The sequence below is a fragment of the Dasypus novemcinctus genome, chromosome 8 (assembly GCF_030445035.2).
Source record: "Dasypus novemcinctus isolate mDasNov1 chromosome 8, mDasNov1.1.hap2, whole genome shotgun sequence".
Taxonomy (NCBI): Eukaryota; Metazoa; Chordata; class Mammalia; order Cingulata; family Dasypodidae; genus Dasypus; species Dasypus novemcinctus.
Window position 1 is genome coordinate 106,789,560 of NC_080680.1, and position 288,358 is coordinate 107,077,917.

General features: G+C 42.4%; 5 protein-coding genes, 1 long non-coding RNA gene, 2 other non-coding genes and 2 pseudogenes across 15 annotated transcripts; 2 read left to right on the forward strand and 8 right to left on the reverse strand.

The window, feature by feature from the left end:
* Positions 1 to 1,448: 1,448 nt before the first annotated feature.
* Positions 1,449 to 17,512, reverse strand: PRPF4 (pre-mRNA splicing tri-snRNP complex factor PRPF4). 2 transcript variants are annotated; one of them, XM_004470104.5, is made up of 14 exons: positions 17,358 to 17,512; positions 15,982 to 16,162; positions 14,061 to 14,247; positions 10,634 to 10,721; positions 9,715 to 9,794; positions 9,450 to 9,543; positions 8,987 to 9,081; positions 7,756 to 7,814; positions 7,231 to 7,354; positions 5,886 to 5,975; positions 4,398 to 4,520; positions 4,179 to 4,286; positions 3,970 to 4,088; positions 1,449 to 3,453 (listed from the first exon to the last, which is right to left on the reverse strand). In XM_004470104.5, exons 1-14 carry the CDS (start codon positions 17,382 to 17,384, stop codon positions 3,260 to 3,262), a joined length of 1,569 nt encoding a protein of 522 aa, XP_004470161.1. In that variant the 5' UTR covers positions 17,385 to 17,512; the 3' UTR covers positions 1,449 to 3,259. The 2 variants fall into 2 exon arrangements, with proteins under 2 accessions (XP_004470161.1, XP_004470160.1); XM_004470103.5 differs by having other exon boundaries at positions 17,337 to 17,477.
* Positions 17,513 to 17,546: 34 nt separating this feature from the next.
* On the forward strand, positions 17,547 to 55,720 carry CDC26 (cell division cycle 26). 2 transcript variants are annotated; one of them, XM_012529661.4, is made up of 4 exons: positions 17,547 to 17,716; positions 18,065 to 18,176; positions 41,690 to 41,783; positions 55,287 to 55,720. In XM_012529661.4, the coding sequence occupies exons 2-4, from the start codon at positions 18,097 to 18,099 to the stop codon at positions 55,461 to 55,463; spliced, it is 351 nt and encodes a 116-aa protein (XP_012385115.1). In that variant the 5' UTR covers positions 17,547 to 17,716; positions 18,065 to 18,096; the 3' UTR covers positions 55,464 to 55,720. The 2 variants fall into 2 exon arrangements, with proteins under 2 accessions (XP_012385115.1, XP_012385114.2); XM_012529660.4 differs by lacking the exons at positions 17,547 to 17,716; positions 18,065 to 18,176 and adding an exon at positions 17,726 to 17,943.
* LOC111766960 (small nucleolar RNA SNORA20) lies at positions 50,794 to 50,889 on the reverse strand. Its single transcript, XR_002798874.1, has one exon. It is a non-coding gene; the product is annotated as a small nucleolar RNA SNORA20 (small nucleolar RNA).
* A 2,968-nt stretch (positions 55,721 to 58,688) lies between the features above and the next one.
* On the reverse strand, positions 58,689 to 98,819 carry SLC31A1 (solute carrier family 31 member 1). Of its 2 annotated transcripts, none has more exons than XM_004452311.5 (5): positions 98,566 to 98,819; positions 65,102 to 65,265; positions 64,575 to 64,647; positions 63,037 to 63,205; positions 58,689 to 61,991 (listed from the first exon to the last, which is right to left on the reverse strand). In XM_004452311.5, the coding sequence occupies exons 2-5, from the start codon at positions 65,228 to 65,230 to the stop codon at positions 61,790 to 61,792; spliced, it is 573 nt and encodes a 190-aa protein (XP_004452368.1). In that variant the 5' UTR covers positions 65,231 to 65,265; positions 98,566 to 98,819; the 3' UTR covers positions 58,689 to 61,789. The 2 variants fall into 2 exon arrangements, with proteins under 2 accessions (XP_004452368.1, XP_004452369.1); XM_004452312.5 differs by having other exon boundaries at positions 65,102 to 65,245; positions 98,566 to 98,720.
* On the reverse strand, positions 77,684 to 78,756 carry LOC131279510 (nuclear cap-binding protein subunit 2 pseudogene; annotated as a pseudogene).
* On the forward strand, positions 98,797 to 169,539 carry FKBP15 (FKBP prolyl isomerase family member 15). Of its 5 annotated transcripts, none has more exons than XM_004452313.4 (28): positions 98,797 to 99,047; positions 107,024 to 107,139; positions 118,710 to 118,794; positions 119,203 to 119,272; positions 122,754 to 122,828; positions 123,136 to 123,234; positions 124,873 to 125,022; positions 125,899 to 125,967; positions 127,087 to 127,233; positions 130,685 to 130,827; positions 131,645 to 131,699; positions 136,885 to 136,992; positions 138,718 to 138,820; positions 139,276 to 139,382; positions 140,715 to 140,829; positions 142,651 to 142,760; positions 143,048 to 143,155; positions 143,819 to 143,913; positions 145,368 to 145,470; positions 153,613 to 153,784; positions 155,972 to 156,108; positions 161,214 to 161,369; positions 162,218 to 162,370; positions 163,373 to 163,495; positions 164,652 to 164,759; positions 165,031 to 165,734; positions 166,591 to 166,684; positions 168,884 to 169,539. In XM_004452313.4, the coding sequence occupies exons 1-28, from the start codon at positions 98,995 to 98,997 to the stop codon at positions 168,959 to 168,961; spliced, it is 3,636 nt and encodes a 1,211-aa protein (XP_004452370.2). In that variant the 5' UTR covers positions 98,797 to 98,994; the 3' UTR covers positions 168,962 to 169,539. The 5 variants fall into 5 exon arrangements, with proteins under 5 accessions (XP_004452370.2, XP_004452371.2, XP_071073147.1 ...); XM_004452314.4 differs by having other exon boundaries at positions 98,813 to 99,047; positions 145,368 to 145,440; XM_071217046.1 differs by having other exon boundaries at positions 98,820 to 99,047; positions 118,710 to 118,748.
* A 4,301-nt stretch (positions 169,540 to 173,840) lies between these two features.
* Positions 173,841 to 187,041, reverse strand: SLC31A2 (solute carrier family 31 member 2). The gene is made up of 4 exons (XM_004452319.5): positions 186,934 to 187,041; positions 178,353 to 178,419; positions 175,638 to 175,827; positions 173,841 to 174,146 (listed from the first exon to the last, which is right to left on the reverse strand). Exons 1-4 carry the CDS (start codon positions 186,937 to 186,939, stop codon positions 173,978 to 173,980), a joined length of 432 nt encoding a protein of 143 aa, XP_004452376.2. The 5' UTR covers positions 186,940 to 187,041; the 3' UTR covers positions 173,841 to 173,977.
* LOC139439465 (large ribosomal subunit protein eL15-like) lies at positions 182,671 to 185,217 on the reverse strand (annotated as a pseudogene).
* Positions 187,042 to 242,808: 55,767 nt separating the features above from the next.
* LOC131279626 (uncharacterized) lies at positions 242,809 to 247,559 on the reverse strand. The gene is made up of 3 exons (XR_009187023.1): positions 246,741 to 247,559; positions 246,183 to 246,299; positions 242,809 to 245,421 (listed from the first exon to the last, which is right to left on the reverse strand). It is a non-coding gene; the product is annotated as an uncharacterized lncRNA (long non-coding RNA).
* Positions 247,560 to 268,206: 20,647 nt separating this feature from the next.
* On the reverse strand, positions 268,207 to 268,313 carry LOC111762706 (U6 spliceosomal RNA). Its single transcript, XR_002795752.1, has one exon. It is a non-coding gene; the product is annotated as a U6 spliceosomal RNA (small nuclear RNA).
* Positions 268,314 to 288,358: the final 20,045 nt, after the last annotated feature.

Below are 288,358 nucleotides of genomic sequence, written 5' to 3' on the forward strand. Positions count from 1 at the left end.
GTTCAGGGCCCTGAAACAATCCCAAAGTGGTTAAAACACATTCATAGTATGAAAAGATGAAAAGACTTATTATTTTTGGACTTGGAGAATACGTTTTCAGAGACCAGAAATTGAGTCAGCTTTATTTGCTCTTAACATTTTGTGAGCTTAATGGAACTAGCATCTATAAATACCCCTTCGGGGGCTTAATGTACAAAATATTCCAAAATAGCCAAGACATACGCCTCATGTAAGCTCCAGTGTGAAGACAAAAAATGCTCCGTTACAAAATTGGAAAGCCACCTACGTATCCTGCCAGGGGACTAAAACTTACCTCAGTATTTGTGCCATCAGAGATAATTACACTAAATTTGGGACTCAACCTCTCCCCACTGGCTTCTTTTCTTTACACAATCTTGTCACAGTTAAGTCAGGCAATGATCTCACCATGTTCTCAGAGCCAAGCGGAACAGGCAAGAGCAGCTCAGGGCATGGAACAGAAGAGCCGGGGGAAACTCAAGAAGGAACACTTGCCCCATCCTAGGGGCTGCTCCTCCGAGTTAAAAAAGCTTTATTCCTACTTCATAGGTTAAAGAGGCTCAGCCCACTTATCTACTTTGTTCAGGGACACCCAGCTAATAGGTGGTGGAGTCCTTTCAATCAAAATAGAACTTGCACTCTCGGAGTAGTTGATACACCATCCCAAATAAGCAGTCAGAGGTTTGAGATTTTTTGGGTAGGGAAGGATATACTCAACATTAGAGGATCTTCCATGTTCACTGTAATGAACATGGGGCAGTTCCATCCTCCTAGGGAGCATTTGGAAACGTGTGGGGACATCCTTGGTACCTCAGTGAAGGGAGTGGGTCGTGCTTCTGGTATTTAATGACCAGATGTCAGGGATGCCAATACATACTGCAACGCTTTAGACAGTTTCACTCAACAAAATAGCATCCCCCAAACACAAATAGCTATCCTGCTGAGTAGCACCACAGCCTGCTCCTAAGTTCATGAGGTAGAAGCAATGAAATTACTTTCACCACATTTGGCAGTTAGTCAGGGATGAAGTGGCTTGTCAAAGGTAGTATACCAGGTGGGATGAAGAAAAAAGCTGAGGCTTTGTACTGGAAGCAGAAACTGTGGGCTGCACTTACCATTTGGCCTGGCCAATGTTGCCAATATACTCAGTAAGGCCGTTAAATCTCTTCATAAGGTCAAACTGTCAGATGGGCTAGGGTTCAAATTCAGGCTCTACGACTTAATAGCTGGGTAGCCTTGAACAAATTTCTTAACCTCTTTATACTTGTTTTATCTCTAAAAAGGGACTACTATTCAGCTCCTAAGATTGAGAGAATTAAACCAGATGTCTGATACCTGTTCTAGGCAGAGTTAGTGCTCTGTTAAGTGGTGGTAATGTTTATCTCACCATCATTGTGAAAACACAACTGTCTTCATGCTTCTCAATTAAATGCTTTCTTACAATATTTATTTCCAATGAAGAAATGTATATTCCACAAGACAACTGTTCTGCAAAAGCTTAGATAAAATGTTTTCACCCAACTGCTACCTCTAAATATCTTGGAACAACAAAAAATTGACAAAGTGACCAATCCAAAGAAACTAACAGTAAATTTAAATGTGAAAAACTGAAAACCTTTACTAGCATACTATATCCAAATTGCATGATAATACATAAATTTCACAAGGAGTAAGGAAAAGTAATTTCTCTTTATGGCAAATTCTGTAAGATATAGAACCCACTAATACTTAAACAATAATGAAGTGTCCAAAAAGGGTGGAGAATTTAAAAGCTTAAGAACTACATGGGATGTGCAAGTGTTGAGTTATAATTAAAGTCAGATTAAACAGTATACATAGCTACATATCACATTCATTGTTTGCAGAACAGAGTTGGAACAAAGCCACTCTCAAACTCTCTGGAACAAGTGTTTTCAACTTTTAAGGGGAAGCCATCATGTACACCCTTCTTGGATTCTCTGTATATACTTCTTCTAAATTCTTATTTTTTAAAAAATTTATCTTTTTTTTAAAAGATACAGAGATCACACAAATTCTTATATTTTGGGGTGAATTTACTTGTGTAATTTTAGAGTTCAGTGGCTGTATATTTGTGGTGAAAGAGGTGAAGATAACTGCTCTAATACCAATGAAATTAGAGGGTCTCCATACAGTTCTCTTGTAGTCTGGCCTACAAAGCAAGCAGCTCGCAATTTTATTTTAAATTAACAGAGTGCTTATTAAGTAGAAACTAGAGTAAGCAATTTTTGAGATAATTTGTTTTAACCTAAATAAACAACAACAACAAACAGGACTTCTATGGACCAATGGCTGGGATTCAGAAAATGCTTAATTACACAAAATGATTCTTTGAAGGACAGTTTTTACAATAGGATCTTACTCTGTACTATGTAGTAAAGAAAAAAAGAAAAGATTTGTGTTTAGGAATATCCACTATGGATTCTTTCCAGATACCTCAACATGACGAGCATACCCATCTAATAACTAATGGAAAAGAAGGTCACACAATAGAGAGACATCATGTTTGCTTTCTAAAAATTTCTTTGAATCCTGACAAAATGACTTTGCTCAGGGAGACACAAGGGTCACCAAACTTCAAAGCAAAAAGACATTTTCTGACAAGGTAAATGTTCAGTTTTGAGCTTCCTGATGAAGATAGAATTTCAAGTGAACTCAACAGGAAGAGGTAAAATCTTTACTGCATAACCATCAGCACAACTGTAGTCCACTGCTTCATCTCCCATTCTCCAAAAGTGGAGGAAAGTTTCCCAGGCTTGTCCAGGCATTGCTGAACCAGTGCACGTTGAGACGTGCCTCTTTACTGGAGGCTTCTAGGCTGTAGTCCACCCATTTCGCTCTCTGGATCACATTCAGTCCTGAAGCATGTACCATGTCGTAGAAAGCCAAGTTCCAAGAAATAAAAATGGAGGGAGTCAGTCACAATCCTGAGTGTGGTGAAGGAGGGAGATAATAGGACATTCAAACAAAAGGTTTATAAAGACAATGTCTACATGTAGTTTCATGTTCATGGCAGGGCCTGAAGATGAAAATTAAATTTTCAACCACCAAAGGGTTTTACATCACCCAGGAACTGGTCTGGTTGCCTGGAGAAATTCAATTCTACTGAGGGTCTATACATGGTAAGTAGCAAAAAAACATGATAGAACACATCAATTCCTTTCTTTTGAGGAAAATGGCTCTGAAGGGAGAGCTGAAGGTTAGTCTTTGCCCATGGTCCTGCCTACTCAGCCATCCAGAGCTTGAAGGTCCTGTCATATGAGCAAGTAGCAATAAGCTGCCCATTGGAAGAAATGTCTAGTCCCATCACTTTGCCCTCGTGGCCAGCCAGAGTCTTCAGTGGGGACCAGCCTGGGTGGGTCCAGATCTTGGCTGTATTATCATAGGCACCAGTGAGCAAGAAATTCCCATGGACAGCTACAGGAGAAAAGGAAAAGGAGAGTTACTTGCGGGATTCAAATATTTAAAAGATAGTAAGACACCAGAGGCACAAAAATCTGCTAGAACACACTATTTTGAAAAAAGGAGCTATTTCCACACCTCTACTATATCACTATTGGGCCTCCAGGAAAAGGAGACAGCCCTAGGGCAAACTTACGGGAATAGATATTATCAAGGTCTTTTGGCTCTCTCCCTAATAGACAACCTGTGCAGAATAATTGTAAAGATTCAGTGTTTAGAACTTCCGTGGGGGGAAAAAAGGAAGAAAAGCATTCAAAGAAGTCATCTTCATTTCCTAGCAAAAATAAGCATTCTTTGCCATAGCTCTGTCTAAATGCATGGTAGAGGGAAGGAAATTAGAATTTGTTCCTTTACCAATTTCCAAAGTCTGCCCTGTACCACTTTAAAGTTAAGCTAAAGCCTGGCCTGCATGCCATGCAAGGGCAATCTACCTGTCTGCCTTGTCACTAGGCCTAAAAGAGGAAAGCTTACGCTCGAACTTGACACCAGTCACTAAGTTCTGATGGGCAGGGATGGTATAAACGCAGCGCCGTTGCCGAAGGTCCCACACTTTGCATGTGTTGTCCCCACTGCCGGTTGCAATGTGGTAGCTGTGGATCAGATGTGGTATCCAAGTTAGAAACAAAGACTACTTTTTACCAAGAACCCTTTCTGCACCTCATTTGGTGAACTTATTTTACCCATTGGGGGAGAAGTTTATTCCATAAATTTCCTTCAGGTGGCCTTCTAGGAACATGATACAACGTCCTGTGCGCAGGTCCCAAACTCGACCAAAGGCATCCAGTCCCCTGAGAAGATAATTTCTCAATGAACACCTTGAATCCTGTTCTTGATGGAAGCAGGTGTACTTTAGAGGCGGGACTACTGCACTGCCCCTGGCTGTGTGGAACAGGCCTTACCCAGTGCCAGCCAAAGAGCCATCTTGATGGAAGGCAATGTCATACACACCCATGCTGTGGCCCTCCTGATGCAGGATCTCCTCTTGAGCTTCCAAATCCCATAAGCGCCATGAGCGGTCATAGCTAAAAGAAAAAAATCAGACAATTAACCAGCACATAATTATTAAGTTCCTACAAAGTACAAGGCATATAGTTACAGCCAAAACAGTATGTTTCTCAAACTATTTATATAACCTTATTAACAATAAATTTCTTTTTGGCATACACAGTACCTCAACAATTAAGCATATCTGTTTTACGTACGAACTGAGAAATCATGGACTTCCCATAAATCTAATGTAGTGGTTATTTTAAGAAAATAATCCCCCAAGACTGGCCCAACAATTGATTCTGTTGCCTTTCTTCCCCCATTCCAATAGGTTCCTTCATTCATGAAGCGATTATACATTTATTGGGTGATAAAAATTGGACATTGGGAATACAAAAATCAAACAAGAAAACTGATCAATGGTATGTAACAAAGTATAGAAACAGACCCACATAAATGAAATTCAACAAGGGCACCAAAGCAATTCACTGGGGAAAGGAAAGTCTCTTCAATAAATGATGGTGGAAGTGGCTATCCATATGGGAAAAAAAGCCCAAATAAGCAAAACAAACAAACAAAAAACAACAGCGGGAAAAGCACCTGGACACTGTATAGAAGAAGATATATAAATGGTCAATAAGCATATGACAAAGTAATCAACATTATGAATCATTAAAGGAAAGAAAGTAAAACTATGAGATGCAACTACACACTCAGTAGACTGGCCAAAATGATGGAGCCTGGCAAATGCAAGGGCTGCCAAGGATGTGGCGCAATCAGAATTCTTGGAATGTAAAATGGTACGACCACTTTGGAACACTGTTTGAGGGTTTTAGAATGGACAAATAAAATGTGATATAGTCATACAATGGAATACCATTCAGCAATAAAAAGAACTGCTGATACATACAGCATGAATGAAACTTAAACATCTTATGCTGTGAAAGAAGCCAGACACAAATGAAATCACAAAGCATGAATAAACAAAATTAATTTACAATGACAGAAATCAGATCCAGTGGTTGCTCCGGAAGGGGGAGATGCCTACAAACCAGCACAAAAGAACTTTCCTAAGTGCTGGGAATGTTCTCTATAGCATAGAGGCGTGGGTAACACAGGTGTACACATTTATTAAAACTGATCAAATTACTTAAGATATACCCATTCTGCTCTTTGTTATTCTGGCAACTACTGACTTTGAAATTTCAGATTAAATGAATTTAAAAGCAAGTACACTCATTCCTAACTATATCATATACCCTCTTCTAATTCTGATTCACTGCAGTTTAAGAAAATCTGACTTGAAGAACTCTGCTCTAAAATTTTTCCTGGCAGACAGGTATAAAGGGCTAACCAGATGACACAGGCCTATCTGGACAGAATGACACAGGATGGCTTACCAAGTGGTACCCAGGAAACGTCCTGATGGATGCCACATTACCCGGGCCACACGCACTGTATGGCCTTCAATATCTGCCACTGGTTCGTCACTGAAAAGAAACCAAAGTTAAGTAAGTAAACTAATGTATAGTTTGGTGAATATTCATTGAATTTATTAGCAATTGAGCATAGAATATCTGTTCTGTATGGTTTGAAAGGCTAAGATGTAACTATACCTCTAATTTGTTAAAACTTTAGGGCTAACAGTAATTTAGGTCACCTTCCAAGGTTTTCAAAAAGACTTGGCACTATTTCAGACTGCCTTTCTACCTCAATTTGCTGTGTTAAACTCCTAATGCCATTCCATTTAGGATTAGAGAAATAAAAGATACTTTAATCTGATAAGCAAATAGTGAGGCACTGGGCACCATAGCAGTGCTGGGATTCAAGAAAGGTCTAGCAGAGATGTGAGGACACAGAAATCAAGCAGTTTTGGTGCAAGTGGATTATAGATAAATCTTTGTTAGCCTTGAGACTGCTAAATCTAACTGGAAAAAAGAACTCCTAGAGAGAAGCATTAGTCTCCTTCTGGCGGCCATTAAAGTCTGCTACCCAGCAACCACAGACAGAAGAGCTGAAACATCAGCAAAAGGAAATAAACATGAACCCTAAAGAGGGCAATTAAAAAGGGAACTTTGTCAATGTGCATACATAGAACTAATCAATGCCCTAGGGGAATAAATATTGCTAAGTATTACGGAAGCCAATTAAAACTTGCTGTGCTCCCAGGTAAAACCCTGTCTGGCAAAGGGCAGAAACACTAATTAGATCTTAAAAGAATCCTGGAATAAAAGCCTTCAGGTACATTCCAATGGGGAAAAAAAACCTAAGCAACTAAATTCAGAGATCTTTTAGCCAACAAGGTGCTTCAAAATTTTTTGGAAAACAATACATCAATCATAAAGACAGAAAAAAATCTGTTAGGTTGGAAAATATATTCTAGGTGAAGGATGACGCTGTTGAGAGGAGGTATCTCTTCCTTGACAATACTGCCAGATAAACCCTCTCCCCTGTGGCTGTTTGCTAAGAACCATCCTGTTGCCAGGAACATTATCTTTAGTCAATCTATCATATAGTGCATTTCTCCAATGTTAATAGCAAAACTTAAGGTCCAAAGTTAAGGCACAATTCCTCTAGTGAGAAAAGGTCTAAGAAAGAAATCCTCCAGTCTACTTCTACACCCAGTTATTCTGACTTTTTTAGCATCTCTGAGCTTAAATGACAGATTTCCAGTTCCTGGAGATCCAAATAATCAATGATGCACTTTAGTGACCACAATATGAACAGCAGAACAGTAATCATTACCTGTCAAGGCTCCAAAGCTTCACAGAACCATCAGCAGCACAAGAGGCCAGGTTGACATCTTTTTGGTCCAAGGAGACAGTAGATTTGGGATGGAATACAATTGCTCCTACATTTGTGTTATGGCCTAAAGGAGTGTAAGAGATGAAAGTTAAAGGATTCTTCTCCCTATAATTTATGACTATGATGAATGGTATCAGTAAGTGTAAATTAGAGAACATGTGGACATAGTGTTATTAATGTGACTATTTGACTATTAAAAAGTAAAAAGCAAAAACCCTTGTGTTTTCTGTTTAGAGAATGCAAAATGTCACAGTTTGGCTGGACATGGGAGAAAACTGGCATGTGTATGAAATCATAATCTTCTAGCTTTGCATTCAGAGAAAACCAAATCAAGTCAAGTAAAATCAAGAATCATTCTTGTGTATACTAAGTCTGACTGTCAGCACAGTGTCAGGAAGAGTTTTACTGCTGAACAGAGTTGACAGTGGAAAAAAGACTGAGATTTAAAAAAATACTCTAACTTACCACGTAGAGTGTGAAGAAGGTTGCAATCAGGAACAGACCAGAGCTTGCAAAGCCCACTCCTATCAAATATAAAGGAAAGCATCTCAGCCAGGGTTGGTCTGGGAAGGAAAAGGTACCTTGGTAACATTACTAAAGGACAATCTCTTCTCACCCCCAATAAACTTCACAGTGGAAGACATAAAAATAAAAAATCTATGATTTGAAGGGTTGTAGAAGAAAGAGCTATATCCAAGATTCATAAAACCAGAGGCCTCTATTAGGTTATAATTAATAGAGCACATGTTGCTATTCCCCTTAACTACTGGATTAATTTTTGAAGGAAGGTAGGCCAAAATTAAACTGCAATAACAAACAACAACAACAACATTTGTCACCTTAAATATGAATAGCATTCTGTGGCTTACACAGTGCTTAATTTTTTTGTTTTTTAAAAAAACTTTATTTTGGAAAATTTCCAAATTACTTTTATATATCCATAATCTCATATGATCATTATAATAGGCCTGTGAGGAAGATAAGGCAGGAATTACAATTTCTACTTTATAGGTAAGGTAACTGAGGCTTGGAGAGCTGGAGTAATTTCTATCATTCCTTGGCTTTCTCCTGAAACACAATTTCTGCCTAGTGGAGTATTTCCTATGCATACAATGCAAGTTTCCTAATTCAAATACTTCCCACAAAAACAAAACAAAACAAATCTTTAACAAAGTTATCACATCCTAAGAGTATTCTGCATACAGTGGTGGAAAATAGAAAACAAAATATAAAAATAATAATTAACACTTATTGAGTCCTTACCACAAACCAGACACTATCCAGACAAAATGCTTTACAAACGATCCCACTCCATTTTACAGATGAAGAAACTGAAGGTTAGAGAAGTATTTTGCCTAAGCAGCTAACTGAATAGGAAAAACTAAGTATGGATACCAGTAGCTGGTCTACAAGCTCACTATATGGCCTTCTCCAAAACACCAGTGTCAAAACACAACAGACTGCTACATGCCACCGGGCGCTGGGTTCCACTGTGAACAGTAAGAACTGCTAAACACAGGTTCTACCATATAATACAGTGGGCAGGGCACTAGTGTCTCTTCTCAACCAAAAGCTTGGCATGATCATGAGAAGCAGAGGAAGACAAAGTAGAAACAGACATCTAAGACCAATGTTATTTTTTTTTCCTGAATCTTGCCCCATGTAGGGAAAAACGTCACTATAAAATGAAACTTACCAACAAGCTGTGGCCAGCATTTTGGAATTGGGACTAAAGTGACAGTAGGAAATAGGCCGGTCATCCCCAATCTGGCTGCAGAAGTTATTCAAAGACTGAAAGAAAAAATCAAGAAATATGTTAATTTAAGAGTTCCTTGGCTTTCCCATCATTTAAAAAAGAAAGAAAAAAAAAAGTACAACTTTCCAAGATTCTTTTACACTTAAAAAAAAAAAATACTTTTGTTAGGAAACAATTAGAATGTATTAAGATGGAGAATTTAAAAAACTATAGGGCTCTGCTGGGTAGAAAGTCAGTAACAGGTTCCTGTTGCCTTAACTGATGTCTCCTTCCAAAGAGCAACAGCTCAAGCAAGGAGGAATAATTAACACTGTCTTTACCTTCATAGAGGTGAGCCAAAGTAGAAAATCTAACAAATATTAAGAACCTTTATGATATTAGACAATTGCTGAGAGTGTCTTACCCGGAGAGATTTGTGCAGCTCTTGCATCTGGGAGGTCCTAGTTGTCTCAGGAATTTCTTTATGGAGACGAGCTTCTTCCAAACGTTTCATTGCCCTGGACACAGAATATTACTACCATGAGCAAACGGGTTGTAAACAGTGCCCACACATGTATCTCTACCACTTGATTTTATGGAATAACCAGTCATTATAAAGCAGATCCTCAGTCCCTGAGAGGAAATGAGGAAAAATAAACTACATTGCTTCTTTTAGAAGCTCTCCTTACCTGGGCAGTGAATAATTGGCAATCCATAGTCTAGCAACCTTCAGGCTATTTGGTCCTTCATGGTACCAGGTTTGCTGATACTGGAAGGCAAATAAAGAACACAAATTTTAAGTCTGAAATATTCCTAATTCTCCTCTGGTTGTCACCTCTTTTTCTTTTTTTAAAAGATTTATTTTATTTCTCTTTCCCTTCCCCCCTGCCCCCCCCCCCATTGTGTGCTCTCATGTGTCCATTCGCTGTGTGTTCTTCTGTGTCTGCTTGCATTTTCAGTGGCACCAGGAATCTACGTCACTTTTTGTTGGTCATCTTGCTCTCTGTGTGTGTGACACCACTCTTGTGTAGGCTGTGCTTTTTTTGAGTAGGATGGCTCTCCTTGTGGGTCGCACTTCTTGCACATGGGACTCCCCTACGCGGGGAACACCCCTGCATGGCATGGCATTCCTTGCGTGCAGCAGCACTGTGCATGGGCCAGCTCACCACATGGGCCAGAAGGCCCTGGGTTTGAACCCTGTACCTCCTATATGGTAGGCGGACGCTCTATCAGTTGAGCTATATCCACTTCCCACCTCTCTTTTTTTACTGCACAAAAAGGTGAATTAGTCAGGTGATAGGAGGTACACAGGCAGATGTGCTTTCTACTGTATCTCTTTCTATCCAGTCTTATTAGAAGGTTTCTGCTCCTTGTTGAGAGTCACTCTAGGAATGTTATGGTTCTTTCCTGAGTGGAAAACTCCCTTTCCTCCAATCATACTTACTCAGGAACTGCAAACTATAGCCAACAACTATTCCTGAATAGTACTCTTCAGAGACATTTCCTCACCTCATCCTTGCAGACTACTGAAAACAGAAAATTAGCAGACTACTAAAAACAGAAAACAGAAAACAATGCCAACTTTGTAAAGCTGAAGGCATATTTTACCTCCTCTTTTGACTTCTTAGATTTTTCATCATCTTTTTTGGTCTTTTTTAAGGCATCAGTACCGACCACTGAGAGGATATTTCTTAACCTGTAACAAAATAGATCAGAATTTACAGAGAGTTGGGTAAATATAAGTAGACAGCAAGCCTTCCCACTCTCACCATTCAAAACCCTAGTAACCTTTCAGAACGAAGGTGTCATGCCTAAATTTTCAGTGATTTCTTTTACTCAGTCTTCTTTATTTGAAGATTCCCTAAATCCAACTCTAAGCAACAACTCTCTTCAATTTAGAGTCAGCGAGGCCCTATACTGGTACCACATGATCTGTGAAGACAGCCAAATTTCACTCAATGCCACGATATGCTGGATACTGACTTGGGTGCTAAGTAGACAACAAGGATGAAAAAAGTCCTTGATTTTAAGTAGCCACTTGTCCAGTGGAGGAAGACATAAAGTAAACAGGGAACTACAATAAATGATATCATATGAAGTGTTATGTTGGTAGAAAGCACAGAGTACTAAGGAAGAATATAAAAGGGGCACCTAAACTAGGCTTGGAGGGAGCATCAAGTAAACCTTCAAAGAAAACGTGCTAACTTAAATTTGAGTCCTCAATTAGCCAAGTCAAGGGGTCAAGAATGGGAAAGGACAGTCTAGGGAAATGACTCAACAAATGTGAATGCCTAGAGATAAGAGAACATGTTGAACTTGAAATCACAAAAATTTCAGTAAGGCTAGAACATGGAGTACAAGAAGACTCGGTGGGATAAAGCTGGACATGTAAGTAGGAACAAGGTCACAAATGACTCCTTAAGCCATGCTAAGGAGGGGGTCAAGGAAGACCAAAGCAGGTAGAATGGATTGAAAAGGGAAGAATGAAGGCAGGGAATCAGACAGGATACCTTTGTAGGAGTCTTCTAAATCATAATGGTGGGACTTCAATTAAGATAATAGCAGTGAAGATCAAGACATTCATCCAGGAGATGAACAATGAATAAGACAGACTTCACTTACTTGTGGAAAAGATGGACAATAAGCAAAAAGCATAGCCTTCAAAAACATTACTAAGAAAACAGAGCTTACTGGGTTGGTAATATTCTACTCATACTGCTACCTATTCAATTAGGAAAGGTAACCTGTCCCTGACAACTACAAAAGCTTCATATTTGGAACCCTCTTAAACCTTGTCCTATGCATCTCTTCCTCTGGATGAGTCTAAAGGTAAAAAAAAAAAAAAAACCTCTTCACTTTATCCTGTCCCCAAAGTCTATGTGCTTCTATGTTATTACTACTCCTATGTATCAACCATAATGTCTGTGGGGGCACAAATGATATGGGCAATAGGTGCTGGAGAAATCAACCAGTTCTTTAAGCTAACAGGAATGTTTCTACTGTTGGCTGGCTACACGACTTGTTCCTAGAGATGCTCAGAATGAATCAGAAAGCCCAAAGTGACAGAAACACAGAGCTCCCAAAGTGGGCTTAAACAAAAATGGCTGAGGATACTAAAATTCAAATATTAAGAGAAGGCTATACCCTAGTGGAAACTGAACACTGAAAATAAAAGGAATACTAGCAAAGACATCAAAATATTGAAAACTCATCATGACAGAAGCTGAAAACTTGGTTAAAATAAAAAAGATGAGAAACATGACAGCAAAGAAAATGTAGATAAAACAACAGAATAGTAAAGAAGTTTATGTGAATTTGGACACTTCAGACAAGGGACTAAAAATCAGAAAGAGGAGGAAAGTAATGGTAAAGAAAAACATAATCTACACAAGGACACTGACTACAGAATGACTAATGAGTGCCATAGATTCAAAAGGCATTAAAAATTAGTCATTACACAAAAAATCCCAAAATCCACGATTCTTATAACTCACAAATGAAAGAAACCAGGTAAAGTTATTCTCAAATTTGAAAAAGTTCTAAAACTTTACATGGTATTAAAACAGTGAGTTAGAGGTTAAAAAAAAATCTTTTAAATTATCAATAATAAAAGCCAAATTTCTAGCACACATGTGAAGAGAAAGACTGAATTTTCCTTTTCTTGTTATAGAAAGATTACAAAATTTTTATCACATAAAGAGGCAACTAAAAAACAAAGAAAATTTTTAGATGGTTCATCAGTAAACCTGCTTTGTCATTTTCCTCTCAGGATTTTACAATGTTTGTGAATTTCTCAGCTTTAAAAATTTAAAATCTATTGTGATTTAGTGCTTCATTATAAATAAATACTCAGGATGTACCTAAAAAAAAAAAGCAAAGAAAAGAACACACTATTATAGAAAAAATGGAGAGGAGTCCATGTAAAGGATCAGGTATTAGGAGAGGTTTTCCCGCCCCCCCCAAGAGGAGGCATTTGCGCTGAAAACACGGGGATTTTAAGCAAGCGAGAGTGAGTAACATGACAAATTTGGGGCAATTCCAACAGTCCTGGTGTGACAGCAAGGGAAGTGAGAGAAGAGCCACAGGTAGGAGGTAAATGTCAGATGTATAATGGACTAGATGCTGCTAACTGATTAGAAAGGAGGAGAGGAATGTTTTCAGCTGAGGACTGTGTGAAGGTAGTGCCATTTGCCAGAGGACTGAGAGAGAAGTAGAGAACAGATAAGTTCAATTTAGATACATCAAGTTCAAGGTGCCTGTGGATATGCAGAGTATAGAGATTTGGGCATTATCAGAATATCTGTGGTAAATAAAACTGTGAGGGTGGAGCGGATTACCCAGGTGAGACTAGGATAAGGGCAAAGAACCCCAGGATATAAAGGCAAAGCAGGGAAAAAAAGAGGCATAGAAGGCAAGTGAATACAGCCAAAGAGATAGGAGAAAATCAGGAAGATGTGTTCTTCTAAGAGCCAAGGAAAGAGAGTAGTGAGAAGGAGCAGCTAGCAGTACACAGGGGCTATATTTAGTAAAAATGGGTTGGTGACCTTGACAAAGAGCAATTTCAATATGATGGGGTCAATCAGTTTGCAGCAGTTGAAGATTAAATGAGGGGTAAGGAACAGAAGACAATGAATGTAAACAACTCTTCCAAGAAGCTCCATGATGAAGGGGAGAGATGGCACAGGAGGTAAGAGACAAGAGGGGATCCTGATAACTGCATCTGACTTTGCCATCTTAAAATCGCAAGAGGAGCATCATCTTAGGAAAGTGTCTTCTTCCGTAATACTTGAAAAACACTATGTTTTATGTAGTTATAAAATAGCACCCTCTTCAAAGTTCATAAGAAAAATTAGTGGAGTAAAAGTTGGCCTAAAATTCAAATTATGAGCTAAACTACATAAACACAGCTTAATAAGACATTATGTTAACACTATCAGAGACATTCTATTAAAATTTCAGTTACAAAAACCAACTGAAATATGGAACTAGAACCTTGCGATTAAAGGAAAAAAGAGTAACTAATTGGGAAGGACACCTTTCTCTTCTTTCAGCAGGGCCTTCTCCAAAAAGTGTGATGGGTTCTCCTAAGGCTCTAAGACAAGCCTTGACTTCTGAGTCATCCGTGGAAACGTTGATTTGCCGGGCTCGCTTCCTTCTCTCAAACTCAGCCAATACTTCTGCCTGTCGCTCGCTGATATGCTCTTCAATTTCAAACACTTCTCCTATAACAAGAAGCAAAAATCACCATAATTGTCAGATCTTTTTCAAACAGAGAAAAAAACTTTCTTTTTTTTTAAAGATTTATTTTATTTATCGCTCCCTTTTCCCATTTCTACTCTCTGTGTCCATTCGCTGTGTGTTCTTCTGCATCTGCTTTGCATTATCTGGCGGCACTGGGAAAGTCTTTTTTTTTGTTGTGTCATCTTGCTGCGTCAACTTTCCTTTTGTGTGGGGTGCCACTCCTGGGCAGGCTGTGCTTTTTTCACATGGGGCACCTCTCCTTGCGGGGCGCATCCCTACATGGGGGCGCCCCTGCATGGCACGGCACTCCTTGCACACGGCAACATTGCATGTGGGCCAGCTTACCACATGGGTCAGGAGGCCCCAGGGATCAAACCCTGGACCCTCCATATGGTAGACAGATGCTCTAAGTGTTGAACCACGTCTACTTCCCAAGAAATGCTTTCTTAACAACTGGAGTCTGTGTATGCCCCTAGGGGAAGGTAATAATTTAATCTATTATGTGCTTTATAGCACTCTTTTTCAATTTATTAAATTATGCCCAGCACATAAACCTAAATGGCACGTTTTAAATGGCAGGAAAATGTTTCAAGCCACTTGTTTCATTTGGCAACCTCACATCTAACATAACACATTTAGATGAGATCAGAAAATGAGTACAGAATGCATTTAACAAATGAGTTAACTAAGCTTTCTATCCAGAAGATAAAATGAAATATTAATAATTGTCCAAACGACTATCTAAAACAGTGCCAGTATAGAGACACTCACAAATGTCAATTGAAAATTTTCGTGAAAATGGTTATTATTTTTGGATAACTGAGCAACTTACTAGGTTTTAAAACCCACACCAAATATGACTGTTTGGATGAAAAATGAGAGGTACAGTGGTGATGCAGTTAAGTTTAAAAATCACAGAAAAGGTTAAAGTTGCTAGATTAATGTGCATGTATGTTGAAAGAAAATACCTAGGACTGACAAGAAACCTGAGAGAAGTTCTTTTGGCAGAAGAGTCATTTTATTGCATAACCTTCTGTACTGCTTGAATTTTTAATGACAAATATATAATTTAATTTTAAAAATATAGTAGATCCCTAGTTACCTACACGGAAAGATAAACAGATGGAAAAACACACGTTACAAAACATTTTGAATATCCTGGTTTCATTTGTGGAAACAAAAAAAGTTTTTATAAATACTGAAATTCTCAGAAAGCTATACCCCCAATTAATAAAGATTACAGAATTTTCTACTTCACATTTTCCTACACTGATTGATTTTTTAAAAGAAAAAAACTACTTTTATAATGAAGAAGATATTACATTTTGGATGGAAAAATAACTGGAAAACTAGAAAAAAAAGAGAACATTATGAGCCACAGTTACTCCAAACCAGTGCGAAAACTACGCTAAATCTCCAGAAGGCAAACGGAATAAATTTGAATTCAAATATATAATGAATAAATTCATGGTAAACTACTAATAATTCATGGAAGGAAAATGATATCAAAGGCTGTATATGAAAAAGGCCCCCTGGATGATGCCAAAGGGTGTAGATAAAGTATGGTCTTAGAGATCCAAGTTTAAGAGTCAAAATTTTTTGACACTGTAAAACTAGTGATATAGTTCTAGAAGGTAAAACTTTTAGGTCTAAGCTATCCACTCTAGAAAATGTGAGCATCAAACGTAAGGATGGGCTCACAATTTGCATCTTACCAGAGGTTATGTTAATATTTCCTGCTTCGATTCCTGCTTTAAGTCCTTCTTTTCCCAGAATTCCAGATTCTCCTTTGGCCAGACGTTCTCTCTCCTTCTCTTCCAAACTTCCATAATAGATGTGAGGTTTCTTCACAAGGGGGGCAACTAAGTCATCAGGTGCCTTGGAGGTTTTGGTTGCCTGCAAAATCAAAGAACTGGATTAATTTAAGGTTTAATCTCGGCAACCTTCACATTCTCCACATCTATCCTGAGCCTCTATCCTATTTCCTTCCCCCAAAAAGGACCAGTTGGACACCAGTTAAGATGTTCTTTCTCGATTTGGAATCTCGGTCCCTTAATTGCTTAAGTTTTTTCTTATTTTTTTTTTTTTAAGATTTATTTTCTTTCTTTCTTTCTCTGTCCCTCCCGTTGTCTGCTCTCTGTGTCCATTTGCTGTGTGTTTTTCTGCATCCGCTTGCATTGTCAGGCTGCGCTGGGAAACTGCATCTCTTTTTTGTTGTGTCATCTTGCTCTGCCACCTCTGAGTGTGTGTGGCGCTACGCTGGGTGGGTTGCACTTTTTCATGCGGGGCGGCTTTCCTTGAGGGGCACACTCCTTGCGTGTGGGGCACACCTACACTGGAGACACCCCTGCGTGGCATGGCACTCCTTGCCTGCAGTAGCACTGCGCTTGAGCCAGCTTGCCACACGGGTCAGGAGGTCCTGGGTATTGAACCCTGGACCCTCCATATGGTAGGTGGACACTATCAGTTGAGCCAGGTTCGCTTCCCTTAATCGCTTAAGTTTTGCAGACAGGAAGTAAGAGATAGATAAAATTAGTGAATTCCTCTAAGAGATTCTTCTATAAGCATTTTGCACTGGAACTTGTTCTTTCATTGCAAGTGCAACCTCTTCTCGGATTTTAGGAACCATCCAGGGTTCATCACAGGGAAAATGGCATAAATAACCCAGATACCCAATGCCGCACTAAAAGGGAACAAAACTAACAAAAGTTCCTGGTCTATACATTTCAAACGTTTTCAGACGCGAGGCAGTAGGTTTGGGGTCAGAAGGCCTCATTACAAAGTTCCAGGTCTGACACAGACGTAACTCTTTGGCCAAGGCACTTTCCTTTTTCAGGTCTCCGTTTTTGGATCAGTGATGAAAGAAGCGTTTACCGTTCGTTACTGAAGTGAGAGAGGGGCAAATGAGCTAAGGTACAGGAAAGCGCTTAGGGACTAGGCAAACTGCGAGGCTCTGTAAGCAGGCTGAGTCCCGCAGCCTGCCTGCCTCAGCCCTCCACCACCGCGGGCCGTTCCCTAACGGCCCCACCCCGCAGGGACCACCCCCTCTCCCGCTCCCTGCTAGAGTGACCTGAGAGCCCAAGCTCTGTACCGTGGAGGAGGCTCGGGAGGAAGCCATGCTGGATTCGGGAGCCGCGAAGCCCCAGCGAAAACCGAGCTCAGCCTTTCAGACCGTCTACCGCGCGCTCGGCCAAGCGGAACTTCGTCACCGGCAGGAACTGAGCCGACGGTGGACGCCGCGCCGGGGGCGGCGCGGGGCATGATGGGAGTTGTAGTAGGAACGATTCCGGGCACGTGGAGGGTCGTGACCCGTAGGCCCTCCCGGCAAAGCACGCGGGAGCCGAGGATCTGCGAGCACTCTGGGAAGTGTAGTCCACTTAGCTTAGCGGTAGATTCCTGGTGGGCGCCGAGGTTCCGGGAAGTGACTGAGTAGATCCAGCTTGAGAAGAGGTAGGTGCGCCGAGTGGCGCAGCTGCGGGTTGCACTCTGGAGCTAAACAAGGGCTTCCGGGGCCCGCATTCCATCCTGGGCCAGAGGGAGACGTTACTGGTCCTAGAGGGGATGACCCTGTTGCCATGGAAACCCTCGCTCCGGACCCCAGAGTGCCGCCCTGGAGCAGGGGAGGGACTGCTGTTCTCCTCGGAGATCGGAAAGCCCTCCCAGGAGTCTCCCTCTGAGTTGGGTATATTTGCGGCGGATTTGGGCAGTGGCGGGAGATTAAGCTCGAAGAGCCCTTTAGTACCAGAATAATGTAAGGACCCAGCCGTAGATCCACGGCCTGATGGTGTTCGTCTTCAGCCCCGTCTTTGTAACAGATTCAGAGTGAGATAATGGTTGTGAAGGCGTCAGGTCAACTGTACACAAGAAACTCCGCACGGTCCTGTGTTCCGCTGGGTGCGGGGCCTCAGAGGTGAATAAGACAAGGTTTTTGCCCCCACTTGGGGGATGAGGGGAATTCATACAATATCGGTGTTTCTCTAGTCGGGTATGGTCTCCTCCCCACTAAGAAAAAAATTACAGTAATAGTAATTTATTTATTGAGCATTACTATATGCCAGATCGTGTGCCAGGAGCTTAATCTTCATTAAGTGATTCAATCTTTACAACAGAGTAGAGGTACAGATGAGGAAACTAAGGCCTAGTGAGAGAAGAAGCAAATCCTTAGTGGTGGAGTGGGATTGGAAGCTCTGTTCTTTGGCCTCCAGAGCCCGCACTTTTAACTCTGTCCACTATTACTCTATACTGCTTCCTAGTGGCGTGCCTTTCACAGTTTGCAGAAAAGTTAAAGAAACCATAGAGCTGTTTTTTCTTATTTTAAATATTAAGGCCTTTATGTTGTCTTTGGAACTTTGGCTTTCTCTACCTCTTGTCTACATCGGGATCTGGTGGAATATAGTATCCGATTTAAAACAAAGCAATTTGAAATGTAATGCGCTAGTGTTTTGTGATGACAATAACTTTTTTTTATTGGTTTATTTAATTTCCATTTAGGCCATAAGTCTTTCTGTATAATCAAATTCCTATTTGGGAATTCTTCACATCTTATAGGAATGAATTACCACAGATAACAATATGCCAACTCTTAATTTTATGAGGTGGAAAACCTCAAAATCTTTTCCAGCAGTAGTCATGCTAAATCATTATTGATCCAGATGGATTATTTTAATTAACAAGTATGCATAAGAAAGGGTTAAAGAAAAATGAAGTATCCAAAAAAAAATCTCTTCTTCAGTCCTCTTCAATTAAAAGGAAGTGTTTATTTTCAATGAAGAAATTTACAGAATACTTATCATAGGAACAATTTGCTAGTTGCACTGAGTAATTATTGTTCATATACTATAATATTGTTATTTTACATTTATCTGGTCTACTCCAGCTCTTTTTTGGTTACTATTTGCATGGAATACTTTTTTCCAACCTTTCCCTTTTAACCTGGTTGTGTCCTTATGTCTGAGGTGGGTCTCTTGTAGACAACATATAGATGGCTCATATTTTTTATCTTGTATCAGTCTATGGCTTTTGATTGGGAAGTTTAATCCATTAATATTCAGTGTTATTACCATAAAGGCATTACTTACTTCATCCATTTTGTCCTTCAGTTCTCTGTTGTCATATCGTTTTATTGTCTTGTCTTCTTATTCTTTAGTTTACCCTTCTTAATACCTTCTTAATATTTCATTTCTAAACTCTTCTACAAATATCTCACACTTGTGTTTTCCTTTCAGGATGCAGCACCCCCTTTAGTATCTCTTGTAAATCTGGCCCTTTGGTAACATATTCTATCAGTTTTTGTTTGTCTGTGAAGACTTTTAACTCATCCACATTTTTGAAGGACAGCTTTGCCAGATACAGAATTCTTGGCTGGCATTTTTCTCTTTCAGTACCTTAACTACATCATACCACCTTATTCTCTCCTCCACGGTTTCTGATGAGAAAGGTCTGAACTTAATCTTATCAAGTTTCCCTTGTATGTGATGCTTTGCTTTTCTCTTGCTGCTTTCAGAATCCTCTCTTTATCTCTGATATTTTTCATTCTGAATAGTAGGTATCTTGGGGTAGGTCTATTAGGATTTATTCTGTTTGGGGTGCATTGTCCTTCTTGAATATTGATATTTATGTCTTTCATAAGGGTTGGGAAGTTTTCAGTCATTATTTCCTCAAATAATCTTTCTGCCCCTTTTCCATTCTCTTCTCCTTCTGGGACACCAAAAATGTGAATGTTTGTGCATTTCACATTGTCATTCATTTCCTTAGACTCTGTTCCATTTTTGCTATTCTTTTCTCTTTCTCTTCTCCTGTCTTTTCCAGTTCAGATGTTCTACCTTTGAAGTCACTAGTTCTGTCTTCAAGCAATTCAAATCTGCTCTTATGTGCCTCTGATGTATTTTTAATCTCATTCATGGTGTCTTTCATTCCCATAAGGTCTGTCACTTTTCTTTGCAGCCTTTCAAATTGTTCTTTATGCTCTCCCAGTGTCTTCTTAATATCTTTTATTTCTTTAGTCATATTTTCTATAAATTCTTTGAAGTGATTTAGGAGAGTTGTGTGATTATCACTGATTAATTGTCTTTAATCCAGTATCTCTTCAGGATATTTGGTTGTTCTTTTTATTGGGCCATCTTTCCTGTTTCCTAGTATGGCTTGTAATTTTTTGCTGATGTCTAGGCATCTGAATATGTTGGTGAATTTACTATAATGACCAGTTTCTCTCTCTTGCCTATTGTTTTTTTTCCCCTCACAGTTTTTCTTAGATATTTGGTTCAACTTATTCTCAGTCTTTCAAGTTGCAGAGCTTGTCAAAATTGGGCCAGGGACTCACTAGTGGGGTGCAGATTTTCTCCCAGGAGCTCGATACCCAGATTGTCAAGTTATTGTCCATGCAATTTCCAGACTGGCCAGCAGATGGCGCTGGTCAACACATCTTTACACTGAGGTGTTTGAGCCTTCCTGTGTTCCTGTGTTGAATCTCCAGAGTGGAGATTCAAAGCAGGCTCTGCTGGCCAAGTGCACTGAAGAAAAGCACCCGGACCTCCTCTCCCTTTTCCCTTGAAACAGCTGACAGGAAGGAGGATGTCTGTTCCCTCTTAGTTGTCTGCATGGAGCCAGGGGTTTTACCCTAGCTTAATATCTTGGGGATGAGGGAGGGAGTCCTTCCCGGCTGCCCCTGGGCTTGGTAACTCACATTTCAGCTTCCTCTTCTTTCTGCCCCTCACCTTCCTAGGAGTTGTGAAGCACTGTTCTGGTCTGCTAATCCCCAAAGCAGATCCCTCAGGCAGCTTTTGGTTCTTTGTTGTTTTTGTGAGAGTCTACAACTTTGCCTGTTAGTCTGTCATCTGTCACCATCTTTTCATAATCTTCCAATTTTTAAAAATTAAAGATTATTTACTTTTTAAAAAAAATTTATACCCCCCCCCAGATGGTTCTCTCATCTGTCTGCTCATTGTTTGCTCGCCTTACCCAGGAGGCACTGGAAGCCGAACCTGGGCCTTTCCATGTGGTAGGTGGGTACCCAACTGGTTGAGACACATCCGATTCCCATTGTGTTGACAATAACTTTTACCTGTATCTGTCCCAACTTTGGTGGAAGGAGGAAACATTTCTACTTTTGTATACTTCAAAGTCCCTAGCAACATTTGAGATACCTACAATAATGATTTGTATCTGTACTTTAAAATGCTTTTCACTTTTATCATCCTTATTTAATCTTCACCCTTTGATGTGTGTATGATTATTATAGGAGGGCTGACATTTTTAACCAAGTTGAACAGCTTGCTTTGACTTCTTTACCTTCAAAATAGAGATAATTTTGTCAGCTTCGTGGGGGTTCTGTGAAGACTAAAATAAGAATATAAAGAATGGTAGTGGAAAAACCCAGCACAGCATGTAAGAAAAGTTCATTTCACTTTCTCTGTTTATTTGGTTCTCTGATTTTATTTTTTATTAAACATTTACTGGCTGCATTACTGAGCACGTCCATTAGATACGCTGTACTGGATGCTGTGCATAATAGAAAGGTCAACAGTTGTTAAATTCAATTGGGGGAGTTTGGCATCTTTCTTAAGAAATGTTTGTTATTTTGTTTAACCTAAGTATTCCTTGGGTTCTCAGACTGAAGAGTGCTCTCTTCATACTTGCTCTCTCTACCTGGAATGTCCTTAATTCCCTTTCTCTGTCTGCCCTTCTGAACTCAGCTAAGACATCATCTCCTCCAGGAAGCCTTCCTTGACATCCCTGTCCACCTCACACTCAGCCTAGACTGGATTTGTTGTCTCTGTGATGCCATTGCATTACCCTCATCAGAGTCCTTGTTGTATGATATGGTTCTTTTCCATTTACTTGTCTGTTTTTCCCATAGACTATGACTATTCCTTTTAACATTGTAGGTGGAGCACAAGAAATGTTTATTGAATGAGTGACTTCTCCATTTAGACCCTGAGGATAACCCTGTGAATTGTTGAGTTTTGAGGAAGTTTTCATGAGATTTAGCAAACTGATTTTAGCCTTCAGGAGTGATCACAAATCTCTGATAATACTCTTGTAGAGTGGATTAAATTTAATTGCTTATCTACTCTCCAACTAACTATATTGGTATTGAATTAAGATGTGACATTTCAATTTTATTCTTTTAGCTAGAATATTTCTTTGAATGTGACTGGAGCCGAGATTAAAATTATTGCCCAGAATTCTCTTTTAGGCAGCTTGCTATTTTTTTCCTTTTTTAAAATAAAATTTTATTGAAGTATGTATACATCCATGCTCATACATAAACAGTAAGTGTATAGTAAAAGTCGTGAACTTAGAAAACAAATATGCATATCATTATACAGGGCTTCTATACATCACCCCACCAACAACTTGCATTGTTTTGGAACATTTGTTACAAACTATGAAATAACTTTATTCCATATCTTATATTTGGTGTATTTTTCCCCCAACCCACCCAATTATTAACACCTGTATTAGTATTATATATTTGTTATAGTTCATGAGAGAACATTCTTGTATTTGTTGTGTTAACCATAGTCCTTCCACCACTGGATTTCCTGTGTTATAAAGTCCCATGCTTTGTACATTTCATTCAAAGTGTATACTCAGTGGCTCTTGTTTTCATCAGACTTGTGCTGTTATCACCCCTGTCAATTTTAGATCATTTTCATTACTCCAAAAGGAAAAATCCCAAACCTCCATATGCCCCCTTATTCTTGTCCCTTAGAATTGATATAATATCTTCTTTGCCATTCCTGCAAAAATATTACAGTAGTACTACAATATTAACTTTTTGTCCATAAGTTATATTAGTTGTAATTTTCCTGTGTATCACCTTTATTTATTTATTTTGAGGTATGGGGGCTGGGAATTGAAACTGGGGGCTTGTATGTGGGAAGCTGGCTCTTAACCACTGAGCCACATTGGCTCCCCCAAGTTGGTTTTTTCATTTGTTTCCTTGTTGATTGTGTTTTTTTGTTTTTAGGAGGCACTGGGACCAAACCCGAGACTTACCATGTGGGAAGCAGGTGCTCAACTGCTTGAGCCACATCCGCTTCCTCACCATATGTTTAGTACTTTGTAAAAGAAGAACATTCTTATATTTATAGTATTAACCACAGTCTTCATCTATCACCAAAATCACCGTTATACATTCCCCAGATTATTCTCTAGTTTCCTTTCAATTGACATTTACATCCACAGACTATCCGTTTTAGCTACAGTCACATTTATGAGTTGGAAGTGTTAGTTATACACACTATAATGTGTTACCATCAACTCTCTTCATTTCCACACTTTTTCTTTCTTTTTTTTTGTTTTTTTTGTTTTTTTGTTTTTTTGTTTTTATAAAGGGTATTTATTTGGGGTAGGAGCTTACAGATACCAGGCCTTAAAGCATAAGTTACTTCCCTCACCAAAGTCTACCTTCACATATTGGAGCAAGATGGCTGCTGACATCTGTGAGGGTTCAGGCTTCCTGGGTTCCTCTCTTCCAGGGTCTTGCTTCTGTTTGCTCTGTGAGATTACTTCCTGGGACTCCAGTATAAGGCTTCAGCATCAAACTCTGACATCAAAACTCCAACATCAAAACCTTTCCACACTTTTTCAATAAACCTTATTAAAAATTCTACGTACATTGAGCATTAGTAACCTATCTCTAGTTTATTACCGTGAGTATACTTACCATATTTACTCATTGTATTTAGTTCATATTAAAGAGACCATACAATATTTGTCCTTTTGTGTCTAGCTTATTTCACTCAACATAATGTTCTCAAAGTTCATCCATGTTGTCATATGCATCCCCATTTCATTTCTTCTTATAGCTGAATAGTATTCCGTTGTATGTATAGACCTCATTTTGTTTATCCATTTGATGGTTCATGGGCACTTGGGCTGTTTCCAAATTTTAACAATTGTAAATAATGCTGCTGTGAACATTGATGTAGAAATGTCATTTCATGTCTTTGCTTTCAGTTCTTCTGAAGTTATTCCTAGTAATGGGATTGCTTGATCATACAGCAGTTCTATATTCAGCTTCTTGAGGTACTGCCAAGCTGTCTTCCACAGAGCCTGCACCATTCTACATTCCTATGAACAGTGAAGGAGTCTTCTTATTTCTCTACATCCTCTCTAGCACTTGTTTTCTGTTTTTAAATAATGGCTGTTCTGTAAGATGTGAAATGGTATCTTATTGAGTTTTAATCTGCATTTCCCTAATAGCTAGTGATGTTGAACATTTTTTTCATGTGCTTTTTGGCAATTTTATTTCCTCTTTGGAAAAATGTTTAGTCAAACTTTTTGCCCATCTTTTAATTGGGTTGCTTTTCTTTTTTTCTTTTTGAGTTACATGACCTCCTCATATAACATGCCTATCAAACACTTATTGGATATGTGGTCTCAAATATTTTCTCCAATTTAGTAGGCTGCCTGCTTACTTTCTTGACAAAGCCTTGTGAAGAACAAAAGCGTTTGAGAAGCAGATATGGCTCAGGCAACTGGGCTCCTGCCTACCACACGGAAGGTCTCTGATTTGGATCCCAATGCCTTCTAAAGAAGATAGTGAGCTGGTGCGAGAGGCAGGTGTGGCGAACTGACACAGCAAGAGACACGGGAAGCAAAAACATAATGAGAGACACAACAAAGCAGGGAGCAGAGGTTCCCAGTGCCTCCTAAAGAAGACAGCGAGCTGATGTGATGGACAGGTGCAGCGAACTGATGCAACAAGAGAAGCAGGGAGAAAAACATAATGAGAGACACAACAAAGCAGGGAGTGAAGGTGGCTCAAGCAGTTAAGCACCTCCCTCCCTCGTCAGTAGTCCTGGGTTCAGCTCCCAGTACCTCCTAAAAAAACAAGGAAGATGAACAGACACAGCAAATGCAAACAACAAGAGGGTGGAGAGAAATAAATAAAATAAATCTTAAAAAAAAAGAATAAAAGTTTAATTTTAAGGAGGTCCCTTTTATCTATTTTTTCTTTTATTGCTCGTGCTCTGGGTATAAGATTTAAGAACTACTGCCTACCACAAGATCTCAAAGATGTTTCCCTACATTTTCTTCTAGGAGTTTTATGGTTGTAGCTTTTATATTTAGGTCTTCGATTCATTTTGAGTTAATTTTTATTTAAGGTGTAAGATAGGGGTCCTCTTTCTTTCTCTTGGATATGGATATCCAGTTATCCCAGCACCACTTGTTGACTAGACTGTTCTGGCCCAGCTGGGAGGACTTGACAGGCTTTATGTTGTAGGGACAAATGCAGGACATTATATATCCTGCCATAAGCCACTGAATGGACTCGGAGAGAGTGTGAACTACAATGTAAACTGTAATCCATGCTGTCTAGCAGAGCTCCAAAATATATTCATCAAATGCAATGAATATACCACACTAATGAAAGAAGTTGATGTGGAAAAGTGGGGTGTGTGGGGAGTGGGGAGTGGTGTATATGGAACCTCTTATATTTTTTAATGTAGCATTTTGTGCGTTTTAAGTGTCTTTAAAAAATAATAAAAAAATACCTAGACATGTGAAGAAAGGGGAATAAAGTGAGGAAAAACCAATAAAGGTCAGACAAGCAATAGAAATATAACAAGCATTTAATCATTATCATTAGATAGCAGTGTATGGAAGAGAGTCTTGAAGCATTTAGAGATTTAAAGAGTAATTGACATGGGTTTTAAAAGTGGGCATAATTCCTTAATTTCAGAGAAAAATTCATAAAACCCACTGGGTTGTATAGAAATGGATATGAATAAAGTTGAGGTTGCCACTAAAAAAAAAAAATCACTTGACTGTAGACTTGAGGGTCTATTTCTGGGTCCTCAGTTCAGTTCCATTGGTCAGTATGTTTGTCTTTATGCCAGTACTGTGCTATTTTTTACCACTGTAGCTAAGTAATATGCTTTAAAGTCAGGAAGTGGGAGTCCTTCACCTTTGATCTTTTTTTTAAAGTCATTTTTGGCTATTTGGGGCCCCTTACCCTTCCAAATAAATTTGAAAATTGGCTTTTACATTTCTGCAAAAAAGCTATTGGGATTTTTATTGAGATTGTGTTGAGTCTGTTAATCAGTTAGGGTAGTATTGACATCTGAATGATATTTAGTCTTTTAATCTATGAACATGGAATGTCTTTCCATTTATGTAGGTCTTCTTTGGTTTCTTTTAGCAATGTTTTGTAGTTTCCTGAATATAGGTCCTTTATGTCCTTGGTTAACATTATTCATTTATATTTATATTTATATTATATTTATATTTGATTCTCAGTCGCTTTATAAATGGAATTTTTTTCTGACTTCCTTCTGAGATTGCTCATCAGTAGTGTATAGAAATGCTACTGATTTTTGCTGATTAATCTTGTCTTCTGCCACTTTGCTGAACCTATTAGTTCTGGTAGCTTTGTTGTGGATTTTTTTTGGGGTTTCTAGATATAGGAGCATATCATCAGCAAACAGTGAAAATTTTACTTCTTTCTTTCCTATTTGGGGGCCTTTTATTTCTTTTTCTTGTCTAATTGCTCAAGCTAGAACTTCTAGCACAATATTGGATAAAAGTGGTGACAATGGGCATCCTTGTCCTGATTTCAGTGGGAAGTTTTCAGTCTTTGACCATTGAGCAAATAGCTAGCTGTGGGTTTTTCATATATGCTTTCACCGTGTTGAGAAAGCTTCCTTCTATTCCTATCTTTTGGAGTGTTTTTATCAAGAGAGGATATTTTCTTGACAAAACTGTATTTTGCCAAGTGCTTTTTCTGTATCAATTGAGTAACTTGCTGTTTTAAGTTCTTGAAGAAAGAGTTTTTGGAATTACAGAATTGTGGGTTTTCATCATGTAATACAAATATAATAATCGAGACTTTCGGGAAAATGGCAGACTAGAAAGACATGGGACTCTCTCTCTCCTGGAAAAATAGCCAGAAGACTGGTAGAAATGGTCTGGAAAAAATCTTCTAGGGTTTTGTACACCAGGGGAAGGCTGAGAACCGTCCAAAGAGAGAGGGGTAAGGAAAAGATTCACGATGCCAAACTGTGAGTTAAAAGTTGTAACTGCATCTGCTGGAATCCTCTCCCACACAATAGACACTTTCGGATTTTCAGGCCTCTGGGCCAGCAGCTACAGACAAAGGGGGCCCCAGGTATTCACCTCCCCAGGAAAGGAGAGAGGGGAACACAGCCTAAGACTGATTTAGCTTTTGAACCACAGATTTGGTTGGCTTTGTCCCAGGAGACCATCCAGGCTGAGTAGGGCTGTGCCATTTTTGCCTTGGGAGCTGGCAAGGGACTAAAGAGATCTGTCCCTCTCAAGCTCCCTCTCTACTGATTAGGAGTGGTTGTGGAATTATTCCCTACCTGGGAAGAGGGAGGGGGCTGTCAGCAAAGATTTTCTTTCTCTGAGAACTGCCTCAGAGAAAGTTTGAATTACGAAACTTTCGTCTCCAGGGAAGATCCTCTGTCGCATTGACCTGATCCTTGTGAGAGCAAACATACTTTCACCAGGCTTTGAACTGAGAGGGCTTTCAAAGACCACCATCTACTAGTGGTACAAGAAAGTTCAGATGAGGAAATTAAAAGTAAATAAGTAAGAGGCTTTTTCCAGCCTTTATAGCCTCTCTTCTCAAGGCCCTTGGAAGTGGGTCCACAACCCATTCCTGGGTCAAGGGCCCAGATTTGAGTAACTAACAGGGACAATCCTAAAGACCCAGATCAGGTTAAGCTAAGAATCAAAGAACAGCAGTAACACACAGCCTCTCACCACTAAATCCCTTTGAAAGAGAGAGAAATTGAGCATCAGAGTGAACTCACAATCCTAGTCAGATACCTAGACAGCAGCAAAAAATTACAAGCCATACTAAGAAAATGGAAGACATAACCCAACAAAAGGAATATATCAGAGCCTCAGAAGAAATTCAGGATTTGAGAGAAATAATCAGAGAGATGCGCACAAATTTCCAAAATCAAATAGATGAGTTGAAAGGCATAATGACTAAAGAGATTAAGGACATCAAGAAGACACTGAGTGGGAAGTGGATTTGGCTCAACTGATAGAGCATCTGCCTACCATACAGGAGGTCCAGGGTTCAAATCCAGGGCCTCCTGACCCATGTGGTGGGCTGGCCCACACGCAGTGCTGATGCGCGCAAGGAGTGCCTTGCCACGCAGGGGTGTTGCCTGAGTAGGGGAGCCCCATACGCAAGGAGTGTGCTCCGCAAGGAGAGCCACCCTGCGCGAAAAAAGCGCAGCCTGCCCAGGAGTGGTGCCACACACATGGAGAGCTGATGCAGCAAAACGACACAACAAAAAGATGCAGATTCCTGGTGCTGCTGACAAGAATGCAAGCGGACACAGAAGAACACACAGTGAATGGACACAGAGAGCAGACAATGGGGGGGGGGAAGAAATATATTAAAAAAATAAAAATAAAAAAAGACATATTAAAAAAAATTAGAAGACACTGAGCAAAGCACAAAGAAGAATTTGAAAACCTGAATAGAAAAGTAACATAGGGAAGCTGATGTGGCTCAATCCATTGGGCTCCTGTCTGCCATATGGGGGGTCCCAGGTTTGGTTCCTGGGCCCTCCTGATGAAGGTGAGCTGGCCCACACCATGGAGAGCTGGCCCACAACTGGAATGCTGGACTGTACCGCGAGCTGGCGCAACAAAAAAGAGACACAGAGGAAAGACAATGAGAGACACAAACCAGTGAGCGGAGGTGGCTTAAGTGATAGAGTGCCTCTATCCCACATCGGAGGTCCCAGGATTGGTTCCCAGTGCCTCTTAAAGAGAAGAGAAGACAAGCAGACAAAAAAACGCACAGTAAATGGTCACAGAAAGCAGATAGTGAGCCCAGGCAGCAGGGGGGATAAATTAAATAAATCTTTTTAAAAAAAGTAACATGGCTCATGGGAATGAAAGACACAATAGGTGAGCTCAAAAGACATTAGAAGAACCAGCAAGATGGTGGCGGAGTAAGGAGCTCCTAGAGTCAGCTCCTGCTACAGGGCAGTTAGCAAACATCTAGAGCTCTCTGGAGCTAGCTGAAGCACCTGTTTAGGGGCTCTGGGAGACCAGAAGAGCATCCTGCAGCATCCTTGAAGGAGTGGAAGGAGGAGACTGTCCATCTGCAGAAAAGACTCGTAAGAAGAGTGCTCCACACACGGAGACTGGTGCCCATCCTCCACTGAGGCACAAGCTGCCTCGGGAGCTGTTCCACTGCTGGAATTGAAAGCTCCACTTCCCAAAAACGGGGGAGGAAGAGATGGTTGGGCACCAATTTCAGCTACTGATGAGTAAATTCAGGCTCAGTATCTCATTTTGAGAACAGCTAAAGTTTGAGCCTGTTGAAGTCAGAAAGAGGCCAGGAGCCACCATCATAACTCTGCGCCTGGTATGAAGGGAAGCAGGGTGGGCTGAAAATCACAGTGCTGGTGTCAACGAGCTTCTTTCCATCCAGATCACATTGCAGCTCTAGCCTAGGCCCCAGTGCCACCTCCAGCAGGGAGGAAGCTGCGGGGACCTGCTCTAGCCTCTCCGGGAAATTACTGGCCAAGATGCGGAGGCTGGTAATTATTCTATGCTGGCTGTGCAAGCTGCCCCAGGAACTGTTCTGTGGTTGGAATTGGAAGCTCCATTTCCCAGAAACGGGAGGAGGAGACCGTTGGCTACCGATTTTGGCTACTGATCGGTAGACTTGGCTGGCTAAGAGATAACCCTGGGAACAGCTGGGGTGTGTACCAGCCCAAGTCAGAAGGAGGCCAGTAGCTGCCAATCTGACTCCCCCCCAGCCTGAGGGGAAGCCGGGCTGACTAAAACTCTCAGTGTCAGCAGGAAACAGTTTCTTTCATGCAGATCAGCCTGCAGCCCGCCTAGGCTTCAGCCCCGCCTCTGGTGGTGAGGAGGCTGAGGAGCCCTGTACCAACCTATACCGGTAACTGCAGGTAACTTTGGCTGGCATAGACTGAAAATCAGAAGTCTACCAGGGCAGCTGCTGTCATCTTGGACCCTCACTGCATAGATTGCTGCCCACACCTGCAGCTCCATCCCCACCCCAAGCAGGGGAGAAAGGGATGTGAAGCTTCATCAATCTCTCTGGGCAACTACAGTCTAGGCCTGCACTTGGGTTATTCCACATAGCTGTGACTCTGTCCGTACCCCTGGCAAAGGAAAAGTTGGAAGAAGCTTCATTGGTCCCTGGCACAATGAGGGCAGCTTGAGCCTCCACAGCTTACAGCACCAACTGCACAACTAGCAAGGGAGAAAGGATAGGAAGCCCTAAACTAAAGAGAAAAACTGCACCCAGAAAAAATACTCTAGTAAACGAGATGTGAAGACACCAACCAAAAATTACAATCCACACCAAGAAACAGGAAGCTATGGTCCAGTTAAAGGAATAAGATAAGCCTCCATATGACATAAAGGAGTCGAGACAACTAATTAGAGATGTTCAGACAAATTTCCTTAATTCAATGAGATGGCTAAAGAGATTAAGGATATTAAGAAGACATTGGATGAGCACAAAGAAGCATTTGAAAGCATACATAGAAAAATAGCAAATCTTATGGGAATGAAAGGTGCAATCAATGAAATTAAAAAAACATTGGAATCATATAATAGCAGATTTGAAGAGGCAGAAGAAAGGATCGGTGAGCTTGAAGAAATGGCCTCTGAAAGTAACATACAAAAGAACAGATGAAGAAAAGAATGGAAAAAATTGAACAAGGTCTCAGGGAACTAAATGACAGCAAAGATGTACAGACATATGTGTCATGGGTGTGCCAGAAGGAGAAAAGAAGGGAAAAGGGGCAGAAAGAATATTTGAAGAAATAATGGTAGAAAATTTCCCAGCCCCATTGAAGGACATAGATATCTCTGTCCAAGAAGCACAACCTACTCCCATTCGATAAAAGCCAAATAGACCAACTCCAAGACACATATTCATTGGAATATTAAAGGCCAAAGCCAAAGAGAGAATTCTGAGAGCAGCAAGAGAAAAGCAATGCATAACATATAAGGGATATCCAATAAGATTAAGTGCTGATTTCTCACCAAAAACCATGGAGGCAAGAAGACAGTTGTCTGATATATTTAAGATTAGACAAGAGAAAAACTTCCAGCCAAGGATCTTATATCCAGCAAGACTGTCTTTCAAAAACAAGGGCAAAATTAGAATATTCACAGATAAACAGAAACTGAGAGAATTTCTAAGCAAGAGACCAGATTTTCAGGAAATACTGAAGGGTGTGGTAGAGCCTGAAAAGAAAAGACAGGAGAGAGGGGCCTGGAAGAGAGTCTAGAAATGAAGATTATATCAATAAAAGTAACTAAAAGTGTCAAAAGAGTGGTAAAAATAAAATATGATATATAAAACTCAAATAGGAATAAATTTAACCAGTGATGTAAAGCACTTGTATTCAGAAAACTGCAACTGAATATTAAAACAAATCAAAAAAGCCCTAAATAACTGGAAGAACATTCCATGCTCATGGACTGGAAGACTAAATATCATTAAGCTGTCAATTCTACTCAAATCGATATACAGATTTAATGCAATCCTGATAAAAATTCGAGCAGCATTAAAGAAGAAATTGAAAACACGATCATTAAATTTATTTGGAAGGGGAAGGGGTCCTGAATAGCCAGAAACATCATAAAAAGGAAAAGTGAACCCTCATTTCCAGACTTTAAATCATAATACATACCTATAGTGGTAAAAACAGCCTGGTATTGACCTAAAGACAGATACAAAAGACCAATGGAAGCAAATTTATTGTTCAGAAACAGACCCTCACAGATATGGTAAAGTGATTTTTCATCAGCCTGTCAAACTCACATAGCTCGGGCAGAACAATCCATTCAACAAATGGTGCTAAAATAAATGGACATCCATAGCTGAAAGAAGGAAAGAGGACCCCTATCTCACATCTTATCCAAAAATTAACTCAAAATGGATAAAAAAAAAAACAAAAACAAAAACAAAAAACTAAAATAAAAGCAAGAACCATAGAACTTCTAGGAGAAATTATTGGAAAATATCTTCAAGACCTGGTGGTAGGTGGTGGATTCTTAAAGGAGATAAGAGAAGGACTGAGTAGACTACTGATGTTTAATGTATGTAGAATTTTTATTAACTTTACTGTAAAAGTGTGGAAATGTATAGAGTAGATAGTAACACACAGTGAGTAACAGCTAGTTTGTAATTGGGGATGTGACTGAAAATTGTAGTCTAGTTATGTAAATGCCATTTGACAGAATGCTGGATAATAATCTAGGAACTGGATAGCACAATAAACCAAGAGGTGGGTGAGAACTGTGGTTGATGGTACAGATGCAAGAGTGTCCTTTGTTAGCTAGAACAAACATATATCACTACTGCAGGGTGTTGGGAATGTGGAGAAGCATGGGAAAAATACAGCTGGAATGACCTATGGACCGTGGTTAGTGGTAACAATATAATATTCTTGCATCTATGCAAAAGATGTACTATGTGATCCAAATGTACACTATGGACATGGTAAAAATCAGATGATATTATTTTATCTGTAGCAAATGACACACCACATTGTGGTGTGTTGATGGAGGGATATTGTTTTGGAATTCTGCACATGTGGATGATTGTTGTATAAGTTTACAACTTCTGTCATAAAAAATATATTTGAAAAATAATAATAGGGTGGGTTGGGGGAAAAATACACCAAATATGAGATAAGGACTATGATTAGTAGTAAGATTTTGACAATATTCTTTCATAATTTGTAACAAACGTCTCACGACAATGCAAGGTGTTGATGGAGGATTGACGTATGGGACCCCTGTAGGATGTTATGCATGTTTGCTTTGTAAGTTCACAACTTTTACTATACACTTATTTGTTTATGTATGTTCATATATAAATGATATAAAGATAATAATAGGATTGGTTGGGGGGAAAAATACTTTGACTAGTAATATTTTGATAATGCTCTTTAATCATTAGTTAAAAAGGTTTAAAAACAATGCAAGTTATTGGTGGTAGGGTGAGATGTTATATATGTTTGATGTTATATATGTTTGTTTTGTAAGTTCACAACTATTGTATGCTTATTGTTTATGTATGTTTATGTATGAGTGATATATTTCAAAAAATTAAAAAAAAACATTAAAGTGGAGAAGCATGGGAAAAATAACAACTGGAGTGACCTATGGACTGTGGTTAGCAGTAATAATATCATATTTTTGCATCTATAACAAAGATGTACTGTGTTGATAATGGGGCAGTATGGAAAATGTGAGCCAAATTTACAGTATGGACATGGTAACAATCAGATGATATTATCTTATCTGTAACAAATGTTCCACGACAGTGTGAAATGTTGACAGAAGGGTGTTGTTTGGGAATTCTGTAAATGTGCATGATTGTTTTATAAGTTTACAACTTCTGTCATAAAAAAATATATTTGAAAAATAATAATAGGGTGGGTTGTGGGAAAACACACCAAATGTAAGATAAGGAATATGATTAGTTGTAAGATTTTGACAATATTCTTACATAATTTGTAACAAATGTCTCACGACAATGCAAGGTATTGGTGGAGGGTAGATGTATGGGACCCCTGTATGTTAAGCATGTTTGCTTTGTGAGTTCACAACTTTTACTATACACTTCTTGTTTATGTATGTTCATATATAAATGATGTAAAGATAATAATAGGGTGGGTTGGGGAAAATACTTTGGTTAGTAGTAATATTTTGATTATGCTTTTTTTTTTAAAAGATTTATTTATTTATTTCTCTCCCTTCCTCCCCACCCCAGTTGTCCGTTCTCTGTGTCTATTTGCTGCGTCTTCTTCATCCGCTTCTGTTGTCAGCGGCATGGGAATCTGTGTTTCTTTTTTGTTGTGTCATCTTGTTGTGTCAGCTCTCCGTGTGTGCGGTGCCATTCATGGGCAGGCTGCACTTTCTTTTGCGCTGGGCGGCTCTCCTTCTGGGGTGTACTCCTTGCACGTGGGGCTCCCCTACGCGGGGGACACCCCTGCGTGGCACGGCACTCCTTGCGCGCATCAGCACTGCGCATGGGCCAGCTCCACACGGGTCAAGGAGGCCCGGGGTTTGAACCGTGGACCTCCCATGTGGTAGATGGGTGCCCTAACCACTGGGCCAAGTGCACCGCCCTTGGCTATGCTTTTTAATCATTAGTTAAAAATGTTTAACAACAATGCAAGATATTGGTGGTAGGGTGAGGTACACGAAAGTCCTGTATGATGTTATATATGTTTTTTTTTTTTGTTAGTTCACAACTATTACTATATACTTATTGTTTATGTATGTTTATGTATGAGTGATATACTTCAATAAATTTAAAAAAAAAAGAAAAACACGTTAGAGGCTGTAGCAGTTTGATATGGTTATGAATTCCAAAGTTAGATATTGGATTATGTTTGTAATCTGCTCTTTATCTGAGTATCATTAAGTTATGGTTAGGGCTTTGACTGGGCCATGTCATTAGGGTGTTGAGTCCCCACCCCTTGGTGGGTGGGAACTCACAGATAAAATGCATGGTGAAGGACAGAGTTGAGGGTTTTCGATGTTGGAGTTTTGATGTTGGAGTTTGGTGCTAAAGCCTTAAGCTAGAGATGCAGGAAGTAAGCTCACAGAGGAAAGAGAATCCAGTCTCAGGAAGAAGCAAGCCCTGGGAAGAAAGGAAACTTGAACCCAGAGAAAAGTAAGACCCTGGAAGGGAGGAACCCAGGACACTGAACCCGCACAGCTGTTGGCAGCCATCTTGCTCCAACACATGAAAATAGATTTTGGTGAGGGAAGTAACTTATGCTTATGGCCTGGTGTCTTTAAGCTCCTACCCCAAATAAATACCCTTTATAAAAACCAATTTCTGGCATTTTGCATCAGCACCCCTTTGGCTGACTAATACAGAGGCATACAACAGGAAACTCAAAATGATATTATAGAAAAAAGAATAAGTGATAACAGAAGACAAAAGAGCTGAAATTGAAGAGAGAAAAGAACAGAGAGGGAAAAGAATGGAAAAAGTTGAGCAGGGGCTCAGAGAGTTGAATGATAATATGAAACACAACATACCTGTCATGGGAATTCCAGAAGAAGAAGAGAAGGGGAAAGCGGCAGAAAGAGTGAGGAAATAATAGCTGAAAATTTGCCAGCTCTTATGAAAGAAATGAACTTACATGTCCAAGAAGTGCAGGATACCTCAATTAGAATAAATGCAAATAGACCTACTACAAGACACATACTACTCAAAATGTCAAAGAAAAAGAGAAAATTCTGGGAGCAACAAGGAGAAACAAACCATCACATACAAGGGATGCCCAGTAAAGACCTAGTGTGGATTTCTGATCAGAAACCATGGAGGTGAGAAGACAGTGGCATAATACAATTAGGATACTGAAAGAGGAAAATCTGCCAGACAAGAATTCCCTTTTTTCCCCCCTGCTCTTTGTCTGCTCATTTTTTGTTGTTTTTGTTTTTTGCTTATTTTCTTCTTGTTTTTACTAATTGTCTTCTCATTGTTTTGCTTGTTTCCTGCTTGGTTCATCTTTAGGAGGTACCAGAAACCAAACCCGGGACCTCCCATGTGGGAGGCAGGTGTCAAACTGCTTGAGCCACATCCCCTCTCAAGTAGAGAATTATTTATCCTGCAAATTATCTATGAAGGTGAGTTTAAAATATTCATAAATTAACAGAAATCTAAGAGTTCATAGAAAAAAATCTACCTTTGCAGAAAATATTAAAGGGAGCCTTAGCATCTGAAAGAAAAAGACAGGAGAGACTTGGAGGAAAGTACAGAAGAGAATAGCAGAAAGGATAACCAAAAGAGTAAAAAGACAAATTAACACATGGCACTTGAAAACCAAAGAGTAAAATGGTGGAAGTAAATAATGCATTTATAATAATATCATGGGATATGAATGGATTAAACTCCCAATCAAAAGATATAGGCTGACAGAATGGATTAAAAAAAACAGGAGTCATCCATATTCTGCCTATAAGACACTCACCTTAGATCCAGGGATAGAAAGTGGCTGAATGTGAAAGTTTGGAAGAAGATAGTCTGCACAAACAGTAATCAAAAAAGAGCAGTAGTAGCTATACTAATATAGGACAAAACAGACTTAAAAAAAAAAAAAGATTTATTTACCCCCCCCCAGTTGTCTGCTTTCTGTGTCCATTCGCTGTGTGTTCTTCTGTGACTGCTTCTCTCCTTATCAGCGGCACCAGGAATCTGTGTTTCTTTTTGTTGCGTCATCTTGTTGTGTCAGCTCTCCATGTATGGGGCGCCATTCTTGGGCAGGCTGCACTTTCTTTTGCACTGGGTGGCTCTCCACGAGGCACACTCCTTGCACGTGGGGTTCCCCTACACGGGGGACACCCCTGCGTGTCATGGCACTCCTTGCGCGCATCAGCACTCTGCATGGGCCAGCTCCACGTGGGACAAGGAGGCCCAGGGTTTGAACCACAGGCCTCCCATGTGGTAGGTGGACGCCCTATCCATTGGGCCAAGTCTGTTTCCCACAAAACAGACTTTAAATGCAAAACATTACAAGACATACAGAAGGCCATTATATATTAATAAAAGGGACAATTACCAAGAAGAAATAATAGTCATAAATATCTATGCACCTAACCAGGGTGCCTCAAAGTACACGAGGCGAACGCTGGCAAAACTGAAGGGAGAAATATTCATCTCTACAATAATTGTTGGAGACTTCAACACACCACTCACATCATTAGATAGAATAACTAGAGAGAAGATCAACAAGGAAACAGAGACCTTGAACAACGTGTTAAACGAGTTAGATCTAACAGACATATATAGAACATGGCACCCAAACTCAGCAGGTTATACATTTTTTTCTCAAGTGTTCTTGGATCTTTCTCCGTGATAGAGCACATGTTAGATCACAAAGCAGGTGTCGATAAATACAAAATAATTGAAATATGAAGCACCTTCTCAGATCATAATGGAATGAAACTGGAAATCAATAATAGATGGGAAAGAGGTAAAATCACAAATGTTTGGAGCTTGAACAACACACTCCAATATAATCAGTAGGTAAACAAGAAATTGTAAGTGAAATTAATATATTGAGGCAAATGAAAACGACGTATCAAAATGTTTGAGATACAGCAAAGGTAGTATTGAGAGGGGAATTTATAGCCCTGAACACCTATTTTTAAAAAAGAGGAAAAAGGTAAAATCAGAGATCTGAGTGAGCAACTGGAGAAACTAGAAGAAGAACAGCAAACCATTCCCAAAGCAAGCAGGAGGAAAGAAATAAAGATTAGAGCAGAAATAAATGAAATTGAGAACAAAAAACGGTAGAGAAGATCAACAAAACAAAAGCTGGTTCTTTGAGAAGATCGATAAAATTGACAAATCCTTAGTTAGACTAACAAAGAAAAAAAGAGAGAAGATGCAAATAAATAACAATCAGAAATGAAAGGGGGGAAGTTATGACTGACCCCACAGAAATAAAAATGATCGTAAGAGGATATTATGAGAAACTGTATGCCAACAAACTAGACAACCTAGATGAAATGGACAAAGTCCTAGAAATGCACAAAAAACCTACACTGACACTACAAGAAATACAAGAACTTAACAAACCAATCACATTTAAACAGATTGAATTAGTCTTCAAAAAGCTCTCAACACAGAAAAGTCCAGGACCAGATGGCTTCACAGGTGAATTCTACCAAGCATTTTGAGAAGCATTAATACCAATCCTGTTTAAACTCTTCCAAAAAATTAAAGAGGAGGGAAAATTACCAAACATATTTTATGAAGCTAACATCACCCTAATACCAAAGCCAGATAAAGACACTTCAAGAAAAAATTATAGGTCAGTTTCTCTAATGAACATAGATGCAAAATTTTTCAACAAAATACTTGCAAATTGAATCCAACAATATATCAAAAAACTTATATATCATGACCAAGTGGGCTCTATTCCTTATATGCAAGGGTGGTTCACCATAAGAAAATCAACTAATGTAATATACTACATTAACAAATTGAAGGAACAAAAACAAAATGATCATCTCGATCAATGCAGAAAAGGCATTTGACAAAATCAAGCATCCTTTCTTTTTTAAAAATATATATATTTTTTCTTTTTTCTTCCTGTCCTGGGATGACTCCCTTGTTTATCCACCTGCCATCTTTGCTTGTCATTTTTTTTGCTCATTGTTTACTCGTTTTTGCTCGTTGTCTGCTTGCTGTTCTTTCCTAGCCATCTGGTTTTTTGTTTGTTTGTTTTCTTTTCTTTTCTTTTGGAGGCACCAGGATCTGAATATGGGACCTCCCTTATGGGAGGTAGGCACTCAACTGTTTGAGCCACATCCGCTCCCTGCTCATTGTTTTCCTCTCATTGCTCGTTGTCCTGGCTGCTGTCTTTCTCATTGTTTTTACTTGTTGTTTTTTTCCATGCTTGCCCTTTGCTTGCTGTTCTTGCCTGCTGTCTGCTCATGGCCTGCCTGTCTTCAGGAACCTAACCTGGAACCTCCCATGTGGGAGGTAGGTGCCCAACTGTTTGAGCCACATCTGCTCCCCAGCATCATTTCCTGATGAAAACACTTCAGAAGATAGGAGTAGAAGGAAAATTCCTCAACATGATAAGGGCATGTATGAAAAACTCACAGCCAACATTGTACTCAATGGGGAGGGATTGAAAGTTTTCCCTCTGAGATCAGGAATAAGACAAGGATGCCCACTCTCACCATTGTTATTCAGCATGTGTTAGACATTCTGGCTAGAGCAATTAGGCAAGAAAAAAAAAGTCATCTAAATAGGAAAAGAGAAGTAAACTTCTCACAATTTGCAGATGACATGATCTTATATTTTAAAGATTCTGAAATGTTTACAACAAAACTACTTGGACTAATATAATAAATGAGTTCAGGAAAGTGGCAGGATACAAGATGAACATGCAAAATCAGTAATGTTTTTGTACGCTGGTATTGAGCAATCTGAGGAGGAAATCAGGGGGAAAAGCCATTTACAATAGCAACAAAAAGACTCAAATACCTAGGAATCAATTTAACCAAAGTACAGGACCTATATGCAGAAAACTACAAAACAGTGCTAAAGGACCTAAACAAATGGAAAAACATTCCATGTTCATGGATTGGAAGACTAAATATCATGAAGATGTCAATCCTACCCCAATTGATTTATAGATTCAATGGAATACCAATAAAAAGTCCAACAGCCTACTTTATGGAAATAGAAAATGCAATTACCAAATTTATTTGGAAGGGAAAGTCTACCTGTGTAGCCAAAAGCATTCTAAAAAAGAAGAGTGATGTGGGATGAATTTCACTGCCTGATCTTGAAACATACTGCAAAGCTACAGTGGTTCAAACAGTAGGATATTGGCATAAAGACAGACACATTGACCAGTGGAATAGAATTGAGAGTCCGGAAATAAACCCTCTTCTCTATGGCCACCTAGTTTTCGACAAACCTTCCAAAGTCATGTTACTAGGACAAAACAGTCTCTTCAACAAATGGTGCTGGAAGAACTGGATATCTATAACTTAAAGAATGAAAGAGGACCCCTATCTCCCTATACAAGAATCGACTCAAATGGTTCAAAGACCTAAATATAAAAGCCAGGATAATAAAACTACTGGAAGAAAATATAGGGAAACACCTTAAAGACCTTATGGTAGGTAGTGGTTTCTTGGACTTTAACCCAAAAACAAGCAACAGAAGAAAAAATAGATTGAACCTCCTCAAGAGTAAACACTTGTACCTCAAAGGACTTTGTCAAAGAGGTGAAAAGGCAGCCAACTCAATGGGGAAAAAAAATTGGAAATCACGTAACTGATAAGGGTTTAATCATGATATCTAAAGAGATGCTAAAACTCAACAATAAAAAGACAACCCAATTAAAAAAGAGTGAAAGACTTGATAGACATTTATCCAAAGAAGAAATCCAAATGGCAAAAAAAAAAACACATGAAAAAAATGTTCAGTATCACTAATGATTAGAGAAATGCAAATCAAAACCATGAGATAGCATTTCATACCTATTAGAATGGCCACCATTAAAGAGACAGAGAACTACAAGTGTTGGAGAGGATGTGGAGGGATAGGAACACTTATTCACTGTTGGTGGAAATGTAGAATGATACAGCCTTTGTGGAAGACTGTTTGCAATTTCTTTAGAAGTTGAATATATATTTGTCACCTGACCTGGCAATATCATTACTGGGTATATACCCAGAAGAACTGAGAACAGTGACATGAACAGACATCTGCACATCATTGTTCATCGTGGCGCTATTCACAATTGCCAAAAGATGGAAACAACCTGGATGTCATCAACAGATGAATGGATAAACAAACTATGGGGTATACATACAGTGGAATATTATGTAGCTCTAAGAAGAAATGAAGTTATGAAGCATATGACAACCTGGATGAACCTGGAGGACATTATATTGAGTTGAAGCAAGCCAGACACAAAAGGACAAATAGTATATGATTGTGCTATGAACTGAATACATTGTGTAATCTCATGGAGTTAATAACTTGAATATGTGTCGCCAGAAAATAGAATGAGGTTAGAGAATGGAAAGCTGAGGATTAACTTGGGTAGAATTGGTAAAAAGGATGTGCTTTAATCTTTGGAAATGAATAGAAAAGTTGAAAGCACAACGTAATGTTTGTAATAAGCAGTAGTATCATATGGATATGACAGTGTTTTAAAGAGAAGGTCTAAGGTCATGTATATTACTAAAAGGAAAGCTAAAACATGTAACATGGGAATGTATAGCTTAGTAATACCACATATGAAATAGTAATATGGGTAGAATTGAATATATGCCTGCTTTCCTTTGAAACTAAACTAATATATGTTAATACTATAAGATGTCCAGACAAAAAACCCCATTATGCTAAGTGAAGGAAACCAGACACAAAATACTACATATTATATAATTCCATTTTTAAAAAAATGTAAGTATTTATCAATTTATAATGATCAAATTAGATTAGTGGTTATGTAAGGCTGGGGAATGATAGAGGGATTGGAATTGAGAGATGACTGCTGAGGGGTGTGGGGTTTTTCTTTTTGTAGTAATGAAATTACTCTAAAAACATATGTGGTGATGAATGCACAACATTTTGATGATATGAAAAGCCATTGATTATACACTTTGGATAGATCGTATGGTATGTGAATATATTTCAGTAAAACTAATTAAAAATAAAATTTTAAAGAAGTAAAAATATATGTATATATAAAATAATTGTACATCTAAAGACTTTAGAAACCTGTGTGAATTCAAATGAGTCTTTTGTACTGCCGTTTGCTTTAGAGTATGTGCTACAAATTGACCTAATGTTTGTAGCTGAGATATATCCACTCCAGTTTTCCTCCTCTCTGCCATTTTTAACAGCTAATAGTTCACTGGTTTGGCCCTTAGTGTTGATTTCAATATGCTGCGACGAAAACCAACCCGTCTGGAGCTGAAACTTGATGACATTGAGGAATTTGAGAGCATTCGAAAGGACCTGGAGGTAAGAATACAACCTTTGAACTCTTAGGGATATTTGAAACAATAACTTCTGAGCTTCAGACACTTATGCCAATAGTCTATTTGAATTCTCTAATTGTATGCTTTGTAGGCAACTCTTATGTATCAGTTCCCGAAGGTGGCCGTAACAAATTGCCACAAACTTGGCTTAAACAACAGACATTTATTTCCTCACAGTTCTGGAGGTCAGAATCTAAGATTAGTATCACTGGGCCAAAGGATGTTGGGCCATAATCCCACTTGAGGCTTTAGGGGAGAATCTATCCCCTACCTCTTCCAGCTTCTGATGGCTGCATCACTTCAATCTCTGCCTCTGTGGTCACATTTCCACTTCTTTTCCACTTCTTTTTTTTAATTTAAAGATTTACTTATTTATTGTTACCCTCCCCCCGCCGACACACACACTGTCTGCTCTGTATCCATTTGCTGTGCATTTTTCTGTGTCTGCTTGTCTTCTCTTTAGGCAGTACTGGGACCCGATCCTGGGACCTTCTGGAGTGGGAGAGAGGTGCTTAATCTCTTGCACCACCTCAGCTCCCTGTTTTCCTCTTCTTTTTTTTTTTTTTACACTTTTATTAATAGATCACAAAGAACATTACATTCAAAAACATAAGAGGGAAGCAAACTTGGCCCAATGAATAGGGTGTCTGCCTACCACACAGGAGGTCCGGGGTTCAAACCCTGGGTCTCCTTGACCCACGTGGAGTTGGCCCATGCACAGTGCTGATGCGCGCTAGGAGTGCCGTGCCACGCAGGGGTGTCCCCCGCGTAGGGGAGCCCACGCGCAAGGAGTGCTCCCTGTAAGGAGAGCCACCCAGCGCGAAAGAAAGTGCAGCCTGCCTAAGAATAATGGCGCTGCACACACAGAGAGCTGACACAAGATGACACAACAAAAAGAAACACAGATTCCCAGTGCCGCTGATAAGGATAGAGGCAGTCACAGAATACCATGCAGCAAGTGGACACAGAGAGCAGACAACTGGGGCGGGGGGAAGGGGAGAGAAATAAATAAATAAATCTTAGGAAAACAAAAACATAAGAGGTTCCCATGTAACCCACTCCCCACGCCCCCACCCCCATCATTTTTGTAAATTGTATTTATTTGAAGATATATACGTTTCAAAAAATGTTACATTAAAAAACGTAAGAGGTTCCTATATACCCCCCCACCTCCCCACCCCACTCCTCCCACACCAACAACCTCCTCCATCATTATGGCACATTCATCAAACTCGGTGAACACATTTTGGAGCACTGCTGCACCACATAGATATAGCTTACCCTGTAGTTCACACTCTCCCCCAGAACATTCAGTGGGTTATGGCAGGATATATAAAGTCCAGCATCTGACCCTGCAATGTCATTTAAGACAACTCAAAGTCCCAAAAATGCCCCACATCACATCTCTTCTTCCTTCTCCCTGCCCTCAGCAACTACTGTGGCCACTTTCTCTACCTTAATGCTACAATTTCTTCTATTACTAGTCACAATAGTTTTATAATAGAATATCAGTAAGTCCACTCTAATCCATATTTTATTCCTCCATTTGGTGGACCCGAGGATGGTGATGTCCACTCCACCTCTAGATCAAGAGGGGGCTTAGAGCCACATGGCTGATGGATGTGATTCTCCTGCTTGCAGTTGTAGGTACTCTTGATTCCCTGGTGTGATGGTCGACCATCTTCACCTTCCTGTTAGTTGACCTGGGTAAGTCCAATGAACCAGAGTAGCAGTTTCAACTCTGCTGAGGCTCTGGGCCCAGCTGGCAGGTCAGAGATTCAAGTCCCCTGAGTATACAACATCCCTAGCTCCAACCACAGGTTCAGTAAAAGTGACAGAAGAGGCATGTGTAGAAAGTTCACATCTGAGTCCAGCTCCATCACACTCTGAAGCACAATGCCAAAGTAGGGCCCTCTGACATGGCACGGAACTCCAAATCCGTCTGCCATGACCTTGTGGTCATAGCCTTCAGGAGAACCTGAAGGAGAACCCCAGTACCTGGGGTTGTATCTACTTTGGCGTTTTCTGGGGTCCTGCTGAGGTGTGCGTAAGCATGACCCCTTAGATGACTTCCTGACTCTTTTTTGAAGACTCTTAGCCATATAAACTCATTTGTCTTTGCCATTTCCCCCTTTTATTCAAGGTCAAAAAGGAGTGTTAACACATGATCCTACATGTAGGCTGAGATTTTCTGCTGGTCTGAGTTGATCCTTTTATTCAAGGTCTTTTTCTAGTTACATCATCAGCTGGTGCTTGGTAGTAATCCCTCAGCACCAGGGAGGCTCATCCCCAGGAGTCATGTCCCACACTGGGGGAAGGTAATGCATTTACATGCTGAGTTTGGCTTAGAGAGTGGCCACATTTGAGCAACATGGAGGCTCTCAGGAGGTAACTCTAAGGTACCCTGCAGCTGTAGGCCTAGTCCATATTTCAGGTGCACAGGCTTATAAGCATAGTCATCAGTATCAATAGCTCATTGTTGGACCTTCTGCTTCACTGGTCTTCGCCGTTGCACTTGGGGGATTGTTGCTGTTCCATTGAGGAATGTGATAGAGCTCCCCTGGCTAGGAACTCAGCACTCCCTCAGTTGTCATTTTTAACTGTAACCACTATGAAAATATCCAAACATTTCTGTGTACCCTATATACATGCCCTGGAGAGCTCCCTCCCAACCATGTGCCCCCTATCAATAACACCCCACACCAGTGTTCTCCCTGCCCCCCGCCATAGTTGAACCTCTCTGTGGTCCAAAACTTCTTCAAAAATGAAGCCTAATATAGTGCCAGGTTCCATTAATAGTAAAATGGAATATAATGATGGTTTTAAAGGTTAGATATAGAATACATACTAATTTAGAAAAACTAAATAAAGTAAAAATAAATTGGGGTATGAAAAAATGAAAAAGCTTTGTTTTTGAAGTTTTGCCTTTCATCACTGTAATAGGTGTTGCCCTGTAAGTACAGTGGCAAGATGCTTTCTTTCCTTTCTTCCTCAGTGTCTACATTCTTTCTTTTTTTTCCTAATTTTTAATTTTGTCTTCAAAAAGTTTTAGATCACAGTAATTCACATATACAATATAGGGGACTCCCATATATCCAACATCAAACCATTTTCCCCTTTCCCCAGCAATGATCTTTTTACGTGTTCATGTTATATTTGCTGCAGCTAATGTACAGATTTTGAAACATAGCTATCAAACATGGTTCCATTTTGGTTTACATTATGGTTTATATTTTAGACTATACACAATTTAAAATTTTTAGTTTCCTTATGTTTTATATTATGGTTTACATTTCAGCTTATAGACTTTTGTACACTTTTGGTGTAAGTTAACATGTCCTATATCCATCATTACATGATCTTGTGGAACACTTCCATTGCCCCCCCAGTTGCCCTGCTTCCATCTATTCTATACCTCTCTCCCCCTTCCCTCAGGGCCCACAGTGACAATCAGTCTTCAATACTTGAGGGACCAGATTCACAGATACTTGCAACAATGCTGAGGGCTTGACACACTAACCAACTGGGAGCCCCTGATTCTCTTGAGAGACACAATTCCCTCTCTTTGAGAACATCAGGTCTCCCCAGGATGTAGGTGCACCTTCACACTCATTGTATGGGTCTCCACCCAATGATATAACACACTATGACAAAATGAGCACTCACACACTTCCTAAAAGCCTGACCATATACCAGTTGCACCCCCTTAAGCACCTTAAACACATAATCCTTCCTTATTATATTTTCTGAAGAGTTTTCTCAACATTATAGTTCCAACCATATACCTGACAGTCTCCCATATTCAACCATTACCTCCATCCCTCCCCCCAATTCCTTGGGTCATCTGACCCATACTCCCAGCCATAGCCCCCGTCAAGCCCACAAAGCCCCACCCAAAGGTATCTCATTGCCCCCATCTTATCCCCTCCCTGTACAAATACTTACCTCCAGCTTATCATAGACTTCACTCATATAGGTGTCAGCTCTCACCCCCAAATTCCTTTAAGCCTATCTTCCAGTCTCTAGCTCTCTGAGACAGCCTGGTTTGCTAGTTTCATATCAGAGAGGTCATGTAGTATTTGTCCTTCAATGCCTGGCTTGCTTCACTCAACATAAGGTCCTCAAGATTCATCCATGTTATCATATGTGTTTGTATTATATTCCTTCTTATAGCTGAGTAGTATTCCATTGTATGTATATATCACATTTTATTTATCAGTTCATCTGTTGACGGGCATTTAGGTTGATTCCAACTTTTGGCAATAGTGAGTAATGCTGCTATGAACATTCGTGTGCATATATTGGTTTGTGTCCTTATTTTTAGTCCTTCTAGGTATATACCCAGCAGTGGAATTGCTGGGTCATATGGCAAATCTATAGCTAACTTTTTGAGAAACCGCCAAACTGTCCTCCAGAATGGCTGGGTCCTTCTGCATTCCCACCAGCAGTGGATGAGTGTTCCCATTCCTCCATATTCTCTCCAGCACTTGCAGTCTTCTGTTTTTTTGATAGCTGCCAGTCTTATGGGAGTAAGATGGTATCTCATTGTAGTTTTGATTTGCATTTCCCTAATAGCTAGTGATTTTGAGCATTTTTTCATGTGCTTTTTAACCATTTGTATTTCTTCTTTGGAGAAGCATCTGTTCAAATCTTTTTGGCCCATTTGAAAAATGGGTTGTCTTTTTATTTTCAAGATATAGGAGTTCTTTATATATGCAGGATATAAGTCTCCTATCAGATATATGGTTACCAAATATTTTCTCCCATTGGGTAGGCTCTCTTCACTTTCTTAACAAACTCCTTTGAGGTGCAAAAGGCTTTAATTTTGAGGAAGTTCCTTTTATTTATTTGTTCTTTTGCTGCTTGTGCTTTGAGTGTGAAGTTTATGAAGCCATTTCCATTACAAGGTCCTGTAGATGCTTCCCTGCATTGTTTTCCAAGGTCTTTATGGTCTTGGCTCTTACATTTAGGTTTTTGATCCATCTTGAGTTGATTTTTGTATAATGTGAGATGGTAATCCTCTTTCCTTCTTTTGCATATGGATATCCAATTCCCTAGGCACCATTTGTTGAAGAGGCCATTCTCTCCCAGTTGAGTGGGTTTGGTGGCCTTGTCAAAAATCAGATGAGTGTATATATGAGGATCTATATCAGAACTCTCAATTCGGTTCCATTGGTCAGTGTGTCTATCCTTGTGCCAATACCATGCCGTTTCCACTACTGTAGCTTTGTAGTATGTTTTGAAGTCAGGTAGTGTGATTCCTCCAATTTCATTTTTCTTTTTCAATATGTCTTTGGCTATTTGGGGCCTCTTTCCTTTCCAAATAAATTTCAGTTAGTTTTTCTAGTTCATTGAAAAAAGCTGTGTTGATTTTTATTGGAATTGCATGAATCTGTTGATCAGTTTTGGTAGGTAGACATCTTAATAATATTTAGTCTTCCTATCCATGAACAGGGAATATTCCTCCATTTATTTAGGTCTTCTTTGATTTCCTTAAATAGTGTGGTATAGGGAAACGGACTTTGGCCCAGTGGTTAGGGCGTCCGTCTACCACATGGGAGGTCCGCGGTTCAAACCCCGGGCCTCCTCGACCCGTGTGGAGCTGGCCCATGCGCAGTGCTGATGCGCGCAAGGAGTGCCATGCCCACGCAAGGGTGTCCCCCGCGTGGGGGAGCCCCCACGCGCAAGGAGTGCACCCGTGAGGAAAGCCGCCCAGCGTGAAAAGAAAGTGCAGCCTGCCCAGGAATGGCGCCGCCCACACTTCCTGTGCCGCTGACGACAACAGAAGCGGACAAAGAAACAAAAGCAGACAAAGAAACAAGACGCAACAAATAGACACCAAGAACAGACAACCAGGGGAGGGGGGGAAATTAAATAAATAAATAAATCTTAAAAAAAAAAAAAAATAGTGTGGTATAGTTTTCTGTGAATAAGTCTTTTACATCTTTAGTTAAATTTATTCCTAGGTATTAGATTTTCAAATTTACTATTGTAGATGGTATTTGTTTCTTGATTTCCTCCTCAGATTTCTCATCATCAGTGTACAGAAATGTTCCTGATTTTTGTGCATTGATCTTAAAACCTGCAACTTTACTGAACTCAAGTTCTAGAAGGTTTGTTGTAGACTTCTTAGGGCTTTCTATGTATAGGATCATGTCATCTGCAAATAGTGAAATTTTGACTTCTTCCTTTCCTATTTGAATCCCTTTTATATCTGGTTCTTGCCTCAGTGCTTGAGCAAGTACTTCTAACACAATGTTAAGTAGAAGGGGTGATAGTGGGCATCCTTGTCTTGTTTCTGATCTTAGAGGAAAAGATTTTAGGATTTCACCATTGTAAATGATGTTAGCTGTGGGTTTTTCTTATATACCCTTTATCATGTTCAGAAGTTTCCTTCTATTCTTTCTTTTGCAGTGTTTTTATCAAGAAAGGTGTTTTCCTCTTTTTTTTATAAGGATACATGTGATTGCGTTTAGAGCCCACCCAGATAATCTTGATGCTGTCTCCATCTCAGGGGCTTTGACTTAATCACAGCTGCAGACTCTTTTCTCATATAAGTAACATTACAGGTTCAAGAGATTAGGACCTGATATGTATGGGGTCTTTATCCAGCCTTCTAGACTTAAGCTATTCTAAAGTACTCTTGATTTCTCTCTCTAACCAATTTCTTTCCCAGTGTTCCCCATGTCAGTATATGGTACCACCATCTATCCAGAAACCTAGGAGGCATTCTTGAAGCCTCCCTTTCCCTTTCTCCTTGTATTCAGTTCAGAAATCCTTTGGCTCTACCTCCAGAATATGTTTAGAATCTACCCAGAACTTTTCGTTTCCACAGTTTTAATCTTAGTCCAAGTAACCATCATCTCTCCCTGCACAATTTCAGTAGCCTCCCAAAGGGTCTTCCTACTTCCATTTTTCTCTCTTCAATTCATTCCCCATAAGGTAGCTGGAGTGATTTTTAAAATATTTCAGGTCATGTCATTCCCCAGTTTAAAAGTCATCATTGGTTTCCTGTGCTTGAAATAAATTCTAAATTCCTTACCACGGCCTGTGAGACTTTGGATGTTCTGGCCTCTCTCTAGTTTCAATCACACAACACTTTGCCTTGCCCTCTATACCCCAGCAACACCAGTTTTCTCTAATCTCCTTGAACGTGCCAAGCTATTTGTCACTCCATGGCCTTTGCACATGTTGTTACTTCTGCCAGAGGGCTCTTGCTTTCTCTGTCTCAGTTTAAATGTCCCCTTCTCAGTCTGAGAGGCCTCTTTTGATCCTGTCTAAATTTGGGATGTCATTTCTACCCATACTGCCTCTGTCCCATTAGGTTCTCTTTTTTTAAAGATTTATTTATTTCTCCTCCACCCCCCTCGTTGTCTTCTGCCTGTGTCCATTTGCTGTGCGTTCTTCTGTGCCTGCTTGTCTTCTCTTTACGCAGCACCAGGAACTGATCCTTGGACCTTCTGGAGTGGGAGAGAGGTGCTCAATCTCTTGTACCACCTAAGCTACCTGGTCTGCTGCATCTCTTATTGTCTCTCCTTTGTGTCTCTTTTTGTTGCGTCATCTTGCAGCACTCCATGTGGTCAAGCTCTCTGCTTGGGCCAGTTTACTGCACGGGCCAGCTTGCCTTCACCAGGAGGTCCTGGGAATTGAACCCTGGACTTCCCATATGGTAGACAGGAGCCCAATTGCTTGAGCCACATCTGTTTCCCAGGTTCTCTTAAAGTACTGTATTTTGGGGAGTAGATGTGGCTTAGTGGTTGAGTGCCTACCACGTATAAGGTTGTGGGTTCAATTTCTGGTACTACCTCCTTAAAAAAAATGCATTTGTTACTAAAAAAAAAAAGTACTGTATTCTTTTATTCTTTTATTTCATCACATTTATTATAATTTACAATTATTTACTGGTTAGTTTATTATAAAATCAGTTACAGTAGGAACCTTGATTGTGGGGCTCCTGTCTGTCTTTTCCACCATTGAATTTCCAGCAACTAGCATATAGGAGCTCAGTATGATTTTTCACAATTTGATGGTGATGTGAAAATTTTCATTTTAAGTGTGCAATTCAGTGGTATTAATTACTTTCACATTATTGTGCAACTATCACTACTATTTCTGAAACTTTCAACCACCCCAATTGGAAACTCTGTACCCATTAAGCAGTAACTCTCCATTCTCCCATCCTCCCAGCCCTGGGCAACCTCTAGTCTACTTTCTGTCTATAAATTTGCTTATTCTAGATTTTTTCATATAAGTAGAAACATACAATATTTGTCCTTTTGTTTCTGGCTTATTTTACTTAGCATAGTTTTTCCAAGTTCATGCATGTTGTAGCATGTAACAGAACTTTATTCCCTTATATGACTGAGTAATATTACATTGTATGTGTATAACACATTTTGTTTATCCATTCATCTGTTTAATGGACACCTGGGTTCTTTCCACGTTTTGGCAATTGTGAATAATGCCACTAGAAACAGTGTTATATAAATAATCTGAGTCCTTGTTTTCAGTTCTTTTGAGCATATATTTAGGAATGAAATTGCTGGATCATGTGATAATTCTATGTTTGACTTTTTGAGGAACCACCAAACTCTTTGCCATGTAGGTTCCCATTTCTTCACATCCTTGCTAACACTTGTTATTTTCTTTTTTTTTAATAATCATACTACTGGGTGTGAAGTGATATCTTATAGTTTTGATTTGCATTTCTCTAATGACTAACAATGTTGAGCATCTTTTCATGTGCTTATTGTTTGTATGTTTTTTTAAAAATGTCTATTTAAGTCCTTAGCCTTTTTTTTTTTTAAATAAGGATGTTTATTAAGGTTCATACTTAGCTCTATGAGCCACTGTCCAGCCTCATTCCCTTTCAATGCGAATGACATTAGGGAGGCTGTGTCACAGGTAGATCTCAATGCTTGATTAGATGGGTGACAGTAAGGGGTCCCTCCCATAGACAGATGTAGATAGATACCTATTGGGGATGAAGAGGGAAATCACTGGAAATTTACAGGAGCCCAATATTATTTTATCCCATGTGTATAACTGCTCCTATCACTGAGAAACAATAGCAGCAAATAAATGGGAATCCTTAGCCTATTTTTTAATTGTGTTTGTCTTTTTGTTTGTATTAGTCAGCCAAAGGGTGCTGATGCAAAGTACCAGAAATGTGTTGGCTTTTATAAAGGGTATTTATTTGGGATAAAAGCTTACAGTTATAAGGCCCTAAAGAGTTCAGTTCATGATACCATAAGAGGTATTTTCTCACCAAAGTCTGCTACCACGTGTTGAAGCAAGATGGTTGCCCATCTCTGTGAGAGTTCAGCCTTCCTTTTCCTCTAAAGGCTCTTGGGGCCCAGTTTCTTCCAATTTTGCCTGTTGACTGGCAAAGGGCTCATCTCTCTGGGCTTCTCAGCTGCTGTGGTCTCTTTGTAAGGTCATCTGTAAACTATCAGGCAAAGGCCCCTCTCTCCCTGGGCCTCCAGGGTCAAAACTGACAAAGTTCTCTCTCTCCTTCTGTATCTTCTGTATGTGTCCGTTCATATAGGCCACCAAGGGGCCAGGGAATCAACCCTGAGTTACACCCTACTGACATGGTCGAATCAAAGCCCTAATCTTAACATAATTTAATCAGAGTCATCTCAGCTGAATCTAATACAATCAAAGGGTATCATGCCCAGAGGAACAGACCGATTTACAATCATAATCTCTCTTTTTGGAATTCAAATTGCCATACTGTGTTAGAATTCTTTATATGTTCTGGATATAAACCCTTATCAGATATATGCTTTGCAAATATTTTCTCCCTTTCTTTACATTATCTCTTCATTTTTTTGATAATGTCCTTTGGTGCTCAAAAGTGTAAAATTTTGATGAGGTCCAATTTATCTATCATTTCTTTTGTTGTTTGTGCTGTTGATATCATATCTAGGAATCTACTGCCAAATCCGAGGTCATAAAGATTTTCCCCTATGTTTTCTTCTAAGAGTTTTGGGGTGTTAGCTCTTATATTTAGGTTATTGGTCTATTTGGAGTTAATTATTGTGTATGCTGTGACTAAGGATCTGGGTTGTTTTTTTTTCTTTTAATATACTTTTAAATTTTTTTTAAAAAAGAACTTAGATTACATAAATGTTATATGAAAAATATAGGTGATTCCCATATGCCCCACCTCTAGCCCCTCCCACTTTTTCCAACATTAACAATTTCTTTCATTAGTGTGGTACATTTGTTACAATTGATGAACACGTTTTGGAGCATTGCCACTAAGTATGGATTATAGTTTACCCTCCCTCCCACACATTTTGTAAGTTATGACAAGATATATAATGGCTTGTATCTGTCATTGTAGTGTCAATCAGGACAATTTTTAAGTCCTGAAAACATCCCTATATTACACTTGTTTTTTCCTCTCCTTCTCCTCAGAACCTCAAGTAGCCATTGTCTCCACATCAATGCTAACAGTTCTCCCATTGCTAGAATCACAATAAGTCTACAGTAGAATACCAGTAAGTCTATCTAGTACCCAAACCTGAGGATTCTGGGAAGGGGATGCCCACTCTGCCTCTAATTGAGAGGGGGCTTAGATCCCATGGGGCAGATGGATGGGACTATCTCGTGTGCAGTTGCAGATTCTCTCTGTTCTTTGGGATGGTTGTTGTCCATCATCATCTCCTTGTTAGTTGTCCTGGGTGAGTCCAGTGAACTGGAGAGTAGGTGTTACAACTTTTCAGGGCCAATTGACACATGGACAACCCAAAGATTTAAGCCTCTTGGACATACACCTATCAACCCTAGCACTAACTATAGGTTCAAATAGAAGGAGCAGAAGAGCCATGTGTAGGAAAACCACAACTGATTCCAACTCTGTCATACTGGGGAGTATACACTCTCAAATAGGGCCCACTGGCAGGCACCTAACTCCTGAGCTGTCTGCCCTGCCTATAGTGTCTGGATGCTTCTGCCCCTGGAGGAAATACTTACTTTGGCAATCAATGAGATCCTGCTGGGATGTGCATAAGCGTAACCTCTGAAATGACCTCCTGACTCGCTTTCATGTCTTTTTGCCATGTAAATTCATTTGTCTTTACCCTTTCCCCCTTTTGGTCAGCATCTTTTTTCAGTTGCATTGCAAGTTGGTGCTTGGTAGTAGTACCTTGGTACCAGGGATGCTCATCCCTGGGAGTCTTGTCCCAAACTGGGGAGAAGGTAATACATTTATATGCTGAGTTTGTCTTAGAGAGAGGCCACATTTGAGCAACATGGCTTCATTCTTCTGCATGTGGAAATCCAGTTTTCCCAGCACCATTCTTCGAGGAGACCACTCTTTCCCCATTGAGTGGACATAGCAGACTTGTTGAAAATCAATTGGGCATAGAAGTATGAATTTATCTCTGGGCTCTCTTTCTGTTTATTTAGGCTTTTCTAATTCCTTTCAGCAATGTTTGTAGTTTTCAGTGTATAAGTCTTTTACCTCCTTGGTTAAACTTATTCCTAAGAATTTTATTCTTTCTGATGCTATTATAAGTAGAATTTCTTTATTTCTTTTTTGGATTGTTTATTTCTGGTATATAGAAACACCTGATATTTGTGTATTGATCTTACTCTGCTCAAATGTGCATTTTTAAGTGTGGCCTTATTTTAGAGCACTAGATGCCCATTAATAAAGCTTAAATTTTTTGGTGGCCTTAGAATAAAGTCCTTATTCCTTACTGAGTATGGCATGAGGCCCTTTATGACCTGGTCCCTGTTCATCTCTCCACTTTTACCTTTCACTGCTGAGTTAATCTCAGTATTTATGCACCCTCTGTTTCTTTGCCTGAATTATACCTTTCTTTCTTTGTCAGGGTAACTCCTACTTACTTTCTTTGAAACTCAGCTCCTTCCAGAAGCTTCCTTGACTATCTGCAGTTGGCTGGCCTGTCTTAGGTCATATCACTTTCTATTGTAATTGTGTGCTTGTTTTTCCCCATTAGACCAAAAGCTCCCTGAAGGCAAGGATTACTATGTTCATCTCTGCCTGTGTTTGCCACAGTACCAGGAGGTACTCAATCAAAGTCTATTTTCATTTGCCGTCCTAAAAGATATTTTATACTCTATGATAGAGGACATTCCATCTTGCACGTATGCATGAATATGATGAATTTACTATGTATTGAATATGCTTTTTACTAAGACTAATAACTCAGCTTTCTTTTTCTCAGGAGACTTTAGTGCTCTTTGGCATCATAAATGTTTGCTTGTTAAAAACTCATATTGATGGTATCTTATTAAGGATGAGCTTTCAGTGGTTTAAACGTCAGTTGTTATGAGTCTCAGACTCACTGAGTCATCTCACTACTGAGTCAGTCATACTGAAAGCAATTATCCAGTGGGTTTGACCTGTTTTAGAACAACTTAGGAGGGAGGCACAGTCTTGCCGTGAACTAAAATGAAAGCAGTAGACAGCTGGTATTTTATTTATTGATATTGAGTACCCTACCGTCATTCTAGATTCTGAAACAGTTAGCATTTGCTCACAGTGGGAAGGTTTTATTTATTTATTTATTTTTAAAAAAGATTTATTTTTTATTTCTCTCCCCCCGACCCCACCTCCCAGTTGTCTGCTCTCTCTGTCCATTCGCTGTGTGTTCTTCTGTGACCGCTTCTCTCCTTATCAGTGGCACCAGGAATCTGTGTTTCTTTTTGTTGCGTCATCTTGTTGTGTCAGCTCTCCATGTATGTGGTGCCATTCTTGGGCAGGCTGCACTTTCTTTCACGCTGAGCGGCTCTCCTTACGGGGCGCACTCCTTGCGCGTGGGGCTCCCCTGTGAGGGGGACACCCCTGCATGGCACAGCACTCCCTGCGCGCATCAGCACTGCGCATGGGCCAGCTCCACACGGGTCAAGGAGGCCCGGGGTTTGAACCGCGGACCTCCCATGTGGCAGATGGATGCCCTAACCACTGGGCCAAGTCTGCCTCTAGTGTTACTTTTAATCTCATGGGGTCAGTCAGGCTGTACATTTTCGTTGGTTATTGCTTTGCCAGTAATTTTATTTTTCCATCTATTCTCTAAATAATACATTTGCTGAAACACCCTTCTCTCCCCCTTAACCAGCTGACTTTTATTTATATTTCCAATTGTAGCTTCCTGCTCTTAATCGCCACCACCACACACACAAATCCTCACCTCTTTATATCCTCCTTATGTCTTTTAGGCACTCTGGTTTTCCTTCTTTTATAGCCCTGGCCACTCTATGCTGTAATTGTCTGTTTACCTGTTTTCATAACTGATTGTAACATCCTAGAGGGTGGTGGGGATTATAGTTTTTATCACCATATCCCTAACTGTAACCCTACTATACCCCTAACTATATTAAACCAAGGATCCAGTTTATTGTTCTATAGATCCTAACCCTTTCCCTTACCCCATGCCTAGTACCTGGTAAATAAGTGTTTGCTAGTTGAAAGAATGTTACCTGATTCCTAAAACTTTTATACTTTCAGACCCGTAAGAAACAAAAAGAAGATGTGGAAGTCGTGGGAAGCAGTGATGGAGAAGGAGCCCTTGGGCTTGGAAATGACCCTAAGAGCCGGGAACAAGTGATCAATGATCGAATTGGTTACAAACCCCAACCCAAGCCTAATAATCGTTCATCTCAATTTGGAAGTTTTGAATTTTAGAGGTAGATTATCTTGCAAGCCAGAGCCCTGGAGTGGAGTAAAATGATGGCAGACATTCAAACAAGATTTAGAGAACTGAGTGTTTGCAGTAAGCAGAATGTTTTACTTACTGCAGAAAGAAATCCTTGTGCATGAGATTACTGATGCTTAATTTTTTAAAGCTGGAATCAAACCTCCAGTTTGTTTCTGGGAAATTTCTTTGACTTTATAAAACTTGTCTGATTTTTGCTTTTGAAATAAATATATTTTTGGAAAAATGTTAGGCATTCTTACTGAAGTATAATAGCACTGTTAATCCCTAGTCTTTAAAAGGTAATTGCTGGAGCTGGACTTGGCCCAGTGGTTAGGGCATCCGCCTACCACATGGGAGGTCTGCGGTTCAAACCCCGGGCCTCCTTGACCCGTGTGGAGCTGGCCTGTGCGCAGTGCTGATGCGCGCAAGGAGTGCCCTGCCACACAGGGGTGTCCCCTGTGTAGGGGAACCCCACGCGCAAGGAGTGTGCCCCATAAGGAGAGCTGCCCAGTGCAAAAGAAAGTGCAGCCTGCCCAAGAATTGTGCCGCACACACGGAGAGCTTACACAGCAAGATGACGCAACAAAAAGAAACACAGATTCCCGGTGCTGCCGATAAGGAGAGAAGCGGTCACAGAAGAACACACAGCGAATGGACACAGAGAGCAGACAACTGGGGGTGGGGAGGGGGAGAAAAATAAATAAAAATAAATCTTTAAAAAATAAATAAAAAGTAATTGCTGCAGAGCAAGTATAGCTCAGTGGTTGAGCACATGCCTTCCATGTACAGGTTCCCAGGTTCAATAACCAGTACCTCCAAAAAAAAAAAAAAAAGGAAGTAATTGCTACAGGAGGTAATATCATTCCTTCCCATCTTTATTGAAGACCTAAGCACACTTGTCGTTGATCCCTTTTGCTGATTTCCATTTAACCTATTTATTCACCAAATACTTACTGAGTGTCTATGTGTGCCAGGCTGCCTAAGCACTTGGTAAACATCAGTCAACAAAATCGATGAAGATTCTTGCCCTTGTGATATTGTTTACACTCTATTAAGCTGTGGATTTCCAGAACCTGTTTAAAGAATAACTTTGTAGTGTGGCTGTGTAACTGGGAGACAGGCAATGGTGGGAAACTATAATAGGAATGCTCTTAACAGTACTACCATCATTCCACTTCTGCTATTCCAATTTGCCTAAGGATTTTCCCCACCAGGAACCAATCTGAGGGGCAGCTCGGGATAGTTTTGATCTGTGCCCTGTTGTTTTCACTGTTCACTTCAACTACAGGGGACCACAGCTGTGGTAGCAAGAACCTCTGTACTCATCAGTTCTAAAGAAACCCATTAGCAGGACTTTACCCAGCCTTCTGGGGTGGTTTAATCTAACTAGGAATGTGGGAGAGGCAGGTGTAAAATGGGATACCTAGTGTCCCTTCTTGTTCTAGCCTTTCTTAGAAAACCCTTATTCCTCCAGTTTTACCTAGGCCTTCAATTTTGTTATAATTTTATAAGCACATGTAGTTAGGTTCCAGAAAGGGAAATCAAGTTATATATCTTGAAGCCTGCACAAGTCAATACGGAAGGGCAGGGCAAAATGAGACTCTGCTCAACCCTCTCACTGACGTCCCAGTAGGATGAGGTATTGACTAGGCACCGAAGCATAAGAACATCGTGCTGGCTGTCTTGCCCTCCTTACTAGTAGCCAACACTCAAGAGTCCCAGTGCATAAGGTACTAATTAAGTGCTTTACAAAGATTATCTCATTTAATCCTTAACTATGGGGAGGCTACTTTATCCTAATTTTATAAAAGGTGGAACTGATTTTTGGCTTTTAAGTGGTAGAGCTGAGGTGTTTTTTTTAACGATTTATTTCTCTCCCCTTCCCTCCCCCACCCCCCATTATCTGCTGTATCCATTCGCTGTGTGTTCTTATGTGTCTGCTTGCATTGTTAGCAGAACTGGGAATGTGTCTCTTTTTTGTTGGGTCATCTTGCTGCGTCAGCCCTGTGTGTGTGCAGTGCCACTCCTGGGCAGGCTGTGCTTTTTTTGTGCGGGGCTCTCCTTACTGGGGCTCCCCTACACAGGGGACACCCCCGCGTGGCACGGCACTCCTTGCGCACATCAGCACTGTGCATGGGCCAGCTCACCACACTGGTCAGGAGGCCCAAGGTTTGAATCCTGGACCTCCCATCTGGTAGGCGGATGCTCTTATCAGTTGAGCCAAATCCACTTCCCTAGAGCTGAGATTTGAACTGAGTCAGTCTGTTATCTTAACCCATGTTTCTAAACCTCCTTGCTACACTGCTAGTCTTTTTCCATGGCTGGGTCTAAGAAAGTGGGGGATCTTAGGGGTAGAGTGAGAGGTTGCTCTTAAAGTTTTCAGGAAATGCTCATGCTATTAATACTCATGAATTAAACTAATTCTAGAATGTGAATTACTACGTCAGCAGAAAGAGCTTAATGCAACTGTAAGTCTTTTTTTTGGCACAACTGAAATCACGTATATTGATTCTATACTCCTCCGGTTCATTTCTGGCTTACCCAAACTTAGGAAGATGACCAGGTGCTTGTGAAGAGATACAAACCTTAGCCAGAAAATTATACCTTCCATTTTTCCTGAAAACTGGAGTAATTATAATCAGTAGAAAATAAAAATATACTTACAATGGTTTGGATACCTATTATGTGCTGGGTGTGATACACATATTACTCTTAATTCAAACAGGTGCTATTAGGAGGTACGAAGGATTGAACCTGGGACCTCATACATATGAAGCAGGCACTTAACCACTGAGCTACACCAGCTCCATTACTGGCTTTTTATAAAAGGAAACTAAGGCTCAAGGGTTATTAAAATAACTTGCCTAAGGCCACACTACTAATAAATGGTAGAGCCAGGACTCAGTCCCAGGTAGGCTTGACTCGAAAATGTCTGTTTGAAAGTCAGCTTTTAAGTTCAGGAGTCCATGGTTTACTGAGATATTTTCAACTTCATGAAGACCCTATGTCCTGTGCAAAGGTCACGTAGATCTTTTGGTATGCATTAGCCTGTCTGTCATTTTAAGTACAGTAGGAAGACAGTGAGATGAAGACATTAAGGCACCAGGTCACCAAGATGACCTGGGCATCTTAAAAACTGATGATCATGTTCAGTCTATATGTGGACTATGAAGAAAATAGCTTATCTTGATATCACTCTAGGTAGAGAGACATTTATAGAATCACAAAATCAAAATATTTATTTTGTTCTTTTGCACATGACACTGTTAAAATATTCCTACTACAGCAATACTGCTCTCCAGGAGCTTACAATCTAAACAGTCAACATTAATTGTAGACCCAGTGATTAAGGCATTGTATCAAATGCAGACTTTGTATCTTTAGATCTATCTTCTGAAAGAAGCAGCTAGAGAGGGCAGGATCAAGATTAATTAATATGAAACTGTACCTCCTGCCCCCTGCTCCTTATATAAGGAGCCCCCTGTATCTAGAACCTAAGACTAGTGCCCCACAGCCTAAAAAGGAATTCCAGCCAACCCTACCATAGAAGTAGTGAAGACACCTTAGTCCCAAATCCCCTGGTAGACCCAGTGAGGAGTCCCTATTTATGGGTGATGGGGGGTGGGGTGGGGAGGGCTGTGTTCCTCTATCATTGACTGCAGACGGCACCTAAGATTCTATAACTGTGGGGATGGTACCAGGTAAACCCTTTACCCAGTTTTATAGAAATTGCAGCGGGGCAATTGCTCCTTAAAGCATGCTTGTGCAGGTTTTAGGACTTTTGGGTGGTATCTAATCCACTGCATAGCAATGTCCACTGTATCAGGAGGGCCAGGCAGATTTAAAAAAACACAGATGTATGGGATAAGGGAAGGAAATTACTGAAAGAAAGGGAAAGGAGAACAAAATAAGGGGCCAAAAACTGGGGAGTCTCCTAAGGGATGTGAACAGGGAAAGAAGAAAATAGAAATTTGGGTCCAAAAGTAACAAAGAAGCCAGGCACCAAATGAACAGGGATTCAGAAATGGAAGTTGGTAAGACCATTCTATTACCACAAACCAAGAGCTCAGGAAGAATGGAATTTAATCTTTAAATTTTTTCTTCTTCACTGGCTTCATGTGGCAAACTAACCTCTGAAATTGAGGTTTTTCACGATTTTTTTCTATTTTAAATACCTAAAGACCTATCCCCAAACCAGTGTTTCTCTGTGAGTTTCAAATTCATAGCACTTTGTCTTAACTGGCCTTGAGTTATTTTTTTACCTTACTAATAAGTCCTGTTACAGCAGCTCAGGCCAAGTTTTCTAGAGTACCAGGGCCACTACTAAACATTGGTTCTTATTTTGTTTCCCATGGTTTTACTATTCCTTGTCTTCTGAGACAATAACAGCCGAAAACACCTTCACGTTGGACTGTGAAGGCCTGTAATTCACTCTGCTCACGCTTAGCTGATCTAAGTATTAACATTGCAAGGGGGTAGAATGTGAGAAAAGCAAATCTAAATATTGGTTCCTGGATTTGAACCTCAATCCAGTAGGCTCATAACCCTCTCTTGGTTCAAAGCCATAGAAGTACACATTCGTCATTCTCCAATATTTAACTGGCCCCCACAGAGAAAGTACAAACTACAAAATCACAACAGAAGCCAAAAAGATTGCTGTGTTTTTGTTTCCTCTGCCCTGAGGCACATTTGGAATCTAGCACCAAGGAGGGCAGGATTTAATAGACCAGCACAGAGTTGCTATTCAGAGGTAGTTTGGACTGTGAACAAGACTGCAGTGTACACTTAAAACCAAACAATAAAAATCTAATGTGATTCTTTATTAAGGAGAAGAGTTTTGGCCACATGCAATTTAATTAAACCCCCAAGAGTAACAAAGATGGTCATATGGAGGATGAGAATTTGCCTGGTGTGGGCATGGATGTTGGGGGCTAAGGAAAGTCTGGCCATCAGCAGACCACATCCTCAGCCTCTCCAAGGAGAAAGGCTGAACTTGGGCCCTTTTGACCCAGGGCTAGCAGATTTACACTGCAGGTCACAGGTCTCTCTCAACTACCAAGAAACCACAGATTTTTAAAAACAAAGGACAAGTGATTTCACACATGTGGATAAAAGTTACTTTGGCTATACTGCCGTTGCACACATGCGCTCAGGCAGACATACACACAGTTGGAGCTGAATAAATGTTTATGGAATGATTAAAGAATATAGTTCTTGACTTAAACCCAGAGATGCCAACTACCAATCAGCAAATTTCAACTCCCAGGCCCACCAGGTATACTCCCTTAGTTTAAAGCAGAGATTCTCAAAGACTGGTCCCCTGATTAGCAGCAGATCACCTGGGAACTTGTTAGAAATGTTAATTTTGGGGCTCTGGGGTTGAGGCCCAGTAACCAGTGTCTTAACAACCCCTCCTGGTGATTCTAATCCATGCTAGTTTGAAAATCGTTGGTTTAGGGGCAGACATGAAAACAACTGGAAAAAATGATTCAAATTCTTTGCTTCATTCAGCTATGACAAACCAAGGTACCAAGTCAAAGTAAAATGCCAACAGTTTTAGTTAAAAATATCTATTTCTATTTTCTCAAATTGATTGTCTTTTTTTTCCTTTTGACTGGCAAGTTCTTTCTAATCAAAATATTAAGTGGGAACACAAGTTGATGAGTCAGCCACCCAAGAATGCATACTTCTGCAAGCTCTAGGCCTGTATTTAGTCTCAAACCACTCCTCTGCACACTCCAAAGATTTTGGTGCAACACATCACACCTGAGGAAAGGCACAATGTATTTCCCACTCATTCAGTCCAAAAACTGGACCTTTCTAATGTTGAGGTTGGGTTCTGGATTTAGTTGGGCAAGAATTTCCCTCAGCTGCCATCAATCTTGGCTGAGGTTACTAATCCCATTCCATCACTAACTCAGAAAAAAAATTCAAATTCACATATTTTCTGTTAAAAGAAACGAAAGAGTAAAAAGGGACGTAGGTGATCAAGTCATTGAACATAAAACTACCTGTATTAGACAAGAAGTTACAACTTGGCTCTAAGATGATGGGGAAGGAGAGGGCATCTCATGAGTGGCCGCTCCTCAAGAGACATGGAAATCTCAGCTTAGTAGAAAAAACAATAACAAAATCAGCCTGGGGAGGTTACCACTTTAGCTCAGAGACTGTTGAGCAAGTGTGTGTGTGTTTGTGTGTGTGTGTGTGTGTGAGGAGATGAGGAGCAAGAAGGGATGACTGGAGTAGGAATCATGTTTTCCAGTCTTGACCTGCTTCCCACTGTAATTGACAAGGCCACACCATGAGTCTGATGTTAATGGCAGTGCTCAGTGATGTCCACTACCACTGCCTTCTTCCAGCTGAAGAGAAAGTATCCCATGCCAGCTCCTGCTGCCACAGCAATGCAGAGGTACCCGTTGTAGGTCATGAAGATGAGCATGAGGAAGTAGCTGATGACTACCTGGATAATATGCAGCACTGTTTGCAGGAGGTGAGGAAAGCTCAGCATCTGCTGCCTGGAGAGTAAACAGGGACAACAATCAGGGACCCTAGGAGTGTTCAGGCAGCTCCGCAGACTGGGAGAAAGGGGAACAGTCATGAACCTAGCCTGAAATGGACTTCCTCACAGCCACCCTGGCAACTCATGGGTACTTGAGTATATGCATGCTGACGGGGTGTCAGGTTTATCAGTATTGGCCAGACAAAGCCACAAGTTATCAGGAGGAATCCTTCTGGGGATGGAAAGAAGAGGGTAGGTGGAGGGGTTATGCCCTAACTTACTCAATCTTGGATCCTGAAAGGTAAGCCCTAAACCCTCCTACACTATTTGCCTGAACATCTTCAAGCTTTCCACCTTTGCTAAGTTCACATCCTACACAAATGGAAATAGAAGTGAGGGTTGGATGGTGTAGTAGAAAGTACTTCATTAGGAATCAGGAGACCTGATCTTTCATCCTTCTGTTTCTTACTAATGTTGTCACCTTAGGTAAGTCACAACCTATCAGGGCCTCAATAAACTCATCAGTACAATGGGAATTTTGTATTGTGTTTGCCTGAAAGCTGGGTGTGTTTGTCTATAAGATTTATTGAGGTCCCATCTAGTTTTAAAATCTCCATTTCCACTAAAACTGAATTTCAAAAGGCATCTGCCAATCTGTGGGAAAAACTGGTAGTCATTCAAATACTTTTTCAGCACTGAGACATCAGTACAGTCTTACACTGTAAACAAAATGAGGTAGAGCTGGGCAGGTAGAACATTTTAAAGAAAGTAATCTATTGGATTCTGCCACTCTTCTATACTCTGACCTGAATTTCTTTTCTTAACTTGTTCATTATTATTTTGGCAAGTATTCTTAAATACAGACTCCTTGCTTACCTTCTTCCAAACTTACTAACACAATTCAGGGTTCCTATCATTCCTCCTTTGGTCTATTCATGACCAATAATCCCAAACCTCCAAAGACAGTTTCAAGCAAGGTCATATAGAATCACTAACTCAAAAAAGAAGGTTGCTGCCAATAGAACAGGTGCTGTTCATCTGGATTTGTTCAAGCTTCTTACCCAACAGTTTTGTGTGTCTCCATAAGGATGGTTCCATTTGGCCCTGGGACAGGCATGGAATTGTAGCGGATGCTGACTTGTGACTTGCGCAATAAGCTCTCTCGAGCTATCTTGAGTCCTTCATAGAACATTGCTAGTAAAAACACTGCCACAAAAGCGCCAGCCATTTCTAAGCAGAGAAAGAAAAGAGAGTGCTACTGTCAAACAAGTGCAAAATCATTAGCCAGAGTGCTGTCCAAGCTAGAAAGACAACTTCACAAAAGAGCTAATCTCAGTTTAACACACTATACTGTTTTAGCTTTTCAGATGTCCAGGTAGAAGAGAAGAGCTAAGATGGTGTTAGTGAAAACCATTGCCTCTGATGAAGAATACATTCACTTTTTGATTAAGATATCTTTCCAAAAAACAAAACAAATAAGCAAAAACATCTGAACAACCATAATCCTTTGGTCCGGCTGTTTGATGGCATTAATTTAGCTTGTTACATTGGGAGAAACACACAATGCATAAATTATAGAAAAGGGGATTAGAACAATTTATTTTTAAGTGCTAGCTACATTTTTTTTTTTGAATAGACATTTCATTTTATATCTTTCACACCATGAGTGTTGGTAATGATATCAATGTATTCCAACTGCTAATCCAACACACTAACTGAACTAAATGCTCCCCTTTTTCCCAAAACAAACTGGTTTTGTGGATTCAAAGATACTCTGAGTAACTAAAGCAGTCCAACTGACTAATGAACTTGTGCAATTTACATTTAAGGCATACCAAAGTCAACATTATAGACACAAAGTGATAGGTGATCTGTCACAAAAAACTAGGAATGACCTAAGATTGGTCATGCAAGAATCAGGAGGAAGGGAACAGTTGTAGCTCAGTGGTTGAGGGCCTGCTTCCCATGTATGAAGCCCTCGGTTCAATTCCTGGTACCAACTTAAAAAAAAATCAGAAGGATATGGACCATAATGTGGCACACTAGAAAGAGGACAAGGCCGATCTAGAAAGTCTTGGTCTTTGTCCTCGCTCTGACATATTAACTCCATGTGACTTGGGACAAGTCAATTTACTATTCGAGGCTTAGTTTATCTCAAAAATGAAAGGATTAAGGATTAAACTAGATAAATAGACTTTAATCTGGGATTATTTATGGTATGCATCTATAAAGAGCTTCTATCTCATTTGACCTCACTGTAGTTTTAGGTCCAGGACAAATAAGTTAGCAAACAAGGAAATACTCTGGAAAATGATGAAAGGAAATGAGTTTGAAAAAACTTCTGACATCTAAATTATTTTTCAGGAGCTCTAAAATAGACATGTTATTTAAAGGAGGATCAAAATAACTATTATGCATCCTCACTTTATAGGTAGGAAATAGGAACCAAGATGGTTATGTATCAGAACCATACAGATTTCTGTAATTAGGGCAGAAAGAGGTGCTGGCTTCCAGATTCTTTACCTAGTGATGCTTTCTCAGAGGCTCACTGTCTCTTGTTTGACTGTCATCATTAAACATCACCTGATAGCTTGCTTACCTCCAGCTGTATTGATCACCAAACCAGAAAACAAGAGTTCCACGTTCTTAAAGCCAAAGTAGAAGGTCATAGGCTGCCAGAAAAGCAAAACAAGCCAATTAGACATGATTGAAGATTTTAAGTGAGAATTTCAGGCAAAGAAGCTTAGAACATTTAAAAGTAACAGATCTGGATAGATAATAAGTTAAGAAGAGACACTCACTGAAGTGGGAGGTTTTCCCCTTACTTTGGTATTACTACCATAGGCACTGAGCACAACTACTCTCCTTTGTCCACCCCTATCAACTTTAGTCTTTCCACCTTTTCTACGCAAAGCAGCAAGAACAGAACATAATTTAGAAACTCTGTAACTAACTTGCCACATGATTTTGAGCAAATCACTTAACTTGTCTGGGTGTGCCTTAGTTTTTACTCATCAGTAACCTGGCCTTTACAGATAATGACTTTCCAGTACTAAAAGTCTATAATTTCAATTATTACCCAAGTGGGTGGGAAAGGGCCCAAGCTGCTTCTCCTGTAGCACTCACCATCATCATCATGTTGCCATGTTCTCCACCATGAGAGTGTGAAGCTGACGTGGTCGGATGATGGTGAGAAGGTGGCATGGTACTGTTGTGGTCCATATTGTTCATTCCTGTATGGTGGGAATGATCCATTTTTTCCAGGAAAAGCTGGGAGTCAGCAGAAGATTCTTTTAAGAAAAAGAATTATATTTATACCTTTCAAGATACAGAATCTTGTTTCATGACACTTTTTGTGTCTGTATGGAATTTCATCCAATGAATGAATGCTCTCCTAGCATCCTTACTCAGAAATATTTTTTATAATCTACAGATGGAGACAGAAGTAACTTGTACTAATAGCTATCACCTTCGGAGATTGTGGCAGAAGGGATTTGCACCTAAACATTCGTTCCTCATTCTGCAGAACTGTTCCTTATACATACATGGTCAATATATGTTCAAGTTTAAATATGAGATAAGAGGAAGAAAAGTAGCTCCTTTGGGTTGCAGAAAGTGGACAATTTATAATTATATACAAATAAAATTTAGCTCCTTGAAGGCTGTCCTAATCATAAATGTCTGTAGACAAAAAGCAAGAACTTCAGATAATTCACTTAATTGGACCGCCTGTGTTTACTCAGGATAATCAGATTACAATTTTACATCTAGGACAACCAGGCGTTAGCTACTGTGAATTTTAGGAAAGGTCTGTTATTGCCCTAGGCAAGCATTATGCAGAACCTTTAGATAAACAAATTTCAATTCTAGCAGGGCCTTAGAGGTAAGAACACAGAAAACATAGTATAAATTGGATATTCTATATTAAATTAAGTCTAGACAGCTGCATTTTCAGCCTTGTCTCTTTGCTACCACATCAGGGCTTTACTGCAAAAGTTAATTCAGGACATAAATCAAGGAGTAAGAACTCCTGGAGCTCTGGGGAAGGAGGAGAGCTGATGTTGGTTCAATTCTCTTTATGGGTCCCTCACATTCAATGTGTAGAGGAATGAGGAGCTTTAGAAATTCAAAGGAGGTATTCATGTTCATAAGCCTGAGTTTGCCTCTCATTCATTCATTCATTCATTCAATCAATATTTATCAAGCTCCTACTTTGTACCAAATTCCGACCTACGTGCTAGCAACCCAATAGTCCTGATGGGGAAAGCAACAATAAACAAGTAAACATGGTGGGATTAGTTGTGAGGGAAATAAACAGGATAATATGAGAACATTACTAAGAGTTGGAGAATAGATATACTTTAGATAGGAAATTTATATAGATTCTGGAAGTCGTGTGTGTGTAACTCAAAAGCACAAATATTCAGATTACAGCCATCTATTCTTTCCTGTTCAACCCCCACAGATTCCATGACATTAGGCTTAAGAAAAAAGTTCCTACTTCCAACAAAGATAAGCAAAGCACTAATCTAGGCATAATCAAATTTCTACTTTGAATTTAAATACCTTTCACATCAGATTTGACATTACCTTGAAATGAGCTTAACGTTTTGTATTACCAATACCATTGTCATAAAAGTACTAGATTGGAGCTACAAAGAGCTATGTAACAGGGTATTTGCCCACAAAGTTTTTATAGCAAACACTAAAAAAAGAATAAAAGCAAAAGTAATTAACCTGGAGACCAACAGATATACACATGCTCCTCAGATGGACCCTTGGGATGATGCTGAGTGATCAAAATGGAAAAGGCTGACATGAACTACCAGGACTGATGTGAATAGGGTTCTGGTAAGGGCTGAGAACACACTCAACTGTTTAGGTAGATAGTAATTGCAAAAATAATAGGAGAGATGGCACACAAGCAAGATTTGGAGTTTACGGGGGACCTGGCAATCCTTTAACTATAAGTGAGAGGGTTTCTGGATGGCAGTTGAACCAGAAAGCAGAACTGCAGGCAGCCCATACAGCAACTGAACAAGGCAAGAGCCACAACATAGATAAACTCATCACTGGAATGGATCCCAAGTTTGTTACGAAAGGCATGACAGAAAGGTTTGGTAACTGGAAAGAAAATGAATGGAAAATGACCTCTAGAAGAGATGTCACGAGAAAAGATTTTGAGAAGACTGATCAAGTTTCCCAATGAATGGCTATTTAGGGCAAGTATGTTCCTGGTCATCAAGGCATCAAAGGCAATGAAGAAATTGCTATATTGGCTACAGAAGGATAAACAAAATAAGACCATTTTCATCATAGGTGTAATTCTGTCCTCTTGGAGCTGTATCTGCTGGTGCCAATTTCAATGATTTCTTCTCGTTCTCCTGTGAGCATCTCTATATAGAATTTGTCGTCTTATGCTTACTTGCTTCTACTTTTTTTCCTACCAACCTCTTTTATCAAGTGTAATATAATAAAAACAGGCTCCTTGCTTTAAAAAAAAGTTAACAAAACAAGAGTGTACATACTAAGCATCAATGATGGGACAAATGATAAGTAGGCAGTAGTTTTCAGATAACGGAGCAACTATCTGAATGATTACAAATTAACTATTATTATAATTATTAACAAATTATTATTTTTGAACCAGGGAAATGAAATGAAATAAGAATGAAAAAAGACTTTTGCCAGCCAGAAAGCTGAAAACACAGTTACTATATCTTCATAAAGAGACTGAAGCAGAAGATAATAATTTTATTTTCTTCCAATAAGAGTCTGGAAAATGGTAACAGCATTAGAAAACCATAAAGGATAATTTCATTCCATATTGTCGCCATGAATCCTGGTCTTTGAGTCAGTGAGAGATACAGAGATGGATCAGACATGGAGTCTTTCCTAAAGGAACTTAAAAGCTAGAAGCTAGAAAGGGAACTGAACAGTCATAATTTCCACTTTGGGGTATAAGATGACATGTAAATGGCTGTTTAAAAAGCAAGAATATAGCACCACAGACTATTTAAGATTTGTACCCTTGATTTCCTCGGTGAACTTTTAAGTATTCTTCACTAACACTTTCTGGAGATTCACAGGTTCCTTTTTGTTCAGGTACCTCATTACCTGTTCAATGAAGATATATTAATAAAGCTCTTTAGATTATCTCATTAGTGACCGAGAAATTTATATGTTCAAATCTTCAGACCATGTCAAAGCATGTACCTGTTCTGAAGTGTCATCTTTACAGGATACATTTCACATTCAAATATATTAGGAAATAGGGCAGGAATAAAATCTATTTCCTTTGATTGTTAGTAGACAGTGAGTTCCTTGGAACTGACTCCTATGCAAGGCTTACCCAATGGCATATGAAAAGAAAGGTACAAAAGTTGGTAAAAATTAACATATAAACATATACTGTAGGGATCAACTCAAACCAATCCTTACTCCTTGATTTATGCCCCTTATGCTTACTAATAGTCTTATTCTAGGAAAATTTCCATTGGAATACACCAAACCCAAGTGGTATCAAGAAAGGAAAAACTTAGAAATTAATTATTAAAGCACAATAAATGAAAGAGATTAAAAATTTTTTCTTCCTACTTGGCTTTTCAGGGATGTGCCAAATGTGTTTGGATAATTCATTTTTTTTTTGAAGGAATCAAACATTCTCTCTGGAAGAGAAATTCTACTTACAGAAACTTGCAGGTTTTAGTCTTTCCTTCAATAACTTTAATCTAAAAAGATCCAAGCTCAGCTTCTTCCAGAATAAAAATGGATACTGAAGTAAGTATAAGTCAAAGTTCAGGGCCAGAACAATCTTGTTTGTTTGCTGTCTCACCTAGAAGTCTGAAGATAAAAAGTTTAATCTCATGGTAACTGTGAGCTGTGTTTTTCTGTCTCTGGTTTATTCATATTTCTCTAACCCTACTGATAACTTTATCCATCTTGCTCTCTAAGAACTGTTTTCTCTAACGTAGCCCTACTGTCACAGTCTCTTTTTAAGTATTGGTGTTCAAGGTCCACAAGGTAGTTGTGGACTGTACTTTGACAGAAGTTTTATGATTTAGAAAGCAATTAGAACTAATGGGATTTGTATAAGAGTTAGAAATGATGAGTGATAAGTGGAACCATAGCAAAATCTGAACAAAATCTGTGTATTTATCAATTTACTGGATTTTTGGTTATAGGATAATCTAAGTATAAACTGCTACCTTTCATTTTCCTTCTTATCCTTAGTCTTCTACTTTATCAAATTTACAAGTTATTTATAAAGAAGAGTACTAAAAAAAAAAAAAAAACCTGAATATATATAATTCAGGGATAGAACTAAGAAACTACCAAAAAAACAAACAGACAAAAAAAAACCTTAGGATTCTTGACTTTTAATCTTTGATAAAATCCACTAACAATATTTTATTTACCAAGTTGTGTTTATAACTAGGTGGAAAGATTAGAAATACCGTACTTTCATTTACATTTTTGTCAACTCAGGTAAATTAGATTTTTGAACAGAATTTAAGAAGGACCCATATTGGAGAAGTACCTTTGCATTCAATACTGGAGAACTCAACAACTCAACAGTGCATCTGGAAGACATCTGGCAAAGAACTTGGAAGGTGTTCTAATTATATTTCAAGTTCCAATAAAATTTCTTACCAAGCCATAAGCAGTATTTGGAGAAGACAATGTCTTTGGTGTCAGACCCAAGTTATTTCTACTAGGATTCTTCCACTTACTAACTTGCATGACTTGGGAGAACTATTTAATCCCTCTGGAGTTGGTTTCAAGCCTATAGAACTGGGAGGGCTTATGAGAGGATTAAATGAGATAATATACTTAAAGCCTTTAGCAAAGTACTTGATCAATGGTAGCTATATTGCTATATGAATAACAGGGGATAAAAGACTTTATTACTATTTTTTAAAGATTTATTTATTTATTTCTCCCCACCCCCTCATTATTTGCATTTTTTGTGTCTGTTCTGTGCTGGTCTTCTTTTTAGGAGGCACTGGGAACTGAACCTGGGACATCCCATGTGGGAGGCAGGAGATTAATCGCTTGAGTCACATCTGCTTCCCAAGGGGATAAGACTTTGGATATGGAAAATCAAAGGAGTGAACCTTGTGGGAGACGACATTAATCAAAATATTGGCTTTTTCTCCTACAGAAGATACTGGTCAAGACTACTTTTAAGGTCCTTTTTGCCCATCCTGTCTCCTAACTGGGACAACAAAATGGCAATCAGCACTCATGTGGACAGTTCATAATAGCTCCTTCTTCCAGCATAAGAAAAATTCTTGGACCTTTAAAGACACACATGAGAAATGGTCTAGGAACTGACTACAAAAAAACCAAACATGAGTTTCTGTGGAAATTAGTTCATATAAAATAGTTAAGGAAGTAAGTTGCTCATAAAGCCTTTAAAGTATTCAGTTTCTAGGAACATTAATCTTAAGCACATGAGTTGGCTATATGCCAATTTTTTGTTAGTGTTCTAATACTTGTAGACATGGGAAATGGCATGTTCTACAACAAATACTTTATAGTGGATTCATTTCTTTTTGCTTTCCTTTCTCCCCATTTAATAAGTATGGTACAGTATAGTATTTAACAAATAGGTTTCAAAACGTCTTTGTAGTCAAAAGTCTAATTATTTTCAGTCTGCTTGCGGACAATCAAAAAAGAAATTTCCCCTATTCCTGCTCCTCAACCCCAACACAGACACATTATAAAACTTAACTAGGGAAACGGACTTGGCCCAGTGGTTAGGGCGTCCGTCTACCACATGGGAGGTCTGCGGTTCAAACCCCGGGCCTCCTTGACCTGTGTGGAGCTGGCCCGTGCGCAAGAAGTGCCGCCCCACGCAGGGGTGTCCCCCACGTAGGGAAGCCCCACGCGCAAGGAGTGCGCCCCGTAAAAAGAGCCGCCCAGCGCGAAAGAAAGTGCAGCCTGCCCAGGAATGGTGCCGCCCACACTTCCCGTGCCGCTGACAACAACAGAAGCGGACAAAGAAACAAGATGCAGCAAATAGACAGAACAGACAACCGGGGGAGGGGGGGGGGAATTAAATAAATAAATAAATAAATAAATAAATAAATAAATCTTAAAAAAAAAAACTTAACCAGAGGGCCAGACTCTTGGCAAAATCTGGCATTTAAAAATGAATTTATGGATGGAGTCAGGAAACTAGATAGAAGGCTAAATTCCAATGCACATTCTGAATCTTATCACTGACCTTATTTCTAATAGGTTTAGTCCAAACTGTAAATTCTTTTATTTTCCTGGTATTGCACAATGATGGATAAGAAACAATAATCCATAGGAACTCTGGAGATTAGACTCCACAGAAAGATTCCACAGAAATCATGATAAATCTGTCACGTGGCCCCTCTTCTCTAGGTCAGACAGAAAGCCTCAGATAATTCTATTGGAGATTGCCTAGACTTTCCTGACTTCCAAGATAAGGAAGAAGGGTTCTATTCTTAAAACGATTAGGGTCATATTCCTTTTAAGATTTGTAAAAGCATTAAACAAAGAGAAATCAATCTAGTTGCCCTTCTGTTTTCTGCAGCCATTACTAATGACTGGCAACATAAGGACAGAAATGGGAAATTCAAGATCAAAGACACTATACTACCATAAACAGAGATTCATGCTTATGGACTATGTTCACATGATCAGGCAACCAGTTTAACTGGGCTAATTATGACCTGTATGGGATCAGTAGATATTCTAAGAACTGGCTCTGGCATTGTTTCAAGTGCCCTGATAGAGAATTTTATTATTCTCTGATGCCTTTTTGAACTCCATACTAGATTGTTCTTTTTCTTGGGATGTGTATGTGTGAAGGAGATATAAAGGAGTTTAGGGGAGATCTTGCTGTAATGCAGTAATAAATAAGGCCTAGGAGTCCTAACTTGACATTCCATGACAAAATACTAGAGTAGCTTGAATAAAAGTAATCCCAGCAAGTGGGAGGGGAAATCCAATCTGACGAATGTAGACGGGTAAGACCCTTCCCTTTGAAGGCTATGACAATGTTGTACTGATTCCCTGGTGTTGACCTCACATTCCTATTTCAAACTGACTGGCAGAAATGTGGTCATAGTAGTATGGATACAACCACACAACTGGTTATTTTAACTGTCTTTTTCTTGGCCTGTATCTTTCTTGAGATCATAAGGAGCATCAGAGTTCAGGAGAACAACTGCCAAAAACCCACCATAACTACTGCCACTACCACCACTACCACCACCACCACCACCACCACCAAAAAAAGAATATTAGATTTTATCTTTTAAAAATTCTTCAATAAAAAAGGCTACTGTTTTCCCTTTCTGGCTTTTAGCCTTTTTTTTTTTTTTTTTTTAACTCTATAATGTTATTATTTCCTCTTTCTTCCCCACATACCGAAGTGAGCTTTGGTAGATTATTATTATCTGAAGATAGTTATACTACCTTTAGATAATCTACATGGGATTCCATGAAAGTATTCATGGAAAGAAACCAAACTAGGCACAGTGTATACACACAAGTAATAGCAGAGTCTGTACGGCTGAATTACTCATAGATCAGTCTAATGGGCTGCATCAAAAGTAACTAACTGCCAAAGACATAAAGGGGAAAATTACTTCAAACGATTATACTTAAATTTAAAGAGCCTTCATTTATGAGTGGCCAATGATCAAGGCAAACAAGAAATGCTGCATGGATTAACAAGATTTTAGAAGAATAAGAGTAGCTATGAATTGGTAGGAGTAGCTACCAATTTTACTCAGAAGTTGTAGGCTAAGAATATCTATTTTAGCACAAAGGATAATAATGCAGGAGAAAGTCCTGGAAGTCTTATCCTAAGTGGATCTATGGAAAAGAGAGAAAGCAAAAACCTCTGATTTGATTCCAATCAGGGTAAGACAAGACACGCCTTATTCTCCAGGTCTTGGTTCAAGGTCACACCCCCTTCCATCATAAATTTCATCTTTCCACATCTCCTTCCTACCTAATTAAGCTGCTCAGGTTGTGCAAAGAAGATGAGAAACCGGTTGAGGCAAGACAGATCCTGGAGGCACTGGTTACATGGTGAATACAAAGCAATGGAGGGCTATCATTTCCCATATTAAAAGCATACCTAATTTTTTAAGGACCTATTGTCCAATCCCTAGATCAACTATGTCTTCTGGCAAACATAAAGGGACCATGCAACTACTGTACGAGCAACAAAATATAATAGCAACAAGCATAAGCAACAAAATATAAAGGAAAAAGAACTAAACGTCATAGGCAGGTGATAAATTACTATATTGGGCAAGTCATTTCATATTTTACAGCTTCACTTTCCTTAACTATAAAGTTACACTAAATTATATGATTAATAAATTTCCACCCAGAGCTAAAGCTTTCATTCAATTTCTCTTTTAGTTCAGTGTAAGTAGAACTGAATAATGCTTTGTCACTATCCTCATTACTAGATTGTAAGCTCTGTGAGGATCCAATCTTGTTCATCTTTGGCTCTCCTGCATTTTCTAATACTCAGTACATAGCAGTAGATTACAATAAATATTTATTGAAATAAATAGATTTTCTCTGCATTTCTCCTCTGGCAGTTTAGATAAAAGTCAGACAAATTAATTCTCTAATCTGCTAGTGACATACTGGGCAAAATTCAGTTTCTTCACCACTATGTTCATGAGCCTGAAATGATAGGTAATATTTGACTGATTGATCGCTGTACCCAGAAACTATTCAATAAGTAGGAAATATAGTTGATATATAGGTAACATAGGCAAGTTGAACCTTTTTTAAGAGTTAGAAGGATATTACCAATTCATCATTATCAATTGTTCAACTTATTCATTTTATAGATGCCAGAGCATGAAACAACAAAGGTCTTGGGAGAATCTAAACATTTACATTTTCTGGTCTCATTTGCCTTTATAGATACTTTTATAAAATATTTGTTTTGGGATAAATGTGAGAGAGAGACTGTGCGCAAAATTCGTATCTGTTTCTAAAAGTGGAAGAAGGAAGGAGAGTAATTTGTAGAGCATAGTGGCTGCTATCGACCTTGAAGTGGTCTGAAATGCCAAACCCAGACCTTTTATCAATCAAGTCTCTATGGCACTGAACTTTGATAAGTGGCACATAAAAGGAGAGTAGAGGAAACAGTGAACTGCAAAATAAGATCAACTTTGAACTGTTTCTCTTTTGTACATATACTAAATGAATTGCATGGGACCTGAACAAATGACAGTAAGAAACACGAGTATTGTCTTTCTATAAATACAACTTTATTACCTTATTCTCTCCTCACTTTTTGAGACGGAGGAACTGAGGCACAGAGAGAGCTTAAATAAACTGTTCAAGGTTACACTTGAAAGCTGTGGTGGTACCTTTGCTAGAACGTAGGTCTCCTTACTACCCAGTCCAGGGCTTATGTTCTATTCCACCTGCTTTACTAATTAATTAGCCAATGTCTCAATTTTGGGTCACTTTTCCTAATCCCCATTAAGAAAATTCATCTGGATTGCCTCTAGTTTTCACCATCAGCAGCCCATCAGCAGCTCTATTACAAATATGGTTTTTCTAATTGGTACCCCTGCCTTGCATCCATCCTATAGGATACATCAATGAGAAATTTATCTACCTAAGGTATGGCTCTAATTTGCCACTTACCTGCTCAAAAAATTCCACCAACTGCTAACCCCTCTAATGACTGTTACTCTTCCCACCTGAAATCACGTATCTCCAAAATTAAGACCCTAACTTACCTTTCTGCCTACACATAACTTGTATTCCAGCCAAACAAGTCCAATAGCCAAAATTTCAGCTGCTCTAGGACATATCCCACGCTGTTTGGTCTGGTATCTGTTCACTTTGTTTCCTCAGTCTGGAATGCCATCCTTACAATCTCTATTGCAACAAATTCTCCTCGTCTTCCAAGGTCTAGTTCTAAGCCTTCTGAACATCCATAGTACAGTGCGCCTTTCCTAATAACTCTAAATGGGGTTGAAATGTTTTTATGTTCTTTTCAATCTGTGCTTATTTCTATCTTCATGCTGATAGACTGGTATTAAGAAAAGGTAAGAGAAGAATTAAGCAGGAGTAATTAACTTTCCTCCAAAATTCTGTCTCATCTTCAACTGCAGAAATTTAATGAGCCCCTCTTGGATGCTATTCCTTTTATTTTTTTTCTGCCTTTGTTCTTTATTTTTTTGTGGAGATTATATCCTGGTATGTCTTTTTTTCTTCCTGTTTTAAAATTACAGCAGTTGTAGGTTTATAAAAACGTCATGCAGAAAGTACAGAGCTCCTCCATAACCCCCTCTCACGCACAGTTCCCCCCATTCACATTTTGCATTAGTGTGGTACCTTTGCTACAATTCATGAAACAACATTATTATGCTATTAACTTTAGCCCACTATTTATATTAGTGTTTACTCTTTGTGTTGTACAACACTATGGTTTTGTGTGTACTGTGATTTATACACATCCTAAAATTTCCCTTCTTATTCTTTTTCAAATAAACCATTCAGTCATGTTAATTACATACAGAAAAGTTGTGGCTCTATCTCCATTATGATGCTACTCCTTCCTGACCCAGCTAAAGAGCAATATCTGGCTCCAAACTATTATGCTTGAGATGAATGAGCCATTTCTTCATCTGTTTGTGGATGACCTGAAATTAAAACCTGAGTATCCTGTCTCTTAATTTGTGGGTGACAGAATCTAACTCAAAGTTGGAAGGAACTTAGTAGTCAATGCTTGGCGCTCCTAGGTAATATACAAATTCTATAATAACTGTTCAAACACCTTTAGGGACTTCTCAGGCATGTGTATTTATTGCTCCTTTCCAGAAATATAAGGAAGAAAACACTCTTTCTAGCCAAGCCAAATACAGAAGAATCAACACTGGAATCTGAATCTTGCGATTTTATGGTAATGATGTTGATAATAGGTCTAGTACTCCAAGCTAAACTAGTATTTGTACTACCGGTACTTAGAACTTGCATGTATTCTTCAAGGTGTAATTTGCAGTTTGGAATGCACTTCCAGGAACTAATTTCTGCCTGCAAAGAGAAACCTAAACACCTTTACTCCCAGCCTGTAATACTGATACACTGATTTTATGCTAAATATCTGGCATTTAAGTCTATCTGTTACAGACTTTTCTTTCCAACTTTATCTCAATTGAATCCTCCTCACATTCTTAAGTTTTAAGAAAACTGATCTACTCACTTTTCCTGAATAAATATAGCACTTTGATACTTGTATGCCTTTTTGGCTTGTGTCACTCCCTGGAATCCCCCCCCTTTTCCATTTTTCTCTGTATGTACAAATCCTGCCAGTTTTTATTCAACATACATTTATTATATACTTAATATGAGCCAGAATTAAGGATAAAGTTAAAACATGGTTCTTGCACTTTTGAGTTTACAATTTAGTTCGTTTTTGTTGTTATTGTTGGTCCAACTTTATTGAAAGGTGGCCAGTCACAGAAGAGATAATTCAAATAGGAACCACTCTGTGGTTTAAGTCCTGCAGAAATGTGAGTTATGTTTACTACAAAAGTATATAAAATACATTAATTGAAACTACAGTGTAAAAAGAAATTAGAAAAACAAATAGTATATCCTCCTTAAATTACGTGTTTGCAAATGGTTTCTTCCTAAACACGTATGATTAGTTACAGTTCTTTTAAAAATTCAAATAAACAGTTTGAATTTCATGAGAAAACCTAGTTACTGTAACATGAAAGATGGTCCCATTACTTCAGTCCCAACTTTCACAAACCACTTCACTTGTAACAGGGAAAAGTATACTAGACTAGCATTTTAAAGAGAGCAACCGCTCACATAGAGTATTATAGACAAATCACTTCTTGCCTTACAAGTGCATAATTCTCTAGCCTCCCCTCTCTGTAGAGAACATCAGCTGAGTATTAAGGCTCTGAACCTCAGTAAGTACAATTTATTTGATATGGGGTAAAAACAAAACAGATTTCAATACAAGAATTGGCTGAAAAAGATATTTCCTGAGGGAAGCTTATCTGATAATTTTTAATTTAAGTTTTTTTTGTTTTACTCTTCTAGCTCTTTTTAAACCTACTCCATTCCCAAGATCACTTTGAAAATTAAAAGAATAAATCCGATGGTCATCACAGCAACCTTAATAATTTCAAGGCAACATTTCAACTTATCCCTTGTTATTTCATCACATTTCCTACTGACAATGCCCCCCCCCCCTTCACCCCAGCAACTGAAGTTCTTGGTAATATGACTCTTGTTTACTTTGGCTTTAGGTTTAACTTGTACATCTTTTGAAAAATGCGTTTAGTAACTACCCTTCAAGTCCTGCACCTTAATTTCCTGATGGACCATATAAAGCATGGAGGCAAGTGGTGCCCCCTGGAGATTGTCAAAGGCTTAAATTTTGTGCCAACTACTTAGATAGGGCCCCTGACTCTAAGTTTGCCTTTAGGGATTTAGAAATTCAACATAGAAAACAAGTTCAGTTGTCAAACATCTGTTCCAAATGTAGAGCAAGCCTATAACATAGCAAAACTCCATTTATCATACACAAACTTAAAATTAAAAAAAAAAAAAAATCCAGGCAGACCCCAATGTAGATCATGAACCTACTTAGACTCAAACACGGTAAAACAAATTTAAAAAATTTTCCAGTCTTCCCAAAAGAAGTATGGTATTTTCTGGCTGACAGATTAATCAACATTATAGATCTAATCTGTCATTACGGAACACAATTTTTGACCTGGTAACAGAAAATTATTCTGATAATCTGACACATTTAAGTAATATTCTAGGACTAGAATTAAAGGCATTCTTTTGGATTCTGTCCTTCAATAATTTTCAGAGAAAAACCATGATGAGGCTTCTAGCTCAGCTGATACATTGTTCAAAGCTTGGCAGAAATGGGCTGGTTTGCAGACCTTCAGTACTGCCCTCCCAAAGGCAGTTTTTCACTGTTGGGGCTCTCACCCACTCACTGGGTGCCAGTCTTCCACGGCCTCCTCTCTCAGCATCATAGTCTGGCTGATACTTGTCTTGTACCTGAATCCCAAATGGCCCCTGGTCATACTGCTGGCCCTCTTTAAAAATGGAACCCTAGTCTGTGCGAATGATCCCGTCATCCAGACGTGGTCCATTTATGTACCACTTGGCATTTTCTGCCTCTGCTCTTAATAGTACTCCACAAAACAGAATCCACTTGATGTTTTTTTTTTCGTTTTATCCAGGCAGGCCCATAATGATTTTCTTTATGTCACTACTTTTGCCAAAGAGTTCACAGATTTGTTTTTCAGCTGTGTAAAAGGAAAGATTTCTGACATACAATGTACAGTTTTTCTTCAGTAATTTTTCTTATTCATCATTGTCACTCTGGAAGTGCTGGTCTTGGTACTGGATCATGGATTAGCTCCACGTAGGAGATACTGCACAGAGCCTTCAGGCCACCAGGCATAGCGCAAAGAGATGAAGGAGGCTGCCACAGCCACAAGGCCAGGAACAATGAGCTGGCAGAGCTGGAGCCAGAACCTGAAATGACTAGTTCATTCTTTAAGTCTTAGTTAAAATGCTATCTCCTCAATGAAGTTTTCTTTGAATTCCTGCCAGAAGAAATCTTTCTTTTTTTCTGAATTTCTCTAGCAATCTTCTCTTATGGGAATTCTGACTTATGGTTTTTAAAAACAAGATAAAAAGTACCCATAAACACAGCAAGTTCCTTGAAAACAAGAAACTTACAAATTTTTACCTCCTCATAGCATCTGGAAGAACAGTCAACAAATATTCATTCATTCATTCAAAAAGTACTTTTTTACCCCTTGGCTAAGACAGTAAAGAGTTTATTAGGAAACGAGAACTAGAAATGAGATAAGTACACAACCTGAGACATGGGTGCAGAAGTGCTACAGGGTGAGAGGTGCATGTGGGGTCCCAGGTGAGGCCTTTTTAAGACCTTTCCTCCCCCCCCCCTTTCTAATGTTGGGAAGAAGCCCCAGCTGGTTGCTCTTCTTACTGGTTGCCTGTTAGCTCCCAGGGGACCAATAGGAGGCCTGTTTGGAGTTATCTGGCAAAAAGTACTTATTAATTCTCACAAAATCCAGGTAGGTTTTCATACACACCTATGAGGACCCAGGTGCAAAAAGACAAGGTATTGCCTTTCTGGAGATTAGTCCAGAGGAGAAAACCTTAATTAAACATGTAAACAAACAAATATGTATAAGTATATATAATTACAAATTGTGATAAGTGGCATAAAGGAAGTAAACACTGTACTGTGGTAGAAAATAACTGAAAGAGCTAATTTTGATGGGAGGAGTCAGGTGGGGAGAAAGAGAGGAGCCCTCTTTAAGGAAGTGAAAATTACTGGCATTGGGAGAAGGGTAGAGAAGAGCTTACAAGAGTCAAGAATCAGGGGCATTCAAAGGCTAGTAAGAATGGAGTAAAGTGGCATACAAAAGAAGAGAGGGTGATGAGGTTAAAGAGAGAGGCAGAGGGAGGATCAGTTAGAAGGCCTGATAGGCCATTTTAATGAGTCTAAATTTTATTCTAAGGGCAATGGGCAGCTATTTAAGAGTAATAAGCAGGAGAGTGATATAATTGGATTTATATTTTAAGAGTACTAGGCTGCTCTGTAGAATAACTGGCCTTTATTATTCTTCCTTAATAATATTCCCTGCTCAAGTTCTACGTGGTAGAAGGAATAGAAAATCCTTGCAATAAAAAAAAAAAAAAAAAAAAAAAAAAAAAAAGAAAATCCTTGCAGAGCAATGGGCTTCAATTCTTTAATATACCAGAATCCAGAAAGACACTGTTAAAACTTTAGAAGGGTTAAGGAGAACTGTCTAATTTCTGGGTTATAAAATGGACAAAATTGAAAAATACACTACAAGGACTAGCAAGAGCTTTTTAAAAAAACTTTTAAATTTTTTCTAGTAAGAGCTTTTAAAGTCTCATGGCACTCTGTAGGTCAGAGTTAAGCTTACAGAATATTGTTAAGAGCCTTAGTTTGGAGTCTGATGATATTCAAATTCAGAGTCTGCTAATTTCCAGCTGAGTCTCTTGGTAACATTTCCTATAAATGCTCCCATGGGTCTTTAGGTTGGTAGTAGGGATAGAGACTGTTAAAGGGGCTGTGTCCACATTTCAATAATATTTGGATAAATTACTCAAATTCTGTAGTTGCTCAATACGTATTTATGTTTAGAAGGTAGACTAAGCTCCCTGAGGGGCATGGCCAACAGACCTCCAAGACACACAGCAATAGCTTAACAGATTCCTATTGGGCTGCATGAGCTATACTACATGTGGAAACCTTCAATAGTGATATAAACAAACCCTACTTTCCACTCATACCACCTTACAACATTAACAACATATCAAGAATTTATGTGACTCCAGTTTTTAATACCCTGTTTTAGGGATAGTTGAAAACAATAGACTGAGTCAGAGATCGGGATTCTGGTCCCCACTCCACCATTCTGTGTTTTTTGGGTAAAGCACCTACGTCAGGGTTTTTCAACGGTGTCCTTACTGACATTTTGGGCCAGATACTTCTTTGTTGTAGGATGTTTAGCAACATTCCTGGTCTCTACCACTAGATGCCAGCAGCATTTCCCTCCGAGTTGTGACAACCAAAAATGTCTCCTATAGGGGGCAAAATTACCCTCCCACGCTTGAGAACCACTTAGGTTTTCTGAGTTTCAACGTCTCACCCGAAACTCATGGAAACATGGAGATAATACCTATCTTTTCCTCTTTCAAGAATTTATGCTTCCAATAAGATAATGAGTGGAAAAACATACTGAGAAAAAAAAGACCATATAATATATGCAAATGCATTATTAGTACTCTGTAAAGAGTTATTATGCTCTGTGAATGCTCAACAATGAGGTTGAAGGAAACCATTCACATCTTATTTGTAGAATGCATTGTAGGGCTTAGGATAAGGTTATATACAGTCGAACATATCCTTTAGGTGGGTATTTGATGAATACTTGTTTATTGATTCTAAGTCTGGGTCCAGTCAGTAGTAACTTCCTTTTTTTTTTTTTTTTTTGAGGTACCACGGCTGGGGATTGGACCCCAGACTTGTAAGCAGAAAGCTGGTGCTCAACCACTGAGTGGCAATGGCTCCTCTGAGTCGGTTTTTTGTTTGTTTGCTTGTGTTTGTTTTTTTTTGTCTTTAGGAGGCCCTGGGGACTGAACCCAGGACCTCCCATGTGAGAAGCAGGAGTTCAATCGCTTGAGCCACATCTGCTCCCATTTCCTTTACTTTTGTGGCATGTTCTCAGGACACTTTATTTTCTGAGGAGTGCTAAGACACAACAGTATAGTATGTTTCCAAACATAATTCCACTTGAAGGACAAGCCAGGATTAAACAGGAATGGCTACTCATTTTACAGATGGAAGACTGAGGGAGAGAAGGTTAATGGCTGGCCAGCATCACAGAGTAGTTGGTTTAGTGGCAGCCAATAAAACCCGGATTTTGACCCCAAGTCCACTGCTTTTGCTATTACCTCTATCATGGTGCTTCTAAACAACTGGCTTGTGTCTCAGTCTCTTAACACCAAGTTAGTTTTTTTGCTTTCTGGGGCAATCCAGAAAAATTGAGATAAGGAAACAAAGTTGTAGTTTTATGAGAGGCTTAGAAAGAAACATAGACCTATTCCTATTAAGAAGCACCGCTGAATAGTCCCTAATTTGGGGTAAACCCATGTCAAGCTATCCAAGGGCCCTGTCAAGTCAGTGAAGTCCTTGCCCATATTACTTTTAAGTTGTTCAAGAGGAGCTGGAGCTAGTTGTTACACACCTCTGTATCAGGTACCTTGCAGTGCTTTTGCAATGCCTATGGTATATAATTTGTGCTAAAACTGTTACCTGCAGTATTTGCAGCTGCTCTATTTTTCCATGTGGTTCTAACTGAGGTAAGAATGGATTTTAACACCCCCCTGAGCTCTGGGACACATTCCAGCATTCTGTTAATAGTTCACAAAAGCTCTAAATGCCATTCCACCATCTATTTTCAGTGTCAGTAGCAGAACTTTTGAGAAATAATTCATAAAAATGTCACCATTTATTCTATTCCTTTAAAATATTTAGGTTGGTGCAAAAGGAACTGCAGTTTTAGACCATGAATTTTAAATCATTATAACTAGGCTAATACACATCTTTATTAATCAAAATAGGAACCATTATAATCAACACACTGTTGCAAACAAGAAATGTTTGCTTCTTCCTGTACCATAAAAATTCATGCTTTGGGATTCAAGGAACTCTTGGAAAGCATTTTCTGCATCCTGCTGGTTGTGGAAGTGTTTTCCCTGCAAAAAGTTGTCGTGTTGCTTGAAGAAGTGGTAGCTGGTTGGCGAAAGTCAGGTGAACATGGGAAGAGGCAAAACTTCCTAGCCCAATCTGTTCAACTTTTGAAGCATTGGTTGTGTGATGCGTGGTAGGGTGCTATAGAGAAGAATCGGGCCCTTTCTGTTGATCAGTTGCCAGCTGTAGGCATTGCAATTTTTCGCTGCATCTCATAGATTTGCTGAGCATACTTCTCAGATGTAATGGTTTCACTGTGATTCAGAACACTGTAATGGCAGCAGACCACCAAACCTTTTTTTGGCCATGACCTTTTTTTGGTGCAAGTTTGGCTTTGGGAAGGGCTCTGGAGCTTCTTCTCGGTCCAACCACAGAGATGGCTGTCGCATAAAATCCACTTTTTGTTGCATGTCACAATCAGATTGAGAAAATGGTTTGTTGTTGTTACATAGAATAAAAGACACTTCAAAAAGATGATTTTCAAAATTTTCAGTCAGCTCATGAGGCACCCACTTGCCGAGTTTTTCACCTTTCCAATTTGCTTCAAATGCCAAACAACTGGAGAATGATCAAAGTTGAGTTCTTTGGCAACTTCTCTTTTAGTTTAAGCGGATCAGCTTCAATGATTTCTCTCAATTGGTCACTGCCAACTTCTGATGGCTGGCCACTATGCTCCTCATCTTCAAGGCTCTAGCCTCCTTTGCAAAACTTCTTGAACCACCACTGCACAATACGTTCATTAGCAGTTCTTGGGCCAAATGTGTTGTTGATGTTGCCAGCTGTCGCTGCTGCTTTATGACCCATTTTGAACTCAAATAAGAAAATTGCTCGAATTTGCTTTTTGTCTAACATCACAGTCTAAAATAAATGTAAAATAAATATAAAAGTAATGTCATTAGCAAAAAAATATAAAGCAAGAAATGCACAAATATACAAATAATGTATAACATAACCACATTTATTTAAGAATGTATGCCAATATCAAATGGCAAATTTCAACAATGCAAAAGAGCAATTAATTTTGCACCAACATAATACCAGATCACCTCCATTTTTATGCCTATTTGTGAATACCCATCTTAACCTTTATAGTGATTATAGTTTGAAAGAACCTAAGACTAGAAATTACAAAATCTTGGTTTTAGACCTGGTTTTTCCATTGTTATACTACATAATTTAACCATTTGGGTTATTTTCTTAGTCAAGAGCTAGACTAACTCATCTTTAAGGCCTATATGGGTTAGAAAAGCCTAGGTGTGTATAATATAGCTTCAATGAGAAACTAATGCACACTTGTCTTTTCTAAATTCACTCAATATTAGCTGATATGCTTCATATCTTCTAACATTTTAGTGGTTTTGCTACTTAGTTCCAAAACACATTTTAGAGCACTTTTATGCACTTTCCAGTTTACCAACCTTTAATAACCATCTCTTTTGAGAGAAATTGTGTTGAAGCAGAAATAGCAGGAGCAAGAGCCTTCTCAGTTCTTGGAGTCAGACTTCTGATTATCATAAGGCTATGCCATCTCTGGAACTCTGAACAAGTTACTAAAACTTTGTGGGGATAATATATACATATAAAATGGGCACAATACAATATCAATAGTATTGTGAATATCAAATGTAAAAACACATATGAAAGTGACTCACGTTAATAACATACATAGTAAATAATAAATGTTAATTACTTTCCTTCTAACTCAAGTGTTCTCAAAATATGCTCCAATGGTTCTTTCTGTCCAGGTCAGATTGCACCTCTAGCCTAAGCCCTCTGCCTCTGGAAGGGAGGAAGCTGGAGGGACCTGTGCCAGTCTCTCTGGGAAAATACAGGCCACACTGTTGAGGCTGGTGATCATCCTACTCTAGCAGGTGCAAGCCTCATCAGGCCACCTCAGGAGCTATTTTGGAATTGGAAGTTCCATTTCACAAATACAGGGGAGGAAGAGACGGTTGGCCACCAACTTCAGCTACTGATTAGTAAATTCGGCTGGCTAAAGTATAACCCTAACAACAGCTAAAGTTTGAACCAAGTTGTAAAGAGGCCAGTAGCCACCATTTTGACTCTGCTCTGGGCATGAGGGGAAACCAGGCTGAGAAAAGGGCAAGAAAGCCCTAAATTAAAGAGAGAAAGTACACCCAGAATAAATATATCTAGTAAGCCAGATGTCAAGATGCCAACAAAAAATTACAATCCACACCAAGAAACAGGAAGATATGGCCCAGTTAAAGGACCAAGAGGACATAAAGGAGTTGAGACAACTAATCACAGATGTTCAAACAAATCTCCTTAATAAATTCAATGAGATGGTTAAAGAGATTAAGGATATTAAGACATTGGATGAGTACAAAGAACCGGAAAGTATACATAGAAAAATATGGGAATGAAAGGTGCAATAAATGAAATTAAAAATACACTGTAATCATATAATAGCAGATTTGAGGAGGCAGAAGGATTGGTGAGCTTGAAGAAATGGCCTCTGAAAGCAAACATTTGAAAGAACAGATGAAGAATGGAAATAATTGAACAAGATCTAAGGGAACCAAATGACAGCAAGAGACAGGCAAACATATGTGTCATGGGTTCCCAGAAGGAGAAGAGAAGGGAAAAGGGGCAGAAGGAATATTTGAAGAAATAATGGTAGAAAATCTTCCAACCCTACAGAAGGACATAGATATCCATGTCCAAGAAGCACAATGTATTCCCATTCAAATAAATCCAAACAAACCAACTCCGAGACACATACTAACTAATCAGAATGTCAAATGCCAAAGACAAAGAGAGAATTCTGAGAGCAGCAAGAGGGATATCCAATAAGATTAAGTGCCAATTTCTCATCAGAAACCATGGAAGCAAGAAGACAGTGGTATGATATATTTAAGATACTGCAAGAGAGAAACTTCTGGCCAATTATTTTATATTCAGCAAGACTGTCTTTCAAAAATGAGGGTGGGTTTAGAATATTCACAGATAAACAGAAATCGAGAGTTTGTAACCAAGAGACTGGCTTTTGCAGGAAATACTAAAGGGTGTGCTACGGTCTGAAAAGAAAAGACAGGAGAGAGGTGCTTGGAAGACAGTCTAGAAATGAAGGTTATATCAGTAAAAGTAACTAAAGTGTCAAAAGAGTGGTGAAAAAAATATGACAGATAAAACCCAAATATTTTGGAATAAACTTAACCAAAGAGGTAAAGCACTTGTCTTCAGAAAACTACAAATGATTGTTAAAAGAAATAAAAAAAGATCTAAATAATTGGAAGAACAATCCCTGCTCACGGATTGGAAGACTAAATATCACTAAGATGTCAACTCTACTCAAATTGATATAAAGCTTCAATGCAATCCCAATAAAAATTCCACCAGCATTTAAAAAATAAATGGAAAACACAATTATCTAATTTATTTGGAAGGGTAAGGGGTCCTGAATAGCCAGAAACATCTTAAAAAAGAAAAGCAAAGTTGGAGGACTCTCACTTCTTTATGGGGGGAGTAGTGAGGTGAGGGGATGGGGGGTATATGGGGACCTCATATTTTTTGAATGCAATATTAAAAAAATGAATAAAGACAAAAAAAATCATATTACCTATATGGACTTATTGTGATTCTAGCAGTGGAAGAAATTACAACATTGATGTGGAGGCAGTGGCCACTGGAGGCTCTTGGGGCAGAGAGTGTGATGAATGGGTATAATATGGGGGCTTTTTTTGGTACTTGGGAATCATCCTGAATGACACTGCAACAACAGATATAGGCCATTTTATATCTTCCCATAACATGAAGAATTGTGTGGGAGAGAGTGTAGACTACAGTGTGAACTGTGGTCCATGCTCAGTGACAATGCCCCAGGATGTGTTTATCAATTGCAATGAATGTGCCACACTAATGAGGGATGTTGTTTATGTGGGAGGGTGTAGGAGGTGTAGGAGTGGGGCATATGGGAATCCCTATATCTTTGGTGTAATATTTATGTAAACTAAATATCTTTTAAAAAATAAAATTATTTTAAAAAATCATATTACCTAGTTATAGTGATAAAAACAGCATAGTACTGGCATAAAGACACAGAGATGAATGGAAACAGACCCTCACATCTATGGTCAAGTGATTTTTGACAAGCCTGTCAAACCCACCCAGCTCCGGCAGAACAGCCCATCCAACAAAGAGTGCTGAGAGAACTGGATATCCACAGCCAAAAGAAGAAAAAAGGACCCTATCTCACACCCTATATAAAAATTAACTCAAAATGGATCAAAAACCCTAAATATAAAAGCAAGAACCATAAAGCTTCTAGAAGAGAATGTAGGAGAATATCTTCAAGACCAGGTAGGTGGTAGATTCTTAAAGCAGATAAGAGGAGGACTGAGACAGACTACTGATATTTAATATATGTAGAAGTTCTAAATAACTTTACTATAAAAGTATGGAAATATATATAATTGATGGTAACAATTATAGTGAGTAACAGCTGGTTCATAAATGGGAATGTGGCTGAAAAGGGTTGTCTAGGGATGTAAATGCCAATTCAAATAAAGCCAGAGAACAATCTAGGGACTGAATACCACAGTAAACCCAAAGGTGGATGAGAATTGTGGTTGATGGTACAGATCTAAGAGTCCTTTGTGAGCTAGAGCAGATGTACTTCCTATTGTACAGTGGTGTGAATGTGGAAAAGCATGGGTAAAAAACAACTGGAGTAACCTATGGACTGTGGTTAACAGTAATAATGTAATATTCATGCATCTATGTATGGTACAAAGATGTACTGTGTTGATAATGGGGGAGTATGGAAAGAGTGTGCCAAATGTACCCTATGAACCTGGTAATAGTCTGATGATATTATCTCATAATCCATAATAAAGTTCCACCACGGTATGGAATGTTGGCAGAGGGGTGTGGTATAGGAATTCTGCACATGTGCATGATTGTTTTGTTAGTTTACAACTTCTGTCATTAAAAAAAAAAAAAAATAGGGTGGACTGAGGAAAAATATATCAAATGTAAGATAGTTTGGTTAGTAGCAATATTTTGAGGATGCTCTTTAATAAGTAGTTAAAAATGTTGCACAACAATGCAAGGTATTGGTGGTAGGGTGAGGTATGAGAGCCCTGTATAATGTTATATATGTTTTTTTGGTAAGTTCACAACTATTACTACACACTTATTGTTTATGTATGTTTATATATGAGTGCTATACTTAAATAAATTTAAAACAAAAAGAGAGAATGTAAGGTTAGGTTAGATTTAATATAATCCACGATAAGGAAGAGAAGTATGGTAACAAACATTTATGAAAGGAAATAATAATTCTAATATAATAGAAATTAATTATAACAAAATTCTAATTATATTCCAGCTCTATCAGACATTATAATCTCTAAGAATGAAATAAATTTTTGTTTTTTGTTATGCAAAAAAAAAAAAGCTCCAAGGACCACCTAAAATCAAATTATCAAAATATCTGGAAGGAAAATATATTAGTCAGCCAAAGGGGTGCTGATGCAAAATACCAGAAACTGGTTGATTTTTATAAAGCGTATTTATTTGGGGCAGGAGCTTACAGATACAGGCCATAAAGCCTAAGTTACTTCCCTCACCGAAGTCTACTTGGAGCAAGATGGCTGCCAATGCCTGCGAGGGTTCAGGCTTCCTAGGTTCCTACGTTCCTGGGCTTGCTTTTCTCTGGATTCAAGGTTCCTTCCTTCCTAGGGCTGGCTTCTCTTTCCTCTGCATGCTGACTTCCTGGGGTTCCAGTTTAAGTCTTCAGCATCAAATTCCAACATCAAAAGTCCAACATCAGAAACACTCAACTCTGTTCTTTGCCACCCTAATCATAACTCAATTATGCCCAGGTACAGATCAGATTATAAACATAATCCAATATTTATTTCTGGAATTTATAACCATATCAAACTGCTACAGAAAATTATGGCGTCCCGCTCAAGACTATTGAATTACCTCTCAGGGAGTGGGGCTCCAGAATCTAGGTATTTATCAAACTACATATGTAAGTGCATATAATTCTTCTGTACTCTAGAGATTTATGAATACAAGGTACACAGAATCTAAGAATTGGGTGTTTAACAAATGAGAGCTTAAAGAAAAAGAGGAAAGTTGAGATTCAACCAGGAACTAAAATAAAGCATTTGCTTATTTTGGAGTTCCCCAAAGGGCCTGGTCTCACTTAAAATTTTCACATACTACCATCTATAATCAAAGTCCCTTCTGGGCTAATACTGAATTTAATATCAAATTGTTCACCTTTGGGACTTGAGAAAGGTTTTTCTTTTTTTCCACTTACTGTGTGAGTAAAATCTCAGTCTTGGATGAAAAGGAAATTATATCTTTTTGATAATTTATTTTTCTAGATTAGTTGTGAAATGCAGAGATTGAACTATCAGGAAGACAGCCCCAAGCAGGAAGAGCACTGTTTTGCCGAAATGTAAAACAATTGGTGGGTGAAATTCCCAAAATGACCATGAAATTAAGATTTGCTCCCTGTACCACTCCAGTATCTGCCCCTAACCATGATCCCTTGATTTTTTTAGAATGGAAGTTCAGTTTCAGATCCTGAATAGTCCATTAAAAAAGGCAACCCAAAAAACATGAGGAAGCTGTGGAAAGAAGAGATACTCTCTCTCTCTTTCTTATGACAGCTCTCCAAGTGCTCAGGGTTCTATGCTCATTCTCTAACTGGCAAAACTGTCCTTATTGGTTATGGGCCCTTGAACAAATTACTTAATATCTCTGTGCCTCAGCTGTAAAATGGGGATTAAAAAAAGTAATCTACCCTATGGGTTTGTTTTAGGCATTATTATCAGGAGTCCACTGAAACCATAACTTAATAGTTAAGAAGGAGTTGTGTTTCCTTCAAAAGAGGGATGACAAAAACACCTACCTCATGGCAGTTTGCTTTTTTTTGGTCCAGATTGAACCCGGAATCTCGTACATGCAAAGCAGGTGCTCAGCCACTGTGTTACACCTGCTCTCAGCAGTGTGCATTTAAGCACAGTGCCTAAACAAAATCCTTGAGAAATGTCCATTATTATTAATATTACATATTAATCTACTGTTCTCTCTAAACTTGGAAAGGGCGCTAAAGTCAACATACTATGTGGATGGCATAGGTCTAATCCTTTGATTTGTCCTCCTTCAGTTACCCAAAGTTACTTTCTAACCTCTGCTGCTCTGAATCTTGGGTATGCTGGTGAAGGCTAACCACTTAACCTCACAGGCAGGGTCATCTTTCACCTAAGCGGAATCATGAGTTCAGTCATTTTCTTTAATTTAATTCCTATTTGCATCATATTCTCTTTGAAATGTCTCAAAATTTCTGCTCCTTCCTCCTGTTTTCCAAGTACAAAATATTTTTTCCCTATTTTTAAATTTCTTTAGTCATTTCACTAGGATTTTGGGAAAGAAATGAGAGGTGCTCAAAATGCCATCTTGAAATGGAAACATAATACATGATATATTTTTGTCCATTTTATCTCTTCTACAATCTAATTTTCTAAAGAATAAGAAAGGGTTAGTAACTAATCTAAGTTATAACATAGCACCATGCATCCTATGGTATTTCTGAAACCATACTGCAGGAAACCCATTTCATGGTTAGTTCCTAGAAAGCCTGTGGGCCTGCTACAAGTTGTTCAAATAACAGGCAGAAAGAAGTCCAGTGAGGCACCTAATTTGAATAACTGAGCAATAATTTTCCCTGGGAATCTGGCACTAAAGAAAACTTATATTTGGAAAGGTGGGGCTTCCCCAAGTGAACTGCATTTAGGTCTTATAATCACGTCTTCTGTAACTTATAGGAATTTTAGTTTACAAGTGGGCCTGGTTATCTTCTAGCATAGTTTAGTAAACCTATTCCGTAGAAAAATCAAGACTAATCAGATTGTCTCTTCTAAATGCACAATGTCACTGATAAGCCAGGGCTTGTATTCATCAAACATTCACTTTGACTTCAAACTGTCACAATAACTTACTTGGCTTCTTGTCCCATCTTAAGCCGTTTTAAATATGCATAGGGTGGGTTGAAAGGAATGTCTTGGCTGTGCAAGGAAAAGGAAAGTTATGGCACTGCAGAGGGGAGCAGAGTAGAAGCTAGATCACTTTGACATCTACCCCAACTAAATTTGACAAGTATTTATTAAATACCCTTTGTCCCACAGGCTATAGGGAATTCAGAGACAAAGAGGATGAAGAGGTTCTGGCTTAAATCTGCTATTGTACAGATCAAAATGCATAAATGGTTTAAGCCATGGAGAAAGAGAGGATGAGAGAGGTGAGAACGAAAAAGAAGGAAGGTTAGTAGGTTTCGTGAAGAAGGTATGAGAGGATGATAGAATTCTTCTTGATGGTTTCTAGCCCCTCAAAAAGACAAGTTTGGGGAACAGGTGTAGCTCAGTGGTTGAGTGCCTGCTTCACATATATGAGGTCCTGGGTTCAATACCCGGTACCTCCTTAAAAAAAAAAAAAAGGAAAGGTAAGTGATGGTTATTGTACCACATACATTAAAAGCTATCACACACTCTACAATTACCAAAAATCCTGGGAAGTCACTGGAAAACACATAAGGTGTTAGGCTTTCTTTTTTTATCTCTCCATTTTCATTTCCTGCATGGATAGTAATAAAAAGCAAATCCTCTACTTGGTAAATACTGGTAAAAGTACTTGATAAACAGTCTCCTTTTGCTCAGTTTAAAATATTCACCTTACAAGTTAGCTCTTGAATAATAACATACTGAAAGGCACTATAGCAGGGGTTCTTAACCTTTTTTGTTTCACAGACCCCTTTGCCAGTCAGGTGAAAACCACAGACCCCTTACTAAGTTCACACTATACTGTGCATTATTTAATAAATATATCAAACTACATGCACCAACACGTTCCCACAAGAATATTGTCTTTTTGAATTTCAATTCAAACCCACGGATTCCTTAAGAACCCCTGCACTATAAAAATCTACAGGACTCTGATGCAGGTGGCTTTTGTCAAGTATATAATTCAACATAATTTTGGCAAGGCTGCTTATACTTGGTCCTTACATAATACTTAGTCTCTGAATAATGAGATAAAAAATAAGATGTATTAAAGAAAATGATACACATCTCATCTCTTTTACTACTCATTTACAATTAAAATCTCATAGAATATCATAACTAAAAGTCTTCCATAATCAGTCTGATGCACATAACCTTTGACTCAGCAACTCTACCTCTAAATATTATCCTACAGATTTACTAGCACATATATGAAATGTTACATGTACAAAGTTATTTGTCACAGGACTGTGTGCAACAGCAAAATACTGAAAATACAACCTAAATGTTCATTGGTAGGGCACTGATTAAATAAATCATATTTCCATACAAATGGATTATATTATAGGCATAAACAAGCATGAGGATGCTTTTTTATTTTTTAAAGATTTATTTTTTATTTATTTCTCCTCCCCTCCTCCCAGTTGTCTGCTCTGTGTCCATTTGCTGTGTGTTCTTCTGTGACTGCTTCTCTCCTTATCAGAAGCACCGGGAATCTGTGTTTCTTTTTGTTACGTCGTCTTGTTGTTGTCAGCTGTGTGTGCGGCGCCATTCTTGGGCAGGCTGCACTTTCTTTTGCGCTGGGCGGCTCTCCTTACATGGCGTTCTCCTTGCACGTGGGGCTCCTCTATGCGGGGGACACCCCTGCGTGGCAGGGCGCTCCTTGCGCAAATCAGCACTGCGCATGGGCCAGCTCCACACGGGTCAAGGAGGTCCAGGGTTTGAACCGTGGACCTCCCATGTGGTAGGCAGATGCTCTATCCATTGGGCCAAGTCCGTTTCCTGAGGATACTCCTTATATACTGATGTAGAATGATTTCCAAGGTATATTATGTAATGGAAAAAAGCAAGGTACACTGATGCAGTCATTTGTTTAAAAAAGAAAGGGGATAGGGAAGTGTGCACGTATTGCTTGTAAACACCTGTGCTACCTCTGGGCTGGGAAGGGGAGAGGGGACACACAGGATAGTGTTAATATTGGTGGCCCTAGGAGGAGAACTGGTCAGATGTGGGCAGGAGTAAAAGCAAGATTTTTCACTGAATATCCTTGTGTGCCTTTTGAACTGGGAACCAGCTAAATATATATCCTATTAAAATATTAAATTATGATCAAGTCCAACTCCTTCATTTTACAGATGGGGAGACTGAGGCCATGGTTATCGAATAATGACAGCTAATATACTCTTTAGTCAACTGAATCCATAACATCTGCTTCTCATATAAGGCTTCTGTAACACTAGGCTAACCACTTTCCTCATCTCGCTCATTTCTCCAGATGGTTTGCTGAGAAGCAGCTAAGCAAGAGGATTTTCTGAGCTTTATATATCTAGTTTTGGTGGCAAATTACACAGAAGCTCCAATTTCTCTTGCCCACTCCCACCTTTCTATACAAAGAAGATCAAGTATACAGTACATTCTTCACTAAGGCCTTTAAAAATGCTTTTGCCTGGTCCGAATAAGACAACTCAAATTTGATATGTCAGAGAAACAAACTGAAAAGGTCTTTCAGTTATGCAATGATAGAAGGGCCTTAGTCTGAAGGGAGTGGATCTCCCAGCTCCTATACTCCATTTCTCTGACACCTTTTGTTGTTGGCTAAGCCACATCCTGGAATAAAGCAATCACTAGATGTACCCTTCACACTCCTCTTACTGGATCCTTTTGTAGTTTTTACACCTTGCCAGTCTGCTAGCCATGAGTGCTTGAGCATGATTTCCTTAAATATTTCAGAGAATTTTAGAGACTGTGATAGAGTGGAGGTCACAGGACTAGGCATCAAAGGTTCTGGGCTCTAGACCCAAGTTTGCCACCTAGTAGCCATGTGACATGATGAGAAAATTAATCTCTGAAATGACTTTCATGTCACTGAAAGTATACAGCCTCTTATAGTTTTATTTAAAGACATTAGGTCGTCAGATACATATCCATTGGCAAAGCTTTGCTTTAACTGCCTTCATGTTATAATTAAAGGCAGACAAAGGTTCTCAATCACAATGTTGTTGGTTTGTCTGGGAATAAATACTGGGAGTTAACATGGGAGGCATAAACACTGTTGTTTTTAATTCAGTAGGAAAATGCAATTAAATATATTATGCAAGATAATGTATCAAAACATTAATTAGTAAAGGATAATTTAATGAAATTGCATTAAGGGAATGAAAACAAAAATGAGAAAAGCTGTTCAATGCCTCAGATGGAGGCTGTATGGTATGGCTAGTAAGATATGGGTTCTAGACTGTGTGACCCTGAGGAACTCAGTCTCTTCATTCATTCATTTAATATTTATTAGGTACTTATTGAGTTCTATGATGAACCCTTGTCCTCCAGAAGCCCCGTCTGGTTGAAGAGGGAAACAAGCAAATAATTACAATAGAGTATGAAATGTACTAATAAAGATTATGCACAGGATTGTGTACGAGCTGATATAAAGTTACCAAGAGAGGGGTGGAGACCTGTGGGTGTAGAGTTAACAGCATTCCACTGCCTACCATTTCATACATTCAATGACTTCGTTTTAGTTCTCAACTGCTTCAAAATTACATAAACACTCAAAATAGTTTAATAATAATTCTACTACCTATTTAGGGACAGACTCAACCTGACTATAAGCGGTTCTCTGACACCTCACTGGTTGCTAGTTTTGTCCTCATGTGTTCTTTCCAAATCAGTTCTCATTATTAACTTTTGCAATGCAGGCTTCCATCTCCTTAATGTCCTCAGCAGGTTGTACACAAAAGCCTAGGGCCTTTGTGTAAAGGAAAAGAAGTAGGGTGGGCCCTTCTCAACCCTTTCCTTCTCTGCAGGGCTTTGCATTCCTAAGGATGGGCCACTCCTCTGGTTGGGGACTCTACCTAAATCATGATATGATAACACTCAAAGCAATGGAACTTCAAAAGTATTTCCTTCCCAGTTCCTACTGTAAAATTTTTTTTGGCATAGGCTGCACATTTTAACTTAAAAAAAAACAATTTGTATTGTGGTAACATATACACAACATAGCATTTCCCATTTTAGTCATTTTCAAGTATACAATTTAATGGTGCTGATTACAGTGCAGTGCTACCATTTTCATTTAAATTTATGAAGTGCCTGTCTTTTGATGACTTGTCATACTTAGAAATTACTGAAAACTTCTGATTTATAATGGCTTCAGTGGGCTGAGTCTGCACTTGGGTGTGCAGGCATCAACACTGCCCTCTCTCTGCTTCCCCAGTCATGCCTGGCCTGCCAACTCTAGATGGCAGTTATCTGGATGCTGCCTGGTCACTGACTTATCTGACATCTTCCACTGGTTGAGGTCATATTGTCACTCTAAACACTTGCTTATTCAGAGATGATTCTCTCTCTTTCTCTTTCTTTTTGGCAGGGAAGGTGCCAAGAGGAAATCAATAGTAAGGCAAGTTGGAAACAAGAGGGAAAGGAATAAGGATCAGAGACTCTTAGGAACATGGTATAATTGTTAGCTTCAGAGCAGCCATTTCATTTTTGCATTCAGTCTGGAAGTTTCATTTTAACTCAAAATCGAATTTATAATCCAAAGGAAAAGTGGATTGAGGTTTTTATCAGATTAATACTGGTACACCAAGGAGTGTTCACTGTGCCTTAGCTTACTTAATCTTCACAACAACCCCAGATTCTAGAGGCTCTTAGAAACATAAAGTGGCTACGCATGTGGAGTGGGGCTAGGGGAAGTTTGATATTTTACTTCACATAATCCTGAACCATTTGAATATTTTTACATCAATTATGCTATTTTAAAATAAAATATTACATTTCCAACTGAGCTAAGTATTAATATAAACTTGTCACCTTGACCTTCAAGGTATTTGACAATAAATATGGCCTAGAACTCCTTTTCTATTTTTATTCACTACTTCCCTACTTGCACTGTTGCCTTATTAGCAAACTATCCCCAAGAAGTCTCTTAACCAACTTAACTGACAAGACACTAGCTAGACTTTTCTCCAATATGACAGGAGGAATACTTCTGCTCTCCCCCTCAGTGGATACTTATCGAAGGTGTCAGTTGTGTTTGTTCATAAACCAATTTATGCCAGCTGTGCTTATTACTGTAAATATGTAATTTCATTAAGTATCTAGTAATGCAATAAAGAATAAGTGAGAAAAAAAATGATAGCAGCAGCTAACATCAAGTACTTATCACCTGACAGGCACCATGAATTAACTCACATAATCTTCACTAGAATCCTAGGAAGTGGATTCTGTCATTAACCCTCTTTCACAATGGAGGCAACCGAGAAACTTGCCTAAGGCCTATAAAGCTAATAACTGGCAAAGCAGCCTGGCTCCAGAGTGTAAATATTTACTATTCTACATATCCTTCCTAGTATCCTTTCTAGTGCTTGTTTCTACGAATAGCAAGTTGAATGCTTTGAAAAGACTAGATAAAGGCAGATCATACAGATACACACAAACCTTGTGTCAGATGTGAGAGAGACAACTGTAAAAGCTCAGGAAGTGTGTGTGTGCGCGCGCACGCGGTGATTCATAACAACCTAGAAAAATTCTGCACTCAGGTTGCTTTGCAAACGACTTTAAGTATTCATTCCATTTTAAAGATGCCATAGAGATTGGCAAAGTTTTCCTGTAAATTTCCAAAGAGTACACATTTTAAGCTTTGTGGGCCATACAGTCTCTGTCACAACTACTTGTCTCTGCTCAGTAGTAATATGAAAGTAGAAAGAGAGAGACAAGGTAGAAATGAGTGAGCCTAGCTTTGCTGCAGTAAAGCTTTATATATAATTTTGGTAAACCTACAATTGAAGAAAGAAAGAAAGAAGAAAGAAAGAGAGAAACAAAAAAAGAAGAGAGAAAGAAAGAAAGGCAAGGAAGCAAGCAAGCAAGCCAAAAAGCTGGGACTGAATTTAGCCCATAGGGATAGTTTGCAGATCTCTGAGACCAACTCTAAGAAAAGGCTGAGGCCTTATTGCAATAATGGAAAAGAACATTTTTAAGTTAAAATAAAATGTTCAAGGCATGTATGTAAATAACATGTATAATCCTCAGCTTTAACTTGCTTTCTCAGTTAAACTACTAGTCCTAAATGCATCAGTAAGAGGAGCACACCTGTCTTTTGAAAAAATTGTGTCTTCTCTTCTGCCTCTGTGCTTTTGCCAAAGCTGCTCCACCAACCCGGAAAGCCTCTAATTTCTCATTTCCACTTGATAGAACCCTATGTATCTTCAAAGCCCATTATTTAATCCTATACGCCCCTCCAAACTAGATATGATTTCTTCCTTCTTTGAAATCCTAAAATAATTAATTTCTACTTCTTTTTTTAATCCATATTTTTTATTTATTTTAATTTCTACTTCTTATGGTACTTACTTTGTTATGCTACTATTATGATTATCTGTGTACTTCAATTATATATTCAACTATAGGCACCTTCATACTCATTTTGCTATTCCAGGCAACACCTGGCACAATGTCTTACACATGTAGGTTTTCAGACAATAGTTCTTAAATTGTGTTGTGACATTCTTCTGCCTTCAGTGACTGAGTGAACAGAACTTATACCTCCACCCCCATCCCAAACTTATATCCAATTTACATCCCTATCCGCACACCTGTTATCTAACTTGGTTATATCTTTAAACTATTAATTTTAAATTTTATTCACCAGTACAGCTTAGTCTGGGTACATGGGTATATAAAAATTGAAAAAAAAAAAAAAAAACTTCTAGCCTACATTGTCATCTCTATTGCAAAATGGCTGATACGTTCAAAGGAATTGTTAAACTTGCTGCTTCCTGGTCAGTCTTCAGAGGTCTATGCATTTTATGAATAAATCTAAAAGCTGTGCACTTAAGCAAACAAACAAATATGCTTAATTCAAACTTGAAATCAGTGTTGTGCCTTATCTTTGTATATGCAGCAGTACTTAGTAGATTTGGGGTTTAACCCACTTATTCTACAAAAAGTTTAGGGCGACTGGCTCAAACTCAGGGGGAGTTAGACACACGTCTGGAATGGGCATTTAGATCTCCTGATTCCTAGTCCATCATTATATAGCATGATGATGATACCTTAATTCAGAAAGACAATAACTTTTTACGTACATGGAATCCTGCAGTTCAAAGCCTGAAAGACTGAGGAAGACTCACCACCATCTTCCTCGCCCTGCTGCTGCCAGTCAGAACCAGCAGCTTGTTCTCACAACGTTGTTCTCTGCACCCATGTTAATGGGGAAAAAAATTTGATCCACATTTTAGGATCCCTGCCTATTACTTACAAAAATTATGACATAATACTTCTAGCTATCTTTACTCCATTCTCTGTCCTGGAGAGCTTGAGATAATAGTAAAATCACCTTCAATTAACAAAGAGAATAAGCAACCCAGACAGTTCACAAAATAGTACAGCATTTTTATCTTTCTGGAAGCTACCTATAAAAGGCAAGGACCATTGCAGGGCCCTCTGAGTCACATGGGGAGAAATCATAAAAGAGTAACTTAAGGAATAGCGTAACCAGGATGAATTCCATTATTCAATCTAACAAAGAATTAAAGAGACCCCATTATGGGCAAGAAGGCCATAATGTGCTCTGTGACACAGGAGACACCAAGATGAGCTGTTTGTTCCTGTCCTCAAGAAACTTATAATTTGGTGGCAATACACAAACTACACTACCACAGTCTAGTAACACCACTCCGCAGGGGCACACATTACCGAAGGGTTGGTAAGGTTCTTGCTCATCCATCAGCTCGCTAAGACCTGAATCAAGAGATCAGGGATCCAGTCCCGGTCTGCCCTTTTCTTTCTGTGTGACCTCGGGCTAGTCCCTCAAATGCTTAGTTTCTCCATTTCCCTATCGATAGGTCCTGGGATTACGAGATGACCTTTGAAGTCTGAAAGCTTCTTAACCTACTCTACTCCCCACCCCCTCCCCACCCCCCAATAACTCCGGCAAATGCCCCGTTGAATCAACAGCAACTTCGACCACAGAGGACTGAGGCAGAGGGATCATCAGCCCATTTTATGGATTTTTATGGACGGGGAAATTGAGGAACCGAGCACTGCCCCAAGGTCACTCCATCCGTCTGCACAGGCCGGCCCGGCGGCTCAGGTCTCCAGAGTTCCAGTCCCGGGCCCTTTCTCCTTTCGCGGAGCTGAGAGGAGAGGCAAGGAGGATCCCGGGGGAAAGAGGACGGTTCCCGTGCCTGAATTGCGAGAGGGGACGAAGGAGGCCTTACCTTCCCAGGTCGAGTCCCGCCACCAGCGTCTCCTCACAGAACCTTAGCCTGCCAGCCCCCCACGACTCCTCAAAACACCCCTGCAACCCCCGCCCGACGCGACGTGTCCACGACCGCCACCAAGACCGCCGATTCCGCCCCGGCTCCGCCCCCCTGCTTCGCCGGCCAATCCCGAATCAGGACTTCGGAGCTCCACCGCCTCTGCGGGAATGGGAGAGCCCTTACGTCACGGGGCGCGCGTGCCCGCGAGATCCTCCCATTTGCCTTTGCCCCACCTTTGCCCAGCCAGGTTCATCTCTTTCAGCGCATCCCGGCGACAGACCGGCCTGCCGGAAAAGAGCACGCCACCGCGGCATTTTACGACGCTAGCGGTGACAGGCTCTGGAAAGACTCTGATTTTCTCGCCTCAGCTGGGCGAAAGCCAGCGCGATGTTCGGTGCAGGTGACGAGGACGACACCGACTTCCTCTCGCCCAGCGGCGGGTGAGTGACTGCGAAACGTGGGCCAGAGAAATCGGCTGAGCGAGCCGGGAGGATGGTCGGAAGGGTCTCTCTTCTTGAGGCCTCATCCCAGCTTCCGGGTTCCAGATCCTTGCTACAATCCGGTGCTCTACACCACCCGGATTCCGGGCAGAGCTCGGAACTTTGCCTAGTCTGGTGACCTGGGTCTGGACCCAGCACCTCCCCTGGCACACAGTAGAACCCTGGGGCTACGCGTTCTTGCTTTCTAAGTTGTAACCGGAGGTTAAAAATCAACAAATAATTATGATTACTAAATCACTCTATAGACGCCTTATGTTATAAAATAGCAAAAGGTTAACATCTGAAATTATTGAAGCTAGCTAGAGTGGTCTCACCCCTGTTTATGGTTATTCTAGACTTAACCTCACCCTTGTGTAGATTTACTATTGGGATGATAACCACTCCATCCAGCTCTGTTTAATATCATATGATAGACCTTGTAACTTAATCTTTGTTCTGTATACCCCTTTCCTATATCCTTGTGAGTCACCGTACTTTGTTACCGTATTCAGGTCCAACCGATTCATTCCCTTCATGTTTATTAATGAAGGAACCTGTGTCCAGTTCCACCCCAATTATTCATTAGCACCCTGATGTTGTAAAATACTAGAATTTCTGCAGATCAGGGAGGCAGTTTTGGGGCTGTCTAAAGTGACTGACCTTTGCTTATCCCACCAAATATTCTTTTTCTCTCTTTGAAACCCTGGTGTCTCAGGATTTGGCTTTAAAGGTGCATCAGGGAAAAAGAACCTGCTTTTGCTCAGTATCAAAGTCACAGTTCCTCCTTCTGTAAAATGGGATGGTTACAAATGAGGGTGTTGCCTCAGGGTTTTTATAGGAGTCAGCTGGGTCTCATAAGAGACTTTCTCTTTTCTGTGGGCAAGGTGGTGACACTTTAAAACTCGGCCCTGGTGAGTCAGCTCCAGCATCTTCAAGATTCAGCTTGTATGTCACCTTTTTGATGCTTTCCCTTCTCTCACAACCCCAGGCAGAATAAATTGCTCTCTCTTCCTTATCCAACCTTACACACTGAACCACAACCCTTTACTTGTCTGACTTCCCCACTGCATTATGAGCCCTGACAGGACAGGGACTGCTTATGTTGTTCAGCTCTGGCTGGTGCCTAGCATAGTACCTGGCACATAGTGAGTGCTCAGAAGGTGCCTGTTGAATGAATAATGAATAGCTGTGGAATTGCTCTTTGTAAACTCAAAAGCCCCAAATTAATTTAAGTGACTGCTGTTGCTATCCCCTGCTCCCAAACCCATTATACTAAATGCTAAGGGATTACAAAGATGACTAAGATGCTGTGGCAGCCTTAAAGTTGTTTCCAGTACTGTTGGAGAGTCCAATGTATGAATGACACATAAAATGACACTGGCTCTCTTTTGGTTTTAAATAGGATCTTTTGACTTATACTGTGACTAGCTCTTCATTATCTAGCCTAAGTCCTCTTTTCACTGTCATCATGCTACTCCACCCTTACCCCCATTTTAGATGGCTTATGTCCACTTAGTTCTACTTTGAGTTCTTTTAGTTGCACGGTTATTTCAGATTAAGCTATGCTTTAGTTCCTTTCTTCCATATTCCACCCATAACATTCACTAAAAATTCCATACAAACTCACTGTGCATGTGGTTGTGTATTGGACTTTTTGAAAGTTTCCAGGGTATACTTTATTATTTTTTCCTCAGGATGTACTTTAAATTCACATTCTTCACTAGGTAAAAGCAGTTTGGGGAAATCTGGGAAGGAATGTTAGGGCTTTCAGCTTTCAGACAATATGTAAATACAGGCCACTGTTGCCTGAAAATCACAGGGTAGATAATGATGGTCATGTGTTCTCTTCCAGATTCTTGGCCTGAGATAAATTCTTGTGGCTTAACTATGCTGCTTTCCTGAGCAGGCTCATCAATGACCCGAAACACTTTAGTTCTGTGCTTGTGACCATGCTCTTAAACATAGACAACAGCTAATTTGATGATAAAAGGCTTAGTTGAAAAAGTTAAACATTAATTTATTTTGTTTCTAAACAGTAACCAGGAAAACCAAATCAATTTTAAAATTGAGAATATAGAAAATTTCACCAACATTCTCTGATTCACTAATTCCTTCTTCGGTTCCCTCTAAGGAAGTAGAACGTGTGACAGTGAGCGTTGGAGCTGCTTTTCAGTTCCTGTTTATTGTTGAAATTCTTTTCCTTCCTTTAAAGTGGTGCTTTTACCAGCCAATGCAGCATGTATTTATGTGTATTGCATAATTATAATTTTCTGTAAATTTACTTCTTATTAAGTTTAAAGTATTTTGACTTGATTCCATTTAGGATAGTCAGGCCTAATAGAAGTGGTGGGAATTAGTGCCTTTTTGTGTGTGTGGTTGAATATTTTTTTAACATCAATTTTACTGATATATATTAAGGCAGCATAAAGAGATTGAGAGGTGATTATTAATGGGTAGAGCTTTTTTGTTTGCTTTTTGTTTATTATCATTATTACTATAGGAATAATGAAAATGCTCTAATAATGATTGAAGTGATGAATGCACAACTTTGTGATTATACCAGATACCATTGATTATATACTTTGGCTGGATTGTATGCTTTATTAGTATTAGTGCCGTTTGAACAGCATTAAATATTTCCTGTTAAAAACTGGGATATGAGTGACCCTACAAACAGAAGCAAAAGGGAATATAATGAATTTTTGGTAGCCTTGATTTTTCCATCACTCCTGACTTAGAGAACTGCACAAATTTATTTGTAGCATTTTGCATTCAGTGATCCTAACTTGTGGATTAGATTTATCCTTAAGTTCAAATGTGTTGTGATCATTTAAAACAGTATTTCAGAATATGAAATTAATATTTCCTTTCAATTTAATTTTCATGCCAAAATCTTTGATGGCAAAAATGCCATAGGAAAAAAAAATTCCTTTTGAAGGTGTTTAGCATTCTAACTGTGCTGTCTGGAATCTCAGCCCAGCCTAGACATGTTTTTTTTGTGTTTTTTTTTTTTTGTTTGTTTTTAGGAGGTACTGGGGATTGAACCCAGGACCTTGTCCATGGGAAGCAGGTGCTCAACCACTGAGCTACATCCACTCCCCAATGGGAGTTGGGTTTTACATTTGTTAGTTTTGTTTTTAGTAGGTATTGGGGATCGAACTTGGGACCTTGTATGTGGGAAGCAGATGCTTAAGTACTTAAGCTTCATCTGCTCCCCCTTAGACATGGTTTTGTAGCAATATTTTGAACACATGTTGTGTACAAAGTGTTCTGGTTAAAATTTTCCTAATGATTCATTGTCTCAACCAAAATACGGGGTTTATATTGTCTTTTTCCTGTTCTCTACCCATTCCTTTCACCCACAAGTTGGGTTTATGACATGTAGGACTTTTTTGTGAATTAGAAAATATATTGTAACTTTATTTTAAAAAAATAATAAAAGCAAATATATTTGTAAAAATGAAAATAGTACATTAGTAGAAACTTGAATTTTTCCCTCCTTCCTTACCAATCTGACCCCTAGAAGTAACCATTGTTAACAGCTTGGTATGTATTCTTCAAGGCATTTTTTTCTTGTGTGCATAAATACAAATTTGTAAAATTTGGTTTTAAGCAAAAAAAGGACTTGCTGTATATATTTTTGGGTAACTTGCTTTTTTTTTTTTTTTTTTTTTGAGGTATTGGGGCTGGGGATTGAACCTGGAACCTCATATGGGGAAGCTGGCACTCAATTACTGAGCCACATCACCTCCCCTGAGTTGGTTTTTTTGTTCGTTGTTTGTTTTTTTGTTTTGTTTTGTTTTTAGGAGGCACTGGGAATCAAATCTGGGACCTTTCATGTGGGAAGTAGGCACTCAACTGCTTGAGCCACATCTGCTCCCTATATCCTGAGTTTTGATTGTGAGTTAGACCAGAGCTAGGCCTATTTTTGAAAAAACCCTAGGCTAGAAAGCCTCTCTGCTGGAGGGAAAGTCCCTATGTTAAGATGCTTAGTGCCAAGCTTTGTAGCACAGCCAGAAATTCAGTACCAGGAACCCAGATGATAGGTCATATTGTGGAGCAAGGTGGGAATTGAGGAAATTCTATTAATAATGTGCCTTCATCAGTTGTTAGGGATTGAAAGCTAGAGGAGGGGGCAACTCCCACCTCAAATCGATCATATAGCTCATCAACCTAAGACTTGATTTGTCAGGGATGAGGATGGGTCTGGGAGCAAAGTGCCCTTTACCATTAAATTCAGCTTTTGCCTAGCCAGCTGAATTGTATCCTTAACCAAGTTAAGTAAACATTTACTACCACTCCCTACAAAAAAGAAAAATAATCTATATCTTGGGTTTTGAAACATAATTTTGAAGTCACATTTTTAACCATAGGATAATAGACTTGGAAAAGACCAAAAAACTTATCTCCATTCATTCATCTATTAGGAAATACTTTTTTTTTTTTTAAGATTTATTTTGTGTATTTCTCTCCCCTTCTCCCGCATTGTCTGCTCTCTGTGTCATTCGCCGTGTGTTATTCTGCACCCGCTTGCATTATCAGGCGGCACCGGGAAACTGCGTCTTTTTTCTGTTGCGTCATCTTGCTGTGTCAGCTCTCCATGTGTGCATCACCACTCCTGGGTGGGCTGCACTTTTTTCACTTGGGGCGGCTCTCTTTGTGGGGTGCACTCCTTGCGCGTACATAGGGGTGCCCCTGCATTGCATGGCATTCCTTGTAGGCAGCAGCACTGTGTGTGGGCCAGCTCACCACACAGGCTAGGGGGCCCTGGGTATTGAACCCTGGATCTCCTATATGGTAGGTTGACACTCTATCAGTTGAGCCACATTCACTTCCCTAGGAAATATTTTTTGAGCACCTATTATATGTTCTTTGGAGAACAGCGGTTTCAGAGATCCTAAACTCTAAATTTTGTGCCAGGCTCCAAAGAAACCCAGAGGAGGGGCTGAGTTCTAAAGCTGTGAAATGACACTGTACGAGTCCCTGTGCTGGAGCTTAGGTTACCTGACTTCCAGGCCAATTTAGTATTCTAAAGTAGAACTTGTTAAACTCTGACTTTTTTTTCTTTTTCTTTTTCTTTTTTTGAGGTACCGGGGATCAAACCCAGGACCTCATACATGGGAAGCAGCACTCAGACTACTGAGCTACATTGATTTCCCTGATTTTTTTTTAATGGTATTATTTTAATAGTATTATTAAATTACCAGTTTAATGGTTATCTAGTATGGGCCTATGGACTGTTTTTTCCTTCTTCACACATGGTCTGCTGAGTACAGAGCTCAATGTTTCACTAGGCTGTCTAGATGATTCATAATCTGGGCCTCTTAGAGTTCATGGCTAGCATAGAAGTGGAAATCAGGAGGCTTACTTTTTTTTTCATCTTAGCCCTTTTTCCACCATTGAACTTTTGAGCTGAAGAAATACGTGAATTCCTGCTAGGTTCATAGTACTTAGCTTCAGCTAATACAGATGGGGCACATTTCCTGCCCCCAAGAAATGTCCAGTAGAATAAGATTTCAATCCAGAAATAATAATCATAAAGCATTTTTAGAAGACCAGTTATGTGTATTCCTGGGTGTTATGCATATACTTTTGAGATAATAGGATGTGTGCACGTGTGTGTAAAACATGTATCATGTGCTTACTTGGTGTCAGGCACTGTACTAAGCACTGTAGCTGCATTATCGTATTTAATCCTCCCTATTACCCTATGGAGTAGTTTTACTATTATACCCATTTTACAAATGAAGAAATTAAGGTTTAGGAGGTAAGTAATGTGCCCAAGGTCACACAGCTAAGAAGTAATAGAAACTGAATTTGAAAGCAGACAGTCTGACTCCACCAGACCTGCCCTTGTGCCATTACTATTATTATAGAAGGACATGTTTGATGCCATAGTTCATAAAAGAAGCACTTTAACAATAAAAAGTATTCCTGTTTATTAAAATATATTGATATAGCATGAATGCCTGTGTTTTTGTTTTTAATAAGAAAACTGAGGTTAGGTAAGGACCTTGGCAACTAAATGCACTGGTTAACATTTATTTTTAAAATATAACTAATGCTGTAATGACTTTCTCCATGTATTATAAACTTAGAGACTCAAGTCAAGCCTGTTCTTGCTAACATAGGGAGGTTGGATACACTTAAGAAAAACTTGGAAGTGGAGAAATATAATAATATACAAGAAATTTAGGCATGAAAATCTGTATAGAGCCAATTTTGAAATATTATTAGAAAATGGAATTAATCCATTTAGGGAAAGTTAATTGAGTTGATCTGGCTTTTGGGTTGATTTGCAATCAATTGACTGGCCTTTAGGGCATTTCTGGAAGCATGGTTTTCCAATGGCTCTTTGCCTTTCCCTTGAAAAAGAATGTACCTGTAAAATTAAAACAATAAACTCAAAACCCATAGTTTACTGTAGCTTGCAGGGAATTCTTTTCTTTTCTTTTTTTAATAAAAACATACATTTCTCAATTAAATGTAATGGATATATATAAATTTTTTTAAAATTTTACAGTATGTTATACAATATATTTGAATCATAGTAATACAGTCATACAATATTTGTCCTTTGGAATTCTTTTCTTATCAATTATTTGTACATAATCTGTTATATTTTTACTAGGTTCTAAGCTTTATGAAATTTATACTGACATGTTAAAAGCATTGCCCAACTCTTCCAGAATCTTATTCCTTAGGGAATCTGCCCAGATTTCACTAAAAGTAAAAATCTTGATCTCTTCTAAATTCCACTAGCATTTGCAGTCTTATGGGCCATCCCTCCTCCCCGCATACACATACTCAGCAGGGAATACTTTGCAGATATCCCCACAGAAGCCGAGAGAAGAGTGTGTCTGAGAAAGAGCAGATTAGTTGAATATGTAAAAATGTGCCATGCAGGGAAGCGGATGTGGCTCAAGCAATTGGGCTCCCATCTACCATATAAGAAGTCCAGGGTTCGATACCCAGGGACTCCTGGTGAAGGCAAGCCGGCCTGTGTGGCAAGCAGGCCCATGCAGAGTGCTGGCCCACGCGGAGTGCTGCGCACACAGGAGTGCTGCCCTGTGCAGGAGTGCTGACCCACGCAGAGAGCTGGCACAGCAAGATGATGTAACAAAAAGAGACACAGAAGAGAGATAATAAGAGATGCAGCAGACCAGGGAGCTGAGGTGGCAAAAGAGAATGATCTCTCTCCCATTCCGTAAGGTCCCAGGATTGGTTCCCAGGGCCGCCTAATGAGAATACAAGCAGACACAGAAGAACCCACAGTGAATGGGGACACAGAGAGCGGACAATGGAGGGAGGGGGGAGAAGTAAATAAGTAAGTAAGTAAGTCTTTTTAAAAAAAAGTGCTATGGAGGTCCAACAAGAGAAGGACTGGTAAACTGGGTTTAGTAACAAAGACGTTGGTGACTTTAGCAAAAGTAGTTTCAGTGGAGTAGGGGGGCAAAAGAGTCATTGAAAGGCATGTACAAGAATGGTCTTGCCTGTTGGGTTAAATGATAGAAGGGACCATGTTTAATGGAGTAAAGTTTGTAGTTTAATCAATCAATAAAAAGCAGGAAAAGGAGTACTCAGTAGGGGTGACTAGAAGCTAAGATTTGCTAAAGGCAAGAATTTAGAGTTTGAAGAGACCATAGAAAGCATCTGGACCTATCACTTCAATTTACAGGTAGAGAAACTGAGGTCCTGAAAAAATAAATGCCTTGACTGATATCCTGTGGATAGGCAGGGTTAGCTGCAGATATTCATATAAAAATGCAATCTTGATTTAAATTGAATTAGGCTCCCACTTTAAGTAATGAATAAATGGTGAAATTTACAGTCAGGGAAGTATTTGTTTAAGGTTGAAGACAAGCTGATTTTATAATGATCCCAGGTTTGGGATATGTCAAATGAAATATTGTGAACTCTCCTTTTTCTACTAACAGTGCCAGATTGGCCTCTCTTTTTGGTCTGGATCAGGCAGCTGCTGGCCATGGAAATGAATTCTTCCAGTATACAGCCCCTAAGCAACCAAAGAAAGGCCAGGCAACAGCAGCAACAGGTAAGTTAAAAGGCATTTGGATTGTCCTCTGACAGGTTATTTGTAAGAGTAATCAGCCATCCAAAACTGGCATGCCAAGTTGTTCATCCTTTACCATTCTGACTAAGCTTATAATCAGAGTGGTGGGTGTGTCTCTCAACTCTGGGATCCCAAATGCTTGATAGCTAGATAGTGTGCCCTTTGTTAGTTAGGAACTGAGGGAGGAAAGATGCAGATAAGCTCTTTCGCCCCATGTGCAAACCGGTTTCCAAATCCCTGCCGGTAGGTGGCTGGCAGTATGGAGAACTTTAATGGCCACCTAAAAAATGAGCTTTGGCATCTACAGTCTGACAACTCTCTTATGAATGGGCTGTGCACCTTACTTAGGCCCTCTGGAAGCTGAACACAGCAGTTCCCTGGAAGGGAAACATGACCTTATCCCACTTCCTAGCATAGGGAGAGGACAAGGGTAGGGGAGGAACCCAGGCTTTACTGTACATCTGCCCTTACATCCATCAAGATGAGGAATGGCCCCAAAAGGGGGACCAAGAAAACACCACTTGGGACTCTCCTTTTCAACCACTGTCTAATGTTTTGATGAGAAGGAAAAACTACTTTTCACTTTCTTCTCTTGGATAGGATTAATGTATCCTGACAGTGAATTCTTCCCAACTAGTCACTGACACTCATTGCTCTATTTCCTGCACTTTTCATCATGGCTGACACAGAAAACATTTTTTGAACTAGTTTCTTTGTGGTACATTGTGGAAACACAGGCTCAGGAAAACAAAGATTTTCAGCAATTGACCTCTGTATAGCACAAAGGGTCCAAAAGAGCACGGAAAGAAATCTTTCTCCTGGGGAGGCCAGATGCTCAGGTCAGAATTGGTGGATGGTGGCTCCTCACACTCTGCTTTGTGTCAAAGATGAGGGAGGCCTGTGCTGTCAGAATTTTGGGTTTTTATGCTCTATCTTCAAGGAACCTTTGTGCAGAGTTTCCGCCCTTGTAAGCAGATGGGACTGCTTATCCCAAATGGAAATGTAACAGACCCCTGCATGCAAACAAGGAAGAGGGGAAAAGGAGGTGGGGTGGGGAAGGTAATGGCTGGGTGATGGCTGCTAAGCATGTCTGTGATGTCTCCAGCAGTTCATCACTGGCCTGTCGATCAGGCCTCTTCCTCCTCATTAGCTTCCACATCATAAGCCCACCTCCCACCTCAGACACAAATGCAGAGATGGGTCAGGTCTCCCAGCCCGGGGCTCTCAACAACGTTGACAATAAAAGTTTAGGAACACCAGTGGCTGAGCACATTGGGGGGGCTTTGATGATTCCTATGCACACCATTTCTCCAAGCAGGCCTGTCTGGAGTAATGATTGCATTCATGACTCCCCAATCCGCCAGTCCTCTGGGAGGCAGCTGAAGAGTTCCCATATAGAATCTGTACATTTTATAGCCAGGGGCCTTGCCATCGGATTTTAGTCACTTCTGTTCCACCTCTGCTGAGGTATTAACCCATGTATAGCAGGAGGTGTTAGTAATAGCATATACGCCTCCTTGTTGAGCTAGGAGGAAGTCTAGGGCAGTATGATTATAGTCAAGGGGACAGTCAGAAACCCAAGGGTGTATTGTCCTGTCACTGTCCAATGACCTATGCAGGGAGTAACCCAACTGTTGGAGGTTTTGTTTCCTCTACAAAGGGAGAAAAACCCTGGAGGGGCACAGCCCATCTCTAGAGAATCACTAGTCATCTTGGGGATGGTGGCAGAAAGATGACTGAGCCCTTTGCCAGTTTCATAATATTGGAGATGTTGCATCCTGTCAAGTTGTCCTTGGGTGTGGGAAAAAAGAGTGCACAGCCAGCTGCTGTAGTGTTATCTTTGTCACAAGGTGTAAATGAAGGACTTCCTGATGTTAGTGCAAAATTGAGGCAGGGAAATCTTGAGTAGCAATCCAGACCTGGTGAAGAGAGGAGAGGGAGTAAGGGGTCAGATTGCAGATCCAGCAGTCAGGTTCCCTGTCACTGTGATGGTCTGGGTTCAGTTGGATGAAGGTGTTCCTTTCCAGGTTGCCACCAGGCCAAATCTTTGGAAAACAGGATTGGGGAACAGTATGTAATCCTAACAGCTTGGTCTTGCAACCACTTCCTGGGGGAGACACTTTTCTCAGCCTATTTGCAATAACTTTTCTCTCTAAGTCCACCCATCTAATTCCATTATTCTGGGCCCATTGTTGAGTGGATTGTGCAGTAAAATGGGATCCTTTGTTGGAAGAGATGTCACCTGCGTACCTGAAAAAGAGGCAGAGCCACTTTTCCAAGGTTTCCTATGTATGTACCACATTCATATGATGGACTGGAAAGACAGGCCATACACTTAGCCTGAATACCATGACGAAGGTGGAGGACACATCTTGGGATGGCAGGAGAGCTGATATAGACCACTTGTCATGAGCAGCCTGGTGCATACACTCTGGGATTAGCCCCTATGTACCCTTCTGGGGCTCTGGCTTGTAGTTAATATCTCTCACATTGGTAAGTGGCAGACTGGGCCTCTTTTAATGAGAGAGGCCCATATGTTCCTGGGCCCATAATTTCATAGTGCCAGAATTTCCATATTTGTTTCATTGGTGGGTCCACCCAGGAGCAGAAGCAACCATGGGAAATTCAGCTAGTTCATGGATGTCATTGATGGCAAGTTCATTGTCCTCATCCTCTAGGCAGGGCTTATCCTCTGCCTCTCTTCCAGAAAGACCTCTGGTCCTGTTGGGGGTGAAAAGCAGCTTGGTGCATTCTTCATCTTGGCTAAGTTATTTCAATGATGTTCACTGTGATATGGCCCCTTGCCAGGTGTGTCAACGTGGGCAGCACAGCTCCTTTCCATGCCACCAATTGTTTCCATCCCTTCCCCACACTGGGAAATCTTTAATTCTCCAGTCGTGTTTCCTCCATGAACCTGACCCAACTCCTAAGCCATTGACAATGACCCATGAGTCAGTAAACAGGTCCAGGTGTTCCAGGGCTAAGAGGACCACTTGCAGTTCAGCCCATTGAGTACTTTTTCAGTGCCAGATATGGTATATAGTCTGCCCGAGGCCAGGGAAACAGTGGCTGTTGCTCAATGGATATTGGATGGCTTCAACTTCACCAATCCATCAGTGAATCAGCACTGAGCATCAGGTGGGGCATCCAGAGTTGGGGTTCCCAAGATTCCCATGCAGGGAGGGAAGGGCCCTCATCTGGTGTTCCCAGTAGGATCCTTTCTGAGAGGTTTCTACTATCTGCTTATGAAGCTTTTCATTCCCTAGTGGCCGAGGCGAGCACAGTTCAGAATGTACCACTTCCATTTGATGATACTTTGTTGTTGGGCACTACATGGGTGAGCGTTCTAATTACCTAGGACTCAAGACCTGATGGAGATTTCTGGCCTCAGGAGGATCTGGGAGCTCTTGATAATACTTAAGGTTTCCACTAAATCCCAATAGGACACCAGAAGTTGCTTCTCAAAAGGGAAGTCATGATAGGTTATATCTGGGAACTTCTTGGTCCAAAAACCCAGAGGTCCAAAAATTCCTGTTGATTCCTCCAGCCAGAGCGACCAGTCAACGTGGGTCTTTGTGGCAGAAACCTGAAGTTTGAATGGAGTTTTAGGCTTTATGGGTCTTAGAGGCAGGGCGGCTGAAATGGCTGCTTTTACCTCTTGCAGGGAATGTTCTCCAGTGGAAAGTACCTGCTTTATTTTTTTTTTTTAAGGTTTATTTTATTTATTTTCTCTACCCTTCTCCCCCCCACCCCCCGTTGTCTGCTGTCTTGTGTCCATTCATTGTGTGTTCACTTGCATTCTCTTCAGGTGTCATGGGGAATCTGTGTCTCTTTTTTCTTTTTAATTGCTTTTTACAACTATACTCATTTATTTATTTATTTCTCTTCTCACCCCCCCCCCCATTTGTCTACTCTCTGTGTCCATTCGCTGTGTGTTCTGTGTTCACTTCTATTCTTGTCGGCAGCACCGGGAATCTGTGTCTCTTTTTGTTGCGTCATCTTGCTGCATCAGCTCTCCATGTGTGCCTCACCACTCCTGGGCAGGCGTGGCAGGCTGACCTTTCACACTGGGCAGCTCTCCTTTACGGGGCGCACTCCTTGCGTGTGGGGCTCCTCTACGCGGGGGACAGCCCTGCATGGCAGGGCACTCCTTGTGCACATCAGCACTGCATGTGGGCCAGCTCCACACGGGTCAAGGAGGCCCTAGGTTTGAACTGTGGACCTCCCATATGGTAGGCAGATGCTTTTTCTGTTGAGCCAAGTCCGCTTCCCCTGTGTCTCATTTGTTGCATCATCTTGCTGCGTCAGCTCTCCTTGTGTGTGGTGCCACTCCTGGGCGGGCAGTGCTTTTCGCGTGGTACGGCTTTCCTTGCGGGACACACTCCTTGTGCATAGGGCACCCCTACGTAGGGGCATCTCTGCATGGCATGGCACTCCTTGCAGCAGCAGCACTGCATGTGGGCCAGCTCACCACATGGGCCAGGAGGCCCTGGGTTCAAACTCTGGACCTCCTATATTGTAGGGGCATACTCTTATCAGTTGAGCCACATCCACTTCCTGTGGAAAGTACCTGCTTTAAATGTCACCTGGTATAGGAGTATCAGGAGGATATTGAAATGAGCAATTTGCTGCTGTCAGTATTCAAGTAGCTCAATCTACTACTGCTGGGCTTCCTTTTTGGAGGTAGGTGACTTTATGGACAATAATGTCCCTTACGGGACAGGCATCTGACCCTGGGCTATAATTCACATACTGCCTAAGAAGGTGACTTGCTGGGCTTTGCTTTGTATCTTGTCAGAATTTATGCCTCAACTGGAATGTTGAAGCCCAGTTAGCAACACAAGCAAGTTTACTCATTGCTCTAGTCCACTGACATGATTTCATCAATATAATGGGGTCCTTTGGGCACCTGTAGCTTGTTCAAGGCCTGTTCCACCTCTTTGTGGCAGATAGTAGGGGAGTTTAAATAGCCCTGTGGCCGTACTGTAAAGGTAGGCCTTGCCACATGAAAGCCAGTTGATCCTGGTCCTCCTCCTAGTATGAGATGGAAGAAAAGGCATTTTCTAGGTCAACAACCACATACCAAATTCCAGTGGAGATCATAATGACTGGGGCCACAATGTCTGGAGACACAATGTGAGACTCACAACATCTGGGACTGCGGGTGACAAAGAGGCCATGTCTACATTCAAGTGCTGATAGTCCCTAGTCAGCTGCCATGCCCCAATTGCCTTTTTAAGTGTCCACTCTGGGCTTTTATAGGCAGAGATGGTGGAGGTAAGGATACTCGCAGATAGAAGGTCCTTTATAAGTTCAGAAACATAATTTTCCCCACTAGGGAGGTGATATTGCCACTGCAGCCAGGAGATGGGAGCACTGGGGGTGCATGGTCCATCACTCATCCAACTAATAAGGGCCAGAATTTGCTGGGATGTTGGAGTGTATCCCTGCAACCCTTGCTGGGATGTGCAGTGGTGCAGGATATCAGTACCTTCAATGCACTCCCTGGTGGGAAACATGACCACAGGGGCATCCAGGTACCAAAGAGATCAATCTGCAGGGTAATGGTAACCTCACATCTCCATACCCCTGCGGAATGCCCAAAACCCCCAGTGCTATTCATCACCGCCTCACCTCTGTGTCTCTCAGGATGATGGTCACCTGGGTAGCTGTACCCAAAAGCTCCATAAGGGTTTGTTCACAAATTGTACATGCATTGGGGTATATAGCCTTAGGTCTTTGGGGGATGGATGGGCCCTTGGCCCCACCCCTAGGCTGTTTTCAGTTTAGTCAAATCTAGCTAAAGAGATCTTCTGGGGGCCAGACTCCTCAGTCAGGCCCAATGGGAGAGGCAGGAGATCTTCAGGATCCTCCTCCACTTCCATCATACATGATCTGGGGATTGTGGGGAGCCTATTGCCCTCCCTCTAGTGTATATTTTTTCCCAAAGTTTTCCATTTTTGGGATCCGGTCTATGGTGTCCTTCAGTAGTAGCCACAAGAACTAGCTTGGCAAGTGGGGCTCCAAGAGGAAGGGTAGCCTCTGACCCATCTCGTGTGTTTCAGAACTTGTTGGATTAACAGGGAGGTGCCTAACACTGCCAGTCTGGTTCCTCAGTTTCCATGGTGACCACCCTCCTAATGTGGGAGCCCTTGCTCCAAGTAGGGGCTCAGTTGCATCCCACTCAGGGGCAATGACAAGAACTAGCTTATTGCCCCATTAAGGGGTCCCTTACTTAGAAAATCATCAGCGTCCTACTGTGAACTGGGAACCTGGTGAGGGGCTAAATCCCTCTGGTGAGGGTGGAATATCCACATGCCAATACCCAGTTGTTTTGTGACTGTGACTTCTTTCTCATTTCTCCAAGGATTAATTGGAGTTTGGAGGAGGTCACCCAGAGTGGCATATACTCATGTGATTTCCTTAAGGATCCAGTCAGCAGAGCCTATGGCTCTGGGATGGGAGTGGCTACACTGTCAGCCACTCTTTCCCTACCCTCCACTTCCTCCTTCCTTGACACTAACTGTCTAAGAATTTAATGCTAGGTGGCCAAGACTCATCCATTCAGCCTGGTGGATCAGGATAAGTGCCTTCATTATGGAATCTAGACAGCTACAAGAGGAGATCCCGTCCAGGCTTCTGTCCATACCTATCTTTCATACCCCATATCTCCTGAATAAAGATCAGCTTGACACTAACCTGAAGATCAGTCTGGGTGGCCTGGGTGTGGGTGTGCCTGGTTCCAGAAGGAGAACAGATGTAAGAGGCCATGAGCCAGGGGGTGTACACTGGGTGGTGGAAACCTGAACTTCATTGATCTCAGTGTTGAACCAATTAGCCAATTTCCTGACATTTAAGGCGGGATTCTCAAAATCCCATTTATTGCTGTCCTTCCCCCAGAGTGGAGACAGCGTGCCCTAGGTCCCCCAGCCATGGGTTGGTACCTCTACCAGGGCTGGTAGGGTGGGGGCAGTCCTTCACTTTAGTCCAAAGAGCCATGAGTACTGTGTTGCCCAAGATATTCCAGATGGAATAAAACAAGAGGAATACAAGAGCAGTGAAAAGAACCATTAAAGAAACCCACTCCATACTTCCCTATGCACCCTGCCTACTGTACCAAATTTGTGGAGCAAGTTGCTGCACATCATATCGTGGGAAACCAGGCTCAGGCACAGCAGATTTTAAGCAAGTGACTCCTTTATTACTTAACACGGTACAAAGGGTTCAAAAGAGCAAGGGAAGAGGTCCCATTGTGGCTGGTCCCCTGGGGAGGCCACCTGCTCTGGTTAGGGTTGGTGGGGGATGGCTCTTCATGCCTTACTTTGTGTCAGAGATGAGGGACACCTGTGCTGCCAGACTGCTGGTTTTTTAATACACCCCAGGGGGAGGGGGCCGTACCCTCAAGGAACCTTTGTGCAGAGTTTCTGCCCTTGTAAGCAGCTGGGACTGCTTGTCCCAAATGGAAACATAATGGATACCTGCATGCAAACAAACAGGAGGAGGAAAAGAAGGAGTGGGTAGGTGATGGCTGGGTCATGGCCACTGAGCATGTCCATGACTTACCCAGCATATTTGTTGAATGAATATTTGTTGAATGAAAGGAGAGAATGGAGAACTAACATTTCTAAAACGCTGACCATGTGTCTGATTTCATGATAGATACTTTTACCTAGTTTATTTAATTCTCATAACAATTCTGTGAAATTGGTAAGGTTACTACCATTTTAGAGGTTCAGGCAAGTTTAGGACATGAACAAGATCATGTAACTATAAGTGACAGAGTCGAAATTTGAACCCTGATATCTGACTCTAAAGCTTTTATTCTTTCCTCCAACTTTTGCTATCTTTGTGAAAGAACCTAATAGTAGAAGAAGAGTGAAAGACTGGCAACAATCAATATCCCTAAGCAGAATAGAGGGCAAGGGATGTACAGTTAAATATGTTTCATTTGTTGAATGAATTTGAAATTTTTATTCAATGCCAGTTACTTGCTTGTTTCAGTGCTGGCACTGAGAATGTTGTTAGGACATTTAGAGTGGAGTAGTTGTGACAGATACCATATAGGCCATGAAGCTTAAAATATATATTGCCTGGCCCTTTACGGAAAGCAACAGACCCCTGCTCTGAACAGTCTTACCCTGTCACTTTTGGCAGCTTTGCTATAGATTGCTGGCTTGTTCTCTAGGCTATACCCTGGCCAGACTTCCAGTAGGCTATGCCTTTTACATTTACCCTGGCACATCTCTTCAACAGCAGGTGCTTCTAAGTCAATTTAAAGTGGTTAAATTAATGGGTATGGAGAAAGATTAAAAATGTCAGCAACCACCAATGAAATAAATTGAATTTTCTTATCAGAAAACTACAACCATAAATTAATTATTCTTTTAAGGGAGGACTATAAAGACACTTAAACTTAAAAATTACCTTTACAGTCTTACGTAGACATTTAAAGATTAATGTTGCAGTAAAGGAAACTTTCTCTGTATAAGGTAAAATTATATAAGACGTCCTTGTGGGGAAAATGGTGGCAGCTTAGATCTTGAATCTCTTCAATTCTTAGTATTAAAACAGACAGAGCAAGTAGACAGAAACCCAAAAACCAGTGAGTAATATTTACAATAAACCCAATTGAAATGGTAACTTCATGGACCCCCAAAATACAACCTGATATGGACAAACTACTACTACTAGCTACAGGCTTGCAAGTTACAACATTTGTATGGGAGAAAACAGAGGGAAGCAGTGGGTATGTATACTTGAGAATGGGAAAACCCCACAGTAACCAACAGGAGTTCATGGACAGGGTGGCAGTTAAGTTTCAGAGCAGAGGCTGATGATGGATGAAATTTTGAAACTCACTCAGTAGGTCTCCTTTTTCTAAGTCAGAAGCCTACCAGATAAGCCCTGATGGAAGTAGAATTAAAATTAAAGAGGATAGGGACATTAAAGGCAGAGATAAAGAAAGATTGAGATGGAGAATGGAAACAGCTAGGAAATCACAGTTTTGAATATTAAACAAAACACCATAGTTTTGAATATTACACAAAAACAATGAAAAAGGGAAGCTCTGTAAAGTTAGAAAAGCTACCCAGGACCATGAAGACTAAATTAGAAGGAAACAAGAATGAATAAACACAACAGATTATACCTTAAGAATAACAGGAAGTCATAAGGAGGAAGTTATCTTAAAAAATTGCTGGAAAAAAAGTATTTGAAGCTAGGTATTGAAAGAAGTCCTTGTGAGTAACAAATTCAAGAATCTGTACAATACTGATTTCAGAGAAGGAGGAAGTCTGGGCCAATAAGGTCACTTAATTGTGGGTAACTAATCCCCTTTTTATTGTGACAAATCTATGTTCAACCTCCTGATTCAGGGGTTTAGACATGGAGAGATTGGGCTGAGTATACTGGAAGAAGCTGGACCAACCTGAAGGAGGATGCTAGGCCGACCCTGGGGAGACAATGATTTACTTATTTTTTTAATCAATGGTTCAGATTTGTCCTGATAATTTCACCCTAAACTTAGTTCTTTTGTCATTTTTCTGTTCTTAGACTGTTTATTCAGAGAAAAGAATTATTGTGTTTATTACATACAATTGGAAAGTACTGATTGATTAAAAAATACATTGTAAGTTTTTACAAAACATCAAGGAAAACACAATACTTCACTAGGAAAATAAGCAAATGACATGAATAGGCAATTCTTTTATATACATAGCCAATAACAAATCTATAAAAAATACCAAATTTATTTCTTCCTCCCGGTAATCAAATAAATGCAAATGAAACAATTGTAAGATGGCATTCCCCTTTCTTCACTGCCTTCCCGTTACACTGGGAAAGATTTAAATAGATAATTCCACATATTGTCAAGGAAGCAGAACTGGTGTAACTCATACTGCTGGTGGCAGTTCAAACTAGTTTCGTTTTTCTGAAGGGTATTTGAGCAGGAAGTAACAAAATCCTTGTAAGTTTTTCTACTCCTTCACCCTGTAATTGTATTCTTAGGAATTTATTCTAAAAAAATAATCAGAGGTACCAACAAAAATGTGCATTTTAAGCATGTTCACTATAGTATTTATAATAGAGAAAAATTGGAGACAGCCCAAATAAATCTCAACTAATAGGAAATTGGATAAATTTTGTACAGTCATAAGAAAGCATTTTATTTAGCCAATAGAAAGTGTTTTAAAACTATTTTGTCTTTGTTTTGGAGACTGCTTTGAAGTATGCAAGAAAATACTTATACTCTAAGTGAAAAACAATATTGTCAAATCATATATTAAGTTATATTTATAGATATTGAATTTATATGTTTTTTAAAAGTTTACATGTATAGAGAAAGGACTTGGAATAAATATATCAATTGATTATTAGTTTTTATTTTTGGTTGTTGGGTTTAAAGGTCATTTTAATTTTCTTCTTTATGCTTTTCTCTATTTTTCTAAAATTTCTACAGTTTACATGTACTATATAATCAGAAAGAAATGCTGACAATTAAAAAAATTTCAGGAACAAGAGGGCTTTTGAAAATAAGTTCTTTGTAGCTATGCCAGTGTTATCTCACTCTTCCCATCAGCACACTCAGTGTGTTTAAGTATGTAATTTAATCTGTGTACTATTTTAAAACAAAAATGTTATCCTGTAGCACTTTGTGAAGCTAAGCAGTGGGCGTGAATTTAATATCAGACCATAAATTTCCTACCCTAGAAATAAGGAGAGGAGAAATAACTTTGATATAACTGTCAAAATAATTGGAGGAGAAAAAAAAAAGTAGGTGGACTATAACCTCATTTTCTAGACAATGCTTCATATCCAGCCCAAAAATTCTTTTGTTTTGGAGCATTTGGTTTGGAAGTCAGAGACATGGCTTCTATTCCTGGGCATACTGCTATCTTTATGTAAGGGTACCTAGAGCCTCAGTTCCCTCACCTCCAGACTGAGTTATAAGGGTAGTTTGTGGATCAGATGAGAGTGATAGTGATGAAAGCACTGTACTTCTAACTCTATGGTATAAAGAAGGGATTTTGAAGCTGGTTTAATGAATAAAAGTCCTAATGCAAAGTGTCAATAGAGGGACACATGGGATCATTGTATTTTTCACATGAATTTACTATAAACGTACAACCCCACTAATTATTTAAAAATTGCAACAATTTAAGAAAGCATTAGGCTAAGTGAAAGAAACAAGACATAAAGTACTACATATTCTATTATTTCATTACTATAAAATGTAAGGATAACTAAATTTATAGAGATGGTATTAGATTAGTTGTTAGGTAAGGCTGGGGAATAGTAGAGGGATTGAGAGGCAACTGCTAAGAGGTATCGGGCTTTTCTTCTTGGAGTGAGAAAATGTTCTAAACTTGGTTGTGGTGATGAATGCACAACTCTGACTATACTAAAAATCACTGTGGACACTTTGTATAGATTGGTATGTGAATATATCACAATAAAGCTGCTTTTAAGACTTGGTACAAAAATAAATAAATTTAAAAAAATCAAGTCAAGCAAGAAATGAATGGCAACTTTGTTTTCTTCTTCATCTTTAGGAAATCAGTCAACACTGAGAACAGCCCCATCCACAACAGGTACTTCCTCTGTACTGGTTGCAACAGCAGTTCATGCATATCGCTAGTAAGTAGCTGAGAAGGAACACTTTCATTGTAAAATGGTTACTTAGCCTGGATAGACAGTTTCAGAAATGCTTTTTAATGTTTGAATTGGAGATTTCTGCACATAAAACTTGAAGAGTTATTAAACATCAATTCTTTAGAAACTGCTTGTACTTTCAACAGCTGCCTTTATTTGTGCTCAGAGAAAGCCACTCCACTGAGATAATGCTCAGAATATTTTAACGAGCATTAAATATAAATATTTAACAAGTAAAGAAGTTGTGTAAGAACTTTAAATTATAAACTGCATACCTCAGTCCCTTTTTAGAGGTTGAACGACTAGTTTCCCCAGTTCTATAAGGCAGAAAAGAGAGCAAACTGCAAAGTTTAAGAATATGTTAAATACCTGTTGCTTTTCTTGCTTCTACAGCACAAATGGTCAGTATGTGAAGCAGGGCAAATTTGGTGCTGCAGTCCTGGGGAACCACACAGCCAAGGAGGTGAGAGTGCCCCCATGTCTTATGTCTTATGTATATTCAGGTGTCCCAGACCATCCCAATGAGCTGGCTCTTATCAGCTGGGCTTGCCCAGGGTCTCTTGTGTATCAGAGGGTTAAAATTGATTGTATTTAATATGAATTTGTTATATTAGTCTATACTAAATGATCACTTTTTGCTTACTATTATGCATTAAAATAAATACAGCCATTAAGAATCTTTAGATTTGTCCTTTATGATATGGATCTAGTTTAAGAATTTGGAGAGTTCTAGAATAAATCATTTACCAAGTATATTCTTCTGTTGGGTAATTAATGAGCAATACTTTTGTACTACTTAGAGAATTATGTCTTTATATCTGCATTTAATGATCAGTGTTTATCCTTGGAAAGTTTGATAATAAGATGGACAGTTTGAGCACATACTGTCATACTGGTGTGGATCAAAAGGAAGAGGTGGCAAAAAGCCTTGAAACTGATTTTCCTTATGTAACTTGTATCTAGCTTTAAAATTGTTCCAGAAGGTTTTGAACATTTTAAAAATAATTTCACTGTTTGAAACATTACAGATATCATGTTGTCCATGTTTCTCAGAGGCAGAGAGATAAGATGACCGGTCCAGGGTAGCTAATATAATGGACAATACTCATTTGTATTAAAAAGAGCAAACACACCATACCACGTACAAAAATCAAGTCAGAATGGATCAAAGCTCTGGAACTGTATGGAAGTCCATGAACTGGGCCCGAAAGGCAAAGGGAAACTTCTTCAGGCTGGTGGTGTACAAGAGATAAAATTCTACTATAGGAAGAGGGCCTGCAACAAGCCTACAACTAGTCTTCCTTTCAATATGTTGGCTGGATTTTGAACTTCATAGGGAGAAAGATAATGAACTTGGCTCAAAATGTCTTGGAAGAACTTTGAGGGGACTAAGGAGTCAGAGACCTTTCAGGCTCTGAAACAAAAACCTGTGAAAAATAATGCTTGATAACAGGGACAACCCAGTGGTGGACTGACCTTTTTTTTTTTAATCAATTTTATTGAAATGTATTCATAAACCATACAGTCCATCTAAAGTGTACAGTCATTGGCTTTTGGTATAATCACAGAGTTATGCATTCATCACTACAATCAATTTTAAAGCATTTTCATTACTCCAAAAAGAAAAAAACCCTACCCCTTAATAGTCACCTCTCAATTCCTCTTTACTTCACTTACCATACATAACTGCTAATCTATTTTTGTCTCTATAAATTTATTTGTATTTACATTTTGAATAGATGAGTCAAGGAATATGTAGTACTTTGTGTTTGGTTTCTTTCTCTTTGCTTGCTTCCTTTTGGATTGACTCAAAGTAATTCCACAATCCTTTCCTGACCATTCAATCCATAATTGGATTGAGACGATCAGCTCCCCTGACCCCAGCTCTATCATATACTCTAACACAGTTAAAGGAAAATCCTTTCTGTTGGAAGATTGCATGTGAGTCCCCACAGTTATTTTTATGTACAAAGTTGGTCTATAATAAAAAATTACTTCACTTGCGAAGAGGTGAAAAATGTAACCGATAATCAAAAGAGAAGCAGACCCACAAATAATATAAATATTTAAATTAATATATAAGGCATTTAAACAACTAAAAATACTATCTGTATTTTTAGGTATTTTAAAATCTAAAGGATTAAAGGGATGAAAATATAGAGAATTTTAAAAATTGGAATCCATAAAAATAATCAAATGACATTCTAGATTTCAAAAGTACTGTATCTAAAATTAACTCACTGGATGGGTTTAACAGCAGTCTGGGGAAACGGACTTTGGCCCAGTGGTTAGGGCGTCCGTCTACCATATGGGAGGTCCACGGTTCAAACCCCGGGCCTCCTTGACCCGTGTGGAGCTGGCCATGCGCAGTGCTGATGCGCGCAAGGAGTGCCGTGCCATGCAAGGGTGTCCCCCGCGTAGGGGAGCCCCACGCGCAAGGAGTGCGCCCGTGAAGAGAGCCGCCCAGCGTGAAAAAAAAGAGCAGCCTGCCCAGGAACGGCGCCGCCCACACTTCCCGTGCCGCTGACGACAACAGAAGTGGACAAAGAAACAAGACGCAGCAAATAGACACCAAGAACAGACAACCAGGGGAGGGGGGGAAATTAAATAAATAAATAAATCTTTAAAAAAAAAAAAACAAAAAAAACCAGCAGTCTGGACACAGTAGAAGATAAAATTAGTGGCCTCGAAGGCAGTTTTACAGAAAATATCCAAACTGAAGCAGAGAGAAGAAAGAATGCAAAGCAAACAAGCATAGGTTTCCTATGGGACACAGTCAAAAATGGACTATTATATATGTAATGGGAATCTGAAGTCTGTAGATTTATATTTTTAATGTGCTGGGGGAAAAAACTTGATCTAGAAGTTTGTACACAATGAAAGTATCCTTTGGAAATAAAGGCAAAATAAACTTTTAGACAAAAAATGCTGAGAGCATCTATGGCCTACAGACTCTACACTAAAGAAATATTAGAGAAAGATCCTCAGGTTGAAGGAAATATAGCTTCTAGTGGAAACAACTTAAATGTCCATGAACTGGAGAATAATTCAATAGATTATGAGATATTCATACAAAATAATACTACAAAGCAATAAAGAACAAACTACTCTTACATGAAACAACATGGATGAATCTCATAATCATTATGTTGCATGAAAGAAGCAACACACAAAATACCCCATTTATATAAAATTTAGGAATAGCAAAACTAAACAGTGATAGAAGTCAGAATAGTAGCTACTTCAGGTTGGGGATCATTGACTAAGAAGGTACATGAGGAACTTTTCTGGGGTATTAGAAACATTCTATTTTTTTTATGTGGGTGGTGGCCACAAAGGTGTAAATTTATGTAAAAATTCATTGACTTGTAAATTTAAGATTTGTGTACTTTTTATGTTTTTCCTCAATTTAAAAACTTTTTTTTAAACTATTTGGTTGCATCATTGTCTTTCTTGGTGCGTTGCTTCGCTGCCTGGGGGCCTGTGCTTACCTCTGTGCCAGTGCAGGAGCCTGTGCCTCACCGTGAAGGTCTGGGATGTCTTTTTTCTTTCTTTTCTTTTTTTTTTACCAAGAGCCCCCAGGGATTGAACCCAGGTCCTCCATCTGGTAAACAGGAACTCAATTGCTTGAGCCACAGCCACTTCCCTATTTTGTATTGTTTTTTTAACCAACCAGTCACTATCTTTTAAGCATACCTTTTATCAATGAAAAGACCAACAAAATAGACATTGCCACTTACAGTAAAGGAGTGAGGCCAAAATGAGAAGAGATATTAAAATGGGTAATGAGACTCCCTTAAATCTAGGCTTTAAGGGATTAACTGAGTTTTGGGTTTCATACTTGTATGAAGCACAACTCATGACATTTTAGTGCTGATTTTGTATTTCCTTTTTAACTTATGTGCTTTTTTTTTTTTTTTTGCCTTATCTATGCTTGAGTCCAGTATAAGATTCTTCTTTATATCAGTAAGCAACAGCCTGTTACTGTTGCCAGGATTCATCTGAACTTTGAACTCATGGTAAGAATTTCCCCTTTTGGAATCATAGCTCCTCTGGGATAGGTTTTCAGGGGAGATTAATCTTAGCATCCCTGGAAGGAATTAGATCCACAGTTTCAGTCCTTGGTATCTAATGGAGCCTCTCAGAAAAGTCTCTAGGGAATGTGGACTGAGGGGTAGTTGGTAGAGGGTGGAGGGAAGAGAAGAGTGCCTTGATATCTCTCTTTGGTCCACTTCAGTCCAAGGCCCTTCTCTATGAGGCTAGGCAGGCAGATTTATCCATTCACAACTTGTTGTTCAGTTGTCCTAACATTTCTCCTTTCCCCAGGTTCGACCCAACAACTATAGCATATTTTATGATGACCAGAGACAAAACTGGTCCATCATGTTTGAGTCAGAAAAGTCTGCTGTGGAGTTCAATAAACAGGTAATACCATCTTACTCTTCCTGTGAAAAGTCAGAACACTTGTCTGGATTTCTGTTAATTTTAGGAGATTATATGGAAAACCTATTACCTGCTTGTTAGAAGCAAGCATAAAAATCTCACTAAATTTGCCACTTGAGTCTTGAATTTAAGGGAAATAATAGGGATACTTATTGAAATTGCTTGGAAATAAGACTTTTTAAGAGAAAAAAGCCTAATTATAAACTCACTTGATTAAAATATTTTTCTACTATGTAAAATATCTTAAGGCATAAATAATAAAACTATCTTGTAAAAATGTTTTAAAAGGTTTTTTAAAAGTTACTGCCAAGTTATCTGTATTGTTCTACTGTTATTCTTGCAACTTTCCCAAAGTTTGAAATTACTTTAAAATAAAAAATTAAGTTACTGTATGCTCACTGTAGAAAATCTAGAGCAATTTAAAAAATCCTTCATAATGTCACTGCCCACAGTAACCATTACTAACATGTTGATATGTTTCCTTTTTTCTATAAATATACATAAATAGATATATTCCTTTAAAAGTTCTGTGTCTTATTTATAATGTATAACACATCTTTCCCCACTTTATGAAAAATTGGAAACATTTTTGAAGGCTGCAGAATATGGATTATCAGTTTACTTAACCATTCCCTTATTTTTATGCTTTAAAATTGTTCTCAGTCTTCTGAAATAAATGACACTGTAGTGAACGTCTTTGTATATAATTGTCTTTTTTTTTTTTTTCCTGATTTTTTCCCCCTTAGACTAGCTTTCTAGAAGGGAGTTATTGGGTCAAAGGGTCCAAATATTTTTAGGTTCTGAATATACTTTGGCATAATGCTTTTCAGAAAGATTGCACTATTTCACACTTATATCAGTTGTCTCTAACTTTGACAGCATTGAGAATGATCTTTTTCAGTTGTAAAAAATGGTGTCTCATTGTTTTAGTGCATTTATTTGATTGCAATAATGAAGCTCTTTCTAAAGAAAACGTGAAGTAAATTTTTAACATATACTATAGTGAGACATTGACTAGAGAGTAGTTATTCACAAAGATGTGCCTGGCTCCTTTGTCTCAAATTTACGCTAAGATAATATAACTATACCTTAGGTGGTGGTAGTGTGAGTTCTGGGAATGCAATATGGTTTTTGTAAACTCTCTTCAGAAGTGCCTTTTGAAAGTATTTTTGGAAGCTCCTTCTTCTTTCAGAGGTTCCCAAACACTGAAGCATTAAGTCATAATAGGAATGATAAGCTAACATTTGAGTACTTACTGTTATTTGCCATATATTGTGCCAAATGCTCTATTTGTGTTACCTCAATCTTCAAAACCATCCTATGAGATATGCGCAGTTTTTAATCCTTATTTTACAAACATAGAGGTTAAGTTGTTTATTTGGCCAAGGTCACAGAGTTTAGTAAGCAGCCATATCCAGGCATATACCCAGACAGCCTGGCTCTAAAACCATACTCTTAGGCCCTTGAGTCCTAACAAGGTTACTGACCTTGGAGTGGCTTATCTCTTAACATGTACTTTGTTTTGTTAGTGGATGCAGCTATTTGGGAAAGAACATTAGTAATTATTTAGTGAGTACTTATTGAGCCTAAACTAAGTTTATGCTGTTGGGTATCTTTCAGGTGTGCATTGCCAAGTGCAACAGTGCCTCTTCACTGGATACAGTGCTGTCACAGGACCTCTTTGTAGCAGAGGGCCCTGCTGTAGAAATTGGAGATTCTTTGGAAGTGGCATATACTGGGTGGCTCTTCCAGAATTATGTGTTGGGCCAGGTAAGAAAATGTAGCCACAAATTATTTTGTTATTTTATGTAGTGTGGGGGCTATTCAAACAAAAGGTATTATCGCCATGAATTGCTACTGTTGTCAAGTGGAAATCTTGGAGCACTGCTTTAGTCACTATATTGCTTTTGGGGCATATTCATGAAATGCTAATTTATAAAATCTGTTCAGTGCCTTTGTCTCTTCTACTTAGACCAATTTCCCATGTGTTATTTTTGTTAATTATTCATGTGTGTATCTAGTCTCCCTATACCATTTGTGAACTTGAGTATTTTCTTATGGGATAAAGTCTTTTTAGCCTCTTCTCACACTTAATGGTTGTCTTTTAGTGGATACTGTAAATATGTTGAGCTTTTTTTGTTTTAATGTTATTAAGCGCTCAAAGGCAGTATGGTATAATAGAAAGAGTTTTAGATGGTAAGTCAATCAAATGTGGATTCAAGTCCCAGTTTTATCCAAACTTCATCCTGGTCAAGTCATTTATGTTCTTAATCTTTTTTCCCCCATCTTTGAATGGTGGTTAATTGTCCTTACCCTGCTTACTTGACAGAATTGGTGTCAGTAGCAAATGAGTTATTTTGTTTGAAAATACTTTATATAAAGACAAAAAAAAAAAATGCCTTTAAATACATGGTGCTGAAAATGTATTTATTTTTTCTAAATCTGGAAAATCATTGTCTCAGTTAGTATTACCCTTTAGCCATGATGTGGTCCCATCTTTTCAGGGCCATTAAGAGCTATTTTTCCCAGTATATTTGACATCCCATATTCTAGAAGTACTGTGCAGATATGTAGTTATTTGAATATCATAATGATTATTATTATTTTTGAAACTGGTTGACCTCATTTTCTTTGATCAAATTGTAGATTTTTGACTCCACTGATAACAAAGACAAGTTGCTTCGCCTGAAATTAGGATCAGGAAAAGTCATCAAGGTGAAGGCTTTAACTGTTTTCTTATGTATTTTAAGCAATTGAAGTTGGCTTAATATAGATTAAATTTTGTGAAATTCCTAACCTTGTTTATCTTCTGAGAGCCTGGAGAGGTTTGGTTGAAAAGTAGAAGGGGAAAGATGTACTTTATCTGCATTTGGAAGATTTTTACCTATGAAATAGTATATTAAAGATGAATATATTTATTTTCTTTAGTCCCTACCCTTTCTTTTTCATCCTTTGACTCTGAGGACATTATTCAATCCTTCCTATAGCCTAATAAGTAGAGAAGTAGAACTGCTTCTTTTAGAAGTGTGTCGTGATGGGTTGATCCTCATCTGTTCGGGGTGCTTTGAATTGGTGCTTACCAATCATTATGGGAGGCCACTGTGGCCTAAAAGAAGGAGTACTGGGGTTGGAGTCTGAGGACCTAGGCTCAAGTTGTACCAACTCTACAGGTATTTTATAAAATAGAGTATTTTACACATATGGATTATCATTGTTTCAGGACACATGGATGCGTTGTGAAGTACTCATTCATCTGTGTGGCAAAAAAGTTTTATCCATTGTTTTGTTTATGACATTTTTCCCCAGAACCCTTTGGAGACTTTTTCCTGTAGATGATTAGGGCAACATCCTTGAACTAGTCAGATGTAGGATTGAGTCTTGGCTTAACAACTTACTAAATTACATGAACTCTCCCAAACCTAACTTTTCTCATCTGTAAAATGAAGGTAATGTTTCCAACTGTGTAAGGTTATTTTGTGCATTAAACAAGATAATGTATTTAAAGCACTTATCCCAGTACCCGGAAAAATGTGCTTAATAAATGATAGTTTTTATTTCTCTTTTATTAGTATTCTCTTAGTCCCCTCATTTTCTCTTATCATCTAAGATAAGTATATTTTATCTAACCCCAGATATGCCAGCTTTTACCAGTGGGTTTAGAAGCATTATTCTAGATATTTTTATAACCAATGTGGGGATAGTTGAACTTGACCTCTGGAGGCATTGTCTGAACCTGAAAGTGTGGGTGAGTGAAACCTGATGATACTGTACTTCACTTTGTCTAGTGAGGAGGTTTGTATCTCATAAATGTCTCCCCTTGTGTGATTCATAAAGGGCTGGGAAGATGGAATGCTGGGCATGAGAAAAGGAGGGAAGCGGTTGCTTATCATCCCTCCAGCCTGTGCTGCTGGCTCAGAAGGGGTAATAGGATGGGTTCAATCAATGGACTCCATCTTGGTATTCGAGGTGGAGGTTAGGCGGGTAAGTAAAACTGTCCAGTGTTGTGTTTGATGAGTTTTCTGAGTACCTCTTTGCTAGTTAAGTGAAATGAATAAATAAATATGTCTGGAGACATCTTTTTTTTTTTTTTTTTAAGTAGAAATAGAATAGTGGAAAGAGCAACAGCTTTGGAATCTAAGACCAAAGTTTATGTCTTCTGGCTTTTTATGTAGAGTCTAGAAGACATTGTAACTTTGAGCAAATCACTTCTCCACGCTAAATTTATTTTCATTTTGTCTATAAAATAGTGATTCCTGACCAAAGGACCTATCTTTTGACTTAGTAATTTCATGGCTACAATTTTAGTGATCAGTATATTCACAAAAGTATGCAAAGATGTATGTGTGCATTTTTCTGTCTTCCCCTGCCACATTATAGTAGGAAAATACTGGAAACAAAAACTAAATGTCCTTCATTAAGAGACAGGTTAAATTATGATTTTTTTCTTATGGTCAACTTTTATGTAGCTCTTATAGTATATCCAAAATCTACTGTCAAGTGAAAGAAGCAAGTTGCAGAAAAATATGGATAGTATGGTCTCTTGCATGTACATATGTATATATATGTATACATATATATATGCAGTCATTCATATATACATACTATAGATGCAAATATATACTCAAGCATATGAAAGATATATATATACACACACATATATATGCTTATATATAGAAAATTTCTGGGAGCATTCAAAGAAATGATTAGAAGTGATTTTCTCTATGGGAAGCGGACTTGGCTCAATGGATAGAGCGTCTGCCTACCACATGGGAGGTCCAGGGTTCAAACCCAGGGCCTCCTGACCTGTGTGGTGAGCAGGCCCAGGTACAGTGCTGCTGTATGCAAGGAGTGCCGTGCCACGCAGGGGTGTCTCCCATGTAGGGGAGCCCCGCGCACAAGGAGTGTACCCTGTAAGGAGAGCTGCCCCATGCAGAAGAAAGTCCAGCCTGCCCAGGAGTGGCACTACACACATGGATTGCTGACGCAGCAAGACAACACAACAAAAAGAGACACAGATTCTTGGTGCCGCTGACAAGAATATAAGCGGACACAGAAGAACACACAAGAGAATGGACACAGAGAGCAGACAACTGGGGGGGGGGGTGGAGGGGAAGGGGAGAGAAATAAATAAAAAATAAAAATCTTTAAAAAAAGTGATTTTCTCTAGCGTTTGGAAATGGGATTCAGAAACTTTAATTTTTACTTTCTAGACTTTTGAATCATTTTATTTTTTATGCATTTTTAAAAGGATTTATTTATTATTAATTTTTAAAATTACCCCCCCCACCATTGTCTGCTTTCTGTGTCCATCACTGTGTGTTCTGTGTCTGTTTACATTCTTGTCAGTGGCACCAGAAATCTGTGATGCTCTATCAGTTGAGCCAAATCTGCTTCCAATCATTTTAAATTTTTATCATGAATATGTATAATTTCTATAATAAAATCTGTAAAAACTTTGATTTATTAAATTAATACTATATCTCCCCATCCCCTGCCAAAATAAAATACCTTGCTAGCTTTGCACAGTGTTTGTTAGGTTCAAATGTGATAGTGTTTGTGACTACAAACTATAACACACAATTACAAGTAGTAAATATTATGGTTATCTTCATTGTGGCTGTTATTCCTATTATAACAGAGAAGGGATATGCTTTCCTTCCCAGTGACTCCTGACTGAACACCTTATCTCTTGTAGGGCCACTCCAGCCCTCTTTCAGTGATAGTGCTCCCAGTTGCCTTTTACATAGTTTTTATTCCCTCTGAATTTTCCTTTGAATTTGAAGAAATCACAGCTGATTTTAGATGACAAAACAGTCTGAATCCATCAACACTGGCATTTTCTAAAAGTAAGACAAAATGTTCTGTTTTACCAACAAAGAAATAGAAATTGATATGTATAGTCAATTGGCAAGGCTGGTACAGAATGATAATACTCAGTGTGGCCAGAATGTTGAGAACGGTTTATTTACTGCTGGTGGAGGTTACCCTCTCTGGTGGGAAATTCAATGCTATCTACCAGAAGTCTTAAAATGTCATGATGATGGGAACGAGTGTTGTTGGGGGGGGAGAGGGGGGGTGGGGGGGTGGGGTTGAATGGGACCTCACATATATATATTTTTTTAATGTAATATTATTACAAAGTCAATAAAAAAAAAAAGAATTACATAGAAAAATCCAATATTAATTGGGTAAAAATAAAAAGATACATGCAGAACTTTAAAAAAAAAACAAACAAACAAAAAAAAACACAAAGGCCCGAAGGAGACAGAATTTTTATCACTGTTTATTTTGTGCTTAGATACTTGGCCAAAGTCACAAATACAAAAGGGTCCCAATATTTTGAGTATTATGCCTACCACATGCAGAATAACTAAAGCAATTCTGGTTAACTTTGGCACACACACAAAAAAAATGGCTGTAGACTTAATAGGATATCTGAGACAAGTGTAGGTTATGATGGGGACAAAACTTTTGGACTTTCTTATTGTTTGGGCGAGATATATACTTTTCATTTGTGAAAGGCAGCCAGGTTTCCATGTTTAAATAGGCATTATGTGTAGTATCAAGGGAGACCTTACGTGAACCCAAATGCTGACTTTGCACTTTTTCCTTAATAGAACATTTATTCCTTCCCACCTCCCTTCAAAAGAACAGTGGAGAAAAAATTCACAAAACATTGTTTTTTTAAGTTGAAAAAACAAATTTCTACTTCTCATTCTCATGTAATTCTGACTATTGTACATTTCTTTTACCTTGACAATAAATTTGAATACATATAAAAAAAAAATGCATACCTTTTACCAGCATTTTAACTTCTGGGAATTTATATTTTGGAAATATTTAAGGCTATATGGAAAGATATAAAGAAGCATTGTTTAGGACAGGAAAAATTATAAATAAACCAAATGTTTAACAGTTGGGTTTTGTCAAATCTGTTTTGTAAAAGGAGGGATGCTAATGACTTCTTTTTCCAGAATCCTTTAAAGACTTTTTCTTATAGGTTATAGAAGTTAAGGATATTATTCTTGAAAACAGACATCCTCTTCAGTAGTTGAAAATAATGTACATTAATATTTAGTGACAGGCAGATATGTTAATATTAGTGAGAAAAGCAGGTTACAAAGCAACATGGCCCTGTTTTTGTAAAAAATTCATACATACATATATATGTATATGTAACACTTGTATTATATATACCTATATAATACATATGTGCCAGAAAAATGTGAAATAATGCATCCAAAATTCTAACAATGTTATTGATTCGTAGTTGGATTGTGTGATTATTTTTCTTCTTACCTACATTTTATGATTTGCCTACAATGAATGGTAATGATGTGTGTAATAAAGAATAAATAAAATGAAAGGTGGGTGGAGTGGAGAAGAGTGCCTTTTTCGTTGCCTATTCCACCTGTGCTGGATCTTGCACTAGGTGAAGTTTGCCAGAGATTCCAGCTCTGATGGACAAAGTGTTAGTTCCCGAGATTCTGCAGTTCCTTCTCCTATACCTGGTGCTGACAACCTCCCTACTGATCCTGCTGTGTCACCACCCACATCGCTGCCTTTCAAATTAGGGTAAGATACTTTTGGGGTTCTGTAAAAATGATTCTTAGAGGGGTTCAGAAATAGGGATGTAATTGAAAACTAAAATAATTGTTAATAACTGAAAAAATTAGAATGAGGGAAGTGGGGAAAGTACTTAAATCAGATTTTCCTGACAAAGGATTGTCATAGTTTATAAAAGTGCTAACTTGGAGATATAAGAACACGGGCACAACTCTGTAAGAAATGGGTAAAGGACATAAATATAATATATACCCAAGAAAAAATATATAACAATAAAAAAGCCTTTGGATGGAAAATGGTTCATCTTTACTAGCACTGAAAGATTATGTAAGGGGAAGCAGATGCAGCTCAGGCAACTGGGCTCCCGCCTACCACATGGGAGGTCGCTGGTTCAGATTCCAGTGCTTCCTAAAGAAGACAGCAGTTGGAGCGATGGGTAGGCATGGCGAGCTGATGCAACAAGGTGACGCAACAAGAGATGTGGTGAGGAAAAACAGAATGAGAGATCTAACAAAGCTGGGAGTGGAGGTAGCTTGAGCGATTAGGCACCTCCGTCCCACATCAGAGGTCCCTGGTTCAGCTCACAGTGCATCCTAAAGAAACAAGAAGAACAACAGACACAGCAAGTGAAAAACATAAAGGGGGTGGGGAGAAATAAATAAAATAATTTTTTTTTAAAAAGAGAGATTATGTAAAATAAGAGAAAAAAAACTGTTTTATAGCCAATCAGCAAATACTTTCAAAAGCAATTTGGATATGCAGTATAATCTGGATTTGTAATTATGGGATTTGTTTTTGTCTCAGGATGTATTTTATTTGCTTTTAGGGAGCCAACTCTTCGTACCAAATCTAACTCCCTCAGCGAACAGCTTACAAGTACAGTAAGTATGTGAGTCTGTTTCCTTCGCCTCTAGCTTGCTGAGAAGCTTTTGTGTGCCTAGGGTATGGCTACTTAGGGAAAGAAATGTTGAGAACAGTCAATTTAAATGGAAAATCAATGGTTACTTTATTAATTTACCCTTATTTAGGAGTCCTTATAGACAGATGTGGGTTCAAATCTTTATTCTTACACTATGTGCCCTTGAGCAAGTTATCTAACTAACTCCTTATAGAGTTCTTGTGAGATATGTTTATAAGGCACTTAGCTTGGAGCCTATACTATGCCATTATTACTAGGTAAGGCGAAGAATGGTATTAGATTGGGAGAGCTGCCCGTTAAAGTGTACTTTAGTTTTAGATAATATTATTTATTCAGAGAGGTAAACATTAGTGTGAGGTAGTGGTTAATCTTAGACTCTGTCTGCTACTTACTCTCTGTAACCTTGAGTAACTTAGCTTCTCTTAGCCTCAGGTTTACTTCCCCATCTTTAGAATGGGAAATTGCCTATCTCAAAGAGAGATTTTTATGACATTTAAATAGAATAATACCCATTGAGTTTTTAGTATTCTGTCTGACATAAGAGTTCAGTAAACATTATTAGCTCTAATTATTATCAGGATTACTGCTAATACTACATATCTTCATGCTTTCATTCTCTCAGAGGAATTCTACACTGTTACCAACTAGATGACTTTGAGCACATTACTGGGCCTCTGTGTTTCCCCAGTTGCAAGATAAGAGGGCCAGCAAACTGTTTAATAAAATATGCAGTTGAATGCCTTTAGGAAGGGTGTGCACAGTAGTTTGCTGCTGCCTGGCTTCCTATCTCAAAGCTTCTGAGTTTGCTGCAGGTGGACCAGTCAGTGGCTAAAGCCCTTTAACTTCTAAAGCTCTGTGTCCTTCACTTCTTACATTGGGAAACAGTATAGATGGGTGGAGTGAAGTTGATGCTTAATTTCTCTCTAACCCTAGGTTACTTGTTTATTTTCAGCCCAAAGCAAGAATAATTGATCTGATATGTGTAAAAAGTAATCTCCATTTTAAAAAGTTATTACAAAACTATTTTACTGCTATAAGGACAGACATATAGACCAGTGGAATAGATTCAGAATTCCAAAATAAACCCTTATATTTGTAGCCAATTGATTTTAACTCAGAATGGATTAAAGACCTAAATATAAGAACTAAAACTATAGAACACCTAGAAGAAAACGTAAGGGAACATCTTCAGAACCTCATATTAAGCAACAGATTTCTTAGACTTATACCCAGAGGACAAAGAAAAAAGAAAAAAAAATAGATAAATTGGACTTCATCAAAATTTTAAACTTTTGTGCATCAAAAAAAGACATTATCAATAAATGAAAAGGCAATCTACAGAATGGAAGAAAATATTTGGAAACATATCTGTAAGGGTTTAAATATTCAGAATATATAAAGAATCCTTCAACTCAACAACAAAAAGACAATGCAGTTAAAAATAGGTAAAGGAAAAGAAAATAATAAAAAGAAAAAAAAATAGGTAAAGGACTTGTATGGACATTTCTCCAAAGAAGATACACAAATGCTAATAAGCACATTAAAAGGCGCTCAACATCATTACTCATTAGAGAAAAGGAAATCAGAACCACAATGAGAAACCACTTCATACCAACTAGAATGGCTATTATTATTAAAAATAGAACTGAAAATAACAAATAAGGATGTGGACAAATAGGAACCCTCACATATTGTTGGTGGGAATGTACAGTGGTACAGCTGCTATGGAAAACAGTTTGGTAGTTCCTCCGAAAGTTGAGTGTAGAATTACCATATGACCCAGCAAGCCCACTTCTCGGTATATAGCAAAAATAATTGAAAGCAAGGACTTGAGCAGATTTTTGCACACCATTGTTAAAAGCAGTATTATTCCTGATTGCCAAAAAGTGGAAGCAACCCAAGTATCCATCAGTAGATGAATGGATAAGCAAAATGTGGTGAATACATACAGTGGAATCTTGTTTGGCTGTAAAAAGAAATGAAGTTCTGATACTTGCTGCAAAATAGATGAACCTTAAAGGCATCATGTTGAGTGAAATAAGGCAGTCATAAAAGGACAGATATTTATGATCTTGTTGATATGAAATAATTAGAGTATGCAAATCAGAGTTAGAAATTAGAGTACAGGTTACCAAGGGCAAGGAGGGTAATAGGGAACGGGGAGTTAATGCTTAATTGGCACAGAGTTTCTGTTTGGGGTGATGAACAAGTTTTGGTAATGGATGGTGGTTATGGTAACACAAAACTGTGAATGTAATTAACACCACTGAATTGTATATCTGAAAGTGGATAAATTGGGAAATTTTATGTTACATATGTTGCCACAGTAAAAACACAGTTTTGTAAAACTGTACAACACAAAGAATGAAGCCTAATGAAAACTGTAGTTAATTTACATGGACTACAGTAAACATGACTATAGTGACTAGTATAATTATAATATTGGCTCATCAGTTGTAACAAAGGTACCACACTATTGCAAAATGTTAATAATAGGGAAAATGTATATGTGTGAGAGGCTGTGGTATATGGAAACTCTGTACTCTCTGCATGATTTTTTTGTAAACCTATAACAAATCTAATAAAAATTTAAAAATTTTTTAAAACATCATCTCCTAAATCCGAAGGTTAAGCCAAAGAATCAGCAGAAAATTAATCTCATATTTTTGAACTGCCATGAAAATTGTGCAACATTGGTTCCAATGTATTCTCTAGTTATGGCTACTCCTGTAACCTGTTTTCAGGCTTTGGTAACTTCTGAAAGACCAGTGGTCTCTAACTTTTTAGGTTTTGTTTTTTTAAAATCTTTTTACATCTAATTTATTTTTTGAATAGGTAATTAGATTCACATGATGTGGTTACCAAAACAATGTAACAAGGTGAACATTGAGAAGACTTGCTCTCACACCTATCCCCATCTACCTACATTCCATCTAACCCCTTTAGGTAACTGCTTTTATTAGTTTCTTACATATTCTTTTTTTTTTTTAAACAAATTATATATTGATACATATTAGTAAAGCATGCAGTTCATCCAAAGTGTACAATCAGTGGTATTTGCTATAATCACATAGTTGTGCTTTCATCACTTCAATCATTATTAGAGCATTTTCATTATTTCAATAATAATAATAATAATAAACAAAACAGACAAACATAAAAGGAAATTCCTCACCTCTCAATCTCTCTATGCTTCCCCCCTTTTCCTAGCTGCTGTTTCTGGCTATTCTATCTAAAATGTATAATCAGTGGCTTTTAGTATAATCACAATGTTATACATTCATCATCTCAAAAATTTTAGAAAATTTCATTACTCCAAAAAGAAAAACTCCAAACCCTTTAGCATTCCTTCCTCAGACCTACATAACAACTAATCTTCTTTCATCTTTATAAATTGATTTATATTTACATTTTATATAAATGGAATCATACAATACGTATGTATCTATTCTCCTTCACTTAATAGTGTTTTTTTTTGGGTCTGATATTAACGTTGTGTAGTATTAACTTACATTTGTTTAGCTTCAAAGAAAAATGGTCTCATATATGCAATTCTACTTCATATTCATCTTTCACATATATATTTAGTTCATAACAGGGCGATCATACAGTACTTTTCCTTTTGTGTCTGGCTTTCTTCACTCAACATAATGTACTCCAGATTCATCCATGTTGTCATGTGTTTTATGACTTAATTTCTTTTTACCACTACATAATATTCCACCATGTATATACTCCACAATTTGTTTATTCATTCCTCAGTTGATTACATGTTCTTCTTGTAAAAAAGATTTATTTTTTTATTCCCTCCCCCGTTGTCTGCTCTCTGTGTCCATTTGCTTTGTGTCTGTGTCTGCTTGTATTCTCATTAGGCCGCTCTGGGAACCAATCCTGGGACCTTCTGGAGTGGGAGAAAGGCAATCATTCTCTTGTACCACCTCAGCTCCCTGATTTGCTGCGTCTCTCATTACCTCTCTTCTGTGTCTCCTTTTGTTGCATCATCTTACTGCACCGGCTCTCCATGTGGGCCATCCTTCCATGTGGGGCAACACTCCTGCACGGGCCAGCAGTATGCATGGGCCATCTCATCACATGGGCCAGCTTGCCTTTACCAGGAGGCCTTGGTGAACCCTGTATCTACTATATGGTAGACGGCAGCCCAGTTGCTAGAGCCACATCCGTTTCCCAATTACATATATTTTTAATGTTTCTTTATTCTGGTGCAAGCAAATTTGACTATTTTATTCCTCCCCCTCTTCTTTCACACACACAAAAATAGCATAGTATATATATTATCACCTTGCTTTTTATATTTAACATCTTTCCATGTTAGTGTGTAGAGAATTTCCTCATCCTTTTTTTTCACTATAGAGTACACAATTCCACTGTGTTCATATGGTTTATATAACTAGTCCTCCCTTGATGGATCCAACTTTTTTTGATTATGTACCTCCTTTGGTTAAGGAAAAAGTGTTACACAAAATATGTATTTATTTACAAATTATATACATAGAGTACTGTCAATCCTTGTAAACAAGCTTAATGTCTTAGGTTTGCAGCTTAAAAATAAAAATAATTTCTTTCTGCATCCAGTGGATCATCTTGTGCACCCACCCTCTGGAATATGTACTCCAAGAGTATGTACTCTGTGTTTTGGACTAATTAATAGGTATAGAAACTTTTGGCACAGGTCTAATTGTAAAGTAAATGTCAATTCAGAATTAAATGAACCTGAATTTGGAACAGGGCTCCGGTTTCCTCCTTTCCCAATTGCTTCTGAATGTCTAATTAATGAATTGCTCCCAGGCTTTTGAGAGAGGACTATCATCTCAAACATCTGTACCTTAGTTTTTCTTCTATAAAATGATAATAATCATGCTTGGTGAAGACGTCATTGACATGAAGTAACAAACCACTTTGTCCATTCTAAATATGTAGGGAATTATTTTTATTGTTATTATTAATTGTGACCCAGATCAGTTTATAGCCAAGAAATCTTTAATTCTCACTGTCTAGGGGAAATAGTTTCATACAGATATGGCAAGGGGACTTGTTGAAGGATTTGATACAAGAACCAAAGGAATGAAACTGCTTGAAGGTAATGAACTCTGATCACAGTGACTTTTGCGGCTTTCCTCTCTTTTTAGGCTCCTGATACAGTCAAAGCCAAGTTGATCTCTCGAATGGCTAAAATGGGCCAGCCCATGCTGCCCATCCTCCCACCACAGCTGGATTCCAATGATTCAGAAATTGAAGTATGTCCCCTTAGCTGTTTAGAATGTATAGTGCACATGTTGCTATCTTTTGTTGCTTTGGTTGCAGTTACTGCTTTTTCTTCTGCCTCTAACCCAGAAATGTTATTTAGATAGCTTACATGCAAAATATGTATTTATTTCTTCTGTTATGCACTTTTCCTGAGAAATTAAAGCAATTCCATTTATCTGTCACAAAAACTGGGCAGTTTTAAGTAGTTAATTCAGCTTCCATTTACTCGAATCTAAAATGGCACTAACAAGCACTCTGAACAGCATTATGTTCATCCCATAAGAGGAACACAATTTGTATTTATTGGTTGACCTTTTAGATCCTTTTGGGAAATGTTGGTCTTCTACTGATGTTGCCTATTACTAAAGAGCAAACTGATTTGTCTTTTGGCTATTTATATGGTCTATTTTTTATTTAGAAGTTAGGATTTTATTAAAATTAAGTCTATCCATTTTTTTCCTGCTTGCTTTTTGTCTTTGCTGTTATGCTTAGGAAGCCTTCCCACTTTAAAATATTGTTGCAATATCTTAATATAGTTTTAAAATATTATTATTTCATATTTAGACCTAAAATTTTAATCCATCTGGAATTTGGTAAATAATATAAAGTAGGAAACTGTTGTGATAGAACTGATTTTTAATCTGGTCTCTGGAAATGAAATTTGGATAAAATAATATTCTTAGAAATAAGAAAAATCTTACTAAAATTTTAACTGGTATCAATCATTGTAGAAGGATTGATACTATAGCTAAAGAAAGAAGTAAAATATATTTTAGAAAGAGCATTCTTTTTTATTGATTTGTAACCTGACTTTTTAACTTAATGTTGTCTCATGAATGTTTTTGTTAATATTAACATATGTGTTATCTTTAAAGGTAGCATAATATTTTATTGTCTTGATTTATCATAATTCCTTTTACTCTCTTATTGGACATTTAGGTTGATTTAGGCCTGTAGTGATCTAAAACTGAAATGATTTTCCAGAAGAGAATATTGGGATATCAAATGTATATTATACAGTAAAAGAATGTCACAGCCATTTCAACCCTTCAACTATAGCAGATCAAAATCTCTGCATTTTGTGCCTCAAGTGTTTCTGTTCTTTGTGTGAAGTAGGAAGATGTTTGTAGGATAACTTTGTTTAGAGTGATACCTGGATCAACATAACCTTGATTTTATGAAAAGAGAGAATGGGGAAAAGCATCTAAAATAATATTATCTAAAAATAACATGCTGATGAGGTGCATTAAATCATATTCTTTATCTGATTTTCATTGAGTACTTTGAGACCTGTGGAGATTATTTAGCAGAAGAGAAGTGGCTAGATTATTCCCTGGATTTCCTTGCAAGAGACCCCTTTTCTGTAGGAACAGACTAGATTAGTTTTATGGCAGTTGCTTGTTTCGAAAATGATACATTCTGGAAAGCTGTCAATTCAGCTCTTCAGGCTGTAAAACATCAACAATTTTAAATGCTTGCAAAAATGAACTATATTTAATTATTTGACAAGATTTATAGGGAGAAGGGATCTATGTCTGGTACAATAGAATATGCTTTTTCTCCCCACGTCCCACACTCTACACTCCTGGCTTTCTGCTTGCTTGCCTTTCTTTCCTTTTTTTTTTCTCCCCAGAAACCCTGTGTTGTAAGCAAGTGTAGGGTGGACAGTCAACATCAGCCTTCAATTAAGGACCAAAACCCTTGTGCCTTTTCAGGATGTGAATGCTCTGCGAGGGGCGGGGCAGCCCATGGTGACCCCATCTATGCAGCGTTCTCTTCAGGCAGCCCATCCAGTGTTACCACAGATGACCTCACAAGGTAAGGAAGCTTTCTGAGGCTCTTTGGCCTTGGACTGGATCAGCCCCAAGATTATCATCACTGCTCTTGAATTGTCAGGCTATGTTCTTTTAGTACTAAGAACTGGACAAAGTATGAAACTTGTCAGTTTGTCCCTGGGCAGGGCAATTTCAGACCTAGAGATGTATTTGTTCTACTTGCTGTATCTTTAGCTGTGTTACATTGTCAGTTTTGGAAATCTGCATTCAGCTAAAGAGACATCTGCCTCCTTGTGTGCTTGTTATTCTGGGATCATAGGTCTGAGTCAGAGGCACTTGAGATTGCCCAGTTTCCTTTCACTGTAGAGCTGGCTTTGGGAGACTAGGTGAGGAAAGCAGTCAAGTCTAAAGCATGACAGCATATTTGGTGCTAGTCCAGACTTGTACCAAGGAGAAGCAAGGGGTAGATAACAGCAAAAACTTCTTCTTTTATCTTAGCACCTCAGCCATCTGTTTCTGGGCTCCAAGCACCTTCTGCTGCCTTAATGCAAGTTGCATCTCTCGAGTCTCACTCAGCTGTACCTGCAAATGCCCAGGCCTTTCAGGTAACATTTAAAAATCATATTAATTATAAGCCGCAGTTTATTATGGCTCTAGTCAGTCATTTTTCTTCTTTCTGCCCAATTCAAATAGTCCCACTCACCCAAAGTCAGAGTTTCTAATTTTGTCTCCTTCCCAAACCACTGTTTTCTCATCTGTAAAGCAGGCAGAGGATTGCCTACCTTATAGGTTTCTGTAAAGATTAAATGCAACAACTAACAAAGCACCTCTTACAAGGCCTGTCACGTAGTAAAGGCCCAATCAATGTTTGTTTCCTTTCCTTGTCACTCATATCTCGTTGAGTGGTATATGTTGAAGTCTTCCGTTAAGCAGCTGGTAGCTAGGATTCTGTACTGTACTCAGCAGAGTGGTTGTGGATTGGGTAGAGGCTGTATGGAAGATACAGCTGGACTCTGCTCTCTAGTGATCCTCAAAGTGATCTCTTAAAGGGGCTATTTTCACTCTTCCTCGGGAGACCATTTGTCTGGGTAGTAGAATCTTTCTTTGCCCCAAAACACTTGGGTAAGATACACTCCCAGCAATAACTGTGGCTCACTTCACTGGTGACTCTTAATGGGGTAGGGTGCTAGTGGAGGTGAGCAGTGTGTATCAAAATTGAAAAAGGCCCACCCTTGCTCTCCCCCAATGGAGAATTACTGTCCTGTAAACTAAGATTTTCTTATAATGGATGGGCAGTTATGTTTGTCAATGGAAATGAACAGGATTTCCTTATTTCACGGGAAAATATCCATGGATCACTAAAATGATAGCTGCAATTTTTGGAGCATTTATTATCTGCCAGACACTTAATCACCAGCTGTTAGAAACTTTTCCTGGATCAGTTCATTTCATTCACTTAACCACCCTATGAAGGCATTATTATCTTCAATTTACAATTGAGGAGAATGAGGCTTAGAGAAAAATGAGAACTCTTGGTCACACAGATAAATATTAGAATCTGATAGGGGAGAGGTTGTTGCAGCTTTGGAAAATACCAATTTAGTTTAGAATCTCATTGAACACCTCTGCTTTTACCTCAGTAGAAACTAAGCAGAGTTTGCTTAGCTTTAAATTATTTTAGAAAGCCAATAGACCCAATGGTTGGAGAATGAATTCCTATGTAAATAAATCATGTAAGCACTTCAGTGACTGGGTTCCACTGGGTTACCTAGATAAACGCCTGCTGCCTTTCTCATTCAGTGCCAAATCCCAATCTTCTCCTGGTCCAGATGTAATCAGATTGAATCCCTTCCCAGCTAATCTATCAAAGAAGAATATAAGCAAAAGGAAGAGACACGCATGTTTTCTGAACTGGCAGTAACTTGGCCTTTTCTCAGCCCTTTGCAGGTATGCAAGCCTACGCTTATCCCCAGGCAGCCAGCAGCACTTCCCAGCTGCAGCCCGTTCGGCCCTTGTACCCAGCACCACTCTCTCAAGCTCCCCATTTTCAAGGTAGGGAACATTCCCTCAGATTCTCTCCTTCCGTCTTGCTGTGCTCTCTCTCTTTTCATTTTACTCTAGTAGCTCTCTACCTTTTGTTTCTTTTATTTTTTTAACAGCTTCTTGAGGTATGGTTTGTTAGCCATAACGCTCACTCGTTTTAAGTGTACAATTCAATTATTTTTTAGTAAATTAAAGAGGTCTGCAATCATCACCACAATCCAATTTTAGAATATTTCCATCGTTACAAAAAGATCCCTTACACCCACTTTTTGCCCTTTATTCTTGCATTATTTCTTCCCATCCCTTTTTTCTTTCTCTGAGTGGCTAGAGTTTATAGAAAACAGAAAAAATGCAAAACATTGGAGGAAATTGGGAGAAAGGATGATGACTGTATATAAGTGTCCAGTATTTCAGATGAAATCTACTTTCTTAAATTTTTAAAATTATGAATATAACATACTCATAAAAAAGTAAAACACTACAGAAGGGTATATTGTTCTTTCTCATCATTAAAACCCCTTTATCCTAGGAAACTATTATTAATGGTTTCTTGAGTAAACTTCCAGATACTTTGTATGCATGGATAAGTCTGGATGTCTTATATAAAAAAACAAAATAGGCGGCGGAGTTGACCCAGTGGTTAGGGTGTCCGTCTACCACATGGGAGGTCTGCGGTTCAAACCCCGGGCCTCCTTGACCCGTGTGCAGCTGGCCCATGCGCAGTGCTGATGTGTGCAAGGAGTGCCATGCCACGCAGGGGTGTCCCCCGTGTAGGGGAGCCCCACGCACAGGGACCCACGCACAGGGAGTGCGCCCCATAGGAGAGCCGCCCAGCACAAAAGAAAGTGCAGCCTGTCCAAGAATGGTGCCATACACACAGAGAACTGACGACGCAATAAAAAGAGACACAGATTCCCGTGCCGCTGACAACAACAGAAGCGGACAAAGAAGACACAGCAAATAGACACAGAGAACAGACAACTGGGGTGGAAGGTGAAGGGGTGAGAAATAAATAAATAAATAAATAAAACAAAATAAACAGTTGGAATGGAATCTCTCCTTCTTGTTCAGCAGTTTACCATTTTCATAGTAATCACCTTTGGTGTTAGGACAGTGGTAGGGAGAAAGCAAGTATATTCTACACATAATTGGTGGTAAGGGTTTCCTGGATGCAGCCTTGTCTGGAAGCCCCCCTCCTTCTCCATCTAGGAAACCCTTCTTCATCTGTCAAAACTGCCATCTCCTCTGTGAAGCCTTCCCTGATTGTTACCCATCCCTCATGCCTTTCCTCCCAGAGTATGTGTATCGCCAAAGAGTTCATTTTTCTTTTCTCTTACTACTTTTGTACCTCTTACAAGGTCCCTTTTTTGCACTTAAGACAAAAAAAAAAAAAAGAAGATACTTTAATTATCTATTTACATGTCAGTTTCCTTACCAGATTAACTAGCTCACCAAGGGCAGGAATCATATTTTATTCATTGCTGTGTCTCTGATACCTGGGACAGTGCCTGGCACAGAGTTGGATGAATTGAGAAGCAATCTGAGCATTAGTGCTATGGCCATCCAAAGAGACTTGTGCCCCCGGACCAGACTGTAGCCCTTGAGGCATTTTGCAGGAGCACAGCTTAGTTGTTGTTAGCTTCTGAGCCCTTTTGCTTCTCTTATCTCCTCTACCTCTTCTCCTGACAGTGTGAAGCCACTTACAGCATTTTCTATTAGATGGAAGTGTTAGTTTCTTTCTTTCCTTTGCCAAAAGAGCTATTGGCTTTTCCTTATAAGTTATCCTTTACTCCGGTTGCGTAAGTTTTTTTTTGGCTTATGTCTATTTAGGATCAGGTGACATGGCTTCATTTCTCATGACTGAAGCCCGGCAACATAACACAGAAATTCGAATGGCAGTCAGCAAAGTGGCAGATAAAATGGATCATCTCATGACCAAGGTGATTGTGTCAGGGTTGGGTCTCCGTTGAAAGTGGGGGGTAGAAACAGGGCTACAAACAGGGAATAAACAGGGCCATAGATAAACTCTTCCTTTGTTTCCCGAATTCATAGTAATTAACAGTTATTTCCCTAGAAGGATAATTATCATTTGGCAAAAGAAAACTCTAGCTGACATTTATAGATTGTCTCAGAAACTTAGCCCCTTCAAAAAAGTGGTCAGATTTTGGGTAAATTATCTTTTTCCATTTTAAACTTCCTCATGGTCTTTCTGGCATCCCTTTTGTAGGTTGAAGAGTTACAGAAGCATAGTGCTGGCAATTCCCTGCTCATTCCTAGTATGTCGGTTACAATGGAAACAAGCGTGATTATGAATAACATTCAGCGAATTATTCAGGTGAGAGTGACTGAGGACAGAGCACTCACTAAGTGGTCTTGCCCATACACTCTTTCTAGAGGCATTGCCCTTTCAAACTTCCACTCCAGAATTAGAGAGCATGTGATAAATGCTACACTGGATTGAGAAAATTCAGGAAAATCCAAAATGGCTTAATTTGGCCCATGGGATTTATCACTATATAGTCAAAAGGAACCATTTCTTTCTGACTGTATTTCAGAATTTCACTTCATTTTATAGCCATTTATACACACAATCCATTTGGCAAAGTGATTTGTATATATCAGGTATGATCTGATGTGTTGTTTTGAGAATTAGATCTGTAGACACATGAATTCTAATTTTTTGTCTCAGAAAAATTTAACAGTGTCACCCTGTCAGTTCAAATTGATTCCCGTGTATCTGGCACTTTTAATTTTTTTAAAAGATTTATTTTATTTTACATTATTTATCCCCTCCCCTCTTGTTGTTTGCACTTGCTGTCTCCTTTCAGCTCTCTGCAGCGGTGCAGGCCAGCTTTCCTTCACCAGGAGGCCCTGGGAATTGAACCCAGGGCCTCCCATATGGTAAATGGGAGCCCAATTGCTTGAGCTACATCCGCTTCCCTAACTGGCACTTTTCTCTTAAGAAACTTAAATTGTACATTATATATTTTGAATTTAGGAAAATGAAAGATTGAAGCAAGAGATCCTTGAAAAGAGCAGTCGGATAGAAGAACAGAATGACAAGATTAGTGAACTAATTGAACGAAATCAGAGGTAATGACAGGTGTGGGGCACTGGTTGGGATGGACAAAAGAGTTTATTTTGTAAATGCCCAAGTTAAGTAGACCTGTTCGTTTAGGTCCATATGTATATATTTCTGTTTTTTCTGTTTCCTGCCTGCTATGTGAATTATTGCCTGTTTTCTGAGAGGCACTTTGGTAGAAGGAGCACAGTTGGCTATAGTGTAAAGCAGACCTATGCTTGAATCCCAGCTCTGCCCCTCTCTTGCAGTGAGATTTCTGGCATTTTATTTTTCCCTGCTGACCCTAATTTCCTCATCTGTGGAAATGGTGTTAATGTTTAAAAATCCAGGTGTTAATTCTTATTCTCTTTTGTAAGGGCTGACTCTTTTTTATTTATTTATTTTTTATTTTCATTTTTAAAAAAATATTACATTAAAAAAATATGAGGTCCCCATTCACCCCCATCGCCCCCACCCCACCACTCCCCCCACAGTAACACTCTTCCCCATCATCATGACACATCCATTGCATTTGGTGAGTACATCTCTGGGCATTGCTGCACCCCATGGCCAGTGGTCCACACCATAGCCCACACTCTCCCACGTTCCATCCAGTGGGCCATGGGAGGACATATAATGTCTGGTAATTGTCCCTGCAGCACCACCCAGGACAACTCCAAGTCCCGAAAATGCCTCTACATCTCATCTCCTCCTCCCATTCCCCACACCCATCAGTCATCATGGCCACTTTTTCCACACCAATGCCACATTTTCTCGATTATTAACCACAGTAGTTCATGAATAGAATCACTAAGTCCACTCTAATCCTTACCGTATTCCTCCTTCCTGTGGACCTTGGCTTGGTTGTGTCCATTCCACACCCATGTCAAGAGGGGGCTTAGATTCCACGTGGATACTGGATGCAATCCTCCTGCTTTCAGTTGTAGGCAGTCTAGGCTCCATGGTGTGGTGGTTGACATTCTTCGACTCCATGTTAGTCAGCCACCATCTTGCCCCGCCTCTCCCTCTTTCTTATTAATCAGAACTCAAGCAAACGTCATTGATTTCTATATATAACCCATGCGTTTTATAATTTTTGTAGATCCTTCTGAATATTTGGGAGGGTGATGGGGAGATGTCACCGCATGTAGCATTTCCCTTAAAAAATCCTCCCAGATTTCTCTTTTCCAGGCTGGAGTGGAGGAGTGACTTCCTCTCCCTTTCCCTTCTTTCTTGCTGCATCCTTACTCCCGTCTCCTTTCTCCTTGACTCCCCTGCTCACTACCTACCCACTCTCATCTTTATTATGCCAAGCAGTTCACCTCAGCCCAAGTTCTTACTTCCAAACCTGATTATTTCAGATCTAAGGAAAGCAAAATGCTTTCAAATGGTTTTTGATAATGATTCAGAGCCATCTTATAAGGACCGAAGGCATTGGGGTCGTGCCTGGCACCTACTAAGTGCTTTTTCCCTATTTGTTTCACAGGTATGTTGAGCAGAGTAACCTGATGATGGAGAAGAGAAACAACTCACTTCAAACAGCCACAGAAAACACACAGGCAAGAGTATTGCATGCTGAGCAGGAGAAGGTAAAGTAACTGAGGAGAGACCAGCAGAGGCCAGGAAGTGTAGAGCTCAGGAGAGGTGCTGTGTATGTACTTAACAATCTGCTTTTCAGCAGAACTTTTGCCATCATTGGGAAGAAAGCTAGAAATCTTCCTGCAATTTTATTATATCCATCCTCCAGGTTTCTGTTTTATGATATGCTTTGCCATACCTGATCTTAGTCATTTGCTTAAGGATTACATAGTTTATCAGAAGCTAAATTTATTATTGACATAATCTATTTTGCCAAGTAACTGATGTGTAAGGTTATTTTTGGTAAAATTTAGGATCGTTTACTTTGCTCCTTTATCTCTGTCTGCCAAAGCATTTTAAAGTACTACTGTTTGACTTTGTCATTTCAGGATCAGGGAATTTGATCTGTTACTGCAGTAACTTTAAGGAAAACTCTTGTGGGTCTCGGGTTGGTACTGACTGGCTCTGAAGCCTACTCTCCCTCTCTTCTTCCAGTGGCACTGTTTATCCAGAATGGATGCCTTCTTGCCTCAGCTGGGAGATCTTGACCCTTTCATCTGCTAAATTCTTAGAGATTGAAGAAATAGTTTATTTTGTTGTGTTTGAATTTTCCCTGAAAACATGAAAAGTCGAACAGAATGCATTTTTTATCTTATGGAGTTTTACTCACTTTTCTTATATTCTGATAATGAGGATTCTTTACATCTGTCTTCTGCTGATTTTCTGTGTGTTCTTTTAGCCATAGTATCCAGGCAAGTAATATCTTTGACTCCTTATCTTCAGATAAGCAATGTCTTGTCCTACACAGCCCTGTCCAGTGCTGACCCAGTTTTTTTCCCGTTGCTAATTTACTCCTTCCCTTGTTGAGGCCAACCCCCAAGTGCTTGGATCGAGAGAGGCAGCCTGTGGTATTGCTACCACTGCGGTACCTGAGTCATTTCCCCATGCCCCCTAAATGTACTTTTTACTAATTCCTTCTCTACTTTTATTCTCTCTCCATTTCCTTTACTCTTTCTTCTTGTTTCCTCCCCCCACTTTTTTTTCCTTAGGACTTTCAGGGGCAACCAAATATATTGTTTGGCCTAGCTGTTAAATTAAGGGCTGAAAGTATTACTTTAACTTGCTCTAAATCACTGGTTCCCAAGTACTAGTCTGGCTGCCTCAGAATCACTTGGGGAGCTTGATTAAAAACATTTATTCTTAAACCCCACCTCCAGAGATTCTAATTCATTGTATCTAGCTGAAGTCTGAATATGAACTTTTACAAAGCATCGCTTAATCCTGATACACAGCCAGGTGTAGGAATCACTGTTCTTGTCAGTGACTCTTTTGTCACAATCTTTGGAGGTGGCATCTGGACACCTGTGTTTTTAGTGAGTTTGCCATGTGACTCTCACATAGAGTATCAGTACTGTTTGTGTGTGTTCCAGTAAAAGCTGATTTACAAAAACAAGCAGCAGGCAGATTTGGCCGATAGCTCATAGTTTGCCAACCCTTGAATTAGCTCATTAATCTACCCAATTGTTTCACATTGATAAACTCAAAAGATGTTTGACACAGTACATTGAGCCCTGTAGATGTTCTGACTGTAATAACAAACACAATAATAATAAAAACAATGATAATAGCTAACATCTGTCAAACACCCACAAGGTTCCAGGCACCCTACTTTACACAAATCTGTGTGAGAGACTCTCCTGGGCTGAGTATCACTGTTCTTTTGATGACTAGGGTACCAAGTACCACATGCTTCACTTAGCTACTTTTATTCCAGTGAAACTTTTCCAGCCTAACTCTTCTTTATTTTTCTTTTGGTCTGTTTCCTACTCACCTAACAGTCTCTTCCCTGGGCTCTCTTCTTATAAAGGGAGATAATCTCTGGAGGTAGTTCTCTGTCTGCAAGCACAGCTCAGAAAATTATGTCCAGTGCTGACCCTGTTTCTTTCAGTGTTCATTGAAAATTTGGTAAGTGAAATTATTTTTCTCTTTGGATTAATATTTCCACATAAAACCATGCAACAATAGTTAAAACTAGAAGATCTATTAAAAGTCATCCAGTTTAACCTTATTTTTCAAAAAAGCAAAGTGAGACCCAGACAGGGTAAATGGCTTGCACGGGATCTTACTGCCAGCCAGGGGCAAAGCTGTATTCTTTTTCCTATGTCAAATTGTCATGTCTCTTTAGTGCCATCTTCCTGCTTCTAACTTGAGTTCTTTTCTCACTTATATTTTAACTTTTCGTTCTTCCTCTCATTGCTTTCTTTGCCCAGCTCACTATGTCAGTAGTGGAATTTGATCCAGGGTGGGAGGCAGGGAGCTATCCCATCCACTGTGTAGGTTTTTAAAAAATATATTAATATATATATGCACATGTATACACATACACACATGCATATATATACATATGTATATACATGCTTTTTCTGATTATAAAAGTTGCATTCATTCATTCTAGAATTTTAGAAAATACAGATAAGTTAAAAAAAAAGACAAAAAAAATCACCATAATCCTTCCATTCAGAGATAACCATTGTTAATTATTCATCCTTTCACTGTTTTTTCTGTGCACATGTGTGTGAGTTGGGTCACAGTATTGCTTTTTATGCTTTTTTTAATTTAAAAAATTTTAATTGAAGTATGTCATTCATACATGAACATACATAAACAATAAGTGTGTAGTAAAAGTTGTGAACTTATAACAACAAACATGCATATCATCAAACAAGGCTCCCTTACATCACCACCAATACCTTGTAGTGTTGTGAAACATTTGTTAACAAACTATGAAAGAGCATCATCAAAATATTACTAGTAACTATAACCTACATCTTACATTTGGTGTATTTTTTTCCCCCAACCCTCCCCATTAATGACACTCTGTATTAGTATTATATACTTGTTATAGTTCATGAGAGAATGCTTTCATATTTGTTCTGTTAACCACAGTCCATCTTCCACCACAGGATTCACTGTGTTATACAGTCCATGCTTTGTACAGTTCTTTCCAAGTGTACACCTAGTGGCTCTCATTTTCATCAGAGTTATGCTGTCCTCACTCTAGTCAATTTTAGAATGTTTTCATTACTCCAAAAGGAAAAATCCCATACTCCCTTATATACCCTCCCTCTTGTTTTCTCTTAGAATTGATATAATACCTTATCATTGCTGCAAAAATATTACAATATTACTGTTAACTGTTGTTCATGTTTTCTCAGTTGTAATTTTTCCATGTACCACCATATTCTTTTTTTTTTCCAAATGTTTTATTTTTATTTATTTATTTTTATGTGGCAAATCCTTTATTTTTTTTTTTAATTCTACTCAATTTATTCATTTTTTAAAAAGATATTACATTAAAAAAATGTGAGGTCCCCATTTGCCCCCACCGCCCCCACCCCACCACTCCCCCCCAATAACACTCTCCCCCATCATCATGTCACATCCATTGCATCTGGTGAGTACATCTCCGGGCATCGCTGCATCTCATATTCCGTGTTCCACACCATAGCCCACACTTTCCCATGTTCCATCCAGTGGGCCATGGGAGGACATACAACATCCAGCAATTGTCCCTGGGGCACCACCCAGGAAAACTCCAAGTCCCGAGAATGCGTCCACATCTCTTCTCTTCCTCCCCTTCCCTGCACCCAGCAGCCACCATGGCCACTTTTTCCACATCAATGCCACATTTTCTCGATTATTAATCACAATAGTTCATGAATAGAATATCATTAAGTCCACTCTGATCCTTACTGTATTCCTCCTTCCTGTGGACCTTGGCTTGGTTGTGTCCATTCCACATCTTTGTCAAGAGGGGGTTTAGATTCCACATGGATATTGGATGCAATCCTCCTGCTTTCACTTGTAGGCACTCTAGGCCCCATGGTGTGGTGGTTGACATTCTTCAACTCCATGTTAGCTGAGTGGAGTAAGTCCAATAAATCAGAGTGTAGGAGCTGTAGTCTGTTGAGGTCAGGGCCTGACTATCATATTGTCAGTCCAGAGATTCAAATCCCCTAGATATATCTTAAACCCCAGCACCAACTACAATTCCAGTAAAGTAGCATGAAAGGCTTGTGAAAAGAGATCCCGTCTGAGTCCAGCTCCATCACGCAGAAACACCAGCTCCAAAGAAGGGCCAACTGACATGGCAGTGAACCCCATCTGCCATGACCATAGAACCTGTGGGTCTCTTTAGCCCTCAAAAGGACCAATACCTGGGGTTGTATCTACTTTATCTGTCGCTGAGACTCTGCTCTGGTGTGCATAAGGGCAATCCTTCTGACAACCTCCAGACTCTTTTTTTAGAGACTCTTAGCCATATAAACTCTGTACCACCATATTCTTAACACCTTGTAAAAAAATAACATTCTTAACATTTATTTATTTTTAAGATTTAAAAAAAAATTTATTTCTCTCCCCTTCCCCCGTGTTGTCTGCTCTCTGTCCATTCGCTGTGTGTTCTGCGTCTGCTTGCATTATCAGGCAGTACTTGGAAACTGTGTGTCTTTTTTGTTGCGTCATCTTTGTGCATCAGCTCTCTGTGTATGCAGCACCACTCCTGGGTGGGCTGTGCTTTTTTCACGCAGGGCGGCTCTCCTTGTGGGGTGCACTCCTTGCACATGGGGCTCCCCTATGCTGGGGTGCCCCTGCGTGGCACAGCATTCCTTGTGCGCAGCAGCACTGTGTGTGGGCCAGCTCACCACATGGGTTAGGAGGCCCTGAGTATAGAATCCTGGACCCTCCACATTGTAGGTGGATGCTCTATCAGTTGAGCCACGTCCGCGTCCCCATTCTTAATATTTATACTATTAACTTCTCTTTTCGTCCACCACCAAAATCACTATATAGTAGTACCTAGATTATTCTCTAGCTTCCTTTCAATTGATATTTACATCCCTAGATTACCCCTTTCAGCCACAATCACATTTATAAATCAGTAGTATTAGTTATACTCACTATAATGTGTTGCCATCAACTCTATTTATTTCCACACTTTTACAATAAATCTTACTAAAAATGCTACATATTTTAAGCATTAGCCCTCATTCTAAACCCATATACTATCTCCTAGTAACCAATACTCTAGAGTTTCCCTCTGTGAGTTTATTAATTGTATTTAGTTCATATTAGTGAGACCATATCATATTTGTCCTTTTGTGTCTGACTTATTTCACTCAACATATTGTCCTCAAGGTTCACCCATGTTTTCGCATGTATTTCAATTTCATTTCTTCTTTTTTTTTTTTAAAGATTTTTATTTATTTATTTAATTCCCCCCCCTCCCCGGTTGTCTGTTCTCTGTGTCCATTCGCTGCGTCTTGTTTCTTTGTCTGCTTCTGTTGTCGTCAGCGGCACAGGAAGTGTGGACGGTGCCATTCCTGGGCAGGCTGCACTTTCTTTCGCGCTGGGGGCTCTCCTTACGCGGCGCACTCCTTGTGCGTGGGGCTCCCCTACGCGGGGGACACCCCTGCGTGGCGCGGCACTCCTTGCATGCATCAGCACTGCGCATGGGCCAGCTCCACACGGGTCAAGGAGGCCTGGGGTTTTTTTTTTTTTTAAAGATTTATTTTTATTTATTTAATTCCCCTCCCCTCCCCCGGTTGTCTGTCTCCTGTGTCTTTTTGCTGCGTCTTGTTTCTTTGTCCGCTTCTGTTGTCGTCAGCGGCACGGGAAGTGTGGGTGGCGCCATTCCTCGGCAGGCTGCTCCTTCACGCTGGGCGGCTCTCCTTATGGGTGCACTCCTTGCGCGTGGGGCTCCCCTATGCGGGGGACACCCCTGTGTAGCAGGGCACTCCTTGCGCGCATCAGCACTGCGCACAGGCCAGCTCCACACGGGTCAAGGAGGCCCGGGGCTTGAACCGCGGACCTCGTGGTAGACGGACGCCCTAACCACTGGGCCAAAGTCCGTTTCCCGAGGCCTGGGGTTTGAACCACGGACCTCCCATGTGGTAGACAGATGCCCTTACCACTGGGCCAAGTCCGTTTCCCTTCATTTCTTCTTACAACTGGATAGTATTCCATTGTACGTATATGCCAAATTTTGTTTACTCCTTCATCGGTTGATAGATACTTGGGTTGTTTCACTATTTTAGCAACTGTGAATAATACTGCTTTGAACATCACTGTGCAAATATCAGTTTGTGTCCTTGCTTTCAATTCTTCTATTTTCCTGGTAATAGGATTGCTGGATTACACAGCAGTTCTATATTCAGCTTCTTGAGGTACTGCCAAACTGTCTTCCACAGAGCCTGCACCATTCTACATTCCCACCAAACATGAAGGAGTGTTCCTATTTCTCTATATCCTCTCTAGCACTTGTAATCTTCTGGGGTTTTTTTTGTTTTGTTTTTTGTTTTTAATAATGGCTGTTCTATAAGGTATGAAATGGTATCTCATTGTAGTTTTGATCTCATTTCTCTATATAGCTAGTGACATTGGACATTTTTTCATGTGCTTTTTGTCCATTTGTATTTCCTCTTTGGAAAAATATTCATGTCTTTTGCCTATTTTTTAATTTGGTGACATGTCTTTTTATTGTTGCGTTGCATGATTTCTTTATATTACATGGGTATCAAATCCTTAGTAGATATGTGGTTTCCAAGTATTTTCAATGATTGAGTAGGCTGCCTGCTTAATTTCTTGACATAGTCTTTTGGAGAACAAAAGTCTTTAATTTTCAGGAGGCCCCATTTATCTATTTTTCCTTTAACACTTTCATTGTTCATGCTTTGACTCTAAGATTTGTGAATGACTGCCTACCACAAGATCTTGAAGATGTTTCCCTATAATTTTTCCTAGAAGTTTTATGGTTGTGTCTTTTATATTTAGGTCCTTGATCCATTTTGAGTTAATTTTTGTTTAAGGTTTGAGATAGAGGTCCTCTTTCTTTCTTTTGGTTATTTTTACACTTCTAATAGGCCTTTCTAGCTAAGGACCTGAGATAAAAACAACTTCTGACTGACTCCAGAGTACAGTAAGCTTTTGCACACTGCCACTGTGCTTGTCCTTTGGTGAGAAAGTGACTGTCTATTTCATTGCCTCTTCCCTGGTGCTCATCCCCTCCAGTGGTCTTAGCTGCTGCTGTGGCCTTGTGAAAGTGTTGCTTGCTCTGAAGCTAGTGAATTTTCTGAGCCCTGGATAGATGCAAAGGCCTCTGAGTATTGTATTCAGTTTTCATTAGGCTATTTGAGGCAGGACAGTGAGTAAAACTTTTATTCTCTTGGAGCAGATGGAAATCCCTCAATTCTGGAAGTTCTAGTTGCCCTCGTAACTCTATGTATGTAACACAGGTGAAAACCTAAAGCTGCCAAACAGCAAAAACAAGGATCGCAGAACTTACTCTAAAGTTTGCATACACTCTCAGACACGTAGTCATAGCTTATTTATCTTTATTTTATTTCCAATCTTAATATGTTTGATTTCTCTACTTTTAGGAGATTCAAAATATCAAATTGTAATGGAAGCTAAAAAAGGGATAAAGGCTTTGGAATAAGGCAAAGAATAATTTTAAAGCCCTGTGGAGCCAATGGAAGCCATGAGAAAGGACAAGTGATAGTAAGAAAATAGGCAACTATCAAAATGATTGTAGAATATAATAATATAGGCTGTTTGGTGTTGGCGAGTCTGGTCACCAGCAGAGCAACCACTGCCTGATTTCAGGTGAAATCAGTTCAGGTGAAATGTATGTGGCATTTGCCTTTTGTTTACAACTCCTTTTTCCAACCATCCTTTTCATTCTCATTAACATCAGCCTTAATATACTACACAGAATGTCATTAAAGGATTTGCCAGGGTAGGCATTTTAGTTTCATCAGATGTAACTTGAGAATTGTTGGTCCTTCAGAGTAAAGTTAAACTCCTGGTTTGGCCAGTTCAGAGCACCGTTTAAAACATGTAGGTCTCTCAGGGCAGTTTAAGTGTTTCCTCCATTAGCTCTGTTCTTCCAGGGACCCCTAAAGCAGTTGCTCTTATTTGACTGAGTTGTACAACATGACAGTACTAGGAGTAAGTACAGTGGTACTAGGCAGAGGTAGCAGACTTAGAAGTTGATTTGCAACTTCAATCATCCTAGAGTTAAGTGAGGTTGGATAATCACTTAGAGACAAGGAATGCCCATGTTTAAACTGTTGTTACACTTTGTTACTGTTCAGGCCAAGGTGACAGAAGAGCTAACTGCAGCCACTGCTCAGGTCTCTCATTTGCAGCTGAAAATGACTGTTCACCAAAAGAAAGAAACAGAGCTGCAGATGCAGCTGACAGAAAACCTGAAGGAGACAGATCTCCTCAGGGGCCAACTTGTCAAACTGCAGGCCAAGTTCACAGGTATGCCCTTGGTGGAGTGGGCTGGGATTTTTGCTGTTTAAACTTCAGGAATTACACTGTTTATTTCCTCTTAATCCATTTAGCATAATGTTCATATGGTTTGTTTGGGACTGAGCTAAAAATTAAGGCAGACCAGTATAAAACCTACATGACTGTCTTATATAAAAGACAACTAAAGAACTGACTATTCATTTAGAATTGATTGGTTGCATACTTCCCCTTTGTTTTGGGGAGTGTTATTTTCACTATCTTTGGTACTTTGAATTGGCCTCATAAGCCTGGAAGAGTTAATGTGCTCCTCTAACTCGTGTCTCAGTGGAAGTTTAAGAGGTGCTTCCTGTAGTGGTTGCCCCTTTCCTAGAGGATGGTGTATTAAGCTCCCCAGCCTGGCACTCAAGGCCCCTCCAGATTGGCCTCTATGTCCTTGCTACATACATTACTTGCCTTATCTCCCATTATATTGCCCCAGTCATCCTAGGTCTGAACATACCAGCCAACCTGTTGGCTATTCTTCAGTATCTCCTGTAATTCTTGTCTTGCTTTTTATTCATGGTGTTTTCTGGACTTGGTGTGCCCATCATCATGACTATTTGCCTCTAGTCTTCTCCAAAATACTAATCATGCCCCCAGGCCTCTCTGAAATTCTGCCTCTTTTAGAAGTTGCTTTCAGAACATTTGATCTCTCCTTTAAAATCCTTTCTCTCCTAATATGTCATTAAGACCATTATTATAGCCTTTGATCAGCACTGTTTCTAGAATGCAAGATTCTGGAGGGCAGGGATGTTGTCTTGCTCATCTTTGTAAAGTTCTTTCTTCCAAATTAGTATTAGCTCAGTGCCTGGCACAAAATGGTGCTTAAGACATGGTGACTTGAATAGGAGATTTAGGAAGACCAAATTTGTGAAGACCAGCATGATGATTCCATCCACCTTGGTGTAAAGAAACAAATATGGGGAAGCAGATGTGGCTGAAGTGATAGGGTTTCTGCCTACCATATGGGAGGATCTGGGTTTGATCCCTGGGGCCTCCTGATGAAAAAGAAGAGAGGCCTGTGTGGCGAACTGGTCCCTGTGTGGTAAGCCAAGTGCCCACATGACGAGCCAGTGCCTGCGCAAGTGAGTCATGCAGCAAGATGATGATGCAATATAATGACTCAACAAAAGAGAGACAAAGGGAAGAGTCAAGGTGAAGTGCAGCAGAGACCAGGAACTGAGGTGGCATAGCTGACAGGGAACCTCTTTCTACATCAGAGGTACCCAGGATCAAATCCCAATAAATCCTAGAGAAGAAAAAATGAGGAGAAGACAAAAATAGAAATAGATACAGAAGATCACACAGCAAATGGACACAGACAGCAAAAACAGCAGGGCCGGAGAAGGGGGAAGGGGAAAATAAATCTTAAAAAAAAAAAAGAAACAAATATGGAGGGCAAAGATGGGACCAATGGGTGAGGTGCTACCAGAGCAACAGTAGAATTGGGAAGACACAGAGTTCACTTACCTAATAGAGAGCTAAAAAAGCACCTCTCAGTTGGTAATGTGATACCTTGAAAATATATCCCTTCCCGTTTAGAGCTCCACCTTGGGCCACATGAGACTAACATGTTGAACAAACTTAGATTTGAATGGAGTGCAGATATTCCATCTTTACTTTTGTGATGCCCTATGATAATTATCTCAAGAGTGTCCATAAGAGTCTCGGAAGTTTAAAAAACAAAATACATTTTGGTGCATTAAAATTTTAAAAACTATTCCAAATAGCTTTCTTTGAGAAGAGATATGTTGAAAGCAAACTCTTGGTAGAATGCTGAGAAAATCTTACCTGGGCAGGGAGGAAGGGCCTGGGCCAATACCAAACAAAGATTTGTCCAGTGTGTTGAGATGGTGACTAGAATGGAATTGGGGACTGGGGGTGGATCTGTTTCATCTCTGACTGCTTGGAGCATTTCTCTCCCATTTTATATTTATAGAAAGTGACACACATGTGTAGAGATAAATATGGGTTAATGGGAGAGTCAGTTTATGGCTTATGCTGGTCAATGAGATGATGCTGAAAGAAGTGTGAGGGGGATGCTTGTGTGCTAGGATTGGGGAATCGCAACCTGCAGCTTTAAAAGAGCTGTTGGAATGCCATGTATCCCCCTGCAGCTCTGGTTCTGCAGCTAAGGCTTCTGCTGTTATATCCCAGAGCTCCAAGAAACCTCTGAGCAAGCACAGTCCAAATTCAAAAATGAAAAGCAGAGCCGTAGACAACTTGAACTCAAAGTGACTTCCTTGGAGGAAGAGCTGACTGACCTTCGAACTGAGAAGGAGTCTCTGGAAAAGGTAAGTTCTCCAACCCAAGTTTCTCTGTTGGATTCAAGAGGCCAGGATTAGCTATTTGTTAAACATCTTTTTCCCCTTTAAAAATTACAAAAGTATATGCTCATTGTAACCACTATCAATAATAGAGAAAAGTATAAAGTAAATGCAAAGTTTATCTCTTGCCCCTTTCTAACCTCATGCATGTTTAGAGGTAACTATATATATATCTCCAGATTCTTTTATGTATAAAACACACACAAATACCATTTTTAACAATAATAGATCAAGTTCAATGTTCTTTATTAAAAAATATAATGGACATTGTACTACATAAGTTCATATAGATCTTTTTCATTCTTTTTTTTTAAACAAATCACTTTTATTGATACGTATTAATAAAGCATACAGTCCATCCAAAATGTACAATCAGTGGTATTTGGTATAATCACATAATTGTGCATTCATAGTTCAGTTATTATTAGAGCATTTTCATTATTCCAACAATAATAAAAAACAACAAAAACCAGACAAACAAAAAAGCTCTAACTCTTAACAATCACCCCTCAATCTCTCTACGCTTCCCCTGCCATACATAGCTGCTATTCTGTTTCCATCTCTTTAGTTCATTTATATTTTGTATAAGTCTTATATGCAATATTACCCATATTCATATTTTACATGAGGTTTCAGTATGTTTTACAGTCCCATGTTACATTTATTAGTTTTACTTCTAGTAAAATACATGTCCTTAGACTTTCCCTTTCAACCACTGACATACTTGTATAATAGCTCTGCTAGTTACAAACACCATGATATGCTTTCACCATTTCTATTCATTCCAAAGATCTTTTTTTAAAAAATTTTATTCATTTTGTAAAAATATTACATTAAAAAAATGTGAGGTCCCATTCAACCCCACCACCCCCACCCCACCACTACCACTCCCCCCCCCCAGCAACACTCACTCCCTTCATCATGACACATCCATTGCATTTGGTAAGTACATCTCTGGGCATCTCTGCACTTCATGGTCAATGGTCCACATCATAGCCCATACTCTCCCACATTCCATCCAGTGGGCCCTGGGAGGATTTACAATGACTGGTGATTGTCGCTGAAGCACCATCCAGGGCAACTGCAAGTCCCAAAAACGCCCCCACATCTCATCTCTTCCTCCCATTCCCCACACCCATCAGCCACCATGGCCACTTTTCCTACACCAATGCCACCTTTTCTCTGTGGACCTTGGATTGGTTGTGTCCGTTGCACCTCTATGTCAAGAGGAGGCTCAGATTCCACATGGATACTGGATGCAATCCTCCTGCTTTCAGTTGTAGGCACTCTAGGCTCCATGGTGTGGTGGTTGTCCTTCTTCAACTCCATCTTAGCTGAGTGGAGTAAGTCCAATAAATCAGAGTGTAGGAGCTGAATTCCGTTGAGGCTCAGGGCCTGGCTATCCTATTGTCAGTCCAGAGATTCAAATCCCCTAAATATATCTTAAACCCCAACACCAACTACAATTCCAGTAAAGTAGCATGAAAGTCTTGTGAAAAGAGATCCCATCTGAGTCCAGTTCCATCACGCAGAAACACCAGCTCCAAAGAAGGGCCATCTGACATGGCAGTGAACCCCATCTGCCATGACCATAGAACCCGTGGGTCTCTTTAGACCTCAAAGGAACCAATACCTGGGGTTGTATCTACTTTATCTGTCTCTTAGACTCTGCTCAGTTGTGCATAAGGGCAATCCTTCTGACAACCTCCAGACTCTTTTTTAGAGACTCATAGCCATATAAACTCATTTCTCCTTTCCATTTCCCCCTTACATTAGGTCAAACAGCATTTTAAAGTCATGTTATTATATGTAGACAGGGATATTCTGCTGATCCGCATTGAACCTTCCGTATAAGGTCATTTTCCAGTTGCATCATCAGTTGGTAGTTGATAGTGGTCCCTCGGTGCCAGGGAGGCTCATCCCCGGGTGTCATGTCCCATGCTGGGGGGAAGGCATTGCATTTACATGCTGAGTTTGGCTTCGAGACTGGCCACATTTGAGTAACATGAAGGCTGTCAGGAGGAAATTCCTAGGCACAGTGCTGCTCTAGGCCTTGTTCTTATTTCAGGCATATAGGCTCACAAGCATAGTCATTAGTATCATGGTCTCACTGTTGGACCCTCATTCGTTCCTGGTCCTTACCGTTGTACCTGCGGGACTGCCGCTGCTCCCCTAGGGACCACGACAGAGCACCCCCGGCCAGGAACCCAGTACCTCCCCAGCTGTAATTTTTAATTGTTGCCACTATGAGTATATCCAAACATTACCATGCACCCTGGACATATGCCCTGTATTCCAAAGATTTTCAAACAATCTTTTTACCAGTTCTACACAGATAAACCCTCAGCTTTTCATTCTCTAACCTCATTCTATTTTCTGTTGACCTATATTCCAATTATTAACTCCATGAGTTTACACAGTATATTTAATTCATAATAACGCAATCATACAGTATTTGTCCTTTTGTGTCTGGCTTGCTTCATTCAACATAATGTCCTCCAGGTTCATCCATGTTGTCATATGCTTCGCAACTTCATCTCTTCTTACAGCTGCATAATATTCCATCGTGTGTATACACCACAGTTTGTTTGTCCATTCATTGGTTGATGGACACTTTAGTTGTTTCCATCTTTTGGCAATTGTGAAATTGTCTCAAATCTTGTGTCTTATCTGGGGCTTTGATATATCTCTTTGCTTGGGCATTTCTTCAATTTTCTTAGTATGGCTTGTAATTTTTTTTGCTGATGTCTAGGTATCTGATTATAACAGTGAGTTTACTCTGCTCAGTTCTCTCTTTTGTATAGGGATTTAGTGGCGGGTGGCTGCATGCTATTGCTGTTCTTTGATTTTTTTGGTTCAGCCTGTTCTAGGTCTTTAGATTGTCCCTGTTCAGTTGCTCAAATCTGGGCCATGGACCCAATAATGGGTAGCAGACCCACTTCCAAGGGTGTTTGGGAGGGAGGCTATAAACGCCAGGAAAAGCATCTCTTCCTTATTTACTTTTAATCTCTTCACATGTACTTCCTTGGTCCTCCAGCAGATGGCACTCTTCAGCAGGCCTCTCAGCTCAAACCCTGGTTGAAGTGTGTTCCCTGTAACTCTGACCACAACAGTGTGACAGAGGATCCTGCCTCAAGGCTATTCAGAGCCTCCCTGATCAGACCCTCTCCCAGGCTGTTCTGCAACCTTTGCCAGCAGCCCCTCTCTTTTCCCAGGCAGGAAATAATTCCACTCCCCTCTGCATCCTCAACAATCAGTCCCAGTTGGTAGGGAGGGTGTTTGTGAGAGCTGGATCTCCTTAGCCCCCCGCCAGTTCGCAGGGCAAACAAATGCATGGCCCCACCTGGCCTGGAAGGGCTCCTGGGACACAGCAGGCCAAGTTTGTTGGCCAGAGTCTGAATCAGTGCTAGGCTGTGTCCTTCTCTCTTCCCTTTCCTGGGGAAGTAGACCCCATATGGACTCTGTCTGTGACTACTGACCAGAGGGCAGAGAACTCAAAGCTGTTTGCTCTGAGGTTGGGGGATGGATGCCAGCAGCTACAGCTGGAGCTTTAATTCACAGTTTTGCCATCGAGTTTCTTTTCCTTTGCCCCTTTCTCTTCTAGGTAGTGTCCAGCCTCCACTGGTATCCTAAACCTTAGAACATTTCTTTTCCAGACCATTTCTGCCTGTCCTCTAGCTAGTTTTTTGGGAGAGAAGTGAGTCCTATGTTTTTCTAATCTACCATCTTCCTGGAAGTCTTCTTTGTCATTCTTCTTTTTCTTTTTAAATTTTATTTATTTCTCTCATTTTTTTAAACTACTGCATAGTAGTCCACTGTGAGTCTGTGCCATACTTTATTCAACTATTGACTTATTGATGGATATTTCAGTTTTCATTTTTTCACTATTTCAGTGGACATTCTTATACTATATAACTATTTTTTTACATATCTGTTTGACTATTTCCATAGGATATATTCCTTGAAGTACAATTGCCAGATCAGAGGAACTGCTATCTAAAAAATATCTAATATTTTTTTACAAAAAGTACCAAATTATTCCCCAAAAGAATGTGCTAACTTACATTTTGAGCACTGTGTGAGCGTGCATATTTCTCCACACCTTTGCAACTCTGCATATATCAGTTTTTCTAATCTTTTTAGTCTAATAGGTAAAATATGATACCTTGTTTTAATATGCCTATTTTATTCATAGAAAGCTTTCATATATTTAATATCTATTTGTATTTCTTCTGTGAACTTTTCTTTTTCATATCTTTCATCTTTTTCCTATTGTAATATTAGTTTGTTTAGTATACCTTATCAAGGGTATCAACCCTTTGTCAGTCATATATGTTGCAAATATTTTTCTAGTTTGCTGTCCTTTAATTTATAATATCCTTTCTTATATTAAAGTTTTAATACCAGGGTAAAACTAGTCCCATTGAAAAGTAGAAACCTTTCCATCTTTTTCTATGTTCTGTAACAGTTTAAATATGAATAGAATTAACTGTTCCTTGTGGTTTCAGTAAATCTCACTAGTTTTACTATTTAGGCCTAGTGCCTGTTATGGGGGAAAATCTTTGTCTTTGTTTTCAGTTTCTTTTATGATATTATCAGTTTTTTTAAAAAACCAATTCCTGTTGGTAATTTGTTTTTGGTTGTCATTATTATGGACACTATTACAGTGAACATCCTTGTAATCTTTATGAACATCATTTATTGATTCCTTAAGATGAATTCCAATTTGTGGACTTCCTGGGTGTCCACATTTTACATTTTAAAGGCTTTCATAAGACTGTCAAATTGTCACCCACAGGGAGTATATCTCTCTCTACCCTCATTAATGTTAGAATGTTCCCCATCTCTTAACAGAGTCGTAGATAAATCTCTTCTTGTTTTCCTTCTTGTCACAATTTTTCTTATCTAGTGGCCAAAAATATTAAATATATAGGGAAAAATGAAACTAAGAAATGAATTGTGTCCAGATTGGAGAAGGACTCAGTGAGGTCAGTAGCCATTGCCCCCCACCCCCAGCCCATTTATCCCATATTAAAACAGCTGGAGCTGATGGTGTTTCTCTTGTTCCTAAGAACCTCATAGAAAGGAAAAAGAAGTCAGCTCAAGAGCGCTGTCAAGCTGAGGAAGAGATAGATGAAATTCGCAAGTCATATGAAGAGGAGTTGGACAGGCTTCGACAGCTCTTGAAAAAGGCTCGGGTCTCCACAGACCAAGCAGCTGCAGAGCAGGTAAAGGGAAACTGAGGAAGTATAAAAACAAAAAGAAGATAAAAAGGACTGAGAGAGAGAGAGGAGGAGGGAGGGAGAAGGAGAGAGAGAAGCTTCCAGTTTCTTCCTTATTCCTAATTTAGGGTGACATTACTCATAGTTGATGCTCTCATGTTGGAGAAAGATAGAAGAAGGCAATATAAATACGTGCAGAAGAGCCAGAGTCAAAAGGAGGATATTCTTTCCTTTTTAAAAGTTTTGTTAACGTTTAATTATCTAAGTAAAACATTAAGAAAATTCTCTACAAAAAAATTCCAAACCTGATAAGGCCAAAGTTCTCAACCATGAGGTACCATCCTCCAGGCACATGATAGTCCTTGAAGAGAAGGGATTTATTTTAGCTAACAGGAGGAAATCCAGGCATAGTGCCTTGTTCTCTGGTCCATTTGAAGTGACCTTTCTCTTTGTAAGCTCATGAATTCATATTTGTACACCAGTTTCTTGTGAATTTAATTAGCATGGATTAGGTACCCTTAAATCAATCATCTGTGGGAGTTTTGACAAAAATAAGTTTCTGAACCTGTTATGTTCAGGGTCTGGGAAGTGATGGTCGGTCACATGGCCCTGCCCTTCAGGGACTGTCTAGATAGGCACATCTTAGGTTGTAGCACCTTATAGAGCCCTTACAACGAATGGCATCTTCTACCTACATTTAAAAAGTACATTAACCTTAAAAGCAATTGCGACCTTTTAAACAGTTGTTTCCCTATTAAATCTGGTCTATTAAATCTTTTTTGCCTTATGTAAGATACAGGCTTCTTTAGGTGTGACAGGACCTCCCACATAGGGTTCTTAATTTCTCTTGGCAGCTCTCTCTAGTGCAGGCTGAACTGCAGACCCAGTGGGAAGCAAAATGTGAACATCTCCTGGCCTCCGCCAAGGATGAACACTTACAGCAATACCAGGAGGTGTGCGCACAAAGAGACAGCAACCAGCAGAAGCTGATGCAGCTTCAGGAAAAGGTAGATGTTTTTCCTGAGCCAGACAGCTGAGGCAGCCCAGTTACTTTGAGGCCAGGAGGTTGTTTGAGCCTTGTTGATCTTTTGACCCCAAAAGATGTTAATAGCTAAAAAACAAAACTGCAGTTCTTTAACTCTCCAGTTAGTTAGTAAGCTTTCATATACTGATTTGGGATGAAAAAATAGCATGAGTGTTCTGAAATATGTTTTCTATTATTATTTGATCATTTATTAAACAAATATTTCTAGAGTGTCTGTTGTGTTCCAGACACTGTGTGGGAAAGGGCATACAAAGAACTTTCCCTTCAAGAATCTCACCATCAAGAAAAAAAGACAAAGGGACAATCAAAATATATCCATTAAGTGCTTTGGGACCAGAAGAGGAAGTGGCTGGGGTTGCTGGGGAAAGCTTTCGAAAGGATGTTACACTTGAACTGAGCCATGAAAGAGAAGTAGCTTTGGTAAGATGGAGGGGGCAGAGCATGCTGGGCAAATGCACTGAGGTGGGATAGAGCTTGGTGTATGGGGGAGATGATCAGGCACAAAAAGGAGAGAAGAACGATCTGACTTTAGCATCATGGTATGAAAACCTCCAGATCTGGAGGTCAGTTTCTTTCCTTGAAGTATCCAGTTGAAATCCTTGACTCAGAAATGGTGAAGGCAATCTTGCAGGTGAACAGATTTCTACTACCACTCAGTGTTCATTTGTCTGTGCGAATAGACTGTTACCCCCTTTTGTTCATTGTATTCTTGACCTGTTGAGCAACAAGGCAAGTGACCTTGTTGGGAAAGAAGTGAAGTTGTGCATTAAGATTGAGTGTGGAGGAAATAGAATGCTCTGAGTGAGTCAGCCAGCCTGGGATGGGGCAGAAGGGGGTGGTCATCAGCAGACCAATGTGAGGCAAGAGTTGATGCCTAGGACAGTTCTTATCCCCTCATGTTTCCTGACTTTAACTTGTTAGTCCTGGTTCTGGGGGCTGCAGCCACCATATATTTGTTTTGCAGTGTTTAGCCCTCCAGGCCCAAGTTGCAGCCCTGACAGAGCAAAATAAACAGCACATTAAGAAACTGGAGAAGGACAAGGCCCAGATGGGGCTTGAAGCTGCTGCTATAGACCCCTCAGAGAAGGTGAGCTGATGTTTGAGGAAAAAGCAAACTATATCATATCAAGAGGTTGAAAGCACATATCAAGCATTCAGAAAGAATGTGGCCAATTTGTTGTGTTAGTAGCTTTTTTCTAACTTTAGTGATACTCCACTTGTCTGACTTAATCAGAATTAATCCTTGGAACCTAGCCACTCTGGTGGCAAACCCAAAAGGGCCCTGTCCTGGGGTTTTGAGAGATATGGGAAGTGCCTTTGAATTACAGGAGGGAAATGAGGGGTGGGAAGTGTGCCCACTGTCCTCGAGACACTAATCCTCATTGCTCCTGGCAGCTGTCGTGGTGATTACAGTGAGAGAGAGGCATTAGTAAATGATCTAGAAGATGACTTTGGCACACACGTGCCCAGCTTGCCTGCTCTTGATAGGGAGTTCTCCCAGTTAGTCTCTCTGTCACAAATAGCAGCTCATTATTTAACATTGTGTTCTCCATAGCGACAGCCATCAGTGCCTCAGTTCATGACCAGCTATGTCCCACTTAGAGTTCTAAGAGGACTTCATTTTAGCTTTCCAAAGCCTGTCTGTAATTTAAGTTCTTTAATCACTTGATTTGGCAGCATACTTCTTTAAAAAAAAAATTAGAGCAATTATAGGTTTATAGAAAAATCATGCACAAAATACAGAGTTCTCGTATCCTCTGCCCCCCCCAGACTTTGCATTAGTGTGGTACTTTTGTCACAATTGATGAAACAATATTATAATTATACTATTAACTGTACCCCATAGTTTACATGAAGGTTCACTGTGTTGTAGAGTTTTATGGTTTTTAAAATTTTTATGCTAGTAGCATATATACAACCTAAAATTTCCCCTTTTAACCACTTTCAAATGTACAATTCAGTGGTGTTAATTAACAGTCACAATGTTGTGCAGCAGTAACCACCATTTATTATCAAAACTTTTCCATCACCCCAAACAGAAACTCTGTACCAATTATCCCCATTCCAGATTCCCACCCTGGCCCCTGATAACCTATATTCTATTTTCTGACTCTTTGAATTTGCTTATTCTAACTATTTCATATGAATGAGATCATGCAATATTTGTCCTTCTGTATCTGAAAAGTAAATGAGTCCCTGGCAACGTTTTGATCTTGTTTTTCTTCCTTCACATCTTCACGCAGATCAAGAAGATCATGAACCAGGTGTTCCAGTCCTTGCGGGGAGAGTTTGAGCTGGAGGAATCCTACGATGGTATGACTATTCTGGGGACCATCATGAATACCATCAAGGTACAGCCTGCTGTTGATTGTTTCATGGAAATGGGTATCTTGTTGCTTAAGTACTTCCTAAGGGATCATGAGTAAAAGATTACTCATGACTGTTCATCAGTAATTATGATGCCTTGAAAGACTTATCTGGACAGATATGATCAGCCTCATATGACAGGAAGAAACAGTCATTTGCACTAGACTGTTGATTGTGTTAATAAGGACTGAAGAACTAGGAGTGCCCACTGTTTTCTTTTCAGTGCTCATCTCCTCTTCCCTGGTTTTTGAACAGATGGTGACTCTTCAGCTGTTAAACCAACAGGAACAAAAGAAGGGTGAGAGCAGCAGCGAAGAAGAAGGAGGAGGGGCAGAAGAGAGACCTCCCCAGGAGCAGTCAGTTGTATCCAGTTTTGGGCTGTCTCCAGAAAGCCTGGATCAGGAACAGCAGGAGTCTTCCACTGTGCTATTGAAGCAGGAAGTTGAGGAAGCTATCCCATTGCCTCCTCAGTCTCAGGATGATGTACAGTGGAGAGGGGAGAGCTGTGAAGCAAAGGCACCTACAGAGGCAAAGGATGATTCCTTCCCGCCTGACCTGGCTTGCAGCCCATCCCAGAGCATTCTGGAGCCCCCGACTTCAGTTCCACCTAAGCCTCCAGGCCCTGTAACCATGAACCCTGAAAGCGAGGAGACACTTGCTGCCAGCCCAATGGCAGCCAAGTCAGACAATCCTTTGGGAAAGGCTGTCGAGGAAATGGCCCCAGATAGCCCAGTGCAAGAAAGCTCCACAAGACCATTCCTGACTTCAGACCCCAACAAGGGGGACCCACTGACATTAGGGCCTGAACACCCAGGAGGAAAGCATCAGCCGCCATCACTTGATGAAGACGAGGCACTCAGTAGCTCCTCTGGTCCCTCCAAAGAGCTTTTGAGCACAGAGGCAGGTTCTACTGATCCAGGAGCAGCCCTCAGATCCAGCCACTGTTCTCAGCACTCCAGGTACGTTACCTGAGCAGTTTCAGGGACAGGTCCAGCTGCATGTGGAGGTTATTTATTGTCCCTGGTTTTTCCAGAGTTGACAATTCATTCCTTAGAGACTTACTCCCTTACTCATTCACTCACTCATTCATTCATGTATCTCTTCAGAAATACCCACTATATGCAAGGCTTTGTTTAAGGCCCATGATAGAGTAGTAGGCTAGGCAGATTGGGTTCTCAGTCTAGTGCGGAATACAGATACTTACTTTTATATTATAAAATTATGACAAGTGCTTAAGAAATAAGGTGTAATATAAAAGAGGGACTTACTCTATTTTAGGTAGGGTGGTTAGGGGATGATTCTACAAAGGTAATACTTAAACTGAAGGATGAAAAGTAGGCTATGCATATCAAGAATAAGAGGAAGACGTTGCAGGCAGAGAGAACAGCACATGCAAAGGCCCTGAGATGGAGGGAGCATGACGTAATCATGGCACTGAAAGAAGAGTATTGTTAAGGTGAGGTTGGAAAACTAAGCAGGGTTCAGGTCACATGAGATTTTACAGAATCTCACTCATTGAAGTTGGGTCTTGAGGTCCAGTGAGAAGATATTAAAGGGATTTATGCAGAAAAGCAACATGGCCTGATTTATTATTTTTTAAAGATCCTTCTGGCTGTAGGTTATGGAGGGGGTTAGGAGGACTAGGTTGCCAGAGGAGAGTGTGGGAGGAGGTGGTGGCCGAGGAAGTGGAAGGAATTCCTGGATGATTACCATAGCTGTTGGCTTCTCACCCAGGCCCAGTAACCCCTATGGCTGGTGGGCACTGTGGCCGGGAGCAGGAACAACAGCGTTTTCTGAGCTTTTACTTTCTTTCAGTCTCTCTGGGGATAAAGAAGATGACCTGTTTAAAGGGGCAACTTTGAAAGTCATGAGGCCCAAAGCAGAGCCGGAGGAGGATGAAGACGAGGTGGTAAGGAAAACCCAGGCACTGCCAAGCCCTCGCACCACCTGGGGGCCCCTGCCCACTGGCTCGGAGAAGAACCTCTCATGGCAAAGAAAGGGAGCCTGCTGGTGGCCCAGTCCCTGGACACTCTGTGCAGGGCCCTGTGGGAGCAGGCTTGGGGCTGGGAGGGGGCAGCCCTGTAAGCACAGCAGGGATGGTCTGATACCACTTTATTCTTGAAGAAGGATCATAACCTCTGTGCACTCAGGAATTATTCCTACTTTAAATGTGGAAAATTGGGCTGCTTATTCCTATATCAGCATGCTAAAGCCTCAGTTTCTCTCGAATCTGTTAGGATATTATTATACTTGAGAATTGGAAAGGCCTTTGAAGCTCTTCATGTCTGGTATCTTTATTCATAGAGAAAGAAACTGAGACCTTGAAAAGATGGTTTACCTAAAGCCATAGAGTGAGTTAATGGCAGGGTGATGACCAAAATCCTGAGTTCCTGCTAAGGTCACCTGTTTCTGAGCATTTTTAATTTACTCAGCCTGCTTTCCAACTTGCTGTTTGTTTTTGTTATTTTTTTGTCACCACAACATCCCTGGGCAGAAAATGGGTTAAGTCCTAACAGTCTAATGTCTCTTTGCAAAGCATTAAAGTAAAAGCCAGAAAAGTAAGTTACTGATAGTTTGGATCAATTAAACTTTCTGCCTGTCAGTAGAACTTTTTGACTGCTGTCATGAGAGTTTCACTGAAAGGAAATGGATGTGGTGAACACAGATGAGCTTCAGATCTCTTTCCACCCCAGGGACAGAAATATTAGGTTGAATGGGACAAATTCTGTGCCCTCATATATCAGCCAGTATGGATTTTGCCATGATTTTTTTCCCCTGAGAATTAAATTTTCATCTAGGAATCCTGAATATGAATTCTGCCTGGAAAAAAAAAGAAGAAGAAACAATTGGGCACCCCAAGTGATTGCCTTAAATATAGCTGGAAAATTTTTCACTTAGTCATTGGTTTTAATACTTATAATATCAAGTTGTTAATAACTTCTCTTTCTTGGGCACTCTGAAAACTACTTTACAGCATTCTTATTTAGTCCTCTAATAATCCAATGAGGTAGACCCTTTTACCCCATTTTATATAAGAGGACTAAGAGTCAGAAAGGTTAAATAATGTGCCCAAAGTTATATAGCTACGCGCAGAGCCAGAACTTTAGCCAGGACAGAACAGAAGCTGTAGGCTACACTTAAAATTCCTTTATTGTCAGGCTTTAGAGGTCACTTAATTGATCTCTAGAGAGTGGTACAAGGTGTCAATCAGTTGGTGGCAGAGCTGGGATTAGCCCACAGCCCTCTGTACCACACCACACTGTCTTCTGTCAGCTGGGCCCTGTGGAGACTGTTCCCTGGCCAGCCATAGCTCACCAGAGCAGAAACGTCCTCAGTTGAGAAAACTCAGTTTGTGCCTGTCTCCAGTGTCAGCCCCTGCTACCTCCATGGGACCTGCTCTCTGGCAATCCAGAGAGAAGCAGCTAGGAACTCAAGGCAGGAAAAGTCTCCTCCATGGCCCAGTAGTCCCCTAGGTCCCCCTCGCTGGTTGGAGGGAGCAAGGGTAAGGCCAGTGAGACCAGGGGTATGGAAGGCTGTGGCTCTGTGTTGCTAGAGTTTCCTCATCTCTTCTCCACTTGGAAATATCACCAGTCCTCTAAATTTGCTTCTTTCTGAAATGGTGGGGACTCCTCTGGAGCCAGACAGGCCACCTCGGGCCACAGCATTTTTTCAGATGTGATTGTATTCTTCTCAACCTCCCTCTACCCTCCTGTATCCTCTCTCCTCCCTTAGGGCTGTTCTACTTCTCCATCTCCTGTCTCTCCTCTTTCACCCTTCTTTCCCCACATGAAATGTGTAAGTTACCTCATGAGAGGAAAATGTGTCAAGTCAATATGTGTGCTTCACTAATAAATGAAAAAATTAGCCAAACCTTGGTCTTTTGTCTCTGTGTTGAAAGACTGCCTCTCTTCTCTGCACGCTTTTCAGCTTTATCCAGAAGCCTAGGTTTGCTGGCCTCAGGGTTAGTCCTTTCACTAAAACCCTAACCACCACCTCCTTTCCTATCTGGAGCTGGGAACAGATGTTGGATCACTTCACCTTACAGAGGCAGGAAGTCCATCTGGCACAGGGACAAGTGGGCACTGATTACTCTTTCCTGTTTTGTCAGAGCATGAAGGGACACCCGCCCCCGGCACCCCTTTTTGGAGATGACGATGATGATGATGACATTGACTGGCTGGGATGAAGACCCAGGAAACCGGTTCCAAGGTCTCTCTACTGTCCCTTCTCTAAGCATGGTTTTGCACAGCCAACTCTGGGTCTAGGTGAGCCACAGGGTGAGGTAAGGGTGATCATTCTGAAGACAGTGGTTTAGATACCTGAGTTAGCCAACTCCTAAGTCCCCTGCTTGAATGAGTGAAAAGGAACTGCCTTTGGAATGCTGGTGTTTTCAGCATCCCAGTTGGAAAAGGGCTGGTAGGTTCGCTACCAGCCAGTCACCAACAGGAGTTCTGCCCTCTTCCAAACTTTTTATTCTCTTCATTAACTCTCAGTCTGATCTGGGGACTCCCCCTCCATCTGACTGCAAAAGCCCAACCATGTCCCTGCAACAAGATCTGTCATGTGGGGTAAGGCCTGCCTGGTAGAACTGAGGGCAGATGCCACCACCTAAATCCCAGGTCAGTTAACAAGCCTTGCCTGCAGTCCTGGAACCTGTATCTTTTTCTTTGCCTTAAATCTGATATGTATCAATGAATATTGGAAATAAACAAAACTCAAATATCTGTAATAAAACTTAATTCAAACCCTTGGGTAGAAATCAAATTTGGTTCCAAGGGCTGTCTGTGCTACTCTTTGGGAATCTAAGGGTAGAAGTTGTAACCAGACTGGGTCTGTTAACATGTACAAAAGCATTGTGACACATTCCTTTTGGCACCTAACCCTGGAACTGCTCTCCCAGTTCATGCCAGCAACATAAGTTCAAGGCATTGTGGTTATCTGAATAGTCCTCTTGCTCCAGCAAGCTTGGTGCTGCACTCTAGGAAACCATGCAGAGGAGGTAGGAGGTACCTACAATGCATTGTCCATCATGGCACTAGAGGGATTCTTCACCATTTTGAGAGAAGCTTCCATTCCCTCTGAACTCAAGGGGCTGGGACTAAAAGTCTTTGCAGTCATTTTATTTATTCCAGGATCTTCCACAGTCCATACAACCAGTCCTCAAAAAGTAGAATAGTTTTAATAAAAACTCCCAGATTTAAAATGTTTACAGGATTGGGATCTGAAATTCCATGCAATCTAACCTGACACCATACTTGCCAGCCTTGTGCCCATATTGCCATTTTTGGGGCTGGGAGGGAACAGGGACCATTACTGCTTATTAAACTTCTCTCTTAGGCACTGTTGCCTAACACTTTACACAGGCTGTCTCATCTCTATTTTTTTTTTTTTAATTCTTTTATTCATTTTTTAAAAAATATTACATTCAAAAAATATGAGGTCCCATTCAACCTCACCGCCCCCACCCCACCACTCCCCCCACAGCAACTCTCTCTCCCATCATCATGAGGCTGTCTCATCTCTAGCAACTGCTGCGTACACACTGTTATCCCCATTTAATAGAGGAGAAAACTGAGGCTTACAGAGGTAAAATGGCTTGCCCAAGTTTGCATAGTAAACAGCAGAACAAGAATTCTAACTCTCACCATCGGATTCCAGAGCCCGGGCTCTTTACCACAGCAGTTTCCCTTGCCTAACCATTAAAAATTGCTTGGGGGGGGAGTGGATTTGGCTCAACGGATAGAGCATCCACCTACCACATGGGAAGTCCAGGGTTCAAGCCCAGGGCCTCCTGACCCATGTGGCGAGCTGGCCCACACGCAGTGCTGGTGTGCACAAGGAGTGCTGTGGCATGCAGAGGTTTCCCCTGTGTAGGGGAGCCCCACACACAAGGAGTGTGCCCTGCAAGGAAAACTGCCCCACGCGAAAAAAGTGCAGCCTGTCCAGGAGCGGTGCCGCACACACTGAGAGCTGACGCAGCAAGATGATGCAACAAAAAGAGACACACAGTTCTGGTGCTACTGCCAAGAATGCAAGTAGACACAGAACACACAGCAGATGGACACAGAAAGCAGACAATTGGGGGGGGGGGGCGGATTTAAAAAAATTAATAATAAATCCTTAAAAGAATGCATAAAAAATAAAATGATTCAAAAGTATAGAAAGTAAAAATTAAAGTTTCTGAATCCCATTTCAATCCTCTAGAAAAAATCACTTCTAATCATTTCTTTGAATGCTTCCAGAAATTTTCTATATATATGTGCATATGTGTGTGTGTATCTTTTATATGCTTGTGTGTATATATATATGCATCCATAATATGTATATATGAATGATTGCACATATATATGTGTATACATATATATACCTATGTACATGCAAGAGAGCATACTATCCATATTGCCACACACACTGAGAGCTGACGCAACAAGATGACACAACAAAAAGAGACACGGATTCCCGGTGCCGCTGACAAGAATACAAGCAGACACAGAACACACAGTGAATGGACAGAGAGCATACAACTGGGGGAGGGGGGAAAAGGGGAGAGAAAATAAATAAATTACATTAAAAAAAATTGCTTGGGGGAGCAGATGGGGCTCAAGCAGTTGAACTCTGCCTCCCACATGGGAGGTCCCAGGTTTGGTTTCCGATGTCACCTGAAGAAACAAAAACGAACAAGCAAAATGGAAAAACCAACTTGGGGAAGCTGATGTGGCTCAGTGGTTGAGTTCTGCCTTTCCACATATGAGGTCCTGGGTTTATTCCTTGGCCCCTGATACCAAAAAAAAAAAAAAAACTGCTTGGGTGTGGGGCAGGAGGAAATGCTTGTTAGAAACACAGGTTCCTGGGCCCTGCCCCAGAGCTCCTGAAACAAAATTTGTACCCTGTTATGATAACATGCAAAGAGCACAGGCCTTTTAGTCTCCCCCATCTGCCTTCATATCCCTGCACTACTGGGCACTTTGTGGCCTTGGCCATTACTTACCCGTTCAACCTCAGGTTGGGGCCAGACTGCCTGTACTCTGTACTTATTAGCTGGGAGTCTTTAACTTCTCTGTGCCTCAGTTCCCTCATCTTTAAGATGAGGACAGAAATAGTTTCTACTATTGTGAGGACTGAGTTAATGATTATAAAGTGCTTAGAGTACTGCCTGGCATACAATAAGCACTGTGTAGGTACTTGTTGAATTTTTAAAAATTTAAGTATGGAAAACAGCATCTTTTGTGACTTAGAGGACTCTGAAGAAAGTCAAAATGAACACAGTGGATTGCCTATTGTGAGTCTAACCATATAATCACTCTCCAGATGCAGATAGAAAAGCTCTCTATACTAGAACAGCTTCAAATGTGTTATCAGGTGTAATGACGAGACCTTACCAGGCTGAAGAGGTTGCTGATCAGCCATGGAGACACCTACCTCACTGGTGCCCCAGGGGTGGGGGCCTTAGCTAATCGGAGTATTCAGGACTTCTAGATGGATGTGTGAGGCTCCATCAGCAAGACTGCATGGGACATTTGAAATCCACACCAGTTTTGATGCTGGGCAGCTTTCCAATTCCCTTGTAAGTCTGCATGCATGAGGAGAAAGCATTGCTCAATCCTGAAGCCATCACATACTTTCTGTGACAGTTAAGCCTTATCGTAAATTTTAAAAGTGGCTTTTATATTTTTGCTTCTGCCTCTCAGGGAGAGAAGGTGCTAACAGTCCTGCCAACATCGGTATTTATAGTCTGTAGGACAGTTACTTTCTTCATTTTTTGTGACATGAACAGAGGAATGCCTGTTGACTAAGCTGGCATCCTGGGGTAGTGACCAGTGGGTACAGTGTTTCAGGGCTGTGTTTGCTTGAGCAGAGTTGTTGTCTCTGGCATTCATAGCAGATGGACAGACTTAATCCTCAGGCTCCTAGGGATAATCAACTACCAGCTCCATTCACCCCATTTGGCTCCTGCAGTTGTTGCATGGGTTATGTGTACTTGCTGTTGGACTGAGGAGAAACAAGAACAGTCACAGACTTTAAAAAAATATATAGATTTATTAAAGCATATTTTTAAAAATTCCCAAAGCTTATGACTCTCTTTCCATCTAGCCCACGAGGTACCTGAGCATAGATAATACAGTATACAGCAGTGAAACCCTAGACCAGTGGTTTTCTCTCCCTGGGCCTTTGTTTCCTTCTCTGTAAAGAGAAGAGGTTCAGCTATCAGGAGAGTCCCATCTAATTGTAAATTGGTAACGGCTTTGGTTTGTTTATTGCATCTCAGTTAATGATGCCTGTAGCTTAATCAGTATTTTAGTGAATGAATCATGTTAACCCACCAGATCATTATGGATGAGCAGTAATAAACAGCATTATTAGATATCAAATATTACCAAATGCAGCTCAAGAATCAGGATAAGAAGGGGCATTAAGGCTACAAAGAGCTTCCCAGACATCTAAGGCCATTCGATTATCTTGGGAGGAGCTCAGTCTATTCAGAGGATGTCAAGAGGCTTGTCTTTAATCTTCTGTCACTAATTCTCCCCCCAAGAAAGGGAATCAGTAGAGCCCTCCATTATGAATAAAATATCATTTTCATTAAAAAATTTGTCTGGTATTAGTGTTCAACACTGCCAACCAAGAGCTCAATGGGAAAAACAAAAAATTGTAGTTTGTCAACATGATCCATAGAAGAGACCATTTTCATGTGTTCCAAAGGCACAAAGGTGAGGGAAAGGAGCTAGTTTGGTCTCTGTCTCCAAGACAGAAGAAACCAAGAAGTCCTATGGAAAATGCTCCTTTAGTTAAGGCACAAATCAGGAGAGCAGAGGGTATCCAGGTTCCCTGCCCTTCATTACCCAGATCATATCTCCCTGTCTTGAAGGTCTTTGGACATTCTTATATTCTGAGTCATTGAGATAAGTTGACATGGGCGCAGCAACCCCACCGCAGGTTCTGTTCTCTCCTTTCCTCTTTTGGGCACAGCAGCCTTCTTCAGTCACAAGAAGACCAGGACTGTGCAGGCTGGCTGAGGAGGAACATAACTGCAATGGCTACTGAACTCCAGGAAGCAAAGGCTGGCTTTGGCTAAAAGCCAGGAGCTGAGAATGAGGCAAGGAGCGACCATCAGAAGAAAAATCAGATGTGGGGCTGGAAGTACAATGCCTGGGGAAGCGGGGCCCCAGCTCCCTGCAGCTCTTGGTACCTCTACCGCCAACTGCTAAACCATGCTGAGGAGTGGGTAGGCTAGGTAGTAGCCCATAGCTGAGCCCAGCACCACGCCAAGGAATATCCAGGTGTTGTAGGACATTACAGCCAGCATCATGAAGTAGCCGATGACCACCTGAGCGACATGGATTAGAGACTGGCCAAAGTGACACAAAAACCACCTAGAAGTACAGGAGAACATGTTAATAATGGCGACACACTGGAGGCTGAGCGTTCATGTCAGGGAATAAAAAGGGCAACTGAGTTACAGGGCCAGCTTATTTACAATTTATGCCTAACCCAAGACAGATTTATTTTTAAGGTGACATATCGGAAACCAGTGATAGAGAAGGAAAAGGGACTTGGATGAGGAGCCAAGGATAATCAAATCAGCACTGCATTTAGCTCTGAGCTTCCTAGCATCCTAAGCAAAAAGAGAAGATGGGATAAGTAATGTGTCTTGTTTGATTAGGGACAATATGAACTCATCACTAAGGCAGATTGTTTTTACCCCTGAATCTTTTATAGAAGGTAGCATGTCCTAATGGAAAGAGCACAGACTGCTGACAGAAATTCCTGGCTCTGCCACTAACTGGCATAAGACAAATGCCTTAATCTCTTTGGATTTAAGTTTCCTCTTCAGAGAAGTAAACAGGAATAAGAACGCCTCCCTTGCAGGGTGGTTTTGAAGATTTGAGATTGCCCGTGTGTGATGGTTAAGTTCATTTGTCAACTTGGCCAGGTGATGGTGCCCAGTTACTTGGTCAAGCAAGCATTCCTTGATTGTTACTGTGAGGACATTTAGTAGATTTAAATCAATAGTAAATTGACTGCATCTGGGGCTGATTACATCTACAATCAGCCAAGGCGATTGCCTTCAACAATGAGAGATGTCTCATCCAATCAGTTAAAGGCTTTAAAAAAGAGAAATGATTTCAGCACTCAGAGAATTTCCATCTCTACTTCAGCCAGCCAGCTTCTCCTGAGGAATTCATTAAAAAACTTCATCAGAGTTCCCAGCTTGTGGCCTGCCCTACGGAATTTGAAATTGCCTAACCCAAAGTTGTAGGAGACAATTCTTATGAAAATCTCATGAATGTATTAATATTTATAGATATCTCCTGTCAGTTGTTTTCCTAGAGAGTTCTGATGAACACACTATGTAAGGTGGCTGGTAGTGGAGCAGGCAGGCTTGGTAAGCACAGTAAGGCAAAGAGATGGCAGAATAGGGGCTATAAATGTTGCCTATCAGAGATGGAAGAGAAGAAAGGAGAGGAAAGGGTTTCCCTTCCCAGGGCTCCCACCCCAAGGTGGATACATTGCTGCAGCAATTCTTCTCTTTTGTTTAGAAACAGCTGCAGATCCCATCATGTGTTTGGAAAGGAGGCCCAGTGCAATTTGGGGCGGTACGTGGCCACCCCTGTTGCCTGGCACCAGAGCTGTGAAGATCACGGTTCTCTAATGCAATCCTGAGCCTAGCTGTATAGAGAGCAGAGAGAGCTTTGAGTTCCAGGTCACTGTACCACTGACTGGAAGCACTCTGGCAAGTCCTGGTCCTTTTGTGGGCCTCTGTTTCCCTCCTGTGAAGCAGAGCTAATGCTCTCTGGGCCCGACCTCCCTCTCAGGGTGACTGTGAGTACCCAGTGCCCACCCCCACACCCAGTACCTGTTACCTGCGGTGAGTGTGGCTGACTGGGAGTGAATCTGAGTCTTCAGACACCTGGTCTGCCTCCTCAGCAAGCTGCTGGTTGGTGTGGGTGGGCAGGCTCAGCAGGGCCTGGTGGAGCAGCTTGACTTTGCCAACCTTGATGCTTTCATACAACACGGCCAGGAGCAGGACCACCAGCACCGAGAGTGCCATGCCTGCCAAAGGAGGCCGAGTTGCAGAGGCCTGGCCGGGCAAGGGCTGCTTCCCTTCCAGCAGCCTCCCCGGGACTTGGTGCAGGTGCAGAAGGGCTCCTCCACCCTCGCCCTCTGAATCCACTCCAGCCTCTCTTGCATTGTCTTCCCCATCCTTGTTCAGCTCCAAACTTCTTCATTGTCTCTTTTCCCCGCCAACCTTTCTTGGTGGGGCTGGCCTACTGAAGTATGGCTTTGAGATCAGGAAGAAAAGCCACTTGGAAAAGCCAGGGGACCAAGGATGAAGAAGAAGCCATATCCCATCATCTCCAACCCATCCCCAACAGGCTGTACAAATCTCTGTCATGGTATAGCAAGGTCCTATTTATATGTATGCATATAAACAAAAACATCTGGAAGGAAGGTGTGATGGCTAAGTTCAGTGTGTCAACCTGGCTAGGTTATGGGGTCCAGTTGTTTGGCCAAGCAAGCACTGGCCTGTAGTAAGGTGATTGCATCTATGGCTGATTACACCTATGAACTAAGGAGATTGCATTCAGCAATGAGAGAAGTCTCATCCAATCAGTTGAAGGCCTTAAAAGGAGAACTGATGATTTCAGCAGTCAAGAATTTCCATCTCTACTTCAGTCAGCCTGTTTCTCCTGGGGCAGGCTGAAACCTTCATTGGAGTTCCCCGCTTGCAGCCTGCCCCACAAAATTCGAATTCACCAGTCCCCATAGTCATGTGAGCCAATTCCTAAAATAAATCTCCCAATATTTACATAAATATATACATACATACCTGTTGGTTCTGTTTCTCTGCTGAACTCTGACTAATATAGAAGGATATATAGCAAAAGAGCAATAGATATCTTGGCAAGGTAGGGTTTTATTTTTGCTTATCTAATTTTCTAAAGTTTCTACAGCAAATACTTTTTATTTTTATATTAGGGAAAAATCCATTAAATTATTTTACAGAATGAATTAAGTGCTATCTAGAGCTGCTGTGTAAATTTAACTGCAAATTGCTACTTCTGTGTTACAATGGAGGAAGTAATAAATGGCCTGGCTATCGTATTTCATTGGGCTCCAAGGAAGAACTAATTTGCAAAACAGGCAAGTCCTTAAAATATAAAATTGCAGGTAATTGCATGCACACAGTAAGAAATTCAAACACTGCAAAAGTGAAAAAATCATCTTCCCACTCGGGTTTCCTAGAACCTGTTCCCTTCCCCAGGGCAATCTCTTTAGCAATTTCCTGTGTTGCCTTCCAAAGGATTCTCAGTACACACGTAAGCATTTCTTTATCTAACTGACAACACCTATATAGGCATACTCTTCTGCATCTGACTTCATCAGACGTATTTTGAACATAGGTTCCCCTTAGTTCACACAGAGGAACCTTATTTTTCACACTGACTTCATAGTATCTGTGATAGATATTTCCAAAGATGGCTACTGTAATATATCCCACCCCACATGCTCTTAGAATGTTATGGCAACACTTCTGCCATCAAGTGGTGGGGTCTATAGTCCCTTCCCTTTAATCTGGGCAGACTGTTGTTGAGTCCCTCAACCAAGGTGGAAGTAATGCTATGTGACTTCCAAAGCTAGATCTTAAAAATCTATGCCCTTCCACTTTGTTCTCTTGGAATACTCACTCTTGCAAGCCATCCACCATGTGGTGAGGAGGCCCAGGTCAAGGGAAAGGTCATGGTAGATGTTCTAGCCAATGACCCCAGCTGAGGTTCTAGCTAACAACCACGATCAACAGCCAGACCTGAGAAAGAAGGCCTTCTAGATGACTCTAGCTCCAGCTGCTGTCCGAATATACCTGAAGAAATATACCTGAGAAAACTCATGCGAGGACCACTTAGCTGAGTCCAGTTAACTCACAGGACCTTGAGAGGGAATAATAAAATGACTATGGTTGCTTTAGCCATTGAGTTTGGGGTTATTTGCTACTCAGTGGTAGCTGGAATAGTATCCCATTGTAGGGATGGCCATAATTTATTTGTTCATCACTTGCAATTACAGGCATTTGGACCATTTCCAGTCTTTTTAAAGATGCAGTAAAGTTGAAAAATAACACCATCATGAGTCAGTGACCAATCCCACTTTTTCAAGTCACTCTGCCCTCTAGGCTTCTGGGCTGGTGTTGGACAGTGAACCCTGGATGACGGAGATGCCAGGAGGCAAGAAGCCTTGATTTAGTTCTGGCTCTGATGCTTACTGGCTGTGTGACCCTGGATGAGTCTCTTCCCTTCTCTGAGCTTCATTCCCTTCTCTGGGCATCAGTTCTCTCCCCTGTCATTGAGGGAAAGGCTGTCTTCCTAGCCTCTCTGGGCCACAGTAAGATCAATGAGATAAAGGAGCCCTCTGTAGTCTCAAGAGCCTGGTGCAAATAGAATTATAAACATAAAGCTCCAGCTCAGGCCTTATGTAAGGAGTCAGGTTCACTGCAATGCCCACAAAGCACAGCAACGAAGAGAACCTTGGATCTCCACAGCCTGGAGCTACAAGGGCAGGTTTGGGCTTCCCATTCTTACCTGAAGGACTGTGGACACTCCAGAAATCAAACAGAAGAACCACCTCATCTGAGAAGATGAAATGCATCTGAAAGAGAAGGGAATCTGCATCACAGTAGGCTGAGGGTGTGGAAGTCATGGCCCCTAGTGCTCTCCAGCAGCCTCATTTGGGGCCCACCAAAATGGAGTCACTGGACTTAGGTATTTCAAGGGCCATTAGAGGCCATCAGGACCAACTGAAGGCAGGCGGGCATGGACTTGTCCAAGGTCTCACAGCAGGCCAGTGGCCGAGCTCTAACTGACCTGGCCCTGCTGCAGGTGGAAGTGAAGGTGAGGGAGTGCCCATCCTCACTGGGCCAGCTGGGCTCAGATGTCACAGTGACCTCAAGCCATGTGGGGACGTTCCCTTTGTGCCCTCCCATGATGAAGCACTAGACTGGGGAATGATGGCCTCTTCTTACCCCCAGGCCCGAGCCATTTTGCTCCAGCTCCAGGGCAGGCTTCCCCAAGGGGAGGCCATGTGACGGGGTCATGGAGTCTTCTTTGTCCTGTGAGTCCAGGCAGCTCCACCTGTTTACCATGGAGGAAGCCAGGCACAGCTGCCTTCATTCTATACCCCACGTCCACTTATGTTCACTCACTCACTAAACATTTGCAGAGGCCCAATTCTGTACCCAACATTCCAGACAAAGGAACGCCTCTCCCCTCAGTGAGCTTGCAGCCGTGCGGGTAGATGCAAGGCCCATGCAGCATCTGACTGGAGGAATGAATGGCCTTCTCAAAGAGCACCTGGTCCACCTGGTATACAGGTGGCCTCATGGACTTTTTATACACGATCTCATTTCAATCTCACAACAACCCTCTGTGACAGGGATGATTAGACCCATTTTACAGGAAGGAAAACGATGGGAAACTAGGCTTATGGAAGTTAAGTAACTTGCTGAAGGTCACAAAGCTTGTGAGTTGACAGGCAGGGGACCATACCCGTCTAGTTGGATGCCAAAGCCCTACACTGCTGCTTCCCAGTCTCCAAGAAAGGAGGATGAGACAGGACCAGGAGGGTGATTTTAAATCCCACCAGGCTTGAAGACAGCATTTGGCCAAATGGACCAGTAGGTTAGTTTACCTTCTCAGGGAAGGGAAAGCACCCCCCCCCCCCCCTCTAGTCACCAGGAAAGGCCTCTGCAGCCAGCAGAAGCAGCTCTGCAAACTCCATCGGTGCTTACCCAGCTAAGGAGAGCCTGGCTGTGTGTGGATCAGCTGGTGGAAGCCTTTGACTTTTAAGATAATGGCCAAATTGTAGAATACTCAAATGTCAAAACTAGGGGTCCTCAGAGGTTTATTTAGTCCCTTGGATTTTTTTTTCTTTCTTTTCTTGGTCAGGAAACACTTTGTTCAAATATTAAGTTTCCTTTTAAACTCTGTTATATGAAACAAAATGCAGGGCTGTGGGTGTGGAGAGGAGGGGTCTGAGCGCTACTGAAACTCAGTTTGGAAAAACACTGATCTGGTATAACTCTGGCCCCTTTTACATCTCCCTCTCATTCCCAGATGGGGACAATGAGTCCCAAGAAAGGCAGGGGATTTGTTCAAGACCTTGTGAGAAGAAATCCGTTCACTCTCAGGTTAAGCAACTTGTGTTCAAGGAAAGATGATCAGGAAAGACTATGGGCTCTCATGAAGGCTGTGGGGCGATCAAGCCTTAAGGAAAAGAAGTTCAGGCTGAGGCAGTCTACAGTGTATGGGGCAGAGAAGCTGCCATTTGGTTAGGAAGCTGCTCAGGGGTGTTCCATGGCCTCCTGGGCACCAGGGCCAGAACACCAAACTTCTGTTTGTAGACGACAGCCCTAAAAGGTGGGCCGTACATGTTCTAGCCTTCCCCACCTCCCTCTTCTTTCAAAATTCAGGATCACAGGAGAAAGTTAACAATAGTCAGTTGAATAGAGCATTCACATCAAGACATCTGTTATCAGGGCCCTTCTCAGAGCCTCAGTTTCCTCCTAGGGTTGCTGGAAGAAAACATTTGAGAAGCCATCCAAACAAGGTGACCCCCAGTAAGTGCGCAATGAACCCAAGTCATCCTCTTTCCCATACAGGCCTCAGACAGAGGGCCTTTAGAAAGCATTTCTCAGAGTGTCCATGGGAGAACCACAAAATGGTAAGGTTTTAGGCACTGTGGTCAAGTATTTTACCCAAATGGTATTGGGTAAAATAAAGTTGAACAGTCCTCTTTACTGCCAGACATCTGAATGTAGAAACCCTTTCTTTCTTGCTGAACATCCTGTGGAAGAGTACCCTGCAGAACATACTTTGGGAAGTGCTCATCTAAAGCAATCACCTTTTTCCACACTTGGGGAGAAAATAATACTAGCTAACACCTATTGGGCACTTTGCACCAGGCACTATTCTAAAAATATTACACACTTTAACTCAAATTTAACTACAAGAGGGACAAGAGGGAATTACTCTGCTTAGCTCTGTTGTACAGATGAGAAATGGAGGCATGGAGAGTTTCCGCAACTTGCCAGGTTGCATGGCTGGAATTCTTTATCTTGATGGCCATGCCTACTGCATAACCTTAGGGCAGCACACAAAGCCCAAACTGGTAGATAGCTGGAGAATGCCAAGCAGCTTCCATTAAAGAAACAAAGGAAATAAACAAGGATCGACATAGGGACTGGAAAGTTAAGGCCAGAGCCCAGGGGACTATAGCTGGAAAACAGGAAGTCAGAGAAGGGTGGGAGGGAAGGACACTGGAACACAGGTGTGCCTGAACAGCTGCTGTTACACCTGGATCCCCAAAGGCAGAATAATCTCCAGGTGAATCACTGGGATTAATGGCAGTGCCCTAGCCTGGGAGACCTGGGTCCTCATCCTGGCTTTTGCCCGTCACCAGGGGTCAGTCATGAGCCCCATACTGGCAAGTGGTTTAGTGAAGGAGACTGCAGCATCTCCTTAGAATCTCCAAGGCCCTTATAAAAATGCAAATTCCTGGGCCTCTTCAGACCTCTCAATCAGAACCAGGGGTGGAGTCACAAGAGGTAGAGCAGATACAAGATTTTCAATTAAAAAAAAAAAAAAAAAGTTTTATTTTAGTCACATATACAACATAAAATGTCCCCTTTTAACCACATTAAAATAGTATTCAATGGTATTAATTCAAATAATATTCAGTGGTATTAATTACCTTCACAATGTTGTTACCATCATCACCTTCCATTACCAAAACTTTTCCATCACCCCGGAACAGAAATTCTCTTCCAATTAGGCACTAACTCCCTATTCTCTATTCCAACCCTGGCCCCTGGTGACCTATATTCTAGTTTCTGACTCAATGAATTTGTTTATTCTAATTAATTCACATCAGTGATTTCATACAATATTTTTCCATTTTTGTCTGGCTTATTTCACTCAACTGATGTCTTCGAGGTTAATCCATGTTCATATATACCTCCATGCATGTATCAGAACTTCATTCCTTTTTATGGCTAAATAACATGCCATTGTATGTGCACACCATATTTTATTTATCCATTCATTGGCTGATGGACACTTGGGTTGCTTCCATTTTTTGGCAATTGTGCATAATGATGCTGTGAACATCAGTGTTCAAATATCTATTCAAGTTCCTACTTTCAATTCTTTTGGGTATATTTCTTGAAGTGGGACTGCCAGGGCATATGGTAGTCCTACACTTAGCTTTCTAAGGAACCACCAAATTGTCTTCCACAGCAGCTGCAGCATTTTACATTCCCACCAACAATGAATGAGGGTTCCTATTTCTCTACATCCTCTCCAATATTATTTTCTGTTTTTTGAATAGTAGCTATTCTAGTGGCTATAAAATTGTATCTTGTTGGAGTTTTTTTTTGGGGGGGGGGGAACCCTAGGCCAGATTTGTATTACTTTATTGCATATGATGAGAGGGTAGGATATCCTATTACCATCCTACAAATTTCCAAGCAAATTCCACTTAAAATTTTTCCCCCAATTTCCCCTCTAGTCAAACTCCAAAAAACAGCCACTTGAGAGCAAACCAGCAGAGCACTGCATTGCCCCAATAAAGATGTAGGTTTTCATGCACCAAACAAACCTATAAAAAGAGCTAGTTTCAGTGCTCCTCTTTTAAAGACTTTGTCTTTTATCCCCCACAGCACAGCATTTTTAAACACTGACAAATAACTCCCTAATAAGATAAAGACAAAAGTGTTTACTTATTAGACAGAAGATACACCATCACTTTATATTCTTCAAACATTATTGTACTTTAACTTTTATAATTTGACAGTATCTTCAGGAAACAATCTGCAGACTACTGCTTTAACAACACTTTTAAGTGGATATGACTGTCCTAAATTGTTAACACTTTTAAGTAGCTATGACTGTCCTAAATTGTTTATTAGGTATGAATTTTACAAACATTACTTATACACTAGCAGGAACAGTGGAGCTGGAGAGTACTGCGCCTTCTCCAAGCTACACGGCGAGAACCACCAATAGTGTGGTGGAATCTGTGATCCTTTCCAGGGCAATGGCTCTTGCGGTCTGCAGATGTCAGCCCTCATATCTCCCTGTGCTTGTGGACTGGCTTGGTGATCCACTGGGTGTCAGGATTTCTTCTGATAGCTTTATGGAGTCGATCAATGAAGACAACCTCAAGGAATTTATATGTGGAATCTCTGCCAACCCAGTAAGAATTCAAGACTCTCTGCCCCCACCGTGCCACCCGCTCACTCCTCAGCAACAGACTGAAGGCTTCCAGCAAACTTCAGGGGGTTAACCTCATGATGGTCAGGCTCACCATAGGTGGCAGCCTTAGGAACCAGGTGATTGCAGCCAGCCACCACGGCACACTCGAATTCTGTAGATGACGTAACCTTGCTTTGCCTTGCGTCCTAGTCTGCGTGCTTTATCTGGCTGGTGGATGGAGGGACCTATGGAACTGGGGAACCTAGAGAAATGGTAGAACTGCCAGCAGTGGACCCTCAAAAGAAAGTACTCACATCAGACACTTCTTCCTCCACAGTTCCTGGATGTATTTGTAGGCACCCACTTTGGCTTACCCTAACGGCTGCGCCAGATGCAAAGGGTCATTGGTGTTTCGATTTGCATTTCCTTAATGGCAAATGATGCTGAGCATCTTTTCATGTGCTTTTTGGCAAATTATGTATCCTCTTTGGAGGAATGTCTATTCAAGTCATTTGCCCATTTTTAAATTGTCTTTTTGTTGTTGAGTTGTAGGATTTCTTTATATATTCTGGATAGTAAATCCTTATCAGATGTGGGGTTTCTCACGCTGTAAGTTGTCTTTTTACTTTCACAATGAAGTCCTTTGATGTACAAAAGGTTTTAATTTTAATGAAGTCCCATTTATCAATTTTCTCCCTTTGGTTGCTTATGCTTTTGGCATAAAATCTAAGAAACGTTGTCTAACACAGCAGAAGATACTTTCCTATGTTTTCTTCTAGGAGTTTTGTAGTGTTGGTTCTTATATTTAGGTCTTTGATCCATTTTGAGTTAATTTTTATGTATGATGTGAGTTAGGAGCCCACCTTCCTTCTTTTGCACTTGGGTATCTAGTTTTCAGACACAAGATTTTAATAAACCCCTTTCAGGCCATTCCTGTGACGGCCACTACCATTTGTTACAGCTTGCACAGAGTCAGCAAAGCCTAGTGGTTAAGAGTAACCCCCAGCTCTTGCAGGAACCAGCTATGTGGCCTTGAGCTACTGACCCACAGCAGACCCTCTGGCTCTCAGTCTCCTCATCTAGAAAATGGAGGACTCTTTCCCTTGGTTTGGCCTCATTTTCAAATACATCTGCTAACTTGGTAGAGACAGGATCCCAGGTTGAGCTCCACCCTGAAAACCCAATAGGAGACAAAAAGAAAAAAAAAGGCCTCTGGCCAAAAGTGAGCATGCCTCTGTGCTTCCGGAGGGAGGGGGAATGGGAGACCTCATCCATGCATCTCCTCAGTCCCTGAGTTGAGACTTGGACACTGCAGCTTTGGGGTTCGTGGAGACCAGGAAACAGACCTGCCTGGTGCACTCCCTGCACTCAGCAAGCATGCCTTTCAGTTCTGGAAGGGTCTGACTTACATCACCAAACCCTGCCTGGACCTACTCAGGGTCTGAGCACACCGGGGTCCTGAATCTGTGGGACAGAGAAGGAAAAAGAAAACCATCTGATGAAGAGAACAGCCATGCAGCAACTGTGTCTTCTGAGGACCTGCAAGTGCTTGCTCTATGCTCATCTTCATCCCTTATCTTGGTTGCTGCCCAGGACACCTCTGCCAGGTAAGTATGATTATTAACCCCTTTAAATAAATAAGGAAGGCAGGGAGAGGCCCAATTACCACCCAAGGTCACTCAGCAATAGGTACCCAAGGTGAGTGATCTTTCTGGAAAGGCTGTGCTAGTTCTCACACCTCAGCATGTATTAAACACCCTGGGTATTTCTGGGATAGGAGTCCATGGGGTCACACTTTGAGAAACTGCCTGAACCATCATGTTCTCCTGCCTCCCAGTATGGACTGGGCAACTAAATTAAGTTATAGCTCAAAACAGAAACTTACACAATCCTTTAAAAATCATGCTGAGGAATTTAAAAATAAAAAGGTTTTCTTTTTCTAATATGAAAGTGGTACATGATCATTTTAACAAGTTGAAATAGAACCAAAAAGAAAGTAAAAATCATTTTGAGAACCAAAGATATCTACCCAAAGACAGCTCATTAAGATTTCAAAGAGTATCTGTTGGCAGGCAAAATGTTCACAAAAGATTGATATGGAAAAACAAGCAGGAACAAATACTTCTGTGGAGCTCCACTTACACTTGGGTTGGGCTCCCACAGCTTCAGGCCCATCACTCCTTCTCTGAGTATACATGGTAAAGCAGTTGGCATGTACGGAATGTCCCCAGAGGCTAATTAATCAAGGACGTTCCATAACTGGTTTCCTCCTACTCACCTTGAGCCAGGCGGCTATCTCAGGGGCCCCAAACAGCAAGACACCCCCTGCTGCAAACCTGCCCACTTGCTGAACAGTACGGTTAATTCAACCAAAAAAGTATTTACTTTCCTTGTGCCAGTGATGTGCAGACCCCAAAGATACAGAGATGAATGAGACAAGTCCTTGCCCCTCCTGGAGCTAACAGTCTAACAGTGGAGACAGAGAAGTGAACAGACCAGTAAAACGGTGGAGTGAGAGAGAGGGAGGCACAGTGGAGGCTGGTGGGTGCTGAGGGCGGAGCCTCTGGGGAGATCCTAACCCAGCGGACAAGGCAGGTGGCAAGGAGAGCTTCTCAAGCAGGGGAAGCAGAGGGAGGCCGGTGTGGCATGTCCAGAGCTGACATGCCGGCAGTCAGCAGCTGGTCTCTCCTCACTGGGGGCCCGGAGCCCAGGGAGGGACAAAGCCCAGGGAGGCTAAGGTCACTTGGCCTACTCTTAGGTGCCCTTTCTCTAAAGAAAAGAAAAGGGAAAAAAAAAAAAAAAATCAAACAGGCATTCCTTGCCTTGAAGGAAGATATTTAGGGCTGCAGTTTTCAATTAAAGAGCTTTGTGGTAAGATATGGAAGGGGCAGAACCCTAATCTTGTTTTCCCGTTGAGGATGAATCTCAGCCTGCAGCAGCAGCCTAAGTCATCTGTGCTTTAATCAGGGCCCCACCCTGGGCGGGCACGCGCTGTGATGACCCAAGGGGCCATGCATTGGGCTTATTTTCACTTATTTTCTTCTTTGGTTTCTCAGTGGTGGTTACTTAACCAGAGTTTAGGGAGACTGAGATCCCAGTCCCGCCATAGACTGGCTGGGGGATTTTTTTTTTTCTTTCTTACCAGCCGTTCCCATCTATTTCCCCTTTTAGAGACCTGGCAGGGGGTGGGGGAGAACATCTGACTAAATGACCAGCATCCCCTTCCTGTTTCTTAAATTCTACGACATTCTTCATGGGGTGAAGAAAATGAAATTTCTTCAAAGACCTAAGAGTCTTGGCAAGTTCCCATTCTCTCCAACCCTACCAAGAAAAACAGCTTATTGGAACCGCGACTTCTGTACGGAGGATGGAAAGCAGCTGGGTCTGTTCTCCCGGCTTAGGAATTAGACCACGAACTTGCCAAGGGCATGAAATCGGGCCGGCGGGTGGAGGGTGGAGGTGCGCTCAGTGTGTGGGCGCGGGGCCGCGGGCTGCGATGCACAGGGGGCTTTCCACCTGCAGGAAGTCTTCCCGGAGCCTCTCCCTTCCCCAGGTCACCGCACTCCCGGCCCCAGGCGTTGGCCAGAGCTCCCGGGCAGGGGCCCGGACTCGTCCTCACCCTGCGCGCCCTCGTGCCGTGCCAAGGCAGGCGCTCCCTAACTGCTCGACGAACTGGTCCAACACGACCCAGGCAGGAGAGAGAAATAAACATTAAACTCCAAAGCCACAGCACGCTCCGCCTGCTGCTAGCCCCCGACTCGTTCCGCTGCCGGCGATGCCGCCCACACACCCCCAGCTCAGCCCCCGGCCCGGAGGGGGCACGGCTCCCGGGCTGCCCGGACCAGCTGCGCGAGGGGACCCGCCCCGGCCAGCCGCCCGCGGCCCATCTCTCTCGGGCGCGCTCGGGACTCACCGCCATGGCGAGCGCGCTGGGTGGGCGCGGGGCCCGCGTCTGCCCGCTGGAGACTCCTCCGCTGGGTTGTCCGCAGCCGCCGCGGCGACCGCGTCCCGAACTGCGCGGATCACGTGGTCGGGGCGAGGCGGCGCGAGGGCGCCTGGGAGTTGTAGTCCCCGCGCGCCCCACCCCGGCGGGCGCGGGCGCTCCCAGGCGGCCCGCGCACCCCCGCAGCCCAGGAGCGGGAGGCCGGGCGCGTCGTTTCCAGAGTCATTCTGTTTGGTCTTTTACTCTTTTACGTTTGACTTCCTCTTCGAAATTGCTATCGATATGTTTATTACCCAGTAAAACGTGTTCATTGTGATATACCATGCGAAGCCTAACACACGTTGAGTGGAAAAAGGAAAAGTCCGTCCTGTGGACACAATAGCAATAGATGAGGAGTAAATTAAATTATGACCCAGACTTTTTGTTTTGCCAGTGAAAGTTAATTGCATTATTTTCATCTGAGCTTTTTTAAGTAAAAAATAATACATGGTGTAAGTTTAATCTGTAGTTCCTTGATTACTATGGTGGTAAACTTTTTTTTTCTTACTGTCCATTTCCTTGATGTAGGCTTTTTGCTGGGAAGTTTTGGGGGGCTGAGGAACTTTTAGCAGCCCTTTGCATTTTAAACATGTTCAGTAAGCCTTTTGCCCCTCACCCTATGCGGCTCCTCAGAGAAACCTTACCAGAGGAGATATTAGCAGAGATGCTATTAACTGGAGTTTAAACCAGTTGAAATCCTGAGCCATCAAGTACATCAAGTACTGACCTAACCTCAAAACTGGAAGAATAGAAAAAAGAAGAGCAAACTAAACCCAAAGCAAGCAGAAGGAAAGAAACAACAAAGATTAGAGATAAATGAAATAGAAAACAAACAAAGGAGAGAATCAGCAAAATCAAAAGTTGGTTCTTTGAAAAGATTGAGAAAAACAACAAACCTTCAGCTGCTGTGGAAGGCAGTTTGGCAGTTCCTCGGGAAGGTAAGTATAGAACTACCATATGACCTGGCAACCCCACAATTAGGTATATAACGAAAAGAATTGAATGCAGGGAATCAAACAGATATTTAACACCTGTGTTCATAGTGGCATTATTCACATATGCCAGCAGATGGAGGCAGCCCAGTGTCCATCAATCCCTGAGCGGATAAACAAAACATGGTATATACATACAAAGTAATATTCTTCAGCCGTATAAAGGAACGAAGTTCTGAAACATGTGATAACATGGATGAACCTTGAAGACATCATGTTGAGTGAAAGAAGCCAGACACAAAAGGACAAATATTATAGATCTCATTGATGTGAAACAATTAGAATAAACAAACTCATAGAGTCAGAAAATCCAGAATATAGGTTCCCAGGAGACAGTGGCGGTGGGGGGAGGTGGTGGATAGGGTGTGGGAAGTTAAGGCTCAAAGTGTACAGGGTTCCTATTTGGAATGGTAGAAATGTTTTGGTAATGGATGGTGGCGATGGTAGCACAACATTGTGGATGCAGTTAAAAGCACTGAAATACGTACCTGAATATGATTAAAAGGGGGGCGGGGAAGCCATGTAACTACACTACACAGTGAACCCTAGGTTAAACAATGGACTCTAATTAATAGTACATTATAAAAATGTGCTATCATCAATTGTTCCTCACCAATGCAATGTGTTGGTGGTCGGGGAGTATATGGGAATCCTGTATTTTATGCATGATTGTTCTGTAAATCCACAGCTTCTCAAATAAGGGGAAAATATTCCTCACTTAAGAAAAAAATAGCTTCACATTTCTGAGCCTCAGCTTCCTGGTCAGTAGAATGGAAAGAGTATTAATTTCTGCGTCATGGGAGAACTGTAAATCCTGCTAACTTTTCAGCATAGAACCTGCGGTGGGGATTTGCTCAATGAATGGGAGCCGTTTTTATCATTAACGGCAACAGTTTCCATCCTGTGGGAGGAAGCAGACTGCAAAAGGTCAAGCAGCTTGCTTAAGGTCTTGCATCTTCTGAGAACCTCAATCAGGAAGCTAGTGGGGGGGGGGGGCGTGGCAGCTAGTCAGGGATTGGGGCAGGTTCAGGGAAAGAAAACTGGAAGGGGGCAATGTGCGGAGGGTGGAGAGAGAGGGCTGCCGTGGTGGGGCGAGGGTGGGCACACCCCTGCCAGGCCGAGGGGGCACTGATGGGGCCTGAAGGGCGGGCGAGGGATTTGGTGAGTTGGGCATACCTTTCCACCTCTTCTGGCCTCCCCTGGGAGGCAGCAATCAGATCTGACCTTGGCCCAAGCTGGTTCCTGTGACCCCCCTAGTCGGAGGATCTGCAACACAGCCTTATTCATTTAACTGTTTTTGTTGGCTTTGCCACAATCTGATGACCTTCACACTGGCTTCTAACTTCCTCAAGTGTTACTGCACTTGGCCCTAGAGTCCTAAAGGGCCCCTTTCTTGGTGAACCGCCAGAAACTCCACCACCCCAACAGCCCCCGGCAGAGAGCTGGGTGTAGATCCAGGAACCCCAGCCCCACTCCCGGCCAAGGCTGGGCCCACGGCTTTTCCAGATTCTGTGTTTTTATAGTCCAGGGGCAACCCTCCCAAGTCACAGCAGAGATTCTGTCCTTGTCCTTCAAGCACACACTGAGAGCTTCCTGGACAGACTCCCCAGTTGGGAAAGACGGACTTCATCCCGAGACCAGGGACAGGCCCAGCTCGTCCTGTGATCCGTTGCTCGAGGGGAAATCAACTGGTCAGTTCCCCTTTGGAGGCTGAATAGAGGAACTTGAGCACTTACGAAAAGACCTGGGCACGAACGGTATTCCTGCCCGCTATCTGGCCTTGGTGTGCAGGGGAGGCTAGGTGACCCCAAAGATGCCCCTCCTCCCAGCCCCACAGCCAGGGCTGGGATGGATCACCTCAAACTGTCTTTCTTTTAAAGATTTATTTTTTATTTATTTTTCTCCCCTTCCCCCCACCCTCCCCAGTTGTCTGCTCTCTGTGTCCATTTGCTGTGTGTTCTTCTGTATCCACTTGGATTCTTGTCAGTGGCAAGAATGTGTCTCTTTTTGTTGCGTCATCTTGCTGCATCAGCTCTCCTTGTATGCGACACCACTCCTGGGCAGCCTGCACTTTTTTCACGATGGGCGGCTCTCCTTGAGGGGCACACTTCTTGCGCATGGGGCTCCCCTACGCGGGGGACACCCCTGTGTGGCAAGGCACTCCTTGCGCGCATCAGCACTGCATGTGGGCCAGCTCCACACGGGTCAAGGAGGCCCGGGCTTTGAACCCTGGACCTCCAATGTAGTAGGTGGACGCTCTATTCATTGAGTCGAGTCTGCTTCCCTCTCACTGCCTTTCTCATGCTGACCATCTGCAGCTGCGAGTGAGCTTGAGGGGTGGACTTTTGGACTTTTGCATGTTTTCCATATAACTCCATTTGGCTCACCGCCCCTTCTCCTACATGGCACCTCATACCGTATCCGTGCTCTGCTTGGCATGATGTAGTTGCTGGGCACGGTGCAGACGATGGCGATGTGTGTGTGCCCGTACGTGTGTGTGTGTGTGTGTGTGGGTGTGGGTGTGTGGGTGGGTGGGTGGTGGACTCCGTGCTGGTGAAGCTGGAGAGAGCAGGAGGCCATGTTTAAAGGACTTTATTCGGGGCAAAGAAGAACCACCAAAGGGTTTTCAATTTATGTTTTCTCCATGCCTTTTTTCCCTTTTCTTTCCTGAATGTCACTCTTTTGGTGAGGCCTACCTGGCCACCCTATTTACACCTGCCATTCCCTGGCCCCCCTCATCCCTCTTACTCTGCTTTATATTTTTCCTTAGTTCTTGTAGCAAACTAATTAATAGTAATTTAAGCAAGCACAGTACCATGACGTACATAGTGCTGTTTAACTTACTTCTTTATTATCCCTTTGTCTCCACCCAGACGGAAGCTTGACGAGAACAAGGACTCCTGCTCTTTCATTCAGGAAGGCGTGCCAGGCCCTGTGCGTGTCGCATAGCAGACCGTCAATATGGATTTGTTGAAGGGATGAACGCGTCCCAGCAGGCAGCTGCTCTGGGCTTCATTGCTTCAGAGAAGGGATGTAGCAGATGGAAACAGAAGCAGCTTCCCAGATCTGGTGGCTTCGTTTCCCACAACAGCTGTGGCGGTTTTGGGGTGGTCTGCAGGAGAAACGAGGAGAGAATCTATGGAGAAGCAGGAGGAAGAAGGGGCTGCCCCCACCCCCAGGAGTGAGGCTGGGCCCAGCTCTGGGTAAGGGTCACAGGGGAGGACCCCAGAGGGACTAGGCAGATGGGATGCGATGCCCCAGTGTGGGCAAAGAGCAGCAGGGACCCCAAGAGACCTCACAGCCTGGGACAAAGATGAGCAAACCCAAGTGCAGCCTCTGCCTCTTGAACCCACAGGTCAGGCCCAGACCAGAGACAATCACACAAATAAATGTAAGATCCATTCACAGGGAGTGAGCATGTGTGAGGCTTCTCTGAGAGTCCCCATCTTAAGTTGTAGGATCTGGGACAACGCAACCGGCCCAGAGGCAGGTGGACAACGAGAGCCTGGGGAAGGCAGCCTTCCGCCCCCTGCCTGTCCCCTTCCCAGGCCGTAAGTAAGCTGGGGATCTCTTCTCTGCTCCGGGAGGGATCTAGGTCGGCCTGATTGCTCTTTCGTAAACCTCAGGCTGGGTCCACGCGGACAGTTCTCTCTGTCACCGCTCTCCCTCTGTTTGCAAAGTCTCCCTCCATCTTCTTGGATTCTTACAACAATCCAGGGAGCAGAAGGGAAGAGGTGGCCACCCCAGAGACCCCGAGACGGGATGGGACTTACCCAAGAGCCGCGGTGAGTCAGTGGCAGACACAGGCCTCTCGCCTTGCCTCTGGCCCCACACTGTGGAAACCTCTGGAAGGCTGTGGACAACAGCCTCAGAAGAGCATGTGCAGGCTACACGGTGTGACCTCTAACTACAAAGGGCAGCCCCTGCCCGGGAGAGGGCCAGACATTTTACCCAAGTGTACCCGAGACACTTCCTGGGATGACCCCCAGTAGGGCCTTGGGCTCTTACGCCTCACTTGTGTAGCAGTTTTAAGACATACCCATGTTTTCTCTGACACTTCTCTACTGGGAGGAGGGGACTCTTGCCTCTGGAACAACCTTAGGGACTCAAAAGCGGCAGCAGTGATGCTCTGCAGCTCCTGAGGCCAGGTCCTAAAAGGCACTGCAGTTTCTGTCTAGTGACGAGGCTGAGCTGCTAGATTTAAAAACAAATCCGATTTCTCTGAGGCCACCATGTTGTAAGAAAACTGTTTTAGTTTTAGTTTCACTGCTGCAAAAACAAAAACCAGAGTTATTGGCTCACTGGTGCAGTGGCTCCCGAGCACGCTTCCTCCTGGGAACTGTAGCTTCCGGAGGGCCCGCCAGCTTTGGGTTTCCTTGGCTTTTCTGTCCCATGGCAACATCCATCGCAGCATCCTCTCCTTTCTCTTTGGGGTTCTGTTGACTTCCACTTCTGTCGGCCCCCCGCGGCCTCACTCTCTGCGCCTAACTTTCATTCTGCTTATAAAGCATTCCAGTAATCCAGATGGAAGTCCAACCTGATTCCGTTAGGCTACACTTAACCAGAGCAACTTTTCTTTTTAATCATGTAAGGCCTTCCTCAGCCCCCCTCTTTCCCCCCAAACTTTATTTCAAATTAAAAAAAATAAAATAACAGACAAAAAGCAGCTCAAAAATTCATGGAAGCATTACTCCAAAAAAGTTCTGTCCAGACACTTTTATCTCATCTAATCTTAAAAACAAATTCAGTTGTTCCTCCAGTGTTCCGAAAGATGCACAGGTGAACACGGGTCGATTAGATAACATAATCAAGGTCTCCTTATTAATGAAGAAAATAAAGAGAAACAAGTGCTTAATCATAGTCATATCTCATAAAATGAAACCCCATATTCTTCTTTTTTGACCTTTGGCATTAATATTGTACCTTCTTTGCTTTTGCTACAAAATAGTACATACTGTTGTTAATTATAGTCTATAAAATATAACATTGGTTATATTTCCCCCTGTATCACCTTATTCTCAACTCCCTTGAGAAGAACATTCCTATATTTATACTCCCAATCCCAATCCACATCCAATGCCAAAATCACCGCCATACATTCCCTATGTTACCCTCCAGCTGTCCTCCAACTAATATCAGCCCCCCTAGAGCACCTGTTTCAGCCACAATCACATCCGTAAATCAATTGTATTTTTTACACTGACTATTATATGCTACCAACCACATCCATTGCCACACATTTACAACTGATCTTATTAAACATTCTACATGCATCCAGCATCATCTCCCCCTTTTCAGCCCACATTCTGTCTCCCACCAACCTACATTCCATAGTCCACTATATCAGTGAGACCAGACAATTTTCATCCTTTTGTGTCTGGTTTATTTTACTCAGCATAATGTCCTCAAGGTTCTTCCATGTTGTCATGTGCTTCCCCAATTCATTTCTTCTTACAGCTGAAGAGTATTCCATTGTATGTATACACCACATTTTGTTTATCCTGTTCATCGGTTCATGGAGTTTTAAGTTGTTACTATTTTTTAGCAATTGTGAATAATGCCAGTATGAACATCATGTACAAATACCAACCAAAGTAAAGTTTTATCCTATTGGCCATGGGTTCACACCCATAAGCCAGGGGTTGGGACCTGAACACGCCTTTTCTGGAGACATGATTCAGTCCCCAACAGAGACCCAAGCCACATGGAGAAGCTACCTGTAGGACGCCAGTGGACAGCTCAGACAAGTGCCCAGCGTCCAGCCAGCGTCAACCGCCAGCTGTCTGGATGAAGCCATCTTGGACGTCCAGCTCAGTCAAGCCATCAGTTGACAGCAGCCTTGGCTGACCTCTCAGTGAACCCGCAGGAGAGGTTAAGCAGGAACTGCCCAGCCAAGTCCTTCCCAAGTCTCCAGCTTGCAATATCTTGAGTGAAATAAAATGGCAGTTTAAAGCTGCTAAATTTATTAAACAGCAATAGAGAACTGGACACTTAGAGTGCAACAGATTTCTTCTTCATCCCTTGGGTTCATTCAGTAGAGATAAGATCAGGCCAGAGGAGGCGAGGGTACTTCACATTTCTTTTTCTGAAAAAAAAATTTTTAATTAACAATTTTTAAAAAATTTATCAATGTATCCAGCCTCCGCACAAAAGCTTTGAGGCAGCTCACAGAGACAGTCCATGACACACAACAAAAAAATGAAGCGAGGAAAAGATTCACAACGATCATAAAAGAAAGGAACCCCGTTCCTCAGGGAAGCCAGTGGGGACAGTGACCTTGGCATTGAGCATACAGTGGGTGCTCACCAACTGGAAGCTGTGGGGGGGTCCCGGGCCCTTCTGGAGCCTGTCCCTGCTGGGGTTCTTGGGGGTGGCCTTGGGAAATGTGCATGGAGGAGTTGCAGTAGGTCACTGGCGCCTCGCCTTGCAGCCTGCGTTCAGGGCTAGGGGCACTTTGCCCCTTTCAGAGGCTGCGAGCTCTGTCCTGGACCCCGTTGCGCCTGAGAATTGTGGTCAGGCCCGAGCTCCTCCCTGGAAGAGACAGCGCTCGGCACTGCTGGGCCACCAGCAGGCTCCTGTTGATTTTCTTCGCTTGTGAACATGCCCCTGCTCGTGCTGGGTCTTGGAGCACGCAGAGGGCAGCAACTGAGGGATCCTGCTGCGTAACTCTTGGTTCTCAGAGGTTCCAGACGAGGCTGGTGCTCTCTCTCCCTGCTGGGGTACTTCCCACGACACCCCCTGCCCCCAGGCCTCTGCTGCTGTAGAGAAGCCCTAGGCATGCCGTGCCTCTGCTCCTGGGAGTCTGGACTCCCCTTCCTTCCTCTTCTGGGTTGAAGGAAGACGTGAGCCGGCCAGCCTGGCTTGGGAGTGTATCCATTTCCTCTGGCTGCTCTAACAAATTAGCACAATCTTGTGGCTGCAGAGAACAAACCCTTATTCTATTACAGCTCTTGAGGTCAGAAGTCTAAACATCAGTTTCACTGGGACAAAATCAGAATGTCGACAGAACTGCGCCTCCTCCAGAAGCTTCGGGGGAGAATACATTTCCTTGCCTTTTCCAGCTTCTTGCATTCCTTGCTTTGCAGCACTTTCCCCCATCTTAAAAGCCAGCAGCACAGCAGCTTCAAGTCTTTCTCGATTGAGGTTGTCACATCATCGTCTCTCTGAAGGACATTTGTGATTTTCCATTTAGGACCCACCTGCAGAACTCAGGGCCATCTCCCTGTCTCAAGATCCTTAACTACTTCATATCTGCAAAGTGTCTTTTGCCATTAAAGGTACAATTCATGAGGTCTAGGGATTAAGGCCTGCAAGATATTGGGGGCCTCTCAGTCAGCCTACCGTGGGGGGCATCTAGAGTTAACACTTTCCTGCCTGTCCAGAGGACCTGTGGCCAAATCAGAGCCAAGAGCCAGGCCACGGACAGTGGCTGAGAAAGAAAAGAATGGTTTTGGCCTCCCTAGAAGGGCTAAGTCCATGTACCTCTGTCCACGTGGAAGCCAGCCCCGAGAGGGGTAGCACCCCAGGAATTCACAGTCCCAGGTCCCCTGCCTGACTTCAGGGGACTCTGGTTCCCTCCACGTGTGCTGCCAGGTTGTCCGCTCAGTTACCAAGGGCTCCTAGGCCCTCCACACCAGCGTCCTCTGGAGAAACTGAGGGGCCCCAGGGGTTCCCATCAAAGCAGCATCAGGTCTGCGGGCCGGCTGCTCGGACTGTCCCACATTTGCCAGCCAACAGGATCTGAGAAATGGAACTGCCCATATCCCACACAGCTGGTGAGTTATAGACTCACAAATGCTTTTTTTTTTTCTTTTTACCTTGGAAACATAAAAAAGCTCAGAATTTCCTGTTTTAACCACAACTCCGTGATATGAATTACATTCACAACATTGTGCTGCCACTACCGCCATCCATTACCAAAACGTTTTCATCACCCTAAATAGAAACACCCATTAAACAATAAATCCCCATTCCGTACCCCACATCACAGGCTGGGGTAATTTGTAATCCACTCTCTGTCTCTAGGTAGTATTCTAGGTATTTCATGTAAGTGAGATCATGTGGTATTTGTCCTTTTGTGTCTGGCTTATTTCACTCAATATGATGTCTTCAAGGTTATCCATTTTGCAGCATGGAGCAGAACTTCATGAATTTTTATGTTTGAATAATATTCCATTGTATGTGTTACACCACACTCATTTGTTGATGGACACTTAGGTTGCTTCATAAATGCTTTTAATCAGTGAGTGTGTATCAATAGCTCTTTTTTTTTTTAAGATTTATTTATTTATTTATCTCCCCTCCCCTCCTCCCCCCCATTGTCTGCTCTCTGTGTCCATTCGCTGTGTGTTCTTCTGTGACTGCATCTATCCTTATCAGCGGCACCGGGAATCTGTGTTCCTTTTTGTTGGGTCATCTTGTTGTGTCAGCTCTCCGTGTGTGTGTCACCATTCCTGGGCAGGCTGCACTTTCTTTCGCGCCGGGCGGCTCTCCTTATGGGGCACACTCGTTGCGCGTGGGGCTCCCCTATGCAGGGCACTCCTTGCGCGCATCAGCACTGCACATGGGCCAGCTCCACATGGGTCAAGAAGGCCCGGGGTTTGAACCGCGGACCTCCCATATGGTAGGCAGACACCCTATCCATTGGGCCAAGTCTGTTTCCCTCAATAACTCTTTTTGTAGGTTGAAACTACTTGAATATTGGTCATTTCACATGGTCAACCCAATAGAAAGATTTTTTAAAAATTTATAAATATGTTTACAGCCCACTATTGAATGAAAGAAAGCAGAGTACAACAGTATTGATGGAACAACCTCAGTTGGATGTTTAGAGATACATATAAATATATCTAATATATAGACAAAACCTGGAAGAACATACATCAAAATATTAACACTAGTTATCTTTGGTTGGCTTTTCTCCAATGATGCCTTCCTATTTGCACAGTGTTTACAAATTATTAAATAAATGAAATAAACTTTGAAGATTAATAAAAAAAGTGAGTGCTGATCGAGAATCTTCCTTCTTTCAGTTCTTATGGAAACGTGGTAAATTGATCTCCTTTGTCTGTCCCTGGGTAGGATCCCTGAGGAGTGCAAGAGGCCTGGACGTGTCACTGAAACCTCAACCTGATCCTGATTATACGTGAGTCCCTAATCAGAGCAGTTGGCATCGAAAAAGGAAAAGCAGGTTTCAGGTTGTGTTTGGGGATTTTCCTCTACAGTTAGTTTTTCTCTCCTTGTTAAGAAAGGAAAACCAGTTTTCACGCATAGTAACCTTAACACAGGCCAGAGAGGGACATCTTGTTAATCTCTATTTGTTTAACTACTCGGTATATTTTGGCTCCAAATGTATCATAAATGAAAAGATCACATGAGAATGGAGGCAGGACCCAACTAGAAAAACGCCCTAAGTTACCTATCTCTTCAAGTACAATGAAGCATTTGTTTGAACTGGATGAAATTGCTGTATTTGACGCTTTTCAACCCGCAAAAATGGCAGTTTCACATAGTTCAACAAGAAGCTGAGCCAGTCACAGATAGACCCCTTTCCCCTGCCAGGGTCTGAGGAGGGTGGAAGCCGATGAGAGGCAGGCCGCCCAGCTCGAACACGGCACATTGGGGAGATGGGTCAGGGAGAAGGTGGCTCTGCTCTGGTGGCAGAAGTTGTTGTATTTTGGGTGGAGGCACTTTCAAGAGTCAGAGCCCTGGTCACAGCCCGGGGCTGCTGTGGTTAGTTTTGTATCTACCCACCAGGGTAATGCCTTTGGGACGCAGCCCTATCCCTTCAGTTCTGTCTCGAAAGGGAAGATGGACTCTGGTAGCTACTCAGTGGCCCAGGAGGCACTCATTGGTGTCACGTCTGTGTGGAGCCCTCTCCATTCTATAGAGGAGGCAAGCCCAGACCTCCACAACTACTCTGCAGCCACTGCTCAGAGGTTAGAGGCCTGGCAGTTAGTGCTAGTTCTATTCTTTCCTTTCTTGGTTGATGTGCTTCGTGTATGCACTCTTCTTTTTTAAGCAATCGGTGTGAAGGAATATTTAATTAGGCTGAATCTGGCACTAAGGTGTTGAAGTTAGCTATGGATGTCACCATGAACCAGTGACTCAGGGGCAAAGCTGAAGAATCAGATGGTACGCAGCTGATGCTTGCACTGTTTGGCTCCCAGCTCTTGCACGTATTGCCTCTGACTCCGAGGAAGTCCCTGAGAATCAGGAGACATGGGCGAGAAGGCTGCGGGGTTGACAGGCAAGGCCATGTTCTGGCTCCTTCCTCAGCCAGCACCAGCAGTGGCACTGCTTCCAGCCAGAGCCAGGATGGATCACAGGGTGGCTTTCTAGAATCAGGGCCAGGCTGTCTGGGTTCCCGCTCTCAGATCAGCTCTTGAAATAGCTGCTCCTGTTTCTCTGGGCCCCAAGACACCCTCTCTACTGACCGTCCTCATCTGTAGCCTCTGTCTGGTTTATTGAGGAGGTGATGGGCTGTCAGCTTCCACAAAGCAGCCAAGAGGTGCTTCTAAATAAATGGATCGAGTGCAAGGAGGAGGTAAAGAGGCCATCTAGCTTGTCTCCCCACTCACTGAGAGACAGCTGTTTCCACAGAACTGTAATCAGCTCTGAGGGATTTGAAGGAACAAGGGTACATGGTCCTTTCCCTCAGAGGGACTTCACTCCAGAATGAGGCTCAGGAGGCTGACTCCAGACTGTGCGTTTTTGTTTTTAAAGATTTATTTATTTATTTATTTATTTATCTATCTATCTATCTATCTATCTATCTATCTATCTATCTATCTATCTATCTATCTATCTATTTATTTCTCCCCCCTCCACCCTGGTTGTCTGTTCTCTGTGTCTATTTGTTGCGTCTTCTTTGTCTGCTTCTGTTGTTGTCAGCAGCACGGGAATCTGTGTTTCTTTTTGTTGTGTCATCTTGCTGTGTCAGCTCTCCGTGTGTGTGGCACCATTCCTGGGCAGGCTGCACTTTCTTTCCCGGGGAAACTCTCCGTACGGGGTGCACTCCTTGCGCATGGGGCTCCCCTATGCGGGGGACACCCCTGCATGGCAGGGCACTCCTTGCGCGCATCAGCACTGCGTGTGGGCCAGCTCCACACTGGTGAAGGAGGCCTGGGGTTTGAACCACGGACCTCCCATGTGGTAGGTGGATGCCCTAACCACTGGGCCAAGTCCGCCTCCCTAGACTGTGCTGTTTTTGCTCTGGAAACTTAGGAAAGTAATTTCCCTGCTCAGGGCCTCCATAGGGATAGAGATCATCTACAGCATAGAGTCTTTAAATTTCCTTTTTTGTCCAAGTAATGATCTGTCAACTTGCTATCTCCCCCACTAGAATGTGGAGTTTTCTTCTGACTTAAGGTCTATTTTATCCGATATTAGTACAGCTACCCCAGCTGTCTTTTGTTTACTATTTGCATGGGATGTTTTTTTCCATCCTTTCACTCTCAACCTACCTGTGTTTTTGAATTTAAAGTGAGTCTCTCGTAAACAGCATGTAGTTGGGTCATGCTTTTTTTACTATTTAAAATCCATTCTGGGAAGTGGATGTGACTCAAGTGATAGGTCTTCCACCTACCATATGGGAGGACCCGGGTTCGATCCCTGGGGTCTCCTGGTGAAAGAGAAGAAGAGAAAGTATGCCCATGTGGTGAGCCAGTGCCCACGTGGCAAGCTGAGTGCCCTTGCAGTGAGCCAGTACCCATGCAAGTGAGTCATGCAGAAAGATGATGGTGCAACAAAAAAGAGAGATGAAGGGAAGAGTCAAGGTGAAGCGTAGCAGAGACCAGGAACTGAGGTGGTACAACTAACAGGGAACCTCTTTCCAGAGGTCCCAAGGATCGAATCCTGGTGAATCCTAGAGGAGAAAAATGAGAAGAGAAAACCAAAAGAGAAATAGATACAGAAGATCACACAGCAAATGGGAACAGACAGCAAAAACAGCAGGGCAGGAGGAGGGGGAAGGGAAGGAGGGGAAATAAATAAATCTTTTTTTAAAAAATCCATTCTGTTAATCTCTGCCTTTTGACTGGGGACTTCAATCCACTTACATTTAAAGTGTCAACTGATAATGCAGGACTTTCTCCCGCCATTTTGTTATTTGTAATAAATAATAATAATAATCTTTGTAAGTTGTATAACTTTTTTTGTCCTTCAATTCTTTCATTACTGCCTACTTTTGTATTTATTTGATCCTTTTTAGCAAACTAGAGTTTACTTCTGAATTTCCAGGACCTGCCCTGGCATATATTAATGACAACAATGACAATAGTGGTATCTCACAATTACTGCACATTTACTCTGTTCCTGCGTGTAAGCTAACCACGTCATGTGGATGATGTGTTCTAATGATCACAGCAGCCTTATGAAGGGTGTGTCTCGATTGATGCCATCCTTATTAGAAAGGCCAAGTAACTTGCTCCAGAACCCATGCAGTCTGATTCCAGAAGCTCCTCTTACTTAGGGGTAAGAGAAACTGCTGTCCTTACGGGGCATAGAGAGGTATTCAAGAAGCAAGGAATAAATGTTGGTTGAGTGTAAGAAGCTGTTCCTTGCAGTCAAATGCCTGTCTCTTCCCTTCTCTGCCACATCCCATTTCAGGGCTCATTTTCCCAGACTTCCAGTCAGGATACCTCACTGTCTTGTGGCTAGCAACATACTGTGTTTTGAATGACTTTTGGTGCTTTTTCAGCAATATTGACTTATTTCCTCTATGCCCTTGTGAGCTCCCCCAGAATAGGGACTGTGTCTTATTCGTTCTGCATTTCCAATCCACTACCTTTGTGTGTTTCCAGGCATATTGTGGGTGCTCCATCGCTGCTGGGTTAATGATTAGCAGAAAGACAATGTGGTAATTTGAGACTGTATGGACCCCAGAAGATCATGTTATTGAAACATGAAATCCATTCCTGTAGATGTGAACCCGTTGAAGTTAGAAAGTTACCTTGTGTCTCTTTCTGGTCAATCTTCCCCACCATCTACCCTGCCCTCAGGCAATCATCATTCTGATTCTTATCACCCTAGTTCTATAATGTTGTATAAACAGAATCATATAGTCCTCTTGTGTGTCTGGCTGGCTTCTTCAGTGAACCTAATGTTTCTGAGATTCATCCATGCTGCTCTGCAAAAGTCATTCTTTTTTACTGATGAATAGTGTTTCCCCGTGTGGATATGTTATTTCCTGTTGATGGAAATTGGGACTGTTTCCACCTGCAATGAACTCTCACATACAAGTGATTTTGCAGAAATTTGTTTTCATTTTTCTTGGGTAAATACCTAAGAGTGTAATTGCCATGTCAAGCTATTTTCTTTGGTACCCAGAGGTCCTTTGTGATGGTTAGAAATACTGCTTCATTCAGAAATTTGGCTACTTAAATATAAGTCCCCGTCTTAGGGTCTGGGGATTCCCTGGACCACACATGCTCTGTGCTCCTTTAAGTGGGCGTGTTGGGGGGCTCCACCCCAGCACAGGAGGCAGTATATTCGTGACCCTGTTATGGTTCCTTGATAGCTCAGAGTAGACACAAAACGAGTCCAATAACAAGAAGAATATCACCTTCACACAGAACTGTAGGAAGCTTCTCAGAGCATTTATGGTTGGAGCAGAGCAATGGAAGAAGTTAAAATCACTGGGTCACTACAGTCCTTTGGGTCTAAGACTTACATAGGAATAAATGGGAATCAAAGACCATGAAGTAGTTTGGATCTTGTCTAAGGCATGTGCTAGCTGTGTGATCTTTTGTAAAGTTACACAACAACTCTGCACTTCAGTCTCTAGCGTGTAAAATGGAGATGTTACTCCCTTGGGATGGTTATAGGCATTCTCTGCCCCCTGCACAGGGATGCTTCCAGGACGAGCCAAGACAAAGCCTGCCTAGGTTTTGCCCGGGGTCAGCTGCAATGCGCCATGCACTGTGAGAGGCAGGAACACACCAGGGCTTGTTTCACACACTGATTCCCAGCACTTACTGCCCTTCCGTCAGGGGAGTTTGTTAAGGCAGACACACAGAGACAATGACCCTTTGTGAGCTGCCAGCTGGGCCCAGAATGGCAGTTCATCTCTGAACTGGGAGACAGCCAGGCTCTTTATTCTTCTACATCTGCAGGACATGGCTTCTAAAATCACAACAGTCTTCCTACCTTCCCAATAACATGTCCCAAATTCTTTTGGCCTTCACTGATCTTTATCAGGCAACCCATTGTCAGTCCATCATTGCAAATGACAAAAGATTGAGTATTTTATGAAACATCTGTTTGGGGTAGTTGTAGCCAAAGATGTTCTTATGGATTGACTTGGATCCCCCAAAAAGATATGCTGAAATCCTAATCCACATACCTTGGAATGTGAGCTTATTCGGAAATTAGGTCATCACAGATGGATTTAGTTAAATCAGGATGAGTTCATAGTGGGGTAGGGCGGCCGCTTAATCTAATATGACTAGTGCCCTTATAAGAAGGAGAGAGAGAACACATAGACACGGGGGAGAAGGCCATGTGATAATGGAGCCAGAGAGTAACACTAAAGAATGCCAAGGATTGCCGCAAACCACTGGAAGCTAGGAAGAGGCAAGGGAGGATTCTCCACTACAGGTTTTAGAGGGACCATGGCCCTACTGAGTCCCAAAAATTGTCTCCAGAATGATGAGAATAAATCCTGTTGTTTTAAACTACCTGGTTTGTGGTACTTAGTCACAACAGCCACAGAAAACTAAAACACACATTGTGGATAAATCTTATCTAGAAATAAAAGGTGAGTGTGAGTAGCATTGTACAGTAGCTGTTATTTATTGAGAGCTTACCTCTAAGTGCTTTATATGTATTAAATCATTTAGTCCTCACAACTGCTTTCTGAATTTGGGCACCATTATTATCTTCAGTTTACAGATGAGGAAACCAAGGCACAGTCATAAGACCTTGGGCCTCAGTTTCCTCATCAGTAAAATGATGGTGGGGGTTATTTCCTTTAATTGCTGACATCTTTTTCACTGCTAACATTCTGTGGCTCCATGTCTCATTCTGGATGAGTCGTAGAGCCCCTCTGAAACTGTTAGCTCATTTGTAAAATGGGGAGAACAGATTTCCACCTGGCTGGTCTTCCCCACAGGACTGTTGTATAGCACCAATGAAGAGAGAATTATTGGGCTGAGATACTGGGCACTCATCTCTGTTGTTTCCCCAAGGCCCCCGAACCCAAAGATGGGCGCACATAAGAGGAGGAAGAAACCAGGCAGTCCCTCGCAGTTTTCCCCATTTGCTCTGTCTGGGGTACAGAGAAGAATCCACAGAGATTATGGTGGGACATTTTGACCTGACAGAGCCTTGGAGATAATCTAGTCAAATATATGGCATTTGTAAATCTCTAGAATGGTTACAATTAAAATGACTGATCATATCAAGTGTTGGACTGAGGATGTGGAACACCTGGAACTCTAATATATCATTATTGGGAATCCAAAAATGATATAGTCACTGAAACAGTTTGATCACTTAAAAAAAATAAAGTTAAACATATACTTATCATATGACTTAGTAGGCCCATTCCTAAGTACTTATGCAAGAGAAATGAAAAATATGTTTGCACAAAATATCTTTGTTTATGTTCATAGCAGCTTTATTCACACTGGCCAAAAATTGGAAACAATCCAATATCCTTCAATCGGTGAATGGATAATTGTTGTGTAAACATATAATACTACTCAGCAATAAAAAGAAATGCATGGCTGACCTACGCAACACCATGGTTGAAACTCAAACACATCATGCTAGACGTAAAAGACAACATGCTCTATGACTGCAATTACCTACAATCCCAGGAAAGGCAAAAGTATGGGTATAGAAAACTAAAGTGGTGGAAATTTTGGTTGCCAGGGGCAAGCATTTTAGAGGAGGAAATGAGATGCAAAGGAGCAGGAAGGAACAACTGTATATATTTGTTGAAATTTATCAATTGCATGTTTAAAAATGGTAAATTTTATTGAATATAACTTATACCTTAATAAAGTTGATTTAAAAAAAAACAACATGTAACCTGCTAATTGATAAAAGAGGAAACTGATGCCAGCAAGGGCAGTGTTTTCTCCAAGCACATCTAGAAATTAAGGGAAGAGCTGGAATTGCTGTCCCAGCTCACTGCTTTCAGGTCAGCTCTTCCATACACATCAAGGGATGCAGTGTGCCCATGAGAATGCCATGTCACTCTCTGGGCCCATTCTTTGCTTGGGTTTGATTCCTGTCTCTACTATTTACTGACTGTGTGAACTTGGGTAAGTCACTTAAACTTTCTGTGCCTCACTTTCCTCAATTATGAAATGGGGGTAAGAATAGAATACCTATTTCATAAGATTATTGTGAGATTTAAGTGAGTTGATATAAATGGAGATTTTAGAACATTGGCTAGTGTATAGTAAATTCTGTATAAGTGTTAGTCATCTTGTTATGGTGGCTAGGGGGAGACAAAAAGAATTCAGATTAGGTCCCTGGTCTCTAATAGTTTGTATGCTGAAGGCCTTCAAGAGAAGATGCCATTAAGCAACTAATGGCCAGGCATAGAATGGAGAAATTGAAGGCCACTTCCTAGAGGAAGCAGAACTCAGTTGAGCCTTGAAACCAGCATAAAAATAAGCAGCAGTGAGCAGGGATATCTTGAAGCTAGCTGTGTGGGTGGAGCTTTCTGTGAGAATGGGAAGGGTTTGGACATGGTTAGAGAGGGAGTGTCACTTTGGTAACTGGAGAAAGAACAAGCAAGTGGCAGGACTTTTGTAAATTTTAATAAATTTCTTTTTTGTGTAAAGGAGCTACAATGGGTTCTGTATTTTGCAACTAAAACCCATGACTGTTACAGTCAGTATGCACTACAAAGGGCTTAGGACGGTCATATATTCCACAGCCCTCTCACTGAAAATCCTTTAATGGTTCCCTCATGTGAGTTTAACATCTCCTGTTGGCCCTAAAGGCTCTCCATGACATGGCCTAGACTCATCTTTCCACAGTATTTGCCCATCATCCCCAAACCCACAGCCAGCTCCTCTCCACTCCACTTTGCTTATGCTCTTCTTCCCCCCTCTCATCTCCTTTTGGCCAAAGCCTTGGTTTCCATGAAGCCTTTCCTTTGACCCTTGGAGCTCCTGTGCATCTCTGTCCCTCTGTGACACTGTTTACCATGGTCCTTCTGGAGCATTAGTCTATGATCAGAGATACACATAAAAATGTCACCAGGGGAGATTTTCCAAAACACACAGGCATTATGTCCTTTGTCTTGATTGTCATGATGGTTTTACAATTGTGTGTGCTTCAGTCAAACTTATATACTTGCATACTCTAAACTGTGGACAGTTTTTTTTTTTTTTAAGATTTATTATTTATTTATTTATCACCCCACCCCCACCCTGGTTGTGTGTTCTCTGTGTCTATTTGCTGCATCTTCTTTGTCCGCTTCTGTTGTTGTCAGCGGCACAGGAATCTGTGTTTCTTTTGGTTGCATCATCTTGTTGTGTCAGCTCTCCGTGTGGGCGGCACCATTCTTAGGCAGGCTGCACTTTCTTTCGCACTGGGCAGCTCTCCTTACTGGTTGCATTCCTTGCGCATGGGGCTCCCCTATGCGAGGGACACCCCTGCATGGCAGGGCACGCCTTGCATGCATCAGCACTGTGCATCGGCCAGCTGCACACGGGTCAAGGAGGCCCGGGGTTTGAACCGCAGACCTCCCATGTGGTAGACGGATGCCCTCACCACTGGGCCAAGTCCGCCGCCAGACAGTTTCTTGAATATCAATAATCAATCCCTGAAATGGCATCATTCCCTGAGGAGACCAACATGCTATCTGGTGGCAGGTTGATTACATTGGATCAAGGAGTAGTGATATGTTCTATCTGTAGTAGACCTATACTCTGGATATGAGTTGCCTTCTCTGCATGTAATGCGTCAGCCAAAACTACCATCCATGGACTTACAGAATGCCTTATCCACGATCATGGTATTCCACACAGCATTGCTTCTGATCAAGGATCCCACTTCACAGGAAGTGTTGTGTGGGAATGGGCACATGCTCACAGAATTCACTGATCTTACCATGTTCCTTAAGTAGCTGGATTGCTAGAACAACGGAATAGCCTTTTGAAGACTCAGTCATGGTGCCAAATAGGTGTCAATACCTTACAGGGCTGCTGGGTCCATATTCTTCAGGAGGCCGTGTATATTCTAAATCAGCATCCACTCTATGATACTTTTACTCCCATAGCCAGGATTCACAGGTCCAGGAAACAAGAGGTGTCAGCTCTCTGTGCGTGTGGTGCCATTCTTGGGCAGGCTGCACTTTCTTTCGTGCTGGGCAGCTCTCCTTATGGGGCACATTCCTTGCACGTGGGGCTTCCCTATGCAGCTAATACCCCTGCGTGGCACGGCACTTCTTGCGTGCATCAGCACTGCATGGGCCAGCTCCACACGGGTCAAGGAGGCCTGGGGTTTGAACCGCGGACCTCCCATGTGGTAGGTGGATGCCCTATCCATTGGGCCAAGTCCACTTCCCCTGTTACTGCTTTTATTTAGAGATTAAGTATGGCTTAAGGTGATGTATATGGCCTCCAAGTTGACAAGGAGTGGACTGTGACAGTTAGGTTCATTGTCAACTTGGCCAGGGAATGGAGCCCAGTTGTTTGGTAATGGAAGACCTGGCCTAATTGTTACTGTGGAGATATTTTGTGGACTTAAATAATCAGTAAGTAATTGCATCTATGGCTGGTTCCATCTGTAGTCAACGGAAGAGATTGCATTCAGCCATTTAGCTGAAAGCCTTAAAAGAAATGATTATTTCAGCAGTCAGAAGAGAGAATTTTCACTCTACTTCAGCCAGCCAACTTCTTCTGGAGAATTCCTTGAGGACTTTCATTGGAGTTGTTGGCTTGCAGCCTGCCCTACAGAATTTGGACTTGTGCGTGAGACAATTTTATAAAATCTCATAGCATTTACAGGTATCTCCTGTTGATTGTTTCCCTAGACTAATACAGTTAGTATCAGAAATTTTAAAAAAACACAAAAACAAACCCACACCTACAGGCAGCTTCAGCAATACTAATTCAGTAGTTCTGGGTGGAGCCTAGGGCTGAGGACTTGGTGCAAGCCCTTAGATGATTTGGGTGCTCACTCCTGGCTAAAAACCACCATATTAGAGTAACAAATGTCTCTGTCTACCTCCCAACCAGAATATTATCTCTTTAAGGGCCTGTGTCTGCTTTTACCACATTCAATAGTGAGGACCTGTTCTGGACTGAGGAATTCAGTCCACTATTCCATAAGGATTAGACAAGGGCTGCCATTTTGCACAACTCCAGGGGGCACCACTCTCAAATGAGGACCTACGCAAAGCTGCAGCATTAGAAACCACAGTGGAGTTTGCTAGGAATTCCTGGGCCTGGTTGGGAGTGAACATAAACAAAGGCATAACTCCTGACCTTAAATATGATGGGGAAAAGATGCCAAATATATGTGTGTATACTTGTACATCAGATATTCAGAAACATCTGAAATTACATTCATCCTACTGCAGTTGTTGCTGTCCATACAAATACAATGTGAACTACAAATGTGAGTCAAATATGTAACTTCAAATTTTCTAGCAGTTACATTAAAAAATGGGTGAAGAAACAGGTGAAATTAATTTTAATAAAGTATTTTATTTAACACAAAATATCCAAAGTATCATTTCAACACTTAATCAAAATTTTAAAAATATTGAGATATTTAAAGCTCTTTTCTTGATACACTAAGCCTTCAAAACTGGGTATAGTTTAACTACACATCTCAATTTGGACTAGCCATATTTTAAGTAACAAATAGTCACTTACATGTGTCCTGGACAATTGTGGCTCTAGAGAAAAGCGAGATTGTTCAAGGGGGTTGGCCATGCGTGGCCCTGGAGTTTGTTTTGATTACCTCTCCAGAAAAGTCTCCAACAGTGGAGGAAGGCCAAAAGCAGAGTTTTATTATCCCTGATTCTTGCCTCATCCCACCCCTCTAATCCTTCTGTCCTCAGAAGACCCATTACAAGGAACTGCATCTTGGCTCAAGCACAATTCACTGGAATACAGTAGGTGAGGCTCTCATCGGCCTGGGGGGTCAGAGATTTGGGCGGTTCAGCTGATCCTGATGGTGAGCAGGGGTGCCAGCTGGCCTCCACTTCCTCAAGTCCTGTCAGGTTTCAAGGTTACACAACAAAAGGTGCTGTCTCACGGGGCCTGGGGCAGGGGGCAGGGGGTAGGGGGCAGGGGGAAGCTTTTGTGGAGAATTTTATCAAGGAGTTGGGATAACCAAGCAGATGTTAGCTAAACTTTATTAGGAAAAGGAAGAATATACACCTGCGACCCATTTCTTAAGAAAAACCATTTGAAAAGAAACCTGAATGTAAACAGTCTGGAAGAAAATTCTAGCTAATCACAAATTCTCTGGGATTTTAGCTTCTAGTCACTTTTCTTGTGCTAGCCTTTGCAAACAAGCTTTGCTATTTTCTTTGCTCTCTGAAAGAGGAGTATAGAAATTCATTACATTTTGCATCTAAGAAGACTAGGCCAACAAGTGTTGGGGGTTGCTCAGTGTCACAGTAAGACAGAGTATTCCATGGGAATGTTATTATGCTCATGCTGAAAGAGTCTGTGAAGGTGTCATGAGTCTAGGTATTCAAATCCATTTCATAGGCAGCACAAAAAATATGAATTGATTGAAAGTGCTGAAATAAGGGATCCAGTCCATATACTACACCTGCATTCTGGTCTATTGGGAACACTTTCCTTCCAAGCTTCTTGCCTTGCTGATACTGTCTTAGTTTGCTAGAGCTGCTATAACAAATACCACACACCAGCCAGCTTAATGTATTGTTCCAGATGCTAGAAGTAGAGAATTCAGGCCTCAGTGAATCCATACTTTCTCCCAGAATCTGTCGTGTTGTGGTGCTGATTTGCCATAATCCTTGGGGCTCCTTAATTTGCATCTCTGTCTCTGTCACATAGTGGCATCCTTGGTCTCCTCCTCCTGTGTCTTTCTATGACTTTTGGCTTCTCTTTACAAAGCCTTTGGTAAGTAATATGGATTAAAGTGCACCCTGACTCAGTTTGTCCATATCTAAGCAGGATCTTAGAAGATCCTATTCCCAAATGAGTCCTACCTTAACTGATAACATACCTTCAAAAGGTCCTATTTATACCCTTTGGGTTCATGCCCACAGGAACAAGGGTAAGATTCAGAACATGTCTTTTGTTGGGATGTATTATTCAATCTACCACACTGACCCAGCATGAGAACTAAATCCCCAAGAGGACAGCGCAGTGAGGGCAAGACCCAGGCCCCAAGCTGTCATGAGGTTGAGGGGCCACTACCTGTCCCTCTTCCATTTAGGAGTCTTGCAGAACCCCTGTTACCATATGTGAGTTCCTACAACCTACACTGAGACCTTTCTCTGGAGCTCCTTGGATTTGCTGAAAGCCCCTATTCCAGCAGGCTTCACTCCTGGGGGCAGTTGCTTCCTGATGTGTAGCCCTGCAGGTGTGGACCTGTAGGGGGACCAGGGCCGTGGGGCAGGAGAGAAGGAGCCTCAGGGAGGGAGGCATGCTGGCCAAGGATCTAGGACCCCGGCTTGCCAAGGACGTAGGGGCACTGATGGTGGAGCTGGCCTGGAACCCAGGCCTGGTGTATCACCAGGGGCTTCCACCTGCCCCCTGCTGCTTGTCCATTGCATCTTTTCCCACACCTGTGCAATGTGTCAAGGTAACTGAGGGGGTCTGAGGAGCAAGGAGGGGGAGGGGGAGATGTTTGAAGGCGTGACATCTGCCTCTGTCGGCTCTGGAAGGTCTCAACTGAACATTCCCTGGAGATGCTCCAGCCCTTGAAGAAGCAAAGTGGATACTGGCACTGTCTAGTTCCGCTGGGTCAGATAACAAGAACGGTTCTGGCTTCTGAGGTGTTTAAGGTTCAAATATTCCTTTTTTGGATTTAAAATACCCAGAAACTGTGGGTTTCTGGATGTCAAAGAGCTATGGAAATTAAATGTATAATGTGTGTGTGTGTGTGTGTGTGTGTAAGGACATTTCTCTAAACAGAATTCATATTTTTCATCAGATTCACACACACACAGAGTAACAATTCCAGCATTAAAGGTCTGTGAACAAGGAGAGAAACCATCCCAGCGGGTTTTAAGAAGCACGCTCACTCAGTTGTTCACAAGGAAGAATTAAGTTCTACTAAGTGTACTTATTGGAAAACAGGCTTTGTGGCAAGATGGTGTGTAAATATTTAAGGACTGACAACTATTTAGCAAAGAAACACATTTTTATAAGCAGCATGTCACGGACCCTCCCAGGGGCCCAGAGAGGTGAGATGGCATGTCCAGGTCACACAGCTGGCTGGGGTCCAGTCTCAGGGTGTCCCTTCCACTCCCACTCTGAGACCCAGGTGCTCCCTCCCCACTTGGTCCCGATGAGGACGCCCCAATCAGTTTGTTTTAAACACGCGGGGGACCAGCAGTGGCTGGCCTGGGTCGGGTCCCACTGCGGAGGAGTTTGCCTGCATCTCAGGTAAAAGAGGCTCCCAGCCAGGGCCCGGCGGTGCCCGGCGTGGCCGCCGTAACAGTCCTCTCACGGGCTCAGTGGGGTGGGGCGGGGTGGGTGTGGGGTGTGGCCCCGATGCAGGGGGCCTGCCCCGGCCGGCCGGGGTGCGGGGAGCAGGTGGTTGGCGAGCTGGGCTGCAGGTTCTGTGACCTGCAGCTGGGCCGGCCTTGGCTCACCCAGCCCCTGAGGAGGGCCTGGGAAACAGAGCAGAGCTGCCGCCTCCCTCCCCGCAGTGCAGCCCCAAACCACTCGAGCCAGCCCCAGGAGGGGCCCTCGCCTCCGCCTGGCCCCTCTCCCTTCAGTACAACCTGAGCAGGTGTGAGCAACCTCTGAGGTGGGGGAGAGTCCCTAGGGGGGAAAAAGACAAAACGAGATGGTGATTTAAGCTGAACTCACGCTTGGTTTCACAGTAAACGTGTCTTTCACTTCTATGATTGCATTTTCGCGCTGACCAGATAGGTTCCCACGTTTCAACCTGTGGAAGGTACTTACGTGAACACAGAGCCGAGGGAGCAGAGCTCAGCTGCGGGCATGGTGTTCAGGTCTCTGTCTTCATGAATTCACAGTCTCAAGAAGGAAGCCCAGGGAGTGGGTGGAGCTTCGTGGTTGAGCACCTGCTTCCCATATATCAGGTCCCAGGTTCAATCCCCGGTACCTCCTTTAAAAAAAAAAAAGAACGAAGCCCAGAGCATCTGATGGCTGCTCGCAGGTCAGGATGAGGCCACCTCCTCCCGTGGATTCCTGCCCACGTGGATTTCTGTTCATCACTGGTCACGCTGAGGCAGCCGGGGGTCAAAGTCTCTAGATTATCCACTCCGTCATGTATTTCACAGGCCAGGGGCGCCCGAGGCCAAGGGCTAGGAAGCGAGAACGGGATGGCATGTCCTCCCTCTGCCATTGGACTGGGTGCCGGGGTCAGGCTGGGGACAAGACACGACCTGCTGCCTCCTGCGAGAGCAGGTACATGCCCACCCAGGCATCGCGTCCTGGCCAAGCCGGGATTTGGCAGCTCCCCAGGAAGCTACCCTGGCCCACTGGCTGACGCGGCTTCTCTGCCCCTGCCTGGCTGGCACTCCCCAGGTCAGGCAGTGTCCCAGGCAGGTGGGGGGCTGTTCAGGGAGCAGCACCATCTGCACGGCCACTCTGAGGCCAAAATACCGATTCCCTGTACCCAACTTCATTAGTACTATTTTCTTAAATTCCTATATTTCTCTCTAGACTGTGAGGCCCCTCCAGACAGGCGGTGTGCTCTGCATATCTTTTAAACCCCAGGGCTCAGTTAGCACTGATGAAACATTGCCTGCCTTGAGCAGAGGGAGAGCGTGCACTCCCCATATCCCAATCCCATGCCTGGGACTACACCAGATGGTGCAAATGCAAAGACGGATAAAGCATGGTGCCCACACACTGTCACGTGGAGAGGCAGGTATCACTTGACTGTATCAGAATGCACCAAGATAGGAACAATGAATGAGAGAAGCTCTGGGAAAGGAGTGGTAAATCCCCGCTTTGGAGAAGGGGGTGGAGAGTGGGGACCAGGGAAGGTGTCAGAAATGCAGCACTGTCCTGGAGCTGGGGCTTAAACGATGAACACAGAAGGGCATTCCTGGAAGGAAAACTGGAGCAAAGGCTCAGGGGAGTCACAAAAGGGAAAGCCCACCACCGTGGCTCCTGTCCGTGCTTGGTAATGCTTATTTTGCCGGCCCTGTCTGGGAGCCTGGCTGGCACTGGGGCCGCTCCCTGGACTGACCTGGCAGTGTTGGCCCCACCCCCATCGGGGTGCCCCAGGCAACCATCACCTCCTTCATGCCAATCTGGGCCCAGCTCCCTTGTAGGTTTGCTTGCAGGGCAGCCCCAGGGGTCAACAACTAGTTGGTTGGTGGCCAAGACATGAACCAGATCTCCTCACACTCCAATGGGCTTGCTTTGAGCAGCAGAGGAGCACTGCAGCCTCAGGGAATCTATGTGCACAAGCTCAGTTTCTATTCCTATGTGCAGATAGGTGCTACAGTGTTGCTTTGGGTATAAATTTACATGTAATGAACCCATGTTTGTATGTGAACATGTGGACCAAAGGATACACACAGGCCTACACCTGCAGGGTAACATCCTAAAAGTTATGTGGAGAACATTTCTGGTAATTTTAGGCACCCCTTTGCCCATGGGCCTATGGGCTCTTCACCAGCTCGTAGACAGGAGGTCCACTATCAGGTCAAGTATCTCAGAGCCCAGGCTCCAAGACTTACCCAGATGGGCGGCTGGCAGCTGACCAAGAGGATGGCCAGCTTTACGTAGTGGGAGGGGGAGAAACTCCACAAGAGATGTCTAAGAGCTCAGAGCCCTCTGCAGTGGGGCAAAGTTCGAGAATCATGGGTGGTCTGGGCTGGAAGTCGTCTCCGTCATCCCTTGCAGAACCTGCCTCCCTTCATGGGCAGCCCTTCTGTGATGGTTAATTCATGCATCAGTTTGGCCAGGTTATGGCGCTGGGATGTTTGGTCAAGAAAGCACCGGCCTGATTGTTACTGTGAAGGTATTTTATAGATGGATTTGCATCTATACTCAGTTGATTATCTACACACTCAGTTGATTGCACCCATGCCTGATTGCACCTTCGATCAACAAAGGAGGTTGCCCTCAGCAACGTGTGGAGCCTCCTCATGCAGCCAACTGGAGGCCTTAAAAGCCAGAACAGGATTTCAGAAGTCAGAAAAAATAATTTCTACTTCAATTTCAGTCAGCCAGATTTCCCTGGGGAATTTGAACTCAGCTTCAGTAATACCTTGAATGGAAACCCCAGCTTCCAGCCTGCCCTGTGGAATTCAGACTTGCAGGGCCCATGGTCTCATGAACCAATCCCTTAGAATAAATCTCTTCACCTATGTGCATGTATAAATACACCTGTTGGTTTTGTTTCTCTAGAGAACTCTGACTAATACACTTTCCCCTTCCAAAGTTTACTCCTGATAGCAAGTGAGTGGGAATTCAGTCTCAGCAGCCTGCTTCATATGTGCACAGCTCAGAGGTTAGGGACTTCTTCCTGCCTTCTGCCACGTACCTCCCTTCGAAGTCACATAGAACCAAACCAGCCATGGCAAGTGTTCAGGTGTGGAAAGGACACTCTCAGGTGCTCCCCTCACAAGACCAGGAACTGGGACCACCCATGCACAGAACAGTAACTGGCTCTAGCTGACTGCTCAAGAAATATTGGATATATAAGTGCCTAAACGCGAATAAATAACATTTTTAGGGTAGAAGGGTATAGCTGATTGATGTGTGGTGGGTAAGATATGAGGAAGGGGCAAATCAAAGGATATTTTTATATGCAATACTTGAGAACTAGACTGAATTTATCTAATGTTTGGGTGAGACAGAAGTTCCAAAAACCCTTGATCTAGAATTTACTTTAAAAGCTATTTTAGATTATTTAAAAAGCAACAAAAAACCCACATATGTTAAATGCCATATCTCAACGCTTTGGAGACGATACATGCATGAACTTGTACTGTGCGGGCTTACTACCTACAGTCTTGAGTCTAAAATTTCTGCCATCCCAGTGGGTGCACTTGAGATTCTTTTAAGGGTGACATTAGGAAGGTTACAGTTTTGCAATGGTCTTATCTGGGGCCTTGCAGGTTCTATTTTTAAATTGCCAAGAAAGTACATGGGGCAGGGAACCCACGACAAGCTGGCCAGGCACACACTTCTCTGTTGACCAGTGCACTTGTGCATCGTGGTCACTTGTGTGTCATCAAGGGAAAGCAAAGCACAATAGACCCATATGACAGTCTGTTTTAGCACTTACTGTTGTGATTTTCACTTATGAGCAAGACAATACTCTTTAAATTTCAAGCCCAAATTTCCTAATTCTTTCCTCTTTCAAATAGTCCAGATTGGTTTATTTGAAGAGGATCCTGATTCCCCAAGGAGCACAGTTAAAAAGCTTTCCAATTGTTTGTATAAACCAAGATTTTTCTGGGTACTGACTGGGTGGGCTTTTGTTCTACAAAACATAGAATGGTCTGGTTATTAAGTTCAGTAGGTTGCAATTGTCATCCATACCTTCTGTTTAAAATGTTTGTAGTATCAAAACAGACTCACTGATCTCATTGATTGACTTTATAATAAGTAACTGCTTATACACATCCATTTAAAAAGCATATCTAGGGGGACTTGAGGGGCAGAGCCAAAGTCAGAATGGTTAAAGTTGGTTGAGACTTTAAGAAAGGAGTATAACAGGTAAATAGCTAGAGGACAGGCAGAAATGGCCTGGGGAAAAAACTGTTCTAGGATCTAGGACTCCAGGGGAAGGCTGGATGCCTCCCAGAAGAGAGAGGGCCACAGGAGGGGAACTCTACACGAAGATTCGAGTAGACTGCAGCTGTAGCTGCCAGCACCCCTCTCCCACCCTACAAGGAAAAAGCACTGCATTCTCTGGCCTCTGGCTGGCAGCTACAGACAAAGGGGGCTGCAGGGATCCACCTCCCCAGGAAAGGGGAGAGAGAGGGATGCAGCCTAAAACTGATTCAACTTTTGACCCACAGATGAAGTCTGCTGTGTCCCACGAGCCTTTCCAGGGTGGGTAGGGCTGCACCATTGTTTGCCTTGGGAGCTAGCACAGGGCTAAAGAGATCTGACCCTCTCAAATGCCTTCCCTATTGACCAGAACTAACTGTTGAGGACACAGAGGGGAGTGGAATTATTTCCCACCCAGGAAAAGAGAGGAGGCTGCCAGCAGAGTTTGGAGAACTGTCTCTGAGAAAGTTTCATCTGTGAGGCTCTTAGCCTCCAGTATCACAGTGACCTGGTCTGTGCAGCAAACACACTTCAACCAGGGTTTGAACTGAGAGGCCTGCTGAAAAGTGCTCTCTGCTGGCCGACTGAGGAAGTGCATGTGAGGGAATTAAAAGTAAATAAGTTGAGAAACTTTTTCTGACTTTTACAGCCTCCCTCCCCAAGGCCCTTGAAAGCAGATCTGCAATTTATTACTGGATAACAGGGCCCAGATTTGAGCAACTAACAGGGACAATTCTAAAGACCTAGAACAGGTTGAACCAAGAATCAAAGAATGGCAGTAACACACAGCCTCCCACCACTAAATCCCTCCAAAAAGAGAGAAATTGAGCATCAGAGCAAACTCACCATCCTAATCAGATGCTTAGACATCAGCGAAAAATTACAAACCATACTAAGAAAAGGGAAGAAATGGTTCAAGGTATATATCAAAGACCCAGATGAGACACAGGATTTGAGACAACTAATTGATGAGATTCAAACAAATTTCCAAAATCAAAGTAATGAGTTGAAAGAGATAAAGGACATCAAGAAGACACTGAGTGAGCACAAAGAAAAATTTGACAACCTGAATAGAAAAGTAAGTGAGCTTATGGGAATGAAAGACATAATAGAGGTATACAATAGTAGACTTGAAGGGACAGAAGAAAGAATACGTGATACCAAAGACAGAATAGCTGAAATGGAAAAGAGAAAAGAACACAGAGAGAAAAGAATGGGAAAGATTGAGCAGGGTCTCAGAGAGTTGAATGATAACATGAAACACAGCAACATATGTATCATGAGAGTTCCAGAAGGATAAGAGAAGGAAAAAGGGCAGAAAGAGTAGTTGAGGAAATAATGGATGAAAATTTTCCAGCACTTATGAAAGTAATGAACTTATGTGTCTAAGAAGTTCAGTGTACCCCAATCAGAATAAATCCAAATAGACCTACTCCAAGACACATACTACTCAGAATATCAAACATCAAAAATAAAGAGAAAATTCTGAGAGCAGCAAGGGAGAAACAAACCATCACATACAAGGGACACCCAGCAAGACTTAGTGCAGATTTCTCATGATAAATCATGGGGGTGAGAAGACAGTGGTATAATACAGATAGGAAAGAGAAAAATTGCCAGCCAAGAATTCTTTATCCAGCAAAATTGTCTTTCAAATATGAAGGTGAGGTTAAAATATTCACAAACAAACAGAAACTAGGAAAATGCATAAAAAGAATCCACCTTTGCAGGAAATATTAAAGGGAGTCTTACAGCCTGAAAGAGAAAGACAGGAGAGAGAGGCTTGGAGGAGAGTGTAGAAGGAGGAGAGTGTAGAAGAATAGCAGAAAGGATAATCAAAAGAATAAAATGACAGGTGAAAATGAGATTTGACGTGGAAAACTAAAGAATAAAATAGTGGAAGCAAATAATGCATTTACATTTATAAACTCCCCAATCAAAAGATATAGGTTGACAGAATGGATAAAAAACCATGAACCATCCACATATTGCCTACAAGAAACTCACCTTAGACTCAGGGATACAAACTGGCTGAAAGTGAAAAGTTGGAGAAAGATACTCCTTGCAAACAGTAACTGAAAAAGAGCAGGGGTAGCTATACTAATATCAGACAAAACAGACTTTAAATGCAAAAATGTTGAAAGAGATACAGAAGACTACTATATATTAATAAAAGAGACAATCCACCAGAAATAAATAACAGTCATAAATGTTTATGCACCTAACCAGGGTGCCCCAAAATACCTGAGGCAAACTCACGGAAAATTGAAGGGGGCAATAGACATCTCTACAATAATCGTTGGAGACTTCAACACACCACTCACATCAATAGATAGAACAACTAGACAGAAGAACAACAAGGAAACAGAACTTAAACAATATGATAAACAAGCTAGACCTAACAGACATATACAGAATGTTGTACCCAAATCAGCAGATTATACATTTTTCTCAAGGGCTCATGAATCTTTCTCCAAGATAGACAACATGTTAGGTCACAGGGCAGGTCTCAATTAATATAAAAAGTTTGAAATTATACAAAGTACCTTCTCAGATAATAATGGGATGAAATTGGAAATCAATACTAGACAGGAAAGTAGAAAATTTGCAAATGTGTGGAGGCTAAACAGCATACTCTAAACAATTAGTGGGTCAAAAAACAAATTTTAAGTGAAATTAGAAAATATATTGAGATGAATGAAAATGAAAATACAACATATCAAAATCTATGGGATACAGTGAAGTCAGTACTGAAATCTATAGCCCTAAATGCTCATGTTAAAAAAGAAGAAAGAGCTAAAAATCAAAGATCTAACTGAACAAATGGAGAAACAAGAATAAGATCAGCAAACCATTCCCAAAGCAAGCAGAAGAAAAGAATTAATAAAGATTAGAGCAGAAATAAATGAAATAGAGAAAATCAACAAAACCAAAAGCTGGTACTTTGAGAAGATCAATAAAATGGACAAATCCTTAGCTAATGAAAGGGGGACATTATGACTGACCCCACAGAAATAAAAAAGGTCATGAGAAGATATTATGAGAAACTGTATGCCAACAAACTAGACAACCTAGATGAAATGGACAAATTCCTAGAAATGCACAAACAACCTACATTTACTCTACAAGAAACAAAAGAACTTAACTAACCAATTACAGTTAGAGATTGGATTAGTCATCAAAATCTCCCAACAAAGAAAAGTCCAGACCGGAAGCCTATACAGGTGAATTTTACCAAGCGTTTCGAGAAGAATTAACATCAATCCTATTTATCTTCTTTCAAAAAATTGAAGAGGAGGGAAAATTACCCAATACACTTTATGGAGTCAACACCACCCTAATACCAAAGCCAGATAAAGATACTACAAGAAAAGAAAATTACAGACCAATCTGTCTAATGAACACAGATGTAAAAATTCTCAACAAAATACTTGCAAATAGAATCCAACAGCAGATCAAAAGAATTATGGGGAAGCAGATGTAGCTCAACTGACAGAGCATCCGTCTACCATATGGAGGATTCAGGGTTCGATCCCCAGGGCCTCCTGACCCGTGTAGTGAGCTGGCCCATGAGCAGTGCTGCCACACACAAGGAGTGCCATGCCATGAAGGGGTGCCCCAGCATAGGAGTGCCCTATGCACAAGGAGTGTGTCCCATAAAGAGAGCCACCCCATGTGTAAAAAAGCACAGCCTGCCCAGGAGTGGCGCCGCACACATGGAGAGCTGATGCAGCAAGATGACGCAACAAAAAAGAGATGAGTTTCTCAGTGCTGCCAGATAATGCAAGTGGACACAGAACACACAGTGAATGGACACAGAGAGCAGACAACAGGGGGTAATGGGAAAAAAACAAATAAAATAAATCTTAAAAAAAAAAAAGAATTATGTACCACAACCAAGTGGGATTTATTCCTGATATGCAAGGGTGTTTCAACATAAGAAAATCAATTAGCATAATACATCACATTAACAAAATGAAGGGGAAAAAAACACATGATCATCTCGGTCGATGCAGAAAAGGCATTTGACAAAGTTCAGCATCTTTTCTTGATAAAAACACTTTGAAAGATAGGAATGGAAGGAAAATTCTTCAATATGGTAAAAGACATATGAAAAACCCACAGCCAACATTGTACTCAATGGGGAATGGTTGAATGTTTCCCTCTAAGATCAGGAACAAGACAAGGATGCCTGCTGTCATCACTGTTATTCAACATGGTGCTAGAAGTTCTAACTAGAGCAATTGGACAAGAAAAAGAAATAAAAGGCATCCAAATAGGAAAAGAGGAAATAAAACTATCACTATTCATGGATGACATGATTTTATATTTAGAAAATTTTGAAATGTCTATGACAAAGCTACTTGAAGTAATAAACGAGTTCAGCAAAGTGGCAGGATACAAGATCAACATGCAAAAATCAGTAATGTTTCTGTATAGTAGTATTGAACAATCTGAGGAGGAAATGAGGAAAACAATTCCATTTACAGTAGCAACAAAAAAAATTAAATACTTAGGAATCAATTTAACCAAGGAAGTACAGGACCTATATGCAAAAAACTATAAAACAATGTTAAAAGAAATCAATGAAGACCTAAACAAGTGGAAAGACATTTCATGTCCATGGATCGGAAAATTAAATATCATGAAAATGTCAATCCTCCCGAACTGATTTATAGATTCAATGCAATACCAATCAAAATTCCTACAGCCCACTGTGCAGAACCAGAAAAGGCGTTTACCAAGTATATTTGGAAGAGTGAAATGAAGAGTGAAATGGGGGCAATTATACTGCCTAACCTTGAAACATTACAAAGCTACAGTGATTAAAATAGCACGGTATTGGCATAAAGATGGACACGTCGATCAGTGGAATAGAATTGAGAGCCCAGAAATAAATCTTCACCTCTATGGTGAACTGGTTTTTGACAAAACCAGATCCATGTTAATGGGACAAAGCAGTGGTGTCAAGAAATGATGCTGGAAGAACTAGATATTCATAACCAAAAGAGTGAAAGAGGACCTTATCTCACTCCCTACACAAGAATCAACTTGAAAATGAATCAAAGATCTAAATATAAAAGCTAGGACCACAAAGTTACTAGAAGAAAATGCTGGGAATCACTTAAAGATCTAGTGGTAGGTAGTAGTTTCTTTGACCTTACACCCAAAGCACACGCAACAAAAGAAAAAATAGATAAATGGGACTTCCTCAAAATTAAACACTTTCATACCTCAAAGAACTTTGTCAAAAGGGTGAAAAGGCAGCCAACTCAATGGGAGATAATATTTGGTAATCACATGTCCGATAAGGATTTAATATCCATGATATATAAAGAGATACTACAACTTAACAATAAAAAGTCAAACTAACTGATTAAAAAATGGTCAAAAGTGTGGTAACAATCCAATGATATTATCTTATCTGTAATAAATGTTCCACTACAGTGTGGTGTGTTCATAGAGGGTGTATGGGAATTTTGCACATGTTCATGATTGTTTTATAAGTTTGCAACTTCTGTGTAGCAGTTTGATATAGTTATGCATTCCAAAAATAGATACTGGATTATGTTTGTAATCTGGTCTATTACTGGGCATGACTGAGTTATGATTAGGGCTTTGATTGGGCCACATCATTAAGGTGTTCGACAACAGAAGCGAACAAAGAAACAAGACGCAGCAAATAGACACCAAGAACAGACAACCAGGGCGGGGGCGGGGGAATTAAATAAATAAATAAATCTTAAAAAAAAAAAAAAAAAAAAATTAAGGTGTTCCTCCAAGGGGTGGGGACTTACAGATAAAAGGCATGGCAAAGGACTGAGTTGAAGCCTTTGATGTGAGCGTTTTTGATGTTGGAGTTTGATGCTGAAGCCTTAAGCTGGAACCCCAGGAAGAGAGGAACCCTGAACCCAGATAGAAGCATGGCCCAAGAAGGGGTCAAGGAAGGTTGAACCCTCACAGATGTCAGCAGCCATCTTGCTCCAACACGTGAAAATAGATTTTGGTGAGGGAAGTAACTTATGCTTTATGGTCTGGTATCTGTAAGGTCCTACCCCAAATAAGTACCCTTTATAAAAACCAACCAATTTCTGTACCGCAGAAATTTCTGCAATTTTTGCACCAGTACCCCTTTGGCTGTCTAATAAATTCTGTCATAAAAATATATTTTAAAAAATAATAATAGGGAGGTTTGAGGGAAAAATACACCAAATGTAAGATAAGGACTATAATTAGTAGTAAGATTTTGACAGTATTCTTTCATAATTTGTAACAAATGTCTCATGACAATGCAAGGTGTTGGTGGAGGGCTGATGTATAGGACCCCTGTATGATGTTATGCATGTTTGCTTTGTAAGTTCACAACTTTTACTATACACTTATTGTTAGGCTCATGTATAAATGACATAAAGATAATAATAATAATTGGGTGGGTTGGGGGAAAATACTTTGGTTAGTAGTAATATTTTGACAATGCTCTTTAAACATTAGTTAAAAATGTTTAACAACAATGCAAGGTATTGGTGGTAGGGTGAGTATGAGAGTCCTGTATGATGTTATATATGTTTGTTTTTTAAGTTCACAACTATTACTATACACTTATTGTTTATGTATGTTTATGTATAAGTGATATACTTCAATAAATTTTTAAAAATGAAAAAAATATGGTCAAAAGACTCGAACAGAAAATTGTCCAAAGAAGAAATACGAATGGCAAAAAAAGTATAAAGAAATGTTTAACATCATTAGTGATTAGGGAAATGCAAATCAAAACTACAATAAGATATTATTTCACACCTATTAGAATGGCCACTATTAAAAAGAGAGAAATACAAGAGTTGGAGAAGATGTGGAGAGATAAGAATGCTTATTCATTATTGGTGGGAATGTAGAATGGTATAGCCACTGTGGAGGACTGTTTAGAAGTTCCTAAAGAACCATATGATCAGGCAGTAACACTACTGGATATATACCCATCAAAACTGAAAGCATTGACAAGAACAGACATCAGCACACCGATGTTCATAGTGGCATTACACATGTTTGTTAAAAGATGAGAACAACTCAGGTGTCCATCAACTGATAAATGGATAAACAAACTGTGGTATATACTCATGATGGAATATTATGCAGTTGTAAGAGAAATGAAGTCTTAAAACATATGACAATGTGAGTGAACCTAGAGGACATTATGTTGAGTGAAGCAAGACAGACGCAATAGGACAAATACGGTATGATTGCATTATTTTGAACTAAATATATTGTGTAATCTTATGGAGTTAATAACTTGAATATGGGTCATCACAAAATAATGTGTTTAGAGAATGGAAAGATGAGGGTTAAATGGTGCAGAATTGGTAAAAAAGGATGTGTGATAATCTTTGGAAATGAATAGAAAAAGTGAAAACCCATCATAGTATTGGTAACTAGCCTTGCTATTATGTAGGTATGACAGTGGTTGAAAGTGAAAGTCTAAGGTCCTGTAAATTACTAAAAGGAAAGCTAAAAAATGTAACATGGTTCTTTATAGCACAGTAAAACCTCATGTGAAATATGAATATGTGTAATATTGCATATACGACTGTTTTTCTTTGAAACTGAACAAATGTATGCTAATGTTACAAAATGTGAATATCAGAAAAAAAAAAACCATGTGCTAATTGAAAGAAACCAGACACAAATGACTACATATTATATGATTCCATTTTTTAAATACACAAATATAAATCGATTTATAAAGATGAAATAAGATTAGTGGTTATGTAAGCTCTGAAAAGATAGATGGATTGAGAGGTGACTGCTAAGGGGTGCAGAGTTTTTCTTTTTGGAGTAATGAAATTCTTCTAAAAGTTTCTTTTGGTAATGAATGCACAACATTGTGATTATACTAAAAGCCATTGATTATACACTTTGGATAAATTGTATGGCATGTGGCTATATCTCAATAAAACTGATTTAAAATTTAAAAAAACAAAAAATATATTTATACTTACAAACTGTCATTTTAGTATCATATAGTAGATTTTTAAAATAAGGTTTCATTTTAAAAAAGAATTTCTGCAAAAAATATTGAAGACCAAAATACCACTGAATGTGGACCAACCCTGATGGAAAATGATAGCAAACCCTTCAAAAGCAACATGTATAAAAACAACCTAACTGGTCAGTGTCTATCACTTATGACTTGGGTAAGAAATATTGAGGTCAAAGATTCTATCTGACCTACCAGAGGAGAATCCTAGCATTTGGAGGGAAATGTATTTGAGCCTGATGTAAATGTTCAGTCTTCTTCTATAGAAATTGAATCTTTGACCCAGTTCTTTCCTTTGAAGCTACTCAAATCACACCCAGTCCTAATTACAAGAGTAAATATTGTGCAGATGGCTATGTTTACATGACTAGAGACCAGAGCAACCATTGTATCACCTCTTCCATTCTCAATTTCCCATTGGTGTGTACCTCAAACCTTTAAAATTCAGCCTACATAGATAAACATAAAAATATCACACCCCCTGAGATGCTATTAGGTCCCCAACAATCGACCATCACTCCATTAGAAGATCACTAGATCTTCCGTTTGAAACAGTTCCCTTTGGGAGATCTCAGGACCCAGCTCTGAATGGATACAGATGGTCCCATAACACAGGACTATGCTTTTTGTGTTAAGTTTGTATATTCTTTGTGGGCTTTGTTGTTGTTGCTATATCAACATGTGATATTCTAAAGCTCTGAATAAAGATTCTAGATTAATAAAGTGAGTAACCCAGCCTGGGTTAGGCTAGCAGTATTTCTCCATGTCTCAAGAATGAAGGTGCCATGCTTCTCATGAGAGGTGAAGAAAATCAACGGGTCTAATGTGAAATGATTTAGGAAAAGGGGTCATTTGCACTGTGGGGTTCGAGAGGAGGAGGAAAGTTATGTATGGTCATAACTTTTATAATAACTAGTCTTGGGGCAATGATTTCCTGAGCTGTTCTTATTCTAAAGCTTTCCAAGGGCATAGGATTGTTTTCTCAATAACTGCTAAGATCAGCTTCTCTTAAATGGAGGCTCTGAGAGAGGCTTTTTCTCAGGTTTTCAATATGCAGTATTGATCCACCACTGCGTACCTCCAACCTCCCATCCCCAGAGAGTGGGGCACTACTGCTCTTTGGTCTTGCTGTATGTCAACACTCACTCCTAGTAAGCTTCTGCTTTCCTTTGAGTTTTGTTTCCTTCTCACCACTTTCCTCATTGCCTCTTCGTCAGTAATTCCTTCCATCTGATTTTCTTTGAGTTTCTATTAGGGTCCTCCAAAGATGCTATGTAGGATTCTTGCCAGAGACTCAAACAGGTAAGATTTTTTGGAGCAGGCGGGATACTTTCTAGGTTCATTCCTCTAGTAGTCCTTTTTCCTGGGTGGTGTTAGGTTCTTCTCTCTCCTTGGCCTTAAGGCAGAGTGAAGAGATCTGTTTCCTTGCTCTCAGGGGTGATGGAGTGGAGGGTCATGAAAAATGGTCTTTAAAAGGGTCATTTAAAATGTTCCTGTATGGGGAGCAGATGTAGCTCATTGGGTGAGTCCCTGCTTCCCATGTACGAGGTCCTGGGTTCATTCCCCAGTACCTCCTAAAACCAAATGTTCCTGTGATACCTGCTGTTGGCCTCTTTTTGCTGGATCGCTGTGGAAATAGGGTAGTAGAGGTTTCCATCTCCAAACTGCATCACCAACTTGAAACTGCTATTTCAACCACTTGAGCCACATCTGTCCCCCTCTTTCAATATTTTATGCAATCTTTTATATTTTATGTTCACAATATCACACAATGTTAGGTCCTAGCAGTGTATTTGGCAAGTATTCATGGACTGAACATGTGTTGAGTTAGTACTGGCAAGGACTTTCAGGCCACCTAAACCAGACCAGGAACCTAAACAGACACATAGAAAATCAGGCTCAGAGAACTTCAGTGACTTATCTAAGGTCATAGCTTGATAAATCCAGAACATTCGGGTTGATCTCAGCATGTCCTGTGGAGTTCTAATCACTACACCAAATGGCCTCACACTCTACAGCAAGGTTTCCCAACCTCAGCACTACCGGAATTTTGAGCCAGATAATTCTCTGCTGTGGGTGACTGTTCTGTGCATTGTAGTATGTTTGGGTACTTTCTGGACGCTAAACCATGCCATTTGCAACAACCAAAAATGTCTCCTGTTAGGCAGCTGGAGGACACAAACAAAGCCCCCACGCTTCTCTATTATCCTTCCACAGAGCCAGGGCATGGAGGCCAAGGACCCCCACCCCACACGGCATTATATGTTGGAGTCAGCCCTTCTGCACAGGGCTCACGGAGGGGCTGATCTGGCCTGCAGGGAGGGGTCGGGAGGAGGTGTCGGGAAGCTGGGGCAGTGGCTGCCGACAGGGCTCAGGGGCTGGGCTCACTCACTGCAGCTACGGCTGCCACTGTCATGAAAGCAACAGTTGAGACTTCCGGAGAAATACACAGGGAGAGCAGAGCAGGCTTCCCGAGACGCGAACATGAAGCGCGGGAGAGAGGTCAGCACCACGAACAGCTCCAAAGGCGGTTTTCAGAGGGGACTGAACCGAAGGCGTCCCTTCAAGGAGAGGTAGTGTGGATCTCAATACACTTTCCTCTGCTTGTCCCCTCTACCAGGAATTGTCGGCCCTTTAAAGACAAAGTTTGATTTACGTTTCTATTAGCCCTAACCTCTAGTCATGAATTGTTATTATGATTCTAATGTTTCAGATCCAAAAAGCAAGTCCAAAAATTCCCTTGTCCAGTGCTGCACAGCTAGAAAACTGCAAGATTCAAGGTTGGACTGAAGACGCTGGCTTCAAAATCGTGCTCTTTCCCCAGTGCCTCCTCCAGGCAAAGCTTAAACATCAACTCCTCTGTGAAGAATTTCAGACCCTGCTTATCCCCAAAAGAATCGTATCTTATATGTACTTCACACATCGCAGCATTTACAATACTTTTTGCACTTAGCACATTTCCCCCTGCTATACTGGAGATCTCCTAAAAATCAGTTCATATATCCTGTGGTGGTTTGGAGCTATGTACTCCAGAAGAGTATGTTCTTAAACAGTCGACTCCTGTGGGTGTGAACTCATTGTAAGTAAGACCTTTTGATGAGGTTACTTCAGTTAATCAGCTGAATCAGAATGGCTCTTAATCCTACTCCTGGAGTCCTTTATAAGCAAAATGAAATTCAGGCAGGTAGAGAGAAAGCCACAGAGGACCAGCCAGAAGCTGAAAGTCAGTGGGACCCAAAGAGAAAGGGGAGGCCAGGAGAGGCTTCCGTGTACATTGGCACATGACAGAAGAGCCAAGGACCAAGGATGGCCAGCTGCTAGCCCCAGAATGCTACACTTTTCTGGAAGAAACCATCACTTTGATGATGCCTTGATTTGAACTTTCTCCTAGTCCCAAAACCATGAGCCAATAAATTCCCATTATTTAACATAGTGCCTGACACACATTAGGCACTTAATAAATGTTGAGTTAAAAAAAAATAAATGATTCAGAGAAGATACAATTATCAATAATGGTGACAAAGTTCCATGATCAAATTCACTATAGGTGGATCACTGAGAAAAGAAAGCTCTCCAATTCTTGATTCTGAACCATTTTCTTCAGTCTTGAAGATTAAGATCAAAGTGAATCTGTGGAAAACACTGATTCTTGACTTCTAGTATTTGTTCAATTGCCCTTAGGACAAGAAATGAAAAAATGAAAGCTTCTGGGCAATGTAGTAGATTCAGGATATTGAATTTTCAGCATTTTCAAGATTGGGAAGAAAATTCTTAAGGGAAAAAAAGCCCCATAAAGCAAATTACTCCACCAGTATCTTTGTAAGGTTGAAGGTCAAACGTTGGATAGGGTCTGACCAATTTTTGGAGTTGGATGCCACTCTGCAAGGCATGTGAAGCTTCAGTCCAGTCTAAGGAATAACATAGTTTCCAGGTTCACAGGGAAACAGATCTCATTTATTACCAGATCCTTGGCCCGTGGGTACTCAGTTATGGGTTTTACTCAGCTGTGCCATCCACACAAAGCTGAGTCTTTCTGAGAGAATATCTATTTATAAGCTGCATAAAGGCACTCTAAGGGCCAGCTGTGGCCCCACAGCCCTGCTCACCTTTTGCAGACAACTTTTTGCTGTTCCTAATGGAATTTGAAACACAAATCCTTTCCCAAGAGCAAGTTAATGCTTCTTAAGCAAAATATTAATACCGTGATTTCAAGAATTTGGGTTTAGTTGTTGCAAGATCACACCAGATGGAGAGAATGAGCTAAAAAAGAAGTGAAGGTTAGGAAGAGAAAAGGCTAATGAAGTGAATGGCTGAGGAAGACTGGCAACCTTGAGACTTTGTAAGGGTAAAACCACATTGGGAAAATAGGAATAGAACTACATTAGGAAATTGGAATTGCAAGTGCCTTCAGATAAATAAGTAACTTAAGGCTGCTCCCAAGAAAAGTGCCAATAAATAACTTAGGACTGCTCCCAAGAAAAGTGCCAATAAATAACTTAGGGCTGCTCACAAGAAAAGAACCAATAAATAACATGGGACTGCTCACAAGAAAGGGCTTTTAAAAAGAAAAAAATAGATACGCTATCTTCAGCCAACCGCAGTGTTCCGCTTCTATGATTGCTTGCTTGCTCGCTTACTAGTAAACCGCCCCCCCCCTCCTCTTCCCTTAGACTCGGGGCTGCTCTCTCCTCTGTGCAGGTAGAGGCAGTTGCCGCATGGCTAATAAAGCTCTCAATTGGAACTTTATTCAAAGTCTGAGTCTGGTCAATATCGCTGGTCTATAACAACTTAAAATAATTGGAGGTCACCAGCACTATGTCCTAAAATCACAAAGGCATCAAACATTTGGATAGAGGACTAGACATAAAAAATAAATGGCTTGTGTCAGTTTAAGATTATTTCATGATTCCCAAAAAGAGAAAGTTTATGTTTTTAAACTAATTCATTCCTATGGATGTGATACCCTTTGATTTCATTAAATTCAGTTGAGGAACCTTTGATTAGATTACTTGATAAGATCAATTTAGGGCTTTTGATTGGATACGTCAGTGAGATGTGACTCAGGTTGAGTCTCTGCCCCCTTGCTGGGTCTGCTATAAATGGAGACAAAGAGACAAAGACAGACTTACACTGGAAAAGGGAGCTGCCATATTTGATTTAGCCATGAAAGAGAGAGGACTGCCTTTTCTCTTCCTAACCTTCATTTCTTTTTTAGCTCTTAGTATGAACATACCTGCAATAAAACAAACCAAATCTACAAACATTTTAGTATTAATATTCCTAGCAAACAAAGGATGGAAAATTTAATTTTAGTAAAGTTGATTCTTACCAAAATAATTTAAATGTTTATATTGAAATTTCAATGGAATTTTTGGAAACTTACCGAAATGATCCAGAAGTTCATCTAAAGAAGAGAGGGTAAGAAATTTTTGGTAAATAATTCTAATGATTCTGTAAATACAAAAACAAAAACTGTGCACATCATATGTGGTTATATTCTTGTCTTTCAACATTTTTAAGTGGTGTTTTTAATATGCTAAGTATTTAATTCATTTTTAATATATATATATTTTTAACATAATAAACTCTGTTCATCTTATTTACTTTCTGGCTTAGCTGTCACATGTAGAAAGGTTTCACCACCTTAAGTTTAAGTACATATTCACTTATATTTTCTTAAAGTATTTTATTGTTTCATCATTGATTCAAGTGTTCTTTTATGTCCTTAAAAGTTTTGTAATTTCCTTTATAGAAGACCTAGACATTTTTTGTTAATTCTTTGGATTTAAAAATCTTTATTGTTATTATGAAAGAGGCTTTTTTCTTCTATTTTATGCGTTTATATTGCCTATTGTTAAAATACAGGAGAGGTGTTGATTTGGGAACTTTCAGCTTGCAGCCGGCCACTTGGCAAAGCCTCTTGCTCAAGTTTGCCGCAGGGTGGCAGGAGGAAGGGCTGAGCAGGAAGAGGCACGAGGACTACCATTACCCAGTATTCCTGGAAAAAGACTCCCTGTACCAGAGATGGCTCCGATATTGGGGGTCCCCAGCCTTCAGGACTCTTATTACCAGCTCTGTAGACTTTCCTGCCCCTTGAAGCTAGCCCTGGGGACAAGGGTAGAGGAAATAAGCAGGTTAGGCCCTGAGTGGGCCTAATGGCAAATCTCTGAAGTGAGAAATTCTTCAGAGATTCCTAAGCACTAAACTGAGAAAGTAGCCACTGAAGGCAAAATTGTGGGGGGAGGGTTTAAACTATAATGTAAACTATAATCCATACTAAGTGTTGTCAATGCTCCAAAATATGTTCATTAGTTGTAACAAATGTACCACACTAATGAAGGATGTTGTTAACATGGGAAAGCATGGGAGGGGTAGGGAATGGGGCGCTTAGGAATCCCCTACATTTTTTACGTAACATTTATGTAATCTAAGAATCTTAAAAAAAATAAAATAAAAAGTGAAGGCTTTCCCACACAGACCGCATGCAAAGGGTTTCTCTCTGACGTGGACTCTGGTGAAGGTGAAGATTTGAGCCTGAAGAGAAGCCCTTGTAACACTGCTCACATTTATAAGACTTCTCTCCTTTGTGGATGTAGATGAGTGTGGAGGGGTGAGATGTGACTGAAAGCCTTTCCACACTTGCTGCATTTGTAGGCCTTCTCACTTGTGTGGACTCACAAATGGATTTGTTGATTTGAACTCTGACTGAGACTCTTACCTCAGTAGTCGCACCTGCAGGGCTTCTCTCCATGGTGGACTCTTAAGACTGAGGTGGGAGCTCTGGCTGAAAACTTTATCACACTTGTCACACCTGTAGGTCTCTCTCCTGTGTGTACTCACTCATGAATGTGAAGACCCTGCCACACTACTCACACCAGGAGAGCTTCTCTCCGTGGACTCTGATGAATGTGGAGGCTGGAGATAGTTCTGAAGGCCTTGTCACACTGCTCACATTTGCAGGGTTTCTCTCCCGTGCGGACTCTCTGACGAATGCAGAGATTGGTGTCCTTACCCAGAGTTAATATGGCCTCTTCCCTGTATTGATTATCTTACATGTCCACACAGGAGAAGGCCTGATCTGTTTCTAAAATCTTTCCCACAGTCCTTGCATCTTTAGGATTTCTCTTTTGGGTCTGTGCCTTGCTGTTCACGAGGACTCCAACCGAAGCCCTCACCTCCCCTGACTACAGTTGTACCATTTCTCTTCTGCTGAAATTGTTTCATATCTAAGAATGCCTGCTCTGTTATTCAGAATTTTTCTGTAGTCACCACATTTATAGTGTTTCTCTTCTGTGTGGGCACTTCTGATGACTACAAATGGTAAACTGAGGCTTCCAGCTATAAACGTTATGTCCATCTCAGTAGCCACAGGGGCTCTTTGAATGGGCTATGGGGGCAGAATATTTTGCCCTTAAACAATGGAGAGGCTTGCTCAACTAAGTCAGACAGATGCTGGTTTTGGAGTTTCTCTAAACCACTTTCCATTTATATGGGCTGAGGGGGCGGGGGCGGGGGGCTGTGTGTTTCTTCATAAATAGCCTGGGCTGCCTGTGTAAGCTAAATGTGTTAATTCAAGCTTACCTGGAATGTGGAGGATACATCTTAATTCAAGCTTACCTGGAGAGTATGTGTTAATTCAAAACCTATCTAATACTCAGATAAAACACTTGAAATTCTAAGAAACTAACAAAAAGTCCTTTTGCGTGTAAGCACCATTTGATTCCCCACTCCTACATCCTCTGTATAAAAGGAACCCCAAAATCCTATTTGGGGCTTGGTTTTTATTAGGACAGGAGTCTGCTGAGTCTGGCTGATCATAATAAATCTTCCTTCTCAGCTTCTCACGTCCTGGCCTTCAATACCAAGTCCACACAAATTCTTTCTCTCCACAACACCTTGGGAGGGCTTCCCTCGTGTATCACCCTTCCCTCAAAGATTCCCTGGGTTACAACGTGAGCTTCACGCCCCTGAAAAGTCCACCCCTCAGTCCTCCACAGGGTCGTGGGTGAGTATCTGTGCAGGAACATTCAAAGGGCCAGGATCTTGCTTTTCTGAGTTTATGGAATCACTCGCCTGAAGACTCACACTGTTCTCACTTTTGAAAATCTATGTACGTAATCTCACCCATTTTTGATGTGAGGTAAGATCCAGATTGGAGTCTCTGGAGCCTTTAAAATGACCCAATACACTGTACAGATTCAACTTCATAAAATACACCAGATATTACATGAAAAATTGACAAAATTTACTTAATACATGTCCATAACATATCTTCTATCTCTATGGTATACATAACTGTACTTAAGTCTATTATAACCACAATTATAAAAGCATATGTATTTTCCCATCTCAGCATTTCATATATTATTTGTATAGCATCTCATAACAAAAACTAACATTTATTGAGCATTTATTAAGGGCCTCCATGGGTCCATTCATGGGCTTTTTGGAAGCCCTCCTTACCTCTGTTCCCAAGTCACCCGCCATTACTTACGTGCTGCAATTGCCTTGGTGCATGTGTGCTTTGGCTGCATCTCTTCTCTGGCACTGGCTGGGCCCTTCCTCATTCCTGAGATGGCTGGAAATATCCCCAGGTTTTCTTGGGCAAGTCCTAAGATAATACCAAGTTGGCTCTCTTACCCAAGGTCCTTATTGGTGTCATGAAACATTTTCTTTCTCCTCTTCCTCATCTCCTTATCAGGGACCTTGGGACACAATGTTGTGAAGGGTCCACCCCAGCTGAACCCGGAGAAATGCAGAAAGGCCTCCCATTCTTTCAGCTACTTTCCCAGGTGCTGTCCTACTTTGGGGAAACAGAGAAATAAGACTTGCTCCCTACTTGATGAGCTCACAGTCTGTCTGGTGTAACCAGTTCACATAAACAAACAAGCATAAATTCCCGAGCACAAAGTCCTTAAGAAAGTGTGCATATGTACCATAACAACACAAAGCTTGCACTGTGTGCAAAAGCTCCTTGTGAATTACAAAGTACTTTGTAACTGTAAAGCCATACATAATACCATTGATTCTGCCACAAATTAACTCTGAGAAGGTTTCTACCAAGTATCAAGTAATATTGAATAATTCAAGACAATATTTACTTAGTGTCTACTTTGAGCTGGGACTTGGGCTGGGCTCTAAGGAGACAGGAAGAATGAAAATGATTTTTGCTTTGAGATGTTGACAGTTCAGTTGGGAGAAAAGCAGGGCATTATGTGGCATGACAGGTGCTCATTATGTGGCATGACAGGCATTTCCACCTGCTGTGGGTACACCGAAAACAAACAAATGAACTTGACTGGGGGCAGGTATCCGGGAAGGCTTCCTGGAGGTGTGACATTTGGCAAGGCCCTGAAACATAAGCAAGAAATTGAAAGATGGAGGGAAGCGTGGGGAGGGCATCCCTCACTCTAGCAGCAGGTGAGGGTTGCTTGAGTCTGGTCAGTGTTTGTGTGAATGTGTTGGGAGAGGGGCGGGAAAAGACAACCCAAAGGAGTAATTGCTGTGAGGTTAGCAGCCTCAGGAGCAGAATTTTTAAATCTTTCCAGTTCCCCACAGAAGCAGGCAGGACGACTAGGCTGGCAACACTCAAACCCCACAGGCAATGTCTAAAAAGTATCCAAGTGACAAGACCCATTCGATAGCAGCGTCTGAGCAAGTGGAAGCGGAGGAAAGGCAAAGGGTACCTGAAGTTCCAAGAACAGAAGAACCCCGAATTGCAAGCGGGTGATGGAAAGAGTTTTTAAAATAAAAAGAAATGAAAAAAGATAAAAACGGGTTAGAGAGAAAATCATAGGTTTAGAAAATAGGCTTAGAAGTCACGATTTTTCATTCCTTTTTGTTGCATCGTCATCTTGCTGCGTGACTCACTAGCGTGGGTACTGGCTCACCACACGGGCACTAGCGTGGGCACTCAGCTCACCGCATGGGCACTCGTGCGGGACTCGGCTCGCTGTGTGGGCACTCTCGCAGTCACTTGGCTCACTGTGCAGGCGCCTGGCTTGCCACACAGACACTCGCATGGGCACTCGGCTCACAGCGCAGGCATGTGGCTTGCCACGCAGGCACTGGCTCGCTGTTCCGGCACACTTTCTCTTCTTCTTTTTTCACCAGGAGGCCCCAAAGATCAAACCCGGGTCCTCCTATATGTAGGAGGAAGCCTTATCATTTGAGCCACATCTGCTTCCCTATTGCACCTTAAGGAAGGAAAAGTCTTTTAGACATCTAGGCAAAAAAGATCAAGGCACTTACAAAGAAAAGAAAAGTAGATTGCTATCAGACTTTTCTACAGTAATGCTTTCTGCCAGAAAACAATACAGTCATATATTTAAGATGGTCACTGTGACAGTTTGATATTATTTATGAATTCCAAAAAGAGAGTTTGTAAACTGGTCTGTTCCTTTGGGTGTGATAACCCTTTGATTGTATTAGATTCAGCTGAGCCGTCTGATTAAATTATGTTAAGATTAGGGCTTTGATTCATCCACTTCATTAGAGTAAGACTCAGCTTTAAGTCCCTGCCCCCTTGGTGGGCTGATAAAACAGGCTCTCACACAGAAATAGACACACAGAGAAGCAGATACATGAGGAAAGAGAGAAGGCTCCACCAGACACAGTAGAGGCCCCAGGAAAGAGACAAGCCTTATGCCAGCCCACAGTTAAGATCAGAGGAAGCTGAGACCACAGAGCTGAGATTGGGAGAAGGAAGGCTGAACCCTCGCAGACATCCCCCACCATCTTGCTTCAACACGCAGCAAATGACTTTGGGCGAACAAGTACCTCTTATGGTAACTTGAGTTGTGAATGTAAGCTTCTACCCCTAATAAACACCTTTTATAAAAGCCAACCAATATCTGGTACTTTACATTAGCAACCTTTGGCTGACTAATACAGTCAGGGAGAAAATGTGACCTGAAGACATTACTCACACAGGCAAATCAACCTTCAAGTCTACAGGTCTCTGGAAAAGAGTAAGACCTTGGGGAATATTGACTAAAGAGTGAGTTCAGGGAAATGGTTGTGGCTCAACCTATTGGGTTCCCATCTACCATATAGGAAGTCCAGGGTTCGATGCCCAGAGCCTCCTGGTGAGGGCAAGCTGGCCCACGTGGCAAGCTGGCCCATTCAGAGTGCTGGCCCATGCGGGAATGTGGCCCTGCACAGGAGAGCCACCCTGCATGGGAATGCCACCTTGCTCAGGAAAAGCCGTCCTTTGCAGGAGTGTCAGCCGACACGGAGAGCTGGTGCAGCAAGATGATGCAACAAGAGACACAGAGGAGAGAAAATAAGAAGACATAGCAGAACAGGGGAGCTGAGGTGGCTTAAGAGAGTAATTGCTTCTCTCCTACTCCAGAAGGTCCCAGGATTGGTTCTCGGAGCCACCTAATGAGAATACAAGCAGACAGAGAAGAACACACAGTGAATGGACACAGAGAGCAGACAACAGGGGAATGGAAGGGGGAGGAGGAATAAAATAAATCTTAAAAAAAAAAGAGTGAGTTCATACAGCCCAGATGACTTCAGTTTAAGAACTGGCAGTGAGCATTAAACATAGATGTACCCTAGGACTAAGGCTAAGACATACTTTTAAGAGAGACTGTGTAGGATGCAATGGACTCACACTCTGACTGGGAATCGAAGAAAAAGGTCAAAAAATGGGTAGGGGAGAATGGGAAAATTATGAAAAGTATAAATGTGCTGATTATTTAATTTCTATTGACTGGCAGGCAAGAGATAGTAATACCTCAGATAAATGCTGGAGAGAGGAGAGGAGAGAAGGGGAAGAGGAGTCACCAGCTAATTCCAAATGGGGCATAGTAGGGAACCAATAGACTTGGTTAAGATAAAAGTGAGGATATTATACAACAGTATTAGTGTAACAGTCACCAGAGCAAAACACAGATATTAAAACCAAAATACACCCATAAAAATGGGAGGGTGAATAAATAAGAGAGAGCACATAATGAAACACAATTTCTATAAAAAGGAAAACAAGGTGACAGCATGGAGGGCAAATATATAAATCATAGGCTTTTATTAAAAATGGGAAAAGTAAAAGTATGGGCAAAAGTATATCAAGTAGATGAAAACTGAAAGAAAGCATATGACAATCTTGATATCCGACAAGGCAGAATTCAAACCAATAAATAAATAAATAAACGAGACAAAGGAAAATCACTTTATAATTCCAAACATTATAGTTTTCCAAGACGGTACAATGGTTTTTTGATATATATGCATCTGATAGCACAGGCAGAAAAACTGTTGTTTTCGTCTATAAAGAGACATCGACAGTCAGGAACTTATAACAAAGCAAGACAAAGCACACAGACAAAATAAACAAATGATAATATATAAAATCTAAACAGCACGGGACGCGGGGCGGGCGGCGGGCGGCCGTCTCTCGGCTCCGGCTCTGTCGGGCCTGCAGTCCGGCTCCCGCGCTCACCACCGCCCGCGCCTGCGGGGTCTTCCGCAAGGGACCGGCCCGCGCGCTGCGCCTCTTCTACGACCTGGCCTGGGGCTGCGCATCCGCTTCCCCCGCCGCTGCCTCGCGGCCTCCAGGACGCTCAAGGTCCGCCCGCGGGTTCCTGTTGAGGGCATCGAATGCCTTCCTCCAGCTGGGACCGCGGTGTGTCCTCAGCTCCCCGCGTCAAGGATACAAAGCCTGAGGCCTGGAGGAGGGACCTCGGGAGCTGCCTGGTCACAGCGAGGACGGGGGAGGAGGTGACCCGGACACACGCTTCTGCGGCCTGATCAGAGAACACGAAGGAGAGCCCTGCGCTCTCAGGTATGCCTGTCTGCATGAATAAAGCTGCGCAGAGGGACATGGAAATTCACCAAATGAGTTATCACTGGAAATGAAAAGTGATTTGAGTGATTTTGACCTCTTGCTTCTCAGTGGCAGCAAAGTGCTGCGGGATTTGAGAGACTCACTAAGAAATTCCGCTTGGGCAGCGCTCCCTGCGCGTCTATCCTGTGCGCCTGTGGGCGAGGGCTGGGCACAGGGTGTGCTCGGGGGTGAGGCTCTGGTGGGGCCTGGCTGGGAAGACAGCTGCACAGAACAGCTCCCCTGGCTGTCAGAACTGCCCTGCCGTGAAAAAACGAATTTGCTGCAGTTAAAAATGGGAATTTCTGCAGATGAACTTCCAAGGGCTTTCCTCGAGGGCATGGGCTCGGAGTCAGAACTGTCTGACTTACATTCCATCATTTCTGCAACACTGTACGTGTGTCCTGGTGGACTCCTGAATGAGGAGACAAAATATGCTTTCTTTGATGCTTTAAAGCCCATGTTTTTAGGGCAAACAATAGAATACAAGAAAACGTTTTCAAGGGTAAAATGCGCATCCAATGATCTGCAGGTAACACTGGGATTACTGGCTCCATGACGAACTTTTGGATTAGCAAATTTGTCATGCCATAGTTAGGGCTCAGGAAGATTAATAAAAAGAATTAGATTACCTTTAAAAGTTGTCTTAGAATGATTTATTTCACTTTACGTCTAGATGCAGTGTGCTATTAAATTCTTGCTTTGGTTTGAAGAACTCAACAAACTTGAAGTAAGTGCAGTTTAAACTCCTTACAGGCTGGGTGATCTAGAAGGGTACCTTGAACCTAAAAAATTCAGAATTTGAAAACATTTCAGGCGGTGGACTTGGTCCAGTGGATAGTGTGTCCGTCTACCACATGGGAGGTCCGCAGTTCAAACCCCAGGCCTCCTTGACCCGTGTGGAGCTGGCCCATGCGCAGTGCTGATGCGCGCAAGGAGTGCCGTGCCATGCAGGGGTGTCCCCCGCATAGGGGAGCCCCACGCGCAAGGAGTGCACCCCGTAAGGAGAGCCGCCCAGCGCAAAAGGAAGTGCAGCCTGCCCAGGAATGGCACCGCACACACGGAGAGCTGACACAACAAGATGACACAACTAAAAGAAACACAGATTCCCGTGCTGCTGACAATAACAGAAGTGGACAAAGAAGATGCAGCAAATGGACACAGAGAACCGACAACTGGGGTGGGGGAGCGGGAAGGGGAGAGAAATAAATAAAATAAATAAATCTTAAAAAAAAGAAAAGAAAAGCATTTCAGAAGCATCCTGACATACACTATTCACATATCAGATTAGGACCCTGTTTAAAATTAAATTTTTCACGTATCTTTCTTCCCCATTCTAAAGGGCTCCAGTCCAGATAGATTTTCATTGAATGGAGGTGCAAATTTGTAAAATCCATCCTCTTCCCTGCTGTAAGCCTTGCTGAGTTCATGGGAAGCTTACCATTTCTGCATTTTATAAAATAATTTTGGAATTATAATTCCTTTATAATCACAAAAGGAATATTTGTGATTTCTTTTCTCATATCTCTTTCCTTCCACTTGAAGTGAAATTTAAAAGGAGGCCAGATGGTGAAAGTTGCAGTTTTAAACTTTAGAATGATCCTTTCTCCAATTAGGAACCCTAGTAGTGTTACTGTAAAATGAAAATGAGCTTGAAAATATTTGATGTAGCTCAGTTGCAAAGGGGCAGCTCAAGTATTTCCACTTTCTAGGGATTGAGATATCTTTTACACTAAGATTTTTTTGCAGTAACTCCTCTTGATGATAACTGATAAAGGTCATTTAGAGTCATAATTGTGTGTAAGTTTTTCAGGAATCCCAAAGTATGACTTAAAAAAAATTTGGGGGGGGAGGGATTATTGATTGCACATATCAGTTTATATTGTGTGCCTAATTACTATGCTATGTGCTATTTTAGTGATTTGAGAAAATGAAAAATAAAATCTGTTCTTTAGCTTAAAAAAATCTGAATATAATCAATAAGATTTTTAATAAACTTCTTCAAGCTCATTAGACAAGCAGCACATTCAAAATTCACAGAAGTTAATCATAGCTTAAACCACAAAAAACACCTCTCAATATTTCCTAAATAAAAGAGATGATATCAACCACCTTCTCTAACCACAGTGCAATAAAACTGGAAATGAACAACAATAAAAATAAAACAGAAAGACCTCTCCAGATGAAAAGGGAAAACATATTACTAAATGATTTTGGAGTTAAAAAACCACTCGAAATGAAATTTCAGAATTTCTTGAAAAGCATACATGGGATATAACATTAACAGATAACAGAGGCAATTTGAAAGCCCTAAATTCTTCTGTCAGTAAAGTCAATCCCTAACAATGCCAGAAGTCCAAAGTCAAGACGCCTGAGTGGGCTCCACCTGGCGCGCGAGGGAGAGGCACTTCCATGTCCCCGCCTGGCTTCCGGGGCCGCGCAGTCCGCGGCGTCCCTGGCACCACGGACGTGACTCTGCAGCCTCTGCCTCCGTCTTCTCCTGGCCTGTCCCTCTCGTCACACCGTGGTCTGCTCTGTGGCTGTCTCCTCTCTCCTTTCTCTCTCCCAAGTACCATCTGTGATTGAGTTGAGGGCTGACACCCCTTCATTAGATCCGGTATCCTCGATTCCAGCGCTTTATCATTTTAGGTGATATTAACAGGTCTTGGGTGGATGTCAATATGGGGGGACACCATTTAACTCACTGCAACACACAATGGAAAATAACTCAGTCTTAAAAAAGACTGACCTACCAAAACATGCTAATGCTGTTTAAAAAAATGTGTAAATTAAATCAAATGAAAAATTCATGATTAATCCATTCCATGGTATATGACACAGTGAAAATTCACAACTGAGCCCGATGGCCTCCCTGTCCTCAGGAGGCCTGATCCTCAGGAGCACCTGCTTGGGCCCCTCCTGCACCCCGCTCTGGAGCTGCCTCTGGCCCCTCTGGCCTGGGCACGAGACGACCGTTGCCCACCTGGGGAAGGACTCTATGAAGCACAGTTTATCGTCCCCCTTTAAGGATTATGGCTCTAAAGCCGGGAGTCCGAGTTGGCACCCAGGTCCCTCAGACAGTTGGTGGCAGAGCTGGAGGTGGTGTCCCTTCAGTCCTGCCTCCTCCTTCCTCAGGGACACACTTCCTCTGTCTTCTGGGTGGTGGCGTGTGCCCAGCCTTAGAGGAGAAAGGTGGGGACATGCCGGCCTGGAACAGGAGGTACAGCCTGCCTGGCAGGGCGGAGATGGCGCTGAGGTCAGCGAGCGATTGCCTGGTGCTGGCTTCTTCGAGGGCACGTTCATCTTTTCCACTGGACGGGACATGAAGAGCAGGGAGAGGTGCACTCCGTGGTGCCCCTGGACAGGCAGCCCCCATCCACTCTTGTCCATGCCCTGGTATTTGCCTGCTGTGCAGGCACAGGGGCTACGTTGTGGGCAGATGGGGTGTCCAGGAGGACACAGCAGGGCCTGCAGAGGACCGAGGTCGGGTCCTTCCTGAGCAGAGGTCGAGGGTGGACCCAGGGCCTGTGTGTCCCCAGCTAGGGACAACCATTCAAGGCCCTCTGCCCCTGGCCTGGGTGAAGGTGGGACCTGAGCAGCAGGGACTTTGTGAAACTGCAGGCCCTGCTTCAGAGGGCTGCCGGTGTGGAGTGGGAAGAAGCTCCTGGAAGGGGACCTCAGTGGAGACCCGAAGAGGTGGTCCTGACTGGGTCAGCACTGGCTTTGCAGGGGAGGAGGGGGTGACCGCCTCACTCCCACCTGGGTGCTGGGCCAGGGCTCAGCAAGCTCCGAGGGACCAGTCCCTCCCAGATTCAGCGGAGGGGCCTCCTCGGGCTTGGCCCAGGCCCCTGGGGCCGGGCTCTCCCTCACCCTGTATGGGGCCGTGGCCCCAGACATTTGTGTGAATGATGGAACTCAACTGCTGGAGCCAAGCGGGGTGTGGGCCTCTTTCCAGAAAGGAGCCGACGTGGGGCCAGGGTGGACCCATGAACAGGCAGAAGGGCCTGGGGGTGACGAAACAGAGGCAGGCAGTGGGGGAGGGGCAGAGTCCAAGCAGCGAGCCTCCAGCCCCTACACCCTGACTAGGTCACAGCTTTTGCAAATGCAGCTGCAAATATTGCCAGGACACAGCAGAGTTTTGAATGCACTGAAGCTTTTACAGTTTGGAAAATACTTTAATTTTTAAAAAATACAAAATTATATATACAAAATGCCCTGCCATGGGGGCCCCTGGAAATGAAGCTTCATGCTGGGAAGCGGACTTGGCCCAGTTTTAGGGTGTCCGTCTACCACATGGGAGGTCCGCGGTTCAAGCCCCGGGCCTCCTTGACCGGTGTGGCGCTGGCCCATGCGCAGTGCTGATGCGCGCAAGGAGTGCCGTGCTACACAGGGGTGTCCCCCGCGTAGGGGAGCCCCACGCGCAAGGAGTGCACCCATAAGGAGAGCCGCCCAGCGCGAAGGAGGGAGCAGCCTGCTGAGGAATGGCGCCGCTCACACTTCCCGTGCCGCCTACGACAACAGAAGCAGACAGAGAAACAAGACGCAGCAAAAAGACACAGAAAACAGACAACCGGGGGAGGGGAGGGGAATTAAATGAATAAAAATAAATCTTTAAAAAAATAAAAAAATAAAAAAAAATAAAATAAAAATAAAAAAGCTTCATGCCCTCCGCAGGCAATGTCACCCTTCTCACACTTGACAGTCCAACATCATCCCATGACCTCCAGGGCCTGTCCCAGCACATTTTTCATGCTGCCCTCTGGTCAGTCCTGCTCTTCCCACCGTACCCACCATACCACCTGGACAATTCCAGGTGTGCCACTTTTGGCATCACCTCCTCCAGGAAGCCTCTCTGGATTTCTGCCCCTCTGGAGTGGGTGCCTTTCCATGTTCCTATTATAGCCCCTCCTCATCTCTGTGCCATTTCCCATGTCACGCTGATGTCTTCCACATCTCCAGCCCTCAGCGCCAAGGGGGCACAGATGGGGCCTGCCCAGATCTCCCCAGGTGCCAGGCACCCAGGGCCCACCCTGTAAATGTCTGTTGAATGACGATATCCATAGGAGGACACTGAAGGTCACAAGCTTAGGGGTGAGTCCCAACAGCACCCTCAGTGGTGGGGTCAGGAGCAGGTCGCTCCACCCCTCTGAGCCCAAGGACTGAGGATTAAATGGCAATAGGGATGGGAGATCTGTCTGGGCACCAACTTTCCTCAATGTGTTCTTTGACAAGTAGGAGGAGGCAGAGGGCCACCACAGCACCCCCGCTGTGCAGAGGAGGACACTGAGGCAGCCTCCCGTCCCTGGCTGATGCCCAGGCACCCTTGCCTGGATGGGGGCTGGACATGTGCCCACTACGTGGGAGGCCTTGGCTCTGAGATGACATCCTGCTGGGTCCCGTCCCTGTCCCCTCCCCGGCACCAGGTCAGGAGGACACGCAGCCTCCCCTAGCACAGAAGGTGCAGAACTCAGGCCAGGCGGGAAGGTCGCTGGGTTCTGGCCTGCAGGACCCTGAGGGGCCATTTGACCTCTGTTTTCTCACCTTGTGAATGGGGACGACAGCGAGGGCTCCCTGGGAGAAGGCCCTGCATACAGACGGTCATGTGCTCTTACCACACAGCTACAAACTTGCGACGGTTTGCTTGGTCGGTAGAGGTGGGGTCTGGCTGTGGACGAGGGGTCGGTCCCGCTTGGGACGAGGGGTCGGTCCCACTTGGGACGAGGGGTCGGTCCGGCAGCAGACGAGGGGTCGGTCTCACAGGGGTTGCGCGGTTCGGCTGACGGGGTCGCCCAGCGAAGCCAGCGACGAGGGGGTTGCCCGGAGAAGCAGGCTACGAACTGGGGACAAGGGAGGCCAGGCCCTTGTCGGGGGCTCTCAGGACTGGAGGGCGCACGGCAGAAGAACTACCTCGGAGACAAGGTAAACACACAAGTCCACTTTATTGAGGGAGAGGCAACAGTTTTATAGGGGCTGGGGAAGGCTGATTGGTCGAAGCCACGCCCTGTTCTGATTGGTTGTTGGAGAAAGGTCAGTGGGAGGTACTGGACGGGGGAGGGGCGGTGGTTAGGGATTGGCTGTTGCTGTTGCTGGGGGAAGGGGCAGGGTTTAGGGATTGGTGGCTGCTGTTGCTGGGGTAGAGGGCAGACTTGAGTTTCCTGCCCACGCCCGGCTGTTGCTGCTGTGGGGGGGGGGGAAGGGAAAAGGGCAGACTGGAATTTTCCGCCCTGCGCCTGCGCAGGGAGAAAGAAGAAGGGTGTTGCCTCATAAGGCATTGTGTGGCGCTATCTGGGAGGAGGGGCGGCCACGGAGGCATGGCTGCCGAGAAGGGGAGACCCGAGGGCACTCTGCGCCCATGCCGAGCTCCCTTCAGGGGTGGCGGTGGGCCCGACCAGCCACCCTATTACAGGGGCAGCGGTTTGGAATAGGCCTACCGCGGCCGCTCCCCCGCCAGGTCAGCAAACCACACTTCAGCCCGAGGGGCGACCGCACAAACTGACTTGAAGGGACTGATACTTTAAACCAGTTCTCAAATTCAAATTATTTTAAAGCTGAGAACCTTTTGTGCTGGAGACTTATGTCCCACCTTGTGCCACAAGTCACTAAGGGCTCGAAGTCCCAGTCTGAGCACCTGCCGCCAGCCCTCCTGCTGCTTCACGGTGCTGCCACTAATTGCGTCTGTGACTTCCCCCCACCAGTGATTGGGACTCAGGCCTGAGCACAGGTGAGACCTGCACCAAAAGGCCATCAGGCAGATACATCTGAGGAGAAGGGGGAGCACCTGGGACCCATTCTTCCAGAAAGCGACTTGTCCTATATCATCGTCTTCCTGGCCAAGTGCCACCACAACCCAAGTATCCTGGAGCTGCGGTCACAAAGGTGAGCCCCTGCCCACACAACACATGGCGATGTTGCCAGACATTAGCTGAGGGCCTTGGGAAGGTCACTCTGCCCTCTAGCCTCAGCTTTCTCGTCTGAAAAGTAAGGTGACAGGAGACCAAACCTGTAACTTACTCTAAGGATGAAATGAGATAAGCCATGCAATGTTCTTCCCCATACCTGGCTCTCCCGGAAATGCTGCTGGCGGGCGGAGGTTGTTTTTCTCTAGTATTTTCCTTCCCCGTGGAGAGGCTCTTGGCTGCAGCCCTCACAGACCCCTTAACCTCCCTTGTCCAACTGGAAAGGACATTTGAGACTCCACCCAGGGAGCCGCCGTCCTGGTTGTAGCCAGTGCAGGAAGCACAGGGGCTGCAGGGAGTGCCCGGCCCGCTCGGATCCCTGGGAAGGGACGGAGTAGGGATCAGTCATTATAAAAGAAAAAGATATGTAGTGCCCACTGCATGCAAGCACTTCTTTAGGCCCTCACCTAATTCAATGAACTAATCAGATAAAATTCCCTCCCTGCCTGGGATTCCCATTCCAGACAGGGAGCCTGGCAGTTACATTCGACATCAGCAGGTGGCACACCCAGTAAGTTAGCTGGGACGCCCTCACGTATCCCTCTGTTGAGATTCAAGGGAACATATTCTGAAAGGAATGGCAGTTTCTAGAATGGATTAAAAAAGTGGATGAACTTTGGGTCAAGAAAGAGGGGCTACTGTAACCACAGACCCCGGGGGGGGGGGGGCAGGCAGGAGTGGTCAGAGAGGGGTTGGCAGCACCTTGGATAGTCATCCAATTATTCCAGCTGGGGGCTACTGTTGGGTGGTACGTACCTTTCCCCTGCAGGAGGAAAGCAGTCTAAGAAGCTGTGGATGGGGTCTGGGAGCTTGAGGAGTTCCTTGAGGAGGGGAAGCCCTAGCACAGCCTTGGTGCCAGCCCAGAGGGCACCGAGACTCCAGGGTCCAGGGCAGGGAGGAACTGCTGAGCCAGGTCTCCTGACAACACTCTCGCCCTCCGTAGCTCAGCCCTCTGTGCTCGTGCTGCTGGGCCTGGAAAGCTTCCATTAGACGTGATGTCCTCTCGGTTGAGGAAGGTCATGACTGTTTGCATGACGTCACAGCAAGGGCCTGGGAGAACCTGGCTCAAGTGAACTGGGGAAGAGAAGGTCCATAAACCACATACACTGTGATTTTTTTACAAAAGCTGGACCCTAGAGGTTCCTAGAAGTGATATTGGGGTCAGTGGGCCTGGGAAGGGTTATAGGGAGGTGGTGAAGTGTCCCAGATGCTCACAATGGGAGGTCTGGGTGGGAGGTAGGAGTCTGAGGCTGAGGAGCCTTCCAGGCAGGGGCGTTGGATGGACTCAAGAGCTTTGTCTCATCACCCCACTCCCAATGCCACATGTTGTCGTCCAAGGCACTGCTCCCTACCTGGGGACCTTGCTGATTGAACTGGTCCTTCTGGACACAGCTCTCCAGGACCATCTGGACATTAAGTGGGCCTGGGGGTGGGTTGAGGGCTTGAGGCTTGGGGGAGAGGGCTCCTCCCTGAGCTCTTAGCCTTGGGCATGCCGGGTCCATAGGAGCCTCACAGTGCCCCTGGGAACTGGAGTATCCTGTCACATTCCAGATGAGTCAGCAGAGGGAGGACATCAGCCGCAGACCCGCATGTCCTTCCCACAACCTTCTGACTGCACAACAGCACAATGCTCTGGCTGAGCTGGGCACCGCCTCTCCTTCAGACCTGTCCCTGGTTGGGGAGTGAAGTTGGGCACTCCCTGGCCAGGCAGCACAGGAGAGGCCGAGCAGTCCCTTCCTGCCTGACTTGACAGTCTCCCCATCTGTCATTAGAGAGGGGTAGTGGAAGGTTCCTTAACCTCTGCCCGAGGGCCCACTCCTCTGGCGCCTAAAACCTGAAGTTCCAAGGTCTGGATGTGCTGGCCTGCCTCTGGTGGCCCCTCCCGATAGTGCAGCTTGAGCAGGGGTGAGGGGGCTGGTAGAAGCCAGGGGGCCTTTCTGATGGACCTGTGCTGTTTTCCAGGAAAGGATGATAAATGATGAGAAAAGGAGGAAGGTGAGCAGCTGTGGGCTTCACTGCAGGGGTGGGGGCCGGTTGGAGCAGGGGTGGAATTCAGAGTCCCATCGGGGCAGTCCTCCCTGGCAACATGTCCCTGTCTCCTAGATTCCTGGGGGAATCTGGTGCGCAGGGAGTGACGGGAGGGGCTCGGGATCAAGGTCCACTTGTGGAGGAGTTGCTGGTTAAGCCCAGCCCTGAGAACAGTTAGGGGCTGGGCAGGACTGGAGGTGAGGAGGGGCTGCTCCCGGGGCTAAGACCCAGACCCTGGCCCCTATACCACCCTGTGTCCCCTCCCAGGCCTCCTCACCACCCAGTCCATCCCTCTGCCCAAGGAAAACAAAGAAATGTCCCAAGAGAACCTCCTCCCATCAACCTGAAAAAGTCACAGCCTTGTGCCTGAGGAGCTATTTGAAGACTGGTCCAGGTCCTTGGAGGGGCTCAGAGAGTCAGAGGGAAGGCAGGGCAGGAACTGGGTGACGGCAGGGGTGCAGTCACCCTGATAACTGTGGTCAGAGGCCCTGGGACCATGGGTCTATGTCAGCATCAGACCTGCTGCCCAGCGACAGTCGAAGTACCCAGACTCCAACTTCTTGGGGCAACTCTATAGGGAGATGTGGGGCGAGGCTCCCAGTAGCATCATGGTGGACGCCCTGACGTGCAGCAACCACCTGTCTTGGCAGCTGGGTCCTCTGTCCCCATCAGACGACAACGCCTTCAAGACCTGGAAGAACAAGGCCATGATAAAGCCTGATGGGGGCCCGACCTGCAGCAGCCAGGGGTGGGCTGCCTGGGGGGCTCAGTGAAGCCCAGGGCTCAGCAGAGTCGTTGGGGGTCAGCCTGTGCTGGGATTTCCACGCCACGCTGGTCTAACTGGTGATGTGGGCAAGTTGCCTTGTCTCTCTGAGCCTCAGTTTCCATTTTTGGGAAATAAGGTGATGGGGAATGACCTCTTAGACAGCTGGAATCCATAGGGCACTGTTGACGGATCATTTAGCTGGGTGTCCAATGTACAAACTGCAGTGGTAGCATGGGGAAGGCTGGCCAGGTCCTGGGAAAGGCCCCCATTGTAAGCCAGACTTTCCATCCAGCCACCAGCCCCTAAGTCAGTGTCAAGGACCAGCAAGGCTACCATTCCAGTGATGTCGGGGACAACCCACGACTCAGCGTGCACTTGGCTGACTCCTCCATCTTCAACGGGGAAGAGATGAGCACCAGCCGTCTCCCAGAGTGTATTGAAGCTAGGAAAAGGTGACCTTCCCTCCCATTTCCTGACAGTCCTTCCCTCATCCCATCATTCCTGGTGCCAGCGTTTCAACGTCTGCACCTAAAATTTGACCGATAGGACCTGGCTCCAGAATATAGCGTCTAGAAGCCACATGGACCTGGACACAGGGTCTTTGGCTTCTGCTGGTCTTGCTGTTCCCCACAGAGTAGGCCTCAGCACAGCCTCCAGCCGCACCTCCTCCTCCTGGGCTTCTCTACCTTGTTCATTGCAGTCTAGCACACCCACAGGTGCTCCTTCTTAGGGGGCTGCAACCACAACTCCTCGCTGTTGCTCTACAATCAGCTGGGAGCGACTGCAGCATCTGTGCCATCCACCTGGACAGGAAAAACAGCAATAGGTGAAGAGCATCCGGGGAGCCAGGTGGGTGTGGCGTCCTCTTGTGCCCCACTCAGGCCTCTTTGCATAATGACCCCACCTGAACAACTACTTTGACACCCAGCCATATCTGGGCCTCCCCCCACCCCCACCCCCCAGGACAAAGCAGGCAGCCACCATAGCACCCACCATACAAAGGACAACTAGGATGGTTCCTCATCACTGGCTGATGCTCAGTGATCCATGCCTAAGTCGCCTCCAGCTCTGGGATGTGGGGCTCTCAGGAGGCAGCATGGGTTGTGTCCCCCTGTTCATCTGCTAAACCTGCAGTGGTCCTGAGTCCTCTTCTGGGTGGTCACAGCCCTGAGCAGTCTGGTCCAGATGCCCTCTCCCCACTGGTCTGCTGACCCCCAAACCAGCTTCACTGATCTTTTCTTTACCTTGGAGCATGCCAAGCCTTTGTCCACTGCAGAAGCCTCCTACCTCCATTGGTCCTCCTTATAACCCACACGTCCTCTCAAGGCTCAGGTCAGAGGCTACTTTTATGGGCACGGGGATATGCACAGCTTTTGGGATCAGACCCATAGTTGGGCCATGTAACAGCCCTGTACAGGCACTTCTCAGAGCCTCAGTTTCCTTGAATGAAAGTGGGGTCTGGGACTCCGACGTCTCGAAGGTTATTGAGGTTTGAAGCAGAGGGCATGAAGGTGCCTAAAGAGCGTGGACGTGGGGAGACCCGCCTGCCCAGGAAGCACTCAGCGCAGAACAAGGCCCCCGGTGACCAGCAGGAGCAGCGGAAATGGGCGGGAGGAGACGCTGAGTCCCACCTTCTGGGCTGGGAGCTTCCGGTGCTGGTGACGGCGGGAAAATCACCCAGTGCCCAGGAGGGGCCCCCTAACCACAGCAACTGCCCCCCCACCAGCCTGGTGGACAGACCCTTGCTCCAGGAGAGCCTCTGGACCACTGGGCCTGGGCTTCTGGGGTCTGGTCACAAGGAGGGGAGGGGTGGAAGAGGAAGAGGAGGGAGGCTGCCTAGGCTTCTTTCGGCTGGACTCAGGGGTACTGCCGGGCTCCAGGTCTGCCTGACCCGGGCGTCTACCTAGGCCCCCCACCTCCGGGGGACAACTGGGGACCTTGGCAGCAGGAAGGAGGGAGATATTTGTGTCTCTTGCGTCTCCAAGCCCTTCATGTCCATCAGGACCAGCGCCTGGCTGAGTCTTCGGTGGCCCTGATCCCCGTGTGACATGGGGGCACAGAGGGGATGGTGGTGGGAGACCGGAGATGTCAGTCAAACGGCTCCCGCGAGCGGCGCAGTGGGGGCAGCTGGAGACCGTTAGCGCCGGCCGCGCGCATGCGCCTCCCCGAGACCGCCGCTCGCTGTCGGTTGGGCTCGGGGGACTTCGGGGAGAAGGGCGGCAGGGCTGGGCGGGACCCAGGCAGGGGCTTTAGGGGGCGGGCGGCTGGGCGGGGCCGAGGGGCTCCCCGCCCACCGCCGCGGCACCTGCGCCGCCACAGCCTGGCCTGAAGCAGACTCTGGGAACGGCTCTGCCGGTGGGAGGCAGCGACAAGGGACGATGCGTCCCTGCCCTTTGGGGACAGACGTCCGGCCTAGCGCCCAGCACCGGGCCCCCGCCATGTGCGGCACAAGGCCATGAAGGACAGCCCCTGAGAGCCTGGGCCCTGCTCAGGGACCTGGGAGGAGTGACCCAGGTGAGAATGATGGTTGACTGCCAGGAGATGCTCAGGCAGCCTTCCGGTCAGGGGTGGTAGGACTGCCACATGCTGTGGTCCACACCCCATCCCTGAGAGAACTGGCAGCCTGTCCTGTCTGGGCAGGCACTTACTCAGCTCCCTGTCCAACCCCTCAGTCTAAATGGGAAAAAGAAGAGAGATGTAGAGATGAACCCAGGGCCAAGGAAGGGCAGAGTTCAGAGCGTAAGGTAGGGTTAGGGCACCCCAAATTCAAGTACACCATGGGGTTTTCTTTGGAAAGAGAACCCCAGAGATCCTGGGGACCCCTGCCTCCTCCCTCCACAATCTGTTTACTTCTTAGCATCCTCACTTGAGCACAGGCCCACACTCACACTCACACTCACACATTGACTTACAGGTGGGACCATGGGTGTGGGGGGCAGAGAGTGATTCCAGAAGGAGGTGTCTTGGTCTCTGTGAGGACTTAAAGCAAGGAGAGAGAGCTCCTTTTGAGCACCGCCCCCCCCCCCCAGCACCCACCTACACCCTGTCGTACATCCTCATTAGCCTAAGGTTGCCCTCCTTGTGAGGGGTTGGTGTTGGACCTGGGCTGACAGCTGGTGCCTCCCTGGCCCCTCTCAGGTCCTGGCCACTCTCCTCCTCAGCTGTCACCAGTCCTTCCCTCTCCCAAGCCTAGCCCCATGGTGGCACTCCAGCCTGGCAATCAGGATCCAGTCATGAGCGGAGCACAGGGGCCCTGAGGTGAAGAGAAGCAGCAGTGGGCCACCAGGGAGGCCTGGGGTGCCCCTCCCTGACTTGGCCTGTGTTTTCCTCCTTTCTCTGGACCAGAAGTAGCAGGACTGGGCTTAGGCTTGTTCAGAAGATTTTTATGGGAGATGGGTTGGCGTCTTGGAGGATCATCATAGCTTGGACTCTAAACTTTAGTTTCTGGGGTCATCCAACCCATTGGCCTTCTCTGTGGTGGTCCTGGGAGCAGGAGTCTGTCCACCTTCATCCAGGCTGGACCTCCCATCCCAGCTGGTTCCGGTCCCTGCCCTCAGGTAGGGGGTTAGGGGCCACACCAGGGCTTGGCCAGCAGGGGGTCCGCGGATGCTGAGGGTTGGAAATTGCACCTAAGGTGGGGATGGGCTGGCTCTCTCCAGGCTCATGGCCTAAGGGAAGAATCGGAAGTTTGACCTGAGAACTGAGGCTTCTCTGCTCAGATTGGACATCCTCTGCTTGACCTCCGTTCTGGGGCCCGAGTCTCTGCTGCTGTAAAATGGGGAGGACAGGCAACATCCACACGGTCTGAACTCTGTTCTGGGTGCCTGGAACCAAAGAGGGTGAAGAGTCCTGTCTATTCACATTTCGCTTCTGCATTTGAGAAAAGAATAAAAAGTCAGAAAGCTGCTAGGCTGGCTGCATGCCCTCCCCTTACCCCAGTTCACGACACCTGCACCTTCTCTTGAATGTGGCTCTCCAGCAGGTTCCCAGCTCCTGGCACTTTAATATTCTAGGCACCAGGCTGGGCTGTTGGATGCATTCTTTTCTTGACTTAGCCCTACTGCAGAGCTGTAGCTGTTGTCCCCATTGCACAGACGAGCTCAATAATGCTGTGGGATCAGGGTGCGACCAACCCTGGAGGCAATTCCCCCATGAGAGATGGAGCTCTGGGGACTGGTGGGTCCTGGGAGGTGCTTAGAACCCCCTGGCATGACACTGTGCACCCCCTGACTGTCTGTCCCTCCTTTGTCTGACCCTAGTGAGAATCTGAGTCTGTCCTGAGTGGGTCTGAGACCTGCACAGCGTGGCCCGTTCAGGCAGGCAGGCTAGAGAGGCTGGGGGAGCACCAGGTGCTGCCTTCCAGGACAGCGACTTGTCCTATATCATCATCTTCCTGGGCACCTACAGAGCCGTCCTCACCAACGGGTCCTGGACTTGCTCTTCAAAAGGTGAGGATGCCCCCCACCCCTGTGCTATGGCTCAGTGACGACTCTGTTACCCTCTAGCCTGTGTCTGGGGAATGTCACTTCACCCTGTAGCTTCAGTTTGCTCCTTTGCACAGTGGGGTGATAGGAGGACCAATCTCTTGGGGTGATTGTCAGGAATAAATGGGAGAAGCTCTGGGAAGCACCTCTGTGGTGTCTGGCTCTGTGTAAAGTTTGGGCCGAGGAGTGGGTATCGGCCAGGTGTGGCATTTTCTCCTCCCCCCAAAAAGAGCTCCTCCTCTTGCCTCACTGACCCTTGACCTTTGGCAAACCTTTTTCCATCTGTAAAGGAGATTGCACCTAGGGTGACCTCTTCCTTGATGTAGCCAGAGTGGGGTTGCTGGGGGCCAGGAAGGGGCCTGAGACCCACAGAGAACTGGGAAGGGGCCCCCAAGGGCTTCTGAAGTCCTCAACATAAACGAAGGGGCCACTATGGGGTGACACTTTTTTCGGTGCTGAGTTGAATTGGGGGAAACTAGCAGAAATTCTGCCTCCTCTGATTTTCATTCCAGTCATGAAGTCCAACCGTAACACTAGACAATGTCAGCAGGTGGCGCACCCAGTAACTGAGATGTGACACCATCGGGGCCTTTGTACCTTCCCTCATTGGGACCAGTGAGGCAGATGCCAGAAGCATCCAAGAAATGGTGGACTCTGGGTGAGGAGAGAGGACTCCTCTCAGGCCAGAGCAGGATGGGGACTGTGGGGGTTGAGGCAGGGAGGGACTGGGCATAGCCCCGGGCCCACATATCCCATGATGCCCACTGGAAGGGGCGGCTGGAGGGCTTCCTCATGCAGGGGACCAGAGTCAAAGAGCTTGTCTGGGGTGCTGCGTTGCTGGATGCAGAGGGGAGTCTAGAGGCGCAGAGCCAGCCCCTGAGAGAACCAGACCCCAATACAGGCTCCTGCCCCCCCCCCCAAGCCACTGACCTAGATCATGAGGTGTGTGAGCTACCTGCCACCCACCGGCCTGGACCTCTGCCCTATGTGCTGCACTGCTGGGGGCTGGGGTAGGCTGCATACCTGGCCTTTGGGGGGACAGTGGTAGTGGAAAAAGGAGACCCACAGGTGGCACGCAGAGAGTGAGGCAGCACCTCGGGGCACGGGCTATGGATTGAGGTTCCAAGAGGTCTCAGGACAGGCTGAGGCAGGATGACTCAGTTCCCTCATGGGTCAGATGAAGCTTCTAGCATGTGTTTTCACCTAGTGCTCATCAGCGACACAACCCCTCTCTGCTCTCATAGAGTTCTGGTGGGAGGTGGCATGGGGGAGAGACAGAGAAGTAGGACAGGCTTTGCTGAACTTGGGAGAGTTGGTCAGACCATAGAGGGAGGACGTCCTAAATCAAGGCTCATTTAGCTCCCTCCTGGAGTCTAGTCCAGCTCTGCCATCACAGGCCGAGTAGGGCTGGAGACGAGGGACACTATCCACTGGATGGGCAGGTGCAGTCAAAGGGCCAGGCCCCAGGAGGGTTACGCCCAGATGGCCGTGTGCAAGGAGGAGAGGAACATCAGGACATCCTACAATAAGCTGACGGTCCTGCACGACTTCTTCCTTGAAGGGCCATGTGAGAGCTGGGATCTCAGTCAAACCAACACAGAACATGAAGGAACCAAACCTCACCTTCCAGGCTGGCACAGACACAGGATCTCATTTGCTATTCAGGTCTAGCATTTGGTCTTTACAAGAACTGTGTATGACCCCTTCCCAGTAGGTAAATATTTTTGTCTTTTGTACAAAAATTCAAAATTCTTCCATCCCAACAAATATATCCTCCCACGAACCCCATTTCACATGGTCCCATAAAGCAGTGGCATGTGGCCCTTGCAGGTGTGAGAGTCAACATCTGTGAGACCCAATGGTGCCCTTCCTCCTTCAGTGGGTGAAGTGTTGGCTAAAAATGGACTCTGCTTCCTTCCCTGGGGTGGAGGTCTCCATTCAAGGTGGAGAAGCCTGTTTTTCTGGGGGTCATGATGGTAATGTCTATGGTGCAGCCTGAGAAAGTCTAGAGTGGGGTGTGGTGGGGCCGTCCCATGGGTAGGCACCCAAGGACCTGAGCAGTGAGCAGTGCCCCTAAGTCAGGAAGGTTCCATGGAAGTCCAGGTCAACCTGTCAAGGGGCAGGGGCATGCCTGGCAGCAGGAGAGATTCAGGGTGAAACTGGAGTTGGGGGGTGGTCAGGCCTGCTGGTAGGGAAGGAAATGCTGGCTTGGTTTGGTCTATTCTGGTTGGGGTTTGCTAACCCACCCAACGAGCGAGTCCCAGGAAGGGTGATCCTGAAGCTGGCAGCACCAGGACCAGTTAGTAGTTGTCAGTTTGGAACTTGAGTTGCTTCTTCCTCTGCAGAAGGGTTGAGCAGGCTCCTTTATTCAGTGTGTCCACATGAGGATGGACTGCTTCATAAGAAGTGAATGATGGTCGGCGGAGGAGTCCATGGCATAATAGACATTTTCATTGTCAGGGACCTTCAGCTATGTTGGGGATGGTCAGGGGGTAGTCAGCTGTGCTTAGGAGGCCACAGAACATACCAGCCCTTGTGGTCCCCATGAAGCCTGGTCTCAGGCAGAGACATGAGGCCCCCAACCCAGCTCCAGGACCACTGACGACCCCTCTGAATGATATCTGCCCAAAGGCCAGACCCAGGAAGCACTGAAGACAGGGAATCTTGTTCAAGAGTGCCTCTGATACCAAACCTGGCAACGTCAACCTAGAGCTGTCAGCGCGTCCTCCCAATTGGCCACCCACTCCCCTTGCCCATCTGCCTTCACTGCTGGGGACCTCAGAGCTTCAGTTACCCTTCTAGAATGTGGATACATCCCCTGAACCCCACACTCCTCAAGACAAAACATCTGAGGCTCAGGAAATGACCATAGAGCCAGGGAAGCCTCCATGTCCTGGGGTAGCTCAGAGCGAGCAAGGTCTTCCTCTCTGATCCTATTTTCAACCTGAGGCCTAGACTGTAAAATCATTCACCCAGTTGTTGCTCTGAGTACAAAGACCACCACAGTCACACTTCAGTGATGGGTTCTGATCTGGAGCCTGAAGACCTGTCCTTGTGACTTTGGGAAAGTCACCTTCTTTGTGAGCCTCAGGTTTTTCATCTGTAAGTCACTGTTACTACAGAGAGTGGGAAAGCTCCAACTGCTGCAGTAACCCCAAAACCAGCTCTAGACTTCCAAGATTTCTTCTCACATAGGAAGTCCCCAAACCTGAGGATGCCATGAAACAAGGACTGCCATCACCAACATGGGTCCTGCCCTGGGCTCGGTGTTGTTTGCACTGTTTTGAACCAATCCTCACCCAGGACTGTGCAGCAGGTGCACTTAGCACCCGGTACCCTCAAACTCTCAAACCTGGGAGACACGAGGGATTGTCTGGAGCCCCTGGCTTGGCTGACTCCACAGCCCACTACCAAGCCTCCTTGTCATACTGAAAGGGTGCTGCCCTCCGCTGGCTTCCATTTGCAGGACAGCGTTGTACAACCTCCATCCCTTTCTGTTCTTCTGCTACATGCTGCTGGGCCTGAGTGTGAGCCTCTCCAGGCTGTTCAGCGGTTGCATCCTGGGATACTGACCTACTGCACATATCGATGGGACCATCCTGCAGAATGGCTGTGAGTGAGTGGACGTGGGCAGACCCCAGCCCTTACTGGCCCTGCCCTCTGGGGAACACTGGTCCTGCCCCTTTGGTGGAGCTGCCTGGGAGGTCAGCAGCAGAAGGTCTGAGTCCACATCCTCCACTGATGCTCAGAGTTCATCTCCAGAGAGAGACTAGACAGCTGAAGAGGAAAAACAAGGGCAACCCCATGGATGGGCAGGTGGGAATTCAAAGCTACTGTGCAGGAAGTTCTTGCATATCTGACAGATATTTCAGGTACAATAAGTGGCAGTAAGAGGTCGTCAAATGCTAGCTGAATACAAGTTAGAAGTAAACTCATAAATACACTGCTGGAAAATTTTGAGACCAAACACATCCCAGGTTTACAAATGTTGATAGTTAAAATCTTATTATCTTAAGGCAATGGTTTCTTCAGTTGAAGTGCTCTACAATCAAAGCTATTTCTGAGGAAGTAAACTTAGTGATTGCTCTACTGGCAACCTCCGTCCATTCTTTCACTCATTCATTCATTTTCTGTGTCTACTTCCAGGGCGCCTTGCCCCTGTGAGCTTCAGGTCCCCTATAAAATGGAAGGATTTGGATATAATCTCTAGGAATCTCTCTGGGAAAGTTTTAAATAATACAGCACTTTTAAGTTTCCCCAAAAAATATTTCAGAGAGAGGACAGAGTTCCCATATACTTTCTCCCCAAATACAACTTCACCTTTTATTCACATCTCGCTAGTGGCCAGCCAGCCTTGGAAATTTTTAGTAACTGTGGTCCATGGTTACATTAGGGCTCACTCTGCCTACAACGTTCTCTGGTTTTGACAAACACATGAACTCCTGCGTTTAGCAATACAGTAGCTCACAAAATCTTTTCACTCCCGGAAATGCCTTGTGCTCCACCCATTCGTCCTATTCTCCCCAAAACGTGAACCCACGGACCTTTTTACTGTCTCTGTAGTTTTCCTTTTCCCTGTGGCTCATGTAGCTGGAATCATAGGAAGGACCCTGGAAGGATTAAAGGCAGGAAGCAGTGACAATCGAGGCATTGAGCCATGAATTCAGGCTGTTTCCTTTCCACATTGTGATTTTTGATGTTTATGGATTTGAAGTCTCCACTTAGTGCTGATGGAACTCCTTATTTTGAGTTTGTTTTTTCCTTGAAAACTGAAGTTCCTAATGGCTGATCAAGACACTTGAGCAAGATGAGCAGAAATTGTTGCCGCTTCCTCCAAATCTGTATAAAATCAACCAGTGTCCTGGTCAGGAAACGTCCTTGCAAATGTTATTTTGAAAGATGCCCACATTTCTGAGGTGCTGCTATGCCTTGAGAAGGGTCCAAAGACCTCTAATGCTAGGAAAATGAGATAGTCAGACCCAGCTCCTGGTCTGGTTACTGACACTGAAATGCACATTTGCTCTGGGGAAGGTGGGCTTGTATGTTTGCTTCAGGAAACCAAGGAAGTCTCACTGGCCCTTCTCACTTCTCCATGTGCAATAAACAGATGGCCCTGCATGGTTCCTTACTTGAGGGACTAAGAAGTGGTATCACATTCGAATGAGCAGAGAATGTGAAAGAACCAAACCTCAACTCCCAGGTTGGAGCAGAAAAATGATTTAATAGAATACATAATTCTAGCATTTAGTATTTCAAACAACTGTTACCCCTGCCTAATATGTAACTTTTTTTGGTTTTATGTAAAAATTTAACATCCCTCCCATTTCCCCAAATAACCTTCTCAGCAACCCTATCTCACATGGTCCCATAAATCCCTGGGGAAAGAAGCATGAGGCCTTTGCAGGGCCTGAGGGGCATGCAGTGCCCCCTAAGGTATCAAGTGGTCCATGGAAGTCCAGGTCACTCTATCAAGGGACACGGTCATGCCTGACAGCACAGAGGTTCAGGGGTGAAACTGGAGTCATGGGGTGCTCAGGCCAGCTGATTGGGAGGGATGGGCCAGCCTGGGTTTGCCTATTCTGATTGGGGTCCTCTAAACCCACCTGACCAGCTAGACCTGGGAAGGGTGAGCCTGAGGCCAGCAGGCACCAGGGCCAATTAATAGTTGCCCTTTGAGGACTTGAGTCCCTTCTTCTTCCTCTGCAGAAGGGTTGAGCAGGCTCCTTTACTAGTGTGTCCACATGAGGATGGACTGCTTCTTAAGAAGTGAATGGTGGTTGGCAGAAGAGTCCATGGCATAATAGACATTGCCCTTATCAGAGATCTTCAACTCTGGTGGAGAGGGTCAGTGGGTAGTCAGCTGTGCTCAGGAGGCCACAGACCACACCAGCTCTTGGTGATCCTGAAGTTGGCAGGCACCAGAGCCACTTATTAGTTGCCCTTTGGACTTTAGTCCCTTCTTCCTCCTCTGGGGAAGGGATGATCATTTTCTTTGTTTATTGAGGTCCCTGTGAGGAAGGTCCTCTTCATTCGGAGGAAATTGTAGTTTGCCGAGGAATCCATTGCATAGTACACATTTTCATTGTCAGGGACCTTCAGCTTTGTTGGGTATGGTCAGGGGGTGGTCAGCTGTGCTCAAGAGGCCACAGACCACACCGGCCCTTGTGGACCCCAAAAAGCCCATCCGCAGGCAGAGACATGAATCCCCAGTCCAGCTCCTGCACCACCAAGGACCCCTCTGAATAACACATTCTGAAAGGCCAGACTCAAGAAGCACTGAAGGCAGGGCGTCTTGTCCAAAAGGGCCTCTGACTCAACAATGGCAACCTCAGTCTACTGTTGTCAGGGCGTCCTCCCAATTGGTCACCCCATCTGGCCAAGTTACTGACTTTGAATTGCACATTTGCTCTGGGGAAGGTGGGCTTGTGTGTTTCCTTCAGGAAGCCAAGGAAGGCTTCCTGGCCTTTCTAGCTTCTCCATGTATAATAAACAGATGACCCTGCTCAACTTCTTATTTGAGAGACTAAAATCTGGTATTACATTCAAATGAACAAAGAATGTGAAAGAACTAAACCTCAACTCCCATGTTGCAGTAGAAACATGATTTAATAGGATACATAATTCTAGCATTTGGTATTTCAAAAAAATAACTATTGCTCCTGCCCAATATGTAAATTTTTTGCTTTCATATAAAAATTTAATCTCTCTCCCATCCCCCCAAATAGCCCTCCCATCAACCCCAACTTTCATGGTCCCATAAACCCCTGGGGGAAGAAGCATAGGGCCCTTGCAGGGCCCACGGGGCATGCAGTGCCCCTTAAGGCAGTGAGGGGTCCCTGGATGTCCAGGTCACTCTGTCAAGGGACACAGTCATGCCTGACAGCAACAGAGGTTCAGGGGTGAAACTGGAGTCATGGGGTGCTCAGGCCAGCTAGTTGGGAGGGAAGGGCCAGCTTGGGTTGGCCTATTCAGATTGGGGTCCTCTAAACCCACCTGACCAGCTAGACCTGGGAAGGGTGAGCCTGAGGCCAGCAGGTACCAGGGCCAGTTAATAGTTGCCTTTGAGGACTTTGCCCCTTCTTGCTCTGCAGAGGGGTTGCACAGGCTCCTTTATCACTGAGGTATCTGCGAGGAAGGTTCACTTTGTGAGTAGAAAATGGTTGTTGGCAGAGAAGTCCATGCTGTAGTACATGCTGACCTCTTCAGGGATCTCAGCTCTGGTGGGGAGGGTCAGGGGGTGCTCAGCTGTGCTTAGGGGACCTCAGGCCATCCCAGCCATTGTGGTCCCATGAAGGCCAGCCTCAGGCAGAAACATAAGGCCCAGCCTCCAGGCCACCTAGGACCCCTCTGAATGACACCTGCCAAAAGGCCAGACTCAAGAACAAATATGGTATGATTGTTGTGATTAAAATGAACTAAACATACTGTGTGATATCATGGAGTAAATAACTTGGATATGGTTCCAAGTTCCAGAAAATAGAATGAGGTTAGAAAATGGAAAGCTGAGGATTAACTTGTACAGAGTGGGAAAAAAGGATGTGTGATAATCTTTGGAAATGAATAGAAAACGTGAAAGCACACGTTTGTAGCTAGCAATGCTATTATATGGGTATGACATTGTTTGAAAGAGAAAGTCAAGGTCAAGCATATTAATAAAAGTAAAGCTAAAAAAAATGTAACATAATGTATAGTAAACATAGTAAAACCTCATGTGAAATATGAATATGTGGGATATTGCATATATGACTTTTTCTTTTAAACCTGAACAAATGTATGTTAATGTTACAAAATGTTAATATCAGACAAAAATTATGCTACATGAAAGAAGACAGACACAAAGTACTACATATTGCATGATTCCATTTATATAAAATGTAAACATAAATCCATTTAAAAATATTGAATTAAATTAGTGGTTATTTAGGCGTGAGGAAGGATAGAGGTATTGAGAGGTGACTCCTAAGCAGTGTGGAGCTTTCCTTTTGGAGTACTGAAATTCTTATAAAATAATTTGTGGTGATGAACGCATGACATTGTGAATATACTAAAAGCAATTTAGTATACACTTTGGATAAACTTTGTGGTATGTGAATATATGTCAATAACACTGCTTTAATAATAAAAAAATAAATAAATGGAAGAAAAGCCTGAAATAGCAGCTATATACAGCAGGAGAAGCATAGAGAAATTGAGAAGTGCTGAATTATTTTGTTTGTTTGTCTGATTTTGTTTATAATAATTATTTTTATTGAAATAATGAAAATGCTATCATAATGATTCACGTGCTGAATGCACAAATTCAGTGGTATACCAAATACCATTGGAGGTACAGTTTGGATGGACTGTATGCTTTATCAATATGGATCAATAAATTGACTTGTTTAAAAAAAATAAAAGAAGCACTGAACCCAGGCAATCTTGTTCAAAAGTGCCTCTGACTCTGGCACTGGCACCCTCAGCCTAGAGCTGTCAGGCGCACCTCCCATCCGGCCACCCCGCCCCCACGCCCAGATGCCTTCACTGATGGGAATCTGAGAGCTCACAACTCACCCCGCCCTGACCATTGGGCGTCCTGCACCTTTCTCCTGGCTCCTCAAGGACATCAGCTTTCAACCAGGTTCCCCACTGCCTGGGTCACTCCCAGGGACATACAAGACCAGGAACTGGCAGGGGGATATCGCCGCAGGCTCCCAGGGCTTCCTCGGGGCAGTGGGGTGGAGGTAAGATGCTGCCCACCACCCTTCTGGCAGGTTTTCTGGGGCACACAGCCTCGGTTCTGGGCCTGGGAGTGTAATCTTGAGGCTGCCCCCTCCCTGCTGCCTTCTCCAATGAGCCACTTGACTTCCATCCTCTGAAATCAGTTGCACCAGTTCGTCCTCTGGCTCTTCCCCCTCCAGGCTGTGTTTCTGCAATGCCCTGCAGATCACGGCCGGAGCCCCATCTTGGAAGGCCGCCTGGGGCATGTCAGGGAACAGGCAGGGCCCTGGAGCCTCCAGTCGGGGCTGGGGGAGTAGGGGCCTCACTGCCTTCCTCTGCTCCCAGGAAGACCACCATGGAAGGAGGGGTCTTCTCTAACCATTCCTTCCCCGTCTCCCACAAGAATGCCCCCTGTCTCTCAGAGGCTTCCCGTGAGGGCTGAGCCTCTTCCCTTGGTGGGCCCCTTGCACAGCTCCTGTGGGCTTCAAGAGCCCCAGGGACAGAGGGCCCCATACAGGAGAGTGCTGGACGTGCATGTGGCCGGCCTGGGCCGTTCTCTGTCACCTCCCACCACACCTCGGGCATCTCTTTATCCCCTGGGATCTGCCTCTAGAATAGGCCCCTCCAGGATGAGTGAGTGAACTGAGAACAGACATCTAGTGCAAGCCTGGAGGTCAGGGAGGAGGAGGGGCCGGACGCCCACAGGCCTCCCACGTGCCAGGCCTGTGCTGGGGCAGGGGCTGGGCACAACCTGCCTCAGCCCAAGAGCCTGGGCACAGGCGAGGCTAAGACGAAGGGACATACAGGTGAGCTTAGTTACCAGCACCCTAGCTCCAGGTGCTCCGAGAAGTACCGCGCCACGTTGATTATGTCCCACAGAACCTCAGCCAGCGTGGGTGTGGGTGAGGGCTGAGGTGACGCGATCTTCAGATCTCTCCAGGATCTGATCGCTCCCCTCACAGCCACCACCCTGGGGCAGGCCCTACTCTCCCCCCACCCCCCCAGGGGGCAGCAGCAGCCCCTGACTGGCTTCCTTGTTCAGACCCAAACAGGGTCCATTACCCAGACCCTAAAAGCTGCCTAACCTCATTCATGCCCCCTGACCCCTGCACCTTCACCCCTGGCCTCCATCCTGCCCCTTAGGCCATGCACTCACCATGCTCAGTGTTCCCAGACCGACCCTCCCTTCCCTTCTCTCCGGGGTTGCCCCAGTGAGGTCTTTCTAGGTTGCCCAAACCCAAGGAGGAAGCCTCAAATCTCCAGGCACTGTCCTCAGCTCAGACCACCTTTGAACCGCAGACTCTGCCCCTTCTGGATCTGGTTGAATGTCTGTCCTTCACAGCATGTCTGATCCAAGGGGGCAGGGAGGGCCCACAACGATCACATCACATTCACCGCCTGACTGAGCGAGGGGTCCCAAGGGACAGTGGGGGCAGAGAGGAATGGGAGGTAACTTAGATCAGCAGAAGACAAAAACCTTGTGTTCAGATCCATGGTGCTTCTAGAAGCTTTATTCTGGAGACAGCGTATTGATCAGTTTTTAGGTGCACAAGGTGGAAAACTGGCCTACGAACGGAGGGGTCAAAAGAGCTGGTTGGAAATTGGATGGATAGTCACCTGTTCCTGATTCCTCATGGACAAAGCCCGTGTTCGTCTCTTCCCCAAGGGAGCTGATTTGTTGGCTACATCCCAGAAAAGCCACACCTGAGCTGGTCACTGGATTCGCAGCTGTCCTGGTACTTAAGGCTGAATTTCGTGCCTCGCAGGTGAGTGGAAGGACGAGCTTACACTGGGGCCTCTCCCAGGACTTGGCCAGCACTCCCCATTCTACCACTGTGGTTTGTATGTTGGACACCCAGCTAAATGACAAGGCAAGAGCATCCATGCACTCCACCTCTCTGAGACATCATTCAGTATCACCCCATTTCCCAAGACAGAAACTGAGGCCCAGGAAGCCCTGACAACTTGCCCATGTCACAGGTTGGGCAGAGGTTGAGTGGAAATCCCAGCCCAGGTGTCTGACATGTAGGGACTCTGCCAAGTCCTGGGGTTCACTGGATCCCTGAGCAGCCCACCCCTGACTGCTGGGACTGAGTCCCCACCTTTTATCCTATCCTTGCTCTCCTAGGTCTACAAGGTGTTGACCAATGCAGGCAGAGGATCCAGCTCCCAAGACAGGTGGTCACTACATGACAGGGTGGCCACTGTGATGCCCCCAGGAGCCACACCCCAGGTCTCCCTACAGAGTTGCCTGAGAACTGGCAGCCAGGTGCCTCAGCTGTCTCAGCAGGTCTGATGTGGACGTTGAGACATGGCCCCAGGGAGACTATGCCCAGCCACAGGGGAACCCCACCTCTGCCACCACCCAGTTCCTGCCCTGCCTTCCCTCTCCAACTCCCTGAGACCCTCCAAGGACCTGGAGCAGTCTACAAGGCGGTGACTTTTGCAGTTTGAGTGGAAGAAGACCTCTTGGGCCATTTCTTTGTATTCCTGGGGCTGAGAGATGGACAGGATGGTGAGGAGGTCTGGGGGGGGGGGTGGGGCGGGGAGGACACTGGGTGGAATAGGGGGCCAGGGTCTAGATCTTGGCCTCTGTTGCAGCCTCTCCTTGCCTTCGTTCTCAGGGCTCAGGTTTCAAACAGCAACTCCTCCAGCAAGTTGATTTTGATCCCAACCCCTCTCCTCACTTCATCTGGGATAGGTCCCCTGTGCATCAGATTCTCCTGAGGAATTTACGCGGAAAGGGGATGGTGCCATGGAGTGTCCTGCCCAAGTGGGTCTCTGACTTCCACTCCCCTTCTAAGACTCACCCCATCCCTGCAGTGACACCCACAGCTACCCACCTTCCTTGTATTCTCAGAATTACTCATACTTTCCTGGAAGGCAGCCAGGCCCATTGGACGAGGACCCCAGGCCCTTACCAGCCACTGCTCATGTCTCACTACTGTGAAGGGCCAACAAGGGGCAGGGAAGCATACCCAGGACTTGGAACTCTTCAGGTTGTGAGCAAAAGAGGGGGGCCCTGGGGCAGAGACTAAGGGAACTTGCAGCCACCCTTCTATGACAACAACTGGGGAGTCTGCGGGATGAGGCAGGAAGGGATTGCTCAGCCTCTCCCATGCTGCCTGGCTGGGGAGGGGCCAACTTCACTCAAGTGCCAGGGCCAGGCCTGAGGGAGAGGCTGTGTCCCGTTCAGCCAGAGGCTTATGCAGTTGTGCAGTCAGAAGGGGATGCAGGAAGGGCCTGCGGGCCTGTGACTGGTGCCCACCCTCTTCTGACTCGTCTGAAAGATCATGATACCCCAGCTCCCAGGCGGCACCATGAAGCTCCTATGGACCAGGTGTACCCAATGCTGGGAGCTCAGTCTCCCCCAAGCCTTAGGGTCCCGACCCCACACCGCCATGATGCCCAGATCCACTTACATCCAGATGGGCCTGGAAAGCTGTGTCCAGAAGGACCAGCTTCATCAGGAAGTTTCCCAAGGAAGGACGGGTGCCATGGATAAAATCCTGTGGCAGGGCAGGGGCCTTGGGTGGGAGTTGGGAGTGATGAGAACAAGATCTCAGTGTCCCACACTTTCCCTGCCATGAAATATCCTCACTCTCAGACTCCTATCCCCCACCTGGACCTCCTACCAGGAGTATTTGGGACTCTTCACCATATCCAACCTAGCCCAGTCCCATAGACCCCAGTATCACTTCTAGCCTCCTCTAGGGTCCAGCTTTTGGAAAATCACAAAGTGTCTGGTTTGTGCACCTTCTCTTACCCAATTCACCTGAGCCAAGTTCTCCCAGGCTCTTGTTGTGACTACCTGCAAACAGTTCCCACAATCGACTAGGTGTTCAAGGCATGGCCTTCCACGACCCAGAGACGATCAAGTCTAATGGAGGTTCTCCAGGCCTGGTGGCATAAATAGGGAAAGGCTCAGCTGCTGAGGTTGAGGGATGGGGTGTGTCAGGTGACCTAGTTCAGTATCTCCTTGCCTTGGACGCTGGAGTCCTGCCCTCCAGGATGGGACCAAGGGATTCCCCTCCTCAAGGAACTCCTCAAGGTCCCAGACCCCATTCATAGCTCCTTGGACTCCTTTCCTCCAACAATAGCCCCCATCTGGAATCATAGGGTGACTGTACCCAGGGTGCTGTCAGCCCCTTCCTGATCACCCCCTACTCCTTGCTGGGTGCCATGGCTTAAACTTCCATAGCTTATCCCATTTCATCCTTACAATAACTTTACAAGGCTGGTCTCCTGACACCTCATTTTTGAGAGGAGCAAGCTGAGGCTAGACTAAGGTAAAGTGACCTTCTCAAGACCACCATCTAGTGGCAACGTCACCATGCGCAGTGAGGGTGGCGTGGGGTTCACCTGTGTAACTGCAGGTCTAGGACCTGTTGGGTTGTGGTGATGACACAGCACGTGGCCAGGAAGACAGTGATATCGGACAAGTCGCCTTCTCGAATACGGGCCCCAGGTGCTCCCCTAGTTCATCAGGTATATCTACCTGGATGGCCACCTGGAGCAATCCCCGGAAGCCATGGGATGATATTGCCCTATTATGAGTGGGAAGGGCGTTAAATATGGAGGACATGAAGCTTCATTTCCAGGGGCCCTTTGCAGGGGGCTGAAGGCATTTTTTGCCTGTAATTTTTTCTTCTTATTGAAGTGTTATCTCCCAAGTTGTAAAAGCTTCAGAGCACATAAAAGTCTGAGGAGTCCTGGTGATATCTGCAGCTGTATTTACACAGAACTCACTCATGATCATGAGGGAACGGCAGCTGAGGGCTCCCTGCTTGGACTCTCTTCCCAGCCAGTTCCCCCACTGCCTCCCTGTCCTTGGTCACCCCACCCCATCCCCATCCTCATTCATATTTAGAGCATTTTCATTATTTCAATAATAATAATTAACACAAAATTCATATCCTCTCAATCTCTTTATGCTTCCCCTGCCATACGTAGCTGCTATTCTATTCCGACTTTCTAATTTACTTGTATTTATATTTTTTAAAATGCAATATCACCCATATTTGTCTTTTACAGGAGATTTTCACTATATTTTACAGTCCCATGTTAGCTCGTTTAGTTTTCCTTCTAGTAATATGCATGACCTTAGACTTACCCTTTCAACCACTGTCATACCCATATAATAGCTCTGCTAGTTATTAATAGAAACACTATGGATATGCTTTCATCATTTCTATTTATTTCAAGGTTTATAAACAATTTTTTTTTAAAACCAATTCTGCACAAATTAACTTTCAGCTTTCTATTCTCTACTGTCCTTCTATTTTCTGGTGACCTATATTCTAATTATTAATACCATGAGTTTACACAGCATATTTAGTTCATAATAGTGCAATCATAGTTGGCACTAGTTGCCTTTGAGGATTTGAGTCCCTTCTTCTTGCTCTGCAGAGGGGTTGAGCAGGCTCCTTTATCACCCAGGTATCCGTGAGGAAGGTCCACTTTGTGAGTAGAAAATGGTTGTTGGCAGAGCAGTCCATGCTGTAGTACATGCTGACTTCTTCAGGGATCTCAGCTCTGGTGGGGAGGGTCAGGGGGTGCTCAGCTGTGCTTAGGATGCTATCCCAGCCCTTGTGGTCGCATGAAGGCCATCCTCAGGCCGAGACATGAGGCCCTCAACCCAGCCCCAGGCCACCTAGGACCCCTCTGAATGACACCTGCCCAAAGGCCAGTCTTCAGAAGAACAAAGACTGTATGATTGTGTTATTATGAACTAAATATATTTTGTTGAAAGAAAAAGTCTAAGGTCATATATATTAAAGGAAAGCTAAAAAAAATGTAACATAGGAATGTTTAATAAACATAACAAAACCTCATGTGAATTATGAATATGGGAAATATTGCATGTATAAGATTGCTTTTCTTTGAAACTGAACAAATGTATGCTAATGTTACAAGATATTAGTATCAGACAAAAATTATGCTAAGTGAAATAAACCAGACACAATGTTCTACATATTGTATATAAAATGTAAACATAAATCAATTTATAAATATTACATTAGTGGTTATGTAGGGCTGGAGAAGGATAGAGGGATTGAGAGGTGACTGTTAAGCAGTATGGAGGTTTTCCTTTTGTTGTACTGAAATTGTTATAAAATTTATGTGGTGATGAATGCATGACACTGATTAAGCTAAAAGCAATTTATTATACAATTTGGATAAATTTTATGGTATGTGAATATATCTCAACAAAACTTTTAAAAATAAAAATATTAATGTGCAATAATAGCCAGAAATAGCAGCTATGTACCGGAGGAGAAGCATAAAGATACTGAGAAGTGCTGAATTATTTTGTTTTTGTCTGATTTTGTTTATAATTATTATTATTATTGAAATAATGAAAGTGCTCTAATAATGATAGAAGAGATGAATGTCCAAATATGTGATTCTCTCAAATACCGTTATTAGTACACTTTGGATAGATTGTGTGAGTTATTAATATGTATCAATAACATTGATTTGTTTTTTTAAAAAAAAGAAGCACTGAACTCAGGGAATCTTGTTCACAAATGCCTCTGGCTCCAGCACTGGCAAGCTCAGAGGCTGCCCTTCCATCCAGCCCCCCTGCCCCCTGCACCCAGATGCCTTCGCTGCTGGGGGTCTCAGAGCTGCAGTGAGCTGGTGGCTCCTCTATAAAATGGGAAAATCACTGAGTGCCCAGGAGGGGCTCCCTAACAGCGCAGCTGCCCCCACACTCGGCCTGGTGGACAGACCCTCCTGATCGCACTGTCCCCCAGTTTTGGATATCGACCTCCCCATTATGCCTGGAGTCTTCTGGTGTCACCCAAGTCTCCAGGGGCACCGCCACCTCCTCGGTCTGTCCCTGCCTGGGGCTGATCTGAGCATCCCCATACCCTGGGGCCTGAAGGGTGGTGGCTGCTGCATCGCCCGTGTCAGCCTCCATGTGGACGATGGCAGCTTCTACAAGAGCATCCTGGTGAGCTGGGCAGGCGGCTGTCCCATGAGGCCCCTCATTGGGTCAAGCAGCGAATGTGGAATGACCGACCTGGGCCCTCCCTGCCCTCTTGGAGCTGACATGCTAGTGGGTTGGGAAGGACAAACACTCCACCAGATCCAGAAGGAGCAGACTGCGTTTCGAAGTTGGGCAGGGCTGATGACGGTGCACGGAGACTTGAGGCTTCCCTTTGGGGTTGGCAGCCTGGGAAGGCCTCACTGGGGCAGCCCCTGAGAGGAGAGAAGGGAGGGGACCGCCTGGGAACCCCAAGAACAGCGTGTGCCTGGCCCATCTGACGAGCAGTAAGGAGGCCAGGGGTGAAGGTGCAGGGGTCAGGGGGCATGAGTGAGGTTAGGCAGCTTTTAGGGTCTGGGTAATGGACCCTGTCTGGGTCTGAACAAGGAAGCCAGTCAGGGGCTGCTGCTGCCCCCTGGGGGGGGGGGTGCAGGGAGAGTAGGGGCTGCCCCAGGGTGGTGGCTGTGAGTGGACCGGATCCTAGAGAGATCTGAAGATCACGTCACCTCACCTGCACTCACGCTGGTTGAGGTTCTGTGGGACGAATCGACTTGGTACCGTACTTCTCTGAGCACTTGGAGCTAGTGTGCTGGTAACTAAGCTGTCACTTGTATGTCCCTTCGTCGGAGCCCCGTGTGTGCCCAGGCACTCGGGCTGAGGCACGTCGTACCCAGCTCCTGCCCCAGCACAGGCCTGGCACATGGGAGGCCTGTGGAAAGGGCAAAAATCTAATCAAGGAAGCAGCTTTGGAGACTTATAGAATGGGAAAGTGCTGCACATTACTGAAAGGGAACTAGACGGATAAAGAAGCCAAAGGAAAACAGTGAGTACTCGCCCCTGTGGTCGAATATGGCACATGTACCCCACACTCAAGGCAAGTAGCCTCAATAAAGCCCCTGGCTCACTGCAACCAAGGCTGGGACAGACTGTGCCCCAGGGGAAGAGCTCCGGTAGAGAGTGGAGAGCAGTTTTGTGATTTTTTTTGGGGGGGGGGGGGCCGTGGTGCGTTTGGCCAGGTGAGCCCCCTTTGAATCTCAGAGGGTCCCTGACAGGCACTAAGGTGGCCATGGGGAGAGCAGTGAAGGGATATGATCAGCCAGGCTAATACACCCAGCTGACTTGGGAGAGAGAGGAAGTAAGATAGAGAGGACGCTGTGCCTAAACAGCCTCACCCGCCTGAGGGAAAGGGGGCAGATAGAACCAGATAAGCTTTTTTTTTTTAAGATTTATTTTTTATTTCTCTCCCCTTCTCCGCGCCCCCCCCCTCCCCCCCAGTTGTCTGCTCTCTGTGTCCATTCACTGTGTGTTCTTCTGTGACTGCTTCTATCCTTATCAGCGGCACGGGAATCTGTGTCTCGCTTTGCTGGGTCATCTTGCTGCATCAGCTCTCCGTGTGGGCGGCGCCATTCCTGGGCAGTCTGCGCTTTTTCACGCTGGGCGGCTCTCCTTACCGGGTGCCCTCCTTGTGCGTGGTGGAGCCAGTGGAGGAGGTCCCGCCGTGCATATGCAAGGTCCTGGCTCAATTTCTGAGTTTCCTTAGAGATGTGATCCATAGAGTGACCCACTGGGTTACCAGGTATCTTGCTGGTACCTTTTGACAGGGAACATGTGAGCAGGGTTTTTCTTGTTTTAGATTTTCTTGTTATCTGTTATATTTTTTTCCCCTTTATTTTATTCGCAAAAACCCAGTACATCACGTGCAAAGGGCACACTGAAGTGTGATTGATTGATAAGCACCAACAGCCTGAGAAACCCTTTAGGGGCTTAAGAGGGAAGGCTGTTTTTCCTGGGTTGTTTTGTTGTTATTTGTTTCTTATTTGTTGCCTTTCCCCTTTCTTTCCTTTTTTTTTTTTTTCTTATTTTTTCTGCCTACTTTATTTCTTTTCTTTATTTCATTTTTCTATCTTCTGTTTTCTGTTGTTTTTCTTTTATTCTACCTCTTTGGTCTTTATTCTTTTTTCTTTTTCTCTCTTCCTCTCTTCTCATCATTCTGGCCTTTTTTTTTTTTTTTTTTTTTTTTTGCATAAGAAAGTCCTGCTTTATTAATAGTTACTTTAAAAGATAATGAAATAAGCAATCCAGTCAAGAGTTTGTGATTGACAGTGTGGATAAAAAGGCATGACCCTACCATACGATGTTTAAAAGTGACTCACATTAAATTTAAAGACGAGTATTTAAAAAAGAAAGGATGGAAAAAATATATACCATGCAGATAATACCTAAAATAGAACTGCATTATCTACACTAATGCCTTATAAGATAGATGTTCAGTCAAAAACTCCTACATGGGGAAAGGTCACCATACACTGATACACAAGAAGATATAACAATTATAAATATATATGCACCTAATGGCACTACTCCAAAATATATCACACAAATATTGACATATCTGAAGAGAAGAATACAAGGTTATTATTTTATAATAAATTTCAATACACAATTTTTTATAAAGGATAGATCACATCAACATAAGATCTATATGGAAATAAAAGACTTCAATGATGTTTTTTTTTTTTTTTTTTTCTTTTTTCAAAAAAAAATATGGAACGCTTCACGAATTTGCGTGTCATCCTTGCGCAGGGGCCATGCTAATCTTCTCTGTATCGTTCCAATTTTAGTATATGTGCTGCCGAAGCGAGCACATTCTGGCCTTTTAATTCACTCTATTTTTTTTCCTCTATTTTGCTCCTTGTTTCATTTTCTAAGTCTTATTCCTTTGTACTTTTCTTGATTTTTCACTCATATTACTTATTTATCTTCCTAGCTCTTGTAGGAAGAGCTACAAGGTACAGTTCCTCTTCTACCTTTTTTGAAATCCTTATAAATATTATTCTTTTTCTCTTTCCTTTTCTGGCCCTAATATTTTTCTTTCAAGGGAATGTAGACAACTGCAAGGATATAGAATAAGAGGAACCAAGTGCCAAAAGGAACTTTACAACACACACAAATAACAAAATAAAATCCTAGAGTAGAAACAGAAGCTAACCAACCAAATAAGCACATCAAGACAAACAGATGCCGGGAAGTAGATTTGCCTCAGGTGATTGGGCTTCCATCCACCATATGGGAGGACCCAGGTTCGATCCCCAGGGCCTCTTGGTAAAGGTATGTCTGCATGGAGAGCTAAGTACTCACATGACAAGGCAAGTGCCCATGTGGCAAGCCATGCAACAAGAAGATGACACAACAAAAAGAGAGATGAAGGAGAGAGTTAAGGCAAGACACAACAAAGCAGGAATTGAGGTGGCACAAGTGACAGGGAACCTCTTTCCACATCAGAGGTCCCTAGGATTGAATCCCAGTGAATCATGGAGAAAACAAGAGAAGTCAAAAAGAGAAATAGACACAGAAGATCACACAGCAAATGGACACAGTCAGCAAAAACAGCAGGGTTAGGGGAGGAGAGGAAAAAATAAAGATAAACAGATGCCTAGACACCACCAAAAAATTGCAAGTCATACTAAAAAACAGCAAGACATCGCCCGGTTTAACCATTTATTCTTAAACAATCCCAAGAACACTTTCCCTACTCTTCTGGCATCCAACCTTGGACCTAGAAAATTGTGTTTGTTATAAATGCTGTTGGAGGTAGAATTCTAATATGGCCCCTATTATTTCCATCCCCTGGTTTTCATTCTTGTCTGGTTCCCTACCCTTGAGTGCCTGAGAAACTGGTGATTTGATGGGATGATACTACCCGGAGTAGGTGCCTAATCAATTGACTCTGAGTTCATCAAGATGGAGATTGTCCTGCGTGGTCTTGACCTAATCAGGTGACAACACAAAAGGGACTGTATCCTTCCTGAAGTTAGAGATTTGAAATATGAGATGGCTTATAGAGAGAACCATGTGGCAAGGACCTGAGAGTGGGCTCTAGGAGTCGAGAGCAGTCTTTGGTCAACAACTAGCAAGACAAGGATGATCTGTGGCATTTAAACAACAGCCGGAGAAGAGCGAGGGAGCTTGGAAGGGGACCTTTCCCTAGTGAAGCCTCCAGATTAGTTCACAACAGGCCAACATTGATTTCAACTTTGTGTGACCCTGAGCAGAGAAACTGCCACACTGTGCTGGGGCTTCTGACCTACACAAACTGTGAGATAGTAAGTTCATGGTGTTGTTAAATTGGTAGTAATTTCTTACAGAGTAATAGTAGACTAAGACAAATACTAAGGCCTCAGTGGACAGCAACTGCTTGATTGAGCGTCCTCTTCACCCACTCAGTACGCGGCTCCTCTCCCTGTGCTCCTGACACAGCAATTTCTAACCTTCATCTTTCTGGGTCTGAGCGATTGCTCCCCGTCTTCGGCCAATTTGGTTCTGGCTCTAGTGGTTCCTGGGATTACAGTCCTAATTATGTCCAACACTTAAATTTAAAAAAATAACTCTGTATCTCCTCACAGCTGAAGCTAAGAGAGGAGATGCCGGCCAGTTTTTCCAGGCTTCACTTTAACAAAACCATTATTCTCTCCAGACACATCACAATATATTTCTGAAGAAAAGGTTCTAAATCTTCACAGTTGCTTTAGTGTGCCACAGGGCTGCTGAATCAAAGTACCAGAAAAGTGTTAGCTCTTACAATAGGAATTTCATTTAGGGTAAAGCCAATAGCTCTGAGGCTATTACCTGTCCAAAGCACCATCAGAGATGCTTGCTCACCAAAGTCAGCTACTGGTAAACCTGGCATCCTGTCATGTGGCAATTAGGCATATGGCGGGGCCCATCTCCTCAGCCTTGAGCTGCTCCTTGGGCCCAGCCTCATTGGGGTGTTGTGCTTGCAGTTTGGCTGGTAGTGATCCTCCAGTCCTTTCTCAAATAGGAGGGTCAAAAGTGGCAACTTCCTTTCTCTGTGTTTTTCTGATCTTATCTCCAATTTATATCCAACCCAGCAAGTGCATATAGATGCAAGCTGGCTCTTGCCTCACCACCATAATCCAATTACAAGGCTTTAAATGATCTTATCAATTAGTCTAGTCAAAGCCCCCATAACTGAATTTAATGCAATCAAAGGGACCCAGACCCACAAAAATGAATTAGTTTAAACACACAATCTTTCCCTGCAATTCATAAATTTCACACTGTCACAACAGTTTTCCAAGTTACCTTGATTCTAGTTAGTGTCCAATTTCCTCAGATAATTATTTTTGGGGGTCAGTGTGGAGTACAGAGGGAAAATGGGAAAGTAGAGAAAGACCTGGGTAGATAAACCATCCGCTAAAGAGAAGGAAGGGAAACAAGGAAGCTGGAAGTATAAAATAGTAAATTTGGGAAAAAAATAGAATAAAAAAAAAAAAGAGAGTGGTTAAAATAAGGCATGGCATAGTGATCGAAACTGCTAAGTTGATCAAAGAGGGCCTATGACTTCTCTTCAAGAAAGTCAGTGGGGAAGCGGACTTGGCCCAGTGGTTAGGGCATCTGTCTACCACATGGGAGGTCCGTGGTTCAAACCCCAGGCCTTCTTGACCCGTGTGGAGCTGGTCCATGCGCAGTGCTGATGCACGCAAGGAGTGCCGTACCACCCAGGGGTGTTCCCGCGTAGGGGAGCCCCACATAAGGAGAGTTGCCCAGCGCAAAAGAAAGTGCAGCCTCCCTGAGAATGGTGCTGCCCACACAGAGAGCTGACACAACAAGATGATGCAACAAAAATAAACACAGATTCCTGTGCCACTGACAACAACGGAAGCGGCCAAAGAAGAAGACACAGAAAATAGACACAGAGAACAGACAACCGGGGGGTGGGGAGAGAAATAAATAAATCTTTAAAAAAAAAAGACAGTCAATGAATTTTCTATTTCAGGAGAAATAGAACGAATGACAAAATTAAAAAGTTTTCTACTGGAAACAATTTTGTGAAGACTGTAGATATGTGGATATATATGTTCATGTGAGTTTTTATATGTTATGATTAATACAGTATTTTCAGAAGATCAGTAAAAAATGTAATGTCAAAGAAACCTCTGGAAAACTGTGTCTGCTTTTTTATAAACTAACTCCGGTATACAATACTAGGTCCCTGATTTTCTAACTTTATTGCCTAAGTTATCCTACATCTCAGGTCTTCACAATGAAAATTTTTGAAATACTCTCTAAGAAATGTCCTGAAAATTGAACTTATGTAAGACTCTACTGAAAGAGTGGTGTGAACCATGTGATTACATCCAGCAATTTTTCTGGTCTATTCATTCATTCGTTTCTCAATCAACAATCAAAAAGCGTGAGTTTTAGACTTGAACCATCTCCTTTAGCTCCATTTTGCTTTTTCCCATAGCCATTAGCCACTCGGGTGAACTATCAGATTAGAGCTGTTTTTCTCATAGGTAACTTGAGAAGGCATCTATAGAACAAGGTTTAGAAAATAAGGAAGGGAATTTCTATCCAACTAAGATTATTGTTGGCCATTAAAACATGCAGCCTTATTTAACTCAGTTTACTGCAAATCATTTAATAAAAACCTAAGAAAGAGTGGTGTGCAGTGGAAGAAGTACACTTTATAAGAAAGCAAAGAGAGATCATGAGAGTAAAAAATAAGCCCTAATTGCAAATGTGACCTCCATTAAAAGACGAGGCATGTCCAGTGTTTAGGAGGAGGGGTGGGGGTTGGGATTGGTGACTCCGAAGGAGCACGATGGAAATGTTCTGTCTTGACTGGAGTGGTGGTTTCATGGGTGAGTAGAAATTTATAAAATTTGGGTCATGCACATACTTAAACTGTGTGCAATGTGTGCATGTAATCTTTACGCTGATGAAAAGTAAAAATACGTTAAATAAAAACATAACAAGAAAAAACGTGAATCAAACATTTACAGAGGATAATTGAATACATGGAAGGAAATTTACTAAATTGCAGCAGTAACAGATTAAGTTTTAAGGAAGTTTATTTATTGCTCATGAATCAAAGAACATCTGGCTTTAATTTCAGAGCCCAAACAACTAAGACTGTCCCTGTGATAACAATTTAATCATGTGACTTAGCTTCATCCCAGGTAGGTTTCTAAGCACACACTTAGAAGAACTAAGGTGTCAAGTTAACAGACTCCTCCCCTCCAACAAAAAAACCAAATTTTTCTGTGCAGTGCAAAACAAGAGAGGAAATAATCCTTTGTAAGTTTGGCTTTTAGTTGATACAGGAAAACAATCCATGAGTGAAAAAGTCCAATCAGTTAAAGTCCCCGGGATTTTTGTGTGGGTATCCATCCTTGGGCTTGTCTCATGGAAATACACCCTAATTTCTTAAAGTGAAATCTGGCAAATGTGGGTGTGTTCTCGGTGCTGCAACGTCACGGAGAGACCTGGATTTCTACCCTGCAGCTGGGGGCGACGTGGAGGGCCCCGTGCGCTTTGTCCCCAAGTCAGATGGGCCTGAAGGCCTGGAAAAGATTCGGATCGTCGCTGCGATGCTGCGCCGCCTGCCAACCGGAGGAGGCCGCCGGGACGGCGACGGGCCCCGGCTCGGGCCAGGGCTGCGCGGCCAGCAGGGCGTCGAGGGCGCCGGCCGCCCAGCCCACGGCCGCCCCCGCGTGCGCCAGCTGCCAGCAGAGCCAGGCGCGCGGCGGGGCCCCGGGCTCAGGGCCGCTGCCGGCGGGCGCTCGGAGGAAGGCGCCCCCGGGCGCCCGCAGCTCGCCCAGAGCCACGTCCAGGGCGCCCACGCGGGTGAAGAGCCGGGCCATCAGGCGGGAAAGCTGCTCCCGCGATTCTTGCGGCGAGGGCGGGCGGCGCTCGGGGGAGGTGGGCGCGGCCTCCCGACTCTCTTCCCCGCGCCCCCTGCGCGCGGGCCGCATGAGTGCTCCGGGCCTGCTGCGTGGACCCTGGAAGCGCTGGGAGGTGTCTGGAGAACCTACAATGCAGAAGGAAGGAGAGGGGACACTGAGCGCCTGCGGCCCCTGGAGACTCGTATCCAACCTCACCACTCCACCCCTGCCTGCCCACCCCTTCCCCCAAAATTGTCATCACCAGGTCCTCGGCTGGCGCCTCCCGGGCCAAGCCCTGGATGCCTCCTGTCAGGCCCTCAGGGCGCCAAGCGCTTCTCCCCTGGGCCAGCGTCCCCATCATGGCCCGCCCTCCCGCCTACGAGCGCCCCATGAGCCCCTCGCCCACATCCCGCAGCTCTCCCAACACAAAGCTCATAAACCTGCCTGCTCGCCAGCGGCCTCCTGCTCTGCTGGAGTCGGTCTTGTCCTCTCCTCTCCCTTTGCCTCCAGAGGGCCATCTCTTCTACCCCTTCTAGGTCTACCTTTGCTCCACGGAGACTGCAAGGCGCTCCATCCGGGCTTCTCTGCCGCTTGTGCCCGGACTCCTTGGCCACCTGGCTCTGCCTGGTGCTGACTGTGGGAGGAAAGGAAGACAGGGAGTGAGTGGTGCCTGAGCCATCCCTGACTTCTGGTGGAGAGTCAATCACCCAGGTCCACCTGGACCACAGGAGCACAGTGGCTCCACTCCAAGAGCCTGATTTTCCCTAGTGACTCCCAGCCTGTCATGGCCACTCCCGGGCTCCGGTGGTTTCCCCTGCTCTTCACTGGTCTGCAAGGCCTGGCATGTTCCCACCTTCCAGTCCCCACCTAGAGGACGGAGCAGCTGGCAGAGCCACTGGCCTGAGGGAATCTGGGCTGAACCTAGGATTTAGCCCAGCGCCCATCACATCCTCTGGAGCCTCCTCTTTGCCCACCCCCACCCCCACCCCCACCTCTGCTTTTCCCAAGCGGCCAGGACCCCTCCCAATCTCCTCCTCCTCCAAGAAGGATCAGAAACCCTACCTTGTTTCAGCTGCCACCCTTTCGGGGTCTCCTTGGATCCCTTCTTTTTCTGTCCTGGAGAGGGTGGATGCTTCGCCCCGTCACCTTCAAAGGGCTGGTCTCCCTGGGAGCCAAGGCCTTCGTGTGTCCTGCGGGAGGAATCTTGCCTCGCTGAGTGCTCCAGCCAGGGCGTCTGCCCCTTCAGCCCGTTCCATTTCAAGCACCTCTCCCAACTGAGCCAGCCCTCTGGACGCTTGAGGAGCAGACTCTCAAATGACCAGGTGGGCCTAGAGACCCGCTTCTTATAAGGCCTCCCGGCCGCCTGCTGGGTTATCCAGTGATTGTTCACAGGACCACACCCTGGAATCTCTCAGGTATCTTAACCAATCACTGTTTGCTGGGGACTCTGTCTACCTCCAAGTGGAAATCCCTGGCTTTCCAGGGCCAGGAAGGGGAAATAGATGGGTGGCCCGGATGAAACAGTCAGGCATGGGATAGAATTTTCTCCAAATATTTTCCTTTGTTTCAAAGTTAAAATGGATGTTGTAAGATTTATTTTCCCCCTATTTTTATGAAATTAAAAGAGAAGAGGGTTAACTGTCTCCTCATGCCTTCCTAGGTAGGTAGGATCCAATTTTTCCTAAATCATTTGCACCATGTTCCCCTTCAGTTCTTTTAGAAACTGTGAGTCTCCAATTTGAGTGAATGACCTTCTGAAGCCCTTGCAAGATTGAAATAAGAACTGAGCCTTGATTGCATTATCACCCTTGGTATGTGATAGTATCCTCTTTGCTCATTACAACTCTTTAAATATTAATTTAGGGAGTTTTCTTGGCCATGTGGCTTAATACTGGGACAATGTGGGCAACATGGCATGTGTATTTCAAAAGTTCTCACCATACTTTATTGAGTATTACTAGTGATTTCTATACTCTGAGCACGTTAGTAAAGATACCACCGGCCAAAAGCCAATTCCCGCCTGTCTGGAGGATCCTGCCCTTGCATCTTCCTCATCCGCCTGCCTGAACCTTGGTCTCTGGCAGATGACTTCGTAGAGAAGCCTCTCCTGGCAGGAAGGGGCTTGGCACTTCCTCACAGTCCTGCCTTGCTCCCTCTGTCCTCCTTCTCTTCCCCAGACTCTGTGGGTGGTCGGGGCACTGCTGCTTCCCCCTACCCAGTCAGAATTTGACGACACCCGTGGGACAAGCCAGGTGGACGGGTTTTGTGGATGTACTGAAGGGCAGGCTTGGGATTCTGGTAAGAAAGGAATTCAAAGTGAGGAGACCCGGCCGCCTGTCGAGGGTCCAACCCCTGCTGTGTGACCAGATCGAGGCACTCCCCTCGGCTGCCCCTCGGGGTCCACACCTGCCACACAGAAGTCATTATCTCTGCTCTGAATCCTGCATGGGATTTAAGGGGGTAAAGGAAATTATGGAAGAGAAAGCACTTTACAGACTATGAAGCACTAGCCCAGGGCCATTCTTTATTATTTTTTGAAGCATTATTCAAGCATTTTACAGTCTCTTTTTATTGTTTTAAACATTATAAAGTAATATTTATTTTTGGGAATGTTATTAAGAAACGTCTCCCTTCAGATGCCCCATCTGTTATCTCAGAGCTCGAGACTATTAATTGCTTTCTTGTACGCCCATCCAGAAATTTTGTTTGCATCATGTAAATATGTGTGTGTTTGCATCATGTAAATATGTTTTCATTGAAAGACACTATTCAAAAGTGCTTCCAAACAAAAATGTAATAAAAAGTCACATAAATATTTCAATTTTTCTAAGATTCATTATTTTTAAAATTTAAAAGAAATGGATAAAATGGTAATGACATTTTTCATTTAATTCAATATATTCAAAATTTATCTTTTCAAGATGTCCCGAATAGAAAATATATTGATGAGACATTTTATCTTTTTTATATCATACCAAGTCTTCACAATCTGCTTATAGCTGTTCCTGCACCTCTCAATTCAGACATTTAGCTAGTGGTACCTGAATTGGACAGAGCAGGTGTGCTAATATGCACCTTGTGTTTTCAATTTAGCAGTTTATTTTGGTGCTCAAGATTGGTCCTTATCAGCATATACAGATAACCCTAACTCTTCTTTACTGCCTCACTCTGTTTCCTTCATCATTCATTTAATCTCTACCTGCCACGAAGGAAGTTTCCAGTCTGTGAATGTTACAAACATCTCTGAACATCGTTACAGAGATGACTGTGCATGCAGGTGTGATTATATCTTACGATAAGATGCTAGAACTGGAATTGCACAGTTAAGGGTCTTGGCTGTTTCCTAACGTACTTAAGAAAATCCTCCAACTCTCATTTTCAATGACACCTCCTCCCCCCTCCCCTGCACTTGGAACTCATCTTTTCCTTTTTGCATTGCAATCAATGTTCTTAGCTTTGTTCCGAGAAGCTCTTTGGTCCTTCTGAGTCTTGCTCTTCAGCTTTGTGAGGTGGGTCCAGAGCAGCCTCTAATCCACGGCTAATTCCTCCCACCACAGAGGCAATGCCCTGAGCACTCTGCCTGTAGACCTTGAATTGGGAGCTTCTTCCATTCTGCCCAGTGGAAAAGTGGACCCCTCCAGGCCCAGGTGAGCACTGAGGATTGGGCTGCCCATGGCTGTGTCATGGGGTTTTCCGGGTCCTTTAGTCAGCCCCTTGTACCCCTGAGTTTTATCCAGCTGGAGAACTGAGGGGTCCCGCTTCAGAGCTCTGAAGCCCTCTCTCTCTGCAGCTCTTTCCTCCCCAGCATCTCTCTCCGTCTGCCACTCTGCCTGTAATGGGAACTGCCTCTTCTTCCCAGACTCCCAACCCCATGTCTGACCTCAGGGACATGGCCAGGCCCACCTGGGCTGCACTGAGCCTGCAGATCATCTCCAGGCTGCACGCTGGTGGCATCCACCTTGCTCTTGTCCCTTCTTTCAGTGATCCCTCTCTTGCATGGCTCTTTGTCCAGCGGCTGAAAACTGTGGTTTCATATATTCTATTCCACAAAACTGTATGGGGAGAAGAAAGTATAAAAATACACACACACACACAAAAGAACAAAAAATTAAAAAAATAAAATAAACTGTAAGGGGGTATGTGTATGTCTGTTTTTATCAGGGAAATTGAAATTTAGAGGGATGACATGAGAAGAGTGACTTGTGAAAGGATTCAGGGAACCTGAGCCCTGGTTTTTGGTGTGCTACTGACTTGCTGTGAAACTTTTCTGTAAAAGCCTCTGTTTATGCCTTGGAAGGTGAAGCGAATGCTAATGTCTTGCACGATGAACATTCGCCTATTGTCCTAATAACCATAGCAGGCATGCATTTATATTACCTTCTATTTTGCAGATGTGTGATCAGAGTCAAGGGGCAGCTAAGTGATGGACCCAAGAAAGAGGGTGGCTAGGATTTGGAGGTAGGCTACTCTCTTAGGTTGCCACAGGGCTGCCGAAGCAAAGTATCAGAAATGTGCTGGCTTTTATAATGGCATTTTACTTAGGGTAAAAGTTACAGTTCCAAGCCCAGGAAATGTCCAAATCAAACACCATCAGAGATGCTTTCTACCCCAAAGCCAGCACTGGTGATCCTGGTGTCCAGTCACATGGCTATCAGGCATATGGCATGTTTCATCCCACAGCCTTGGGCTGCCCAGCTTCTAGGGGATTTCATGCTTCAGCTTTGGCTGCTAGTGATGCTTGAGTCCCCTCTCACATAGCAGGTTCAAAAATGGTGGCTTCGTTTCTCTGTGTGTCTGTCTCTGTGTCTTCATTGTATCAAACTTAGCAAGACTAAGTTCTTAGCTTAGTCCCAAGCTGACTCATACCGCAGTGACCTAGTCCACTCAAAAGGCCCAAATCGGTCTTATCGAAAATCAATCTAAACCTATTAAATGAACTTAATGCAATCAAGAAGCCCCACGCCCACAGGAATGGATTAGTTTAAGAATATAATCTGTCTGGGATTCACAAACTTCATACTGCCACAACAATTTTCCATGTTACCTTCATTCTGGTATTCAACAATTAACAATTTCCTTAGTTTGTTTGTTTGGGGGGGAGGGGTTGCGTGACAAGAAGTAGGAAATTGTGAAAAGATCCGATTCCTCCCCTGAAGAGGAGGGAGGGAAACTAGGAAGGTGGATTATAGAAGAATAAGTATAGAGAAAAAAGAGGTTGCTGAGAAAAGGACATGGCAAGGTTGCTCAGGTGACCAAAGACGGCCTATGACTTCTCCACAAGGCAGCCAGTGAATTTCCTGTTTCAGAAGGAGTAAAAAGATAAAAAAACTTGTACTGGAAGAAATTTTGTAAGGACTGAAAAATGTGTGGCTGTGTATGTGCGTGTTAATTTTTATATATATTTTTATGTGTTTTGATTAATACAGTATTTCAGAAGATCACCAAAAAAATGTAACATAACCTGTTGAAAATTGCCTGCTTTTTTATAAACTCTAACTCCTCTGGTGTAAGGTAGCTTTAGCATGTGTACAATTCTAGGTCCCTGATTTTCTAACGCCATTGCCTAAATTATCCTGAATCTTAGGTTTTCACAATGGACATTTTTCACATTAGTCTCTAGGAAATATCCTACAAACTGAATTTATGTGAAGCTCTACCAAACAAGGAGTGAGAACCATGTCATCTCATGTAGCAAGAATTTCTTGCTCATTTATTAATTTGGTATTTACAACAATTAAGCATAAATTGTGGACTTGAACCAATTGATTTTGTCTCAATTTCCTAATAACCATTAACCACTCAGTTAACCTATCAGATTAGAACTGTTTTTCTCATAGGTAGCTGGAGAAAGAATCTATACAACAAAGTTAAGAAAGTAAAGAAGAGAATTTGTGCCCATACTTAGATTATAGTTGGCCATCAAAACATGCAGCTTTACATAACTCAGTTTACTGCATATCATTTAATAAAAAAAACAAGAGTGATGTGCAATGGAAGTAGAACACTTTATAAGAAAGCAAAGATAAGAGAGACATTGAGAGTATAAAATAAACCATAATTGTAAATATGAACTCCTTTAGCAGTTGAGGCATGTTCAGTGTTTGGGAGGAGTGGTGGATGGTAGGGATTATTGACCACAAAGGACATGATGGAAATGTTCTATCTTGATTGGAGTGATGGTTGCATTGATGATTAGACATTTATAAAATTTGAGTGAATCACATACTTAAACTGCAATGTTTGCATGTAATCTTTAAAGATGATTAAAGAGAAAAATTATATGGTAAATAAAAACAGAAAAAAGAAAGTTTACAAAGAGTAATTGAACACATGCAAAGAAATTTACTAAATCAGAGTAGTAAAAGGTAAAGTTTTAAGGAAGTTTATTATTGCTCATGAATCAAAGAAAATATGGCTTTCATTTCAAAGCCAAAACACCTAAGACAGCCCCCGTGAATACAATTTAATCATGTGACCTAGAAGTGTCATCCTACGTAGATTTCTAAGCACACACCCAGACAAACCAAGATGTCAAACTGACCCCTCCCTGCAAACACACACACACACACACACTAGCATCATTTCTGTGCAGTGCAAAACAGGAGAAGACACTCATTTTAAGGGTTTGATTTAGAGGATTGTATTAGTCAGCGAAAGGGGCGGCTATTGCAGTACAGCCCAGCACTGTCCATCTGGATGGAAGCTGGCTCCAGGCAGAGCAGTCTGTGGGCAGAGCTGTGAACCACCTGCCTAGTGCTTATGCGGGAAGCCAGCCCCATATACCTCTGTACTGATAGCTGGGCTGTCTACAAGGGCCTGACCACAATGTGGCTGCCCCAATGGGAGAGTGAAAATTGGAGAGTTTTACTGTCCTTCAAAAATAAGGGTGGGTTCAAAGTCTTCATGTACAAACAAAAACTGATAGAGTATGTTATCAAAGGACCAGAACTATAAGAGATACTAAACGAAGTGCTGCAGCCTGAAAGGAAAAAATAATGGCAAGAAACTTGGAGAAGAGTATAGAAATGAAGATTATTAGAAAGGGTAAATTAAAGGGTGAAAAACACAGACAATAGTAAGATATGACAACAGAAAGCCAAAAGACAAAATGGATGAAGTAATGCCTTTACCATAATAACATACAATGTTTTTTTTATAAATAATTTTTTAAAAAGATTTATTTATTTATTTCTCTCCCCTCCCTCCTCTACCCCAGTTGTCTGTTCTCTGTGTCTGTTTGCTGCATCTTCTTTTGTCTGCTTCTGTTGTCATCAGCGGCCCGGGAATCTGTGTTTCTTTTTTTGCTGCATCATCTTGTTGTACCATTTCTCCTTGTGGGCGATGCCATTCTTAGGCAGGCTGCACTTTCTTTTGCACTGGGTGGCTCTCCTTACGGGGCACACTCCTTGCACATGGGGCTCCCCTACGCAGGGTACACCCCTGCACGGCAGGGCACTCCTTGCACGCATCAGCACTGCGCATGGGCCAGCTCCACATGGGTCAAGGAGGACCGGGGTTTGAACCGCGGGCCTCCCATGTGGTAGATGGACGCCCTAACCACTGGGCCAAGTCCGCCGCCAACATACAATGTTAATGGCTTGAACTCCCCAATCAAAAGACATAGACTGATAGAATGGATTAAAAAAAACCATGAGCCACCTATATGTTTTCTTTTTTTTCTCCTTCTTCTTCTTTATTTTCTTTTAAATGTTACATTAAAAAAATATGAGGTCCCCATATACCCCCCACACCACCCACCCCACCTCTCCCTCATCAACAACCTCTTCCATCATTGCGGCACATCCACTGCACCTGCTGAATATATTCTGGAACATCGCTGCACCACATGGACAGTGGTCCACATTGTAGTCCACACTCTCTCCCAGTCCACCCAGTGGGCCACGGGAGGACACACAACGTCCAGCATCCGTCCTTACGGCACCAACCAGGACAACTCCAAATCCTGAAAATGACCCACACCATATCTCTTCTTCCCTCTCCCGGCCATCAGCAGCCACCATGGCCACCCTCTCCACATCACTACTACAATTTCTTCCCTTACTAATCACAATGGTTCCCCAGCAGAACACCTATAAGTCCACCCTAATCCATACTCTATTCCTCCATCCTGTGGACCCTGGGATGGTTATGTCCAGTCACCCTCTACATCAAAAGGGGGCTTAGATTCTACATGGTTGATGGATGCAATTCTCCTACTTACAGCTGTAGGCACTCTTGGCTCCCTGGTGTGGTAGTTGACCCTCTTCACGTCCCTATTAGCTGGCCAGGGTAAGTCCAACAAAGCAGAGGGTAGGAGCCTCAAGTCTGCTAAGGCCCAGGGCCTGGCCGTCACATGCTTTCTACAAGAGACTCATCTCAGATGTATAGATACAACCGGGGTAGAAGTGAAGGGTTGGAAAAAGATATTCCATACAAATAGTAACTAAAAAAAGAGGTGGAGTAGTGATACTAATATCAGACAAAATAGATTTTAAATGCAAAACTGTTATAAGGGATGAAGAAGGTCATTATATATTAATAAAAGGAGCAAATCACCAAGAAGAATTAACTATACTAAATATTTATGCACCTAACCTCAGTGAGGCATGTACTGGCAAAACTGAAGGGAGAAATAAATGTTTCTACAATAATAGTTGGGGGCTTCTATACACCCCTGTCAGTATTGGATACAACATCTGGATAGAGGATAAAGAAACAGAGAACTTGATTAACATGATAAATGAGCTAGACCTCACAGACATCTATAAAGCATTACACCCCAAAACAACAGTAAATACATTCTTTTCATGCACTTACAGATCCTTCTCCAGAATAGATCATACGTTGGGTCACAATGTAAGACTCAATAAATGTTAAAAGATTAAGATTATACAAAACACTCTTTCTAATCATAAAAGAATGAAGCTGGAAATAAATAATGGCTCGAAAGGGAAAATTCATAAATATATGGAGATTAAACCACATACTCTTAAATAATCAGTGGGTCATAGAAGAAATTTTAAGAGAATTCAGCAAGTAGCTGGAGATGAACAAAAATGAGAACACAATATATCAAAACCCATGGGACACTGTAAAGGCAGTGCTGAGAGGGAATTTTATAGCCCTCAATGCTTACATTAAAAAAAAAAGATGGAGCTGAAATTGAATATCTAACTGTACACCTGGAGGAACTAGAAAAAGAATAGCAAACTAATTTCAAACCAAGCCAAAGGAAAGAAATGGTGAAGACCAGTGCAGAAATAAATGAAATTGAGAACAGAAAAAAACAATGGAGAGACTCAACAAAACCAAAAGTTGCTTTTTTAAGAATATCAACAAAATTAGCAATCCTTTAGCTAGACTGACAAAAAAAAAAAGAAAGAAGGTGCAAATAAATAAAACCAGAAATGAGAGGTGCACATTAACGTTGACCCAGCAGAAATAAAAGAAATCATAGGAGGATACTCTGAACAACCAAGTGGTGCCAAAACTAGACAATGTGGACTAGATGGACAAATTCCTAGAAACACACAAACCACTTATACTGACCACAGAAGACATAGAAGACCTCAACAAACCAATCACAATTAAAGAGAATCAAACAGTCATCAAAAACTTCCCAAAACGGCAGCAGACTTGGCCCAGTGGTTAGGGCATCCATCTACCACATGGAAGGTCTGCGGTTTAAACCCTGGGCCTCTTTGACCCTTGTGGAGCTGGCCCACGTGCAGTGCTGATGCATGCAAGGAGTGCCGTGCCACGTAGGGGTGTACCCTGCGTAGGGGAGCCCCACGTGCAAGGAGTGCACCCCGTAAGGAGAGCCGCCCAGCGTGAAAGAAAGTGCAGCCTGCCCAGGAATGGTGCCGCACACATGGAGAGCTGACACAGCAAGATGACGCAACAAAAAGAAACACAGATTCCTGTGCCGCTGACAACAACAGAAGCGGACAAAGAAGATGCAGCAAATAGACACAGAGAGTTTGACCTAAAGTAAGGGGGAAATGGAAAGGACAAATGAGTTTATATGGCTATGAGTCTCTAAAAAAGAGTCTGGAGGTTGTCAGAAGGATTGCCCTTATGCACACCTGAGCAGAGTTTCAGAGACAGATAAAGTAGATACAACCCCAGGTATTGGTTCTTTTGAGGGCTAAAGAGACCCACAGGTTCTATGGTCATGGCAGATGGGGTTCACTGCCATGTCAGTTGGCCTTTCTTTGGAGCTGGTGTTTCTGCATGATGGAGCTGGACTCAGATGTGATCTCTTTTCACAAGACTTTCATGCTACTTTACTGGAATTGTAGTTGGTGCTGGGGTTTAAGATATATCTAGGGGATTTGAATCTCTGGACTGACAATATGATAGCCAGGCCCTGAGCCTCAACAGACTTCAGCTCCTACACTCTGATTTATTGGACTTACCCACTCAGCTAACATGGAGTTGAATGTCAACCACCACACCATGGGGCCTAGAGTGCCTACAACTGAAAGCAGGAGGATTGCATCCAGTATCCATGTGGAATCTAAGCCCCCTTTTGACATAGATGTGGAATGGACACAACCAAGCCAAGGTCCACAGGAAGGAGGAATACAGTAAGGATTAGAGTGGACTTAATGATATTCTATTCATGAACTATTGTGGTTAATAATCGAGAAAATGTGGCATTGGTGTGGAAAAAGTGGCCATGGTGGCTGCTGGGTGCGGGGAATGGGAGGAAGAGATGAGATGTGGAGGCATTTTCGGGACTTGGAATTGTCCTGGGTGGTGCTCCAGGGACAATTGCCGGACACTGTATGTCCTCCCATGGCCCACTGGATGGAACGTGGGAGAGTGTGGGCTATGGTGTGGACCATGGGGTGCAGCGATGCCCAGAGATGTACTCACCAGATGCAATGGATGTGTCATGATGATGGGGGAGAGTGTTATTGTGGGGGGGAGTGGTGGGGTGGGGGCGGTGGGGGTGAATGGGGACTCATATTTTTTTAATGTAATATTTTTTAAAAAATGAATAAATTGAGTAGAATTTGAAAAAAAAAAAAAAGACACAGAGAACAGACAACCAGGGTGGGAGGGGGAAGGGGAGAGAAATAAATGAATAAATAAATCTTTAAAAAAAAACAAAAACTTCCCAAAGATGAAAAGTCCAGGAACTCACATTCACAGGTGAATTCTACCAAACTTTCAAAGACGATCTAATGACAATCTTGCTCAAGCTCTTCCGAAAAATTGAACAGGAAAGAAGGCTACCAAATTGAGTTTATGATGCCAACATCACCCTAATAGCAAAACCAGATAAAGATTCAACGAAAAAAATGGGAAGCAGTTTTGGCTCAACTGATAGGGTGTCTGCCTACCACATGGGAGGTCCAGGGTTCAAACCCAGGGCCTCCTGACCTGTGTGGTGAGCTGGCCCACGTGCAGTGCTGACGCATGCAAGGAGTGCCATGCCATGCAGGGGTGTCTACCATGTAGGGGAGCCCCACGCATAAGGAGTGCACCTCATAAGGACAGCAGCCCCACATGAGAAAAGGACAGCTTGCCCAGGAGCAGTGCTGTACACACCGAGAGCTCACACAGCAAGATGATGCAACAAAAGAGACACAGATTCCTGGTGCCACTGACAAGAATGCAAGCAGACACAGAAGAACACACAGCGAATGGACACAGAGAGCAGACAATGGGGGTGGGGGGTGGAGGTGGGGGTGGGGTGAAAGAAAGAAATAAAAAATAAATCTTAGAAAAAAATGATACTATGAAAAAAGAAAATTGCTGAGCAATTCCCTTAATGAATATAGAAGCCCAAATCCTCAACAAAATACTTGCAAGCCCAATCCAAAAGCACACTGAAAGAATTACACACATGATCAAGTGGGTTTTATCCCAGATATGCACAGGTGGTTTAACTCAAGAAAATCAATTAATGTAATAAACCACATTGATAAAAATTGGAGAAGGAAAATCACATGATCCTTTTAATTGATACAGAAAAGGTATTTGAAAAAGTATAGCACCCAATGAGTTGGGAGGTCATCAGAGGGGTTGTGATTACCTACGTCTCAGCAGGATCCCAGAGACAGCCAAAGTAGACACAACCCCAGGTATGGTGCTCCTGAGAGCTATGGAGACACACATGTTCTATGGTCATGGCAGATGGCTCTAGAGTTCAGCGCCTTGCCTTTGGGCCCTACTTTGGAATTTGTGCTCCTGTGTATGATGGAGTTGGACTCAGATGTGACCTCTCTACACATGACTCTTCTGTCACTTTTACTGAACCTGTGGTTGGTGCTGGGGTTGGTGTATGCTCAGAAGACTTGAATCGCTGGACAGTACATGTGCCAGCTGGGCCCTGAGCCTCACAGAGCTGCAACACCTACACTCTGGTTTGTTGGACTTACCCAGGTCTGCTAACAGGAAGATGAGGATGGTCAACCACCACACTAGGGAACTGAGAGAGTCTACAACTGCAAGCAGGAGAATTACATCCATCAGCCATGTGGGATCTGAGCTCCTCCAGATCTAGAGGTGGAGTGGACATTGCCATCCCAGGGTCCACAGGATGAAGGAATAAAATATGGATTAGAGTGGACTTACTGGTATTCTACGATAGAACTATTGTGACTCTGACAATAGAAGAAATTGTGTCATTTACATGGAGACAGTGGCCACAGGAGTTGTTGAGGGCAGGGTGAGGGAAGAAGATGTGTGATATGGGGGCATTCTAGAAACTTGGAGTTGTCCTGAATGAAATCGGAGGATAGATGCAGGGCATTATATATCCTGCCATAACCCACTGGCTGGACTGGATTGGGGGAGAGCGTAAACTACAAAGTAAACTATAATCCAGGCAGTGCAGCAGTGTTCCAAAATGTATTCACCAAATGCAATGAATGTGCTACACTGATGAAAGAGGTTGTTGATGTGGAAGGCGTTGGGGTGGAGAAGTGGGGTATATGGGAACCTCTTATATTTTTTAATGTAACATTTTGTGTGATCTATGTATCTTTTTTTAAAAAAGACAATAAAACATTAGCTAAATAAAAAACAAAACAACAAAAAATCATTTCAAAAGATGAATACAAGGAGGCTTTCTCAATATGGTAAGGTGCATATATGAAAAATCTATTATTTAGCTAGCATTGCACTCAATGGTGAAAGACTAAAAGCTTTCCTGTTGACAGCAGGAACAAGACAAGGATGCCCACTGTCACCACTTTTATTCAATATTGTGCTAAAATTTCTAGCTAGAGCAATTAGGCTAGATAAAGAAATAAAAGGCATCCAAATAGGAAAGAAAGAAGTAAAACTTCCAATATTTGCTGATGATATGATCCTCTATCTAGAAAATCCTGAAAAATTCACAACAAAGCTACTGTAGCTAATAGACGAGTTCAGCAAAGTGGTGGGATATAAGATTAATGTGAAAATCAATAGCATTTCTAAACCCTATTGATGTGCAATCTGAGGAGGAAATCAGAAAAAATCCATTTATAATAATGACTAAAAGAATCAAATATTTAAGAATAAAATTAACCAAGGGCATAAAGGAACTACATTCAGAAAACTACAAAACATTGCTAAAAGAAACAGAAGAAGACTTAAATAAATGGAAGGACATTCCATGTTCATGGAATGTTTTTAATGATTTTAAGATGTCAATTCCACCCAAAATGATTTACAGATTTAACGCAATCCCTATAAAAATCCTAACAGCCTTTCTTGCAGAAATTGGAAAACCAATTATAAATTTATTTGGAAGGATAAGTGGCCCCAAATAGCCAAAAATGTCTTTACAAAGAAGAAAGAAGTTGGATGACTCTTACTTCCTGACTTTAAAGCATATTAATTAGCTCTAGAGGTAAACACAGTATGATTCTGGGATAAAGACAGACAGAATGACCAATGGAACTGAATCAAGAACTCTGAAAGACACTCACTTCTATAGTCAAGTGATATCTGGCCCTACCAGCTGGGCCAGAACAGTCTATTCAACAAACGGTGCTGGGAGAACTGGATACCCATATCCAAAAGAAAGAATGAGGACCCCCTTCTCACACCTTATACAAAAATTAATTCAAACTGGCTCAAGGACCTAAATATAAAGTGACAGCCATAAAAATCCTAGAAGAAAGAGTAGGAAAATGTATTCAAGATCTTGTAGTAGGTGGTAGCTTCTTAAACCTTATATCCAAAGCACAAGCAATGAAATAAAAAATAGATAACTCGGACCTCTCCAAGATAAACACTTGCACCTCGAAGGACTTAGTCAAAAGGGGAAAGAGCAGCTGACTCAATGGGAGAAAATATTTGGCAATCACATACCTGATAAGAGTTTCATATCCATGATATATAAAGAGATTACACAACTCAACAATAAAAAGACAAACTACCCAATTAAAAAATGGGAAAAGACAACTGCCCAAAGAAATACAAATGGTAAAAAAGCACATGAAGAAAAATGTTCAACATCCTCTGCAATCAGGGAATGAAAATCAAAACTACAATGAGATATCATTACACACCTATTAGACTGGCCACTATTAAAAAGCTGGAAACTGTAAGTGTTAGAGAGGATGTGGAGAGGTAGGAACGCTTTTTCACTGTTGGTGGAAACATAGAATGGTACAGCCACTGTGGAGGACTGTTTGGCAATTTCTAAAGAAGTTGAATATAGACTTACCATATGTCATGGCAATACCATTACTAAATATATACCCAGAAAAACTGAGAACAGTGACATGAACAGACATCTGCATAGTGGCATTATTCATGATTGCCAAAAGTTGGAGACAACTGATGAATGGATAAGAAATTGTGGTGTATACACACAATGGAATATTATGCAGTGGTAAGAAGAAGTGAAGTCATGAAGCATCTGACAATATGGATTAACCTGGTGGATATTTTGTTGTGTGAAGCAAGTCAGACACAAAAGAACAAATACTATATGATTGCACTATTATGAACTAAATATGCTGTGTAAACTCATGGTATTAATAATTAGAATA

Excerpts from the sequence above, each read along its gene's own strand:
- FKBP15 (XM_004452313.4), top strand. The coding sequence starts at position 98,995 with ATGTTCGGTGCAGGTGACGAGGACGACACCGACTTCCTCTCGCCCAGC. Across the intron at positions 125,023-125,898 it reads AGAATTATGTGTTGGGCCAG|ATTTTTGACTCCACTGATAA; the intron begins GTAAGAAAATGT and ends ATCAAATTGTAG. Across the intron at positions 138,821-139,275 it reads ACCACAGATGACCTCACAAG|CACCTCAGCCATCTGTTTCT; the intron begins GTAAGGAAGCTT and ends CTTTTATCTTAG.
- CDC26 (XM_012529660.4), top strand. The coding sequence starts at position 17,828 with ATGACCCTGTTGCCATGGAAACCCTCGCTCCGGACCCCAGAGTGCCGC. Across the intron at positions 17,944-41,689 it reads TCCCAGGAGTCTCCCTCTGA|TGTTGATTTCAATATGCTGC; the intron begins GTTGGGTATATT and ends TTTGGCCCTTAG. Across the intron at positions 41,784-55,286 it reads GCATTCGAAAGGACCTGGAG|ACCCGTAAGAAACAAAAAGA; the intron begins GTAAGAATACAA and ends TTATACTTTCAG.
- PRPF4 (XM_004470103.5), bottom strand. The coding sequence starts at position 17,384 with ATGGCTTCCTCCCGAGCCTCCTCCACGGTACAGAGCTTGGGCTCTCAG. Across the intron at positions 16,163-17,336 it reads TACAGAGCTTGGGCTCTCAG|GCAACCAAAACCTCCAAGGC; the intron begins GTCACTCTAGCA and ends TTGATTTTGCAG. Across the intron at positions 10,722-14,060 it reads CCTGCTGAAAGAAGAGAAAG|GTTAAGAAATATCCTCTCAG; the intron begins GTGTCCTTCCCA and ends ATTTTGTTACAG.
- SLC31A1 (XM_004452311.5), bottom strand. The coding sequence starts at position 65,230 with ATGGATCATTCCCACCATACAGGAATGAACAATATGGACCACAACAGT. Across the intron at positions 64,648-65,101 it reads ATGGCAACATGATGATGATG|CCTATGACCTTCTACTTTGG; the intron begins GTGAGTGCTACA and ends CTTTTCTGGCAG. Across the intron at positions 63,206-64,574 it reads GGTGATCAATACAGCTGGAG|AAATGGCTGGCGCTTTTGTG; the intron begins GTAAGCAAGCTA and ends TTCTCTGCTTAG.
- SLC31A2 (XM_004452319.5), bottom strand. Across the intron at positions 175,828-178,352 it reads GAGTGTCCACAGTCCTTCAG|GCATGGCACTCTCGGTGCTG; the intron begins GTAAGAATGGGA and ends CTCCTTTGGCAG. Across the intron at positions 174,147-175,637 it reads GTCAGCCACACTCACCGCAG|GTGGTTTTTGTGTCACTTTG; the intron begins GTAACAGGTACT and ends CTGTACTTCTAG.